This window comes from Petromyzon marinus, chromosome 80, assembly GCF_048934315.1.
Source record: "Petromyzon marinus isolate PM22_M1 ecotype Great Lakes invasive population chromosome 80, UKy_Petmar_22M1.pri1.0, whole genome shotgun sequence".
NCBI classification, from domain to species: Eukaryota; Metazoa; Chordata; class Hyperoartia; order Petromyzontiformes; family Petromyzontidae; genus Petromyzon; species Petromyzon marinus.
This window is the reverse complement of record NC_133746.1, coordinates 9,584,737-9,873,094: the sequence shown is the minus strand read 5'-3', so window position 1 is coordinate 9,873,094 and position 288,358 is coordinate 9,584,737. Positions and strand designations below refer to the sequence as shown.

Sequence of the window (288,358 nt, the reverse complement as noted above, 5' to 3'; positions counted from 1 at the left end):
ACGACCTCTCGCATTGCTTGCACTTGTAGCCTTTCTTCTTACGAAGGTGAACCCTCTGGTGGCTGCGCAGGTCCTTGGCATGTGTGAACGTCTTGTCACACACCGTGCACATGTACGGCCGCTCGTCGGCGTGCGTCATCTCGTGGCGCTCAAGGAACCCCAGGTTGGCGAACACCTTGCCACACGCATCGCACTCGAACGGCTTCTTGCCGTTGTGCACCGCCCGGTGGCTCTGAACACTCTGCAGGGTGGCGAACACCTTGGTGCACACGGGGCACTTGTAGGTCTTCTCGGAGGTGTGCGACTTCTCGTGCGTTCTGAGGGTGCCCAAGTGCGCGAAAACCTTGCCGCACGTAGCGCACTTGTAGGGCTTCTCGCCCGTGTGGATCCTCTCGTGGTTGCTGAGCGTGCGCCGGCAGTAGGTGCTGTAGGAGCACCACCCGCACTGGAAGTACTCCACCTCGGTCTGCCGCCCGTGCTGCTTCATGTGGTCCTGCAGCGCCGCGTGGCTGATGAGCACCCACTTGCACAGCGAGCACTGCAGCAGCTTCCCCTCATCCGACATCGCGCCCTGCAAGTGAGGGGGTGGGGGATGGGGGTACAAGCACACGCGTGTCGACGTGTGTACGTTGAACTTATTTATCACCGTACGTAGCGTATAGTGTATAGTTGGGCCATGTAGCCCGCATGCCCAGCCACCGCATCCTTAAACAGCTTTTGTTTGGCCGGATAGAGGCGTCTAAATGGGCGTGGCACGGGCTAGAGAAGAGATGGAGTGATGTGGTACAGGAGGATGTGGAGCTGAGTGGACTTGCCGATGACCGGTACCAGCGGTGTCAAGATCGGCCTCTGTGGAGGAGGCTCGTGAAGGACGCTGCTGGGCAGTTGGAGACAGTCGCCCTCCAACAACAACGGAGGGCAGAGTGATGCTCACAACAACGAGCGGAGCACCGGGCGGCTAAAATGGCGGTTGTTGAAAATAGTGGTATGTATAGCGTAGTATAGTGTACAGTAGTGTAGCAATGTATATTGTAAGTGCAGTATATAGTGTAGTGTATTGAATAATGTAGTGCATAGTGTAGTAGTGGTGTTACGTCTAGTAGTATAGCGTATTGTATAGTAATAGTAGTGTATGTTGTAAGTGTAGTAAATAGTGTAGTGTATAGTAGTGTAGTATGTAGCATTGTAGTATACAGTGTACCATATAGTAGTGTATAGTTGTGTAGTGTATAATAGTAGTGTGTGTGTATAGTGTAAGTCTAGAGTAGGGTAGTAGTGCATATTGTAAGTGTAGTATATAGTGTAGTGTTTTCTGAATAGTGTCTTGTGTAGTAGTATAGTGCAGTGTATAGTGTAGTAGTGGTGTGTATAGTGTAGTGTATAATGTACTGAATAGTGTAGCGTATAGTAGTGTAGTGCCATGATAATATATGCATTGCTGTATGTTTTTCATCACTTTGAAACTGGCAAAAAGGTCCCTTGGATATAACACACGAACAGGAGGTGTTCCGATTTGCAATGAAACTCAACTTTTAAAAAATGTTACCAGGTAAGGCCCCACTGAGCGATGTAGCTATTTTTCAGAAGCGACCTGGCCATCACAAATTATAGCTCAACGAAGCGGCTTATCACCACGTGGAAATGTTATAGCAGCAGCCAATTGAACCTTATGGCGGTACCCCGGGGTAGTACCATAGTTCCCCGGCTCTCGCATAATGTCCGTGATGCAGTCATTTTTAGTCTGTTGATGGCGGGCGATGCGGCAGTCGACTCATCTGGACAAGCTATGCACGATGCACCACCACCACCACCACTACGGTGCATTCGAGCGTTCAGGGTTACAGCGCAATCATCCTCGCTGCGTTTCGACATCGCGGAGTGGCACCGATCTCGGATTTATTGGTACCCCAGTCGCGGAGTGAAGTACACCCCTGGAAAAAATAGTGTCCCATAAAGAAAACATTTAATTGTCTCGGCCCATTTTGTTTTATTTGGTACCCCGGGGTACTGCCATAAGGATCAATTAAACGCGTGGTGATGCCGATTCTAAATGTGCAGGGAAAAAGCGGAGGACCCGGAGACAAATCCACGCGACCACTGAGAGACGCAGACTCCAAATAGACAGCAGCAGGCATCGTCAGGGTCGGGATAGAACCTACGACCTCCTGCGTACCAGGCGAGGTAGTTAACATTTCCTAGCCACCGTGGTGATGATGATGATGAGACGCAGACTCCAAATATACAGCAGCAGGCGTCGTCAGGGTCAGGGGTTGGGATAGACCCACGCCCCCTGCACACCAGGCGAGAGAGTTAACATCTCCTAGCCACCACGGCGCCTTCTTCTATAAAGAAAGGCCCACTGCCCAAAACGTCGGCCGTTTCCCCCCCTCGTCAAGGCTCCACACACGCGCACGCTGCTGCTGCTGCCTTTGTTGCACATCTACCCAACCCCAGCAGCATCACCCAGCTATCACCCGCTCCATGGCCATGAATCCACTGCTGGATGACAGCCTGCTGTTAGGCCGTGTCGTCGGAGGCGGTCGTCCCGGGTATACGGGCCTAGTTCAGGGCACCACAGGCACTCTTAACGATGTTGCTACATCCGTGGCCGGCTGCGTCTGCTTGTTGCAGCAACAGCAGCAGCATTATCACCCGGTCAATAGTAGCCATCAATCCACTGCTGGATGACGGCCTGCTGTTAGGCCGTGTCAATAGGTGGTGGTGGTATTTGACTAAACTTCACCCCCCACACACGCCGGTCGTAAAGCTCGGGTGATGCCAAGCCCCGAGTTTACCGCACAGCAGCCACTCGAGGCCGCTCTCCTCATCACCATCCTCACCATCATCCTCACCACCATCATCCTCATCACCATAATTATCACCATGATCATCACCCTCATCATCACCATCATCATCATCATCGTCGTTGTTGTTGTTTTCCTCGCACTTTCTGTTTATAGGTGGCGTTGTGTCGCCACTTCGGAAGGGTTTAGCCATCAATCGATTACATTTTTGGTCCAAGTTTTGGGCAACTGAGAAAATGGGAGATGTTGCTTGGCACAAAGGGCAGCAGTTTGGGGCGTTTGGATCGATTCGATTTTGGTAATCGACTAGCATGGAGCAGCAGTAACCTGAACGGAGTTGAGCCACTTTTGTGCGAGTTGCCCGGGTCAGGATTTTTCGTCGTCTGCTATGGGTGGGGGCCAACCCCCTAGCACAACATTGGGGGCTTGTGCAGGCGTTCAAGCAGTGCATGGTGGCAGCGGTGTGTTGTATATATAGGCCTTTTTCCAAAAAATAATATTAAAAATAATTCTGCCTCCCACAAGCACCAAGTATCTGGAGGTCGTAAAAGGTCATTAAATAATAAACTCCGGGGCAAAGGGAGGTTAACGACGATCTGCAAAATCTCCAGATTGCCAAAGGACCGCATGCCATGACCTGCTTGGCGCTTTGGACAGTTCACAAACAAATATCCAGAATCACAGGCATGGACACAGAGCACAGGGCAAACGGACATTATAACTGATATATTTTTTTTGTACGGAAAAAGCTTAAGCTTGGCTATAAGAATAAGTCGACATGATAGACTGCAGTCTATATTAGTGGCTTTATTATTATTTATTTTATTTCACCCTTATTCAACTCATATATTGTTTCTTATTGTACATTTCTATCTATGTAACTTCACCAAGAGAACCAAGGAATGTGAATTCTGGCAGTCAAGAAAGTGAGGGCTTGGTTATATATCCAGCCTCGGGATATCAAAATATAACTCGAGAATAAAACACCGATCCCTAGTGACACAGACTTATAACAAAGCTTGGCAAGCCCTCGGAATACCGGAGGTAACATCTAATGACATTACAAATCTTGGTTAAACATAAACCAAATAATAATCACAAGAGATTAGACATAGGGTAACTCAAAGGAGATACTAGAAAATAGGTCAAACACACAAGACCAGATAATATGTATTCCATGGAATCAGAGCCTCCCCGGCCGCCTTTGTCTTCCAACAATTGACACAAACACATGGTAGCCATAAATACTATGAAAGGTGTGTCCCCTCCCTTAGCAGACACCACGAAGAGAGGGGTTGGGAGTGCAAACAAACATCAATTTTGATTTAAAGCTTTCGTGACTGCAGTAATTCATATTCTTAGCTCTTTCGGTAAAGTCATGTTGAAGGGAAACAATAAAATAATAAAATATATAAAACAATACAAATTCTCACGACGTTTCGACCATAACACAAACGGTCGTCATTAGGTGTGAAAAACCAATGGCAAAAAACATTTGAAAGAAGTGTCGGTTTGCATTAATTAATTAATTTATAAACGGTGTATTTATTTATAAAAAACGTCAGCACCACTCGCAGCGATTTGGCAGTTTATTTAGAAGGACGAGTCCATCTGTGTTCTGAAAAGAGGAGGGGGCAGACGAAAAATGAATGTATGCTGTCTGAAAGCCATCGTAAGCGTGAACAATCAATTAAGACCTGAAATGGTTTATCAAATCCTTCCAATGATTGCTAAGCCAGAATCCATCTTCTCGGTTGAAATTGTCTCTGTGCTTGATGACGACCGTTTGTGTTATGGTCGAAACGTCGTGAGAATTTGTATTTTTTTATATATATATTTTATTGTTTCCCTTCAACGTGACTTTACCGAAAGAGCTAAGAATATAAACATCAATTTGATGTAAAGCAGCCCGTCCAGGGTCACCAAGGGAAGAGGGGGGGGGGGGCAGCCAAGCCGCTGTGGCCACGGGAGGACGGTGACAGAGGGCATCTGTTTTTTTTCTCTCTCGCAAGAGACGCGGAGAGAGGAGGGAGAATTTCACATTTAAGCTCGGCTAGGGACAGCTCTGCAAGGAGGAGTGCTGTGAACGACAGTCTTGCAAAGGGGCAGGCTGGGTCCGGGGCATGGCCTCGAGATCAACCATGGGTGTCGTGTCTCACAGAGAGAAGGGACGATGTGTTGTTAAGAGCTGAGTTCGGCATGAACCGACAGAATATCGCTGAAAGTTTTATTCTACATTCATTCTGATGTTTTAAGTCGCTTTGCGGAATCGAGGATTGCGATAAGCTGTATCGTACTAAGCTATCAGAGTTGTGTAAGAGGTGTGCAAATACAATTTTCAAGTTTTGAGAGTGAGTGATCCAGCCAGCGACGAGCAGCTCACAGCAAGAGCCCTCCTGGAAGAAGGGTGAAGAGCACGAAAGTTGAGCAACGACAAAGCGCAGCCCTGAAGGGCGGGTGTCCGTGTGAAACTGGCAGCTGCACGATCAAGGAGAGAGCAAGAGAAATGAGAGAGAAAGAGTGCCGAGCGACGACAAGCAATTAACCTGGAGAAAGGGCGGAAAGCGCCAAGCATCGACCAAGCCAGCATCACAGAGAACCAGCTCCACCGAGCAAGGGTGTCTGCCACCAGCGAACGAGCTGCACACGCAATCGAGCATCGCCAGAGAGAGAGAGGGAGCAAGAGAGAGCGCGCAGCAGCGCCACCAGCGCCACCAAGCGAAGGGTGTCAGCTGCCAGCGGACAAGCGTAGTGCCGACTCGGCTCATCCAGCAGGGGAAAGAGCCTGACCAGCCGCCCATGAGCAAGAGTGTCAGCGCCAGCGAGCGCGCCGTGGGTTCGACCCACACACACACCGACCGGCACCGGCTGGGAACCAAGACAAGAGTGAGGAACTGCAGCCAGCGGACGAGCTACGGGCGCTATCTGATGACGGATCATCGCGCACCAACGGCGAGCGTCGTGCCGACTCTTCCACCCAGCTGTGGACCGAAACTGTGGCCGCCCCCGAGCAAGAGAGAGAACGAAGCCGTTTGTATGACCCTCCCCCACACTCACACCCTCACGACGCATCGCCCGGCGTCTGCTTTACGCAAAGAATTGAACAAGTGGCAAAGAAGACACACAACACGCATATCGGGACAAATAAGATTGTTCCGAAAAGTTATCTTTGTGTTTCAAGAAGGGTTGCCATTCCAAGGTGGTGCGTTAAATATCAACTGATCGTGAAGAACATTGCTGCCCATTGAGTTACATGGATACGGTCATTTAGAAGTATTTTAGTCGTTCGTTTTTTCTTTTTAATTGCATAATCTTGCCAATGAATTAATTGAAAACTACTCTTGCCTTCGTGACATGTTTCTTTATTGCCCTTCGTATGAATATCGTTGCATGAATTTTAAGGACTTTTCCTCTCACCGTGTATGCTCGCGTACTCTGAGGAATAATCGATTGTACTGTTACTCAATTAACAAATGTGACCATTGAGGGTTAAACGTATGGATCAATGAGGGGGACATCTCCAGGAGCACTGTGTTGACAATTCCAAGCATAAGAGTTCGCATATTAGAGTGTTAAGGTTTTGTTTAGAAATTAAAATTGCTTAACACAAGAAGTGTCTGCGTGGTGCCTTCCTAAGTTCATGCATAATAATCTGAATAATAATTGTATCCTGCAGTGAGATTTGAATTTGGAGACCTGACATAAACACTAATACATAATCAGTAAATGTTAAAGCGAGAATAATTGTATTATACTGATTGATAATACAAACCTAGACAACGAAGCTGAGCTTAATCTAGCATACTTACAGGACACCTGCAAACACTTCATACAATTAATTGTACGATCCCGATTGATAATACTACCATCGTCAGCGAGGCAGGGCCTAATTATCATAATGGCTTGCATTAGCATAATCGCATGCAATTGCATAACTTAATACGATTACACCTCCCGGATTAGCAGAATTTATGCGCATAATTACACCAATTAACATAATTTCAGATAATTACGTATTTTTCCAAATTTCATTTAATTATTATTATTTTCATTACATTTTCAAGACCCGGCATATACAACAGGTGTGCAAGTAGTTCAAAATTGATTTGGTGGTGCTATTTGGTGGAAGAGTTTTTAAAGTAGATTACACGTTGGCAGAGCTGAAGGAAGGCAAGGTGGATTTCATTTTCCTAGCAGGTGCAGGGGGGCCTTTGAGTAGCTTTGTGCAAGGATGTGTTGTCGAGTGGCATGAAGCCAGATATTGATCGGTGAGAAGCTTGCAGTGTTCTTGAATCGTAAGAACTTTGATCTCTTGGTGGAGATGATCAATGGGCGCCATGAGGTGGCATCCTGTGGCTAGGCGAAGTGCTTGGTTTTGGGTGGTTTGGAACTTTTGGTAACCTGTAGAGGAGAGGTTTGGGCACCAAATGGGACTGGCGTAATTGATGATGGGACGTCCAATGGCTTTGTTGGTTAGGAGCAAAGCCTCCTTTTGTTGACCCCAGGATGTGCCGGCTAAAGCTCGTAAGATGTAATTTCGTTTGTTAACTTTTGCATGGACGTTTCTGCCATGTTGAGCCAAGCTGAACATGGTGTCAAAGGTTACACCTAGAATTTTAGGGGTTTTAGCTAGTCGGAAGCGTTGTTTGTTTATTATGACGTTGGGATGTAAGTTAGTTTGATGAGCATCAGGTGTGAAAAGAGTGATTGTTGATTTGGATGTTGAGAGTTGAAGCGATCTATTGGCTAGGAAAGTGCAGAGCCGTTTTAGATAGGAGTTGGAGTTTTCCATTTTGGGTATATTTTGATTAGAAGTGTAAACTGTGGAGGAGTTGGTAGATCGTGGAGGTAGGCGTTGAACAGCGCTGGGGATATTATGGAACCTTGTGGTACTCCTGCATGAATGTTTCGTGAGGAGGATTGAATATCACGAAAGAGAGTGCGTGATTGGCGGCCCATTAGGTAATTTGTAAGCCAGCAAACAAGGCCTGATGGTAGCGTAGAGCCCTGGATGATGTTGATGAGCGTGAGGTGGTTAACGGTGTTGAAAGCCTTTGTAAGGTCAAGGGAAGTGACGATAGTGCAGGATGGGGGATTTTTCCCATTGAAACCGTTTGCAATTTGGGTGGTTAGGTTGAGAAGAGCTGTTGTTGAGTGTGCAGGGAGAAAGCAATGTTGTTAAGATGATGGAGGTAAGTTGGTGGTGATGATTGGGAGGATGAGTACCTCTAAAATCTTGATTGATGGGCAAAGTAGGGAAATCGGCCTGTAGGACATTGCTTGATTTAGGTCTTTGCCAGGTTTTGTAAGTGGGATGATTGTCGATGATTTCCAGATGGCCGGAATGAGGTTGTACTGGAGTGAGGCATTAATGGTGGAAGCGAGAAACTTTATGCCAAGGGGGTCGAGGTGTTTGAGGTGGGGCATAGCTATGCCACCGGGGCCAATTGCGGAAATTGGCTTTTTTGATAGCTAGTTTCACCTCTTCATGGCTAAATTGGGGGGGGGGGGGGGGCGTCGTTTAGAGGAAGTTGGAGCATCTACACCAAGCCCTCAGGATGAACGGATACTCGGACCGTACAATCCGTAAAGCTGTCTCCCCAACCATGCGGAGACAACCTTCTGAGGATCCAACCAAAACCATCACTTTACCTTACATAGCAGGGGTTACCAAAAAGATTTCCAAAATCTTAAAGAAACACAAGATGCAGGTTCGTTTCAATACAGTACATAAAATCCGTGATTTAATCCCATCTGCAAAAGATGGGATTCCTGACATGCAATACCCTGCTGTCTACAAACTGAGCTGTGGTTGCGGCAGCAGTGACATTGGGGAAAACGAAACGACATGTCTCGGACCGCGTCCGTGAACACAAGGCAGGTCTGAAAAACGGTAGGACCAATACCTCTGCCTTTGCCGATCATTGTTTTAACGTTGTGGGCTCACATGAAATAGATTTTTTCAAGACGGAGGTACTCTGCAAACCTACCGGCTACCTTCAGAAATTTGTTCATGAAGCCATCCAGATATATAAACACAGACAACACAACTTCAACCGAGAGGATGGGTACAAACTGAGCAATCATTGGAAGGACGTTATTAACCAGGTAAAGTCTTCACTGACTGTGATGTGTCATTGCAACCTGCCTATGTCAGCTGTTATTTCGACTCTGTATTTCTCTCTCTATGCCTCTCTCTTAGATCTCTCATGCTCAAATGTCCGTTGCATTGCACTCTCATGCCTTTGGATTGCACTCTCATGCCCACATGTCTTTCGGATTACACTCTCATACTCACAGGCCCTTTGGATTACACCCGTTGAGTTGCACTCCCTCGTTGCGGAGGCAGCTCTCCTTATCTACAGTTACATGCTAATCTCTCACATTAACATCATGCCAATCTCTCACATTAACATGCTAATCCCTCACATTAACATAGCCACTTCCATGCCATCTAATTTCTCACATTAACATCAATAGCCCCCGGACACTTCTCTATGACACTTGAGCTGCACCCATTTCAAACCTTTTAAAACAGCCTGTCCCAGCAGCAGGCCACGCTTTCCCACCTGACGACGGACGCTTGAGTTGCGCCCGAAACGTCGTGATTTATTTTATTTTATACCTACAGTATGTGCTTTCTTGAGCAGGGGGACCTTGCGGGCGCTGCAGGATTTTAGTCTTTCACGGCAGAGTGTGTTACCAATTCTAGATTTAAAGCTTTCGTGATTGCAAGGATCCATACTCTTTGGATCTATTCGGTAAAGTCACGTAAAAAAACAACACCAAAAACATTTCACGACGTTTCGGCCACAACACAAGTGGCCTTCATCAGGTGAAGGGAGCAGACAGTCTAGAGAACAGCGCTGGAGTGAACACAGCCAAGCTCAGACCGCGACCTTTAAGCTATGTGGTAGGAAGCAGAGCGCCTTGACAAAGGAATTCGTGTAAAAATTAGCATTTAATTGGCGGACTTAGCATGATGAACGATGTACAGGGGGGGAGCAAGTGCAGACCGGCGAGGGGGGGAGGGGGGGAGTTTACATATTGATGGTGTGAAAAGGGAATTTGAGCAGCTGCGAAAGTTTGGGATACCACTACTTGAAAAAATATACTGTACCATTGAAAATTAGTTTAATGTTTGGTTTGATTCAGAACATCTTTCCAATGGTTGCTTAATTTGAAACCATCCTCTCCGTTGAAATTGTGTCTGTGTTTGTAAATCTGAATTGCCTCGTGAACAAATCTCTGATAAAAACCCGTGGGTTTGCAAAGAACCTTGGTACCAGAGAAAATTATATCGTGATCGCCCACGGTGTTGTAACAGTGACCAGCTACGGCAGAAGAATTCGTTCTGCCGTGCTTCAAATCTGATTTGTGCTCGCGAATTCGGTCAGAGACATGTCGTTTCGTCTCCCCGATATAGCAGTCACCACAGGTGCAGATCAATTTGTAAACTCCGGGGTACTGTAAGTCAGGAATGACATCCTTCACGGAAGGGATCAGGTCACGGATTTTGTGTACTGTATTGAACCGGACCAGGATCTTGTGTTTGTTTAGAATTTTCGAGATCTTTTTAGTAACGCCTGCTATATATGGTAGTGTGATGGTTTTGATCGGAGTATCAAGTGGTTGTTTCTGTATGGAGGGAGAAACAGCTTGGCGGATGGTACGGTCAGAGTATCCATTCCTTTTTAGGGCAAGATGTACATGTTATAATTCACTGGTCAGGTGGTGTTGGTCCGAAATGCAATGAGCCCTGTGGTATAACGTTTTGATGAGATAATTATTTTGCGTCGGGTGGTGGTGGGAATCAGGTTTCAAGTAGGAATCTGTGTGGGGTTTCCTGTAGACAGAATGTCCCAATGAGCCATCAGGTCTCCTCTCAAATAGAACATCCAAGAATGGCAGCTTGCCATCTTTCTCCACTTCCATGGTGAATTTGATGGCGGGGTGTCTGGAATTAATGTGGTCTAGGAAAAGGTTCAAAGCCGGGAGGCCATGTGGCCAAATGACGAAAGTGTCGTCTACATATATCTTCCACAGGGAAGGTCTGAGGGTGGAAGTCTGGATGGCGTCTGATTCAAATTTCTCCATGAAAATATTGGCTATCACTGGTGACAAGGGGGACCCCATGGGGGTACCCTCATTTTGTTTGTAGAAGGAGCCGTTCCAAGTAAAGTAGGTATTGTTGAGGCAGTGCCTAACCAGTGCAGGTGCATCGGGGTCTAGTCCATGTTGGACCAAATTTTCAATTATTTTTAATGGTATCAGGTACTGGGACCTTGGTGAACAAAGAGACCACATCGAAGCTGACAAGGATATCGTCAGGGGACAGTACAACGTTTTGACCATAGACACCAATTGGGCTGAGTTAAGTAATGCTGAGGCGGTCTTGCCAGTGAAAGGCAGCAAGGTACCTGACAGAAAACGGGCTAGTCTATAGGTAGGGGAGTTGATCGTGGATACAATGGGTCGTAGTGGGGTGCCTTCTTTATGAATCTTGGGAAGACCATAAAATTGAGGGGGTCTTGCAGCAGAAGGTTTTAGGGAGGGACGTTTAGTTGGGTCGATTAGGGAGGTCGAACTTGTGATGATCTTGTTGGTTTTCATCGCTTGGCTATTAGTAGGGTCATTTTTTATTTTTGAGTAACTTCCATCGTTGAGCAGATTCTGGATTGAACGCTCTGAACTCGCGAATTTAAAAAACAGAAGTGATATAGTCATCCGATAAAGGCAATGCTACTGTAATTATGGATAAACATTCAAACAACAACTAAATCCAGAAACTGCTCAACGATGGAAGTTACTCAAAAATTACCCTACTAATAGCCTAGCGATAAAAACCAACAAGATCATCACAAGTTCGACCTCCCTAATCGACCCAACTAAACGTCCCTCCCTAAAACCTTCTGCTGCAAGACCCCCTAGATTCTATATTTAAAGCTTTTGTGACTGCAAGGATCCATACTCTTTGGTTCTATTCGGTAAAGTCACGTAGGTAAAAAAGTAAAACAACAAAAATTCACGACGTTTCGGCCACAACACAAGCGGCCTTCATCAGGTGAAGGGATCAGGCTGTCTCGAGGACAGCGCTGGAGTGGAACACAGCCACGCTCAGACCGCGACCTTTAAGCTGTTCTCGCACACAACTTAAAGGTCGCGGTCTGAGCGTGGCTGTGTTCCACTCCAGCGCTGTCCTCGAGACAGCCTGATCCCTTCACCTGATGAAGGCTGCTTGTGTTGTGGCCAAAACGTCGTGATTTTGTGTTGTTTAATTTTTTACCTATGTGACTTTACCGAATAGAACCAAAGAGTATACCCCTTAGATTCTATGGTCTTCCCAAGATTCATAAAGAAGGCACACCACTGCGACCCATCGTATCCACGATCAACTCCCCTACCTATAGACTAGCCCGTTTTCCGTCAGATACCTTGCTGCCTTTCACTAACAAGACCGCCTCAGCAGTACTTAACTCAGCCCAATTGGTCTCTATGGTCAAAGACGTCGTACTGTCCCCTGACGATATCCATGTCAGCTTCGATGTGGTCTCTTTGTTCACAAAGGTCCCAGTACCTGATACCATTGAAATAATTGAAAATTTGGTCCAACATGGACTAGACCCCGATACACCTGCACTGGTTAGGCACTGCCTCAACAATACTTACTTTACTTGGAACGGCTCCTTCTACAAACAAAATGAGGGTACCCCCATGGGGTCCCCCTTGTCACCAGTGATAGCCAATATTTTCATGGAGAAATTTTAATCAGACGCCATCCAGACTTCCACCCTCAAACCTTCCCTGTGGAAGAGATATGTAGACGACACTTTCGTCATTTGGCCACATGGCCTCCCGGCTTTGAACCTTTTCCTAGACCACATTAATTCCAGACACCCCACCATCAAATTCACCATGGAAGTGGAGAAAGATGGCAAGCTGCCATTCTTGGATGTTCTGTTTGAGAGACTTGATGGCTCATTGGGACATTCTGTCTACAGGAAACCCACCCACACAGATTCCTACTTGAAACCTGATTCCCACCACCACCCGACGCAAAATAATTATCTCATCAAAACGTTATACCACAGGGCTCATTGCATTTCGGACCAACACCACCTGACCAGTGAATTAAAACATGTACATCTGGCCCTAAAAAGGAATGGATACGCTGACCGTACCATCCGCCAAGCTGTTTCTCCCTCCATACAGAAACAACCACTTGATTCTCCGATCAAAACCATCACACTACCATATATAGCAGGCGTTACTAAAAAGACCTCGAAAATTCTAAACAAACACAAGATCCTGGTCTGGTTCAATACAGTACACAAAATCTGTGACCTGATCCCTTCCGTGAAGGATGTCATTCCTGACTTACAGTACCCCGGAGTTTACAAATTGATCTGCACCTGTGGTGACTGTTATATCGGGGAGATGAAACGACATGTCTCTGGCCGAATTCGCGAGCACAAATCAGATTTGAAACACGGCAGAACGAATTATTCTGCTGTACCTGATCACTGTTACAACACTGTGGGTGATCACGATATAATTTTCTCCGATACCAAGGTTCTTTGCAAACCCACGGGTTTTCATCAGAGATTTGTTCATGAGGCAATTCAGATTTACAAACACAGACACAATTTCAACCGAGAGGATGGTTTCAAATTAAGCAACCATTGGAAAGATGTTCTGAATCAAACCAAACATTAAACTAATTTTCAATGGTACAGTATATTTTTTCAAGTAGTGGTAACCCAAACTTTCGCAGCTGCTCAAATTCCCTTTTCACACCATCAATATGTAAAAGCCCCCCCTCCCCCCCTGTACATCGTTCATCATGCTAAGTCCGCCAATTAAATGCTATTTTTATGCAAATTCCTTTGTCAAGGCGCTTTGCTTCCTCTCGCACAGCTTAAAGGTAGCGGTCTGAGCTTGGCTGTGTTCACTCCAGCGCTGTCCTCTAGACAGTCTGCTCCCTTCACCTGATCAAGGCCATTTGTGTTGTGGCCGAAACGTCGTGAATTTTTCTTATTTTTTGTTGTTTTTTACGTGACTTTACCGAATAGAGCCAAAGAGTATGGATCCTTGCAGTCAGGGGAGGGCTGTCACCTATCTGTTAGAGCTTTTAACAGACAACGGGACAAGAAGTCACAGCCCATCGAAACGCTGACCTTCCTCAAAAGATTCCGTGATCACAAGGTAATACCCATCGCTTTCACACTCACTTCTGCTGCTGTATCTTCTCCGAATTCTAAACAGATTCTGTTTAAGGCCAGCCTATCTTTAATCTCAGAGAGGATAAGGCTACTCCGATTTGAACTCGATACTTTAGACAGGACTCTCCTACGAGCTCATTTAATGTTAACACAAAAAATGTCACCTTCTGATTGGAATCACGTAGACAACATGACTGCTTCTTCTGCTGATTCACTGTCAGTCAAATGTAAAGCTAACCTGATTTCTAAATTCAACCACCTATCAAAGAAGAACCCAGTTCCACATATAACAAAACTAGACGTCAACAAAATCGTCATTAATCAGAGTAGCACCCCGATTTCGGACAATCTGAAAACAGTACTGGCTAGGGGGCTGAATTTTGCTGTCACCCCAAAACACATACGAGTAGATGATATCATCTCTCAGGTCGATGTAGCCCTCAAAGGCGTAGGACACATCCAAGCAGACGTTGCAAGAGCTGAAATAGCCACTATTCTTAAGAATGCTAAGAAACCCATTAGTAACATCAGCAAAAATGAACGCTCTGAACTCGCGAATTTAAAAAAACAGAAGTGATATAGTCATCCTCTCAGCCGATAAAGGCAACGCTACTGTAATTATGGATAAAGATTCATACAACAAAATCCAGAATCTGCTCAACGATGGAAGTTACTCAAAAATGACCCTACTAATAGCCTAGTGATAAAAACCAACAAGATCATCACAAGTTCGACCTCCCTAATCGACCCAACTAAACGTCCCTCATACTCTTTGGTTCTATTGGGTAAAGTCACGTAGGTGAAAATAAAATAACAAAAAATCACGACGTTTCGCCCACAACACAAGCAGCCTTCATCAGGTGAAGGGATCAGGCTGTCTCGAGGACAGCGCTGGAGTGGAACACAGCCACGCTCAGACCGCGACCTTTAAGCTGTCCTCGCACACAGCTTAAAGGTCGCGGTCTGAGCGTGGCTGTGTTCCACTCCAGCGCTGTCCTCGAGACAGCCTGATCCCTTCACCTGATGAAGGCTGCTTGTGTTGTGGCCGAAACGTCGTGATTTTTTGTTGTTTTATTTTTTACCTACGTGCCTTTAGCGAATAGAACCAAAGAGTATACCCCCTAGATTCTATGGTCTTCCCAAGATTCATAAAGAAGGCACCCCACTGCGACCCATCGAATCCACGATCAACTCCCCTACCTATAGACTAGCCCATTTTCCGTCAGATACCTTGCTGCCTTTCACTGGCAAGACCGCCTCAGCAGTACTTAACTCAGCCCAATTGGTCTCTATGGTCAAAGACGTCGTACTGTCCCCTGATGATATCCTTGTCAGCTTCGATGTGGTCTCTTTGTTCACAAAGGTCCCAGTACCTGATACCATTGAAATAATTGAAAATTTGGTCCAACATGGACTAGACCACGATACACCTGCACTGGTTAGGCACTGCCTCAACAATACCTACTTTACTTGGAACGGCTCCTTCTACAAACAAAATGAGGGTACCCCCATGGGGTCCCCCTTGTCACCAGTGATAGCCAATATTTTCATGGAGAAATTTGAATCAGACGCCATCCAGACTTCCACCCTCAGACCTTCCCTGTGGAAGATATATGTAGACGACACTTTCGTCATTTGGCCACATGGCCTCCCGGCTTTGAACCTTTTCCTAGACCACATTAATTCCAGACACCCCGCCATCAAATTCACCATGGAAGTGGAGAAAGATGGCAAGCTGCCATTCTTGGATGTTCTGTTTGAGAGGAGACTTGATGGCTCATTGGGACATTCTGTCTACAGGAAACCCACCCACACAGAGTCCTACTTGAAACCTGATTCCCACCACCACCCGACGCAAAATAATTATCTTATCAAAACGTTATACCACAGGGCTCATTGCATTTCGGACCAACACCACCTGACCAGTGAATTAAAACATGTACATCTGGCCCTAAAAAGGAATGGATACTCTGACCGTACCATCCGCCAAGCTGTTTCTCCCTCCATACAGAAACAACCACTTGATACTCCGATCAAAACCATCACACTACCATATATTGCAGGCGTTACTAAAAATATCTGCAAAATTCTAAACAAACACAAGATCCTGGTCCGGTTCAAGACAGTACACAAAATCTGTGACCTGATCCCTTCCGTGAAGGATGTCATTCCTGACTTACAGTACCCCGGAGTTTACAAATTGATCTGCACCTGTGGTGACTGCTATATCGGGGAGACGAAACGACATCTCAATGACCTAATTCGCGAGCACAAATCAGATTTGAAACACGGCAGAACGAATTCTTCTGCCGTAGCTGATCACTGTTACAACACTGTGGGTGATCACGATGTAATTTTCTCCGATACCAAGGTTCTTTGCAAACCCACGGGTTTTTATCAGAGATTTGTTCACGAGGCAAGTCAGATTTACAAACACAGACACAATTTCAACGGAGAGGATGGTTTCAAATTAAGCAACCATTGGAAAGATCTTCTGAATCAAACCAAACATTAAACTAATTTTCAATGGTACATCGTTCATCATGCTAAGTCCGCCAATTAAATGCTAATTTTTAAGCGAATTCCTTTGTCAAGGCGCTCTGCTTCCTCTCACACAGCTTAAAGTTCGCGGTCTGAGCTTGGCTGTGCTCACTCCAGCGCTGTCCTCTAGACAGTCTGCTCCCTTCAGCTGATGAAGGCGACTTGTGTTGTGGCCGAAACGTCGTGAATTTTTAAATTTTTAGTTTTTTTACGTGACTTTACCGAATAGAGCCAAAGAGTATGTTACCAATTGTTTTCTTGGTGACTATGGTCCCAGCTGCCTTGAGATCATTGACAAGATACTCCCGTGTAGTTCTGGGCTGATTCCTCACCGTTCTCATGATCACTGCAGCTCCACGAGGTGAGATCTTGCATGGAGCCCCAGGCCGAGGGAGATTGGCAGTTCTTTTGTGTTTCTTCCATTTGCGAATAATCGCACCAACTGTTGTCACCTTCTCACCAAGCTGCTTGGCAATGGTCTTGTAGCCCATGCCAGCCTTGTGCAGCTCTACAATCTTTTCCCTGACATCCTTGGAGAGCTCTTTGGTCTTGGCCATGGTGGAGAGTTTGGAATCTGATTGATTGATTGCTTGTGGACAGGTGTCTTTTATACAGGTAACAAGCTGAGATTAGGAGCACTCCCTTTAAGAGTGTGCTCCTAATCTCAGCTCGTTACCTGTATAAAAGACACCTGGGAGCCAGAAATCTTTCTGATTGAGAGGGGGTCAAATACTTATTTCCCTCATTAAAATGCAAATCAAATTATAATATTTTTGACATGCGTTTTCTGGATTTTCTTGTTATTCTCTCTCACTGTTCAAATAAACCTACCATTAAAATTATAGACTGATCGTTTCTTTGTCAGTGGGCAAACGTTCAAAATCAGCAGCGGATCAAATAAGTTTTTTCCCTCACTGTACGTGACTTCACCAAAAGAACCAAATAGTATGGATTCCTGCAGTCACGAAAGCTTCAAATCAAGATTGAAGTTCCTTGATTTGACAGATTTTTTGACGGGTGGATTTATTGGAAGAGTGTAGGATGACTGATGAGAAAAGTTTGTTGAAGTGGTTGGCGATGTTACTGTTGTTTATGATGGATTTGTTTTTGAAAGTGATTGCACAATTGGGTGGCGATTCGGAGTGTCCATCTCAGGGTTTGATGGTCTTCCAAAGTTTTGTTGAGTTTTGGCGGTGGTCAAAATATTCAACAAACTCGTGCCAGTGTTCTGTTTTGGCTCGATTGATTAGTTTTGTGATTTCAATATTGAAGGCTGGGAGTGGTGGTGATGTAGGACTTTAAGTCCTAATAGTGTTTCGTTGGTTTATTAGCGTTGAGGCTTCTTTAGCGAGGCAGGGAAGGTGTTGCTAGCAGTAACCCGCCGGGACGGTGCGCTTAGTGGGAGTTGCGATGATGTTTCTGAAAATCTTTTCGGATGTGTGGATACGGTTGATGTTGTCGGCGAATAATGCTTCTGATTCTGAATTAAAAAGTGGCCAGTTGGCTTTTTTCAAGTTGTAAAACGAGCGGTTTTTAGGAGTTTGTGAAGGCTTGGCGGCATCGTGGGTCAACACAATAGGTAGGTGGTCGGATCCAAGGGCCGTAAAGACTCGCCAGTCGATTGATGAAAGGAGGTCTCCTGACGCTATTGAGATATCTGGTGAGGATGAAGAAGGGCCAGATGACGGAACTCCGGTTTGATTCTTTTCATTGAGTACCCCATAGGGAGAGCTGTTCAAGATGTCGGCAAAGAGGCCGCCACGTGCATCTGAAAGGGAAGAATATATCATCATCAACACCATCACCATCATCATCAACATCCTCATCATCACCATCCTCACCACCACCATCATCATCAACACCATCACAATCCTCCTCACCACCATCATCATCAACACCACCATCACCATCCTCACCACCACCATCATCATCAACAACACCACCATCCTCACCAACACCACCACCACCATCCTCACTGTCACCATCATCCTCACCACCACCACCATCCTCACCACCACCATCACCATCAACACCATCACCATCCTCACCATCATCAACACCATCACCATCCTCACCATCATCAACACCATCACCATCCTCACCAACACCATCATCATCAACACCATCACCATGCTCACCACCACCACTATCCTCACCAACACCACCACCACCATCACCATCCTCACCACACCACCATCCTCACCATCCTCACCAACACCATCATCAACACCATTATCCTCCTCACCATCACCATCCTCACCACCACCATCATCATCAACACCATCGCCATCCTCCTCACCATCCTCACTATCACCATCATTCTCACCACCACCAATACCATCACCATCCTCACCATCATCCTCACCACAAATACCATCACCACCACCACCATCCTCACCATCATCACCACCATCACCATCCTCACCACCACCATCCTCACCACCATCCTCACCACCACCATCCTCACCATCACCATTCTCACCATCACCACCCTCACCATCACCACCATCCTCACCATCACCACCACCATCCTCACCATCACCACCACCATCCTCACCACCACCATCCTCACCATCACCATCCTCACCATCACCACCATCCTCACCACCACCATCCTCACCACCACCATCCTCACCACCACCATCCTCACCATCCCCACCATCACCATCCTCACCATCATCATCCTCACCATTACCATCCTCACCACCACCATCACCACCATCCTCACAACCATCCTCACCATTACCATCCTCACCACCACCATCACCACCATCCTCACAACCATCCTCACCACCACCATCCCCACCATCACCATCCTCACCATCACCACCCTCACCATCACCATCCTCACCACCACTACCCTCACCATCAGGACCATCCTCACTATCCTCACCATCACCACCCTCACCATCACCACCCTCACCATCCTCACCATCACCACCCTCACCATAATCACCACCACCATATTCACCACCATCCTCACCATCACCATCGTCACCATGACCATCCTCACCATCACCATCGTCACCATCATCACCACCACCATCCTCACCATCACCACCACCATCATCCTCACCATCACCATCCTCACCATCACCACCATCCTCACCATCACCACCATCCTCACCACCACCATCCTTACCACCACCATCCTCACCATCACCATCCTCACCATCATCATCCTCACCATTACCATCCTCACCACCACCATCCTCACAACCATCCTCACCATTACCATCCTCACCACCACCATCACCACCATCCTCACAACCATCCTCACCACCATCCTCACCATCACCATCGTCACCATGACCATCCTCACCATCACCATCGTCACCATCATCACCATCCTCACCATCATCACCATCCTCACCATCGTCACCATCACCATCCTCACCATCCTTACCATCGTCATCGTCACCACCATCACCATCATCCTCACCACCATCCTCATCACCATTACCACCATCACCATCATCATCCTCACCACCATCACCATCCTCATCACCATTACCATCATCACCATCACCATCATCCTCATCACCATTACCATCATCACCATCATCATCACCATCATCACCATCCTCATCACCATTACCATCATCACCATCACCACCATCATCACCACCACCATCACCATCCTCATCACCATTACCATCATCACCATCATCACCACCACCACCATCCTCATCACCATCACCACCATCATCACCACCATCATCGTCACCACCATCACCATCACCCTCATCACCATCATCACCATCACCACCATCCTCACCACCATCACCACCATCATCACCACCATCACCATTATCACCATCACCACCATCCTCATCACCATCATCACCATCCTCACCACCATCACCACCATCCTCATCACCATTACCATCATCACCATCACCACCATCCTCACCTCCTCACCTCCGCAGGCGACTCCAGCCCCTCGTCACCGCCCCCCCAACTCGGCTCCGACATCTCGGTGACGTGACGCCATCGCGACCCAGAACATGACGTCATTGCGACCTAGGACTGCATGCGCGACCCAGGACAACATGACGTCATTGCGACCTAGGACAACATGACGCCAAATCCGGCTTGCACCCACGATTCGCCCATTGCCGAATCGCTTGACCCCGTGACTCCTGACTGGACATCTGTGGCAACAACAACAAACAACAACAAAAAGAGCTTCATAGCTCATCGAATTCCTCTGCCCACCGCAGTCTAAAAAAATAAAGATTCCGATAAAAAAATCGCTTCCCGGATGTTCTGACGGTGACGTCACGACACAGCGCCGCGCGACATGACGTCAAAAAACCGCATTTCCAGCTTTTGAGCGAGTTTATGTTTGACGTCACCGGGACAGGCCAATCAGCAAAATGAATTTACATCACCAGCCATGTTCATACCGCTGCTGCATGAAGCCCCCCCCTCCCCCATCCAACACAGGACTGCGATTAGACCCATAACATCAGAGCACACTGAAGTACAGTCCAACAGTATCACTAGTGAGACATTGGTAGTGAGACACTGGGTACAGATGTATAGTAGTTAGTGACGTCATGTCACGCTCGCCCTCCGGTACGATGACGTCACATATGGTGACGTCATGGACACGGGGGGGGGACGGTGACATCATGTCCCCCTTGGATATTTAGGTCGGGACCCGTGACGTGTTCGAGGTCGTTGCGGGGAGCCAGGAACGGGTGAAGTTTGGAGTTGGCACCCAGGGTAGGGGGAAATTAGCACCAGGCTAGGGTAGCCTGTGGGTGTGCTAGGGACCTCCCCAGTACCCTACCCCTGGGGGAGCGATGGGACCCCGGGGTAGGGGGAAATTAGCACCAGGCTAGGGTAGCCTGTGGGTGTGCTAGGGACCTCCCCAGTACCCTACCCCTGGGGGAGCGATGGGACCCCGGGGTAGGGGGAAATTATCACCAGGCTAGGGTAGCCTGTGGGTGTGCTAGGGACCTCCCTAGTACCCTTGGCCTGGGGGAGCGATGGGACCCCGGGGTAGGGGGAAATTAGCACCAGGCTCGGGGAGCCTGGGGGTGTGTAGGGACCTCCCCAGTACCCTTCTCCTGGGGGAGCGATGGGACCCAGGTTAGGGGGAAATTAGCACCAGGCTCGGGTAGCCTGTGGGTGTGCTAGGGACCTCCCCAGTACCCTACCCCTGGGGGAGCGATGGGACCCAGGTTAGGGGGAAATTAGCACCAGGCTAGGGTAGCCTGTGGGTGTGCTAGGGACCTCCCTAGTACCCTTGGCCTGGGGGAGCGATGGGACCCCGGGGTAGGGGGAAATTAGCACCAGGCTCGGGGAGCCTGGGGGTGTGTAGGGACCTCCCCAGTACCCTTCTCCTGGGTGAGCGATGGGACCCAGGTTAGGAGGAAATTAGCACCAGGCTAGGGGAGCCTGGGGGTCTGCTAGGGAATCCCCAGTACCCTTCTCCTGGGGGAGCGATGGGACCCAGGTTAGGGGGAAATTAGCACCAGGCTTGGGGAGCCTGGGGGTGTGTAGGGACCTCCCCAGTACCCTTCCCCTGGGAGTTGGGGTGTAGGCAGTGAGGGGACAGTACACAGAGTCGTGTGCGGAGAGGTATTTAATAAAACAACTGGCGTGAGCCCCTAATAAAACATGGCGTGAGCCCCTACATGAAGATCTGCCTCCGAGTCGTAATTTATGCCTCAACACAGAGACACTGGGTGGTGAGACACGGGTACAGATACACTGGGTAGTGAGACACTGCGAGTGAGACACTGGGTAGTGAGACACTGGTAGTGAGACACTGGGTAGTGCAAACCTGTGGACCCATACAGTTTTAGTTGGTATTCTTGTACAGGGGAATTGAGTTTTCAGGTCCAGGCGGCGTACAACCGTTTCAATAGACAAACATTTTGTCTTTGTGTTTCTCCCTTGTGATGGGACTTCGTAGGATGAACATTGAGATTTATATGGGGTATCAGGTGACCAGGGGTGGAAAAAACCTTAAACCTCATGGTTTTATTTGCAATACTCCCAGGTCAGTACTAGTCCTCCGACAAGTCCATGTCGTCGCCCTCGGACATAGAACTGCATTCGGCGAACGCTCTTGTGGTAGACCAACTTCTCCACCGAACTGGATGCCAAGCTGTCCCTGAGCTCGCTGTGTATGAAGCCCAAAGTTGAGAAGTTGCGCTCCGAGGCTGCAGAGGATGTCGCCAATCGTGAATAGCTTGACGCCGATCTTCTGAAGATCGGGCCAGGCCACGCCGTCAGACTGCCAATACTGCAAAGGTCTTAAGTCCCTTGAGTAGCATAATTAATCTGAACCTGCCGGCATCCTTCTGCTGCGCCGAAATGATGTACTCGGTGAGCTGCATAAAGAGTGCCTCTCACTTCTCATTATCAACCGCCGTCTCTTTGTTGATCGGTGTCTCCAGTAAGATGTTCTCCAGCTCTTTTCGATTAGCTGGGCTCAAGCCCTCTCCAATGATCGAGGATCTAACGCAAGTCCATGGGCCTTTCCGTACATGAACTGAAAGCGACTTGCTGCCAACTTGATGAGGTAGTTGATCTCTTCAGTGCTCACATGACCGTCTTCGTGCAGCTTGGCAAAACTTCAGCAAGGTGGGCGTGAAAATCCGGCAAGACTTCAGAGACTGGTATGGATTCGGATTGAAATTTGACAATCGATGCGTCGATGGGCGTGAGAATGGCAAGGGACTTCTGCAAGAGAGACGAAGTTGTCGCTCGTAATGATGGTCTTGATTCGCATGCGCTCTGATTTCTGAGCTGCCGTCCCCTTGATGAAGTCGTGAGCTGTGACAATGGAATGCAGAACCCTCTCCGACGACAACAGCGTCTCGCAACAGCCTTTGATCGTTCCCCAACGTGTAGGAGCCGGACGGACCAACGCTCGAACGCCAGCGATCTTCTGTTCAGCCTGCAGCTGTGCCTTGAGAACGTGACTGTTGTGAAACAATTTGACCGTGTCCGTGCACCCCACGCTATACTCAAGCAGGTACACGAACGGATAGTCGATCGAGTATGTGTGTTCTGTTTGGCCGGCTTTCCTCGTCTTCATGACGGAGAATATGTCCTTGACCAGCAAATGCAGACCATGCGGCGTACAGCCTTCGAGAGCTGTTCCCACGCATTCCTGTTGGTGGATGTGTTGTCGCTGACCGCGCCAGCGAATGTAGTCTTCGGATGGGACGCCATCACACGTTCAAGATCCGAGGCGATCCAGTTAGTGTTGTGGCCCTGCTCCCCAGTGGACACCGACTCAAGAAGCAACATTGTGGGCGGCGATGTGACCATGTAGTCCACAATTGGACCATTCTTGATGTTTGACCACGCATCAGATGTCAGGCAAACGGTCCTATTGTCCAGGACGGTGTCAACCTTCTTCATGTCGATGTACGCACTGCTGAGCGATGGTCCGGCCAGCAACTTCCTGTTCGGCAGCACTGCATCTGGGCAAAGGGCCTTGACAGCCATCACCAGGTTCTCTTCCTCGACCCGCTTGACCGACGTGCCTGAGACGAAGAAATGCATTGCTATGGCCTGCTCCAACTTCCCCTTCGTTCGCTTATCGAGCTTGGGTATTAGCCGATCTTTGATCGATCCTTGCTTCATCGACGAAGCGTTCGATGTAGATGGAGTTGAGCTGTCGCTTGCCTTCGATGGCTTCGCCCGCTTCTCGTTTGACGCAGACCACTCGGGACGATAACCTATCTCGGTGCCATTCATTGCCCTCCGAAAAGCGGCGCATGCATTCAGGTGCCTCATCGCCCCGCTCACTCTTCTTGTGATGGTTGAATGTGGTGCGACAATGTTTGCAGCCGGCACTCTTCAACTTGTGCGGTTCCGGATCATCGGTGTAGTGCCAAAACTGGCCCATCGGGCGTCCTCTGGCCTTCCCTGCGTTCGCCAACGCCTCGTTGGCAACTCCATCATTCTCCGCGTCGGCCACTCCATTCTTCTCCATCACAATTACGACATCACTATCACATTCTTCGGAATCGAGTAAATCCTCATCCAGGTTCTGATCCATGATTCTGCTCGTGGTGGAAATTGGGTTCGCTTGATGACGCTGGTAACTCAGGTAATGGCGATATTTATGATTTCCGGGCTCCGGCCTTCCGCAGTCTGTTACTTCAGTCAAAATTCCTGCAAAAACCAAAATGGCGTCTTTTTATAATGAACCTCAAAACCTCACCCTAACTGGCCCTTCGTGATAGGTTTTTTTTATTTTAACCTTATCAAACTTAATTGTTTTAAACCTTATCTTGCCACCCATGGGGGTGACCAACAAGGTCTGAATTTGTAATAAGCCAGCATCAGGACTCAAGGTAGGTTAAATAAAACGGATGTTTCTATTTGCTACTTTATTTTGTTTTATTTACTATGCAGTATTTTGTTTACAGTGTTTCATGCAAATGTACAATATTTCTTCTTGTGAGTTATAACAATGCTTCCATTTTTTGTTTAACCGTAACGCATTTCGTATGGACATTTAAAAGACAGTACATAATTGTGTTGTGACCTATGAACTGTTCAACTTACGAATGGGCCTCAGGAACTACCGTAATTGTGTTCGTAAGTTGAGCACTGCTCGAATGTTGAACTTTTTTCGTGCCGTACGAAGCCAACTGTGCTTCTTGGAGATACGAGATGCAGTCAGATGCAGTCGGCCAGACCCCGACGCCTTCCTTCAGTTATCAAAAGACTGCTGTGATAACCCTGAAGTTTCCATTCCGCCACCTCCGATTAGCATGGTTGGCTTGTTCAACATCCATACCGATCTACGTGACTTTACCGAAAGACCGAAAGAGTACAAGTATTCATACCTGTTTCTAGGTAAGGCCCACTAAGAGACCTGGCCACAAATAATAGCTCAACGGAGTGGCTTATCATCACGTGGAAATTCATAGCGGCAGACAAATCCTCTAAACGCGCGGCGATGTTGATTCCACTGTGAACATTTTTTTTGTTCCTGGGTAGTGTTATTTCCTAATTACTTATGCCTCAAAAGTACAGAAAGTAGCAATTATTCCCCACAAACTTTGCTTTTGTGACCAGGACAGTGATATTTGGAAATCTACCTATTATCAATGAGAAAATGGGCGAATTTGTGTCTTTTTGTTCACAAAGTCAGAAGAAACCAACATGAATCACAATGAACATGTATTTATACTAAAGTAATACAAAAATGACTACAAAAGATTGAGACACCAATGCGGAAGAACCACAGGCGGGACTGGCCACAGCGAACCGAGTTCTCTGATAGGGAGGAACAAGGTCAAGTGGGAACCACTGGTGGACCCCCGGAAGGTTGCGATGCCACCACTGCACATCAAATTGGGCCTTATGAAACAATTTGTCAGAGCTGTAGATAAGGAGTTGGCAGCCTTCAAGTACCTTCAAGACTTTTTCCCTAAGCTGTCCGAGGCAAAGGTCAAAGCCGGTGTCTTCGTCGGACCACAGATAAAGAAGATTCTCGAGTACAATTAATTCCCCAAGAAGCTCACGAGTAAGGAGAAAGCGGCTTGGAACAGCTTTGTTGCAGTGGTTCGTGGCTTCCTGGGCAATCACAAGGTCGAAAACGACGTTGAGCTGGTTGAGATTCTGGTGAAGAACTACGGCACAATGAGCTGTAGGATGTCCCTCAAAGTCCATATCCTTGATCCTCATATTGAAAAATTCAAGAACATGGGAGTGTGCTCGGAGGAGCAAGGCGAGTGCTTCCACCAGGATATACTGGACTTTGACCGAGAACATGATGGAAAACTACATTTGGGGGCTGATTTGTGAAGGTGATTTACAGTATAATCGTAAATCTCGAAATACTACTCACTTGTAAATCATTTGTAGTCATGTTTGTATTACTTTAGTATAAACACGTTAATTAGATTCATGTTGTTCTTTTTCTGACTTTATGTGAACGAAAAGACACAAATTCACCCCTTTTCTAATTGAAAATAGGTAATTTTCAGAAGATCACTGTCCTGGTCACAAACGCAAAGTTTGTGGGGAATAACAGCCATTTTTTAAACTTTTTAGGTATAAGCAATTACGAAATAACATTTACTACCCAGGAACAAACATTGTTACATAGTTTTCTAAATGTGGAGGGAAAACCCAAAAAACCCGGAGAAAAATCCACGCAACCACGGGGAGAGGGAGGCATGCAAACTCCAAATATACAAAAGGCGTCGCGGTCGGGATCAGACCCACGATCTCCTGCATAATAGGCGAGGGAGTTAATATCTCACCAACTCTCAAAAGGCCCAGGCTTACCGCTCGACCCCCCCCCCCCCCCCCCCCCGTGAACATCTGAACATGGATTCACCGTGAAGGGCTGTCGATGACCACCGGGCATGGTTTGAAGGACACAATCTCAGGTGTAAGTCGACGGGACCGTGTGTCTCTCCCGCCCCGGGGAGCTGCCAGACGTGGTTCTTGCTGGAGTGTGGCGCTCTGGCCATGTCTTGAAGACAGAGGGTGGCTTTCCATCCGTGCAAAAAAGCTTCATAGGTTATCGGATTTCTCCAGGATAAATAAAGATTCTGATTCTGATTTCTTGCCACAGAGGATCCTCCAGTGTTTGACGAGTGGAGCGTTAAATCTTCAAAAAGTATCAAGACGGGGATTAGCGCTGCATAAAACTGCATTTGCAAATGTGATTTGTAACTTTCACCTTTAGCCGCACGTCCGATTAGCACGGTTGGCTGTGCACGGTGCGAAAGAAGTTCAACATACATACATCGATAGTTCACTTTTAATGCGCCAATTTTATTGAGGGACTGTGTGTTGTCTTGGTGTGTTCTGGGACTGTTTTCGATGTTGTTTTGCTGCCTTGCCTAAGCTTGGGAAATTGGTGCACTTATGCAATTAGAACTTATACTTTATCTATTTAATTTATTTTAGTGACTTGCTTACCTTTCCAATACATTGCACTCCTATCGTGTTGCTGTACTGTTTGCTGTTGCAACTTTATGACCTGCCCTGCCCCTATTGGACATCTGTGAAAAAGAGCGTCATAACTCATCGGATTTCTCCAGGATAAATATTCTGAATCCGAATGTGTTTTCATCTCACGCACACACACGCACACACATGCACGCACACATGCACACACGTCGCGTCTGTGAATTACGGCAGATACATGTTTGGAAATAATCTAAGAAGTTAATTTCGCCACGAGTGTCCTCATCTCACACCACGCATGAGGAACTTCTAGCAAATTTCCAGACCACGCGGGTTTGTACCCATGTCACTGTCCTCCTGCTGCTGCCTAATGTTTGATGACGTTGCATTCTGCTCCTTGTGCGACCTCTCGTGCTGACGCAGGTTGTCCAGCTCTGTGAACGCCTCACCGCACTCTGAACACAGAAGTGGCTTCTGCTCGTGAGACCTCTCGTGTCGACGCAGGCTGTCCAGCTCTGTGAACGCCTCACCGCACTCTGAACACAGCAGTGGCTTCTGCTCGTGCGACCTCTCGTGTCGACGCAGGCTGTCCAGCTCCGTGAACGCCTCGCCGCACTCTGAACACAGCAGTGGCTTCTGCTCCTCGTGAGACCTCTCGTGCTGACGCAGGCTGTCCAGCTCCGTGAACACCTCGCCGCACTCGGAGCACACGTGCGGCGCGTCGTTGGTGTGCGTCTTCTCGTGGGTATGGAGGGCGCCCAGCCTGGTGTACGACCTCTCGCATCGCTTGCACTTGTAGTCTTTCTTCTTACAAAGGTGAACCCTCTGGTGGCTGCACAGGTCCTTGGCGTGCGTGAACACCTTGTCACACACCGTGCACACGTACGGCCGCTCGTCGGCGTGCGTCATCTCGTGGCACTCAAGGAACCGCAGGTTGGCGAACACCTTGCCGCACGCGTCGCACTCGAACGGCTTCTTGCCGTTGTGCACCGCCCGGTGGCTCTGAACGCTCTGCAGGGTGGCGAACACCTTGGTGCACACGGGGCACTTGTAGGTCTTCTCGGAGGTGTGCGACTTCTCGTGCGATCTGAGGGTGCCCAAGTGCGCGAAAACCTTGCCGCACGTAGCGCACTTGTTGGGCTTCTCGGAGGTGTGCGACTTCTCGTGCCTTCTGAGCTTGCCAAAGTGCGCGAAAACATTGCCGCACGTAGAGCACTTGTAGGGCTTCTCGCCCGTGTGAATCCTCTCGTGGATGCTGAGCGTGCGCCGGCAGTAGGTGCTGTAGGAGCACCACCCGCACTGGAAGTACTCCACCCCGATCTGCCGCCCGTGTTGCTTCATGTGGTCCTGCAGCGCTGCGTGGCTGATGAGCACCCACTTGCACAGCGGGCACTGCAGCAGCTTCCCCTCGTCCGACATCGCGCCCTGCAAGTGGGGGGGTGGGGTACAAGCACGCACGTGTCGACGTGTGTACGTTGAACTTATTTATCACCGTACGTAGCGTATAGTGTATAGTTGGGTAATGTAGCCCGCATGCCCAGCCACCGCATGCCTAAACAGCTTTTGTTCGGCCGGTTAGAGGCGTCTAAATGGGTGCGGCACTGGCTAGCGAAGAGATGGAGTGATGTGGTACAGGAGGATGTGGAGCTGAGTGGACTTGCCGATGACCGGTACCAGCGGTGCCGTTGCCGATCATTGTTTTTACGCTGTGGGCTCACACGAAATTAATTTTTCCAAGACGGAGGTACTCTTTAAACCTACCGGCTACCGTCAGACATTTGTTCATGAAGCCATCCAGATATATAAACACAGACAACACAACTTCAACCGAGAGGATGGGTACAAACTGAGCAATCATTGGAAGGACGTTATTAACCAGGTAAAGTCTTCACTGACTGTGATGTGTCCATGCAACTTGCCTATGGCAGCTGTTATTTCGACTCTCTGTATCTCTATGCCTCTCTCTTAGATCTCTCATGTTCAAATGTCCGTTGCATTGCACTCTCATGCCTTTGGATTGCACTCTCATGCCCACATGTCTTTCGGATTACACTCTCATACTCACAGGCCCTTTGGATTACACCCGTTGAGTTGCACTCCCTCGTCGAGGAGGCAGCTCTCCTTTTCTACAGTTACATGCTAATCTCTCACATTAACATCATGCCAATCTCTCACATTAACATGCTAATCCCTCACATTAACATAGCCACTTCCATGCCCTCTAATTTCTCACATTAACATCATGCTAATGTCTCACATTAACATCATGCTAACATCTCACATTAACATTATGCTAATCTCTCACATTAACATAGCCACTTCCGTGCCCTCTAATTTCTCACATTAACATCAACAGCCCCCGGACACTTCTCTATGACACTTGAGCTGCACCCATTTCAAACCTTTTAAAACAGCCTGTCCCAGCAGCAGGCCACGCTTTCCCACCTGACGACGGACGCTTGTGTTGCGCCCGAAACGTCGTGATTTATTTTATTTTATACCTACAGTATGTGCTTTCTTGAGCAGGGGGACCTTGCGGGCGCTGCAGGATTTTAGTCCTTCACGGCGTAGTGTGTTACCAATTGTTTTCTTGGTGACTATGGTCCCAGCTGCCTTGAGATCATTGACAAGATACTCCCGTGTAGCTCTGGTGAGATCTTGCATGGAGCCCCAGGCCGAGGGAGATTGGCAGTTCTTTTGTGTTTTTCCCATTTGCGAATAATCGCACCAACTGTTGTCACCTTCTCACCAAGCTGCTTGGCAATGGTCTTGTAGCCCATTCCAGCCTAGTGTAGCTCTACAATCTTGTCCCTGACATTCTTGGGGAGCTCTTTGGTCTTGGCCATGGTGGAGAGTTTGGAATCTGATTGATTGATTGCTTCTGTGGACAGGTGTCTTTTATACAGGTAACAAGCTGAGATTAGGAGCACTCCCTTTAAGAGTGTGCTCCTAATCTCAGCTCGTTACCTGTATAAAAGACACCTGAGAGCCAGAAATCTTTCTGATTGAGAGGGGGTCAAATACTTATTTCCCTCATTAAAATGCAACTCAATTTATAACATTTTTGACATGCGTTTTTCTGGATTTTGTTGTTGTTATTCTGTCTCTCACTGTTCAAATAAACCTACCATTAAAATTATAGACTGATCATTTCTTTGTCAGTGGGCAAACGTACAAAATCAGCAGGGGATCAAATACTTTTTTCCCTCACTGTACGTGACTTCACCGAAAGAACCAAAGAGTATGGATTCCTGCAGTCACGAAAGCTTCAAATCAAGATTGAAGTTCCTTGGTTTGACAGATTTTATGACGGCTGGATTTATTAGAAGAGTGTGGGACGACTGATGAGAAAAGTTTGTTGAAGTGGTTGGCGATGTTATTGTTGTTTGATGGATTTGTTTTTGAAAGTGATTGCACAATTGGGTGGCGATTTGGAGTGTCCATCTCAGGGTTTGATGGTCTTCCAAAGTTTTGTTGAGTTTTTGCGGTGGTCAAAAGATTCAACAAACTCGTGCCAGCGTTCTGTTTTGGCTCGATTGATTAGCTTTGTGATTTCAATATTGAAGGCTGGGAGTGAGTGGTGGTGATGTAGGATTTTTAGTCCTAATAGTGTTTCGTTGGTTTATTAGCATCGAGGCTTCTTTAGAGAGGCACAGGTGTTGCTTGCAGCAACCCGCCGGGACGGGGCGCTTAGTGGGAGTTGCGATGATGTTTCTGAAAATCTTTTCGGATGTGTGGATATGGTTGATGTTGTCGGCGAATAATGCTTCTGATTCTGAAGTAAAAAGTGGCCAGTTAGCTTTTTGAAAGTTGTAAAACGAGCGGTTTTTAGGAGTTTGTGAAGGCTTGGTGGCATCGAGGGTCAACACGATAGGTAGGTGGTCGGATCCAAGGGCCGTAATGACTCGCCAGTCGATTGATGAAAGGAGGTTTCCTGATGCTATTGAGATCTGGTGAGGATGAAGAAGGGCCAGATGACGGAACTCCGGTTTGATTCTTTTCATTGAGTACCCCATAGGGGGAGCCGTTCAAGATGTCGGCAAAGAGGTTGCCACATGCATCTGAAAGGGAAGAGTTATCATCGGCAAAACCATTATCCTCCTCACCATCACCATCCTCACCGACACCACCACCACCATCCTCACCATCCTCACCATCATCATCATCAACACCATCATCACCATCTTAACCATCACCATCCTCACCATCACCATCTTCACCATCATCCTTACCACCACCATCCTCACCATCATCACCATCATCACCATCCTCACTATAACCATCATTCTCACTACCACCATCATCACCACCATCCTCACCATCACCATCCTCACCATCACCATCCTCACCATCAACACAATCCTCACCATCATCCTCACCATCATCATCACCATCCTCACCATCATCATCACCATCCTCACCATCATCCTCACCACCACCATCCTCATCACACTACCATCCTCACCATCATCCTCACCATCATCATCCTCACCATGATCACCAACACCACCACCACCATCCTCACCATACCACCATCCTCACCATCATCTTCACCATCATTCTCACTACCACCACCAATACCATCACCATCCTCACCATCATCCTCACCACAAATACCATCACCACCACCATCCTCACCATCATCACCACCACCATCCTAACCACCACCATCCTCACCATCATCACCATCCTCGTGTGAGACCTCTCGTGCTGACGCAGGCTGTCCAGCTCCGTGAACGCCTCACCGCACTCTGAACACAGCAGTGGCTTCTGGTCCTTGTGAGTCCTCTCGTGCTGACGCAGGCTGTCCAGTTCCGTGAACGCCTCACCGCACTCTGAACACAGCAGTGGTTTCTGCTCCTTGTGAGACCTCTCGTGCTGACGCAGGCTGTCCAGTTCCGTGAACGCCTCACCGCACTCTGAACACAGCAGTGGCTTCTGGTCCTTGTGAGTCCTCTCGTGCTGACGCAGGCTGTCCAGCTCCGTGAACGCCTCACCGCACTCTGAACACAGCAGTGGCTTCTGGTCCTTGTGAGACCTCTCGTGCTGACGCAGGCTGTCCAGCTCCGTGAACGCCTCACCGCACTCTGAACACAGCAGTGGCTTCTGGTCCTTGTGAGTCCTCTCGTGCTGACGCAGGCTGTCCAGCTCCGTGAACGCCTCGCCACACTCTGAGCACAGCAGTGGCTTCTGTTCCTCGTGAGTCCTCTCGTGCTGATGCAGGCTGTCCAGCTCAGTGAACACCTCGCCGCACTCTGAACACACGTGCGGCGCGTCGTTGGCGTGCGTCTTCTCGTGGGTACGGAGGGCGCCCAGCCTGGTGTACGACCTCTCGCATCGCTTGCACTTGTAGCCCTTCCTCTTACAAAGGTGAACCCTCTGGTGGCTGCACAGGTCCTTGGCGTGCGTGAACACCTTGTCACACACCGTGCACACGTACGGCCGCTCGTCGGCGTGCGTCATCTCGTGGCACTCAAGGAACCGCAGGTTGGCGAACACCTTGCCGCACGCGTCGCACTCGAACGGCTTCTTGCCGTTGTGCACCGCCCGGTGGCTCTGAACGTTCTGCAGGGTGGCGAACACCTTGGTGCACACGGGGCACTTGTAGGTCTTCTCGGAGGTGTGCGACTTCTCGTGCGATCTGAGGGTGCCCAAGTTCACGAAAACCTTGCCGCACGTAGCGCACTTGTTGGGCTTCTCGGAGGTGTGCGTCCGCTTGTGCTTATTGAGCGGTCCCATCTCGGTGAAGGCCTTGCCGCACGTAGCGCACTTGTAGGGCTTCTCGCCCGTGTGGATCCTCTCGTGGATGCTGAGCGTGCGCCGGCAGTAGGTGCTGTAGGAGCACCACCTGCACTGGAAGTACTCCACCCCGATCTGCCGCCCGTGCTGCTTCATGTGGTCCTGCAGCGCTGCGTGGCTGATGAGCACCCACTTGCACAGCGAGCACTGCAGCAGCTTCCCCTCATCCGACATCGCGCCCTGCAAGTGGGGGGGTGGGGGATGGGGGTACAAGCACGCGCGTGTCGACGTGTGTACGTTGAACTTATTTATCACCGTACGTAGCGTATAGTGTATAGTTGGGTCATGTAGCCCGCATGCCCAGCCACCGCATGCCTAAACGGCTTTTGTTCGGCCGGTTAGAGGCGTCTAAATGGGCGCGGCACTGGCTAGAAAAGAGATGGAGTGATGTGGTACAGGAGGATGTGGCGATGAGTGGACTTGCCGATGACCGGTACCAGCGGCTGGAGTTGCCGATCATTGTTTTAACGCTGTGGGTTCACACGAAATAGATTTTTCCAAGAAGGAGATACTCTGCAAACCTACCGGCTACCGTCAGAGATTTGTTCATGAAGCCATCCAGATATATAAACACAGACAACACAACTTCAACCGAGAGGATGGGTACAAACTGAGCAATCATTGGAAGGACGTTATTAACCAGGTAAAGTCTTCACTGACTGTGATGTGTCCATGCAACCTGCCTATGTCAGCTGTTATTTCGACTCTGTATCTCTCTCTCTCTATGCATCTCTCTTAGATCTCTCATGCTCACATGTCCGCTGCATTGCACTCTCATGCCTTTGGATTGCACTCTCATGCTCACGTCTTTTGGATTACACTCTCATACTCACAGGCCCTTTGGATTACACCCGTTGGGTTGCACTCCCTCGTCGAGGAGGCCGCTCTCCTTTTCTACAGTTACATGCTAATCTCTCACATTAACATCATGCCAATCTCTCACATTAACATAGCCACTTCCGTGTCCTCTAATTTCTCACATTAACATCACTAGCCCCGGCCACTTCTCTATGACCCTTGGGCTACACCCATTTCAAACCTTTTAAAAGTCTGCCCCAGCAGCAGGCCACGCTTTCCCACTTGACGACGGACGCTTGTGTTGCGCCTGAAACGTCGTGATTTATTTTATTTTTAAGAGTGTGCTCCTAATCTCAGCTCGTTACCTGTATAAAAAGACACCTGGGAGCCAGAAGATTTTCTGATTGAGAGGGGCTCAAATACTTATTTCCCTCATTAAAATGCAAATCAATTTATAACATTTTTTACATGCGTTTTCTGGATTTTTTTGTTGTTATTTTGACATGCGTTTTTCTGGATTTTGTTGTTATTCTGTCAACACAATAGGTAGGTGGTTGGATCCAAGGGCCGTAAAGACTTGCCAGTCGATTGATGAAAGGTCTCCTGACGCTATTGAGATATCTGGTGAGGATGAAGAAGGGCCAGATGACGGAACTCCGGTTTGATTCTTTTCACTGAGAACTCCATAGGGGGGGCCTTTCAAGATGTCGGCAAAGCGGTCGCCACGTGCATCTGAAAAGGAAGAGTTCATCATCATCAACACCATCATCACCATCATCCTCACCATCATCCTCACCATCATCCTCACCACACCACCATCCTCACTATCACCATGATTCTCACTACCACCACCACAATACCATCACCATCCTCACCACAAATACCATCACTACCACCATCCTCACCATCCTCACCATCATCACCACCATCACCACCATCACCATCATCCTCACCACCATCACCAACACCACCACCACCATCCTCACGATCACCATCATTCTCACTACCACCACCGCCAATACCATCACCATCCTCACCACAAATACCATCAACAGCATCCCACCATTCCCATCCTCACCACCATCACCATCCTCACCATCATCATCATCATCCTCACCATCATCATCAACACCATCATCATCCTCACCACCATCCTCACCATCCTCACCATCATCATGATCCTCACCACCATCCTCACCATCATCACCATCATCATCCTCACCATCATCACCATCCTCACCACACCACCATCATTCTCACTACCACCACCACTATCCTCACCATCCTATCACCATCATTCTCACTACCACCACCACTACCATCACCATCCTCACCATCATCCTCACCACAAATACCATCACTACTACCATCCTCACCATCATCACCACCACCATCACCTTCCTCACCACAAATACCATCACTACCACCATCCTCACCATCATCCTCACCATCACCATCCTCACCACCACCGCCATCCTCACCATCACCACCACCATCCTCACCATCACCACCCTCACCACCCTCACCACCATCACCACCCTCACCATCATCACCACCCTCACCATCATCACCATCATCACCATCCTCACCATCACCACCATCACCACCATCACCACCATCACCACCATCAACACCATCCTCATCATCCTCACCATCACCACCATCACCACCATCACCACCATCCTCACCATCCTCACCATCACCACCATACTCACCATCCTCACCATCACCACCATACCACCATCGTCACCATCATCACCATCACTACCATCACCACCATACTCACCATCACCATCGTCACCATCACCATCCTCACCATCATTACCATCCTCACCATCACCACCATACTCACCATCACCATCCTCACCATACTCTCCATCACCATCCTCACCATACTCACCATCACCATCCTCATGCATTCACATTGTTACATTCACATTGTTTTTCCGTTTAACACGTAGGCTTTCGCTCATTCATTGTTTTTCAGAGCCGTGTCTGAGCAGAGGGCCCGAAGTGCTCCCAAACTCCCGATCGACCAGCAAACAAACGGCATCGGAATTTTTATTTTGTGCTGGAGGGAATGCTTTGAGCTCCAAAAGCTCTTTCAGTTCCGCGCGCACACGGTCCAGTCGACAAGATCTGGCCCACGCGCGCTCTGGACACGTAACAACATCAATATTCTTGGTTCTTTCGGTAAAGTCACGTAGGAAGGGAAACAATAAAATAATACAAATATATAAAACATATTTTTATTATTTTATTGTTTCCGTTATTGGTTCTTTCGGTAAAGTCACGTAGAAAGGGAAACAATAATAAAATACAAATATATAAAACATATTTTTATTATTTTATTGTTTCCGTTATCGGTTCTTTCGGTAAAGTCACGTAGAAAGGGAAACAATAAAATATATAAAACATATATATTATTTTATTGTTTCCATTCTACGTGGTGGTGGTGGTGACTTTACCGAAAGCACCAAAGAATACGAATCCCCGCAGTCACGAAAGCTTTAAATCAAAGCAACGTCAATGCGAATCCACTTGACGATCGGGGCGTTATATTGAACATGCTTCACCACGCCGGCCGGGGGTGGGTTTGTGAAGGCGTGGGGCCATAGAAGTCCTATCGTGTGCAGTACAACAATGTGCTTTGGCCCCAACGGCCTCTGCCATCACACCACGTGGCTCCGCGGAATGTCGCCGCGAACGCCCGTCATGCACGGCGGTCGTCCATCCGAGCACGGTCACATGGTCACTTTCAGATGCTTTTCTTGTTCCTGTTTTGGTTTTAGTTTGCTTGTTTGTTTGTTGTGGTTGCACCCGATTCAAGAGACGAATGGCTCACAGGGCTATAGCAAAATAAATCAACAACGAACCACCACCGTCGCCACCATCCTCGCCACCATCATCCTCACCATCGTCACCATCCTCGCCATCACCACCATCATCCTCAGGATCGTCACCATCACCATCATCACAATCACCACCATCCTCACCATCGCCACCATCCTCACCACCACCACCATCCTCACCATCGCCGCCATCCTCACCATCACCGCCATCCTCACCGCCATCCTCACCACCACCATCATCACCACCATCGTCACCATCACCACCATCATCACCACCACCACCATCATCACCACCATCGTCACCATCACCACCATCCTCACCATCCTCATCATCCTCACCATCATCACCATCCTCACCGCCATCCTCACCATCACCACCATTCTCACCATCACCACCATCATCACCACCATTCTCACCATCACCATTACCATCATCACCATCACCACCATCCTCACCTCCTTCTCACCTCCGCAGGCGACTCCAGCCCCTCGTCACCGCCCCCCCAACTCGGCTCCGACATCCCAGTGACGTGACGCCATCGCGACCCAGAACATGACGCCAATGCTACCTAGGACAACATGACGTCATTGCGACCCAGGCCAACATGACGCCCAATCCGGCGTGCGCCCACGATCCGCCCATTGCCGAATCGCTTGACCCCGTGACCCCTGACCGGACATCTGTGGCAACAACAAAAAGAGCTTCGTAGCTCATCGAATTCCTCCGCCGACCGCAGTCTAAAAAAATAAAGATTCCGATTAAAAAATAAAGCGTTTCCCGGATGTTCTGACGGTGACGTCACGACACAGCGCGGTGACATGACGTCAAAAAGCCGCGTCTCCAGCTTTTGAGCGAGTTTATGTTTGACGTCACCGGGACAGGGCAATCAGCCAAATGCATTTACATCATCAGCCATGTTCATACCGCTGCTGCATGAAGCTCCCCCCCTCCCCCATCCAACACAGGACGGCGATTAGACCCATAACATCAGAGCACACTGAAGTACAGTCCAACATTATCACTAGTGAGACATTGGTAGTGAGACACTGGGTAGTGAGACATTGGTAGTGAGAGACTGGGTAGTGAGACACTGCTAGTGAGACACTGGGTAGTGAGACACTGGGTAGTGAGACACTGGGTAGTGAGACACTGCTAGTGAGACACTGGGTAGTGAGACACTGGGTAGTGAGACACTGCTAGTGAGACACTGGGTAGTGAGACACTGGTAGTGAAAAACTGGGTAGTGAGACACTGGAACAGAGACACTGGGTAGTGAGACTGGATAGTGAGACACTGCTAGTGAAAAACTGGGTAGTGAGACACTGGGTAGTGAGACACTGATAGCAAGACTGGCTAGTGAGACACTGGGTAGTGAGACACTGCGTAGTGAGACACTGGTACAGATACACTGGGTAATGAGACACTTGGTGGTGAGACACTGGGTAGTGAGACACTAGTACAGAGACACTGGGTAGTGAGACACTGGGTAGTGAGACACTGGGTAGTGAGACACTGGGGTGTGAGACACTGCTGGTGAGACACTGGTGGTGAGACACTGGTGGTGAGACACTGGTACAGAGACACTGGGTAGTGAGACACTGGGTAGTGAGACACTGGGTAGTGAGACACTGGGGTGTGAGACACTGCTGGTGAGACACTGGTGGTGAGACACTGGTACAGAGACACTGGGTAGTGAGACACTGGGTAGTGAGACACTGGTAGTGAGACACTGGGTAATGAGACACTGGGTAGTGAGACACTGGTACAGAGACACTGGGTAATGAGACACTGGGTAATGAGACACTGGGTAATGAGACACTGGGTAGTGAGACACTGGGTAATGAGACACTGGGTAGTGAGACACTGGTACAGAGACACTGGGTAATGAGACACTGGGTAGTGAGACACTGGGTAGTGAGACACTGGTACAGAGACACTGGTAGTGAGACACTGGGTAATGAGACACTGGGTAGTGAGACACTGGTACAGAGACACTGGGTAATGAGACACTGGGTAATGAGACACTGGGTAATGAGACACTGGTAGTGAGACACTGGTACAGAGACACAGGTAGTGAGACACTGGGTAGTGCAAACCTGTGGACCCATACAGTTTTAGTTCGTATTCTTGTACAGGGGAATTGAGTTTTCAGGTCCACGCGGCGTACAGCCGTTTCAATACAGACAAACATTGCGTCTATTTGTTTGTGTTTCTCCCTTGTGATGGGACTTCGTAGGATGAACATTGAGATTTATATCGGGCATCGGGTGACCAGGGGTGGAAAAAACCTTAATGAACCTGAATAAACCTCATGGTTTTATTCGCAATACTCCGAGATCAGTACTAGTCCTCCGACGAGTTCATGTTGTCGCCCTCGGACATAGAACTGAATTCGGCGAACGCTCTTGTGGTAGACCAACTTCTCCACCGAACTGGATGCCAAGCTGTCCCTGAGCTCGCTGTGTATGAAGCCCAAAGTTGAGAAGTTGCGCTCCGAGGCTGCGGAGGATGTCGCCAATCGTGAATAGCTTGACGCCGATCTTCTGAAGATCGGGCCAGGCCACGCCGTCAGACAGCCAATACTGCAAAGGTGTCTTACGTCCCTTGAGTAGCATAATTAATCTGAACCTGCCGGCATCCTTCTGCTGTGTCGAAATGACGTACTCGGTGAGCTGCATAAAGAGTGCCTCTCACCTCTCGTTATCAACCGCCGTCTCTTTGTTGATCGGTGTCTCCAGTAAGATGTTCTCCAGCTCTTTTCGATTAGCTGGGCTCAAGCCCTCTCCAATGAAGCGAGGATCTAACAGATACGCAAGTCCATGGGCCTTTCCATACATGAACTGAAAGCGACTTGCTGCCAACTTGATCAGGTAGTTGATCTCTTCAGTGCTCGCATGACCGTCTTCGGGCAGCTTGGCAAAACTTCAGCAGGGTGGGCATGAAAATCCGGCAAGACTTCAGAGACTGGTACGGATTCGGATTGATATTTGATAATCGATGCATCGATGGGCGTGAGAATGGCAAGGGACTTCTGCAACAGAGAGACGAAGTTGTCGCTCGTAATGATGGTCTTGATTCGCATTCTGAGCTGCCGTCCCCTTGATGAAGTTGCGAGCTGTGACAATGGAATGCAGAACCCTCTCCAACGACAACAGCATCTCGCAACAGCCTTTGATCGTTCCTCAACGTGTAGGAGCCGGACGGACCAACGCTCGAACGCCAGCGATCTTCTGTTCAGCCTGCAGCTGCCTTGAGAACGTGAGTATTGTGAAACAATTTGACCGTGTCCTTGCACCCCACGCTGAACTCAAGCAGGTAGAGGAATGGATAGTCGATCGAGTATGTGTGTTCTGATTGGCCGGCTTTCCTCGTCTTCGTGACAGAGAATATGTCCTTGACCAGCAAACGCAGACCATGTGGCGTACAGCCTTCGAGAGCTGTTCCCACGCATTCCTGTTGGTGGATGTGTTGTCGCTGACCGCGCCAGCGAATGTAGTCTTCGGATGGGACGCCATCACACGTTCAAGATCCGAGGCGATCCAGTCAGTGTTCTGGCCCTGCTCCCCAGTGGACACTGACTCAAGAAGCAACATTGTGGGCGGCGATGTGACCATGTAGTCCACAATTGGACCATTCTTGATGTTTGACCACGCATCAGATGTCAGGCAAACGGTCCTATTGTCCAGGACGGTGTCAACCTTCTTCTTCATGTCGATGTACGCCCTGCTGAGCGATGATCCGGCCAGCAACTTCCTGTTCGGCAGCACTGCATCTGGGCGAAGGGCCTTCACAGCCATCACCAGGTTCTCTTCCTCGACCCGCTTGAACGACGTGCCCGAGACAAAGTAATGCATTGCTATGGCCTGCTCCAACTTCCCCTTCGTTTGCTTATCGAGCTTGGGTATTAGCCGATCTTTGATCGATCCTCACTTCATCGACGAAGCGTTCGATGTAGATGGAGTTGAGCTGTCGCTTGCCTTCGATGGCTTCGCCCGCTTCTTGTTCGACGCAGACCACTCGGGACGATAACCTATCTCGGTGCCATTCATTGCCCTCCGAAAAGCGGCGCATGCATTCAGGTGCCTCATCGCCCCGCTAACTCTTCTTGTGATGATTGAATGTGGTGCAACAATGTTTGCAGATGGCACTCTTCAACTTGTAAGGTTCCGGATCATCGGTGTAGTGCCAAAACTGGCCCATCGGGTGTCCTCTGGCCTTCCCTGTGTTCGCCAACGCCTCGTCGGCCACTCCATCCTTCTCCGCGTCGGCCACTCCATTCTTCTCCATCACAATTACGACATCACTATCACATTCTTCGGAATCGAGTAAATCCTCATCCAGGTCCTGATCCATGATCCTGCTCGTGGTGGAATTTGGGTTCACTTGATGACGCTGGTAACTCAGGTAATGGCGAGATTTATGATTTCCGGGCTCCGGCCTTCCGCAGTCTGTTACTTCAGTCAGAATTCCTGCAAAAACCAAAATGGCGTCTTTTTAGAATGAACCTCAAAACCTCACCATAACTGGCCCTTCGTGATATTGAGGTTTTTTTAAAATTTAAACCTTATCAAACCTAATTGTTTTAAACCTCATCTTGCCACCGATGGGGGTGACCAACAAGGTCTGAATTTGTCTGTAATAAGCCAGCATCAGGACTCAAGGTAGGTGAAAATAAAACGGATGTTTCTATTTGATACTTTATTTTATGTTTTATTTACTATGCAGTATTTTGTTTACAGTGTTTCATGCAAATGTACAATATTTCTTCTTGTGAGTTATAACAATGCTTCCATTTTTTGTTTAACCATAACGCATTTCGTATGGACATTTAAAAGACAGTACATGATTGTGTTCTGACCTATGAACTGTTCCACTTATGAACGGGCCTCACGAACTACCGTAATTGTATTCGTAAGTTGAGCACTGCTCGAATGTTGAACTTCTTTCGTGCCGTAAGAAGTCAACTGTGCTTCTTGGAGATACGAGATGCAGTCAGATGCAGTCGGCCAGACCCCGACGCCTTCCTTCAGTTATCAAAAGACTGCTGTGATAACCCTGAAGTTTCCATTCTGCCACCTCTGATTAGCATGGTTGGCTTGTTCAACATTGATACCGATCTATGTGACTTTACCGAAAGACCCAAAGAGTATGAGTATTCATACCTGGTTCTAGGTAAGGCCCACTAAGAGACCTGGCCACAAATGATAGCTTAACGAAGTGGCTTATCGAATGGAAATTGATAGCGGCAGCCAAATCCTCTAAATGCGTGGCGATGTTGATTCCACTGTGTAACATTTTTTTTTGTTCCTGGGTAGTGTTATTTCCTAATTACCTGTGACTCGAAAGTACAGAAAGTGGCTATTATTGCCCACAAACTTTGCTTTTGTGACCAAGACAGTGATATTTGGAAATCTACCTAATATCAATGAGAAAACGGGCGAATTTGTGTCTTTTCGTTCACATAAAGTCAGAAAAAACCAACATGAATCAAAATGAAAATGTCTTTATACTAAAGTAATACAAAAATGACTACAAAAGATTGAGACACCAATGCGCAAGAACCACAGGCGGGACTGGCCACAGCGAACTGAGTTCTCTGATAGAGAGGAACAACGTCAAGTGGGAACCACTGGTGGACCCCCGGAAGGTTCCGATGCCACCACTGCACATCAAATTGGGCCTTATGAAACAATTTGTCAGAGCTGTAGATAAGGAGTCGGTAGCCTTCAAGTACCTTCAAGACTTTTTCCCTAAGCTGTCCGAGGCAAAGGTCAAAGCCGGTGTCTTCGTCGGACCACAGATAAAGAAGATCCTTGAGTACAAGGAATTCCCCAAGAAGCTCACTAGTAAGGAGAAAGCGGCTTGGAACAGCTTTGTCGCAGTGGTTCGTGGCTTCCTGGGCAATCACATCGTCGAAAACTACGTTGAGCTGGTTGAGATTCTGGTGAAGAACTACGGCACAATGGGCTGTAGGATGCTCATATTGAAAAATTCAAGAACATGGGCGTGTGCTCGGAGGAGCAAGGCGAGTGCTTCCACCAGGATATACTGGACTTTGAATGCCGCTACTAAGGACAGTATAACGAGAACATGATGGGAGACTACATTTGGGGGCTGATTCGTGAAAATGATTTACAGTATAATCGTAAATCTCTAAATAGTACTCACTTGTAAATCATTTGTAGTCATGTTTGTATTACTTTAGTATAAATACATGTTAATGTTGATTCATATGTTGTTGTTTTTTCTGACTTTATGTGAACGAAAAGACACAAATTCGCCCGTTTTATCATTGAAAATAAGTAATTTTCAGAAGATCACTGTCCTGGTCACAAAAGCAAAGTTTGTGGGGAAAAACAGACATTTTAAACTTTTAGGCATAAGCAATTACGAAATAACATTTACTACTCAATAACAAACATTGTGTTAAATAGTGTTCTAAATGTGGAGGGAAAACCCAGAGGACCCGGAGAAAAATCCACGCAACCATGGGGAGAGAGAGGGAGGCATGCAAACTCCAAATATACAACAGGCGTCGGGGTCGGGATCAGACCCACGATCTCCTGCATAATAGGCGAGGGAGTTAATATCTCATCAACTCTCAAGAGGCCCAGGCTTACCGCTCACCCCCCCCCCCCCCACCGGTGAACATCTGAACATGGATTCACGCCTTTTGGCGTCATCTGGTCGAGCACCATATGGGTTGAGGCTCAAAAGAAAGCCGTCCCTTGGTGTGGACCAATCAGTTTCAAGGACAATGCATATATTATCATAGTATGTTTTTTTGTTTGCATTTTGACTGCAGGTATTGTGGTTAATGCAGACATGAAGCCTCGTAAAAAAGATTTCAGTTTTGTTGCCAGAAAAAAGGGGAAAAACCCTATGATTACATTTTGGTACTGGCAAAGGAAGTCTAATGATGATGATGAGATGGATTCACCGTGAAGGGCTGTCGATGAACCACCGGGCATGGTTTCAAGAGGACACAATCTCAGGTGTAAGTCGACGGGGCCGTGTGTCTCCCCCCCCCCCCCCGGGGAGCTGCCAGACGTGGTTCTTGCTGGAGTGTGGCGCTCTGGCCATGTCTTGAAGACAGAGAGGGCGGCTTTCCATCCGTGCAAAAAAGTTTCATAGGTTATCGGATTTCTCCAGGATAAATAAAGATTCTGACTTCTTGCCACAGAGGATCCTCCAGTGTTTGACGAGTGGAGCATCAAATCTTCTTTCAAAACATATCCTCAAGACGGGGATTAGCGCTGCATAAAACTGCATTTGCAAATGTGACTTGTAACTTTCACCTTTACCCGTACGTCCGATTATCAGGGTGGGCTGTGCACGGTGCGAAAGAAGTTCAACATACATACATCAATAGTTCACTTTTAATGCGCCATTTTATTGAGGGACTGTGTGTTGTCTTGGTGTGGTCTGGGACTGTTTTTGATGCTGTTCTGCTGCCTTGCCCAAGCTTGGGAAATTGGTGTACTTATGCAATTAGAACTGATTCTGATACTTTATCTATTTAATTTATTTTAGTAACTTGCTTACCTTTCCAATACATTGCACTCCTATCGTGTTTGTTGTTGCAACTTTCTGACCTGCCCCTATTGCACATCTGTGAAAAAGAGCGTCATAACTCATCAGATTTCTCCAGGATAAATAAAGATTCTGAATCCGAATGTGTTTTCTATCTCACGCACACACACGCACACACATGCACACACATGCACACACACGCACACACGTCGCGTCTGTGAGTTACGGCAGATACATGTTTGGAAATAATCTAAGAAGTTAATTTCGCCACGAGTGTCCTCTGGTGATTCCAGAGATGTATCATTTGACCATAATCACCACTCCTCATCTCACACCACGCATGAGGAGCATCTAGCAAATTTCCAGACCACGTGGGTTTGTACCCGTGTCACTGTCCTCCTGCTGCTGCCTAATGTTTGATGACGTTGCCTTCTGCTCCTTGTGAGACCGCTCGTGCCGACGCAGGCTGTCCAGCTCCGTGAACGCCTTGCCGCACTCTGAACACAGCAGTGGCTTTTGCTCCTTGTGAGTCCTCTCGTGCTGACGCAGGCTGTCCAGCTCCGTGAACGCCTTGCCGCACTCTGAACACAGCAGTGGCTTTTGCTCCTTGTGAGTCCGCTCGTGCCGACGCAGGCTGTCCAGCTCCGTGAACGCCTCGCCACACTCTGAACACAGCAGTGGCTTCTGCTCCTTGTGAGACCTCTCGTGCTGACGCAGGCTGTCCAGCTCCGTGAACGCCTCGCCGCACTCGGAACACAGCAGTGGCTTCTGGTCCTTGTGAGTCCTCTCGTGCTGACGCAGGCTGTCCAGCTCAGTGAACACCTCGCCGCACTCTGAACACACGTGCGGCGCGTCGTTGGTGTGCGTCTTCTCGTGGGTTCGGAGGGCGCCCAGCCTGGTGTACGACCTCTCGCATCGCTTGCACTTGTAGCCTTTCTTCTTACGCAGGTGAACCCTCTGGTGGCTGCGTAGGTCCTTGGCGTGCGTGAATGACTTATCGCACACCGTGCACACGTACGGCCTCTCCTCGGCGTGCGTCATCTCGTGGCGCTCCAAGAACCCCAGGTTGGCGTACGCCTTGCCGCACGCGTCGCACTCGAACGGCTTCTTGCCGTTGTGCACCGCCCGGTGGCTCTGAACGCTCTCCGGGCTGGCGAACACCTTGGTGCACACGGGGCACTTGTAGGTCTTCTCGGAGGTGTGCGACTTTTCGTGCGTTTTGAGGGTGCCGGAGTGCGCGAAAACCTTGCCGCACGTAGCGCACTTGTAAGGCTTCTCGCCCGTGTGCGTCCGCTTGTGCTTATTGAGCGGTCCCATCTCGGTGAAGGCCTTGCCGCACGTAGCGCACTTGTAGGGCTTCTCGCCCGTGTGGATCCTCTCGTGGTTGCTGAGCGTGCGCCGGCAGTAGGTGCTGTAGGAGCACCACCCGCACTGGAAGTACTCCACCTCGGTCTGTCGACCGTGCTTCTTCATGTGGTCCTGCAGCGCCGCGTGGCTGATGAGCACCCACTTGCACAGCGGGCACTGCAGCAGCTTCCCCTCGTCCGACATCGCGCCCCTGCAAGCGGGGGCGGGGGGGGCGGTACAAGCACGCGCGTGTCCACGTGTTTACGTGAACACGCGTTGGGGGACTTCCTTGGCACCGTGCCCAGCCAACCACCGGGAAACGGGCAAATTAAACGCAAGAAAGAAAGTTGATGCGGCGTTCACGAGCACGGTCCCACGAGTGTGCGGCCGGACAATCTACGCCGAGTGCGGCAATGCAATTGCAGCAGAGGGGCCATGCGCTAAACAATCAGAATCAGAAAGACCCGTTTTGTTGCGCGCGAGTTTTCCCCATAGTCGTAAGCCGATTGGCCATGGAGAGGCTGAATAATCGATCGGCTCAGAATGGTCCTGCATGCAGAGAGCTAATAGTCTCCCCGGTTGTGGGTGATTGAACCCCCCCCCCCGTCGGTCGTCGGTGATGAGTCGAATCAACCAATGGGCTGGGAGCAGTGAATAGGCAGGGGAGCTATACGTATATATAGGAGGAAGCGCCAAAGCCAAAGGGTGGAGCAGCTTGAGTGCGGCAGTACCATAGCCCAGGAGGACATCACACGGCCTGCCAGCGACCAGCACAGAGGTGTTGGCATTATAGGAAGAAGCAGTTGGGGGGGGGGGGGCGGGGAGACTAACTTAATCCTTTTACACTCACTATAAAGTTGAGGGTGTCCTATGGGTAGCGCGAGAGCATAAAGGGGTTTTGCTTTTCAATGGTTTTATTTAACTTCACTTGTGGTTGCCATGGTCAAATCTTGTAATCAAAAGTTAGTCTACTTTCTGTTGTCCAATCAATTCCAAATTTTGCACACTTACTCAGATCCGGTGACAATGCATGCCTGTATCAAAGTCGGCATCGGATAATCAATTAATTGCCTCCTTTCAAGCAATTACAATTTTTGTATGGACGGCTTATTAATTATATATTCTTGTGTAGGTCAAAAACGCCGCGGTTCCTAAACTGTTGAATCGGCTCGCACAAAAAGCAGGCGCCACAACCCTCAGGCGCCATTGACGCACTTCTCGACCGCGAGTTAAACGAAGTTGTTAATAGAACCGTCGTTTTAAAAAACGTTTTAAAAGGAGTTTATTTCCCCGCTCTGTTTTCCAGGGAGCCTGGTGGGGGAGCCACCTGAGCAGAGGTGAGCGAGCAAGGGAGTGGTCTGGTGGCCTGCCCAGAGTCCTTCGAGTGCGCCTGCCTTCGGGTGTCGCGCTATACCCAGAGTTTCCCGGAGAGTAAAATCTGGCACCGGTTGTGGGCGACCGTAGCGTTGCGGTCGGAAATGTGAAGCTGTATTTCGGCATATTGAGAGCGCGTGTTCTGAACCGTGGGTTTTACCAAGAGAATGAACACGGGGGGGGCGGGGGACAACGGTAACTGTGGACACGTGGTGATGGTTGTACGGCACGATGTGGAACTGAACGTGCCTAATAACTAATTTAGGGTGAGGTGAGCAAGGTTTGTGTGTGTGTGCAAGTGGGACCTCTCTAGCTGTTGTGCAGAAAGTCACAGCTATTTGTCCAGGGGCTTCCCCTGGACTCAAAGAGTTCATCAGCGCTAAATGTAGGCAAAGCTAGCGCTAGGCTGCTGGTGTTTGCACCATCATTCAGGGGGGTTCTACTGGTATAGTAGTATAGTGGTTATGCGCAGATCATAGATTGTCTGGTGGCTTCGAGGTGGGGCTTCAGATTTTCAAAAATTCCGGATAATCACTTATCGTCATTTTAAAAAATGGTTTATTGTTGCACATCGTATAACCTTCTGTTTCAGGTGTTTGTTTGTTTTAAGTCCGCTTTTACTGTGCCAAATTGGCATAAATAGACCAATATATATCCTACTGTAAAAAGCAACCTGTGTTTGCCACTAACTGGAAGGCATTCCATGCCGTCTTTTCCTTGCCACGCAGTGCACTGTCAAATGCATAATTTCGAAGATGTTAACGAATCTCTGAGGACCAACAGAGACACCTTCCTTTATCTTAGCTTCACTTAACCTTGGAAATTTTCCACGGAGGTACTTGAAAGCTGCTTGCGTTTTGTCCATGGCTTTGCCAGAGTTCTTCATCGGACCCAGCTTGATGTGTAAGGGTGGTAACAAAATCCTCCTTTTTTCAACAAGTGGTGGGGATGCTGAACACTTTCCCTCCCAGGCTCCAATGACTGTTGAAGTGCTAAATCTATATTGATGTAGTGGGAATCTCTCGCACGACTATCCCATTCGCAGAGAAAACAGCAGCACTTTACATATCCAAAATCGCCACAAAGCTGCCACTGATGTTGGTCACAGTTTATGCACCTCAAAAGTTGTTTCATGTTGTCATAGGTTTCCTTCATATGGACTGCATGACCAACTGGAATTGATGGCAAAGCAATTTGTTCAGCAGAGGGATGTAAGTCTAATTATGATTGCATCATCCATGACTTCTAGGAATAACATGATGCAATTCATATCGTGCATGATACAATACCAGGTTCGGATTGCATCATTCATTGTTTTGCTGAAAAAGCAAGTACTGTCCAAACCCAGTCATAGATGTATTCATAGATCCAGTTAAAAATGTACTTTAGTCATGTCTGGTTTAAATTGAGATCCCTTCCCTTTATAACTCACTTATCCTCCGCCATTCCCAAGTCAAGGGTCGTATATACCGGCCCAGTAGCATATCTTGAAAACTAGACCCAATCAATTTTAAGCATCATTTTCATTCTCAGTGACCCAGAATTAGTAACGTTGGACTACATTTATTTCGGAAGCATTTTGGCTGTAGACCAGTGTATAATTTGCAGCCTGCAGATACCAATACGTATGGATAATGTAGTTGCAGATACTATCAGTTACACTGTGTTTGTAATGCATGCCACAAATGTTAATTCCTTTTCGAAATATATAAATTCTGAGAAGATCGTAGTGCATTATACCAGCCTCTTGTGTTTTTCAGCTCCCCATCTGTGCCACGAATTCATCAGTGCCTCTGAAAGGTGCTTGGTGATCCCCCTGATTTCACCAAGTGACGACTTCTGCCTGTGGGCTATCAATGGCAGCATTTTGCTGGAATTAAGCGGGTTTGTTTTATTCGACTCACCCCAGAAGCACTATTATGCATGCAGATATGAGGCACATATCCGTGTGAAGTGCTTTAAGTTGAAGGTCTCGTCCGTGTTTATGTACCTAATGCCGCTGTTGCGTTGCATCTGTTACAGCCCGTTATTGCAGAACGGCACGGAGGAATGCTCCTCGAGCAATATGGGGGGGGGGGGGGTGGTGCAGTAATGTTAAATAGATACGGCAGGCAGTTGGATATACAGAGATATTTCTGCCGCATCGGTTCCATGAACATGACCCTGCAAGGCCGTCCTGTCATTGCCATTCACCTTCCGGGGCTTCAGCGAAAACATTCAACATTCTGTAGAAGGTTTGAAGGTATTGCTCAAGCGTCAAGATTGCACTCGCAGCCTTCAAAGTCGTCTACAGACTCGCTCCTCCCTCATCTCGCTTTGCTCCCCTCCATGCACTATCTGCTCCAGCAACCAACGCTCCCTGCTTTCAAGCCTCCAGTCGCGGCGGCGAGATGTTAACTACCTCGCCTGGTGTACAGGAGGTCGTGGGTTCGATCCCCGACCCCTGCTGTATGTTTGTAGTTTGCGCGTCTCTCTCCCTCCATGGTGGCGTGTATTTTTTCCACAGGTCCTGCGTTTTTTTTTCCCCCTTCACATTTAGAAAGATGCATTTAGAGTATGTGGCTACCGCGAAAATTTTTCACATGATGCAAAGCCACTTCGTTGGGCTATCATTTGTGATGGCAAAGGTCGCTTCTGAAAAAGAGCTATATAGCTCAGTGGGCCATTACCTGGTAAAGTAAAAACGTGGTTTAATTTTAGTCAACACGCTTCGTCGGAGGTTACTCAATCCTCTCCAATGCCCTCATTGACGAGAATTCCCTCCTGTGCCCTCGACTCCCTGCCCACTATTCAAGTCCAGGCTCAAGACTTTCCTTTTTCCTCTGTCCATGACCGACTGTCTCTCCGTCAAAATGTTTCCATTGTTCTCTGCACCCCCGCCCTGACGTTCTTAGACAAGGCATACATTGAAATTTGTATTGCACTTTATACGTTGAAATTTGTAATGTTTTGTGTTTCATAGAGGCGGAGTTTGGTGGTCTCAAACAGAGCAAAGCACTTCACAGAGGGATCACAAATACACTTCCTTTCACTCGATTTTTCTCAACCAAATATAGACAGGGGAACTATAAATAGGAGCGGAGCCACAGGGGGGGCTGGGGGGGGGCTTAGCCCCCCCTGAAATTTTGGAAAAGTCGGTAATCGGGATAACCGGATATCCGGCTGCTACAAAATGCTGCAGGCTGCCACCTTGTGTGCTGCCCTGCAGGCTGCCACCTTGTGCTGCCCTGCAGGCTGCCACCTTGTGCTGCCACCTTGTGCTGCTACCTTGTGCTGCTACCTTGTGTGCTGCCCTGCAGGCTGCCACCTTGTGCTGCCACCTTGTGTGCTGCCCTGCAGGCTGCCGCCTCGTGTGCTGCCCAGCAGGCTGCCACCTTGTGCTGCCACCTTGTGTGCTGCCCTGCAGGCTGCCACCTCGTGTGCTGCCCAGCAGGCTGCTTGAGCGGCAGCCTTTCGAACTTATCGAACTTATTAGCCACATCGGCGGCTCCGACCTATTAATAAACTCCGCGTTCAAATCCAATAAAATGTGTTTCATACATTTGTGGCACCCATTGGAAAACATAAACACACTGAGATATCTCAGAATATTGAAGTCAGCCCCCCCAAATTCAAAATCCTGACTCCGCCCCTGACTATAATACAAAACATCTTCACTTATCTGTGATAATATGCTTGACTGGCACTCAAGTATTTCACAAATAATAGTTTTTCATTATTAACCTAAACCTAACCTAACATAACCCTAACCTAACTTAACCCATACCTATATTTAAGGAGCGCTTTCACTCAATGCGCTTGACGTAGCTTACACAACGATAACAGAATGAAATGAAGTACAGGGACTCCTCAACTTATAAACATTCGACTTTGGAACTTTCAGAGATACGGAAAAATATTTCCGTATGTCCAGAGCCCACAGAGGTTCAATATTGGTATCCTTTATTTACCCAGGTGAGAGCCCACTGAGGTTCACGATTGGTGTCCTATATTTAAGCATGTGATAGACCATACGGTTTCATTATTGGTGTCCTTCAATTAACCAGGTGATAGACCACTCAGGTTCACGATTGGTGTCCTATGTTTAAGCATGTGATAGACCATACGGTTTCATTATTGGTGTCCTTCAATTAACCAGGTGATAGACCACTCAGGTTCACGATTGGTGTCCTATATTTAAGCATGTGATAGACCATACGGTTTCATTATTGGTGTCCTTCAATTAACCAGGTGATAGACCACTGAGGTTCACGATTGGTGTCCTATATTTAAGCATGTGATAGACCATACGGTTTCATTATTGGTGTCCTTTAATTAACCAGGTGATAGACCACTGAGGTTCACGATTGGTGTCCTATATTTAAGCATGTGATAGACCATACGGTTTCATTATTGGTGTCCTTCAATTAACCAGGTGATAGACCACTCAGGTTCACGATTGGTGTCCTATATTTAAGCATGTGATAGACCATACGGTTTCATTATTGGTGTCCTTCAATTAACCAGGTGATAGACCACTGAGGTTCACGATTGGTGTCCTATATTTAAGCATGTGATAGACCATACGGTTTCATTATTGGTGTCCTTCAATTAACCAGGTGATAGACCACTCAGGTTCACGATTGGTGTCCTATATTTAAGCATGTGATAGACCATACGGTTTCATTATTGGTGTCCTTCAATTAACCAGGTGATAGACCACTCAGGTTCACGATTGGTGTCCTATATTTAAGCATGTGATAGACCATACGGTTTCATTATTGGTGTCCTTCAATTAACCAGGTGATAGACCACTCAGGTTCACGATTGGTGTCCTATATTTAAGCATGTGATAGACCATACGGTTTCATTATTGGTGTCCTTCAATTAACCAGGTGATAGACCACTCAGGTTCACGATTGGTGTCCTATATTTAAGCATGTGATAGACCATACGGTTTCATTATTGGTGTCCTTCAATTAACCAGGTGATAGACCACTCAGGTTCACTATTGGTGTCCTATATTTAAGCATGTGATAGACCATACGGTTTCATCATTGGTGTCCTTCAATTAACCAGGTGATTGACCACTCAGGTTCACGATTGGTGTCCTATATTTAAGCATGTGATAGACCATACGGTTTCATTATTGGTGTCCTTCAATTAACCAGGTGATAGACCACTCAGGTTCACGATTGGTGTCCTATATTAAAGCATGTGATAGACCATACGGTTTCATCATTGGTGTCCTTCAATTAACCAGGTGATTGACCACTCAGGTTCACGATTGGTGTCCTATATTTAAGCATGTGATAGACCATACGGTTTCATCATTGGTGTCCTTCAATTAACCAGGTGATAGACCACTCAGGTTCACGATTGGTGTCCTATATTTAAGCATGTGATAGACCATACGGTTTCATTATTGGTGTCCTTCAATTAACCAGGTGATTGACCACTCAGGTTCACGATTGGTGTCCTATATTTAAGCATGTGATAGACCATACGGTTTCATTATTGGTGTCCTTCAATTAACCAGGTGATAGACCACTCAGGTTCACGATTGGTGTCCTATATTTAAGCATGTGATAGACCATACGGTTTCATTATTGGTGTCCTTTAATTAACCAGGTGATAGACCACTGAGGTTCACGATTGGTGTCCTATATTTAAGCATGTGATAGACCATACGGTTTCATCATTGGTGTCCTTCAATTAACCAGGTGATAGACCACTCAGGTTCACGATTGGTGTCCTGTATTTAAGCATGTGATAGACCATACGGTTTCATTATTGGTGTCCTTCAATTAACCAGGTGATAGACCACTCAGGTTCACGATTGGTGTCCTATATTTAAGCATGTGATAGACCATACGGTTTCATTATTGGTGTCCTTCAATTAACCAGGTGATTGACCACTCAGGTTCACGATTGGTGTCCTATATTTAAGCATGTGATAGACCATACGGTTTCATCATTGGTGTCCTTCAATTAACCAGGTGATAGACCACTCAGGTTCACGATTGGTGTCCTGTATTTAAGCATGTGATAGACCATACGGTTTCATTATTGGTGTCCTTCAATTAACCAGGTGATAGACCACTCAGGTTCACGATTGGTGTCCTATATTTAAGCATGTGATAGACCATACGGTTTCATTATTGGTGTCCTTCAATTAACCAGGTGATTGACCACTCAGGTTCACGATTGGTGTCCTATATTTAAGCATGTGATATACCATACGGTTTCATTATTGGTGTCCTTCAATTAACCAGGTGATTGACCACTCAGGTTCACGATTGGTGTCCTATATTTAAGCATGTGATAGACCATACGGTTTCATTATTGGTGTCCATTATTTACCCAGGTGATTGACCACTCAGGTTCACGATTGGTGTCCTATATTTAAGCATGTGATGGACCATACGGTTTCATCATTGGTGTCCTTCAATTAACCAGGTGAGAGCCCACTGAGGTTCACTGTTGGTGTCATTTACTACAAACCTGTCAACCCCTTATCAGTGCCCCCCTACCTTATTGCAGACCAATTCAGACCCCCACCACGTCCACCACTGCCACCGCCACCGCCACCACCACCACCAGGTCCACCACCACCACGTCCACCACCACCGTCGTCACCTCTCACCGTGTGGCGACTCCGATTGTCCACCACCACGTCCACCACCACCGCCAGCACCACCGTCGTCACCTCTCACCGTGTAGCGACTCCGATTGTCCACCACCACCACGTCCACCACCACCGTCGTCAGCCCCCCGATCTCTCTCAACCCGGCATCGGCAACCGCTGTCCCCTCCCCCTGGGTGACACGACGTCATCGCCACACCACGAGCGGTGACGTCAAACATTCACGTCGGCGTGACGTCACGAGCCACCGGAATTTTGTCGTTCTAGGGACGTTGGTGGGGGGTGGCGTTTCAATACGGGCAATTTTTTTTTGTTTTATAATAAAAAAACATTTCTATTTGTTTGTGTTTCTCCCTCGTGATGGGACTTTGTAGGATGAACATTGAGATTTACAAGGGGCACGGGATGGCCAATAAAGTCTGACTTGGTCTGTAATAAGGCAGGGCACTAATAAGGGGTTGACATGTATGTAGTAGTGTAGTGTACAGTAGTGTATAGTGTAGTGAATAGTAGTGTATAGTGTAGTGAATAGTAGTGTATAGTGTAGTGTATAGTAGTGTATTATAGTGTAGTGTATAGTAGTGTATAGTGTAGTATATGGTAGTGTATAGTGTAGTGAATAGTAGTGTATAGTGGTGTATAGTGTAGTGAATAGTAGTGTATAGTGTCGTGTATGGTAGTGTATAGTGTAGTGTATATTGTAGTGTAGTGTATAGTGTAGTGTGTAGTAGTGTATAGTGTAGTGTATAGTAGTGTATAGTGTAGTGTGTAGTAGTGTATAGTGTAGTGTATAGTGTAGTGTATAGTAGTGTATAGTGTAGTGTATAGTAGTGTATAGTGTAGTGTATAGTGTAGTGTATTTTTTCAGTTTTTTTCAGTTTATTTATTTTGGTATAGCCCTGTGAGCCATTCGGCCCTTGAATCGGGTGCAACCACAACAAACAAAAAAACATAAACACGAACAAGAAAACATCTTAAAGTGACTATGTGTGACTGTGCAAACAGAATTCATGAAAAAAACCCAGCAAAATATTCCTGAAAAAAGCACCGTACACCAACGCTGTGTGCAAAAAATCCCAGTGGGATGCAAGTCAAATAACAACAACAACCACAAGAAAAGTTAGATTAAGGCCATCAGTCTAACTCCGTACTACAATAAAACAAACATGTCCGAACCAAAAAACTTTTCTAAATCACCAAAAAATAAAGCCATAATTGCAACGTAACAGTGATCATAGGGACTGTGACCGATTTTTTTACAATGAACTACATAAATTACATGTAACACCAAATCCTAGAGCCATAGCTGGCTGCATGAGTTTCTCCACAACAATAGAAGCATCAGTCGGAGTATCAAATTTTTCAATGCACCCTTAAGATCAGCACGCTAAATCAAAATACAGATAATACTTTGCAGCATCATCTGGAGCGAAACATTTTATTTTATTTTAAGCCAATGAATAGCAGTGGCAGCTAGGGGTGTACAACTAGAGCAGTTTTGAGAGAAGATCTCATTGGTAGCGATTTAAGTTGCAGCTTATTGGCAATAGCATTCCAGACCCTGGGGGCATCAATAGCAAAGGCCCTTCCTCCAGTTTTTGTACGGCAATAAGGAATGTGAAGCTGGTAAATGAGCGAAGACCTGAGGTAAAATTTGTTCTTTGAAACAGAGGAGATCCAGCAGGTAGTCTGCAGATTTTTTTGTAAGTACATCGTGAATAAATAAGATCTGGTGCACAGGCCGTCGAACATTAAGAGATGTTAAGTTTGACCCAGTGTAGAGATCACAGTGGTGAGTCCTATATGGGCAGTTCAATGCAAATCTTAAGGCCGAGTGATAGATGGAATCAAGCTTCTTCAGTACAGTACTTGGGGTTGATTTATACACGATGTCACAGTAGTCAAGTAGAGGCAGTATGGTAGCTTTTATCAATTCCAAACGGAACATTGGGGGGAAGCAGTGCTTGTGTCGATACAGAAAACTAATTTTATCTTTTGTCTTTTTACCAATATGATCAATGTGATCTTCAAAATTCAGTTTTGAATCTAGGATGACCCCAAGATACTTATAGATCTTGACTTGCTCTATTTGATAATTATTTAAGGAATGTAATTGGGGAAAAATAACTTCCTGCTTTTGTCCTGGTAAAAAAGCATAGCACCTTGGTTTTGTTGAAATCACCCTGTAGACCCTGTAGCTTAGCAATCACGTCATCCGGAGAGCGGCCAGCAGTAATCAGTATCGTGTCATCTGCAAAACGATTTACCCTGGAATGATCCAGGTCATTGCCCAAGCCATTGACATAAAGAGAGAACAAAAGGGGGCCGAGAATGGAACCCTCTGGAACCCCTTTTGTTACATTAACACTGTTTGACCTCCAACCATCTGTGAATACAGTTTGGGTGCGAGAAAAGAGGTAATTTTGTAACCATTTTATTGCGTTTTTGGAAAAACCGAGGCAACTTAGTTTACTAAGCAGGGTGTTGTGGTCTACTGTATCAAAAGCTTTGGACAGGTCTAGAAAAAGACAGGCACAGTACTGCTTATTATCAAGGCTACTGTAAATGTGATTCAGAGTCTAATGCAGCAAATGTGGTGCTGTATTTTTTTCGGAACCCAGATTGTTTTAGATGTAGATTGTTGGTGGACAGGAAACTGCTAATTTGGTAGGTCAATAATTTTTCTAAAATTTTCATCAACGGGGACAAAATTGAGATAGATCGGTAGTTATTTTGATCATCTTTAGGGCCCCCTTTGTGAAGTGGACGGACATAGGAATGTTTCCATTCTAGAGGAACTGATGCTTCTTTGATGGACAGGTTGAAAATATGGGCTATAGGTTTGTATATTAGGTGACCAACAGTTAGTAGAGCAAAGACGGGAATACTATCTGCTCCGATAGCGGACGACCCTTTGAGGTAGGACAGTTGTTTCAGAACATTACTTTCGTGGATTTGCTGGAAACTAGATTCGTTTAATGTTTGGACAGGGGTGTAGGAATTTGCATGATCAGGGGTGACTCCAAATACATTATCAAAAAGATTACCAGCTTCAGAAAAATGAAGGTTAAAATTGTCAACTATTTTTTTGGGATCTGAAAAATATTCCCAATTTCGGTTAAGCTCAATGGGCAGATTGTCTGTTTTGTATGCCTTGTCGATTCATTTGATTGTTTTCCAGAAAACCCTGGCATTTCCATGTGATTCCAGGAGAGTGGAGGAAAAGTAGGCATTTTTGCATGCCGTATTTTTTGACGCATCTATTCCTTAAAATCCTGTATTCTAGCCAGTCATTGACCAAATTACTTTTCTGAGCACATGCCCAAGCCTTGTCCCTAGTTTCATGAGCTTTGTAATCAAAAGGATCAAACCATGGTGGGCGGTTGCCTTCAGTTTTAAATCTAACCAACGGAGCATGTTTATTAAGAATTTGGAGAAACGTGTACCTGAAGGTCTCCCAAGCCATAGTCAGGTTGGGGATATCACAGACCTTGTCAATATCCGAGTGAAGCACATCATTAGTAAATGCCTGAGTGCTGAAGTGTCTCATTGAGTGCTTCTCAACCAATTTAGGGGGGGCTATGGGTCTGGCTGATGATCTCACCCCAATAATGAAGGAGTGATCACTAAGGTTATTACCCAGAACACCAGTCAGTGTGAAATTGTGAGGGGCATTTGTCAATAGGACGTCAAGCAGAGATGACTGTCCCGGATTTTTTAGGTTGGGTCTTGTGGGGACATTTATTAATTGGAACAGATTAAATTCATCTGCAAAATTTGTGGCCACGGCCGGCGGGTTTAGTCAATTCCAATTTAGATCACCCACTAAATCTATTTCACCTTGAGGGAGGCCCCCAAAAAGCTCTCTCAGTGCAAGATGCAGCTTCAACATCCTTCCCACTAGGCGGTCGATAGCAGCACACTACCAATATCTGTTGATTATTTGGGAGAGTTATTCTGAGAGCCAGACCTTCAAAGCAACAATTTTTCAACAAGGAGTGAGCTAGTGAACATGCAATAGTATTACGAACATAGATTGCAATTCCACCTCCTTTAGATCCTCGGTCAAGCCGAAAAAGGTTGTAGTTTAGTGTATAGTAGTGTATAGTGTAGTGTATAGTAGTGTAGTGTATAGTAGTGTATAGTAGTGTATAGTGTAGTGTATGGTGTAGTGTATAGTAGTGTAGTGTATAGTAGTGTATAGTGTAGTGTATAGTAGCGTATAGTGTAGTGTATAGTGTAGTGTATAGTGTAGTGTATAGTGTAGTATATAGTAGTGTATAGTGGAGTGTATAGTAGTGTATAGTGTAGTGTATAGTAGTGTATAGTAGTGTAGAGTAGTGGATAGTAGTGGATAGTAGCGTAGAGTGTAGTGTATAGTGTAGTTTATAGTGTAGTGTATAGTAGTGTAGTGTATAGTAGTGTATAGTGTAGTGTATAGTAGTGTATAGTGTAGTGTATAGTGTAGTGTATAGTAGTGTATAGTGTACTGTATAGTGAAGTGTATAGTGCAGTGTATAGTTTAGTGCATAGTAGGATACATGTAAACCCATACGGTTTAGCCCGTATTCTTCACAGGGGAAATTGAGTTTTCAGGTTCATACGGCATACAGCCGTTTCAATATGGGCAACAAATTGTAATCGTAATAAATTGTCTATTTGTTTGTGTTTCTCCTTTGTGATGGGACCTTGTAGGATGAACGTTGAGATTTATAAGGGGCACGGGGTGGCCAATAATGTCTGAATCGATCTGTAATAAGGCAGGGCACTGATACGGGGTTCACAGGTATGCAAAAGACGCTCATGTCTCGGTGGGCTTTACCTGCTAAGATATCAAGTTGATTCTAGATTTAAAGCTTTCGTGACTGCAAGGATCCATACTCTTCGGTTCTATTCGGTAAAGTCAACTATCTGTTAGAGCTTTTAACAGATAACGGGACAAGAAGTCGCACAGCTCATCGAGACGCTGACCTTCCTCAAAAGATGCTTCCTCTCACACAGCTTAAAGGTCGCGGTCTGAGCTTGGCTGTGTTCACTCCAGCGCTGTCCTCTAGACAGTCTGGTCCCTTGACCTGATGAAGGCCACTTGTGTTCTGGCCGAAACGTTGTGAATTTTTTTTAATTTTTTGTTGTTTTTTACGTGACTTTACCGAATAGAACCAAAGAGTATATCAATTTGAGTTTTTTGGTTTATACATTTACTTAAAGTTATCTCGACCTTTCACGTACTTCGTGCTACCAATCATGTTTTTTTGTAACGTTTTCACCCCGTGCCCGCTACTGGATACATGCAAGAGCTTTATCGCTCAACGGATTTCTCCTGCAGTCGAAATACAGATAAAAAAATTTGACATTCTGACCGCATATTCTCCGGGTATTTCGGTAAAGTCACGTAGATAGGTTTGCTTATTTTATTTTTTGAACCTATCCAAGGTCAGAGCCAGGATTTTCAGTTGGGGGGGGGGCAACCCCTCCAGCAATGAAAAATGATAGAGGAGTTGTTAATGAGTAAGGAGTTTGTCAGTAAGTAAGGAGTTGTGAGTAAGTAAGGACTTGCCCCTTGCTTTTTATTTGACGCGTGTGCGGCGATGGCGGAGCCATCGATCGAGGGGTCGAATTCGAACCGCGTTGTTAGTGATCGGCATCGCGCTCGCTGAAGGTGTCGATGCCTTCAGGGAAGTCGTGGACTCTGTATACACGCAACTGCGCACAATTCTGTGAGTCACTTATAACCGCTTCGCCGTTTACTTAATGCCAATTATGGACTCAGACTATTGTCCTATCATCTCATAGAGTTCCCTGGCACGTAATAATATGCTACGCAGTGGCAGTGGGGGGGTCGCAAAATGCCGATTTATTACTAATAAACCCCAATGATCCTATCGAAATGAGGGATTTCGATCGGATCATTTGGGGGGGTAGGGGGGTTGGGGGGGGGGGTGTGTTCATGTGGGGGGTGGTGAGGGAGTAGCAGCGTCGGCCCCGTCGCTCGGAGGTGGCGGCGTCGCAACCACAGAGTCGGCAGGACGGGCTTCGCTGCTTGCAGAATCACACCCTTCTTATGGATAAACTAAGCTAAACTTACCCATTGGTTTTTTTTCGGTAAAGCCACGTATGTAGAAATACAATAAAATTACATAAAAACAAAAAAAAAAACAATCACGACGTTTCGATCACAACGCAAGCGATCTTCATCAGGTGTCAAGAACAAATCACGGAGGTAAATACAACGAAAAAGATGAGAGACGAGAATTTAACAAACCTAAAAAAAAAACATTACGTGAAGCACAACCAGTCAGGCCGACAACACAGTTAGACACTTCCTGGCGGACCACGAATTTCAGAAGAGTGTTAAATTTCGTGTTCAACTTCTGGATTGCAAAAAAAAAACAGCATAGACAGAGTGAAAATACGAGGTGCATGGTCAGTAGGAAAGACGGACAGAGAGGCAAGGAGAGAGAGAGGGATGAACAGCAGCTTAAATCGGAAATAAGGTTTTGGGGGGGACAGAAAGAGAGTGGCAGCTCATCTTTTCATTTGTTTTCATCTCATCAGGTAAGACCCCACTGAGCCTTTCGTAAGCGACCCTGGCAATCACAAAAAGATTGTTCGACGAATTGGCAGCTCAGGGGCCGTCCATAAATGACGTCACGCGATTTTGGACGATTTTTGACTGTCCCTCAGGTATGACGTCACAAAGCTCTGCCCCGCCCCCAAATAAATAAATAAATATAACATGCTTCAAATCGCTTTAAACTATTGCCGTTGTAGTGCGTATTTAATGTGGCGCTGCACTCTGATGTTGCAGGAGAAAACATTTATTAAAGAGTCTATTTAATTAAGTTGAACGCGTTGTCTGTATTTATTTAAAGTTGCGCATTTTGATGTGACGTCACGTTTCTCAACCCCCCACCCCCCCTCAAACATATCGTCACAAATGTCTGACTACCCCTCCTAGGTGCGTGACGTCATTTATGGACGGCCCCTCATCACGTGGACATTTTTTACAGCAAATACTCGAAAAACACGATTCCAGATGGAGGGGGGGGGGGGAAACTGGAGGATCTTGAGAAAAGTCCACGCGACCACAGGGAAAAACACCGCAAACTCCAAATATACAGCAGCAGGGCTCGGGATTGAACCCACGACCTCCTGTATACCAGGCGAGGTAGTTAACATATCCTAGCCACCGTGGTGATGATGATGGGAGAGAGGCGCAAACTCCAAATATACAGCAGCAGGGGTCGGGATTGAACCCACGCCCTCCTGTACACCAGGCGAGGTAGTTAACATCTCCTAGCCACCGTGGCACCACAAATTAATTGCATCATCAGCCATGTTCAATCCACTACTGATTGAAGGCCCCATCCTAAGTCGTGGGTTATTGTTGAGAGGGTGAATTGGTGGTTGGGTGGGTGTTTGGGTGGTTGAGTGGGTGGTTGAGTGGGTTGGTGGGATAGATGGAGTGGTTGGGTGGGTGGGGTAGGTGGGGTGGTTGGGTGGGTGGTTGGTTGGGTGGGGTGGGTAGTTGGGTGGGTGAGGTTGGGTGGGTGGATGAGTGGGTGAGTGGGTGGTTGAGTGGGTGGGGTGGTTGGGTGGTTTGGTGGGGTGGGTAGTTGGGTGGGTGGGTGAGGTTGGGTGGGGTGGGTGTTTGGGTGGTTTAGTGGGTGGGGTAGGTGGGGTGGTTGGTTGGTTGGGTGGGGTGGTTGGTTGGGTGGGGTGGGTGGTTGGGTGGGGTGAGTGGTTGGGTGAGGTTGAGTGGGTGGGTGTTTGGGTGGTTTAGTGGGTGGGGTAGGTGGGGTGGTTGAATGGGTGAGGTTGGGTGGGTGGGTGAGGTTGGGTGGGTGGGTGGGTGAGGTTGGGTAGGTGGGTGGATGAGGTTGGGTGGGTGGGTGGGTGAGGTTGGGTGGGTGGGTGGGTGAGGTTGGGTGGGTGGGTGAACGCTTGAGAGTCAAAATGTTGGGACTCCCAGGTTGTTTGAGTGAATGGTCGCGTGATTTCATGGCACGCGGAACAAAACACAATACCTGCAGTTCACGTGCCGTGTCCAGCACAAAGACGCATAGCCGGGCCGGTGGGGTGGTACAGGTTCCTCCAATCACTTTGCTTTGCGCACAGCATCCTTCCTCCTCGCCACCCCGTACGACTGTGGCACTATGGCTACGTGAAGGACGTGCTCAAGTCCGACGTTCGACTTCAGCAGAGGTAAAGACAAATTCCACCCCCCCCCCCCGTTTTACGTTTGTGTCAGTGGTCAAAGTTGTTTAGCCTCGCTCGTTTCGCCAAAGTGGCCGTAAATCATCGCCGGGGGGATTTTGGCCGGCCATCCAACAAAGACGGTCACTGATCCTACATACACCACACTATACACAACACACCATTACTATACACTACACACCACTACTATACACTACACACCACTACTATACACTACACAATACACTACACACCATTACTATACACTACACACCACTACTATACACTACACACCACTGTACACTATACACTACTATACACTACACACCACTACTGTACACTACACTATACACTACACACCACTATGCGCTACACACAACTACTATACACTACACTATACACTGCACACCACTATACACTACACACCACTACTATACACTACACTACTATACACTACACACAACTACGATAGACTACACTATACACTGCACACCACTATACACTACACACAACTACTATACACTACACACCACTACTAGGCACTACACACTACTACTATACACTACACACCACTATACACAACACACCACTACTATACACTACACTATGCACTACACACAACTACTGTACACTCCACACCAATCCTATACACTACACACCACTACTATACACTACACACCACTACTATACACTACACACCACTACTATACACTACACTATACACTACTACACACTACTATACACCACACACCACTACTATACACTGCACACCACTGTACAATATACACTACTATACACTACACAACACTACTGTACACTACACTATACACTGCACACCACTATACACTACACACCACTACTATTCACTACACACCACTACTATACACTACACTATACTCTACACAACTACTATACACTACACACAACTACGATACAGTACACTATACACTTCACACCACTATACACTACACACGACTATACACTCCACACCAATACTATACACTACACACCACTACTATGCACTACACACTACTACTATACACTACACACCACTACTATACACTACACACCACTATACACAACACACCACTACTATACACTACACTATGCACTACACACAACTACTGTACACTCCACACCAATACTATACACTACACACCACTACTATACACTACACACCACTACTATACACTACACACCACTACTATACACTACACAACACTATACACAACGCACCACTACTATACACTACACTATGCACTACACACAACTACTATACACTCCACACCAGGGGTCGGGAACCTTTTTGACTAAGAGAGCCATGAAAGCAAAAAATTTGGAAATTTATTTCAGTGAGAGCCATATAATATATTTTAAAAGTGAATTCAACTCAATGTCAGTATAATAAGCCTCTGAATTTATTCTTTTAAATAATGTTGTTATAACACTCACCATTAATGCGACTTCTGGTGCTGCATGGATTTGCTGATGTCTTTGTAGTCGGGTTGGTACTTGGTGAGGTTAAGCTTCATGCAAGCGTTGAGGCTTTCATCCGTTAAACGTGATCGTAGGTTGGACTTGATGTTTTTAAGATGTGAGAATGACTGCTCACATGCATACGTAGATCCAAACATGGTCAATACAGCAATACTCACACGCTGCAGTGTGTGGTATGTGACAGGAAGCGCGTTCCAAGTTTTGAGAATCAGCTGGTCTTCGGGTTGGAGTTTTTTCATTTCTGTCCACATGTGCTTGCTCGCCAACTCCGCTTTCTGTCGTGTGATTCTTTCCAAATCTTCATTCAGTGACTTGAACTTATTCACCCACATGTCTGAGGCCTTCAGGTCAGCCACTTCTGCTTCAAAATCTCTGACGGAGACACCAGGGATGTAATTCAGGTCGGCTGTGTTCAGTGAACACTCGTTTGGATGGGTGATGAACTTAAAAAGACGAGTGTGCTCACGAAATTCTCCAAAGCGTGCTTTGAAGGACTGTAGGAGACTGGATGTGCAGCCAGCTAGCTGGTGGAGATCAAGGTTTTGAATGGGCTCACTTGCTGTGCATGCATCTTTAAATTGGCTCAGTTTTTCAAAATGTAGTAAACGACCTGTTTCAAGATCCGTGATGAAAAGCTCCAGCTTGTTTTCAAAAGCAAATACAGCTTGTTGAAGGGATAACACTGTATTTCCAATGCCTTGCATTTTCACGTTGAGCTGGTTCAGATGTTCAGTCAGATCTACGAGATAGTAAAACTTGAGGAGCCACTCGGTGTCGGCTAGCTCAGGATGCCCGACGCCTTTCATTTCAAGGAAAGTCCGGATTTCGTTCAGGCAAGCCGCAAAACGGCTAAGCACCTTCCCTCTTGACAACCAACGCACATTGCTGTGCAAAAGCAGACCAGGATAGTTATTTACAACTTCATCCAGCAGTGTTTTAAACTGGCGATCATTTAAGGCTCGGGCAACAATAAAGTTGATCACACGAATGACCAGCGACATCACTTCGCCAAACTGCCTGTCACACATCTGAGCACAAAGTGCCTCCTGGTGTATAATGCAATGGAAACTTAGGATGGGTCTATTTTCATGTTCACGGAGAAGCGCCACAAATCCTTTGTTTTTCCCCACCATACACGGAGCACCATCAGTACACACTGAGAGAAGTTTATCCATAGGTAGACTTTTTTCTTGAGCAAACTCCATGAAAGACTTGAATAAATCCTCACCTCTTGTGGACCCTTTTAATGGCAGAACAGCAAGACTTTCTTCGCGCAGTGTGTCACCAACAGCATATCTTGCAATCACGCTGAACTGCGACAAATGGCTCACGTCTGTTGACTCATCCAAAGCCAGAGAAAAGAACGGCGCTGCATTTATGTCCTTCACTTGCGTTTCCTCCACTTTGTTTGCCATCACGATGGTACGATCATGAACAGTTCTTGCCGACAGAGGCATGTCTTGTATCCGTTTGATTATCTTGTCTTTGTTCGGAAGATCATCAAAAAGTTCATTGGCTACATCCAGCATGAACGTTTTAGCATACTCGCCATCTGTAAATGGTTTTCCGTTCCTCACTATTGCTAAAGAACCAGCAAAGCTAGCCGAATTATAGTCACCTTGCCGGGTCCATACGCGGAGTTGCTGCTGGCTAGCTTGCACCCTGCTCAGAAGCTCTTGGCACGCTTTCTTTCTGCTGTCTCCCGCAGGGTATTTTGATGCAAAGGTAGCGTGGCGCGTGTCGAAGTGCCGCTTTACATTCGACCGTTTCAACGATGTAATTTTGTCATTGCAAATTAGACACACCGCAGAACCCGCTCTCTCCACAAAGGCGAATTCTTCGGTCCATTCGTCCTGAAATGTACGATACTCGTCGTCTTTTTTTCTTTTCGCCATCTTCTTCGTCGAAGGGTTAGCTTTGAGCTAATGACCGAGCAGACGCAGTCTCAGACTGATTCAAAAGGGGGCGTTTACCTGTTTTACCCAGCAACGGCAAACGTAGGCCAGTATCATCCAATTAAAATAATGGACAATTGCTCCTGCAGCCCTGAACAGGACATGCACAGTGAAAAATCGATGGATGGATTAAAACAAGTGAGAATATTTTGTTTTATCTGCGAGCCATATGCAATCATCAAAAGAGCCACATCTGGCTCGCGAGCCATAGGTTCCCGACCCCTGCTCCACACCAATACTATACACTACACACCACTACTATACACTACACACCACAACTATACACTACACTATACAATACTATACACTACACACCACAACTATATATTACACTATACATTACACATTTGGCTAGCCATCTAACAGACGGTCATCGTATCGCGCGATCCTATATACATTACAATACTAAACACGACACACCGCTATACACTGCACACCACTAATATACACTACACTATACACTACCATACTATACTCACACCACTATACACTACACACCACTAATATACACTACACTATACACTGCACACCACTAATATACACTACACTATACACTACCATACTATACTCACACCACTATACACTACACACCACTAATATACACTGCACTATACACTGCACACCACTAATATACACTGCACTATACACTACACACCACTAATATACACTACACTATACACTACCATACTACACACACCACTATGTACTGCACACCACTAATATACACTACACTATACACTACAATACTATACTCACACCACTATACACTACACACCACTAATATACACTACACTATACACCACAATACTATACACTACACTATACACTACACACCACTAATACACACTATACTATACACCACAATACTATACACTACACACCACTAATATACACTACACTATACACTACAATACTATACACTACACTACACACCACTACTATACACTACACTATAATACTATACACACCACTATACACTACACACCACTAATATACACTACACACCACTAATATACACTACACTATACACTACACACCACTACTATACACTACACTATACACCACAATACTATACACACCACTATACACTACACACCACTACTATACACTACACTATACACTACAATACTATACACACACCACTATACACTACACACCACTACTATAAACCACACTATATACTACAATACTATACACACACCACTATACACTACACACCACTACTATACACTACACAATACACTACAATACTTTACACACACACCACTATACACTAAACACCACTATACACTACACATCACTAATTTACACTACACTATACACTACACACCACTAATATACGCCCATCCAACAACGACAGTCAACCGCATCACGCGCGCTCAGAATGCGCTGCTTCTGCGGCCGTCTGGAACGCTCTTCCGATGTTGGGATGCCACTGGGAGCTTCGGTGCCACCTTCATCGTCGTCGTCATCATCATCGAGATTGACAAAACTCATTCCTTTACAACTGCTTGTCGTCGTCGTCGTCATCGTTGCGCTAAGTCCGTTGTCCTTCCCACGGGGCCTCCGATCGGCTCGGCCGAACCCACGCGCGGTGCGGAAGAAGTTGCAACGAGCGGGGGAAAGTTCTCCGGTCGGAAGCCTTTCCGCCGTGCCCTTGCGACGCACCGCGCGCACCTCGCACCAATAACGACGGAGGTTCATATTTCGATTGAAAGCTTTCGTGACTGCAAGGATTCATCTTCTTTGGTTCTTTCGGTAAAGTCACCACGTAGAATGAGAATAAAATAGAATAAATTGATAAAATAACACAATAAAATTCTCACGACGTTTCGGCCACAACACAAGCGGCCTTCATCAGGTGAAGGGACGAGACTGTCTGGAGGACAGCGCTGGAGCGAACACAGCCAAGCTCGGACCGCTCTGTTTCTTCTCACACAGCTTAAAGGTCGCGGTCTGAACTTAGCTGTGTTCGCTCCAGCGCTGTCCTCCAGACAGTCTCGTCCCTTCACCTGATGAAGGCCGCTTGTGTTGTGGCCGAAACGTCGTGAGAATTTTATTGTGTTATTTTATTTTATCAAGTTATTATTTTATTCTCATTCTACGTGGCTTTACCGAAAAAAAACAAGAAGAGGTTCATATTCTTCGCTTGTGTTAGCGATCGAAACGTCGTGAGTTTTTGGTTTTGTATTACATTTTTATTATAATTTTAATTTTTAAATTCGTGGTCTTTCATTACATTTATTTGATTGTTTTCTATCTCCGTGACTTCACCGAAAGAACCCAAACAATATGAAATCCCCCGCGGACGCGAAAGTTTGAAGGCGAAATTTAGGGAGGGAGGTTCACGTCGATTGAACATTAATAGATCACGTGACGTTTCTATCGCAACACAAGCAACCGTCATCAGGTGACACAGACACCGCAGGAGAACTGCTGACGGAGCAGTTCTCCCGACTACCGAAAGAAAGCACAGAGCGTGGATCCTTGCGGACGCGAAAGTTTGAAGGCGAAATTTAGGGAGAGGGGGGGGTCCACGTTCTTTGGTTATTTCGGTAAAGTCACGTAGAGAGAAAATAAAATAAATAATAGAATACGACGTTTCGATTGCAACACAAGCAACCGTCATTCAGGTGTGAATGACTGAGAAAACAAACCTAGTTTAACTTGGAAATGTAACGCAATGCAACGCAGAGAGTCGGCTAACACAACAGTCAATACTTTACCTGGTTGATTATGTTCATCCAAAGATTGCTAAATTTGAGAGAGAGAGAGAGACAAAACACAGACACGGAGACACACAAGCAGAGAGAGAGACCCACACAGAGACACACAGACAGACACACAAGCAGAGAGAGAGACACACAAACAGAGACGCACAGGGAAAGACACACACACAGACACACAGACAGACACACAACATAGACACACATAGAGAGACACACAACATAGACACACAGACAGACACACAAGCAGAGAGAGACTCACACAGAGACACACAGATAGACACACAAGCAGAGAGAGAGAGACACAGACACACAAGCAGAGAGAGAGACACACACAGAGACGCACAGAGAGAGACACACACACAGAGACACACAGACAGACACACAACATACACACACATAGAGAGACACACAACATAGACATACAGACAGACACACAAGCAGAGAGAGGCTCACACAGAGACACACACAGAGACGCACAGAGAGAGATACACACAGAGACACACAACATACACACACAGAGAGACACACACAACATAGACACACAGACAGACACACAAGCAGAGAGAGAGACTCACACAGAGACACACAGACAGACACACAAGCAGAGAGAGAGACACACACAGACGCACAGAGAGAGACACACACATAGACACACAGACAGACACACAACATAGACACACATAGAGAGACACACAACATAGACACACAGACACACAAGCAGAGAGAGACACACAGAGACGCACAGAGAGAGACACACAGAGACACAGACAGACACAACATAGACACACAGAGAGAGACACAACATAGACACACAGACAGACACACAAGCAGAGAGACTCACACAGAGACACACAGACACAGAAGCAGAGAGAGACACACACACAGAGACGCACAGAGAGAGAGAGACACACAGAGACACACAGAGAGAGACACACACAGAGACACACAGGCAGACACACAACATACACACACAGAGAGAGACACACAACATAGACACACAGACACACAAGCAGAGAGAGACTCACACAGAGACACACAGAGACACACACAGAGACGCACAGAGAGAGACACACAGAGACACACAGACAGACACACAACATACACACACAGAGAGAGACACACACCATAGACACACAGACAGACACGCAAGCAGAGAGAGAGACTCACACAGAGACACACAGAGAGAGACACACAGAGACACACACAGAGAGACACACACAGAGACACACAACATACACACACAGACACACAACATAGACACACAAGCAGAGAGAGAGACTCACACAGAGACACACAGAGAGAGACACACAGAGAGACACACACAGAGACACACAACATACACACACAGACACACAACATAGACACACAAGCAGAGAGAGAGACTCACACAGAGACACACAGACAGAGACACACACAGAGACGCACAGAGAGAGACACACACAGAGACACACAGAGCGAGAGACACACACAGAGACGCACAGAGAGAGACACACACAGCGACACACAGACACACAACATACACACACACACAGACACACAACATAGACACACAGACAGACACACAAGCAGAGAGAGACTCACACAGAGACACACAGACAGAGACACACACAGAGACGCACAGAGAGAGACACACACAGAGACACACAGAGAGAGAGACACACACAGAGACGCACAGAGAGAGACACACACAGAGACGCACAGAGAGAGACTCACACAGAGACACACAGACAGAGACACACACAGAGACGCACAGAGAGAGACACACACAGAGACACACAGAGAGAGACACACACAGAGACGCACAGAGAGAGACACACAGAGAAACAACGACTCTGTGTTGAGGCATTATATAGAGAGTGGGGCGGGGTGGACTCAAGAGACACAGAGTCGTTGTTACTCTGTCTCTCTCTGTGTTGCATTGCATTGCATTTCTAAGTTGACTTGGTTTATCTTCTTTGGTTCTTTCGGTAAAGTCACGTAGAATGAGAATAAAATAATAGGGGTGCCTCTGCGGACGTGTATGCTTTAACTTTTAACATAGCTATTTCTGTGACCAGTCACAAGCTAATCACTCAGCCATTTCAATGCTAAATTATATGCTAATTCCTTTGTCAAGGCGCTTTGTTTCCTCTCACACAGCTTAAAGGTCGTGATCTGAACGTGGCTCTTTCACTCCAGCGCTGTCCTACCAGACAGTCTCGTCCCTTCACCTGATGAAGGCCGCTTGTGTTGTGGCCGAAACGTCGTGAGAATATTACTGTGTTATTTTATCAATTTATTATTTTATTCTCATTCTACGTGACTTTACCGAAAGAACCAAAGAAGATGAATCATTGCAGTCACGAAAGCTTTAAATCGAAATTTGACTTGGTTTGTTTTCTCATTCATTCATTCATACCTGATGACGGTTTGCTTGTGTTTGCAATCGAAACGTCGTATTCTGTTATTTAATTTATTTTCTTTCTCCGTGACTTTACCGAAAGGAACCACGAAGTGATTCCTGCTGTCACGAAAGCTTCGAATCAAATGAATATCACGTAGATAAAAAGAAATAAAAAATACGACGTTTCGATCGCAACGCAAGAGGTCGCCATCGGGGGGATGACCGAAGAATATTAAATCCCCCGCGGGCGCGAAAGGTTGAAGGCAAAATTTAGGGAGGGAGGTTCACGTCGATTGAACATGAATAGATCACGTGACGTTTCGATCGCAACACAAGCAACCGTCATCAGGTGAGACAAAGAACAAATTTGACCTCAGGTCTTCGCTCATCTACCAGCTTCACATTCCCTATTGCCGTACAAAAACGGGAGGAAGGGCCTTTGCTATTGATGCCCCCAGGGTCTGGAATGCTATTGCCAATAGACTTCTCTCAAAACTGCTCTAGAGGAGTTGTACACCCCTAGCTGCCACTGCTATTCATTGGCGTAAAATAAAATAAAATATTTCACTCCGGATGACGCTGCAAAGTATTATCTGTATTTTGATTTTGCGTGCTGATCTTAAAGGTGCATTGAAAAATTTGATACTCCGACCGATGCTTCTGTTGTTGTGGAGTAACTCATGCAGCCAGCTATGGCTCTAGGATTTGGTGTTACATGTTATTTACGTAGTTTATTGTAAAAATTCGGTCACAGTCCTTGTGATTACTGTTACGTTGCAATTATAGCTTTATTTTTTGGTGATTTGGAAAACGTTTTTTGGTTTGGACATGTCTGTTTTGTTGTAGTACGGAGTTAGACTGATGGCCTTAATCTAAGTTTTTGTGGTTGTTGCTGTTGTTTGACTTGCATCCCACTGGGATTTTTTGCACACAGTGTTGGTGTACGGTGCTTTTTTCAGGAATATTTTTGCTGGTTTTTTTCCCATGGATTTTCTGTTTGCACAGTCACATAGCCACTTCAAGATGTTTTTATTGCTCGTGTTTTTTTGTTGTTGTAGTTGCACCCGATTCAAGAGCCGAATGCCTCACAGGGCTATACCAAAATAAACTGAAACTGAAAACTGACAAACACCGCAGGAGAACTGCTCCGTCAGCAGTTCTCAAAGAGTGTGGATTCCTGCAGTCTCGAAAGCTTCAAATCAAGATTAGGGAGAGAGGTTTGTCCTTGGCTCATGCAAAGTTGCAGCGAGGCTCCGCGAGACGCCCCCAAGAACGTTACCCACTGCTGGGCGAGTTTGCGGCACAAGGTGCACGATAATTGTACACGGTGTAACAATTATTAAATACATAAAAATTGCTCCTGGGTAGTAAGTGTTATTATATACTAATTGCTTATGCCTAAAAAGTACAGAAATCGGCTGTTATTATTGCCCCACAAACTTTGCTTTAGTGACCAGGACAGTGATATTTTGAAATGTAGCTATTTCAACAAAAAAAATAACAGTAAAATAATAATACAAATAAAGTGAATACAAAATAGTAAAAATATCACGACGTTTCGATCGCAACACCATCAATCGTCATCCTGCAGTCACGAAAGTTTAAAGTTAAAATTGAACTCTTTTCAATGGCAATACGTGGTGTGCATTTGTGTCATTCCTTCACGTAAAGTCCTGGTCACAAAAGCAAAGTTTGTGGGAGAATAATAACAATAATAGCCATTTTCTATACTTTTGAGGCATAAGCAATTAGAAAATAACACTTACTAACCAGGAACAAAAATCGCGCTACACGGTGTTATCACGTAAAGCTAAACGGCAAAAAAGAACCTCCTGTTAAACATTTTTTTTTTAATCTACATGACCACGAAGCGATCGACCCGCCACCGCACACGGCTTCCCGAACGGCCCGGCCAGTTTGGAAGAGTAGGCCAAGTGCCACTCGAGAGAGGGGGGCTCTCCAGAGCTTCTCCTTACTCGAGGAGACCCCTTCCGCAGGCAGTGGCGTCGCAAGCGATCAGTTGCAGAGCCTGCAGCCTTGACGCGTTGATCGTGGCAATGCATCCAAGGGGCCGTCCATAAATGACGTCACGCGATGTTAGACGATTTTTGACCCACCCCCCTCGTCACACGGCGTCACAAAAATTAAAACCCCTCCTGAAATATGACGTCACAAAGCTCTGCCCCCCCCCCCCTCCAAACCATATTTCCATTTTGAAGATAAAACATGCTTCAAATCGCTTTAAACTATTGTCATTGTCGTGGTGCGTATTTAATGTGGCGCTGCACTCTGATGTTGTAGGAGTGTTGTTCTAACAATTAGTGTCGTTATAACAATTCTCTATTTATTTAAAGGTGCGAATTTTTATGTGACGTCACATTTCTCAACCCCCATCCCCCCCCCCTCTCGTCACACATCGTCACAAATGTCTGACCCTCCCCCCCACCCAGGTGCGTGACGTCATTTATGGACGGCCCCTAACCTCGCTTTATGTGCGCACGTGGGGCTCTGCCAGGGATTGGAAGAGGCCTTTTTTAGGATGATGTTCCGACTTCCATGCCTCGCCGTTCTCATTGTTGTGGTAAGTGCGAGCTCGCGCGCCCACACGCAAGACAGCGCACTGAGTTCAAATCCTGGCTGGGTGAGCGTTGTGACTCAACCCACCAGCCATCTCTCGCCGTGTTCTGTAGAGTGTGAGTGAGCGGGGTTTCTATGATCCCCCCCCCCTGTTCTGTGGAGTGTGAATGAGTGGAGTTTGTATGATCTCCCCCTGTTCTATAGAGTGAGTGGAGTTTGTATGATCTCCCCTGTTCTATAGAGTGAGTGAGTGGAGTTTGTATGATCTCCCCTGTTCTATAGAGTGAGTGGAGTTTGTATGATCTCCCTTGTTCTATAGAGTGAGTGAGTGGAGTTTGTATGATCTCCCCTGTTCTATAGAGTGAGTGGAGTTTGTATGATCTCCCCTGTTCTATAGAGTGAGTGGAGTTTGTATGATCTCCCCCTGTTCTGTAGAGTGAGTGGAGTTTGTATGATCTCCCCTGTTCTATAGAGTGAGTGAGTGGAGTTTGTATGATCTCCCCTGTTCTATAGAGTGAGTGGAGTTTGTATGATCTCCCCTGTTCTATAGAGTGAGTGAGTGGAGTTTGTATGATCTCTCCTTGTTCTGTGGAGTGTGAATGAGTGGAGTTTGAATGATCTCCCTCTGTTCTGTGGAGTGCGAGTGGAGTTTGTATGATCTCCCCCTGTTCTGTAGAGTGAGTGGAGTTTGTATGATCTCCCCCTGTTCTATAGAGTGAGTGAGTGGAGTTTGTATGATCTCCCCTGTTCTATAGAGTGGAGTTTGAATGATCTCCTCCTGTTCTGTAGAGTGAGTGGAGTTTGTGTGATCTCTCCCTGTTCTGTGGAGTGCGAGTGAGTGGAGTTTGTATGATCTCCCCCTGTTCTGTAGAGTGGAGTTTGTATGATCTCCCCCTGTTCTAAAGAGTGAGTGGAGTTTGTATGATCTCCCCCTGTTCTGTAGAGTGGAGTTTGTATGATCTCCCCCTGTTCTATAGAGAGTGAGTGGAGTTTGTATAATCCCCCCTGTTCTATAGAGTGAGTGGAGTTTGTATGATCTCCCCCTGTTCTGTAGAGTGGAGTTTGTATGATCTACCCCTGTTCTATAGAGAGTGAGTGGAGTTTGTATAATCCCCCCCTGTTATGAGTGTGAGTGAGTGGAGTTTGTATGATCTCCCCCTGTTCTATAGAGTGGGAGTGAGTGGAGTTTGTATGATCTCCTCCTGTTCTGTAGAGTGAGTGAGTGGAGTTTGTATGATCTCCTCCTGTTCTGTAGAGTGTGAATAAGTGGAGTTTGTATGATCTCCCCCTGTTCTATAGAGTGGGAGTGAGTGGAGTTTGTATGATCTTCCCTGTTCTATAGAGTGAGTGAGTGGAGTTTGTCTGATCTCCCCCTGTTCTATAGAGAGTGAGTGGAGTTTGTATAATCCCCCCCTGTTATGTAGAGTGTGAGTGAGTGGAGTTTGTATGATCTCTCCCTGTTCTATAGAGTGGGGTTTGTATGATCTCCCCCTATTCTGTAGAGTGTGAATGAGTGGAGTTTGTATGATCTCCCCCTGTTATGTGGAGTGTGAATAAGTGGAGTTTGTATGATCTCTCCCTGTTCTGTGGAGTGTGAATAAGTGGAGTTTGTATGATCTCCCCCTGTTCTGTGGAGTGTGAGTGGAGTTTGTGTGATCTCCCCCTGTTCTGTAGAGTGAGTGGAGTTTGTATGATCTCCCCCTGTTCTATAGAGTGAGTGGAGTTTGTATAATCCCCCCCTGTTCTATAGAGTGAGTGGAGTTTGTATGATCTCCCCCTGTTCTATAGAGTGAGTGAGTGGAGTTTGTATGATCTCCCCTGTTCTATAGAGTGAGTGAGTGGAGTTTGTATAATCTCCCCCTGTTCTATAGAGTGGGAGTGAGTGGAGTTTGTATGATCTCCCCCTGTTCAAAAGAGTGAGTGAGTGGAGTTTGTATGATCTCCCCCTGTTCTGTAGAGTGAGTGGAGTTTGTATGATCTCCCCCTGTTCTGTGGAGTTTGTATGATCTCTCCCTGTTCTGTAGAGTGAGTGGAGTTTGTATGATCTCCCCCTGTTCTGTAGAGTGAGTGGAGTTTGTATGATCTCCCCCTGTTCTAAAGAGTGAGTGGAGTTTGTATGATCTCCCCCTGTTCTAAAGAGTGGAGTTTGTATGATCTCCTCCTGTTCTGTAGAGTGAGTGAGTGGGGTTTGTATGATCTCCTCCTGTTCTGTAGAGTGTGAATAAGTGGAGTTTGTATGATCTCCCCCTGTTCTGTAGAGTGAGTGGAGTTTGTATGATCTCCCCCTGTTCTAAAGAGTGAGTGGAGTTTGTATGATGTCCTCCTGTTCTGTAGAGTGAGTGAGTGGAGTTTGTATGATCTCCTCCTGTTCTGTAGAGTGAGTGAGTGGAGTTTGTATGATCTCCTCCTGTTCTGTAGAGTGAGTGAGTGGAGTTTGTATGATCTCCCCCTGTTATGTGGAGTGTGAATAAGTGGAGTTTGTATGATCTCTCCCTGTTCTGTGGAGTGTGAATAAGTGGAGTTTGTATGATCTCTCCCTGTTCTGTGGAGTGTGAATGAGTGGAGTTTGAATGATCTCCCCCTGTTCTGTACAGAGTGAATGAGTGGAGTTTGTATGATCTCCCCCTGTTCTATAGAGTGAGTGGAGTTTGTATGATCTCCTCCTATTCTGTAGTGAGAGTGAGTGAGTGGAGTTTGTATGATCTCCCCCTGTTCTAAAGAGTGAGTGGAGTTTGTATGATCTCCTCCTGTTCTGTAGAGTGAGTGAGTGGAGTTTGTATGATCTCCCCCTGTTCTAAAGAGTGAGTGGAGTTTGTATGATCTCCTCCTGTTCTGTAGAGTGAGTGAGTGGAGTTTGTATGATCTCCCCCTGTTCTATAGAGAGTGAGTGGAGTTTGTATAATCCCCCCCTGTTATGTAGAGTGTGAGTGAGTGGAGTTTGTATGATCTCTGCCTGTTCTATAGAGTGAGTGGGGTTTGTATGATCTCCCCCTATTCTGTAGAGTGTGAATGAGTGGAGTTTGTATGATCTCCCCCTGTTATGTGGAGTGTGAATAAGTGGAGTTTGTATGATCTCTCCCTGTTCTGTGGAGTGTGAATAAGTGGAGTTTGTATGATCTCCCCCTGTTCTGTGGAGTGTGAGTGAGTGGAGTTTGTGTGATCTCCCCCTGTTCTGTAGAGTGAGTGGAGTTTGTATGATCTCCCCCTGTTCTATAGAGTGAGTGGAGTTTGTATAATCCCCCCCTGTTCTATAGAGTGAGTGAGTGGAGTTTGTATGATCTCCCCCTGTTCTATAGAGTGAGTGAGTGGAGTTTGTATGATCTCCCCTGTTCTATAGAGTGAGTGAGTGGAGTTTGTATAATCTCCCCCTGTTCTATAGAGTGGGAGTGAGTGGAGTTTGTATGATCTCCCCCTGTTCAAAAGAGTGAGTGAGTGGAGTTTGTATGATCTCCCCCTGTTCTGTAGAGTGAGTGGAGTTTGTATGATCTCCCCCTGTTCTGTGGAGTTTGTATGATCTCTCCCTGTTCTGTAGAGTGAGTGGAGTTTGTATGATCTCCCCCTGTTCTGTAGAGTGAGTGGAGTTTGTATGATCTCCCCCTGTTCTAAAGAGTGAGTGGAGTTTGTATGATCTCCCCCTGTTCTAAAGAGTGGAGTTTGTATGATCTCCTCCTGTTCTGTAGAGTGAGTGAGTGGGGTTTGTATGATCTCCTCCTGTTCTGTAGAGTGTGAATAAGTGGAGTTTGTATGATCTCCCCCTGTTCTGTAGAGTGAGTGGAGTTTGTATGATCTCCCCCTGTTCTATAGAGAGTGAGTGGAGTTTGTATAATCCCCCCCTGTTATGTAGAGTGTGAGTGAGTGGAGTTTGTATGATCTCTCCCTGTTCTATAGAGTGAGTGGGGTTTGTATGATCTCCCCCTATTCTGTAGAGTGTGAATGAGTGGAGTTTGTATGATCTCCCCCTGTTATGTGGAGTGTGAATAAGTGGAGTTTGTATGATCTCTCCCTGTTCTGTGGAGTGTGAATAAGTGGAGTTTGTATGATCTCCCCCTGTTCTGTGGAGTGTGAGTGAGTGGAGTTTGTGTGATCTCCCCCTGTTCTGTAGAGTGAGTGGAGTTTGTATGATCTCCCCCTGTTCTATAGAGTGAGTGGAGTTTGTATAATCCCCCCCTGTTCTATAGAGTGAGTGAGTGGAGTTTGTATGATCTCCCCCTGTTCTATAGAGTGAGTGAGTGGAGTTTGTATGATCTCCCCTGTTCTATAGAGTGAGTGAGTGGAGTTTGTATAATCTCCCCCTGTTCTATAGAGTGGGAGTGAGTGGAGTTTGTATGATCTCCCCCTGTTCAAAAGAATGAGTGAGTGGAGTTTGTATGATCTCCCCCTGTTCTGTAGAGTGAGTGGAGTTTGTATGATCTCCCCCTGTTCTGTGGAGTTTGTATAATCTCTCCCTGTTCTGTAGAGTGAGTGGAGTTTGTATGATCTCCCCCTGTTCTGTAGAGTGAGTGGAGTTTGTATGATCTCCCCCTGTTCTAAAGAGTGAGTGGAGTTTGTATGATCTCCCCCTGTTCTAAAGAGTGGAGTTTGTATGATCTCCTCCTGTTCTGTAGAGTGTGAATAAGTGGAGTTTGTATGATCTCCCCCTGTTCTGTAGAGTGAGTGGAGTTTGTATGATCTCCCCCTGTTCTAAAGAGTGGAGTTTGTATGATGTCATCCTGTTCTGTAGAGTGAGTGAGTGGAGTTTGTATGATCTCCTCCTGTTCTGTAGAGTGAGTGAGTGGAGTTTGTATGATCTCCTCCTGTTCTGTAGAGTGAGTGAGTGGAGTTTGTATGATCTCCTCCTGTTCTGTAGAGTGTGAATAAGTGGGGTTTGAATGATCTCTCCCTGTTCTGTGGAGTGTGAATGAGTGGAGTTTGTATGATCTCTCCCTGTTCTGTAGAGTGTGAATAAGTGGAGTTTGTATGATCTCTCCCTGTTCTGTGGAGTGTGAATGAGTGGAGTTTGTATGATCTCCCCCTGTTCTGTACAGAGTGAATGAGTGGAGTTTGTATGATCTCCCCCTGTTCTATAGAGTGAGTGGAGTTTGTATGATCTCCTCCTATTCTGTAGTGAGAGTGAGTGAGTGGAGTTTGTATGATCTCCCCCTGTTCTAAAGAGTGAGTGGAGTTTGTATGATCTCCTCCTGTTCTGTAGAGTGAGTGAGTGGAGTTTGTATGATCTCCCCCTGTTCTAAAGAGTGAGTGGAGTTTGTATGATCTCCTCCTGTTCTGTAGAGTGAGTGAGTGGAGTTTGTATGATCTCTCCCTGTTCTGTGGAGTGTGAATGAGTGGAGTTTGTATGATCTCCCCCTGTTCTGTGGAGTGTGAATGAGTGGAGTTTGTATGATCTCCCCCTGTTCTGTGGAGTGTGAATGAGTGGAGTTTGTATGATCTCTCCCTGTTCTGTACAGTGTGAATGAGTGGAGTTTGTATGATCTCTCCCTGTTCTGTAGAGTGTGAATGAGTGGAGTTTGTATGATCTCCCCCTGTTCTATAGAGTGTGAGTGAGTGGAGTTTGTATGATCTCCCCCTGTTCTATAGAGTGAGGGTGAGTGAGTGGAGTTTGTATGATCTCCCTCTGTTCTGTAGAGTGTGAATGAGTGGAGTTTGTATGATCTCCCCCTGTTCTGTGGAGTGTGAATGAGTGGAGTTTGTATGATCTCCCCCTGTTCTATAGAGTGAGTGGAGTTTGTATGATCTCCTCCTATTCTGTAGTGAGAGTGAGTGAGTGGAGTTTGTATGATCTCCCCCTGTTCTAAAGAGTGAGTGGAGTTTGTATGATCTCCTCCTGTTCTGTAGAGTGAGTGAGTGGAGTTTGTATGATCTCCCCCTGTTCTAAAGAGTGAGTGGAGTTTGTATGATCTCCTCCTGTTCTGTAGAGTGAGTGAGTGGAGTTTGTATGATCTCCTCCTGTTCTGTGGAGTGTGAGTGAGTGGAGTTTGTATGATCTCTCCCTGTTCTGTGGAGTGTGAATGAGTGGAGTTTGTATGATCACCCCCTGTTCTGTGGAGTGTGAATGAGTGGAGTTTGTATGATCTCTCCCTGTTCTGTAGAGTGTGAATGAGTGGAGTTTGTATTATCTCCCCGTTATGTAGAGTGTGAATAAGTGGAGTTTGTATGATCTCCCCCTGTTCTGTGGAGTGTGAATGAGTGGAGTTTGTATGATCTCCCCCTGTTCTGTAGAGTGTGAATGAGTGGAGTTTGTATGATCTCCCCCTGTTCTGTAGAGTGTGAGTGAGAGGAGTTTGTATGATCTCCTCCTGTTCTATAGAGTGAGGGTGAGTGAGTGGAGTTTGTATGATCTCCCCCTGTTCTATAGAGTGAGAGTGAGTGAGTGGAGTTTGTGTGATCTCCCCCTGTTCTGTAGAGTGTGAGTGAGTGGAGTTTGTATGATCTCTCCCTGTTCTGTGGAGTGTGAATAAGTGGAGTTTGTATGATCTCCCCCTGTTCTGTGGAGTGTGAATTAGTGTAGTTTGTATGATCTCCCCCTGTTCTGTAGAGTGTGAGTGAGTGGAGTTTGTATGATCTCCCCCTGTTATGTGGAGTGTGAATAAGTGGAGTTTGTATGATCTCTCCCTGTTCTGTGGAGTGTGAATAAGTGGAGTTTGTATGATCTCCCCCTGTTCTGTGGAGTGTGAGTGAGTGGAGTTTGTGTGATCTCCCCCTGTTCTGTAGAGTGAGTGGAGTTTGTATGATCTCCCCCTGTTCTATAGAGTGAGTGGAGTTTGTATAATCCCCCCCTGTTCTATAGAGTGAGTGAGTGGAGTTTGTATGATCTCCCCCTGTTCTATAGAGTGAGTGAGTGGAGTTTGTATGATCTCCCCTGTTCTATAGAGTGAGTGAGTGGAGTTTGTATAATCTCCCCCTGTTCTATAGAGTGGGAGTGAGTGGAGTTTGTATGATCTCCCCCTGTTCAAAAGAGTGAGTGAGTGGAGTTTGTATGATCTCCCCCTGTTCTGTAGAGTGAGTGGAGTTTGTATGATCTCCCCCTGTTCTGTGGAGTTTGTATGATCTCTCCCTGTTCTGTAGAGTGAGTGGAGTTTGTATGATCTCCCCCTGTTCTGTAGAGTGAGTGGAGTTTGTATGATCTCCCCCTGTTCTAAAGAGTGAGTGGAGTTTGTATGATCTCCCCCTGTTCTAAAGAGTGGAGTTTGTATGATCTCCTCCTGTTCTGTAGAGTGAGTGAGTGGGGTTTGTATGATCTCCTCCTGTTCTGTAGAGTGTGAATAAGTGGAGTTTGTATGATCTCCCCCTGTTCTGTAGAGTGAGTGGAGTTTGTATGATCTCCCCCTGTTCTATAGAGAGTGAGTGGAGTTTGTATAATCCCCCCCTGTTATGTAGAGTGTGAGTGAGTGGAGTTTGTATGATCTCTCCCTGTTCTATAGAGTGAGTGGGGTTTGTATGATCTCCCCCTATTCTGTAGAGTGTGAATGAGTGGAGTTTGTATGATCTCCCCCTGTTATGTGGAGTGTGAATAAGTGGAGTTTGTATGATCTCTCCCTGTTCTGTGGAGTGTGAATAAGTGGAGTTTGTATGATCTCCCCCTGTTCTGTGGAGTGTGAGTGAGTGGAGTTTGTGTGATCTCCCCCTGTTCTGTAGAGTGAGTGGAGTTTGTATGATCTCCCCCTGTTCTATAGAGTGAGTGGAGTTTGTATAATCCCCCCCTGTTCTATAGAGTGAGTGAGTGGAGTTTGTATGATCTCCCCCTGTTCTATAGAGTGAGTGAGTGGAGTTTGTATGATCTCCCCTGTTCTATAGAGTGAGTGAGTGGAGTTTGTATAATCTCCCCCTGTTCTATAGAGTGGGAGTGAGTGGAGTTTGTATGATCTCCCCCTGTTCAAAAGAGTGAGTGAGTGGAGTTTGTATGATCTCCCCCTGTTCTGTAGAGTGAGTGGAGTTTGTATGATCTCCCCCTGTTCTGTGGAGTTTGTATGATCTCTCCCTGTTCTGTAGAGTGAGTGGAGTTTGTATGATCTCCCCCTGTTCTGTAGAGTGAGTGGAGTTTGTATGATCTCCCCCTGTTCTAAAGAGTGAGTGGAGTTTGTATGATCTCCCCCTGTTCTAAAGAGTGGAGTTTGTATGATCTCCTCCTGTTCTGTAGAGTGTGAATAAGTGGAGTTTGTATGATCTCCCCCTGTTCTGTAGAGTGAGTGGAGTTTGTATGATCTCCCCCTGTTCTAAAGAGTGGAGTTTGTATGATGTCATCCTGTTCTGTAGAGTGAGTGAGTGGAGTTTGTATGATCTCCTCCTGTTCTGTAGAGTGAGTGAGTGGAGTTTGTATGATCTCCTCCTGTTCTGTAGAGTGAGTGAGTGGAGTTTGTATGATCTCCTCCTGTTCTGTAGAGTGTGAATAAGTGGGGTTTGAATGATCTCTCCCTGTTCTGTGGAGTGTGAATGAGTGGAGTTTGTATGATCTCTCCCTGTTCTGTAGAGTGTGAATAAGTGGAGTTTGTATGATCTCTCCCTGTTCTGTGGAGTGTGAATGAGTGGAGTTTGTATGATCTCCCCCTGTTCTGTACAGAGTGAATGAGTGGAGTTTGTATGATCTCCCCCTGTTCTATAGAGTGAGTGGAGTTTGTATGATCTCCTCCTATTCTGTAGTGAGAGTGAGTGAGTGGAGTTTGTATGATCTCCCCCTGTTCTAAAGAGTGAGTGGAGTTTGTATGATCTCCTCCTGTTCTGTAGAGTGAGTGAGTGGAGTTTGTATGATCTCCCCCTGTTCTAAAGAGTGAGTGGAGTTTGTATGATCTCCTCCTGTTCTGTAGAGTGAGTGAGTGGAGTTTGTATGATCTCTCCCTGTTCTGTGGAGTGTGAATGAGTGGAGTTTGTATGATCTCCCCCTGTTCTGTGGAGTGTGAATGAGTGGAGTTTGTATGATCTCCCCCTGTTCTGTGGAGTGTGAATGAGTGGAGTTTGTATGATCTCTCCCTGTTCTGTACAGTGTGAATGAGTGGAGTTTGTATGATCTCTCCCTGTTCTGTAGAGTGTGAATGAGTGGAGTTTGTATGATCTCCCCCTGTTCTATAGAGTGTGAGTGAGTGGAGTTTGTATGATCTCCCCCTGTTCTATAGAGTGAGGGTGAGTGAGTGGAGTTTGTATGATCTCCCTCTGTTCTGTAGAGTGTGAATGAGTGGAGTTTGTATGATCTCCCCCTGTTCTGTGGAGTGTGAATGAGTGGAGTTTGTATGATCTCCCCCTGTTCTATAGAGTGAGTGGAGTTTGTATGATCTCCTCCTATTCTGTAGTGAGAGTGAGTGAGTGGAGTTTGTATGATCTCCCCCTGTTCTAAAGAGTGAGTGGAGTTTGTATGATCTCCTCCTGTTCTGTAGAGTGAGTGAGTGGAGTTTGTATGATCTCCCCCTGTTCTAAAGAGTGAGTGGAGTTTGTATGATCTCCTCCTGTTCTGTAGAGTGAGTGAGTGGAGTTTGTATGATCTCCTCCTGTTCTGTGGAGTGTGAGTGAGTGGAGTTTGTATGATCTCTCCCTGTTCTGTGGAGTGTGAATGAGTGGAGTTTGTATGATCACCCCCTGTTCTGTGGAGTGTGAATGAGTGGAGTTTGTATGATCTCTCCCTGTTCTGTAGAGTGTGAATGAGTGGAGTTTGTATTATCTCCCCGTTATGTAGAGTGTGAATAAGTGGAGTTTGTATGATCTCCCCCTGTTCTGTGGAGTGTGAATGAGTGGAGTTTGTATGATCTCCCCCTGTTCTGTAGAGTGTGAATGAGTGGAGTTTGTATGATCTCCCCCTGTTCTGTAGAGTGTGAGTGAGAGGAGTTTGTATGATCTCCTCCTGTTCTATAGAGTGAGGGTGAGTGAGTGGAGTTTGTATGATCTCCCCCTGTTCTATAGAGTGAGAGTGAGTGAGTGGAGTTTGTGTGATCTCCCCCTGTTCTGTAGAGTGTGAGTGAGTGGAGTTTGTATGATCTCTCCCTGTTCTGTGGAGTGTGAATAAGTGGAGTTTGTATGATCTCCCCCTGTTCTGTGGAGTGTGAATTAGTGTAGTTTGTATGATCTCCCCCTGTTCTGTAGAGTGTGAGTGAGTGGAGTTTGTATGATCTCCCCCTGTTCTAAAGAGTGAGTGGAGTTTGTATGATCTCCTCCTGTTCTGTAGAGTGAATGAGTGGAGTTTGTATGATCTCCCTCTGTTCTGTGGAGTGTGAATGAGTGGAGTTTGTATGTTCCCTCCCTGTTCTGTAGAGTGTCGAGAAATTCCGCAGTGGGACTCTGGTGCTCCTGAGTTTTAAGCAGTGGGAGATTGGGCTCGCCGCTGCCCCCACTGAGTGGGGATCCGCGTGCGAGGTGTTTATTTGTACTTTTACACGGGGAGGGGAAGGTGAGGGAGGAAGAACTGAACCCTTCTCCCGTTCCGAGACGTCTGCCAAGTTGCAGGGTGTGCGGTGTTCCCGTTTGCCGCCGAATCTCGGAACTCGCGAGCGGCTCGGCGTTCGCTTTATTGAGAGATGCGTCGTAGTAGCAGCAACGCCGTTGCTTTTGAAGCCGTTGTTACCGCAAGAAAACTGCAGCGCCACGACCGCCGCAACTCTACGATAGCCGGCGCCAAACTGTGCCGCACGCCCTCCCGCCCGTGGTTAAGCCTCGGTACCGATAAAGTTATTTTATTTCGGCTTTTTAGATGACGTACCTGCACGTCATCGGAACGGGAAAGGGTTAAGGGAGTGGAGGGGGGCGGGAAGGAGAGAAGGGGGGCAGGAGGGATGGAAAAAGGAAAACGGATCACTTAGGAAGGAATAACTGTACACGCATTTGAACTTATAATAACAGGGTTTTTTTCCCCTTTTTCTGGCAACAAAACTGAAACCGTTTTACAAGGAATCATGTCGGCATTAACCACAATACTTGTGGTCAAAATGCAAACAAAAATAGAAAGCCGTCTCTGGTGTGGACCAATCAGTTTCAAGGACAATGCATATATTATCAGAGTGTTTTTTCTTTGCATTTTGACCACAAGTATTGTGGTTAATGCAGGCATGATTCCTCGTAAAAAGGTTTCAGTTTTGTTGCCAGAAATAAGGGGGAAACACCCTATTATTATATTTTGGTACTGGCAATGGAGGTCTAATGATGCATTTGAACTCATCAACTCGGCATGGAACCCCTTGAGCGGTGATTTGACTCCCGTGGTGCATCCCCGGTGCAGGTCGCCGTCTCGTCGAGGGCGGCCCACGGCGGCGTGTGCCCTCTAGGCATGTACACAGCCAGCTCCGGATTTTGCTGTCAAATGTGCCCTCCAGGTAAACCGAACGGACCATCAGACACGTGCGTCTCTGGCCACGGGTCGTGACGGGGTACTGCAAGGTCCCAGCGTGTGCGTCCCGTGCTCGCAGAGCTGCACTGGCTTCCAAATGCATTCGTTTGCCGAACGAATGCATTGTCATAAGTTGGCACTCATGCACATCCATAGTGTATGTTGATTAACTGTGAATAAATAACCCAAGCAATAATATAGAGTAAAACCTTGGATTGCGAGTAACTTGGTCTGCGAGTGTTTTGCAAGACAAGCGACATTTTTTTAAATAAATATTAATTTGATAAACGAGCGAGGGTCTTGCAATACGAGCAGTGTACGTGTGGACGCTTTGTACTGCCGAGCGTCACGTGATCATACAACTGATTATACGAGTGCTTTGATATACGAGTGCTTTGGATTACAAACACGTTTCCGGAACGAATCATGCTCGCAATCCAAAGGTTTTACTGCATATCCATTATAATGTATAATAATACATTAACCCCCCCTCCTCACCCCTGTGGCCTTCGCACCTGATTTGGCTCACAAGTAACGACATCACATTTACATCCCAGCTATTGAAGACCGAAACCGGAGACTTTCTCCACAACTGTCTCCTGATGAGGACGATTGTAGGTACCGGCGAAACGTCATCACGGTACTCGAATTGTAAATGTTGTTGTGGGTTTACTCTCCGACACACTCCCGGGGTGCTTAACTAGTAACTAATTGCCACGTTTTGTTTACGTGACAGGCCTGACGAATTGGCTGCGTCGGGTGGTGGCGGGTTTAACGACACAACATTAATATTTACGCGATCTAACCCAAGAAAAAAAAACAACATCAGTGCAAAATATTGGCCGCGAAAGCCCCCTGCTACGTGTTGGAAGGGGAAAAAAAAAATAGCGCTCGACTTTTGACGCCGCCACTTTTTGCCTTCGATTCGCAGGCGAATTCAAGGTCGGGGACTGCCGAGCCGAGGGGCAGTTCCCGATGTGCACCCTCTGTCACGTCGGCCACTTCATGGGCGTCCCCAATCGCGCCTCGCAATGCCGCAGGTGTAGCGAGTGCGGCGTCCGTGAGTCCCAACATGCCCACCACCTCTGCCAATGCTTCTAGCCTTGCTCGAACCGAGGGGTCGTTGTCCGGGAGATGGACTTTCGCCACGTCGCGGAGCCTCCTGTCTTCTGATGTCGCAAACGATTTGTTACACGCTTTAATTTAACTCACTCTTTCTGTTGTTGTTGTTGTTGTCTGTTGTTGTTGTTGTTGTCATATTCTTGGTTCTTTCGGTAAAGTAACGTAGAAGGGAAATAATTGCAACACAAGCAATCATCATCAGGTGTGATGATGATTGCTTGAGTTGATGATTGCTTGTGTTGCAATTGAAACGTCGTGAGAATGATATTGTTTAGATTTTTATTATTTGATTATTTCCCTTCTACGTGACTTTACCAAGAGAACCAAGAATATGAAGCCCTGCAGTAACGAAAGCTTTAAATCGAAAAAAAGTTGTTGTTGTTGTTATCGTTGTTGTATCCTCAAATCTTGTAACTCAATTTTAACCCACTTGTCAATGTGGTATCGACTGCAATCTTGGTATACTTATGTCATACTGATGACAATACTATATTCTATCATAAAAAATACATATTTTTAAACACTTTTTTTTATATGTTATGTTTCGGCTTGGGTCTAATTGTCCACGGTCAACTGACGTTGGCTGTAATTGCCCACGGTCCCCTTACGTTGTGCCAAGCTTCGGGGCAACTTCCCATGGTCCCCTTACGTTGTGGCAAGCTTCGGGGCAACTTCCTGGAGTCGGGGAGTTCTTCGATCACTAGTACATTTAATAAAAACGTGTTTTTTTTTAAGTTTTAAAAAAAATATCACTTCTTTCAAAGACACTTGCTCCATCCGTTTTGGCTTGCCACCTCACCCTGGGAGATCCCACCAAACCGGAAGTCGTTACACACCACGGCGGCATCCCGAACAGGTTATGCCTGTCGAAAAAAAAACCACACACTAAAAAACCTACAAACATTCTCCGTATAGCCTCCAACAGGCTGTTGGGGCAAGCGCTGTCAGCGAGTAGCAGCAATGAAGGCCGCCATAGCACAAGAAGGGGTGGCATGGCCATGTATCCTTGTATGTTGAACTTCTATCGCTCCGCATGTAGCCAAGACCCGGCACACACACACACACAAGGCAAACACATGCACATCGCTGGCACCGCTTTGCGAACCGTCAAGTGGCTCTGTCCTTACAGACGAGGTTTCCGAGCCTTGCAATGCGACGCGGGACACTGTGTGCCATTGTAAGGAGGGCAGCCAGCGACCTGCACCTTCTCAGCACTGCGAACCTTCAGGTGAGTGCCCATAGCCACTGTGATGGTGCTGTGTGATGGTATACTTTGTGTGATGATGATGGTGATGCGGTGTGTGACGGTGCTGTTGTAGTTGGTCCGCCCTGTCTCTCTCCTACCGTAGTCGATCCTAACGAGGGGGACAGGTCGCCTAAGTAGGAAACAATAGAAAATAATACACTTCGGAGACAATGAGAAGGTACTACGCGTTGTGTTCTGTCCTCTGAGCACCAGGGGTTCGTGAAACGGCAAAACTTATCTTCGAAGGGTTCTTCCGAAAGGCATTGACGCGTCTGCAAGTGACCAGAAACACCCTCCACGTCTCTGCACGGAGTCCACCCACATTTCAATTATGATAACAGCCGCTTATATCGAATAACATTTAACATTCAAACATCTTCCCAAAACATCTGTAATACCTACTGAACGTCCTAGTTCCTCATAATACTTAAACGAAACAATACGTAATTAAATTTTGATTTAAAGCTTTCGTGACTGCAAGGATTAATCTTCTTTGGTTCTTTCGGTAAAGTCACGTAGAATGAGAATAAAATAATAAATTGATAAAATAAAATAATAATATGCTGTGTTATTTTATTTTATAAATTTATTATTTTATTCTCATTCTACGTGACTTTACCGAAAGAACCAAAGAAGATGAATACGTAATTATATAATTAATACATATTTCTTTTCACATCAAATGAAATTCACAATACGTAAATTACAGAAATCATACATTACCAACAATAAACATATAAAATAATAATTTCTTACATAATGTAACCTCCAAAAGCACCTATTCTGCTCATCCCATTCGCTCAACGTAAACATCAAGTCAGCCATTTTCTTGCCTTCTCAATGAACAGCGCAACGTGAAGCAAGAACACAAAACATTATCAACTATTACAAAAACAACGTCTATTTTCATCACCGTAACACTTTCATCATCTTCTAACTCCGTCATATCTATTGATCCGAGTTGGATTGATCAAAATCAACAAGTTATTAACGCTCGTAATTCATAATTCAATATAACTCTGCACGAGCCGGACGCCATCTTAATGCTATTAGATTTCCCGCGCAAAATTGCAAACAAGCAAAATACAAATAAAAAAAATTAAGCGAACATCTTATACTTGCAATGGCGACCAAACACCCTTCACGTCACAACACAACACCGCAGCTCAATCCCTCTGTTGACGGGATTGAGCGCCAGTGTTCATATTCTCGACCCAATTATTATCACGAGTTATTTTACGTACGGAAATCAACTTGAACGTCAAAGTCTTCATTGTGCACATCTTCATTACCACCGATCAACAGTCAGTTCACACTGCCAAGCTCTAGTCAGTCGATTTACATACAAGTGATATCAAATTCTTTGGGTCTTTCGGTAAAGTCACGTAGATAGGTTCAAACCATGAGGTGACGTCACTCCACAAAAAACCTATCTACGTGACTTTACCGAAAGACCCAAAGAATATCAATTCCCGCAGTCACGAAAGCTTCAAGTCAATATCAATTTAAAAGTTACGGAGTATTTGGAGCTAATGTAAGATGCAGCTCGCCAACACCAAGTCCGCCCAAATATAAAATGGGGGCAATTCCGGCAGTGCACGTGGGGCTCAGGATCCTATCGTTGGTCACCATTGACTTTCTGACTATACACCTACTATAATTCACTATGTAACACGATTTTTGCTCCTGGCTATTAAGTGTTATTTTCTAATTGCTTATGCCTCAAAAGCATAGAAAATGGCTATTATTATTCCCTCACAAACTTTGCTTCTGTGACCAGGACTTTACGTGAAGGAATGACACAAATGCACACCACGTTTTGCCATTGAAAATAGGTAAATTTCAAAATATCACTGTCCTGGTCACAGAAGCAAAGTTTGTAGGGAATAATAGCCACTTTCTGTACTTTTGAGGCATAAGCAATTAGGAAATAACACTTACCACCCATTAGCAAAACTAATATATTGTTTATTTGTTACACATTGGCACCCAGGAATTTCTGTCCGTCCCGTGCGTGACGTCATTCCACATGAGGCCCACCCCCCGCATGACGTCAATCCACATGAGGCTCACCTCCCCTCATTAATATTCATGAGTGGGTGGATTTTTACACTAACGCAGAGGAAGGTCGAGCTGAATTAAATAATTTATTCCACAAAGTCGCTTCAAATATAAGGGTTTCTTTTACCCAGCACAGTGCTACATCCGTGTGTAACGTCACTGCAAAAGAGCCCCCCCCCCCTTCATTAATATTCATGTCCGCGTGAAAATTTACACTAAAGCGAAGGTTGTGCACTCCACATACCGCACCCCTCCCCTCATTAATAATCATGAGCGGGTGACGTCACTCCACATGCCGCACCCCTCCACAATAACCATGAGGGGGTGACGTCACTCCACATGCCGCACCCCTCCCCAATAATCATTAGCGGGTGACGTCACTCCACATGGGGCAATCCCCTCCCCCTCATTATTAATCACGTGCTGAACAATTTTTCTATTGAAAATTTCAGATTTACTGCAATATACACCCGTCCTTGGACGGGCAAAAAAGAGGCTAGTACAATAATAACAACCGCACCTGGCTCTCCATAGCAATTAACAGAGTGCACAATTATACGTGCGATTAATCAAAGGGGAGCTCACACCGGCTCCACTGTGTTGCGATGACGCTGCGGTGATGGTGCTGCTGTGTGCGATGACGCTGTGCGTGTGTGATGATGACGCTGCTTGTGTGGTGATGACCCTGTGTGTGCGATGACGCTATGTGTGCGATGACGCTGTGCGTGTGATGATGTGTGTGTGTGATGACGCAGCGATGATGGTGCTCTGTGTGATGACGCTGCAGTGTGATAGCGGGGTGTGTGATGATGCTGTGCGTGTGATGATGATGTGTGTGTGATGACGCAGCGATGATGGTGCTGCGTGTGATGACGCTGCAGTGTGATAGCGGGGTGTGTGATGACGCTGTGCGTGTGATGATGTGGTGTGTGATGATGATGTGTGTGTGATGACGCAGCGATGATGGTGCTCTGTGTGATGACGCTGCAGTGTGATAGCGGGGTGTGTGATGACGCTGTGCGTGTGATGATGATGTGTGTGTGATGACGCAGCGATGATGGTGCTGTGTGTGATGATCCTGCAGTGTGATAGCGGGGTGTGTGATGACGCTGTGCGTGTGATGATGATGTGTGTGTGATGACGCAGCGATGATGGTGCCGTGTGTGATGACGCTGCAGTGTGATAGCGGGGTGTGTGATGACGCTGTGTGTGTGATGATGTGTGTGTATTGACGCAGCGATGATGGTGCTGTGTGATATGACGCGGCAGTGTGATAGCGGGGTGTGTGATGACGCTGTGCGTGTGATGATGATGTGTGTGTGATGACACAGCGATGATGGTGCTGCATGTGATGACGCTGCAGTGTGATAGCGGGGTGTGTGATGACGCTGTGCGTGTGATGATGTGTGTGTGTGATGACGCAACGATGATGGTGCTGTGTGTGATGACCCTGCAGTGTGATAGCGGGGTGTGTCATGTCGCTGTGCGTGTGATGATGTTGTGTGTGTGATGACTCAGCGATGATGGTGCTGCGTGTGATGACGCTGCAGTGTGATAGCGGGGTGTGTGATGACGCTGTGTGTGCGATGACGCTGTGTGTGCGATGATGTGTGTGTGATGACGCAGCGATGATGGTGCTGTGTGTGATGACCCTGCAGTGTGATAGCGGGGTGTGCGATGACGCTGCGTGTGTGATGATGTTGTGTGTGTGATGACGCAGCGTGCGATGACGCCGTGTGCATGATGGTGCAGTGCGCGGATGTATTGAGAGTCGACCGCGCGCTCACTGTTCCGCGACAGGCCTGGCAGGGGGAACGGTTGTGGCCATCGTCTTGGGGATTCTGTTCCCTCTCGTCGCCTCGGTGGGAGCCGCCGTGTATTGTCACCGGAGGAGGCCGCGTCGTGCGGTCGATCGGGACGTGGAGTTTGCTGAGCCTCTCATCGACGGTGCGTATCGTGGGGCGCCGCAGTGGCTAGGAGATGTTAACTACCTCGCCCGGTATTCAGGAGGTCGTGGGTTCGATCACGATCCTGACGATGCCTGTTGTACAATATGAACCTTGTGGCAGGGCCCCGGGGTTCCCATCAGCCCCTGGCTTTCGCATAAACTGCGTTGCGACGTCATTTTATGTCTGTTGAAGGCGAACGATACGGCAATCTATTCCTCTCGACGAGCTCTACACAATACGCTAATCAAAGTTTAATTTCTTCCGCATCATATTGTCCTCGCTGCGCTTGGACGATATGACAACAGAATGATCCACGCCAGGTGGGTCGCGGCGTTTATGTGCGCGCTGGGATGCAGTCACCAAAAATAAAGAAGTTAATTACGGTTTTGACTTCCGTTTATTCGGGACCCCGTGGTCCCGCTATGAGGTTAAGTTGGAGTCTGTGTCTCTCTCTGTTTCTCTCCCCGTGGTCATGTGGATTTTTCTCCGGGTACCCCGGATTTCCCGTCCCCTGGTTTTCCCTTCACATTTATAATCAACGTGCATTCAGAGTATTTGGCTGCCGCTGTAAATTTCGACGTGATAAGCCACTTCGTTGCGCTATCATTTGTGGCCAGTTCACTTCTGAAAACAGCTACATAGCTTAGTGGGCCTTATCTGGTAAAATAAAAAAATAGTTGATGGTTTTAATATCGAGTGTATGTGGCATGGAGGTGGGACGGTTCACGTCGAGGGGGCTAATGGACATATAACAATTAAACTTTTACCCATTTTGACGGCTGGGCAAGCGGTGGATGAGGCTTAACGGGGCTTCAAATGGTAGTGCAATTTGATCCGCTGTACATTCATACCCCCGCCCCTCCCTTTTCAGACAAGCCACTGCGGGAGTACCTCGACTACCTCCGGCACCACACCGCCAACATTTTGGACTACAACGCGCGGCCCGGCGAGGTGGTGCTGCTGAGCAACAGATTCGTGCAGCCCATCATCGTGGCCTACCACCGCGCCGACGAGAAACGCCAGCACGAGTTCATATCGCGCGGCAAGCGGCACGCGGACATCATCGCGGCCCTCAGAGAGGAGGGGTTCACCTTCGGCAAGCTCTTCCATCCCGTCGGCGAGGGGACAGAGCTGCCAAAACTCGTCGTCCTGGTCGGCGTTCCGGGCATCGGCAAGACTACCATGGCCCAGATGATTGTGAACAAACTGGCGTCTGGCGAGCGGCTCTTCCGCGCGGACTTCCGCGTCGTCGTCTACATTCAGTTCAGGGAGGTGAATGGATACCCCGACTCTCTGTCACTCCGGGACCTCTTCCGATTGCACCACAAGAGCCTGGGCAACGTTGCCGACCGGGTGTTCGCGAACCCTGAGGAGGTACTGCTGGTCCTGGACGGGCTCGACGAGTTCCAGAAGCCCCTGGACCTGGCGAATGCGTGCAGCGACCCGGACAAGACGGCGAGCAAGGAGGCCATCTTTGCCGGGCTGGTGACGAGGAAGATGCTCATGGGCGCGTCGATGCTGCTCACGACTCGGCCGATCGCTCTGGAGCGCCTGGGCGGAATCCAAGTGGACCGCTTTTCCGAAATCACTGGGTTTTCACGGCAAGAGATCAAGGACTACGTCGTCAAGTTGTCCGACAGCGAAGAGCAGGGGCAGAGACTGTACGACAACCTGGAGAGTTGTGAAAACCTTTTCCACTTTTGCTATATCCCCGCGTTTTGCCACATCGCCGGCAAGGTGGTCAAGTCGTACCTGGAACGGGAGCAGGTCGACGCCTCTGCAGGTTTTGCCGCGGCCACCACCATGACCGACCTCTTCTCCAAGTATCTGTACGTGCTCGTGGCCCATCACAGTCCCAACACCGACAACCTGGGGACGGCCGTAGGCTCGCTCGCCAACATGGCCTTCTGCGGCATAAAGGAGAACATCCAAATGTTCACGGACAAGGACCTGAAGCGTTTCGACATCGATCTCAATGCCGTGGAGATTCAGAAGGGCACGTTCCTGGGCGAAGTGTTCAAGAGCGAAGCTGTGAAGGCGGTGAAACTCTACACGTTTTTCCACCTGACGATCCAGGAGTACTTTGCGTCGCTTGCGGTCTACCTCTCGGACCGGAATACCGGACACAGCCCCACTGTCGCGGAAGTCATAGCGGCCATCGAGAACTGCGAGGACGGCCGCTACGACATCTTCCAGAGGTTCTTCGCCGGCCTGGCATCGCCGCACTCCTGGCAGATCCTCGAAGCTTGCCTGGGCTCGCCGAGGAACAGCTGCCAGCAGCAGATCATCGAGTGGCTCCGGCGCAGCGTGGCCAAACTCGCGGACCGCACGCAAGGTGCCAGCGTGCCCACGACAGTCAAGAACAGTCTCGTCAGTCTCCTGCACTGCCTCCACGAGCTGCACCACGACGACACCGTGCGCGGCATAATGGAGATGGTGGCGGAGGTGGACCTGTCTGGCGTGAGGCTGTCCCCGCCAGACTGTGCCGCTCTGTCGTACGTCCTGCAGAGTAAAGCCGGACCCCTGGAGCTCCTCAACCTGGAGGACTGCGGGATGACGGAGGAGGAGGTTAAACGACTGCAGCCCGCCCTCGCCTCCTGTAAAGTGGTCAGGTGCGTTATGGTTGTCGAGTGAGCGATGGTTATATAGTGTTGCCACCTCCAGTAGGGGCACGGGGTCAGAACGTTATAACAACAAACACAATACACACAAACACGATAGGGGTGCAAAGTATAGGAAAGGAAAACATCGCCCAAAAAAATACAAATGAAACTAAACTGTGTTTAATATTATATTCTTGGTTCTTTCGGTATAGGAGGTTAAACGACTGCAGCCCGCCCTCGCCTCCTGTAAAGTGGTCAGGTGCGTTATGGTTGTCGAGTGAGCGATGGTTATATAGTGTTGCCACCTCCAGTAGGGGCACGGGGTCAGAACGTTATAACAACAAACACAATACACACAAACACGATAGGGGTGCAAAGTATAGGAAAGGAAAACATAGCCCAAAAAAATACAAATGAAACTAAACTGTGTTTAATATTATATTCTTGGTTCTTTCGGTAAAGGAGGTTAAACGACTGCAGCCCGCCCTCGCCTCCTGTAAAGTGGTCAGGTGCGTTATGGTTGTCGAGTGAGCGATGGTTATATAGTGTTGCCACCTCCAGTAGGGGCACGGGGTCAGAACGTTATAACAACAAACACAATACACACAAACACGATAGGGGTGCAAAGTATAGGAAAGGAAAACATAGCCCAAAAAAATACAAATAAAACTAAACTGTGTTTAATATTATATTCTTGGTTCTTTCGGTAAAGGAGGTTAAACGACTGCAGCCCGCCCTCGCCTCCTGTAAAGTGGTCAGGTGCGTTATGGTTGTCGAGTGAGCGATGGTTATATAGTGTTGCCACCTCCAGTAGGGGCACGGGGTCAGAACGTTATAACAACAAACACAATACACACAAACACGATAGGGGTGCAAAGTATAGGAAAGGAAAACATAGCCCAAAAAAATACAAATAAAACTAAACTGTGTTTAATATTATATTCTTGGTTCTTTCGGTAAAGTGACGTAGAAGGGAAACAATAAAATAATAAAAATATAAAACAATAAAATTCTCACGACGTTTCGACTGCAACACAAGCAATCATCATCTGGTGTGAAAACCACAGCAAGAAAATTTGAAAAAAGTGGCGATTCTTTTTTAATGTTAGCACCACGGAGAGCGATTTGGCAGTTTGTTCAGATGGACGAGTCCATCTATGTTCGGAAAAGAGGAGGGGGGAGACGAAATTATCTTGCTGTAGTTTTCACACCTGATGATGATGATTGCTTGTGTTGCAGTCGAAACGTCGTGAGAATTTTATTGTTTTATATTTTTCTTATTTTATTGTTTCCCTGCTACGTGACTTTACCGAAAGAACCAAGAATATGAATCCCTGCGGTCACGAAAGCTTTAAATCAAAATTTATGTCTAATATTATCGGGTAAATCCCACAAAGGTATCAACTTATTTTTCGGAAGCTACTTGGCTATCACAAACGACGGTGCAACAGAGTGGTTTATGTGGAAATTTATAGCAGCAAAGTAATCTGAATAATGTAAATGCTCGTTTCTAAATGTGGAGGGAAAAACCGGAGGACTCGGAGAACAAATGCACGAACACATTCTCCTGCGGAGGGAGCTGGTAGTAACGTTGAGTTGCTCGGTCAATGGCCAGGGTCAACGGCGGCACGTGGTGCATTCCGCACAATATGCCCGACTGTGAGGGCGGGCACAAGCTGGCGTGAGTAGGTTAAACATTGAGTTTTATAAGGGCACCACGGGGTGACCAGCCACTCCCCACCCAGCCTCACCCCTCCCACCCCCCACCCCTCCCACCCTCCCCACCCAGCCCAGCCCCTCCCCACCCAGCCCCACCCCTCCCACCCCCCACCCAGCCCCACCTTCCCCACCCAGCCCCTCCCCACCCTCCTCACCCAGCCCCTCCCCACCCTCCCCACCCAGCCCCTCCCTACCCTTCCCTCTCCACCCAGCCCCACCCCTCCCATTGTATCCGGGTGTCTGGATACACGTGGACAGACATCCACAGACATACACAATTAATCCCCTGCCTCCTGTGAATTAATCCCGGTTGGGCTTCCAGTCCACTACGTTTCCTACCAGTATAAACAATTTCTATCTTACCCACTGAGCTATTAGTTTATTTTTCATAAGCGACTTTTCTATTCTTATTTATGTATTTTTTAAATTCAGGTTTCCTTATTTGCGTACCCTTTTTCTATGTTTTACTCGTATCGTGCGTTTATTGTGTTTGCTGTTGTAACTTGCTGACCCCGTGCCCCTACTGGACATCTGTGAGCAAGAACTTCATAGCTCATGCGATTCCCCTTGCAGTCTGAATAAAGATTCTGATTCTGAACGAGTCGGAAGTTTACAAGTTCGTCAGAGAATGGTGAAAAGAAGGATGTTGAACGCAGCTAGCGAGGAAGGACAGTTTAACACGTAGGCTTTCGCGGCCAATATTATTCATATAAAGGTTTTTGGGTTAGATTACATAAGTATAAATGTGTCGTAACCCTCCACCACCCGACAGAGCCATTAAGGTTTGTCGCGTAAACAACGCGCCAATTAGTCACTACTTCAGCCCACAGGTGTGTCGGACAGTGAATCCACAACATTTACAATTTGAATACGACGTTTCGCTGATAATTACATCCAGCATCATTGGGTGATTTGCCAGAATAGTGAAGCAATCCACCTGCTTTCGGTCTTAACATGGTAAATGAAGATTTGAGCATTAAAGCTAGCGGGACACTTTAATTCTAGATTTTATAGCTTTCGTGACTGCAAGGATTCATACTCTTTGATTTTTTTCGGTAAAGTCACGTAGGTCAAATAAAATAAATGAAAATAACTAAATTAAATCACGACGTTTCGGAGGCAACACAAGCTTCTGTCTTCAGGTGGAATAGTCACAGCAAAATAGCTGTATCAAGTGAAGAGCTCTGAGACACCCGAGATTATATACAGGTTAAGGGGGGGGGGGAAGCCAGGAAGGGACGTTGGTGGGGATAGGAGGGCTAAGTTAAGCCGCCTTTTGTTATGCTGCAGGGGGTTCGGGGGAAGTGATGGCGCGCTGCACAAAAGCGAGTACAACCACTGGTAGAAATGGAAATGGCTGTACAATTATAAGGCAGCTAAAGTTTGACTTGGTTGATGACATCTTTCCAATGGTTGCTCAATTTAGCAGGACACGTCATTTTCAAAGCGAAAAAGATAGACATGGAATTGGGACGGATGTCTAGCTGGACGGACGCCTAGCTGGTGGGCAGAGGGAAGGAGAGAGAGAGAGAGAGCGAGACAGAGAATGAGATAATGGGATGAGATTAGGATATTTATGGGAGTGCACTGGATGGATGTGGTAAGACATTGTGAAGTCGGGTGGAGTGCTAACAAAAGAAAGCTGTTCAATTGGCTTTGTTTTAATTTAGTTGGATGTTATTCCATCTGAGGGCAGAGTGTTTGTTTTGATTTAGGGAGCCATGGTGGCGAAATGTTAACTACCTCGCTTGGTATGCAGGATGTCGTGGGTTCGATCCCGACCCTGACACCTGCTGTATATTTGGAGTTTGCATGTGCTATCTCCCCGTGGTGGCGTGGATTTTTCTCCGGGTCCTCCGGTTTCCCCCTCCACATTTAGAATCAACATCACCACGCGTTTCAGAGTGTTTGGCTGCTGCTATAAATTTCCACACGACGACGATGATGATAATAAGCCACTTCGTTGAGCCATCATTTGCGGCAACCAGGTCGCTTCTGAAAAAGAACCGTATAAGTCAGTGGTGGGCCTTAGCTGGTAACGATGAAAAAAAAATAGTATTGCGTTTTTAGTTTACAACGTGAAATCGTAGTTGTTGCTATGCATCTACATCAGCCTACGTGACCTTACCGAAAGAACCAAAGAGTATGGATTTCTGCAGTCACGAAAGCTTCAAATCAAGATAGAAAGAAATGAGACTGACAGGTGGCGCCGTTGGGAGGCAGCTATGACGCCCCGCCGTCAGTGATTAAGATTTTGTTCCACCGCTCGTTACACCTAAACGGGTACGGCCACCTTGTTTTTGGAGCTTAATTCAACCTCGAAAAGGACAGCCTGGGACTCGCAGCCTACAGCCAGGTGACTCTTGCAATTGAGACTCCCCCTAACCTGGTCGCTCAACAGTTCCATTCTACGTGACTTTACCGAAAGAACCAAGAATATAGTTCTCACCTGGTCGCACAGAATCAACTTGAAGCTACATCACAGATGGGGAAACCGTCGTTCTTACCGAGAGCCGAACAATTGATTTACAACATTCAAATTAGCGGGCGACCACAAAATTAACACCTTCTCCCCGGCCACATCTCTTGCGGCAACAGGGCACTTGGCAGTGGCAGAAGCGACCCGAGTGCACGCAAACCGATTTAGAAGCGGAGCGTTGTTGTTGCCCGGTGGAAAACGTTCCCCCTCCAGGACCAGATGTGGTGAAGCTAAGATGGCTCGTACTGAAGGATGCAGGCCGTCTCAAAGTGGCAGGCCGTATGAAATGTATGTACTAAAGACAGGCTGTCTCAGGTGTAGGCATGGTCACCGCAAGTACCGTGTGTGGTTAATGCAGTAACTTGATTTCTTGCAAAAAGATTTCTATTGGGTGTTTGAACATCTTAACTCCTGCTGTCTTATTGCCAGAAAGGGCAAAAGCTATTCTTGTTTTTTCATACTTTTGTGCAAAAGTCCCATTTTACAATCTTGTGTTGTTGATATAAGAACCTAGTAGAAGTCCTACGGACATCACCCCATGCAGAGAGTCCTCGAGATTGGAATGGCAAGTACGGTGTCATAAAACACAGGTTACTTTTTACAGTAGGATATATATTTTTGGTCTCTTTATGTTTATTTATGCAAATTTTACACGCTGGAATTTTTACACACCGCTGTTTTATTGCCAGAAAGGGTCAACGCATATTCTCATCGTTTCATAAATGAACTTTAGGTCCTATTTCGGACCACAGATTGCAGATTCCCTTTCCCCCATGATCTACGCACTGACGCCCGCTTTGTGCATCGTTTTCAAGGTGCGGAGGCAATGACCTGAATGACGCTGGCGTCGCGCTGCTGCTGAACAAAGATGCACAGCAAAGGCATCTGGAAGAGCTGCAGTGAGAACGCTGTCCACGCCGACTCTTTACTCTACCACTGTCACTCTGTTCATCCTCATTGATAACGATGCACACACACGTGGTGTACGCCATCGGTTTCTCTTCCGATTCCGTTCCGATGACGTACGTGTACATTATTCTATTGTATTGACGTTCGCGTACATTATTCCATTGCGATGACGTACGCGTACATTATTCTATTGCGATGACGTACGTGTTTTATCTGGGGGCATCCCTCCTCCCCCCCCCCCGTGCCCCCCTTATTTATACCGAATAATCGAAAGCCGACTTTGTCTATTCTCCCGTTTCTTTTGTCACCACGCAGCCTGTGGAGGTGTTCGTTGAAGGAAAGCTCTGGCGCCATCATCCGAGACATAGTCACGCACATCCGGAGCCTGAAGACGCTGGTGTAAGTGCTGCCAGGATCAGAAGCTGTATTTTATACTGTGGGGGGAATCTGATAAGCCCTTCTTCACAGATGTCCAGTCAGGACGTTACAACAACATCAAACACAATACACAAAACACGATAGGAGTGCAAAGTATGGGAAACGTAAACAAATCGTTTACGGAAATATACAAATAAAACGAAACTATATATTTTTTTCCTACCAGGTAAAGCCCACCGGTTTATAAACTTCACTTCAGTGGGCTTTTTCAGAAGCGACCTGGCCATCGCAATTGATAGCTCAACAAAGTGGCTTACCATGTGGACATTTTATAGCAGCAAAATAATCTGAACGCATGTCGATTCTAAATGCGGAGGGAAAATCCGGAGGACCCGGAGGGAAATAATCCACATGACCGCTGGGAGAGAGACACCGCAAACGCCAAATATACAGCAGGCATCGGGGTCGGGATCGAACCTACCAGCCCCGGCGTACCAGGTGAGGTAGTTAACATCTCCTAACCATGGTGACTCAGCAGCAGAAAGGCCAGACTTACAGCCGCGGTGGCTAGGAGGTCGTTGGTTGGATTCCGACCCAGACGCTTGGTGCTGTATATATTGGAGTTTGCTGTGTCTCTCTATCCCCTTGGTCGCGTGGAATTTTTTTTCTCCCCGGGTCCTCCGGTTGATCCCTCCACATTTAGAAGCAACGTCACGCGTTTGGAGTATTTGACTGTTCTAGTTTTCGACGTGATAAGCCACTTCGTTGAGCTATCATTTGTGATGGCCAGGTCGCGTCTGAAAAATAGCTACATAGCTCAGTGGGCCTTACCTGGCAACAATAAAAAAGAAAATTGGTAAGTCGTTTACTTTCATTTCTGGAGGGAGGTCGTTTCTGCTCGAGTTAAAACCGGCCCTGGTACAGCCTGAATGCAAATGGTGCTTTGGGTGACACAAAGAACGTTGCCTGCCCTTGAAAGTGATACGGGAGCACATCAACCCAATAATCCGCAACCTCCACTCGCTTCCCCAATCCATTGCCGGGATCCGTTGCAACAATTGATCAGGTCCTCTATGGACTCAGCGCTGCCTACCTCTCCCCTCTCGTCTCCCCATCTCGGTTGCATCAATCAACGAAATCTATCGTCACAAAAACAAATCAAGAAAATTGTCATTTGTGTGGTGTCCCACACCTCCACTCTGTACTGCGTTTAATGATTAATGACACGAGCCATAAATGGACTGAACCACAAATGGACTGAACGGCAAAATGCACTGAACCACAAATGGACTGAACCACAAATGGACTGAACGACGAATCCACTGAACCACAAATGGACTAAACCACAAATGGACTGAACGACAAATCCACTGAACCACAAATGGACTGAACCACAAATGGACTGAACCACAAATGGACTGAACGACAAATCCACTGAACCACAAATGGACTGAACCACAAATGGACTGAACCACAAATGGACTGAACGACAAATCCACTGAACCACAAATGGACTGAACCACAAATGGACTGAACCACAAATGGACTGAACCACAAATGGACTGAACGACAAATCCACTGAACCACAAATGGACTGAACCACAAATGGACTGAACCACAAATGGACTGAACCACAAATGGACTGAACGACAAATCCACTGAACCACAAATGGACTGAACCACAAATGGACTGAACCACAAATGGACTGAACCACAAATGCACTGAACCACAAATGGACTGAGCCACAAATTCACTGAACCACAAATGGACTGAACCATAATTGGACTGAACCACAATTGGACTGAACCACAAATGGACTGAACCACAAATGCACTGAACCACAAATGGACTGACCCACAAATGGACTAAACCACAAATGGACTGCGCCTGCAGTTACTTGTCTGTGTTTACCCCGTCCCTGTGTGGTGCCAGCCTCAACGAGAATGAGATCGGAGATGGAGGCGCCAAGGCATTGGCCGAGGCGTTGAAGGAGAGACGCGGCGGCTGCTTGGAAGTACTGAGGTCAGTGGCGGTGTAACGAGCGGCGTGGTGACCAGAGCTACGAGTTGGGGCCCCATTTGACACCCACCATGAGATTTGTTTTCAACAGCAGCGTGTCAAAGAACACACGGATGAACACTGATTTAAAACGCGGTTACATTAGTTGTTTTTAACGAAAATGCGTTCATTTTACGCACCACGCTTTCATCTGATTGACCTAGAGTCGGTCAACGTAATGTCGCAACTGCTTAACTACCACGGACTTGTAATTGGCTGCATATTCTGCGAAGACGGAGCGCTACCTACGGCATTGGACGCTTCGCGACCGCGTGAGCGTAACGACGGCGATGCGAGTAAGCTGGCGAGAGAGGGCGGCGGCCGTGATGTAGAGGAAAATATCCTCTCCGTGCGACCATGCGAAGAGACGAATCACAACTTTTGTGGGGGGGGGGGCCACCTGACCGATTGCCGCACTGCCACCCCCCCGAGCCGATAACGTAGTTGCTGCGCCGCTGGTTCGGGTGACAGCGGCGACAACAAAAGCGCAGGAGGAGAGGTGGTCGGGGAGGACCTGGGATGAAGCAACCTAGGGATCCCACGAACAACGACAACCTAAAACTAATTGTTATTCGACCAGCTAAGGCCCCGCTGAGCTGCTGCTGCCAATGCTCTTCTTTCAGAAGCGACGCAGGCTATCACAAATGAGAGCTCAACGAAGTGGCTTATCATCGTCGTCGTCGTGTGCAAATTTACAGCAGCCAATTGCTCTGAATGCACGTTGATTCTAAATGCGAAGGGAAAAACCTGAGGGCCTGGAGAAAACTCCACGCAACCACGGGGAGAGGCAGAACATGCAAACTCCAAATACAGCAGGCGTCAGGGTCGGGATCGAACCCACGGCCTCCTGTATACCAGGCGAGGTAGTTAACATCTCCTAGCCACCGTGGCACCCCCTTATCTCTAGAGTTGCTAACCCTCCTGGATTGTCCGGGAGTCTCTTAACGCAATTTGCATCGATCTCCTCCTGTTGACTCAAAACAATCCAGGAGATTTTAGCGAAAGCATATTTACGAAAATAAAAAAGCAATAATGTCTCCCGTAATAGCTTCGGTCAGAGTTGGCAACCCTCCCTTCCACATTTAGAAACATGCTTTTAGAGTCTTTGGCTGCTACAAATTTCCACGTGATGATGATAAGCCACTTCGTTGAGCTATCATTTGTGGCCAGGTCACTTCTGAAAGAAGAGCTACACAGCAGCTCAGTCGGCTTTAGCTGGTAATTTTTTTTTATTAATAGTTTTAACATCGAGTATACGTGGTACGGATGTGGGACGGTTCACGTCGAGGGGCTATGGACCTGTAACAATTAAACTTTTACCCATTTTGGCGGTTGGATGAGCGGTGAATGAGGCTTAACGGGACGTCGAATAGTCGCGCAATTTGATCCGCTGTACATCCACACCCTCGCCCCTCCACCCCCCCCCCCCCCCCACACACATTCGATTCACGCGGTTGGCTACGAAACGGCGCGAAAAAGAAGTCACACGTAGCATACGCTCCGTACATACGTAGCAGGTTTCCATCCAATTGAATGCGAATTCAGTAATATTCTCGCCGTGTTGTGCTCCCCCCTTTTGCGTTCCAGGCTCGAATGCTGCTCCCTGACGGAGGTGTCGGGGTCGTCGCTCCGTGACATCGTACGCGTCTGCGAGCGCTTGAGAGTGCTCGGGTAAGTGCTCTGAGCTCGCCGTGAATGAATCGCGGTACCTCGAGAACCTCGTCAAGGAGCTATGAACCACTGTCACGCGAATTCCGGTCGTCAAATCGTCGCAGCGGCGGCTTCTCGTTCGGCCGTCGAACGAAGACGGTCGCCGCATTGCCGCGTGGCGCTTTTAGATGCGCTGCTTCTGCGGCCGTCTGGAACGCTCTTCCTTCCGATATTAAGAAGCCGCTGGAGTGATGTGTGCTTACAGTGAGGTAAAAAAGTATTTGATCCCTGCTGATTTTGTACGTTTGCCCACTGACAAAGAAATGATCAGTCTGTAAATTTTAATGGTAGGTTTATTTGAACAGTGAGAGACAGAATAACAACAACAAAAATCCAGAAAAACGTATGTCAAAAATGTTATAAATTGATTTGCATTTTAATGAGGGAAATAAGTATTTGACCCCCTCTCAATCATAAAGATTTCTGGCTCCCAGGTGTCTTTTATACAGGTAACGAGCTGAGATTATGAGCACACTCTTAAAGGGAGTGCTCCTAATCTCAGCTTGTTACCTGTATAAAAGACACCTGTCCACAGAAGCAATCAATCAATCAGATTCCAAACTCTGCACCATGGCCAAGGCCAAAGAGCTCTCCAAGGATGTCAGGGACAAGATTGTAGACCTACACAAGGCTGGAATGGGCTACAAGACCAATGCCAAGCAGCTTGGTGAGAAGGTGACAACAGTTGGTGCGATTATTCGCAAATGGAAGAAACACAAAAGAACTGTCAATCTCCCTCGGTCTGGGGCTCCATGCAAGATCTCACCTCGTGGAGTTGCAATGATCATGAGAACGGTGAGGAAGCAGCCCAGAACTACACGGGAGGATATTGTCATTGATCTCAAGGCAGCTGGGACCATAGTCACCAAGAAAATAATTGGTAACACACTACGCTGTGAAGGACTGAAATCCTGTAGCGCCCGCAAGGTCCCCCTGCTCAAGAAAGCACATATACATGCCCTTCTGAAGTTTGCCAATGAACATCTGAATGATTCAGAGGACAACTGGGTGAAAGTGTTGTGGTCAGATGAGACCAAAATGGAGCTCTTTGGCATCAACTCAACGTGCCGTGTTTGGAGGAGGAGGAATGCTGCCTATGACCCCAAGAACACCATCCCCACCGTCAAACATGGAAGTGGAAACATTATGCTTTGGGGGTGTTTTTCTGCTAAGGGGACAGGACAACTTCACCGCATCAATGGGACGATGGACGGGGCCATGTACCGTCAAATCTTGGGTGAGAACCTCCTTCCCTCAGCCAGGGCATTGAAAATGGGTCGTGGGTGGGTATTCAAGCATGACAATGACCCAAAACACACGGCCAAGGCAACAAAGGAGTGGCTCAAGAAGAAGCACATTGAGGTCCTGGAGTAGCCTAGCCAGTCTCCAGACCTTAATCCCATGGAAAATCTGTGGAAGGAGCTGAAGGTTCGAGTTGCCAAACGTCAGCCCTGAAACATGAATGACTTGGAGAAGATCTGCAAAGAGGAGTGGGACAAAATCCCTCCTGAGATGTGTGCAAACCTGGTGGCCGACTACAAGAAACGTCTGACCTCTGTGATTGCCAACAAGGGTTTTGCCACCAAGTACTAAGTCATGTTTTGCAGAGGGGTCAAATACACATTTCCCGCATTAAAATGCAAATCAATTTATAACATTTTTGCCATGCGTTTTTCTGCATTTTGTTGTTATTCTGTCTTTCATTGTTCAAATAAACCTACCATTAAAATTATAGACTGATCATTTCTTTGTCAGTGGGCAAACGTACAAAATCAGCAGGGGATCAAATACTTTTTTCCCTCACTTTACATCTAGACTGAAAACTCATTTCTTTAAAAACTGCTTTTTTGCATTTAATTTGTCCTTTCCCCACACCTCCAATTAGCACGGATGGCTACGTGCGGTGCGAAAGACGTTCAACGTATAGTCGCGATGCTTCTCCAATTGCCACTGCTCTCTCCATCTCTGTCACACCAATGCAGGCTGGAAGACAACGAGCTTGGAGACCACGGAGTGACGGTCTTAGCGGAGGGCATCAAACAAGGAGGAGGAGGCCAGAGCTTAGAGGAGTTGCTGTGAGTTGCTAACCCTTTATCATTCTGAGATGTCTGCAAGCTGGCAGGGTGGGTGTCCCCGTTCACCGCTGAATCTCGGAACGCGCGAGTGGCTCGGCGTTCGATTTTTTTTAGAGAGGCGTAGCGCCGCTGTTTTTCAGGGCGTCGTTACTCACCGCAAAGAAGTGTCGCAACGCGACCGCCGCCACTATACGACAGCCGGCGCCAAAACTGTGCCGCACGCCCTCTCGGCATGGCCTCGGTCGTGATAAAGTTATTTTAGTTTCGTGTTCCCTCTGATACCGTACACGTATGTCATCGGAACAAAATTGTAAGAAGTGACGTACGCGTATGTCCTCGGAACGGGAAAAGGCAAACATTCAACATGTCTCACATCACTGGGGCATAAACGTTGCTGATCCAGTGCCGTATAAGGATTGATTTCGGAATCAAGGTCACCAAAATCACGTGGCAAATTGATAAAACGTGCAAATCACGTGTTTGATTGCTGCGGTCAAAAACGAGGTTTCGTAACTTGGAAGTTCCCCGATTGTGACCCAAACGGTAATTTCAAATGGTTAAGGTTAACAAAGTGGTCAGTGGATGGTGGCATGGACGCAGAAAATTAACATGTAGCATAGTATTGACAAGGCGCGATCATTGCAAATCGCTACTCCTACGGGACGTCTGGAAAGAAACATTCGCAAGCTGTAGCGTGCACAAAACTCTCTGGCATGTGTCGTGATGGGGTTACTGCAAGATCCGACCGTGTCTGTCCAGCGCTCACCGAGCTGCATTGGCTCCCGGTTGCTGAGCAAATACAAAGTAAGGTAAGCGCTCATTACACACAAAGTGCTTGCCACAAATGAACCACAATATCTTGCTGATCTCGTCAAGGAGCATAAAGCATCGTGCGAATTCTGGTCATCCTCTCAGCATCGGCTTTTGGATGGCCATCGAACAAAGACGGTGGTCACCGCATCGCGCTGCGCTTTCAGATGCTGCTTCTGCGACCGTCTGGAACGCTTTTCCTTCTGATATTAGAAAGCCACTGGGAGCTATGCACTTTTATATTATCATCATCGACATTAATTTCTGTAGAACTGCTTTTTGTGTTTGGTTTGTTGTCCTTCACCCCCCGCGCCTCCGATTAGCACAGTTGGCTACGAACGGCGTGAAAGAAGTTCAACATACGTAGGTTTCGGACAAGCCATGAGGGACACATACTTGTAGATGACATCTGCGGTTGTCCGTCATGTAGAATATGACACAAGTGTAATGATAATAGAGCCTGCATGCGGTGTGAGGGGACTAGTGGCCACGGGAGGTAATGACAGGGGTATCAGCTGTGCGTACGAAGGGACTAGTGGCCATGGAAGGTAATGACAGGAGTATCAGCTGTGCGTACGAAGGGACTAGTGGCCACGGAAGGTAATGACAGGGGTATCAGTTGTGCGTACGAAGGGACTAGTGGCCACGGAAGGTAATGACAGGGGTATCAGTTGTGAGTACGAAGGGACTGGTGGCTACCGGAATGTTCCAGAAGGGAGTGTGGTCAGGTGACAGAAGAAGACGATAGAGTCTGCCGGTGGTGCGAGCATTCAGAGTCAGTGAGAATGATCGAGAAGGGAGGCGTGGCCTCGGTCGGTATATAAGGGGGAGATGCGCGGGAGACTCGGGGCTGTTGCGGTGGGATCTCCGTCTGATGTCAAGTGAACGTCTTCAATAAAGTGAAATCTTAAGAGACGTGTGTCAAGTCGTCATTACACAAGTTTAAAGCTTTGGCGATGAGACGTAAACCGCCTTAACTTTGCAGTCGCTTGCCGTGTCCACGTTGGAGACACGGGCAACATTGATGTGTGTATTAACACCCTATTTTGTTTTCCCTCTGCCAAGTCTGGCCCGATGTTCACTGACGGACGAGTCGGCGCCAGCGCTGCGTGACATCATAACCGCCGCCAGCGGTCTTAAAAAGCTAATGTGAGTCTTATATTACACAAAATGCACCAGATCACCGATTTTTGCAGTATATAATGTATTGTAAACGCTCTAGAAAGCCGTCATGCAGTATACTGTGTAATGCACATTAAATGGCACTCGGATACGAGTGTGTAGTATATAGTGTAAGTTACCTGCAATACTCTTTGGTTCTTTCGGTAAAGTCACGTAGAAATTAAAAATAAAATAAATAATAGCACACGACGTTTCGATTGCAACACAAGCAACCGCAATCAGGTGAGAACTGTACGTAAATGCAAGCTCGAAGAGAGACACGTATAGAGAGAAAGAGAGAGAGACAAACACAGACACGAAGAGAGACACATACAGAGAGAGAGAGACACACAGAGAGAGACAAACACAGAGAGAGACATACAGACACACAGAGAAACAACGCCTCTGTGATGAGGTATTATATAGAGAGGGCGGGGCAGAGAAATTAGCGCGTCAATGAGAGACAAAGGGGGGATGGGATCTGCAGCAGGGGGCATGTAGAGCCAGGGGGGGATGGGATATGCGGCAAGAGTAATTCCTGCAGTCACGAAAGCTTCAAATCAAGATGATCTGCAATAGAATACCACTATATAGTGTCTTATACCGCTATATAATGTTATTACACCTGAATTTCGTGATTTAGTATATCTTTCGATTTAAAGCTTTCGTGACTGCAATGATTCATCTTCTTTGGTTCTTTCGGTAAAGTCACGTAGAATGAGAATAAAATAATAAATTGATAAAATAAAATAACACAATAATATTCTCACGACGTTTCGGCCACAACACAAGCGGCCTTCATCAGGTGAAGGGACGAGACTGTCTGGTGGGACAGCGCTGTCCTACCAGACAGTCTCGTCCCTTCACCTGATGAAGGCCGCTTGTGTTGTGGCCGAAACGTCGTGAGAATATTATTGTGTTATTTTATTTGATCAATTTATTAGTATATCTTCTGCACCTTCACATGCACAGCCCGTTAATCAGTCGTATATTCATTATTGAATAAAGTCCGCCGACTCACTGATCACTTAACGAGTAACCGTGAGTGACTGTATACACTTGGGTAACTTAGATAGCTCTATTCTGAGACAACATAACTCTAGCCTTCCAAGACTACAAGGTGTTCACTCCAGGATGATGAGGACGACCCGCTCCAAGGTGACGATGGTGACTGCCGTTCCCCGACGACAGCAGCCCAGAGCCCCGGTTCACGCCGGCTTTTATCCCCCTCACGACCCGGCCACCCCCCTATTCCTGAACCCTCCCTCACCGCACCTGGCCCTGTATGTCTCTGCCCTTATTACAATTTACGACCGTTAGGTTCCCGTGCTTCCCCTCACCCGACCCATTCAACGCTTGTCGCATTAATCATTATTAGCGACCACTTAGGTCCCACATTGCCCCAACGTGACCCTGTCTGTTCCCGTTACGTGAACTAGTAACCATCGCCACGGGGAGCCGTACTGTCCCTACATCACCCCGTACTGTCCTTACACGTGTAAGGGAAAGGGTTAATAACAGACTATTATGATTACTACGCTGGTCAGTGCGGGTTGGTGAGAGTCTGGGGGAGTTAGTTGCAGCACTGTGTTATGTTAGAAATGCACGTTGATTCTAAATGTGGAGGGAAAAACCGGAGGACCCGGAGAAAAATCCGCGTGACTACGGGGAGGGAGACACGCAAACTCCAAATATACAGCAGGCGTCAGGATCAGGATCGAACCCACGACGACCTGTATACCAGGCGAGGTAGTTAACATCTCCAATCCACCGTGATGATGAGAGAGACGCGGACTCCAAGTATATAACAGCTGTCCGGGGTCGATGATCGAACCCACGACCTCCTGTATACCAGGCGAAGTAGTTAACATCTCCTAGCCACCGCGGTACCAAATTAAAATCACTCTCCAAAGCTGCCCCCCCCCGCCCACCAACACTGCCACCTGCGACGTAAGCCGCAATCCCCCGACGCTACGGGCTCGGAGGCCGCCGCAAGTGACTCCCCCGCGCACGTTCAACGGGCGCTGGCCGCTCTCTCCGCAGGCTGGGCGACAACAATTTTGGCGAGGCAGCGAAGCGGAGCCTCGCGTCGGCGCGGTCGGATATCCTCGTCGACTTCGAGGACTGACGGCGGAGCCTCAGAGCCGGGCCTCCTCGTCCCCCCCACCCCTCCAACCGCCGCCACCTGCGAGTCGCCGTCCTTTAGTTTGTTCGTTCGTACGGCCGATGTAGACGCGGAGTGGCGACTGCAATTTCACATTCTCAACTTTAAAAATAAAATACACTTTTTGGATTAGTTTAACAACGTAGTGGGCTTTTCGCGAGCGATATCATCCATAATAACAGGGTTTTTTTCTGGGTTACATCACGCGAATATGTAAATGTTGCGTTGTTAAACCCGCCACCACCCGACACAGGCAATTAGTAAGGTTTGTGTCACGTAAACAGAACCAATTCGTTACTAGTACAGCACTAGTGTATAGTGTAGTGTATAGTAGTGTATCGTGTAGTGTATAGTGTAGTATATAGTGTAGTGTATAGTGTATAGTAGTGTATCGTGTAGTGTAGTATATAGTGTAGTGTATAGTGTAGTGTATAGTAGTGTATAGTAGTGTATAGTGTAGTGTATAGTGTAGTGTATAGTAGTGTATAGTGTAGTGTATAGTGTAGTGTATAGTGTAGTGTATAGTGTAGTGTATAGTAGTGTATAGTGTAGTGTATAGTGTAGTGTATAGTGTAGTGTATAGTGTAGTGTATAGTGTAGTGTATAGTAGTGTATCGTGTAGTGTATAGTGTAGTATATAGTGTAGTGTATAGTGTAGTGTATAGTAGTGTATCGTGTAGTGTATAGTGTAGTATAGTGTAGTATAGTGTATAGCGTAGTGTATAGTAGTGTATAGTGTAGTGTATAATGTGGCGTATAGTGGAGTGTATAGTAGTGTAGTGAATTGTGTAGTGTACTAGTACAGCAACCACCGGTTGTGTGTTGGAGAGCAAAGCCACAACATTTACAATCTGAGTACGACGTTTCGCCAGCAATTACAACCAGCGTCATAAGGCGACGGCCAGATTTGTGGAGAAATCCTCCTATTACGTTCCTTAAATAGAGGGGTAGGTGCGATGACAACACTTGTGCACTCTTCTTGCGCGAAGTGGTGGTGGGAGGGGAGATTAATGAGTGCATATAAATGACCATTGATCTGGCACTAATAAGGAGTTGACAGGTGTGCGTGGCTAAACGGGACGTGGCGAATTTTAGATTTGACGCTTCGGCGGCGTGCGAGCACCCCTGTGGAGTGGTGGGGTCATGGGGTCGTGGGGTCGTGACTCACTGCGTGTTCTATCGATGCCCGGCTCAGTCCATCTGGTGGCCGTCTGGAAAATGTCTCGTTTTTTAAAAAAAATATATCGAATTACTTTCCGCGGTTCAGAGCGTAACAAGCCAACGGGTATTGATGTACGATTTTTACGTAATTCTTTTTTTTATGTTACATTAATCTGTTCATGCAGTCGATCAGACTGCTATGTTAAGTGTCTAAAATGTGTAAAGAAATATTTTCTTGAATGTGTAAACATTTTATTTGAAAAAAGACATTTTTTTGCTTTGTCAAAATTGCGTTTTTTACGTGTAAAAATGATACATTTTCACGTAAAAAATATATATATATTTAAAATGAAAATTTTAAACGTTTCAAAATGCCATTTTTTAATGTGTACAAATGTAATATGTTAAACGTGTACAAATGTAATGTTACATGTGTATAAATTTGAATTTTTTAACGTGTAAAAAATATATATGTAAATGCTTATTAAGCAATGTTATGCTCATGTCCGATTTGATCACAGCACGCGATTCGATGTATTCAGACGTCCTACTTATATCTATCTAAAAAACTTGGTCAGATCTTGGTATTCGCCTTCATTCAGTGAATGACACCGACCGCAGACACACACACACAGAGCGAGATACGAGCAGAGACCTCAGATATTTCATACTCTTTGGTTCTTTCGGTAAAGTCATGTAGGTAGGTAGAAAAATAAAATAAATCACGACGTTTCGGGCGCTAATCCATGTCCCGGGATCACCTGGTCAATTCATGTCCCAGGGCCACCTGGTTAAATCACGTGTAAGGGCCACCAGGTTAATCGAAAGTCCATTCGAACATTGAAGAAATCGATTCAGATTCCAAAACCGCCCCACTCTCCCCTCCATTAAACTTTTACTGCAATACTTGGGGGGGGGGGGGGGGGGTCTTGTTGCAGAATGTATCATGTCCGTTTGAAGACCATGGCCTGCATCAGCAGCAGGCCACGCTTTCCCACCTGATGACGGACGCTTGTGTTGCGCCCGAAACGTCGTGATTTATTTTATTATTCTTTTACCTACCTACCTACGTGACTTTACCGAAATGACCGAAGAGTATGGATTCCTGCTAGTCACGGAAGCTTCAAATCAAGATCAAATATTTTTTTTACCTACGTGACTTTACCCAATAGAACCAAAGAGTAAAGATCACGGACACCCCAGACGCAACAACAATAAACAAACCCCCGCCACAGCGCTAGAGGGACATGGCACTTGTGGCTCACGCCGATGGCTCTGTACGCAAATCCAGATTTGGGGAAAATATCAAATTGCGATTTTTCTGGCAGATATTGCGATTTGATGTGCGATTACAATTTTTTGAAAGTCAAGCTTCAGTTCGATATTCACTGCGTAATAGATTTGAAACACGTGATGGAGCGTTACCACGTGATACCATCAAAAATACGAACTGCCCTTTATATTCTAATGCAGGGATGAGAACTTAAAATATATGAATGGCTTCCAACATGTACTTATTAAAATGTTTTAATTTAACTAAGAACAATCAAACATAGAGCAATTGTTAAGTTAAGTAAATGAAGTTATAACAATAAACAAAAAAATTCCAACAAGAAAGCAATAGGACTTTTTAAATCGCAAAAAAAATTCGCAGCCTTTGCGATTTGCTAATGGGCTTTGTTTCAAATTGCGATTGCGATTTGATAATCGATTCATGTTTCGATTTAAAGCTTTCGTGACTGCAAGGATTCATCTTCTTTGGTTCTTTCGGTAAAGTCACCACGTAGAATGAGAATAAAATAACAAATTGATAAAATAAAATAACACAATAATATTCTCACGACGTTTCGGCCACAACACAAGCGGCCTTCATCAGGTGAAGGGACGAGACTGTCTGGAGGACTCCAGGACTCCAGCGCGGTCCTCCAGACAGTCTCGTCCCTTCACCTGATGAAGGCCGCTGGTGTTGTGGCCGAAACGTCGTGAGAATTTATTTGTGTTATTTCATCAATTTATTATTTTATTCTCATTCTACGTGACTTTACCGAAAGAACCAAAGAAGATGAATCGAATTTTGATTTAAAGCTTTCGTGACTGCAGTAATTCATATTCTTAGTTTTTTCGGTAAAGTCACGTTGAAGAGAAACAACAAAATAACAAGATATATATAAAACAATAAAAAAAATTCTCACGACGTTTCGACCATAACTCAAACGGTCATCATCACACCTGATGATGAAAATTCTCACGACGTTTCGACCATAACTCAAACGGTCATCATCACACCTGATCATCACACCTGATGATGACCGTTTGAGTTATGGTCGAAACGTCGTGAGAATTTTTTTTATTGTTTTATATATATTTTGTTATTTTGTTGTTTCTCTTCAACGTGACTTTACCGAAAAAACTAAGAATAAGATGAATCGATTCATGGTTCAGAACTCATCCCGCTTACGCTCCACGGAGTTGCACGCTCGCACTCAGCTCGCACGCACGCCCCCCTCCCCCCACGGTGAACTTCAGCTGGGCAAAGCTTCTCCCCAGAGCCGCGGTCTTGGCAGTGCCGGATTATATCCGAGTAGCAAAAGTAGCAATGTGCTACTTTCTGTTCTGTTACTCAGTGCCGGATGAAGCTAGTGCGGGGCCTGTAGCAATATGTTATAAAGCGGGTCCTAATTAAAAAAAAAATCAATATTAATATACACATTTTTAACTTGCACAGTAAAGAGGAGGGGGGGGGGGGGAGACGAAAAATAATGGATGTGGTCTGAAAGCCACCTTAAGCGTGATCAATCAATTAAGACCCGAAATTGATCACGCTTAAGGTGGCTTTCAGACCGCATCCATTACTTATCGTCTCCCCCTTCCTCTTTTCCGAACATAGATGGACTCGTCCATCTGAACAAACTGTCAAATCGCTCTCCGTGGTGCTAACGTAAAAAAAAAACGCCACTTTTTTCAAATTTTCTTGCTGTGGTTTTCACACCTGATGATGATTGCTTATGTTGCAGTCGAAACGTCGTGAGAATTTTATTGTTTTATATTTTTATTATTTTGTTGTTTCCATTCTACGTGGTGACTTTACCGAAAGAACCAAGAATATGAATCCCTGCAGTCACGAAAGCTTAAAATCAAAATTGCACAGTAAAATACAGTAAAACCTTGGTATTGCGAGCATAATTCGTCCCGGAAACGTGTTTGTAATCCAAAGCACTCGTATATCAAAGCACATGTCGTTTAATCAGTTGTGATCACGTGACGCTCGGCAGTACAAAGCGTCTACACGTACACTGCTCGTATTGCAAGACCCTCGCTCGTTTATCAAATTAATATTTATTTAAAATGTTTGCTCGTCTTGCAAAACACTCGCAGAACAAGTTACTCGCAATCCAAGGTTTTACTGTAATTGTATTTTTTCATTTGCTATACAGCCAGATAATATGACAAATCGCTCACCTTAAAACAACCCAGTTGTTCATAAAAGTCGAAGGCAGTGTAGTACTATAGTAATAGCGGTGCCGGATTATCCAAGCAAATGCTACGTGCCCTTCCAAGGGCCCCGCGCTAAACGCTTTCAAGCTATCAATTCCGGTCCAGTGATTCTGCATTTGCTCTATTGCTACAGTACTATACTGCCTTCAACTTTTACGAACGACTGGGGTGTTTAAGGTGAGCGATTTGTCGTATTGTCCGGCTGCATGTCAAATGAACAAATACACAATTACTTTACTGTGCAAGTTAAACATGTGTGTGTTTTAATATTTACGTGTTTTTATTTTTTTAACCATAGGGCCTCTTTATAGCATATTGCTACAGGTCCCCCCGCACAAGCTTAATCCGGCACTGGATCTTGTTGAGGATTTTGTGAGCGAGATGGAGAGAGAGAGATGGAGATGCTCGCTGGGGGCTGGATCCTCCTCGCTCCTTGCCACCCCCGCCGCGAGACGCCGTCTTCAACACGTCTTCGGTTTGGATATTTGAATCATTTGGCGGGACCCCAGGTCAATAATTATTACTTTTCAGTCCGCCCACTCGTGATCCCGACAGCAACGCGCCGCCCGCCCGCCCGCCCGCCCAGACTCGCGTCAACAAGCGCCAACAAGCGCCAGCAGGTGGCGTTCGACACGACGGGCGCCACCCCACCGGCCAAACGCGAGGCCCCGGGGGGGCGGCATCCGCCGCGGTCGCGCGCGGCGACGACGACGACGCCCTCTGGTCAGCCGTCGACCCTCGGCTTCTTTGCCAAGGCGAGACCCACCGCCCCCCTCAAGGCGGTGAATTTAACGTGTTTATGTAATTTTTCAACTTTTTACGAAACTTAAAGTGTCCTCGAGTAGCTCTCGACTAGGCCAATCGATTGACCACTAGTTTTGTTGTTGTCGGTAAGGCCTTAACAAGACTCGTGTCGCTACGCGGATTTTCCCACCCCGGGACAGTGATGGGACCCCGGGGTCCCGCCAATTGCTTCAATTAATAAACAACAAAACAGGTCCCTGCAGGGTGGGCTGGTAGGACAAGTCTCTGCGCTGTCTATTGCTGATTTTACACCCAACAGCACGAGATTTCACTTCGTTAAAGTATTGAAAGGGGACGGACGGACGGACACATTAATCTATTGCAGGCTGGTACACTCAGTTTACAACTTCGTTCATACCGGTACTAGCCACCTCCCCTCCCACCGAGCAGTTTCGTTGGATCGAGTGGCGATGGATCGACACAGCGATGAACCCGCAAATCATGACGAATCCGGTATACTTTTTTGTTTAAATAATATTTTTGATATTCTTAGTTCTTTCGGTAAAGTCACAAACCGACACACCTGAAGACGACCGTTTGTGTTATGGTCGAAACGTCGTGAGAGTTTTATTGTTTTATATATATTTTATTATTTTGTTGTTTCCCTTCAACGTGACTTTACCGAAAGAACTAAGAATATGAATTACTGCAGTCACGAAAGCTTTAAATCAAAATTTAATATTTTTGATTTAAAGCTTTCGTGACTGCAGGGATTCATATTCTTGGTTCTTTCGGTAAAGTCACCACGTAGATAGGGAAACAATTAAATACTAAAAATGTATTTTAAACGAAGAATATATACCGGGTTCGTCATAATTTGCGGGTTCATCGCTGTGTCGATCCATCGCCACTCGATCCAACGAAACTCGATCCACGCATCGAGTAATCCCATTGGTTAATATGGAGCGTCCGGGCGAGGCGCGCTCGCTTCTTCTTTTTTGAATGTCCAACGTCAGCGCGATTGGTGAAATCTCGTGGTAGTCTGCCGTTATTGTTTTACACCGGGTAGTTGTGGGGGTGGTGGTGGTAGTGGGGGTAGTGGTGGTAGTAGTGGTAGTGGTTTTAGTGGTGGTGTTGGTGGGGGTAGTGGTGGTGGTGTTGGTGGGGGTGGTGGTGGTAGTGGTGGGAGTGGTGGTGGTGGGGGTGGTGGTAGTGGTGGTGGTGGGGGTAGTGGTGGTGGCGGTGGTGGTGGTGTTGGTGGGGGTGGTGGTGGTAGTGGTGTTGGTGGGAGTGGTGGTGGTGGTGGCGGTGGTGGTGGTGGTGGTGTTGGTGGGGGTGGTGGTGGGGGTGGTGGTAGTGGTGGTGGTGTTGGTGGGGGTAGTGGTGGTGGTGTTGGTGGGGGTGGTGGTGGGGGTAGTGGTGGTGGGGGTAGTGGTGTTGGTGGGAGTGGTGGTGGTGTTGGTGGGTGGTGGTGTTGGTGGGGGTGGTGGTGGGGGTAGTGGTGGTGGGGGTAGTGGTGTTGGTGGGGGTGGTGGTGTTGGTGGGGGTGGTGGTGGTGTTGGTGGGGGTGGTGGTGGTGTTGGTGGGGGTGGTGGTGGTGTTGGTGGGGGTGGTGGTGGGGGTAGTGGTGGTGGGGGTAGTGGTGTTGTTGGGAGTGGTGGTGGTGGTGTTGGTGGGGGTGGTGGTGGTGGCGGTGGTGGTGGTGTTGGTGGGGGTGGTGGTGGTGTTGGTGGGGGTGGTGGTGGGGGTAGTGGTGGTGGGGGTAGTGGTGTTGGTGGGAGTGGTGGTGGTGTTGGTGGGTGGTGGTGTTGGTGGGGGTGGTGGTGGGGGTAGTGGTGGTGGGGGTAGTGGTGTTGGTGGGGGTGGTGGTGTTGGTGGGGGTGGTGGTGGTGTTGGTGGGGGTGGTGGTGGTGTTGGTGGGGGTGGTGGTGGTGTTGGTGGGGGTGGTGGTGGTGGTGGTGTTGGTGGGGGTGGTGGTGGGGGTAGTGGTGGTGGGGGTAGTGGTGTTGTTGGGAGTGGTGGTGGTGGTGTTGGTGGGGGTGGTGGTGGTGGCGGTGGTGGTGGTGTTGGTGGGGGTGGTGGTGGTGTTGGTGGGGGTGGTGGTGGGGGTAGTGGTGGTGGGGGTAGTGGTGTTGGTGGGAGTGGTGGTGGTGTTGGTGGGTGGTGGTGTTGGTGGGGGTGGTGGTGGGGGTAGTGGTGGTGGGGGTAGTGGTGTTGGTGGGGGTGGTGGTGTTGGTGGGGGTGGTGGTGGTGTTGGTGGGGGTGGTGGTGGTGTTGGTGGGGGTGGTGGTGGTGTTGGTGGGGGTGGTGGTGGTGGTGTTGGTGGGGGTGGTGGTGGGGGTAGTGGTGGTGGGGGTAGTGGTGTTGTTGGGAGTGGTGGTGGTGGTGTTGGTGGGGGTGGTGGTGGTGGCGGTGGTGGTGGTGTTGGTGGGGGTGGTGGTGGTGTTGGTGGGGGTGGTGGTGGGGGTAGTGGTGGTGGGGGTAGTGGTGTTGGTGGGGGTGGTGGTGTTGGTGGGGGTGGGGGTGGTGGTGTTGGTGGGGGTGGTGTTGGTGGGGGTGGTGGTGGTGGTGTTGGTGGGGGTGGTGGCGGTGGCTGTGGTGGCGGTGTTGGTGGGGGTGGTGGTGTTGGTGGGGGTGGTGGTGTTGGTGGGGGTGGTGGTGGTGTTGGTGGGGGTGGTGGTGGGGGTAGTGGTGGTGGGGGTAGTGGTGTTGGTGGGAGTGGTGGTGGGGGGGTGGTGGTGGTGTTGGTGGGGGTGTTGGTGGGGGTGGTGGTGTTGGTGGGGGTGGTGGTGTTGGTGGTGGTGGTGGTGATGGGGGTGGTGGTAGTGGCTGGACGGTGTGTTGAAGACAGCTGGTGCACATTGCCGGTCGCCATCGGGGCCCCAATCTCACTTCGGCTGTCCCGGGGACCTCCTACCTGGGGGGGGGGGGCGGGGGGCTTTTCGACAACTTCACGTGGCACTCGAAGTGCACCTAGCCTGACACTGGCGCTGTGGTGACGTCACCGGCGGCTATTTGGTAAATTCATGTTCAGGGGAGACGTGGTTAATTCATGTCCCGGGGCGACCTGGTTAATTTATGTCCCAGGGCCACCTGGTTAATTCACGTCCCAGGGCCACCTGGTCAATTCACGTCCCAGGGCCACCTGGTTAATTTACGTCCCAGGGCCACCTGGTTAATTCACGTACCAGGGCCCCATGGTTAATTCACGTACCAGGGCCACCTGGTTAATTCACGTACCAGGGCCACATGGTTAATTTACGTCCCAGGGCCACCTGGTTAATTCACGTACCAGGGCCACATGGTTAATTCACGTACCAGGGCCACCTGGTTAATTCACGTCCCAGGGCCACCTGGTTAATTCACGTCCCGAGGCCACCTGGTCAATTCATGTCCCAGTGCCACCTGGTTAATTCACATCCCGGGGTCACCTGGTCAATTCATGTCCCAGGGGCCACCTGGTTAATTCATGTGTAGGGGCCACCAGGTTAATCGAAAGTCCATTCGAACATTGAAGAAATCGATTGAGATTCCAAAACCGCCCCACTCTCCCCTCCATTAAACTTTTACTGCAACACTTGGGAGGGGGGGGGGGGGTCTTGTTGCAGAATGTATCATGTCCGTTTGAAGACAGCGCGTGAACAGCTCAAGAATTACGGCTCCGATTAGCCACGCACGGTGCGAAATAGGTTCAACATCTACACAAGCGAGAAATTCGAACTCCGGACAGAAACATGACAGCGACCTTCTGGGTTCTTTCGGTGAAGTCACGTAGAATGGAAGTAAAATAATAAAAATAAAACGTAATGGAATGTTTTATTTTCATTATTTTAAAACGTAATAAAATGTTTTATTTTTATTGTTTTAAAACGTAATAAAATGTTTTTTTTATTATTTTAAAACATAATAAAATGATTTTTTTACGATTATTTTAAAACGTAATAAATGTTTTATTTTTATTGTTTTAAAACGTAATATATATTTTTTTATTTTTTGTTTATTATTTTAAAACATAATAAAATGATTTTTTATGATTATTTTAAAACGTAATAAATGTTTTATTTTTATTTTTTGTATGATTTTAAAACGTAATAAAATTATTTTTTATTATTATTTCATCCTATTTTCAAACGTAATAAAATGTTTTATTTTTATTATTTTATTTCCCTTCTACGTGGTGACTTTTACCGAAAGAACCAAGAAGATGAATCCCTGCAGTCACGAAAGCTTTAAATCGAAATATAACAGCAATAATTTCGTGGTCCCTGAATGTTCATCGATTGCCTACTGCTTTGGGTAATCACGTACAAATATATCCATGCCTGTCAACCCTTTATCAGTGCCCTACCTTATCACGGACCATTGCAGACCTTATTCGTCACCCCGTGCCCCTTATAAATCTCAACGTTCATCCTATAAACCACTATACACGCTACACTATACACTACTATACAATACACTAACTACACTACACACCACGCTATACACTACACTATCCACTACACTATACACTGCACTACACATTACACTGTACACTATTATACACTACACTATACACTGCTATACACTACACTATACACTACACTATACATTACACTATACACTATTATACACTACACTATACACTGCTATACACTACACTATACACTACACTATACATTACACTATACACTATTATACACTACACTATACACTACGCTATAACTACCTACCTTATCACAGACCAATGCAGACCTTATTGCCAACCCCGTGCCTCTCAGCGTTCATCCTATAAAGTACCACCATCACACAAGCAAAAAAAGACCAAAAAATATTGCCCCTACTGAAACGTCTGTACCGCTATATGCACCTGAAAGACAACTTCCCTGTATGAGAATACGGGTTAAACCGTGCCGGTTGACAGGTATGTACCAGGTGTGTACCAGGTGTGTACCAGGTATGTACCAGGTGTGTACCAGTCAATCCATTCGGGTTACCCCGCATTCTTCTACAGGGGAATAGATTTTTGAGGTCCGTACGGCATTACAGCCGTTTCATTGCCGGCAAACAAAAAAATTATTAGCGTCTATTTGTGTTTCTGCCTCGTGATGGGACTTTGTAGGACGAGCTTTGAGATTTATAAGGGTCACGGGGTGATCAATGAGTCTGAATTGGTCAGTAATAAGGTAGGGCACTGATAAGGGGTTAACAGCAATGTAGCAGTGTAGTGTATAGTTTAGTACATAGTAGTGTATAGTAGTGTATAGTGTAGTGTATAGTGTAGTGTATAGTAGTGTATAGTGTAGTGTATAGTAGTGTATAGTAGTGTATAGTGTAGTGTATAGTGTAGTGTATAGTGTAGTGTATAGTAGTGTATAGTGTAGTGTATAGTAGTGTATAGTGTAGTGTATAGTAGTGTATAGTGTAGTGTATAGTAGTGTATAGTGTAGTGTATAGTAGTGTATAGTATAGTGTATAGTGTAGTGTCTAGTAGTGTATAGTATAGTGTATAGTGTAGTGTATAGTGTAGTGTATAGTGTAGTGTATAGTGTAGTGTATAGTGTAGTGTATAGTAGTGTATAGTGTAGTGTATAGTAGTATATAGTGTAGTGTATAGTAGTGTATAGTGTAGTGTATAGTAGTGTATAGTGTAGTGTATAGTAGTGTATAGTAGTGTATAGTGTAGTGTATAGTATAGTGTACAGTGTAGTGTCTAGTACTCTGTTTTTTTCGGTAAGGTCGCGTAGAAATAATAAAAAAAAATAAAAAAAGTATATAATAGCATACGACGTTTCGATCGCAACACAAGCAATCATCATCAGGTAGAGGAAACATATAACCGCAGACAGACCTTAAGTAGGGAGAATTAACACATATATACCAAGGGATACAGAGAGACGGAACATCGCACTAAATCAAACAGGGTTTAGCAAAATTTGGAAACTATATAAAGCAACACAAACGGTCGGTTAAAACACAATTAACGCATGGTTTGGTTGAATAAGCTGTTTCAAAGATTGTTAAATTGTAAGTTAAGTGTGAAGTTTAAGATAGTGATAGAATACTTACCGTAGAGAGACCTTTGGGGGGGGAGACACGCGCACAGTTAAGGGGTAAAGTAAATCTGTCCCGAGGGTTTAAGAAGGCCAGCGATGTAGGAGGGCTAAGGCTCATAGACAATGGGACACAAATTTGCATGATATAAGTTGTCAGGCACACAGGTCTGTTCTAAGGCAGGGGGCACTGACAAGGCGTTGACAGGCATGGATATATTTGTACGTGGGTACCCAAAAACCTTGAGCTAATCGATGAACAAAAAGTCAGATCCCCCCCTCAAATATGACGTCACAAAGCTTTGCCCCTCACCCACTCCCCCCCAAAAATAAAACAATGCTTCAAATCGCTTTAAACTATTGTCATTGTATTCTTAGTTTTTTCGGTAAAGTCACGTTGAAGGGAAACAACAAAATAATAAAATATATAAAACAATAAAAAAATTCTCACAAAATGTATTGTCATTGTAGTTGCGTATTTAATGTGGCGCTGCACTCTGATGTTGTAGGAGAAAACATTTTTAAAAAGTCTTTTTTTTAAATTAAGTATAACGTTGATTTAAAGCTTTCGTGACTGCAGTAATTCACATTCTTAGCTCTTTCGGTAAAGTCACGTTGAAGGGAAACAATAAAATAATAAAATACATATAAAACAATAAAAATTCTCACGACGTTTCGACCATAACACAAACGGTCGTCATCAGCGCATTTTGATGTGACGTCACATTTCTCAAACCCCGACGCCCCCTCCCCCCCCCGTCACACATCGTCACAAATATCTGACCCCACCACACCTCACCCCCCACCTCACCCCACAGGTGCGTGACGTCATTTATGGACGGCCCCTTCGCCCCCCGGCGCTCCGCTCGTTGTCGTGAGCGTCGCTCGCTCGCTCGCTCAGGAACACACGCACACACATAGGCAAATAATCGCAGAGGAGGAAGTTCGTTCGGTTTAAACAAAAAAACATCACAAGCGACAAACAATGTGGACCGGTCGGGGCTCGCGAGAGATGAAATCGGCGTCTTCTCGGCACGCTGACAATGCGAACCACGTGCCGGCATCTCGCAAGTCACGTCGGCAAACAAAAGAGCCGCGTGCGGTCGCGCGAGTACTTTCTCGCGCGCCCATTGCGATATCCGTAATTGTATTTGACAGTAAAACCTTGGGGATTTGCGAGTAGCTCGGGTCCGCGGGCGTTTTGCGAGACGAGCAAATTTTTTGTGAAAAACAAAAGAAATATTAATTTTCTTTGGTTCTTTCGGTAAAGTCACCACGTAGAATGAGAATAAAAGAATACATTGATAAAATAAAATAACGCAATAATATTCTCACGACGTTTCGGCCACAACACAAGCGGCCTTCATCAGGTGAAGGGGACGAGACTGTCTGGAGGACAGCGCTTGTGTTGTGGCCGAAACGTCGTGAGAATATTATTGTGTTATTTTATTTTATCAATTTATTATTTTATTCTCATTCTACGTGGTGACTTTACCGAAAGAACCAAAGAAGATGAATCCTTGCAGTCACGACAGCTTTAAATCGAAAAATATTAATTTGATAAACGAGCGAGGGTCTTGCAACACGAGCAGCGCACGTGTAGACGCTTTGTACTGCCGAACGTCACGTGGTCACAACTGATTACACGAGGAGTGCTTTGATATACGAGTGCTTTGATATACGAGTGTTTTGGATTACAAACACGTTTCCAGAACGAATTATGTATTGTATTCTATACCTACGTGTCTCCGCCGAAAGAACCAAAGAGTACATCCGTCATCGTGAAGGCAAAACGCGTGCCTGTTTTTTTGGTTTAGATCGCGTAAACATGTGAATTCGTGTCGTCAAACCCGCCACCACCCGACACGGCCAATTGGCGAGGTTTGACATGTTAAGCTGAACATGCAAATTTAGTTTCGACGTCGGCATCCACCGGTTGTGTTGGAGATTCAACCCGCAACATTTTACGATCTCGAGTACCGGGGACGTTTCAATTTTTTATTATTATTACACGCTTTCTATTAACTCACTCTGTCTGTCTGTTGTGTTGTAGCCTCAAATCTTGTAACTCAATGTTAACCCACTTCCCAATGGGGTATCGACTGCAAACTTGGTATACTTATGTCATTATGATGACAATACTATATTCTATCATTAAAAATAAAATTCAAATATTTAAAAGCATTATTTTTTTACATGTTATGTTTTGGCTTGGGTTTATTTGTCCACGCTCAACTGACGTTGGCTGTAAATCACCACACGGTCCCCTTACGTTATGGGAAGCTTCGGGGCCACTCCCTGGAGTCGTGGAGTTCTTCCATTACTAGTACGGTACATTTCCTTAAAGCGTGTTTAAAAAAAAAAACGTACTTTTTAAAATATTACTTCTTTATTTTCATACAGCCGCTGCGTGAACAGCGGTGCAATGTCGTTTTCGCGATTCATGTAGAGGGCGTCACGGTGGCTAGGGAGATGTTAACCACCTCGCCTGGTGTGCAGGAGGTCGTGGGTTCTATCCTGACCCCTGACGATGCCTGCTGCTGCTGTATATTTGGAGTCTGCGTCTCTCTCTCTCTCTGATCATCATCATCATCATCACGGTGGCTAGGAGATGTTGACTACCTCGCCTGGTGTGCAGGAGGTCGTGGGTTCTATCCTGACCCCTGACGGTGCCTGCTGCTGTATATTTGGAGTCTGCGTCTCTTTCTCTCATCATCATCATCACGGTGGCTAGGAGATGTTAACCACCTCGCCTGGTGTGCAAGAGGTCGTGGGTTCTATCCTGACCCCTGACGATGCCTGCTGCTGTATATTTGGAGTCTGTGTCTCTATCTCTCTCTCATCATCATCATCATCACGGTGGCTAGGAGATGTTGACTACCTCGCCTGGTGTGCAGGAGGTCGTGGGTTCTATCCTGACCCCTGACGATGCCTGCTGCTGTATATTTGGAGTCTGCGTCTCTCTCTCTCTCTCATCATCATCATCACGGTGGCTAGGAGATGTTGACTACCTCGCCTGGTGTGCAGGAGGTCGTGGGTTCTATCCTGACCCCTGACGATGCCTGCTGCTGTATATTTGGAGTCTGCGTCTCTCTCATCATCACGGTGGCTAGGAGATGTTGACTACCTCGCCTGGTGTGCAGGAGGTCGTGGGTTCGATCCTGACCCTGACAATGCCTGCTGCTGCTGCTGTATATTTGGAGTCAGCGTCTCTCTCTCTCATCATCCTCATCACGGTGGCTAGGAGATGTTGACTACCTCGCCTGGTGTGCAGGAGGTCGTGGGTTCGATCCTGACCCTGACAATGCCTGCTGCTGTATATTTGGAGTCTGGGTCTCTCTCTCTCTGCGTGGTCGCGTGGATTTTTTTTCTCCGTGTCCTCTGGTTTTCCCCTCCGCATTTGGAATCAACATCACCACGCGTTTAATGTATTTGACTGCTGCTATGAATGTCCTCACGATGATGATGATGACTGTGGTAGGCCACCTCGTTGAGCTGTCGTTTCTAGCAGCCAGATCGCTTCTGACAAAGAGCTACAGGCTCTCATCATCATAACTGGTCAAACAACAAACAAAAAAAATACGCCGGTTAATACTTTAGTTTGAACTTCTTTCGTACCGCACGTGTAGCCCAACCGTGCTGACTCATCTTGTTCACTTTGCCCGACTGGGTCGCATCGCAATTCGCCCGCCGATGAAACTTGCGATTTCCTGAGCAGTGGTTTCCAATGAAACGCGCGGAAATCGTCCGCACCGGGCCCCAAACGCACGCGCTCAGCAACGCAACTCATTCGACGGCTTTCGTGACCGCGGGGATGAATCTTTTTGCTCTTTGGGTAAAAGTCACGTGGGAAGAAAATGAATTAAGTAATGATAAAAACACGACGTTTCGATTGCAACACTAGCAACCATCATCATCAGGGAATTCTTACCTGATGATGGCTGCTTGTGTTGCAATCGAAACGTTGTATTTTATTATTATTTAATTCATTTTCTTCCCACGTGACTTTACCGAAAGAACCAAAAAAGAGTGACGCAACCGATATTCTGGACGGACAACCTCTGATGCCTTTCAAATTGTTTTCTCCGCGTTCGGAAGCGAATAACTTTCACGGCTAGTGTCAGCCTTGGCGGAAAGAAAAGGGTCAGTTGAAGGGCTTGGATATTTCTAGTTTTTGAAGCTTTCGCCACTGCAAGGATTCATAACTCTTTGTGTTTTTTTTTCGGTAAAGTTACGGAGATAAATAAATAAATAAATCGTTGCCTCCCAGCGCACCCTTTGGCTTCCCAACTTCACCTCCCAGCCCACACTCCGCCCCCACATTCACCATGCCCCCCCATGCCCCGCGACTACTCTATACTCCCTCGTCACAACCATCTCTGAGACACACTGAAGCGTTTTTGTGCTTTCGCTACGTTGTACCCCACCTGAAGAAGGACGCCTTGCGGTGCGCCCGAAACGTCGTGATTTAATTTGGTTCGCATTTATTTTATTTATTCACCCACGTGACTTTAGCGATAACAAAACAAAGAGTACTGGATTTCTTCGTTTTGTTATTTTGTGTGTGCCCTGAATGTTTTGCTCAATGCGTCACGCGCCGCTCTTGCGAGATCTTCGTGACGTCCGGCAGACGGAGTTCAGGACAACGTCGTTCTGAAATGAGTAACGTTTAAAAGTACTTAAAAAAAACCACGCTTTAATGAAATGTACCGTACTCGTAATGGGAGAACTCCAGGAAGTGGCCCTGAAGCTTGCCACAACGTAAGGGGACCGTGGGCAAATTACAGCCAACGTCAGTTGAGCGTGGACAATTAGACCCAAGATTGTATGAAAATACAAGTTTTTTTAAATTTTTTTAATGATAGAATATAGTATAGCCATCAGTATGACACAAGTATAGCAAGTTTGCGGTCGATACCACATTGGGAAGTGGGTTTAAATTGAGTTACAACAACAACAGAGAGAGTGAGTTAATAGAAAGCGTGCAATAATGACAACACATTCACAAATATGCATTTAAATTCCAGCCATTATGCAGGGTGTTATTTTTGGGGCTAAGTAAATAAATACATGAATGCGTTTTTGTGTCGTTCAACCCGCCACCACCCGACACTGCTAAAATGAGAGACAGGGTTTGTCACGTAAACAGAACGTAGCCAATTCGTTACTAGTACAGCACTAGTGTATAGTGTAGTGTATAGTGTAGTAGTGTATAGTGTAGGGTATCGTGTAGTGTGTTGTGGAGTTTATAGTAGTGTAGTGTATAGTGTAGTGTACTGTATATTAGTGTATAGTGTAGTGTACTGTATTTTAGTGTATAGTGTAGTGTATAGTAGTGTAGTGTATAGCGTAGTGTATAGTGTAGTGTATAGTAGTATAAAGTGTAGTGTATAGTGTAGTATATAGTAGTGTAGTGTAAAGTAGTGTAGTGTAAAGTAGTGTAGTGTATAGTAGCGTATAGTAAGGTGTATAGTAGTGTATAGTGTAGTGTATAGTAGTGTAGTGTATAGTGGTGTGTATAGTAGTGTAGTATATAGTGTAGTGTATAGTAGCGTATAGTAGTGTAGTGTATAGTAGTGTATAGTAGTGTAGTGTATAGTAGTGTATAGTGTAGTGTATAGTGTAGTGTATAGTAGTGTATAGTGTAGTGTATAGTGTAGTGTATAGCAGTGTATAGTGTAGTGTACAGTAGTGTAGTATATACTGTAGTGTATAGTGTAGTGTATAGTGGTGTGTAGTGTATAGTGTAGTGTATAGTAGTGTAGTGTACAGTGCAGTGTATAATGTAGTGTATAGTAGTATAGTAGTGTAGTGTATAGTGTAGTGTAGAGTAGTGTAGTGTATAGTGGTGTGTAGTGTATAGTGTAGTGTACTGTGTAGTGTAGTGTATAGTAGTGTATAGTAGTGTAGTATATAGTGTAGTGTATAGTGTAGTATATAGTAGTGTAGTGTACAGTGGTGTGTAGTGTATAGTGTAGTGTATAGTGTGGTGTATATAGCATCGGAAAGCGCCGTGCGATTATGCGGTGACCGATGTCTTTGTCCGCCGGCCATTCGAGCGTTGCTGCTCTATCAACAAAGCAACAGCGAATGTTCGGAAGGCAGCGAGTCGGAGAGAGACCGGACCTTTGCGGTCGCCGCGAGAATGTGGTAACTCAACCACAAGGTTAAGTGTCAGCAATTAAGATGGGGGCGCCGTGGTGGCGAGGAGATGTTGACTACCTCGCCCGGTGTGCAGGAGGTCGTGGGTTATATCCTGACCCCTGACGATGCCTGCTGCTGTATATTTGGAGTCTGCGTCTCTCTCATCATTACGCTGGCTAGGAGATGTTGACTATCTCGCCCGGTGTGCAGGAGGTCGTGGGTTATATCCTGACCCCTGACGATGCCTGCTGCTGCATATTTGGAGTCTGCGTCTCTCTCATCACGGTGGCTAGGAGATGTTGACTACCTCGACTGGTGTGCAGGAGGTCGTGGGTTCGATCCCGACCCCTGACGCCTGCTGATTTACATTTGGAGTCTGCGTCTCTCTCATCATCATCATCACGGTGGCTAGGAGATGTTGACTACCTCGCCTGGTGTGCAGGAGGTCGTGGGTTCGATCCTGACCCCTGACAATGCCTGCTGCTGTATATATTTTTTATAGTGTAGTATATAGTGTAGTGTATAGTGTAATGTATGGTATAGTGTATAGTGTAGTATAGTGCAGTGCGTCGTGTATAGTGCAGTGTATAGTGTAGTATAGTGCAGTATGTCGTGTATAGTGTAGTGTATAGTGTAGTGTATAGTGTAATGTATGGTGTAGTGTATAGTGTAGTATAGTGCAGTGTGTAGTAGTGTATAGTGTAGTGTATAGTAGTGTATAGTTTAGTGTATAGTGTAGTTTATAGTGTAGTGTTCAGTGTAGTGTATAGCAGTGTCTAGTGTAGTGTATAGTAGTGTATAGTGTAGTATATAGTGTAGTGTATAGTGTAATGTATGTTATAGTGTATAGTGCAGTATAGTGCAGTGTAGTGTATAGTAGTGTATAGTGTAGTGTATAGTGTAGTGTACAGTGTAGTGTATAGTAGTAGTGTATAGTGTAGTGTATAGTAGTAGTGTATAGTGTAGTGTATAGTGTAGTGTATAGTGTAGTGTATAGTAGTGTATAGTGTACTATATAGTGTAGTGTATAGTGCAGTGTATAGTAGTGTATAGTAGTGTCTAGTGTAGTGTATATTAGTGTCTAGTGTAGTAGTATAGTAGTGTATAGTATAGTGTATAGTGTAGTGTATAGTGTAGTGTATAGTGTAGTGTATAGTGTAGTGTATAGTAGTGTAGTGTATGGTGTAGTATATAGTGAATAGTAGTGTATAGTAGTGTCTAGTGTAGCGTATAGTAGTGTATAGTGGTGTAGTGTATAGTGTAGTGTATAGTGTAGTGTAGTGTATACTAATGTATAGTGTAGTGTATAGTGTAGTGTATAGTAGTGTATAGTGTAGTGTATAGTAGTGTATAGCGTAGTGTATAGTAGTGTATAGTGTAGTGTATAGTGTAGTATACTAGTACAGCACCCACAATTGTGTGTTTGAGAGCAAAGCCACAACATTTCACAATCCGAGCGCCGTGACGTTTCGCGCGAAATTGCAACCGGCATCATCAGGCGGCGACGGCCAGGTTTTCCGGACAAACACTTCCCGTCGCAGCTTTGGCTTCGCAAACACCGCCGTGCGCTTGATCGTTTCAAGGTGGCAGCGCCCGGCTTTGTCGTCGGCTCGTGGAGTTTAAAAAACAAAAAAAAAACCCCAAAAAATTAAAAACAAAAACGCACCTCTGTTCGAGTTCCTCGTGCTTTGCGCAAATAACTCCCCTGGCAAATTCGTCGCATATCTTTCGGGGTCACGCAACCGAATCGCCGGAGCGGAGGCAAAACGTGTCCGCGGCGAGGCTGTAGGGGCAAGCGCTGTTCGTGAGCAGCACCTATGAAGGTCGGACAGCGCCACGCCCGACCGCCTTTGTCTCCCCCAGGCGAGCGAGGAAGATTATGGCCGATTGCTCCCACCCTGGACACTCTCTGTTTCCGCTACTCCCCTCCGGCAGAAGGCTTCGGTCCATCAGGACCAAAACCTCACGCCATGAAAACAGTTTCTTCCCATCTGCTGCTGGCCTGTTAAACAAGGCCAAGGGCTAACACTGTTTTTAACATTTGATCTACATAACGACACACTTGCCGATATTAACTATGTTACCCTATTTGTATTTTTTTTATTTTTTTATTATATCTTAAAGCTATTTTATATTCGATATTTATTTAATTTTATATACTTCAGCCCCTTGGTGTTAGACTTTTAACCCTTATTATAGTAAGACTTGTTTAAAACTTATTTCAGATTTTAGATTCCTATATGTTGAATGTATGCACCATCCTGCCAAAGTAAATTCCGTGTCGGTGTGAACTTACATGGCGAATAAAACCCTTTCTGATTCTGATGTTTACTATACACCACACCAGGTACTCATTTGAGGCTGAATAAACCTAGGGGGAGGCACAGGACCGGTTCAGATGTAATCGTCACCGGTGGTGTTGGCCGTGAGCGGGAGTCGAACCCGGGTCGCCGGGTTCGTAGCGTAGCGCTCCACCACCGCTCCACCACCGCTCCCCACAAGTATGAGTATACATATACACACAGCTACATTTGCATGTTCTTTTCCCCCCACCTCTAATATAAACTACAAGCCCCGTCCACTTTCTTTGGAAACAGCCGCAATCGGCACATCCGCGATGCGTAAACTCTAAGGCATTAATGGGTAAAAAAAAACCCCTCGGGTTTTATTGTATGTATGTTGAACTTCTTTCGCACTGTACGTAGCCAACCGTGCTAATCGGAGGGTGGGTGAGTGACTGTGCGAGTGGGCGAGTGGCTGTGTGGGCGGATGAGTGGCTATGTGAGTGGGTGAGTGACTACGTGAGTGGGTGAGTGGCTATGTGGGTGTGTGAGAGACTACGTGAGTGGGTGAGTATCTATGTGGGTGTGTGAGAGACTATGTGAGTGGGTGAGTGACTATGTGAGTGGGTGAGTGACTACGTGAGTGGGTGAGTAGCTATGTGGGTGTGTGAGAGACTATGTGAGTGGGTAAGTGACTATGTGAGTGGGTGAGTGACTATGTGAGTGACTATGTAAGTGGGTGAGTGGCTATGTGAGTGGGTGAGTGACTATGTGAGTGGCTGAGTGACTACGTGAGTGTGTGAGTGGCTATGTGGGTGTGTGAGAGACTATGTGAGTGGGTGAGTGACTATGTGAGTGACTATGTAAGTGGGTGAGTGGCTATGTAAGTGGGTGAGTGACTATGTGAGTGGGTGAGTGACTATGTGAGTGGGTGAGTGACTACGTGAGTGGGTAAGTGGCTATGTGGGCGTGTGAGAGACTGTGAGTGGGTGAGTGACTATGTGAGTGACTATGTAAGTGGGTGAGTGGCTATGAGAGTGGGTGAGTGACTATGTGAGTGGGTGAGTGACTATGTGAGTGAGTGGCTATGTGGGCGGGTGAGTGGCTATGTGAGTGGCTGAGTGACTACGTGAGTGGGTGAGTGGATATGTGGGCGTGTGAGAGACTATGTGAGTGGGTGAGTGACTATGTGAGTGACTATGTAAGTGGGTGAGTGGCTATGTGAGTGGGTGAGTGACTATGTGAGTGGGTGAGTGACTATGTGAGTGGGTGAGTGACTACGTGAGTGGGTAAGTGGCTATGTGGGTGTGTGAGAGACTGTGAGTGGGTGAGTGACTATGTAAGTGGGTGAGTGGCTATGTGAGTGGGTGAGTGACTATGTGAGTGAGTGAGTGAGTGGCTATGTGGGCGGGTGAGTGACTATGTGAGTGAGTGAGTGACTACGTGAGTGGCTGAGTGACTACGTGAGTGGGTGAGTGGCTATGTGGGTGTGTGAGAGACTGTGAGTGGGTGAGTGACTATGTGAGTGACTATGTAAGTGGGTGAGTGGCTATGTGAGTGGGTGAGTGACTATGTGAGTGAGTGAGTGGCTATGTGGGCGGGTGAGTGACTATGTGAGTGGGTGAGTGACTACGTGAGTGGGTGAGTGGCTATGTGAGTGGGTGAGTGACTACGTGAGTGGGCAAGTGGCTATGTGGGCGGGTGAGTGACTATGTGAGTGGGTGAGTGACTATGTGAGTGGGTGAGTGGCTATGTGAGTGGCTATGTGGGCGGGTGAGTGGCTATGTGGGCGGGTGAGTGACTATGTGAGTGGCTGAGTGACTACGTGAGTGGGTGAGTGGCTATGTGGGCGTGTGAGAGACTATGTGAGTGGGTGGCAAAACAACCCCCTACCTCCTCGCGGTGCCGGACGGGCAACTCTGTCGTGGACAGCGCTGTGGGGGGAGATCCAATTTTGATTAGCTCCTCCCCTCATGGCATATGTGTCCACCACAGGGGCTAAACGGGGGCTCTGGACGGGTGCGAGGGGCTGGTAACCCCTCCACCTTCAATTAATTACCACGAAACCACGAATTAAACTGAAATATGTAACAACTAAGCTTGTGCCGGAGGCCCCGGGGGGCCAGGCGTCTATGACGTCTCCTGGCCAAACCCCAATTGGCGGAGCCAGGAGATTGAATACCTACCCTCGGGGCTACTCCAGAAACAACGAAAAGCCACTACGGGTGGCCACGTGGAATGTTCGAACGCTCACTGCAGAGGAGAGGCTGCCACTCCTCTGTCGGGAGCTGGACCGGTACCGCCTGGATCTATGCGGCATTCAGGAGGTCCGGTGGACCGGCTCTGGCTCCTGCCACCATGAGGGGTGGACAGTCCTCTACTCGGGGCAGCAGACTGCCAAACAACAGGGTGTGGGTCTTCTTTTGAACAAAAGAATGAAGGGGGCGTGGGAGCGTGGCGGTGAGGTGTGGGAAGCTGTAAGCCCCAGGCTACTTTGGGCTCGCCTTCCCATCAACCGGAGGCGAGGAATGGTGGTCGTGGTTACTTATGCCCCCACCGAAGATGAACATCCGTGGAGGGATGCAGGCAAAGCCGATGAGTCAGATGCCTTCTATGACCTCCTGTCACAGGTGCTGGCTAAAGTGGCCCCTCGGGATAGAGTCATCATGTTGGGTGACTTCAATGCCCGAGTTGGTCATGATACTGGCACCTGGTCTGGAGTGATTGGAGGGCATGGGCCAGATCAGCTCAATAACAACGGTAGGAGGCTGCTAGATTTTTGTGCAGCCCATGGGCTTGTAATTACCAACACGCTGTTCCGGCATCGGCGCATCCACACAACATCATGGATGCATGCCGGGTCCAAGCAAGAACATCTGCTGGACTACATAGTGACGGACCAGCGAATGCGAGCCCATGTCCTTGACACCAGGACCTACCGTGGAGCTGATCTGCCCTCTGACCATCGACTAGTCATCTGTAAGATGCGCCTGCCATTCTTCCACTGCGGTGGTGGGTGTACACCCAGGACCCCATTCCAACCTAAAGTGGCCTGGTCTCAGTTATCTGATGAAAGTTGCAAGCGAGAATTTCATCATCGCTTGCGGCTGGGATTGGCATCGTCCCCGACTCCTCCTGATGTCGAGGGTAAATGGGCGAGGTTTAGGACTGTGACTCATGCAGCTGCAATGGCTGCTTTGGGTACGCGGTCCAGACCTCCCCAGACACCCTGGATGACAGAGGAGTTGTTCAGGATGGTTGAGAAAAAGCGACAGGCCCACTGTCATCGGCTACAGAATCCCACGTCAGAGAATGAGGAGGCTTACCGCAGCCTTCGCTCGGAGGTTCGGAGAGCCGTGAGGCGCTGCAAGGATGGGTGGTGGTCGCGGGTTGCTGAGGAGATGGAGTCTGCCTCAGTGGCCCGTGATCACAAATCTCTATTTAACTCCATCAAAAAAGTAACCTGCAGCGCCACACCTATTACCATCATTAGGGGAAAAAACGGTGATCCAATTTCTGACCCCCAGGAACAGGTTCGCAGATTTGCTGAGCATTTCTGTGAGGTCCTGGGGGAGGGAAAATCCCTCAGCCAGGAAAACATCGTGGCACAAAGTGAGGATGACCCTGCTGAGGCTGCGGTGCCTCAAATATTGGATGAAGTCACCCCCTGTGAGTGGCTGGCTGAGGTGCCATCTGCTGAGGAAGTATTGAAGGCGATCCGGAGTCTGAGACCAGGAAAGGCAGCGGGCAGAGATGATCTCCCAAGCGAAATGCTGAGGGAGGGTGGCGTTTGTGCACAGACTGCCCTATATGACATCATAACAACAGTCTGGACCACTGGACGGGTTCCGCAGGATTGGAAGGATGCCCTGGTGGTCCCCCTTTTTAAGAAGGGGGACCGCACAGACTGTAACAACTACAGGGGCATCTCACTCCTCAGTGTGCCGGGAAAGGTCCTGGCAAGGATTATTCAGCATCGCCTTGCCAGGCACGCTGAGGAGAGACTTGCGGAGCCACAATGCGGTTTCAGGAAAGGGCGGTCCTGCACAGATGCCATATTTTCTGTCCGTCTGCTACAGCAGAGGTGTAGGGAATTCCAACAAGACCTACATCTCTGCTTTATTGACCTGGTCAAGGCCTATGATACCATCAGTAGGCCTGGGCTCTGGGTCGTTCTTCGTGCTTTTGGAGTACCTGACCCTCTGCTCACGATCATTAAGGACCTTCATGATGGTGAGCGGGCCCGGGTAAAACTACGTGGCCGGGAGTCAGAGCCATTCCCTGTACACCTTGGGGTGCGACAGGGATGTCCTCTGGCTCCCACATTATTTAACATCTATTTTGACCACGTAGTTCGTGAAGCCTTCAATAGCTGTACCGGGGGAATCTCCATATGGTACAGATATAATGGGAGGCTAATCGATGCCCGGGTGCGGTCAAGGGATGGCTCCCTATTGCTCAACCACGTTATGTATGCTGATGATTTGGTAATAGCTGCTCAGTCAGAGGAGGAGTTGGAGACGCTGCTGCTGAGACTGGAGCGTGCCACTAAGAGGTGGGGCCTTACCATCAGCCCCACCAAAACTAAGCACCTGCCTGGGTATTTTGTACCATCGGACACTCCACCCCCACAACTCCCAATCGGTGATGGGGCAGTTGTGGAGAGAGTGGAGAGTTTCCCATACCTGGGCAGTGTGCTTATGACTGGCTCCAGTTTAACAGCAGAGGTCTCACTCCGAATCAGTCGAGCGGCAATATCTTTTCATCGTCTTCTTTGGTTCTTTCGGTAAAGTCACGTAGAATGAGAATAAAATAATAAATTGATAAAATAAAATAACACAATAATATTCTCACGACGTTCCGGCCACAACACAAGCGGCCTTCATCAGGTGAAGGGGGCGAGACTGTCGTGAGAATATTATTGTGTTATTTTATTTTATCAATTTATTATTTTATTCTCATTCTACGTGACTTTACCGAAAGAACCAAAGAAGATGATTCATTGCAGTCACGAAAGCTTTAAATCGAAATCTTTTCATCGGTTGCGTAACGCTGTGTGGAAGCTACCTGGTCTGTCGCTCCGCACTAAGCTTCAGGTCTTCTCGGCCACGGTCATTCCCTCCCTTATCTATGCTTGCAAAACGTGGACCCCCCTAATGGAACATCTTCGCCGGTTAGAAACATTTAGGCTGGCCTGCCTACGATCCATCCTGGGTTTAACCAGACTGGATTGTGTGAGGAGCTCACAAATCCTTGAAAGATCTGGGCAGGGTCCCATCGGTGAGCTCCTCCGGCAGGCAAGGCTGCGATGGCTGGGTCATGTAGCCCGCATGCCCAGCCACCGCATGCCGAAACAGCTTTTGTTTGGCCGGATTTAGGGGGCTAAGCGGGCGCGGCACGGGCTAGAGAAGAGATGGAGTGATGTGGTACAGGAGGACGTGGAGCTGAGTGGACTTGCCGATGACTGGTACCAGCGGTGTCAAGATCGGCCTCTGTGGAGGAGGCTCGTGAAGGATGCTACTGGGCAGTTGGAGGCAGTCGCCCTCCAACAACAACGGAGGGCGGAGGAGCGACGCTCACAACAGCGAGCGGAGCGCCGGGTGGCTAAAGCACAGCAGGTTGGCACAGTAGGGGGCACAGGTGGTGCATCAGCCAGTCATCTCAGTCAGTCGACCCGTGGCACCTGGGTCTGCCCCGTGACCTCCTGCCAGCGGGCGTTCGACACTTCACGTGGCCTCAGGGTGCACATAGCCTGGCACAAGCGTTGTGGTGACGTCACCGCCACTTAGTGGCGAATGGCGGTTGTTGTTGTTGATGTGAGTGACTATGTAAGTGGGTGAGTGGCTATGTGAGTGGGTGAGTGGCTATGTGGGCGGGTGAGTGACTATGTGAGTGGCTGAGTGACTACGTGAGTTGGTGAGTGGCTATGTGGGCGTGTGAGTGACTATGTGAGTGGCTATGTGGGCGGGTGAGTGGCTATGTGGGCGGGTGAGTGACTATGTGAGTGGCTGAGTGACTACGTGAGTGGGTGAGTGGCTATGTGGGCGTGTGAGAGACTATGTGAGTGGGTGAGTGACTATGTGAGTGACTATGTAAGTGGGTGAGTGGCTATGTGAGTGGGTGAGTGACTATGTGAGTGGGTGAGTGACTATGTGAGTGAGTGAGTGGCTATGTGGGCGGGTGAGTGGCTATGTGGGCGGGTGAGTGACTATGTGAGTGGGTGAGTGACTTTGTGAGTGGGTGAGTGACTATGTGAGTGGATGACTGTGAGCGGACTGTGAGCGGGCGAGTGACTATGAGAGTCTATGTATATGTTTTGAACTTCTTTCACACCGTACGTAGCCAACCGCGCTAATCGGAGGTGGTTCTATTTTTATGTTACGCTACATTCAACCAAACATGAAACCGAAAGTATTTTAATGTAAAATGCGATACACATGTAGTATGATACAAGATATGATACATATTTTCTAGAGTGTTCAACATAGCGTGTCCAGTCAATCTGAAACGACACCAACGCACGTTGTATTTGGAGCCTCTTTATTTTAGACACAGCACCAACTCTCGGCCCCGCTACCTTGGTTGCCACTTGAAGCTCGCACCCTCTTCCCCAATGTCCCCTCGTGCTCTCCCCTTTTACCCCTCTCGAGCCTCGAACCTTCTGTCACTGTCTTTCTTACAGCCAATCCCCGTCATCATCCTTGTCTCTTAACGGTTCTTAAAACGTCGCCTCCAGGTTCCACTTCAGCTTTCCGCCTTCCCCCCCCACCCCGTTTGAACCTCTCTCTCGAACCTTCTGTCACTGTCTTCCTTCCAGCCAATCCCCGTCGTCGTCCTTGTCCCTTAACGGTTCTTTAAACGTCGCCTCCAGGTTCCACTTCAGCTTCCCACCTTTTTTCCCCCGTTTGAACCTCTCCTCCAATCCCTTCAAACCCTCGCCTCCCCCGACCAATCGTCCTGGAGGTCTCTTTACCCCGATAGGAGGCCTTGGCCTAACTTCATGGAAGACCGTTTGGCTGCACATTTGCTTGGGGTGAGTGCCGCCTAATTTCAGTCATTACAAATGTGTCTAATTAAAAGAAAAAAACGATGAACGTAATACCACGTGAATTATGGGCGGCTGAACTTCAATGCCTCATTGGAGGCTGGGAACGCCGCGTGACCTGGGACCCGCGATGGGCCACAAGGGAGACGAAGTGGGGACGAGACAGAGATGAGATGGAGAAGAGGTGGAGATAGAATGGAGACGAGATGGAGACGAGACAGAGATGAGGTGGAGTAGAGACGGAGACGAGGTGGAGATAAGATGGAGAAGAGGTGGAGATAGAATGGAGACGAGATGGAGATAGAATGGAGACGAGATGAAGACAAGATGGAGATGAGGTGGAGATGAGTGTGAGACGAGACGGAGACGAGACAGAGACGAGGTGGAGAAGAGACGGAGATAAGATGGAGAGGAGACGAGACGAAGACTGAGATGGAGACTAGGCGGAGAAGAGATGGAGACGAAACGGAGGCGAGACGGGAGGCGAGACGGAGATAAGATGGAGAGGAGACGAGACCAAGACTAAGATGGAGACTAGGCGGAGAAGAGATGGAGACGAAACGGAGGCGAGACGGGAGACGAGACGGAGATAAGATGGAGAGGAGATGAGACCAAGACTGAGATGGAGACTAGGCGGAGAAGAGATGGAGACGAAGCGGAGGCGAGACGGGAGACGAGACGGAGATAAGATGGAGAGGAGACGAGACGAAGACTGAGATGGAGACTAGGCGGAGAAGAGATGGAGACGAAACGGAGGCGAGACGGGAGACGAGACGGAGATAAGATGGAGAGGAGACGAGACCAAGACTGAGATGGAGACTAGGCGGAGAAGAGATGGAGACGAAATGGAGGCGAGACGGGAGACGAGACGGAGATAAGATGGAGAGGAGACGAGACGAAGACTGAGATGGAGACTAGGCGGAGAAGTGATGGAGACGAAGCGGAAGCGAGACGGGAGATGAGACGGAGATAAGATGGAGAGGAGACGAGACAGAGATAAGATGGAGAGGAGACGAGATGAAGACTGAGATGGAGACTAGGCGGAGAAGAGATGGAGACGAAGCGGAGGCGAGACGGGAGACGAGACGGAGATAAGATGGAGAGGAGACGAGACGAAGACTGAGATGGAGACTAGGCGGAGAAGGGATGGAGACGAAACGGAGGCGAGACGGGAGACGAGACGGAGATAAGATGGAGAGGAGACGAGACGAAGACTGAGATGGAGACTAGGCGGAGAAGTGATGGAGACGAAGCGGAAGCGAGACGGGAGACGAGACAGAGATAAGATGGAGAGGAGACGAGACGGAGATAAGATGGAGAGGAGACGAGACGAAGACTGAGATGGAGACTAGGCGGAGAAGGGATGGAGACGAAATGGAGGCGAGACGGGAGACGAGACGGAGATAAGATGGAGAGGAGACGAGACGAAGATAAGATGGAGAGGAGACGAGACGAAGACTGAGATGGAGACTAGGCGGAGAAGAGATGGAGGCGAAGCGGAGGCGAGACGGGAGACGAGACGGAGATAAGATGGAGAGGAGACGAGACGAAGACTGAAATGGAGACGAGACGAAGACTGAGATGGAGACGAAACGGAGGCGAGACGGGAGACGAGACGGCACCGCGTGTGGCAGCGGCGTCATCGCAAGCAGTGGAGTCACGACACCGCTCAGCAGGGATCTCGCGGGAAACCGCGATTGGTCGAGGCACCACCTCACAGGGGAACTGCGACCGGAGAACTCTACACCTTCGATACATCGTGGAGTGAACGGTCAAATCAACGATGGGAAAACCGGGGGCGATGGTGGTTCAAGTTTTCGATGTTGCATCTGTCTGGAAGGCACGTGGCCACGCCAGGGTTTCATACGAAGTACGAATACTTACAGTTTCTATTCTCTTCAGGGCGCTGAGAGAGAATACAAAAACTAATTCTCAGCAGACGAACCAGTATGGCCGTTAAAGTGAACGAGAACGAGTTAGTTGTACGACCTTTGACATTTGCGCCGTGGTGGCTAGGAGATGTTAACTCCCTCGCCTGGTACGCAGGAGGACGTGGGTTCGACCCCGACCAAGACGCCTGTTGTATTTGTAGTTTGCGTCTCTGTCTCCGCGGTTTGCGTGGATTTTTCTCCAGGTCCTCCGGTTTTCCCTCCACACACTTAGAGTGCAGCGTTTGGCTGCTGTAAATTCCCACACGTAAAGTATGTTGAACTTCAAAACTTCATTTGAAGCTTTCGTGACTGCGGTAATTACTCTGTGTTTTTTCGGTAAAGTCACGTAGAAAGAAAATACGTTACATAATAGAACACGACGTTTCGATTGGAACACAGGCAACTGTAATCAGGTGTGAATGCAAGCTCGAACAGAGACACATGCAGAGAGAGAGACAAAGACAGTCTCTGTGTTTCTCTCTCTCTCTCTGCGTGTGTGTCTCTCTATGTGTGTCTCCTCTATGTGTGTCTCTCTCTATGTGTGTCTCTCTGCGTGTGCGTCTCTCTCTCTCTGTGTGTCTCTCTCTCTGTGTATGTGCCTCTCTCTGTGTGTGTGTCTCTCTGTGTGTCTCTCTCTCTATGTGTCTCTCTCTGTGTGTGTCTCTCTCTGTGTGTCTCTCTCTGTGTATGTGTTTTTCTCTCTCTCTGCGTGTGTCTCTCTATGTGTCTCTCCTCTATGTGCCTCTCTCTGTGTATGTCTCTCTCTGTGTGTCTCTCTCTGTGTGTCTCTCTGTGTGTGTCTCTCTCTGTGTGTCTCTCTCTGTGTATGTGTTTTCTCTCTCTCTCTCTCTGCGTGTGTCTCTCTATGTGTCTCTCCTCTATGTGTGTCTCTCTATGTGTGTCTCTCTGTGTGTCTCTCTCTCTCTGTGTGTCTCTCTCTGTGTATGTGTCTTTCTCTGTGTCTGTGTTTGTCTCTCTCTGCGTGTGTGTCTCTCTATGTGTCTCTCCTCTATGTGTGTTTCTCTGTGTGTGTGTGTCTCTCTTTCTGTGTGTCTCTCTCTGTGTATGTGTCTCTCTCTCTCCTCTATGGGTGTGTCTCTCTCTCTGTGTCTCTCTCTGTGTCTGTGTTTGTCTTTCTCTCTCTCCTCTATGTGTGTGTCTCTCTCTCTCTCTCTGTCTCTGTGTGTGTGTGTCTCTCTCTCTGTCTCTCTCTGTGCACGTGTCTCTCTCTGTGTCTGTGTTTGTCTCTCTCTCTCCTCTATGTGTGTCTCTCTCTCTGTGTCTCTCTCTGTGTGTCTCTCTCTCTGTATGTCTCTCTCTCTCTGTGCACGTGTCTCTATCTGTGTCTGTGGTTGTCTCTCTCTGCATATGTGTCTCTCTCTCTCCGAGCTTGCATTCACACCTGACAACGGTTGCCTGTGTTGCAATCGAAACGTCGTATGCTATTATTTGTTTTCTTTTCTTTCCACGAAAGAAACAAATAGCATGTTGAACGTCTTTCGCACCGTCCATAGGCAACCCTGCTAATCGGAGGTGCGGACCATGCTCATCGTTGAGCTATCATTTGTGATCGACTTGTCGCTTCTGAAAAAGAAGCAATACAGCTCAGTGGGCCTTACGTGGCAAGTTATTTTTTTATTTAAAGCTTTCGTGACTGCAGGGATTCATATTCTTGGTTCTTTCGGTAAAGTCACCACCACGTAGAAGGGAAACAATAAAATAATAAAAATATAAAACAATAAAATTCGCACGACGTTTCGACTGCAACATAAGCAATCATCATCAAGTGTGAAAACCACAGCAAGAAAATTTGAAAAAATGGCGATTTTTTATTTAAAAAACCCGCCACTTTTTTCAAATGTTCTTATTAAAAAACCCGCCACTTTTTTCAAATGTTCTTGCTGTGATTTTCACACCCGATGATGCTTGCTTGTGTTGCAGTCGAAAAGTCGTGAGAATTTTATTGTTATATATATATATTTTATTGTTTCCCTTCTACGTGACTTTACCGAAAGAACCAAGAATATAAGTTCGTTTTAGTTTAGATTACTACTACTACTGCTTTAAATTCCCACGTGTGGTGGTGATGATGATGATGGCATCATCTACGATTGATGAGCTATCACCACGTGTGGGCCAGGTTCGCCTTCGAACACCGTTGAGAAAGGTTAAGGCGCGTCCGTTACACCTCGCGGAACAGACGAGAGAGCCTCTGAAACTCCCAAATCCTCTCGACTCGGTTCACCGAGGAGGCCCGCCCACCAATGTATCTTCCAATTGAGCAATCGGCATTCAAATCGTCGCAAAAAGCCTTACGCTGACCCCCCCCCCCCCCCCCGGTGATTGCGATACTCGTTGCGAGTGACCGTGCGAGACGAGGGGGCGCCGGTGGTGGGGGTGGTGTTCTGATTCACACCGAGATACGGACCTCACACGTGCGTCGGCCGTGTGTACGCAGCAGCTGCCAATCCATACGGTTTACTCGCATTCTTGTACAGGGAAGTTGAGTTTTCAGGTCCATACGGCGTACTGCCGTTTCAAAACTGGCCAAAGGAAAAATAATTGTTCATTTGCTTGTGGTTTCTCCCTTGTGATGATGGGGCTTTGTAGGATGAACGTTGAGATTTATCAGGGTATGGGAGGTTACCAATACGGTCTAAGTTGGTCTGTAATGAGGTAGGGCACTGGTAAGGGGTTGACAGGTATGTAGCAGTGTAGTGCATAGTGTAGTGTATAGTAGTGTATAGTGTAGTGTATAGTAATGTATAGTGTAGTGTATAGTATAGTGTATAGTAGTGTGTAGTCGTGTAGTGTATAGTAGTGTATAGTATAGTGCATAGTAGTGTATAGTGTAGTGTATAGTGTAGTGTATATTGTAGTGTATAGTGTAGTGTATAGTAGTGTATAGTAGTGTAGTGTATAGTGTCGTAGTGTATAGTGTAGTAGTGTATAATGTAGTGTATAGTAGTGTATATTGTAGTGTATAGGATGAACGTTGAGATTTAAAAGGGGTACGGGGTGACCAAGAAGGTCTGAATTGGTCTGTAATAAGGGCAGGGCACTGATAAGGGGTTGACAGGTTTGTGCGTTTCTGTCACGAATGACGTGCAGTGATGCCTATGAATTTAACGTTCATGTCGTGTTTGCATGCACACTCACGGCCACCAACACCGGTGACGATTATCTGAACCGGTCTCTGGGCCTCCCCTAGGTCGACTCGGCCTCAAACGAGTACCCGGGTACGGCGTGCAGTAAACATCGCCACTGGGGGGGAGACAAAGGTGGCCGGGCGTGGTGCTGGCCACCCACCCCCCTTCGCGTGCCACAGTGCCCGGGCTTTCATAGGCGCTGCTCATCCCTACTAAGAGCACTTGCCCCGACAGTCTGTTGCAGGCTACACGGTGGCGTGGGCACCTTTGTCTTTACTTCGCGTATGACGCAGAGGTGGCACTAGAATTCACTTGCGCAACCTGCAACTTGTTCTAAATATAAACAAATTAAGGCTAAATAAAGCGCTCTTCTGAACACGTGACCAGTGACGTCTGCTGCTGACGCTCCGATTTGCGGGCCGCAAGCGCGGTGGCTCTAAAGGTGAGACGCCCACTGAGCCGGGCGGGGCTGAGTTCGAGTCCAGGTGACGCAGCCACCGCCGGTCGTGAAACCGTCGTTCTCGAGCGTCGGGAGCTGATGGCAAAGCTGTCAACCCCTTACCAGTGCCCTGCCTTATTACACTACACTATACACTACACTATACACTACACTACTATACACTATACTATACACTACACTACTATACACTACACTATACACTACACTATACACTTCACATTACACTACACTATACACTACACTATACACTACTATACAATACACTATACACTACACTATACACTACACTATACACTACACTATACACTTCACATTACACTACACTATACACTACACTATACACTACTATACAATACACTATACACTACACTATACACTACACTATACACTACACTACTATACACTACACTACTATACACTACACTACAATACACTACACTTTACACTACACTAAACACTACTATACACTAAACTAAACACTACTATACACACTACACTATACACGCCACAATACACTATACACTACACTATACACTACTAGACACTACACTACTATACACTACACTATGCACTACACTATACACTACACTATACACTACTATACACTACACTATACACTACTATACACTACACTATACACTAAACTATACACTAATACACACTACTATACACTATTATACACTGTACACTACACTATACACTACTATACACGCTACACTATACACTACACTAAACACTACACTATACACGACACTATACACTACACTATAGCAGCAACCAATTGGCGTTCTGTTCACGTGACAAATCCCTCACTCGTTGGCCGTGTCGGGTGGTGGAGGGTTACGAAGCAACATTTATTACCTCACACGATGTAACCCCAAAAGAAAACTTTCATCACGAATTAATATTTGGGTCGCGAAATCCGTCTGCGTGTTGAACCAACAACGCAATGTTGTGAAACTCGATTGTCTGAGCGTGTAAAGTATTTTTATATATATGAATTTTTTTTATATTATTGGTTCTTTCGGTAAAGTCACGTAGATAGAAAATAAAAATGATGAAATAAAATTACAATTATTTTTTATTTTAAAATTTAAAGTCACGTAGATAGAAAAGAAAAATTATAAAATTAAAATTATTTTTTATTTTTGTTTATTTTTTATTTTCTATCCACGCGATGTCACCGAAAGACCCAAGAATATGAATTCCCGCAGTCGCGAAAGTTTCAATTGGAATTTTTTTTAGCTCCAAATAACTTTTTTCCGTCTCTTAAGGAGCTCCTTCTCTGGATCTTTCGGTAAAGTCACTTGCCCCGACAGTCTGTTGCAGGCTACACAGTGACGTGGACACCTTTGTCTTTACTTCGCGTATGACGCAGAGGTGGCACTAGAATTCACTTGCGCAACCTGCAACTTGTTCTAAATATAAACAAATTAAGGCTAAATAAAGCGCTCTTCTAAACACGTGACCAGTGACGTCTGCTGCCGACGCTCCGATTTGCCGGCCGCAAGCGCGGTGGCTCTAAAGGTGAGACGCTCACTGAGCCCGGCGGGGCTGAGTTCGAGTCCAGGTGACGCAGCCACCGCCGGTCGTGAAACCGTCGTTCTCGAGCGTCGGGAGCTGATGGCAAAGCTGTCAACCCCTTACCAGTGCCCTGCCTTATTACACTACACTATACACTACACTATACACTACACTACTATACACTACACTACTATACACTACACTATACACTACTATACACTACACTATACACTACTATACACTACACTATACACTACTATACACTACACTATACACTACACTATACACTACACTATACACTAATACATACCTGTCAACCCCTTATCAGTGCCCTGCCTTATTACAGACCCAATTCAGGCCTTATTGGTCACCCCGTGCCCCTATAAATCTCAACGTTCATCCTATACACTACTATACACTTTACACTACACTATACACTACAATACACTATACACGACTATACACTACACTACACTATACACTACTATACACTACACTATACACTACACTATACACTACACTATACACCACACTATACTAAACACTACTATACACTACACTATACACTACACTACACACTACACTACAAACTACACTAAACACTACATTATACACTACACTATACACAACTATATACACTACACTATACACTACACTATACACTACACTATACACTACACTATAGCAGCAACCAATTGGCGTTCTGTTCACGTGACAAATCCCTCACTCGTTGGCCGTGTCGGGTGGTGGAGGGTTACGTAGCAACATTTATTACCTCACACGATGTAACCCCCCCCCCCCAAAAAACAATTAAACTTTTATCACGAATTAATATTTGGGTCGCGAAATCCGTCTGCGTGTTGAACCAACAACGCAATGTTGTGAAACTCGATCGTCTGAGCGTGTAAAGTATTTTTGTATATATGAAAAAAAAATATATAGTATTGGTTCTTTCGGTAAAGTCACACAGATATAAAATAAAAAAATAAAATTATAATTATTTTTTATTTTAAATTTTAATTTTGAAGTCACGTAGATAGAAAAGAAAAACAAGAAAATTTAAATTATTTTTGTTTATTTTTTATTTTCTATCCACGCGACTTTACCGAAAGACCCAACAATATGAATTCTCGCAGTAGCAAAAGTTTTAATTGGAATTTTTTTTAGCTCCGAATAACTTTTTTTCCGTCTCTTAAGGAGCTCCTTCTCTGGGTCTTTCGGTAAAGTCACGTGGATGAAAAATAAAAAAATACATTACAATTAAAATAATTGTAAATTTAATTTATTATGTTTATATTATATCTACGTGACTTTACCGAAAGACCCAAGAATACGAATAGCAAATAAAAAAACTAAAATCTAAATAAAATTATTTAATAAAAATGTATAATTAAAACTAGTGAAATTTTGTATTTTTTAAAAAATTAAATAAAATTAAAACTATTTGTATTTTTATTTTCCATCTACGTGACTTTACCGAAAGACCCAGGAATATGAATAGAAAAAAATAAATTAAAATCAAATTATTTAATTAAAATTTATAATTAAAACTATTTTAATTTTATTTTAAATTTTTTTTAAACTATTTAAACATTTTTTTCTATCTACGTGACTTTACCGAAAGACCCAAGAATATGAATAGAAAAAAATAAATTAAAATAAAATGATTTAATTAAAATTCATAATTAAAACTTTTTTTTTAAACTATTAAAACATTTTTTTCTATCTACGTGACTTTACCGAATATGAATTCCTGCAGTCACGAAAGTTTGAACTCTGACGGACCATTCAGGACGGAACCTGCTATTCTTGGCCTCCACATTCAACGGAGGGGGGGAGGGGGGAAGTTGAGTTTTTCCACCCAAACCAGCTGAACCGGTTCCTGGTTCATCATTCCTGCGTCCTTTGAAGCCGAACACACAGACGCACACAAAGACCCCCCGTGTAGCCTCTAACAGACTGCAGCGGCAAGTGCCGTTAGCTAGCGCCTCACACACAGACACACACAAAGACCCCCCGTGTAGCCTCTAACAGACGGCAGGGGCAAGTGCCGTTAGCTAGCGCCTCACACACAGACACACACAAAGACCCCCCGTGTAGCCTCTAACAGACTGCAGCGGCAAGTGCTGTTAGCTAGCACCTCACACACAGACAAATATACCCCGTGTAGCCTCTAACAGACTGCAGCGGCAAGTGCTGTTAGCTAGCGCCTCACACACAGACACAGACAAAGATCCCCAGTGTAGCCTCTAACAGACTGCAGGGGCAAGTGCTGTTAGCTAGCACCTCACACACAGACAAATATACCCCGTGTAGCCTCTAACAGCCTGCAGGGGCAAGTGCTGTTAGCTAGCACCTCACACACAGACACAAAGATCCCCCGTGTAGCCTCTAACAGGCTGGAGGGGAAAGTGCTGTCAGCTAGCACCTCACACACAGACACAGACAAAGATCCCCCGTGTAGCCTCTAACAGACTGCAGGGGCAAGTGGTGTTAGCTAGCACCTCACACAGACAAAGATCCCCCGTGTAGCCTCTAACAGACTGCAGCGGCAAGTGCTGTTATCTAGCGCCTCACACACAGACACAGACAAAGATCCCCCGTGTAGCCTCTAACAGACTGTTGGGGCAAGTGCTGTTAGCGAGCACCCCACACACAGACAAAGATCCCCCGTGTAGCCTCTAACAGACTGCAGAGGCAAGTGTTGTCAGCTAGCACCTCACACACAGACACAGACAAAGATCCCCAGTGTAGCCTAACAGACTGCAGCGGCAAGTGCTGTTAGCTAGCACCTCACACACAGACACAGACAAAGATCCCCAGTGTAGCCTAGCAGACGGCAGCGGCAAGTGCTGTTAGCTAGCACCTCACACACAGACACAGACAAAGATCCCCAGTGTAGCCTCTAACAGACTGCAGGGGCAAGTGCTGTTAGCTAGCACCTCACACACAGACACAAAGATCCCCCGTGTAGCCTCTAACAGGCTGGAGGGGAAAGTGCTGTTAGCTAGCACCTCACACACAGACAAATATCCCCCGTGTAGCCTCTAACAGACTGCAGGGGCAAGTGCTGTTAGCTAGCACCTCACACACAGACACAGACAAAGATCCCCCGTGTAGCCTCTAATAGACTGCAGGGGCAAGTGCTGTTAGCGCGCACCTCACACACAGACACAGACAAAGATCCCCCGTGTAGCCTCTAATAGACTGCAGGGGCAAGTGCTGTTAGCTCGCACCTCACACACAGACACAGATCCCCCGTGTAGCCTCTAACAGACTGCAGGGGCAAGTGCTGTTAGCTAGCACCTCACACACTGAGACAGACAAAGATCCCCCGTGTAGCCTCTAACAGACTGCAGGGGCAAGTGCTGTTAGCTAGCACCTCACACACAGACACAGACAAAGATCCCCCGTGTAGCCTCTAACAGACTGTTGGGGCAAGTGCTGTTAGCGAGCACCTCACACACAGACACAGACAAAGATCCCCCGTGTAGCCTCTAACAGACTGCAGGGGCAAGTGTTGTTAGCTAGCACCTCACACACAGACAAAGATCCCCCGTGTAGCCTCTAACAGACTGCAGAGGCAAGTGCTGTTAGCTAGCACCTCACACACAGACACAAAGATCCCCCGTGTAGCCTCTAACAGGCTGCAGGGGCAAGTGCTGTTAGCTGGCACCTCACACACAGACACAGACAAAGATCCCCCGTGTAGCCTCTAACAGACTGGAGGGGAAAGTGCCGTTAGCTAGCACCTCACACACAGACACAGACAAAGATCCCCCGTGTAGCCTCTAACAGACTGTTGGGGCAAGTGCTATTAGCGAGCACCTATGAAGGCTACCGGCACTGTGGCACACGAGGGGGTGGGTGGCCAGCACCACGCCCGGCCGCCTTTGTCTCCCCAGTGGCGATGTTTACACACCGCTACACCGCACCAGGCACTCAATTTGAGGCCGAGTCGACCTAAATGAGGAGGCGTCGGGAGCGGTTCAGATAATTGCTGTTATCACTGATGGTGGTGGTAGTGGCGGTGGTGGCGGCGGTGGTGGTGGCAGTGGTTGTAGTGGTGGTAGTGGTGAGTTGTGGTGGTGAGTTGTGGTGGCGGGAATCGAAATTGCCACGATTATACACTACACTATACTTGTAAATCTTGGAGCGGGTTTTACCCTCCAACACACACAGCCGGCGTCGTGCTGAACTCGTACAACGACACTCTACACTACACACACTATAATTGTAAATCTTGGCGTCGTGCTGAACTAGTGACGACTCGACCCCCCCACGTTTTGTTGACGTGACGCAAACAAACTCCTAAACCGCGATTGGGCTGAGTCGGCTGATCGGTGGCCGGTTTAACGGCACACACACACGCACACACATTAACACGCACGCAACAACAAAGATCCCCCATATAGCCTTAACAAACTGTTGGGGCAAGTGCTGTTAGCGAGCACCTATGAAGGCCGGAACGGTACACGGGGGGGGGGGGGGGTGGGTGGCCAGCATCCACGCCCGACCGCCTTTGTCTCCCTAGTGGCAAGGGCACCAGGTACTCATTTGAGGCTGAGTCGAGCTAGGGGAGGCCCGGGACCGGTTCAGATAATCGTCACTGGTGTTGGCCGTGAGCGGGAATCGAACCCGGGTCGACAGGTTCATAGCGCAGCGTAGCGCTAACCGCTACACTACCGCTCCCCACACACACGCACATTAACACACACACACACGCGCATTAACACACACACATATGCACGCGCACGCACACATGCACACACACATTAACACACACACATATGCACGCGCACGCACACACATTAACACACACATGCACACACACACACTAGCACACGCACATTAACACACACATGCGCACACACGCGTTCATATTTATGCGCTCTATAACCCCGTGAAAGCGACTTCGTCAAGGACAACATTGGACGTGAAAGGCCCCATCCGCTCTTCATTGGCCACGCGCTAAACCGAAGCAGGTTGCGCTTGCCCCGGGGGTTTCGCATGGGGCGCGGGGCGCGCTAACCGTTGCGCCACCGCTCCTGCCACAGCCGCACAGCGAACGATGATGACAATGAACTCCTTAAAAAATAGTTTAAAATAAAAAAAAACACAACGATAGGTTTTTATTATTAACAACTTCGTTTAACCCGCGGCCTAAAAGTGCGTCAACGGTGCGTCGCCTGCTCGCACGTCAACGCTTAGCTTGAATTAATTGATTACTTCATCAATGAATCTTCAACGTGCGACTTTTGTTTGCGTGGTGGAGTTGAGGGTGCCCGTAACTCGTTCACACGTGGCGCCTGCTTCTTGGGCGTCGTTTTTTTTTGACCTACGCAAATATACAGGTAGTCCCCGACTTACGATGGAAACACGTACGTCGAAAATATCGTAAGTCGGGGACTACCTGTGTATATAAGTAATAGGGCGTCCATACAAAATGTCAATTGCTTTAAAGTAGCGAAATAATTGATTAATTGATGCCGATTTTGACGCAGGCACGCATTGTCACGGGATCTGAGTACGTGTGCGAAACTTGGCATTGATTTGACAGCGTGAAGTGGACGAAATGTAGATTACAAGATTTGACCACGACACAGGAATCAAGTTAAGTATAAAACCGTTGAATAAAATCGTTGAATATGTAAAAATATATTAAAAGAAAAACTTTTTTAAAAAACACGCTTTTTTATTTTTGTCATGATAGAATATAGCATTGTCATCAGTGTGACATAAGTATACCGAGTTTAAATTTCGATTTAAAGCTTTCGCGACTGCAGGGATTAATCTTCTTGGTTCTTTCGGTAAAGTCACGTAGAAGGGAAATAATAAAATAATAATAAAAAAACAAAACATTATATAATAAAATTATCACGACGTTTCCGCCACAACACAAGCAGCCTTCCTCAGGTGAAGGAACAGAACTGTCGGGAAGACGGCGCTCCAATGAACACCGCTAAGCTTGGCAGCGTCTTTTAAGCTGGGTGGGAGGAGCAGAGCGCCTTGACAAATGGAGTTTACATATCAACAGATGAATTTAGCATTGAAGTAGCTGTGTTGATGTGAGAGATTAGCAGGATGTTTGCAGTCGATACCACATTGGGAAGTGGGTTAAAATTGAGTCACATGATTTGAGGATACAACGACAACAATAGACAGAGTGGGTTCAATGAAAGCGTGTAATAATAATGTAATAATGTTAGAATAATAATAAAAAGGGGGGTCTCGGGCTGCCAACACGAGCACGCGCGTCACGTGGCATGTCCGTCATCCCGCCCCCCACTCCGTTCCACCCCGTGCCTTGGGTAGCCACTCACTTATCCGCACCCACCCACTCTGTCTCACCATCATCATCATCACCATCATCATCACCATCACCACCACCAACCCATCCACGTTGTCTCCACTCCTCCACCACCATCATCATCATCACCAACACATCCACCAACACATCCATCCTGTCTCCCCTCCTCCATCACCACTACCACCATCACCATCATCGTCATCACTAACACAAAGAGGGAATGGCACCTGTAAGCCGAAATCACGTGCAGGTGAAGTGCTTAGATATTACAGTTACAGGTGTGTGTGTGTAGCAGTGTGTGTCTTTGTATCAGTGTGTGTGTGTATCAGTGTGTGTATCAGTGTGTGTACACACACAGGTGTGCACACACACAAAGATAAACAAAGATCCCCCATATAGCCTTAACAGACTGTAGGGGCAAGTGCTGTTAGCGAGCACCTATGAAGGCCGGAACGGTACACGAGGGGGTGGGTGGCCAGCACCACGCCCGACCGCCTTTGTCTCCCTAGTGGCAATGTTTACACACCGCACCAGGTACTCATTTGAGGCTGAGTCGACCTAGGGGAGGCCCGGGACCAGTTCAGATAATCGTCACTGGTGTTGGCCGTGAGCGGGAATCGAACCCGGGTCGCCAGGTTCATAGCGCAGCGCAGCGCGCTAACCGCTACACTATCGCTCCCCACACACACATACAGGTGTGCACACACACACAGGTGTGCACACACACACACACACACAGGTGTGCACACACACACACAGACAGGTGTGCACACACACACACAGGTGTGCACACACACACACAGGTGTGCACGCACACACACACAGGTGTGCACACACACACACACAGGTGTGCACGCACACACACACAGGTGTGCGCACACACACACACAGGTGTGCACACACACAGGTGTGCACACACACACAGGTGTGCACACACACACACAGGTGTGCACACACACAGGTGTGCACACACACACACACAGGTGTGCACACACACACACAGGTGTGCACACACACACACAGGTGCGCACACACACACACACACAGGTGCGCACACACACACACAGGTGTGCACACACACACACACACACACAGGTGTGCACACACACACACACACACAGGTGTGCACACACACACACACAGGTGTGCACACACACACACACACCGGTGTGCACACACAGGTGTGCACACACAGGTGTGCACACACACAGGTGTGCACACACACACAGGTGTGCACACACACAGGTGTGCACACACACACAGGTGTGCACACACACACACAGGTGTGCACACACACACAGGTGTGCACACACACACACACAGGTGTGCACACACACACAGGTGTGCACACACACACACATGTGTGCACACACACACACACAGGTGTGCACACACACACACAGGTGCGCACACACACACACACAGGTGTGTGGGTGGTGTTGGTTGGGTAGGTGGTGGTACTCACGTCGGAGGAACGAGGAAGCTGAGTTGAAGACGAGGACCTCCCCCTCCCCTCCCCAACACGACGAGTCGAGGAGGCGCGACCCAACTCAGAGGCGAGAAGTCGAGGAAGACGACAGCGGCGAGCGACCTTCCATCATTTTCATTCTCCCATAGCCTTATCCACGCCGTCTCCCTCCTCCCTACCCCTTCCTCTCCCCAAGGTCCCCCTTTGATCCCCCCACAGTCTTTAGACAGACCCCCCCCCCCTCCCTACACTTCACACACACAAACACACAACCTTCAACCATGGTGGCTACCTGTGGAACCCGATCAACACCTGGGCTTTGGCTGCGCGCGGCGAAGGCGGTGGTGATGCTGACGCTGGTGACGGTGAGAGACGATGGGGCTCGTGGGTTAGGCGTTGTCGGGATCTGTGGTTCAGGCTTTGGGTTTAAGATTAAGGGTGTGTGTGTGTGTGTGCGCGTATGTTTGTTGAACTTCCTTCGCACCGTACGTAGCGGTGGTGGTAGCGGTCTAGCGGTAGCGGTCTAGCGCTGTGCTGCGCTACGAACCCGGCTGTGACCCGAGTTCGATTCCCGCTCGCGGCCAACACCGGCAGTGACGATTATCTGAACCGGTTCTGGGCCTCCCCTAGGTCGACTCGGCATCAAATGAGTACCTGGAGCGGTGTGTAGTGAACATCGCCATTGGGGGAGAGACAAAGGCGGCCGGGCGTTGTGTTGGCCACCCACCCCTTCTCTGTGTGTGCCACGGTGCCGGTAGCCTCCATTGGTGATCGCAAACAGCACTTGCCCAACAATAGTCTGTTAGAGGCTACACGGGGGATCTTTGTCTCTGTTGAACATCTTTCGCACCGGACGTGGCCAGCCGGCGCTCATCGAAGACGTGGGGATATTGGTCATGGAGGTCGGGATCTATACGGTTGTGATTTAGGATCACAGATTCGGGGATAAGGGGGTTAAATACTTCAGTTTCGGAGATGAGGGTCCAGGGATGGGGTTAGAGGTTAGACGATAGCAGTTCGGGGTTATGGGTTTAGGCATAGCGGTTCAATGTTATACGTTTAGGGATAGGAGCTCAAGGTCAGGGGTTTCAGACATATGGGCTCAGGGATGGGTGTTCAGTGGTTGGGGATAAGCGATAAGGATTCAGGGTTATGGGTTCCATATTTGGGATTTAGCGATAATGACTAAAAGGGTTATGGGTTCAGAGATAGTGGTTCAGAGTTAGGGGCTGAGTGGCGAGACGCTTGTTGTGTTGCGCCCGCAACGTCGTGATTTATTGTATTTTATAACTACTCCTTGATGACTTTACCGAAAGAGCCAAGGAGTGGTGAGAGTTTACGGATAGGGGATCACGAAAAAGTGATTCGATCATAGCGGCTCGTGTATAGGCGTTCAATGTTTTAGGCATTCAAACATAACAGGCTAAAGGGACAAATGCTATGGATTTGCGTTCTGGGCGCCACGGTGGCTAGGAGATGTTGACTAGCTCGCCTGGTGTACAGGAGGTCGTGGGTTCGATCTCGAACCCTGACGCCTGCTGCTGCTGCTGTGTATTTGGAGTCTGCGTCTCTCTACCCCCCCCCCCCCCCCCGTGGCTGCATGGATTTTTCTCAGGGTCCTCCGGTTTCCCCCTCCACATTCGGAATCAACGTCACGCGGTTTAGACGATTCGGTTGCTCTAAATGCCCACACGACGGCGATGAGCCACTTCGTTGAGCTATCATGCGCGATGGCCAATTTTGTTTTTGAATGTTTTTCATGTCGATTTTATTTTTACCTACGCGACTTCACCGAAATAACCAAAGAGTATGGCCAGGTCTGCTTCTGGGGCCTTAACCTGGCAATATACCAAAGAGCATGGGTTCACAGCCGCGGGTCAAGTCGTCGAGGCGAGGTCATGAGGTCGGGCTTACAGCGTCCGCTATTAAATCCTGGCCAGGGTTCGACAGGCAGAAATTTCCCCTCCGAGGTCTATAAACAGGGACTACTTTTGTGGGCATTCAATTTGCGGGTGCCGCGATGGCGAGGCGATGTTGCCTCCCCTCTGTGGTTCTTTCGGAAAAGTCACGTGGATAGAGAAAAACAATAATAATAATAAAAGGAAAACACGACGTTTCGGTCGCAGCACGAGCGGCCGTCTTCAAGTGAAGACGTTTCGGTCGCGTTATCTATGGTTCAAATCAAGATTGAGATGTTATCTCCCTCGCCTGTTACGCAGGAGGCCACGCAGTTCAATCCTGGTCCCTGGCGATGCCTTTTGCACGTTCGGAGTTCGCGTGATCGCGTTGCCTGCGGTGGTCGTGTGTTTTTTTTTTCTCTGGGTTCCGTCGGGGGTTTTATTCCCCCTCCCCTCCGCATTTGAAACCGAAATGATTTAGCTGTGTAGTGTATAGTGTAGTGTATAGTGGAGTGTATAGTGGAGTGTATAGTGGAGTGTATAGTGTAGTGTATAGTGTAGTGTATAGTGTAGTGCATAGTAGTGTATAGTGTAGTGTATAGTGTAGTGTATAGTGTAGTGTATAGTAGTGTATAGTGTAGTGTATAGTGTAGTGTATAGTAGTGTGTAGTGTAGTGTATAGTGTAGTGTATAGTAGTGTATAGTGTAGTGTATAGTGTAGTGTATAGTGTATAGTAGTGTATAGGATGAACGTTGAGATTTATAGGGGCACGGGGTGACCAACAAGGTCTGAATTGGGTCTGTAATAAGGTAGGGCACTGATAAGGGGTTGACAGGTATGTAGTAGTGTATAGTGTAGTGTATAATCGAGTATAGTAGTGTATAGTGTAGTGTATAGTAGTGTATAGTGTAGTGTATAGAAGTGTATAGTGTAGTGTATAGTAGTGTATAGTGTAGTGTACAGTGTAGTGTACAGTGTAGTAGTTTAGTGTATAGTGTAGTGTATACTAGTGTAGAGTGTAGTGTATAGTAGTGTATAGTGTAGTGTATAGTGTAGTGTATAGTGTGGTCTATAGTGTATAATAGTGTATAGTAGTGTGTATAGTGTAGTGTATAATAGTGTATAGTAGTGTGTATTAGTGTGTATTAGTGTATCGTGTAGTGTATAGTAGTGTATAGTGTAGTGTATAGTAGTGTATAGTATAGTGTATAGTGTAGTGTATAGTGTAGTGTATAAACCAAAATGCGTTCATATCGTCGAGATGATTTGGCTGCCACTTTAAATTCCCACGTGTGATGGTGACACCATCCACTATTGATGAGCTATCATCAGGTGGTGTGGGCAGGTCGCCTCTGAGCAAGAGCTCATAGCTCAGTGGGCTTCATCTGGTAAATAATAACAGAGTTTACATTTAGTGTTAAGTTTATGGGCAGTGTTAAGTTTACGAGGCAGTGTTATAATTTTACGTACAATGCTCCTTCTGTGGACAGCAATGCTGAGATCTCATGGCAATGTTAAGTCTATGGGCAATACTTCGATTATTTGGCTGCTCCTATGATTATTATATGAGCCACTTCGGTAAGCTGCCATCGCACGTGGCCAGGTTTGCTGGCTCTGTGTGAGCTTCGCGGGGTGAGTGATAAAGTAGTTCACTTCAATTGGCTATTGTTTTTTGCGGAGAAACGAAACGAGGGCTTGGTAATGTTGACGTCCTGTTTCTTTCCAGATCCTTCCCCAAATCTGTGTTTAGACTCGGCCTCATCTTGATTTGGGCATCATGCCCGCAAGGCTGGGCTATGGCATTGCCATCCAGTGCACAGACGATTCCACGCGTTTGATGTTTGACCTATGAGGTGGCTTAGATGTGAACTACCTCGCCTGGTATACAGGAGGTCGTGAGTTCGACCCCGACCCTGATGCCTGTTGTATAATTGGAGTTTGCGTGTCTCTCTCTCCCCGTGGTCGCGTGGATTTTTCTCCGGGTCCTCTGGTTTTTCCCCTCCACATTTAAAAATCAACGAAAAGGCGTTTCGAGCATTTGGCTGCTATACATTTCCACGTGACGACGACGACGACGCCATAAGCCACTTCGTTGAGCTATCGTTTGTGATAGCCAGCGTCGCTTCTGAAAATAAAAGAGCTACATCGCTTATTTGGAGTCTTACACCTGGTGACGTAAAATTTTATTTTTATTTAAAGCTTTCCTCACTGCAGGGATTCATGTTCTTGATTTTTTCGGTAAAGTCACCACGTGGAAGGGAAACGATAAAATGATAAAAAATATAAAACAATAAAATTCTCACGACGTTTCGACCGATGATTGCTTGCGTTGCAGTCGAAACGTCGTGAGAATTGTATTGTTTTATATTTTTTATTATTTTATTGTTTCCCTTCTAACGTGGTGGTTTTCACACCTGATGATGACTGCTTGTGTTGCAGTCGAAAAGTCGTGAGAATTTTATTGTTTTATATTTTTTATTATTTTATTGTTTCCCTTCTAACGTGGTGGTTTTCACACCTGATGATGATTGCTTGTGTTGCAGTCGAAACGTCGTGAGAATTTTATTGTTTTATATTTTTATTATTTTATTGTTTCCCTTCTAAAATTTTCTTGCTGTGGTTTTCACACACCTGATGATGATTGCTTGCGTTGCAGTCGAAACGTCGTGAGAATTTTATTGTTTTATATTTTTATTTATTTTATTGTTTCCCTTCTAACGTGGTGGTGGCTTTACCGAAAGAACCGAGAATATCAAATAAAATAGTTGAATGATAAAGGTAAGACGTGCGTAGGCCTCCGTTGGAGGGAGGCAGCCCTCTGGTCTACTCTTCCTCCACACTGCCCAGGCAGGCGTCGTGGGAGACGATCAAACAAGGTCTCACGCCGGAGGCATGGAGATGCTCAAAGACGGCAATAAAAGATGGTCAAAGGTCCATGCGGGCGTACAAACGTTCAAAATACGGGCCAAACACGTTTTGTGTCTATTTGTGTTTCTCCCTTGTGATGATGAAGACTTTGTCAGATAATCGTTGAGATTTATAAGGGGCACGGGGTGAACCAATTAGATCTGCATTGGTCTGTCAGAAGGTAGACACCGATAAGGGATTGACAGGTGTGTAGTATCTTCTTTGGTTCTTTCGGTAAAGTCACGTAGAATGAGAATAAAATAATAAATTGATAAAATAAAATAACACAATAATATTCTCACGACGTTTCGGCCACAACACAAGCGGCCTTCATCAGGTGCGATTTAAAGCTTTTGTGACTGCAAGGATTCATCTTCTTTGGTTCTTTCGGTAAAGTCACGTGTGTAGTAGTGCAGAGTATAGTGTAGTGTACAGTGCGGTTTATAGTAGTGTACAGTGTCGTGTATAGGATGAACAGTGAGATGTATTTATACCCCCCCCTCCCACCTCTGCTCTCCGCATCTGATTGGCTCACGGTGATGACGTCATCTTGCAGGTGGATCTCTTTCACAATTCTGGCACGTTCGCCCGACGAAGCTGGATGATGTAATTACCAGCGAAACGTCACAGTACTCACCGTAGGATTTCTGTTGATATGATTGTGGTTATGGGTGTACTTGATTAATCCCTAATCTCTGCCATTACATACAATGAAATAAGAAAAGGTAAAAAATAAAAAACAGAGCAATGTAATACAATACACTATTAGACATTATTGTTAAAAATAAATTAAAAGTCCAAATTATGTGTTAGTGAATTTTTAAATATTTTAGGCAAGAAATGGCAGGGAATTCGTTTTAAAATTTTGGTCCCCCCCCAATGCTGACCCCATGGCTACGGCCTTGGCGTGAGGATCAGAGTGCCAAAATCAAAACTCGGTGTCGAATCGTCGAGCTCTCGTTTGTGATGGCCAGGTCGCTTCTTATTTCATTGTTTCCCTTCTACGTGACTTTACCGAAAGAACCACTACACTATAATGTATAGAGGTGTTTTTTTGGGTTCGATTGCAGAGTTATACATTTGTCGTTAAACCTCGCAAACACCCAGACACAAAACGGGACCAATTAGTTACTGGTTCAGCACGAAGCGGCCTTGTGCTGGAGGGTGAACCCACAACTAAAGCATTTACAAGTCGAGCAACCATAGCGTTTTGTCGGTAATTACAACAATGGCGACGTCGGCGAGCCTCATCGGGCGACAACCAATGGGGTGTCGGTGGCGACAAACGTTCAGCCGGATCTCGGTACAAGTCGACTGCTGCCACCCGAACACCGACGCCAATTTTCAAGTCGGATGCCTTGCGATTGGTTGCCTGTGCAGTCCATCAGAGATACCTGTCAACTCCTTATCAGTGCCCTACCTTATTACAGACCAATTCAGACCGTATTGGCCACCCCGTGCCCCTTATAAATCTCAACGTTCATCCTATACACTACACTATACACTACACTATACACTACACTATACACTACTGTACACTACACTACTACATACATGTCAACTCCTTATCAGTGCCCTACCTTATTACAGACCAATTCAGACCGTATTGGCCACCCCGTGCCCCTTATAAATCTCAACGTTCATCCTATACACTACACTATACACTACACTATACACTACTGTACACTACACTACTACATACATGTCAACTCCTTATCAGTGCCCTACCTTATTACAGACCAATTCAGACCGTATTGGCCACCCCGTGCCCGTTATAAATCTCAACGTTCATCCTATACACTACACTATACACTACACTATACACTACACTATACACTACACTATACACTACACACGACTATATACTACACTATACACTACACCATACACTAATATACACTACACTAGACACTACTATACACTACACTATACACTATACTATACACTAATATACACTACACTATACACTACACTATACAATAATATACACTACACTATACAATAATATACACTACACTATACACTACACTATACACTACACTATACACTACTATACACTCCACTATACACTACACTATACCACTACATACCTGTCAAACCCTTATCAGTGCCCTACCTTATTACACACCAATTCAGACCTCATAGGCCAACCCGTGCCCCTTATAAATCTAAAACGTTCATTCTACAAAGTCCCATCACGAGGGAGAAACACAAAACAAATAGATACTGTAGCAGTATTAAACCTGGAGCTGTCAGAACGGTTAATGTAATTTCTACTTCTCTCAGTTTCAATAGCTTCTCGAATTAGTCTTGATGATGGCTAGTGATGATTAGTTTGACACAACACTTCAAAGTTATCAAAATCAAGATTGAATGTCCCTGTTGCAGCCATGTTCTGCAACTACCGACAGTTGTATTTTTTTATTTAAAGATTTCGTGACTGCAGGGATTCATATTCTTGGTTCTTTCGGTAAAGTCACGTAGAAGGGAAACAATAAAATAATAAAAATATAAAACAATAAAATTCTCACGACGTTTCGACTGCAACACAAGCAAATAATCATCAGGTGTGAAAACCACATAAATTTGAGCTTGCTGTGGTTTTCACACCTGATGATGATTGCTTGTGTTGCAGTCGAAACGTCGTGATAATTTTATTGTTTTATATTTTTATTATTTTATTGTTTCCCTTCTACGTGACTTTACCGAAAGAACCAAGAATACCGACAGTTGTGTTTGTTATTCAATATTTATTTGGTGTTCTTTTAGCCTCACGCCAATGTTTCGTCCCGTCTGTCCAACGTAGCATTTACCAAGAGAGCAATTCACGCCTTCACGTTGGTGACTTCGGCAGTTGATCTTTAGCACAAGATACGAGGCTTTTTTTTGTATTTTGCGTACCGTGCGAAATCTCACTCTGATTTTTTTTTCCCAAAAACTCTAGCGAGTTTGTCAGTTACTCCCGCAATGTGTGGTATTTTGTTTAACAACTTGGTTACTTTCAGCATTATTGCTGGTCGATTTGGGTTTGGCATTCAACGCCTCCCCCCCCCCCCCCCCCAGTTAATTCGAGGATTATTGTAACTATTTAATTGTAGAGCCTCTCGCCCCTTCGGACTTTCGCTATCTGACACTCTTTTTTTTAGCTCGACGCGCGAGCGTCTTGACGAGAGAGGATTTCTGTGCCGGGGTGATGTTGTGACTCGGCATTCAGATCGGCGTCGGTGTGTGTCTTCTTTCGGTAAACGCCGGGTGTGTTGTTCTGTTTTGGCCGTCTTTTGTTCGACGGCCCGAGGTGTGTCCCCGGTGCGACTTAGGAGATCCATAAAAACAATTCGTGCTTCTGTGACACCGACAGCCGGGGGCCAATTCTCTAGAGGCAACTGAATATGTTGCAACAACAACAGGACATTCAAGTACCTATTGCACACATTTAACATTCCACAAACGTTGCGCATCTGCTCTTGTGTGTGTATATATATGTGCACTTTGTGGAAGGAAATCAATTTCACATTCATATTGTGCCTACATTTATGAACGTGATTTTCTCTCCTTTAAAACAAATATACGCTTAGTAATATTAAATTTTTTATGGGATTATTATATTATTTTTTGTGTGATAGGGTCACGAAAACAGTTGTTTATCTAATTATGCTGCTGCCCTTGACCGAGCCAGGCGATGGACAGGGTGATATGTTGTCTACCTCGACTGGTATGCAGGAGGGCGTAGGTTCGATCTCGACCGTGACGCCTGCTGTCTATTTGGAGACTGCGTTTCTCTCTCTCTCCCCCTTGTGGTGGCGTGGATTTAGTCAACAGTTAGTTTAGATCCTCATGGAATTTTTGTGCATGGCATCACGGTGGCTAGGAGATGTTAGCCAGCTCGCCTGGTGTACAGCAGGTCGTGGGTTCGATCCCGACCCTGACGATGCCTGCTGCTGTATATTTGGAGTCTGCGTCTCTCTCATCATCATCACGGTGGCTAGGAGATGTTAACTACCTCGCCTGGTACACAGGAGGTCGTGGGTTCGATCCCGACTCTGACGATGCCTGCTGCTGTATATTTGAAGCCTGCGTCTTTCTCATCATCATCACGGTGGCTAGGAGATGTTAACTACCTCGCCTGGTGTGCAGGAGATCGTGGGTTCGATCCCGACTCTGACGATGCCTGCTGCTGCTGTATATTTGGAGCCTGCGTCTCTCTCATCATCATCACGGTGGCTAGGAGATGTTAACTACCTCGCCTGGTACACAGGAGGTCGTGGGTTCGATCCCGACTCTGACGATGCCTGCTGCTGTATATTTGGAGCCTGCGTCTTTCTCATCATCATCACGGTGGCTAGGAGATGTTAACTACCTCGCCTGGTGTGCAGGAGATCGTGGGTTCGATCCCGACCCTGACGATGCCTGCTGCTCTATATTTGGAGTCTGCGTCTCTCTCATCATCATCACGGTGGCTAGGAGATGTTAACTACCTCGCCTGGTACACAGGAGGTCGTGGGTTCGATCCCGACTCTGACGATGCCTGCTGCTGTATATTTGGAGCCTGCGTCTTTCTCATCATCATCACGGTGGCTAGGAGATGTTAACTACCTCGCCTGGTGTGCAGGAGATCGTGGGTTCGATCCCGACTCTGACGATGCCTGCTGCTGCTGTATATTTGGAGCCTGCGTCTTTCTCTCTCTCTCTCTCCCTGGTCGCGTGGAGTTATCTCTGGGTCCTCCGGGTTTTCCCCTCCACATTTAGAATCGACGTCACCACGCGTTCAGTGCAGGGGTGACCAACGTGTAACAGACCAAGAGCCACAAAAGGTAGCCATGAGGTCTTCAACGTGTCAAAGTGGACATGTATAAAAGTGTGTTTGTGTAATATGTATTAGCAGTTTCTGGCGCAGCACGGGAGACATTCGTTATTCTTCGCCACTGTGGTAGCGCTTCCTACGTAATGCCCCTTCCATAGAGCCGCATGTGGTGGATTAAAGAGCCGCGTGCTGCTTTCGGAAGACATCAGTTGGCCACGCCGCCGGTTTAGAGCAGTTTGGCCGCTGCTACCAATTTCCACACAGTGATCACAAGCCACGTCGTCGAGCTATCGTTTGCGATGGCCAGGTGACATTTAATCACAAAAAATAAGTTTGGTCAACTACCCTGATTAAACTACCCCTAAACCCCGTGCCCTTATAAATCTCAACGTTCATCCTACAGTCCCATCACAAGGGAGACACACAAATAGAGAATTTTTTATAAACAAAGTTTATCCGTATTGAAACGGCTTTACACCATATAGACCTGTACAAGAATGTGGTAAACCATATGGGTTGACACGGTATGGATTAGCATGGTTAGCTAAATATGGTGCGAGAGAAGTCCAACATGCATACATTGATACACAAATGCCCCTCACAACAACAGAAAAAAAATAAACAACCCTATAGCTGCGTTTAAAAAAGTAATATTTTCATGTTGCGGTAATACAAAATCATTTTGTTTTACTGGTTATTCGGAATGCGTTTTCACGCCAGCGTTGGTGGGGCCGGGTGTTGCACGGAAATGTTTCAATCGGCTTGAGTGGTCGACAAGCCAACAAAGCATGAGATGTTAACCGTCTCCCCCGGTGTTAACTACCTCGCCCGGCGTTAACCACCTCTTCAGGCGTTAACCACCTAGCACGGCGTTAACCACCTCGCCCGGCGTTAACCACCTCGCCCGGCGTTAACCATCTCGCCCGGCGTTAACCACCTCGCCCGGCGTTAACTACCTCGCCCAGAGTTAACTACCTCCCCCGACGTTAACCGCCTCGCCGGCGTTAACCACCTCACCCGGCGTTAACCACCTCGCCCGGTGTTAACTACCTCGCCCGGCGTTAACCACCTCGCCCAGAGTTAACCACCTCGCCCAGAGTTAACTACCTCGCCCGGTGTTAACCACCTCGCCCAGAGTTAACCACCTCCCCCGGCGTTAACCACCTCGCACGGCGTTAACTACCTCGCCCGGCGTTAACCACCTCGCCCAGAGTTAACTACCTCGCCCGGCGTTAACCACCTCGCCCAGAGTTAACCACCTCCCCCGGCGTTAACTACCTCGCCCGGCGTTAACCACCTCGCCCGCTGTTAACCACCTCCCCCGACGTTAACCACCTCGCCCAGAGTTAACTACCTCGCCCGGCGTTAACCACCTCGCACGGCGTTAACTACCTCGCCCGGCGTTAACCACCTCGCCCAGAGTTAACTACCTCCCCCGACGTTAACCGCCTCGCCGGCGTTAACCACCTCGCCCAGAGTTAACTACCTCGCCCGGCGTTAACCACCTCGCCCAGAGTTAACCACCTCGCCCGGCGTTAACCACCTCCCCCGACGTTAACCGCCTCGCCCGGCGTTAACCACCTCGCCCGACGTTAACCACCTCGCCCGGTGTTAACTACCTCGCCCAGAGTTAACCACCGTGCAACCACGGGAAGAACATTCCGACTCCAAATACGCAGCAGACGTCAGGTTCAGGATCTATCCCATGACGCCCTGTATACCAGGCAGGGTAGTTAACATCTCGCCACCGCGATGCCATGCACACAGTTCTATGAGGATCTAAAGCAACTACGAACTAACACTTTTGTTGTTGTTGTTTAATCGCCGGAGCCCCGATTACAGCGTGAATGAGGGTGCGGAGATGTTGCCCCTTTCTTGGGAAGTCACCCAGGACAGACGGTTGTTTTGTGCAGGGCAATACGCTGTCCGTGGCGGGCGGTCGACACGGTGCTGAGTAAACGTTCGGTCGCCGACGACGACTTCGTGGAAAAAAACAACGTACATTCGATCGGTGCGATTGCCGCGCGACGAACATTACTCGCGACAATGGCTCTCAACGTTACGCCCGCACCTCGATCTTAGACAGTGGCCCAAGGAAGCGGATACTACTGAGGTACCCTCTGAGGTCCATTCAAGTAAAGGCCGTAAGGTCACACTGCCGAGGTCCATTTGAAAACTTAATTTTTTTTGAACGGCTTTTTTGCGAACATTACTCGCGACAATGGCTCTCAACGTTACTCCCGCACCTCGATCTTAGACAGTGGCCCAAGGAAGCGGATACTACTGAGGTACCCTCTGAGGTCCATTCAAGTAAAGGCCGTAAGGTCACCCTGCCGAGGTCCATTTGAAAACTTAATTTTTTTTGAACGGCTTTTTTGCGAACATTACTCGCGACAATGGCTCTCAACGTTACTCCCGCACCTCGATCTTAGACAGTGGCCCAAGGAAGCGGACACTACTGAGGTACCCTCTGAGGTCCATTCAAGTAAAGGCCGTAAGGTCACACTGCCGAGGTCCATTTGAAAACTTAATTTTTTTTGAACGGCTTTTTTGCGAACATTACTCGCGACAATGGCTCTCAACGTTACTCCCGCACCTCGATCTTAGACAGTGGCCCAAGGAAGCGGATACTACTGAGGTACCCTCTGAGGTCCATTCAAGTAAAGGCCGTAAGGTCACCCTGCCGAGGTCCATTTGAAAACTTATTTTTTTTTTAACGGCTTTTTTGCGAACATTACTCGCGACAATGGCTCTCAACGTTACTCCCACACCTCGATCTTAGACAGTGGCCCAAGGAAGCGGATACTACTGAGGTACCCTCTGAGGTCCATTCAAGTAAAGGCCGTAAGGTCACACTGCCGAGGTCCATTTGAAAACTTAATTTTTTTTGAACGGCTTTTTTGCGAACATTACTCGCGACAATGGCTCTCAACGTTACTCCCGCACCTCGATCTTAGACAGTGGCCCAAGGAAGCGGTTACTACTGAGGTACCCTCTGAGGTCCATTCAAGTAAAGGCCGCAAGGTCACCCTGCCGAGGTCCATTTGAAAACTTATTTTTTTTTGAACGGCTTTTTTGCGAACATTACTCGCGACAATGGCTCTCAACGTTACTCCCGCACCTCGATCTTAGACAGTGGCCCAAGGAAGCGGATACTACTGAGGTACCCTCTGAGGTCCATTCAAGTAAAGGCCGTAAGGTCACACTGCCGAGGTCCATTTGAAAACTTAATTTTTTTTGAACGGCTTTTTTGCGAACATTACTCGCGACAATGGCTCTCAACGTTACTCCCGCACCTCGATCTTAGACAGTGGCCCAAGGAAGCGGACACTACTGAGGTACCCTCTGAGGTCCATTCAAGTAAAGGCCGTAAGGTCACACTGCCGAGGTCCATTTGAAAACTTAATTTTTTTTGAACGGCTTTTTTGCGAACATTACTCGCGACAATGGCTCTCAACGTTACTCCCGCACCTCGATCTTAGACAGTGGCCCAAGGAAGCGGATACTACTGAGGTACCCTCTGAGGTCCATTCAAGTAAAGGCCGTAAGGTCACACTGCCGAGGTCCATTTGAAAACTTAATTTTTTTTGAACGGCTTTTTTGCGAACATTACTCGCGACAATGGCTCTCAACGTTACTCCCGCACCTCGATCTTAGACAGTGGCCCAAGGAAGCGGACACTACTGAGGTACCCTCTGAGGTCCATTCAAGTAAAGGCCGTAAGGTCACACTGCCGAGGTCCATTTGAAAACTAAACTTTTTTTGAACGGCTTTTTTGCGTATTGGTTTGTTGTCCTTCGTGCACATCTCAGATTAGCACGGTTGGCTACGTACGGTGTGAAAGAAGTTCAACATACATACATACCACTTATCCTTTTTTTGTGTACCCCTAGCCTAGCAATGAAGTTATCTTTACCAAGTGGGGAAAGTTCAGCCACCCTTACTGCGTGAAGCAGAGTTCACTTGAATTGGTCTCAAGAGACAGCCCCCTGATGTTCACTTAAATGGAGATGGGCTGCCCTTGGAACACAAAGGGCTGCACAGCGTGTGCGTGAGAGAGACCCCCGTTGATTGGATGCTTTGTCCTTTGACGCGAGACGAAGGCGTGAGGGAGCACAATGGGGATTAAACGATATAACACCGAATGTAACATGCTGAGCAACCGAAAGGAAATGGCGCGCTCTCAAAGCGCAATCCGATTTGCGGTGCAGTGTGGCGAGTGTTGTAGCAGCAGAGAAAGTGGGCCATGGTGTAAACTATGAACTATTTTTTTTGTATTCTACCACTGAGCAATGTGGTTCTTGTTCAGGCGAGCAACCTAGCTCTCGCAAATGATAGCCCAAGCAAAGCGGGTGATCACGTGGGTTGAGTGTAGGGCACGTGACAGAGTCAGTATTAAATAAAACCCCCCGACAAACGTCACGAGGAGCCACACATGACGTCGTCACATCTAACCCCCCCCCCCCTCTCTATTTAAGGAACGAGAGAGGAGGGTTTCTCCACAAATGTTGCTGTCCGCCTGATGAAGCTGGTTGTAATTACTGGCGAAACGTCACGGTGCTTAGAATACTCTGAACACGTGGTGATGTTGATTCTAAATGTGGAGGGGAAAAATCCACGCCACCACGGGGAGAAAGATGCAAACTCTAAATAAACAGCAGGCATCATGGTCAGGATCAAACCTGCGACCTCCGGTATACCTGGCGAGGTAGTTAACATCTCATGACGAGGCGAGAGAGAGAGACACGCAGACTCAAAATATACAGCAGCAGGCGTCGTCAGGGTCGGGATCTAACCCACGACCTCCTGCACACCAGGCGAGGTAGTTAACATCTCCTAGCCACTGTGCTGATGAGAGAGACACGCAGACTCCAAATATACAGCAGCAGCAGGCGTAGTCAGGGTCAGGATTGACCCTGCGACCTCCTGCACACCAGGCGAGGTAGTGAACATCTCCTAGCCACCGCGGCTACTTGTAAGCACTTTACTAACAATGTCCCTGTACTTGACACCGGTAGAAGGGGTTTATTTTCGGCACGTGCCAGTGCCTTGTTCGCAGTGGTCAGAGAGGGCTTGTCCAATGCAAAACTTGTTAGACGGCTTTTTTTTGACATACATATTTTAAATACATTTTGTCATACATTTTCTATTGCAATTTCACTGCAGATATGGTTTCATAATTTGCATGTATATTATGCAAATAAAATTACGTATGTATGTTGAACTTTCGCACCATATGTAGCCAACCGTGCTAATCGGAGGTGCGGGGGAAGGACAAGAAACTAAAAGCACACGCTATTTATATATGCGGGGTGCTTCAGAAAAAATGTTTTAACACTTCTGAGAATTTGCAACAACACCACCACGAGAAATGTGCGTCCGGGCTCTGGAGGTGGCGAACAAGTGGGAGACTCTTTGACTTTTTGAAGCTATTAACATTACGTTTGTGATCGTGTTATAGTGTATTATCATCCGTTCTTTTTTCAAGAAAAACGATAGTCCCAAAGAAGTGCAAACATGTTTTAAGCACCCTGTATATGAATTGATATATCAATGACATGTATATACCAATGACATGCATTTCATTGTTGATAGGTTTGATACTATTTATCATGCAAATATGGCCCTGCCAACGCCAAATATTTGTGTAGGGCGAGCCTTGACGTCACGGAATTTTTGGTAAAAGTGGGGATTTCCGTGCTTCAAGCAAGTCTGCTTTATTTAGTCAAGGGGCCGTCCATAAATAACGTCACGCACCTAGGGGGCAGGGGGGGGCAGACATTTGTGACGATGTGTGACGAGGGTGGGGGGGGGTTTGAGAAATGTGACATCACATACAAATGTGCAACTTTAAATAAACATAGACAACACGTTCTACTGAATGAAATAGACTTTTTAATAAATGTTTGCTCCTACAACATCAGAGTGCAGCGCCACATTAAATTCGCACTACAATGACAATAGTTGAAAGCGATTTGAAGCGTGTTTTATATTTTTTTTTGGGGGGGGCAGAGCTTTGTGACGTCCTATTTGAGGGGGGGGTCTGACTTTTTGTGACGCCGTGTGGCGATAGGGGGGGAGGGGGGGGTCAAAAATCGTTCAAAATCGCGTGACGTCATTTATGGACGGCACCCAAATCAAATATCTACTCCGGTCTGGTGTTGACTTCTTTTGTTTTTTAATCCAAGCAGCTGACCGCGATTCCACCGCAACTCTCAGCCTTGTCGTCAAAATCAGAAGGTGTAATTTATACTGCAAGGAGGAATCCGATGAGCTACAAAGCTCTTTTGTTATCACGGTACAAAAAAATCACCACAAGTACCGGGTGTGTGTTTGATGTAGAAGCTTGATTCCTTCGAAAAGTCTTATTTGGTTCTTTCGGTAAAGTCACGTAGAATGAGAAAAAAATAATAAATTGATAAAATAACACAATAAAATTCTCACGACGTTTCGGCCACAACACAAGCGGCCTTCATCAGGTGAAGGGGACGAGACTGTCTGGAGGACAGCGCTGGAGTGAGAATATTATTGTGTTATTTTATTTGATCAATTTATTATTTTATTCTCATTCTACGTGGTGACTTTACCGAAAGAACCATAGAAGATGAATCCTTGCAGTCACGAAAGCTTTAAATCCTTAGAAAAGGTTTCTATTTGGTGTTTGCACATCTTAACACAACTGCTGTTTTATTGGCAGAAAGGGTAAAACCTATTCCTATATTTTGATTTAAAGCTTTCGTGACTGCAGGTATTCATATTCTTGGTTCTTTCGGTAAAGTCACCACGTAGAAGGGAAACAATAAAATACTAAAAATATAAAACAAAATTCTCACGACGTTTCGACCGCAACACAAGCAATCATCATCAGGTGTGAAAACCACAACAAGAAAATTTGAAAAAAGTGGCGGTTATTTTTCTTGTTGTGGTTTTCACACCTGATGATGATTGCTTGTGTTGCGGTCGAAACGTCGTGATAATTTTATTGTTTTATATTTTTATTATTTTATTGTTTCCCTTCTACGTGACTTTACCGAAAGAACCAATAATACTATTTCTATATGTTAATACTTTTGTAGTGATATAGAATGGATCACTACGGCGCGTAGCGCTAAGTACAGTGGAATGAGGAAATATGGGTGTAGAGGGCTAGCACGCCATGCAGTACCACACAGTGGGTCGCTAGGGTGCGTGGTACTGGGTGCTCGCAGAGATAGTCTGATGAGTCCTACCGGCAGAGTAGGGGATAGCAGCCACTTCGCCAGCACAGCGAGTGAATGCCACGTGATTGGTCACGAGGGAGCATGGTGCGGGTTGCTGGCGGAAGGGAGCCTCGGGTGAAGCACGTGAAGGGCCGGGGTGAGGAATGTGGGGCAAAGGTGACTGAGGGGAGAGTTCCTGTAGGGGGCGTGGTTAAGGGCGGAGCCGGAAGTGGGCGCAGCCGAGGGTGGAGCTCGGCCACGCCGAGAGAGGTAAAAGGGAAGCCCCGATTGAAGATCGGGGCTGTCTGCAGGTGAAGTGAACCAAGGTGCTACGTCTCCGACGTCGTGGGCTAGACAGCACGTTGACTGCTCTGACCCGTTTATAGTTATCCCGTGTGTAATGGTGTGTAAGAGATAGGCATATCGTAGTCCCGTGTGTAACGGTGTTATATAGCGTAGAATAAACGTTGTTGCCTCCTAACTAGTGGCTCCGAAGTGACTCACTACACTTTGATACTGGCAAAAAGGTCCCAGTTTGTAGCTGCTCACCCCGGGCTACAAATGCTCCGATGGTGCATTGTCCTTGTACTGTTTGCCTTTTGGCATCGTTCTCTGGTCTGACACTGCTGGTGAGACTAGGCCCTAAATAAAGCTGCTGTCTCTGGTGTAGGCCAATCATTTTCAAAGACAATGCATGTATTATCAGAGCGTGTGTGTTTGCATGTTCACCACAAGTACATGTGGTTAATGCAGACGTGATTCCTTGCAAAAATATTTTTTTGGCATTTGAACATCTTAACACTTCCTGCTTTATTGCCAGGAAGGGTAAAAACTATCATTATTATTATTGCCCAAACACATGCAAATACAACACTCAATCATCCCCATCCTACCAGGCAAAGCCCCACTGAGGTATTAACTTGTTGTTCAGAAGCGACCTGGCCATTACAAATGATAGCTCAACAAATTGGCCCCATTATTTTGACATTTATAGCACCAAAATAATCACGGTAATCTCAACACGCAATGAGAGAAAGATGCCGACTCCAAATACAGTAAAACCTTGGATTGCGAGCATAATTCGTTCCGGAAACGTGTTTGTAATCCAAAGCATTTGTATATCAAAGCACTCGTATATCAGTTGTGATCACGTGATGCTCAGCAGACAAAGGGTATACGTACTGGTCGTATTGCAAGACCTGGCTCGTTTACCAAATTAATATTTATTTAAAATGTTTGCTCGTCTTGCAAAACACTCGCAGACCAAGTTACTCGCAATCCAAGGTTTTACTGTATACAGCAGCAGGCATCATCAGGGTCGGGATCGAACCCACGACCTCCTGCATATCAGGCGAGGTAGTTAACATCTAGCCACCTTGGTGCCCTTTGAATAAATAAATAAAGTTTCTGAGCTCAAATTAAATCATCAATGTCCAAGCTTTGGAAAGGGGCAGTAGAACAACAGAAAACACAGTCCCAGAACCATACCAAGACAACACCGCACAATCCCTCAATAAAATAAAAAAATTGTACATTAAAATTGACTGGACAAAACAAATCGCATGAAATTTAATCATGAACTCGTAACTAATTGGCACGTTTTGTTTCCGTGACAAATCTTACTAGTTGGCTGTGTCGGGTGGTGGCGGATTTAACGACACATTTATATATTTACGCGATTTAACCCCAAAAAAAACACTTATGGTTAGTTCTCTACCTAAATTGGCAAAATTCCAGTTCTGTTTAAAAAAAAATATGAGGAAAGTGTTTCCACCTATGTATGTTGAACTTCTTTCGCATCATATGTAGCCAAGCGTGCCGGGGGTAGGACAACAAACGAAACACAAAAAGCATTTGCGTGACGGTCGAACGGCATGAATGATGGGATGTTGTTGATGCTCTATGCCAGGGGTCGGGAACCTTTTTGGCTGAGAGAGCCATGAAAATAAACTTCCGTGAGAGCCATATAATATTTTTAACACTGAATACAACTAAATGCGTGTATTTTTAACTAAGACCACCAAATTTAGAATATAATAAGTCTCTGTATCTTTTTTTTTAATAACGTTATACCAACAACCAATAATAAATAAAATACTTCTTTCCATTAATGCGACTTCTGGTGCTGCATGGTTTTGCTGATGGCTTTGTAGTCTGGTTGATACGTGGTGAGGTTAAGCTTCATGCAGGCATTGAGGCTTTCATCCGTTAAACGGGATCGTAGGTTGGTCTTGATGTTTTTTAGATGTGAGAACGACTGCTCACGTGAATACGTAGAACCAAACATGGTCAATACAGCAATACTCACACGCTGCAGTGTGTGGTATGTGACAGGAAGCGCGTTCCATGTTTTGACAATCAGCTGGTCTGCGGGTTGAAGTTTTTTCATTTCTGTCCACTCGTGTTTGCTCGCCAGCTCTGTTTGCTGTCGTTCAAGTCTTTCCAAATCTTCATTCAGTGACTTGAACTTATTCACCTACATGTCTGAGGCCTTCAGGTCAGCAACTTCCAGCTCATAATCTCTGATGGAGACACTAGGGATGTAACTCAGGTCGGCTTTGTCCACTTTACACTCGTGTGGATGAGTGATGAACTTGAAAAGACGAGTGTGCTCACGAAATTCTCCAAAGCGTGCTTTGAATGACTGCTGGAGATCAGATGTGAAGCCAGCTAGCTGCTGGAGATCAAAATGTTGAACGGGGTCACTTGCTGTGCACGCATCTTTAAATTCTCTCAGTTTTTCAAAGTGCAGTAAACGACCTGTTTCAATATCCACGATGAAGAGTTCCAGCTTGTTTTCAAATGCAAACACTGCTTGTTGAAGGGATAAGACTATTTCCAATGCCTTGTATTTTCACATTGAGCTGGTTCAGATGTCCAGTCATGTCCACAAGATAGTAAAACTTCAGGAGCCACTCAGTGTTAGCTAGCTCAGGATGCTCGACATCTTTCATTTCAAGTAAAGTTCGGATTTCGCTCAGGCAAGCCGCAAAACGGCTGAGCAAATTCCCTCTTGACAACCAACGCACTTTGCTGTGCAAAAGCAGACCGGGATAATGATTCCCAAATTCAGCCAGCAGTGTTTTAAACTGGCGATCATTTAAAGCTCGGGCAACAATAAAGTTGACCACCCGAATGACCAGTGACATCACCTCACCAAGCTGCTCGCCACACATTTGAGCACAAAGCGCCTCCTAATGTAGAATGCAGTGAAGACTTAGGATTGGTCTTTTTTCATGTTGACGAAGAAGCACTACAAATCCTCTGTTTTTCCCCACCATACACAGAGCACCATCAGCACACACCGAAATAAGCTTATCCATCGGTAGATTTTTTTCTTTAGCGAACTCAATGAAAGACTTGAATAAATCCTCCCCTCTTGTTGACCCTTTCATTGGCAAAACAGCAAGACTTTCCTCACGCAGTGTGTCACCGGCAGCATACCTTGCAATCACACTGAACTGGGATAAATGACTTACGTCTGTTGACTCATCCAAAGCATGGGAAAAGTATGGCGCTGCATTTATGTCCTTTACTTGTGTTTCCTCCACTTGATTTGCCATCATTATGGTACGATTGTGAACAGTTTTTGCTGACAGAGGCATGTCTTTTATTCGTTTGATTATCTTGTCTTTATCCGAAAAGTCGTCAAAAAGTTCGTTGGCCACATCAAGCATGAATGTTTTGGCATACTCGCCATCTGTGAATGGCTTTCCGTTCCTCACAATTGCTAAAGAACCAGCAAAGCTAGCCGAATTCCCTTCACCTTGTCTGGTCCATACACGGAGTTGCTGCTGACTAGCTTGCACTCTGGACAGTAGCTCTTGGTATGCCTTCTTCCTATTGCCCCCCGCTTGATATTTCAATGCAAATGTAGCATGGCGTGTGTCGAAGTGCCGCTTTATATTTGACCGTTTCATCGATGTAATTTTATCATTGCATATTAGACACACCGCAGAACCTGGTCTCTCCACAAAGGCGAATTCTTCTGTCCATTCGTGCTGAAATGTGCGGTACTCCTCATCTTTTTTTCTTTTCGCAATCTTCTTCATCAAAAGGGTTTGCTCTGCACAAATTAGCTAGCTGACTATTTGATTAAAAGGACAGAAGTTTACTTCTTGACCTCACAACGACCCGTAGGCTACCGCATTATCCAATAGAAATAGAGTTTTGGTGTCGGACAGCTGGGATTGGCTCCAGCCACCTGCAACCCTGAGCAGGAGCGGTAGAAAATGGATGGATGGATTAAAATGAATGAGAATGTTTTATATTTTAAACGTTATTTTTAACACTGTGATTTCTGTAATGTTTACTTTAATGTCAGCGGAATTATTCATTACTTATCATGTTAAGAAATGTTAGCTAAGATTTATTTGCGAGCCAGATGCAGTCATCAAAAGAGCCACATCTGGCTCACGAGCCATAGGTTGCCGACCCCTGCTCTATGCGTTGGACTGTCTTATGTCATACTTGTGGTAAAGTATTGGTTCTAATCAACCCGTGTATTCCCTGCAGGTCCCAAGAGTTGCAGATTGCTGCACAGAAATAAGTGAGTCGTACATTATTTTAACGAACGCTTTAAGCAAGCCTCTCTCTGTAGCCCAGTGACTGCGTTGCAATGCCAGCAAACTCGCCATTGCAAGGATTAAATAGTCAAACTTTTAATCAGGCAATCCCTTGATCGGGGATTGAATCATCTCGCCTGGTGAGTCATTATGTTATACCTGGTGCTGGTAAACCTCGATTCATAAAAATGAATACGGTTCTTCAAGAAGACACGCGAAAAACGACATTTCGTAGAGCAGAAAACGCCCTTTTCCTCGTTCTGGAAAAACAACAGAAGTTGTTCAAACACCAAATAGAAACATTTTCAAGGAATCAAGTCTCTGCATTAACCACACACAGTACCTGTGGTGAACATGCAAGCAAATATTTTTTTCATACTTTTTCATACTTTGATACCATCAAAAGAGGTCCCGTTTTGGCTTCTTCCCCCATTAACTTTTGAAAAGAAACCGAGGGATGCATCTCAGAGAGTCATTCCAACTCGACTGCGAGCCCAGAAATAACAGACACCACACCCATATCGCTTTTGACAAATACACAAATAACAATGAAGGACATGAACGGTTGTTAACCCTTTAGGGGAACTGGCATAAAAATAAGTAACATTGAAAAAAACTTTTTTTTAAACACGCTTTTATGAAATGTACTAGTAATGGGAGAACTCCACGACTCCGGGAAGTGGCCCCGAAGCTTGCCACAACGTAAGGGGACCGTGGCCAATTGCAGCCAACGTCAGTTGACCGTGGACAATTAGACCCAAGCCGAAACATTACATATAAAACAATAATTTTTAAAAATATATATCTTTTTTATGATAGAATATAGTATTGTCATCATTATAACATAAGTATACCAAGTTTGCAGTCAATACCACATTGGGAAATGGGTTAAAATTGAGTTAGAATATTGGCGGTTACAACAACAACAACAATAGACAGAGTGAGTTAAATAAAAGCGTTGTAAAAAGATCCGCCGCATGTTGGAATGCCATGGAAAGGCGATGTCCTGGGGGCGGGGGGCGTCACCGTTGCACCGTGAGAACACCGTGACAAGGCCACGGATCACAATCGGAATCTTTATTTAGATTCGAGAGGAGGAGGAATCTGATGAGCTTTGAGGCTCTTTTTCACAGATGCCCAGGGCGCGCTTCCGCTCACTCGAAAAATGGGCGATTTTAAATGGCAATTGTGGCCTCACTGGCGGAAGCATAATTACCCATGGTGGGGGGGGGGGGGGGGGTGGAAGTCACCAGGACAATGCAATCGGTCGATTTGACATTGAAACAAATGCTCGTCAGAAAAAAAGAGAGGGTGTATATATGTGTGTGTATATACATATTTATTTATGTACCTTTTGTGCACGTTGTTATTTTAGCATCGTTCGAAAATGTGAATGTCACGAGGAATGACACGGCGATCACCATCGCGTGGGCGAAGCCTGCCACCATCATCGACCAAACCGTCATGCTGAACGACACCAAGGACGCTGCAAACAGCTGGATCGCCTCAAAATTGGTGGCTGAATCGACGTTCACGTTCGCGGGGCTGATTCCTGGCAGGAACTATTTACTTGCCCTGTTTGTCGACTGCAATTCTACCAACAGCTCCATCAGCGGAACGTACCGAACGCGTAAGTGACGCCACCTCGTGTGCTGTTTTTATGAGAATATTGATGCCTGGCAATAGGTGTTTCCATATGGTGTTTTAACATGTTAACATGTTAACATCTGTCTGCTCTAATACCGGAAAGGGTAAAGGCTACAGGTAGTCCTCTACTTGCGATGGAGATGCGTTACGACGACCCTCATCGTAAGTCAAAAATATCGTAAGTCGAAGATGGCCTAGCCTATCCAGGAGTTTTAAAGAATGGTGATAATTTAGCAAAACAGAGCAATTTACCAGTACCGTACTGTATAAACAATATACTGTACTGTATGTATTTATTAATTACAATACTGTATTGCACAGTAAAATGTAAAGTAAAAAAAACAAGGTAAATTCTTTGCATACCTATATGAACTGCAATTTAATATAAAGTTTTGGCAGGAAACAATCCTAACTGCTCTAGATTTGAAGCTTTCGTGACTGCAAGGATCCATACTCTTTGGTTCTATTCGGTAAAGTCACGTAGGTAAAAAATAAAACATCAAAAATCACGACGTTTCGGCCACAACACAAGCGGCCTTCATCAGGTGAAGGGGACCGTACTGTCACGAGGACAGCGTTGGAGTGAAGACAGTCCAGCCCAGGTCGCGTCCTTTTAAGCTGTGTGGGAGGAAACAAAACGCTTTGACAAAGCAATTATCATAAAATTACCGTAAAGCACAAGAGGACCGGCACGGAGGGGGGGAGGGGGTGTGAAGTGGAACGTAGAGGACCGGCACGGGGGGGGGGGTGGGAGTTTACAAATGTAGGTGTGAAGTGAAATAAGCTTCTATGAAAGTTTGGTATATCACTACTTGGATAAATAGCATTGAAAATTAGTTTAATGTTTGGTATGATTTAGAACATCTTTCCAATGGTTGCTTAATTTGAAACCATCTTCTCGGTTGAAATTGTGTCTGTGTTTGGAAATCTGAATTTATCCACGAGGCAATTAATTTTCAATGGTATTTATCCAAGTAGTGATATACCAAACCTTCATAGAAGTGTATTTCACACCTACATTTGTAAACTCCACCCCCCCCCCCCCCCCCCCCCGTGCTGGTCCTCTACATTCAACTTCACACCCCTCCCCCCCTCCGTGCCGGTCCTCTTGTGCTTTACGGTTATTTTATGCTAATTGCTTTGTCAAAGCGTTTTGTTTCCTCCCACACAGCTTAAAAGGACGCGACTTGGGCTGGACTGTATTCACTCCAACGCTGTCCTCGTGAGAGCACGGTCCCCTTCATCTGACGAAGGCCGCTTGTGTTGTGGCCGAAACGTCGTGATTTTTGTTGTTTTATTTTTTACCTACGTGACTTTACCGAATAGAACCAAAGAGTATGAATCCTATCTGCTATGAAAAAAAAACTTTTAACATGCATTGAATGTATGTATCGTATCGTGGTAACCCTAAAATGAAATCGCTAACGCTACGCATCATACGTGCATTGAACTTATTGTAACGTGTCATATTGTACTGTACTCACCAAGATTCTGTCGTGCGTCTGCATACTTGAACGATGTTAAGTTGTTGATGGCTACATTAACTTAGTTGTCGGAAGAGGAGGATGGCGATGATAAAGTTACAGTATCGTACCTCGTACGCTGCTGCGTTTGCCTGCCGCACGAAAAAATATTTAACAATTTTGTCGTATCGCTATCGCCATCGTAAGATCGAAATATCGTAAGTCGGACCATCGTAACTCGGTGACTCCCTGTATTCTTATTTTTTTTTATTTTAACATTGGCAGAAAGGGCCCATAGACTTATGCTATCATCCCAATGTAAACAAATGAAGGTATCAGAGATCCGACGGATTGGCATCAAGTTAGCACGGGTTGGCTTAGGTACGGTGCGAACAGAAGGTCAACACACATACGAGGACATTTGTCAAGAGATGCAATTCCAGGTGTTCGGTTTGGTGACATTGACAGAATCAGAATCTTAATCCAATGAACTATGAAGTGCTGGTTCACGGATGTACAATAATGGAGAATGGGCGAGTACAGGGTGGTCCTGCGGTGTACAATGCCATCGATGTAACGATATTTCAATTGAGGATCCGCCTCCCATAGGGTCCGCCCCATTTGTTTCTGTTTGCGAGAGATTTTAGATTAACAATGTGTTCACGATATGATGCGGAACCCGCCAATGTCAGCCAATCGGAATGCTCCTAAGTGGACTCGGCAGCAGACCTCGGCCAATCAGCGACGTTCCTTTCAGGAGCTTTTTGACAGCAAGTGGCTGCTAGGTTTTCAAAGTTAGAATGCGTGTTGTTTTTGTTACTTGAACGTTAAATAAGATCAATAACAATGGCCACTAAAATTAATTTGAAGGGAGACAAGAAAGTGACAAGAACAATGATATGCAAGCACCAAATATTGAAAAACACTACAGAGGTGTAAAAACAAGGGTTCTTAACATATTATTAGAACGTTCATTTATTAAAATTGCCTGTTTAAATATCATCAACTATGTTTGAAGGTTGAAAAGGGTCTACTTCCGATCGTATTGGAAAAAAACTCAGGGGCCGTCCATAAATGACGTCACGCACCTGGGAGGGGGGGGGGTCAGACAGTTGTGACGATGTGTGACGAGGGGGGGGGGGGGTTGAGAAATGTGACGTCACGTAAAAATGTGCAACTTAAAAAATACAGAATTGTTATAACAACACTAATTGTTATAACAACACTCCTACAACATCAGAGTGCAGTGCCACATTAAATACGCACTACAATGACTTTAGTTTAAAGCGATTTGAAGCATGTTTTATTTTCAAAATGGAAATATGGTTTGGGGGGGGGGGGCAGAAATTTGTGACGTCATATTTGAGGAGGGTTCTGACTTTTTGTGACGCCGTGTGACGAGGGGGGGGGGGTCAAAAATCGTGTGACGTCATTTATGGACGGGCCCTAAGCCATTAACATGAATTTATCTCAAATTTAGCAATCTTTGGAAGAATGTGATCAACCAGGTAGGGTGTTGACTGTTGTGTTAGCCGACTCTCTATGCTTTATTTGCATTATATTTCTAAGTTTACTACGTTTGTTTTCTCTTTCATTCGACCCTGATGATGATTGTTTGTGTTGCAATCGAAACGTCGTATGTTATTATTGAATTGATTTTTCTTTCTCCGAAAGAACCAAAGAGTAAATTAACAATGCTTTCAAATTTACGATCGATTTTTTCGTTGAAGGCTGAAGAGATTTTCTGACGTAATTGAAGGATTTAGTTTGTTTGTAAAATAAATATTCATGAAAACAGGAGAGCACAGGAATACCGCGAGGATGTCCGAGTCCAATAGATGTCCATATCACAGTAACCGTTGTATCTGACATGGTGTTACTTGAATCACTTTAGTTTACGGCAAATACAGCCCTTGAAATGTGTACGTGTTTAAATATTGCATTTGCTGTTGCAGTGCCTCCTACAGTCATTGTCACCATCAGCTCTAGAAACTCTACAGCCATGAATGTCGCATGGGCACCTAATATTCCTGCTGTAGACGTTGACTACTACACAGTCTACTTGTATGACACTAAGAACGCAGCATCAGTGAAGAACAACGATTTATCCTCCACCAATACAACACAAGTGTTTACAGATCTGATTCCTGGTAGACTTTACCAGGCATCTGTAACAGCGCACAGTGGCAATGACTTCCAAACATCAACCAACGTCACTGCCAGGACATGTACGTATATAAGCAGCGTTCATCTTTGGGTAATCACATTGATGTTGGATATTTGTTCAAAACATGCTCAAAAATCGACAACATTTAAAACATCTTCTTTGGTTCTTTCGGTAAAGTCACGTAGAATGATAATAAAATAATAAATTGATAAAATAAAATAACGCAATAATATTCTCACGACGTGAGAATACGTGGCTCTTTCACTCCAGCGCTGTCCTACCAGACAGTCTCGCCCCCCTTCACCTGATGAAGGCCGCTTGTGTTGTGGCCGAAACGTCGTGAGAATATTATTGTGTTATTTTATTTTATCAATTTATTATTTTATTATCATTCTACGTGACTTTACCGAAAGAACCAAAGAAGATGAATCATTGCAGTCACGAAAGCTTTAAATCGAAACATTTAAAACACTTATTAAATGTGTTCCCAATTATTGACAGCATTAAATCACGGAATTAATACGTCTTTAATGATGGCCATCATATCAAGTAATTTCCAAAAATTAAAAATATTACGTTTGTTGCGTACTTTTAATTGTAAATTTGATAATCAGTGCACATTCAATCAACAGGTGTTGTATATGTTAAATTATCAAAGATGTTCCGTCATAAAACATCTACAAGCTTAGAAAAAGAGAAAGCCCAACCCTGTGCTCATGGATTACATGAATCTGTACCTAATATCGGTTGATTTTATGCATATTCTAGGTATGTGTTGAACTCTTACCACCGTATATAGCCAACCGTGTTAATCAGAGGTACTGGGAAAGACAACAAACTAAACTAAATACAAAAATAATTCCAATCTACAGTATATTGATTAATGGTGACTAACCCAACCAATTATAGGTACAGTACTGCATATTCTCAGATTTAAAATAATTCATTGTTATTTATACGACCACAATAACCCCACTCTGGTCTTCGCACCTGATAGGCTCACAGTGATGACATCACCTTTACTCTATTTAAGACCGAACCAGGAAGACTTCTTCACAATTCTGGCAAATCGCCCGATGAAGCTGGTTGTAATTACCAGCAAAACGCCAAATTGTAAATGTTGTGGGTTTAATCTCCAACACACCGTTGTGTTGCAGAAATAACTGGCACGTTTTGTTCATATGACAAACCTTACTCAGTGGCTTTGTCTGGTGGTGGTGGGTTTACGGCACATTCATATTTACGCGTTTTAACCCAAAAATAACCTTTATTATGCATACTATTGGTGGTGAAAGCATGCTTTTAGACTGCTTATGCAATGCGGCTTGACACAATTCTGCATGAAAGGTAATGATTTGAACAAGTTTGTATTATATTTACACATCACAGGCGCGTGTTTGATTGATTATTTAATAGTAATTAATGTTTAGAATTCAATACAAATATCTACATTAATCACCCAGGAATGTCTGTTGTTAACGTGCCGAACCCCTAATTAATAATCATGAGCTGATGACGTCACTCACGTGGAACCCGCACCCACCCCCTTATTAGTAATCATGAGCGGTCTTGATTTGAAGCTTTCGTGATGGCAGGAATCCATCCTCTTTGGATCTTTCGGTAAAGTCACGTAGTTAGAAATGAAATGAAACAAATCACGACGTTTCTAACGCAACACAAGCGGTCGTCATCAGGCAAAAGGGGTCAGCCTCTATATTATATTTACGCATCATAAAGAGGCTGACTCCTTGGCCTGATGACGACCGCTTGTGTTGCGATCGAAACGTCGTGATTTGTTTTATATCATTTCTAACTACGTGACTTTACCGAAAGACCCAAAGAATAATCATGAGCGGGTCATTAGTTTCGATTAAATATTTCAGATTAACTGCAATTTCCACCCGTCCTTGGACGGGCTATAAGCTAGTTCATAAATAACCACAGTGTAACATGAGTCACCATTATTGTGAAGCAGAGGTGGAAAGCTGAAGTTTACTGGATTTGGAAGGCTGAAGAGATTTTCTGACGTAGTTGAAGGATTTAGTTTGTTTGGAAAATAAAGTCATGAAAACAGGAGAGCACAGGAATACCGCGAGGATGTCCGAGTCCAATGGAAGTCCATATCACAGTAACCGTTGTATCTGACGTGCTGTTACTTTAATGACTTTAGTTTGCGGCAAATACAGCCCTTGAAATGTGTTCGTGTCTAAATATTGATTTTGCCGTTGCAGTGCCTCCAACAGTCAATGTCACCATCAGAATCAACAGCTCTACAGCCATGACGGTCTCATGGGCACCAAATATTATTGTAGACGTTGACTACTACATGGTCTACTTGGATGAAATCAATAACTCAACAGCAGTGAGGATCCACAATTTGACCTCCACCAATACAGCACAAGAGTTTACAGATCTGGTTCCTGGTAGAAGTTACCAGGCATCTGTAACAGCGCACAGTGGCAATGGCTCCCAACCATCATCCAACGTCACTGCCAGGACATGTACGTATATATGCAGCGTTCATCATCGTGTAATCAGTTTGATATTTGTTTAAAACATGCTCAAAAATCGACAACATTTAAAACTACTTATTAAATGTGTCCCCAATTATTGACAACATTAAATAATGTAATTAAGACGTCTTTAAGGAACGACAGCATATGAAGTAAATTTCACGAGTTAAAAGTGTTATGTTTGTTGTGTACTTTAAAAAGTATCGAATTGATTGTACATTTGATAATCAGTGCACATTCAATCAACAGGTGTTGAATATGTTAAATTATCAAACATGTTCTGTCATAAAACATCTACAAGCTTAGAAAAAGAGAAAGCCCAACTCTGTGCTCATGGATTACATGAATCTGTACCTAATATCGGTTGATTTTATGCATATTCTAGGTATGTGTTGAACTCTTACCGCCGTATATAGCCAACCGTGTTAATCAGAGGTACTGGGAAAGACAACAAACTAAACTAAATACAAAAATAATTCCAATCTACAGTATATTGATTAATGGTGACTAACCCAACCAATTATAGGTACAGTACTGCATATTCTCAGATTTAAAATAATTCATTGTTATTTATACGACCACAATAACCCCACTCTGGTCTTCGCACCTGATAGGCTCACAGTGATGACATCACCTTTACTCTATTTAAGACCGAACCAGGAAGACTTCTTCACAATTCTGGCAAATCGCCCGATGAAGCTGGTTGTAATTACCAGCAAAACGCCAAATTGTAAATGTTGTGGGTTTAATCTCCAACACACCGTTGTGTTGCAGAAATAACTGGCACGTTTTGTTCATATGACAAACCTTACTCAGTGGCTTTGTCTGGTGGTGGTGGGTTTACGGCACATTCATATTTACGCGTTTTAACCCCAAAATAACCTTTATTATGCATACTATTGGTGGTGAAAGCATGCTTTTAGACTGCTTATGCAATGCGGCTTGACACAATTCTGCATGAAAGGTAATGATTTGAACAAGTTTGTATTATATTTACACATCACAGGCGCGTGTTTGATTGATTATTTAATAGTAATTAATGTTTAGAATTCAATACAAATATCTACATTAATCACCCAGGAATGTCTGTTGTTAACGTGCCGAACCCCTAATTAATAATCATGAGCTGATGACGTCACTCACGTGGAACCCGCACCCACCCCCTTATTAGTAATCATGAGCGGTCTTGATTTGAAGCTTTCGTGATGGCAGGAATCCATCCTCTTTGGATCTTTCGGTAAAGTCACGTAGTTAGAAATGAAATGAAACAAATCACGACGTTTCTAACGCAACACAAGCGGTCGTCATCAGGCAAAAGGGGTCAGCCTCTATATTATATTTACGCATCATAAAGAGGCTGACTCCTTGGCCTGATGACGACCGCTTGTGTTGCGATCGAAACGTCGTGATTTGTTTTATATCATTTCTAACTACGTGACTTTACCGAAAGACCCAAAGAATAATCATGAGCGGGTCATTAGTTTCGATTAAATATTTCAGATTAACTGCAATTTCCACCCGTCCTTGGACGGGCTATAAGCTAGTTCATAAATAACCACAGTGTAACATGAGTCACCATTATTGTGAAGCAGAGGTGGAAAGCTGAAGTTTACTGGATTTGGAAGGCTGAAGAGATTTTCTGACGTAGTTGAAGGATTTAGTTTGTTTGGAAAATAAAGTCATGAAAACAGGAGAGCACAGGAATACCGCGAGGATGTCCGAGTCCAATGGAAGTCCATATCACAGTAACCGTTGTATCTGACGTGCTGTTACTTTAATGACTTTAGTTTGCGGCAAATACAGCCCTTGAAATGTGTTCGTGTCTAAATATTGATTTTGCCGTTGCAGTGCCTCCAACAGTCAATGTCACCATCAGAATCAACAGCTCTACAGCCATGACGGTCTCATGGGCACCAAATATTATTGTAGACGTTGACTACTACATGGTCTACTTGGATGAAATCAATAACTCAACAGCAGTGAGGATCCACAATTTGACCTCCACCAATACAGCACAAGAGTTTACAGATCTGGTTCCTGGTAGAAGTTACCAGGCATCTGTAACAGCGCACAGTGGCAATGGCTCCCAACCATCATCCAACGTCACTGCCAGGACATGTACGTATATATGCAGCGTTCATCATCGTGTAATCAGTTTGATATTTGTTTAAAACATGCTCAAAAATCGACAACATTTAAAACTACTTATTAAATGTGTCCCCAATTATTGACAACATTAAATAATGTAATTAAGACGTCTTTAAGGAACGACAGCATATGAAGTAAATTTCACGAGTTAAAAGTGTTATGTTTGTTGTGTACTTTAAAAAGTATCGAATTGATTGTACATTTGATAATCAGTGCACATTCAATCAACAGGTGTTGAATATGTTAAATTATCAAACATGTTCTGTCATAAAACATCTACAAGCTTAGAAAAAGAGAAAGCCCAACTCTGTGCTCATGGATTACATGAATCTGTACCTAATATCGGTTGATTTTATGCATATTCTAGGTATGTGTTGAACTCTTACCGCCGTATATAGCCAACCGTGTTAATCAGAGGTACTGGGAAAGACAACAAACTAAACTAAATACAAAAATAATTCCAATCTACAGTATATTGATTAATGGTGACTAACCCAACCAATTATAGGTACAGTACTGCATATTCTCAGATTTAAAATAATTCATTGTTATTTATACGACCACAATAACCCCACTCTGGTCTTCGCACCTGATAGGCTCACAGTGATGACATCACCTTTACTCTATTTAAGACCGAACCAGGAAGACTTCTTCACAATTCTGGCAAATCGCCCGATGAAGCTGGTTGTAATTACCAGCAAAACGCCAAATTGTAAATGTTGTGGGTTTAATCTCCAACACACCGTTGTGTTGCAGAAATAACTGGCACGTTTTGTTCATATGACAAACCTTACTCAGTGGCTTTGTCTGGTGGTGGTGGGTTTACGGCACATTCATATTTACGCGTTTTAACCCCAAAATAACCTTTATTATGCATACTATTGGTGGTGAAAGCATGCTTTTAGACTGCTTATGCAATGCGGCTTGACACAATTCTGCATGAAAGGTAATGATTTGAACAAGTTTGTATTATATTTACACATCACAGGCGCGTGTTTGATTGATTATTTAATAGTAATTAATGTTTAGAATTCAATACAAATATCTACATTAATCACCCAGGAATGTCTGTTGTTAACGTGCCGAACCCCTAATTAATAATCATGAGCTGATGACGTCACTCACTTGGAACCCGCAACCAACCCCTTATTAGTAATCATGAGCGGTCTTGATTTGAAGCTTTCGTGATGGCAGGAATCCATCCTCTTTGGATCTTTCGGTAAAGTCACGTAGTTAGAAATGAAATGAAACAAATCACGACGTTTCTAACGCAACACAAGCGGTCGTCATCAGGCAAAAGGGGTCAGCCTCTATATTATATTTACGCATCATAAAGAGGCTGACTCCTTGGCCTGATGACGACCGCTTGTGTTGCGATCGAAACGTCGTGATTTGTTTTATATCATTTCTAACTACGTGACTTTACCGAAAGACCCAAAGAATAATCATGAGCGGGTCATTAGTTTCGATTAAATATTTCAGATTAACTGCAATTTCCACCCGTCCTTGGACGGGCTATAAGCTAGTTCATAAATAACCACAGTGTAACATGAGTCACCATTATTGTGAAGCAGAGGTGGAAAGCTGAAGTTTACTGGATTTGGAAGGCTGAAGAGATTTTCTGACGTAGTTGAAGGATTTAGTTTGTTTGGAAAATAAATAGTCATGAAAACAGGAGAGCACAGGAATACCGCGAGGATGTCCGAGTCCAATGGAAGTCCATATCACAGTAACCGTTGTATCTGACGTGCTGTTACTTTAATGTCTTTAGTTTGCGGCAAATACAGCCCTTGAAATGTGTTCGTGTCTAAATATTGATTTTGCCGTTGCAGTGCCTCCAACAGTCAATGTCACCATCAGCATCAACAGCTCTACAGCCATGACGGTCTCATGGGCACCAAATATTATTGTAGACGTTGACTACTACATGGTCTACTTGGATGAAATCAATAACTCAACAGCAGTGAGGATCCACAATTTGACCTCCACCAATACAGCACAAGAGTTTACAGATCTGGTTCCTGGTAGAAGTTACCAGGCATCTGTAACAGCGCACAGTGGCAATGGCTCCCAACCATCATCCAACGTCACTGCCAGGACATGTACGTATATATGCAGCGTTCATCATCGTGTAATCAGTTTGATATTTGTTTAAAACATGCTCAAAAATCGACAACATTTAAAACTACTTATTAAATGTGTCCCCAATTATTGACAACATTAAATAATGTAATTAAGACGTCTTTAAGGAACGACAGCATATGAAGTAAATTTCACGAGTTAAAAGTGTTATGTTTGTTGTGTACTTTAAAAAGTATCGAATTGATTGTACATTTGATAATCAGTGCACATTCAATCAACAGGTGTTGAATATGTTAAATTATCAAACATGTTCTGTCATAAAACATCTACAAGCTTAGAAAAAGAGAAAGCCCAACCCTGTGCTCATAGATTACATGAATCTGTACCTAATATCGGTTGATTTTATGCATATTCTAGGTATGTGTTGAACTCTTACCGCCGTATATAGCCAACCGTGTTAATCAGAGGTACTGGGAAAGACAATAAACTAAACTAAATACAAAAATAATTCCAATCTACAGTATATTGATTAATGGTGACTAACCCAACCAATTATAGGTACAGTACTGCATATTCTCAGATTTAAAATAATTCATTGTTATTTATACGACCACAATAACCCCACTCTGGTCTTCGCACCTGATAGGCTCACAGTGATGACATTACCTTTACTCTATTTAAGACCGAACCAGGAAGACTTCTTCACAATTCTGGCAAATCGCCCGATGAAGCTGGTTGTAATTACCAGCAAAACGCCAAAATGTAAATGTTGTGGGTTTAATCTCCAACACACCGTTGTGTTGCAGAAATAACTGGCATGTTTTGTTCATATGACAAACCTTACTCAGTGGCTTTGTCTGGTGGTGGTGGGTTTACGGCACATTCATATTTACGCGTTTTAACCCCAAAATAACCTTTATTATGCATACTATTGGTGGTGAAAGCATGCTTTTAGACTGCTTATGCAATGCGGCTTGACACAATTCTGCATGAAAGGTAATGATTTGAACAAGTTTGTATTATATTTACACATCACAGGCGCGTGTTTGATTGATTATTTAATAGTAATTAATGTTTAGAATTCAATACAAATATCTACATTAATCACCCAGGAATGTCTGTTGTTAACGTGCCGAACCCCTAATTAATAATCATGAGCTGATGACGTCACTCACGTGGAACCCGCACCCACCCCCTTATTAGTAATCATGAGCGGTCTTGATTTGAAGCTTTCGTGATGGCAGGAATCCATCCTCTTTGGATCTTTCGGTAAAGTCACGTAGTTAGAAATGAAATGAAACAAATCACGACGTTTCTAACGCAACACAAGCGGTCGTCATCAGGCAAAAGGGGTCAGCCTCTATATTATATTTACGCATCATAAAGAGGCTGACTCCTTGGCCTGATGACGACCGCTTGTGTTGCGATCGAAACGTCGTGATTTGTTTTATATCATTTCTAACTACGTGACTTTACCGAAAGACCCAAAGAATAATCATGAGCGGGTCATTAGTTTCGATTAAATATTTCAGATTAACTGCAATTTCCACCCGTCCTTGGACGGGCTATAAGCTAGTTCATAAATAACCACAGTGTAACATGAGTCACCATTATTGTGAAGCAGAGGTGGAAAGCTGAAGTTTACTGGATTTGGAAGGCTGAAGAGATTTTCTGACGTAGTTGAAGGATTTAGTTTGTTTGGAAAATAAATAGTCATGAAAACAGGAGAGCACAGGAATACCGCGAGGATGTCCGAGTCCAATGGAAGTCCATATCACAGTAACCGTTGTATCTGACGTGCTGTTACTTTAATGTCTTTAGTTTGCGGCAAATACAGCCCTTGAAATGTGTTCGTGTCTAAATATTGATTTTGCCGTTGCAGTGCCTCCAACAGTCAATGTCACCATCAGCATCAACAGCTCTACAGCCATGACGGTCTCATGGGCACCAAATATTATTGTAGACGTTGACTACTACATGGTCTACTTGGATGAAATCAATAACTCAACAGCAGTGAGGATCCACAATTTGACCTCCACCAATACAGCACAAGAGTTTACAGATCTGGTTCCTGGTAGAAGTTACCAGGCATCTGTAACAGCGCACAGTGGCAATGGCTCCCAACCATCATCCAACGTCACTGCCAGGACATGTACGTATATATGCAGCGTTCATCATCGTGTAATCAGTTTGATATTTGTTTAAAACATGCTCAAAAATCGACAACATTTAAAACTACTTATTAAATGTGTCCCCAATTATTGACAACATTAAATAATGTAATTAAGACGTCTTTAAGGAACGACAGCATATGAAGTAAATTTCACGAGTTAAAAGTGTTATGTTTGTTGTGTACTTTAAAAAGTATCGAATTGATTGTACATTTGATAATCAGTGCACATTCAATCAACAGGTGTTGAATATGTTAAATTATCAAACATGTTCTGTCATAAAACATCTACAAGCTTAGAAAAAGAGAAAGCCCAACCCTGTGCTCATAGATTACATGAATCTGTACCTAATATCGGTTGATTTTATGCATATTCTAGGTATGTGTTGAACTCTTACCGCCGTATATAGCCAACCGTGTTAATCAGAGGTACTGGGAAAGACAATAAACTAAACTAAATACAAAAATAATTCCAATCTACAGTATATTGATTAATGGTGACTAACCCAACCAATTATAGGTACAGTACTGCATATTCTCAGATTTAAAATAATTCATTGTTATTTATACGACCACAATAACCCCACTCTGGTCTTCGCACCTGATAGGCTCACAGTGATGACATTACCTTTACTCTATTTAAGACCGAACCAGGAAGACTTCTTCACAATTCTGGCAAATCGCCCGATGAAGCTGGTTGTAATTACCAGCAAAACGCCAAAATGTAAATGTTGTGGGTTTAATCTCCAACACACCGTTGTGTTGCAGAAATAACTGGCATGTTTTGTTCATATGACAAACCTTACTCAGTGGCTTTGTCTGGTGGTGGTGGGTTTACGGCACATTCATATTTACGCGTTTTAACCCCAAAATAACCTTTATTATGCATACTATTGGTGGTGAAAGCATGCTTTTAGACTGCTTATGCAATGCGGCTTGACACAATTCTGCATGAAAGGTAATGATTTGAACAAGTTTGTATTATATTTACACATCACAGGCGCGTGTTTGATTGATTATTTAATAGTAATTAATGTTTAGAATTCAATACAAATATCTACATTAATCACCCAGGAATGTCTGTTGTTAACGTGCCGAACCCCTAATTAATAATCATGAGCTGATGACGTCACTCACGTGGAACCCGCACCCACCCCCTTATTAGTAATCATGAGCGGTCTTGATTTGAAGCTTTCGTGATGGCAGGAATCCATCCTCTTTGGATCTTTCGGTAAAGTCACGTAGTTAGAAATGAAATGAAACAAATCACGACGTTTCTAACGCAACACAAGCGGTCGTCATCAGGCAAAAGGGGTCAGCCTCTATATTATATTTACGCATCATAAAGAGGCTGACTCCTTGGCCTGATGACGACCGCTTGTGTTGCGATCGAAACGTCGTGATTTGTTTTATATCATTTCTAACTACGTGACTTTACCGAAAGACCCAAAGAATAATCATGAGCGGGTCATTAGTTTCGATTAAATATTTCAGATTAACTGCAATTTCCACCCGTCCTTGGACGGGCTATAAGCTAGTTCATAAATAACCACAGTGTAACATGAGTCACCATTATTGTGAAGCAGAGGTGGAAAGCTGAAGTTTACTGGATTTGGAAGGCTGAAGAGATTTTCTGACGTAGTTGAAGGATTTAGTTTGTTTGGAAAATAAAGTCATGAAAACAGGAGAGCACAGGAATACCGCGAGGATGTCCGAGTCCAATGGAAGTCCATATCACAGTAACCGTTGTATCTGACGTGCTGTTACTTTAATGACTTTAGTTTGCGGCAAATACAGCCCTTGAAATGTGTTCGTGTCTAAATATTGATTTTGCCGTTGCAGTGCCTCCAACAGTCAATGTCACCATCAGAATCAACAGCTCTACAGCCATGACGGTCTCATGGGCACCAAATATTATTGTAGACGTTGACTACTACATGGTCTACTTGGATGAAATCAATAACTCAACAGCAGTGAGGATCCACAATTTGACCTCCACCAATACAGCACAAGAGTTTACAGATCTGGTTCCTGGTAGAAGTTACCAGGCATCTGTAACAGCGCACAGTGGCAATGGCTCCCAACCATCATCCAACGTCACTGCCAGGACATGTACGTATATATGCAGCGTTCATCATCGTGTAATCAGTTTGATATTTGTTTAAAACATGCTCAAAAATCGACAACATTTAAAACTACTTATTAAATGTGTCCCCAATTATTGACAACATTAAATAATGTAATTAAGACGTCTTTAAGGAACGACAGCATATGAAGTAAATTTCACGAGTTAAAAGTGTTATGTTTGTTGTGTACTTTAAAAAGTATCGAATTGATTGTACATTTGATAATCAGTGCACATTCAATCAACAGGTGTTGAATATGTTAAATTATCAAACATGTTCTGTCATAAAACATCTACAAGCTTAGAAAAAGAGAAAGCCCAACTCTGTGCTCATGGATTACATGAATCTGTACCTAATATCGGTTGATTTTATGCATATTCTAGGTATGTGTTGAACTCTTACCGCCGTATATAGCCAACCGTGTTAATCAGAGGTACTGGGAAAGACAACAAACTAAACTAAATACAAAAATAATTCCAATCTACAGTATATTGATTAATGGTGACTAACCCAACCAATTATAGGTACAGTACTGCATATTCTCAGATTTAAAATAATTCATTGTTATTTATACGACCACAATAACCCCACTCTGGTCTTCGCACCTGATAGGCTCACAGTGATGACATCACCTTTACTCTATTTAAGACCGAACCAGGAAGACTTCTTCACAATTCTGGCAAATCGCCCGATGAAGCTGGTTGTAATTACCAGCAAAACGCCAAATTGTAAATGTTGTGGGTTTAATCTCCAACACACCGTTGTGTTGCAGAAATAACTGGCACGTTTTGTTCATATGACAAACCTTACTCAGTGGCTTTGTCTGGTGGTGGTGGGTTTACGGCACATTCATATTTACGCGTTTTAACCCCAAAATAACCTTTATTATGCATACTATTGGTGGTGAAAGCATGCTTTTAGACTGCTTATGCAATGCGGCTTGACACAATTCTGCATGAAAGGTAATGATTTGAACAAGTTTGTATTATATTTACACATCACAGGCGCGTGTTTGATTGATTATTTAATAGTAATTAATGTTTAGAATTCAATACAAATATCTACATTAATCACCCAGGAATGTCTGTTGTTAACGTGCCGAACCCCTAATTAATAATCATGAGCTGATGACGTCACTCACGTGGAACCCGCACCCACCCCCTTATTAGTAATCATGAGCGGTCTTGATTTGAAGCTTTCGTGATGGCAGGAATCCATCCTCTTTGGATCTTTCGGTAAAGTCACGTAGTTAGAAATGAAATGAAACAAATCACGACGTTTCTAACGCAACACAAGCGGTCGTCATCAGGCAAAAGGGGTCAGCCTCTATATTATATTTACGCATCATAAAGAGGCTGACTCCTTGGCCTGATGACGACCGCTTGTGTTGCGATCGAAACGTCGTGATTTGTTTTATATCATTTCTAACTACGTGACTTTACCGAAAGACCCAAAGAATAATCATGAGCGGGTCATTAGTTTCGATTAAATATTTCAGATTAACTGCAATTTCCACCCGTCCTTGGACGGGCTATAAGCTAGTTCATAAATAACCACAGTGTAACATGAGTCACCATTATTGTGAAGCAGAGGTGGAAAGCTGAAGTTTACTGGATTTGGAAGGCTGAAGAGATTTTCTGACGTAGTTGAAGGATTTAGTTTGTTTGGAAAATAAAGTCATGAAAACAGGAGAGCACAGGAATACCGCGAGGATGTCCGAGTCCAATGGAAGTCCATATCACAGTAACCGTTGTATCTGACGTGCTGTTACTTTAATGATTTTAGTTTGCGGCAAATACAGCCCTTGAAATGTGTTCGTGTCTAAATATTGATTTTGCCGTTGCAGTGCCTCCAACAGTCAATGTCACCATCAGCATCAACAGCTCTACAGCCATGACGGTCTCATGGGCACCAAATATTATTGTAGACGTTGACTACTACATGGTCTACTTGGATGAAACCAATAACTCAACAGCAGTGAGGATCCACAATTTGACCTCCACCAATACAGCACAAGAGTTTACAGATCTGGTTCCTGGTAGAAGTTACCAGGCATCTGTAACAGCGCACAGTGGCAATGGCTCCCAACCATCATCCAACGTCACTGCCAGGACATGTACGTATATATGCAGCGTTCATCATCGTGTAATCAGTTTGATATTTGTTTAAAACATGCTCAAAAATCGACAACATTTAAAACTACTTATTAAATGTGTCCCCAATTATTGACAACATTAAATAATGTAATTAAGACGTCTTTAAGGAACGACAGCATATGAAGTAAATTTCACGAGTTAAAAGTGTTATGTTTGTTGTGTACTTTAAAAAGTATCGAATTGATTGTACATTTGATAATAGGGACACGTTAAATCAACAGGTGTTGTATATGTTAAATGATCAAACATGTTCTGTCATAAAACATCTACAAGCTTAGAAAAAGAGAAAGCCCAACCCTGTGCTCATGGATTACATGAATCTGTACCTAATATCGGTTGATTTTATGCATATTCTAGGTATGTGTTGAACTCTTACCACCGTATATAGCCAACCGTGTTAATCAGAGGTACTGGGGAAGACAACAAACTAAACTAAATACAAAAATAATTCCAATCTACAGTATATTGATTAATGGTGACTAACCCAACCAATTATAGGTACAGTACTGCATATTCTCAGATTTAAAATAATTCATTGTTATTTATACGACCACATTAACCCCACTCTGGTCTTCGCACCTGATAGGCTCACAGTGATGACATCACCTTTACTCCTCTACTTATAACCGAACCGGGAAGACGTCTTCACAATACTGGCAAATTGCTACATAACGCTGCTTGTAATCACCAGCAAAATGCCAAATTGTAAATGTTGTGGGTTTAATCTCCACACCGTTGTGCTGAAGTAACTGGCATGTTTTTTTACATTATGAGACCTCGTTTGCCAGTAACAAGATATAGTGATAGGTTTTTACCCTTTTATCTTGCACAAAAACTGACACCTTGAAACAAGGGATCATGTTTGCAATAACCACAACACAAGCAGTCAAAATGCAACACCAGTGGAGACTAGGCTCTAAGAAAAGCCGTCTCGGATGTGGACCAATCAAATTCAAGGACAGTACATATCATTATCAGAGTTGTCTCTTTTTTGTTTGCATTTTGACTACTTGTGTTGTGGTTATTGCAAACATGATCCCCTTGTATAAAGGTGTCAGTTTTTGTGCCAGAGTAAAGGGTAAAAATGCATAATATTGGTGGTGAAAGGTTACTTTTAGACTGCTTATTTAAGTAATCACACCTGATGATGATGATTGCTTGTGTTGCAGTCGAAACGTCGTGATAATTTTATTGTTTTATATTTGTATTATTTTATTGTTTCCCTTCTACGTGACTTTACCGAAAGAACCAATAATATAATTAATAGTAATAAACATGTTTAGAATGCAATACAAATTAATTAATGATTACAGTATTCCATGAGTCACCATTATTGTAAAGCAGAAGTGGAAAGCTGAAGTTTACTGGATTTGGAAGGCTGAAGAGATTTTCTGATGTAATTGAAGGATTTATTTTATTTGTAAAATAAATGTTCATGAAAACAGGAAAGCACACGAATACCGTGCGGATGTCCGAGTCCAATAGAAGTCCATGTCATAGTAAGTAACCGTTGTGTCTGACGTGGTGTTACTTTAAAGACTTTAGTTTATGGCAAATACAACCCTTGAAATGTGTGCGTTTCTAAATATTGATTTTTGCCGTTGCAGTGCCTCCAACAGTCAATGTCACCATCAGCATCAACAGCACTACAGTCATGACGGTCTCATGGGCACCTATTATTACTGTAGACGTTGACTACTACATGGTCTACTTTAGTGGACGTACCAACGAAAAATTGAAGAGCGACAGTTTGACCACCAATACAACACAAGAGTTTACTGATCTGGTTCCTGGTAGAAGTTACCAGGCATCTGTAACAGCGCACAGTGGCAGTGGCTCCCAACCATCATCCAACGTCACTGCCAGGACATGTGCGTATATATGCAGCGTTCATCATTGTGTAATCAGTTTGATATTTGTTAAAAACATGCAAAAAAATGGACAACATTTAAAACACTCATTAAATTTGTCCCCAATTAATGACATTAAATAACCGAATTAATACGTCTTTAATGATCGACAGCATATTTAGTAATTTCAAACAATGAATTTTTTTACGTTGTTGCGTACTTTTAAAAGTAACGAATTAATTGTACATTTGATAATCGATACACATTAAATCAACAGGTGTCTCCAATTATTGACAACATTAAATAATGTAATTAATACGTCTTTAAGGAACGACAGCATATGAAGTAATTTTCACGAGTTAAAAATGTTATGTTTGTTGCGTACTTTTAAAAGTATCGAATTGATTTTACATTTGATAATAGGGACACGTTGAATCAACAGGTGTTGTAAATGATCTAACATGTTCTGTCATAAAACATCTACAAGCTTAAAAAAAAGAGAATTCCCAAACTGTGCTTATGGATTACATGAATTTGTTCCTAATGTCGATATATTTTATGCATATTGTAGGTATGTGTTGAACTTCTTAGCACTGTATATAGCCAACTGCGTTAATCAGAGGTATGAGGAAGGACAACACACTAAACTAAATACAAAAATCATTCCACCTTACAGTATATTGATTAACGGTGACTAACCCAACCGATAATAGGTACAGCACTGCAAGTTCTCAGATTTACATAATTCATTGTAATTTATGCAACCACATTAACCCAACTGTGGTATACACACCTGATAGGCTCACAGTGATGACATCACTTTTACTCTATTTAAGACCGAACCAGGAAGACTACTTCACAATTCTGGAAAATCGCCTGATGAGCCTGGTTGTAATTACCAAGGAAACGTCAGATAGTAAATGTTGTGGGTTTAATCTCCAACACACCGTTGTGCTGAAGAAGTAACTGGCACGTTTTGTTTACGTGAAAAGCCTTACTAAGTGGCTGTGTCCGTGGTGGTGGGTTTACGACACATTTATATTTACGCGATCTAACCCAAAAATGACCTTTATTATGCATATTGGTGGTGAAAGCGTACTTTTAGGCTGCTTATGCAATGCGGCTCGACACAATTCTGATATGAACATTGAGTGCCCTATTTTGGAGGAATGCTGAGCTTCGTTATAATCTCTCGAAGCGAGACTCTTTGAGGCTCTGGCCTTTTCTGGTTATTGGGAATATCCAGCATTAAGTAAAATAATGACTTGAACAAGTTTATATTATATTTACACATCATAGGAGAGTGTTTTATGTATTACTTAATAGCAATTAACATGTTTAGAATTATTTACAAATTGATAAATGATTACAGTATACCATGAGTTTAACACGTAGGCTTTCGCGACCAATATTATTCATAATAAAGGTTTTTGGGTTAGATCGCGTTATTTATAAATGTGTCGTAACCCTCCACCACCCATCAGCAAAAAAGTGTCACGTTGACAAAAGACAAATAATTCACTACTTTAGCCCACCGGTGTGTTGAAGAGTGAATCCACATTTACAGTTTGAGTACGACGTTTCGCTGGTAAATACATCCAGCATCATCGGGCAATTCGCCAGAATGGTAAAGCCCTCGCTTGCTCCCGGTTTTAAATAGAGCAGCAGGGTGACGTCATCATTTAACTCATATCAGGTGCAGTGATTAGAGGCGGAGGGGGGGTATTGTAATTATATAATCGATTAGTAATCAGTCAATGGTTATGATTAGTAATGAGTTGTAGATTAGTAATTATTTGTAATGTGTGTTAGTGATTATATGCTATGTTAGTAATCTGTTAATTAGTATGTGTTTCCCCTATAAGGAATTGTAATGTGCATTCATATTCTTAGCTTCCTCGGCAAAGTCACTCGTTGGGGGGAAGCAATAAAATAATAAAGTATATATATTTTTGGTTTTGTTGTTTCCCTTCAGCGTGACATTGCCGAGGGAGCTAAGAATATGAATGCACATTACAATTCCTTATAGGGGAAACACATACTAATTAATGGATTACTACCATAGCATATAATCACTAACACACATTACAGCTATTAACTAATCTACAACTCATTAATCATAACCATTGACTGATTACTAATCGATTATATAATTACAATACCCCCCCTACGCCTCTAATCACTGCACCTGATATGAGTTAAATGATGACATCACCCTGCTGCTCTATTTAAAACCGGGAGCAAGCGAGGGCTTTACCATTCTGGCGAATTGCCCGATGATGCTGGATGTATTTACCAGCGAAACGGCATACTCAAACTGTAAATGTTGTAGATTCACTCTTCAACACACTGGTGGGCTAAGGTAGTGAATTATATGTCTTTTGTCAACGTGACACTTTTTTTGCTGATTGGCCGTGTCGGGTGGTGGAGGGTTACGACACATTTATAAATAACGCGATCTAACCCAAAAACCTTTTATTATGAAGTATACCATGAGTCACCATTATTGTAAAGCAGAGGTGGAAAGCCGAAGTTTACTAGATTTGGAAGGCTGAAGAGATTTTTTATACGTATTTGAAGGATTTAGTTCGTAATATAAATGTTCATGAAAACAGGAGATCACACGAATACCGCGAGGATGTCCGAGTCCAATGGAAGTCCACATCACAGTAACCGTTGTATCTGACGTGCTGTTACCTTAATCACTTTAGTTTACGGCAAATACAGCCCTTGAAATGTTTTCGTGTCTAAATATTGTTTTTGCCGTTGCAGTACCTCCAACAGTCAATGTCACCATCAGCATCAACAGCTCTACAGCCATGACGGTCTCATGGGCACCAAATATTATTGTAGACGTTGACTACTACATTGTCTACTTGAATGAAACCAGTAACTCAACAGCAGTGAGGATCCACAATTTGACCTCCGCCACTACACCACAAGTGTTTACAGATCTGGTTCCTGGTAGAAGTTACCAGGCATCTGTAACAGCGCACAGTGGCAATGGCTCCCAACCATCAGCCAACGTCATTGCCAGGACATGTACGTATATGCAACGTTCATCTTTGTGAAATCGCTTTGTTTTTCGTAAACACGTGCTCAAAAATCGACATGTTTAATAACTTGTTGAATACATCCTCAATTATTGACATGAAATAACTTAATGCATCCTTAATTATCAAAATTCAGTAACTTTCAAGAATTGAAAATTACATGTTGCACATACTTATAAAAACACATACACTATAAGTTTAATAATGAGGACAGATTCAATCAACAGGTAACTATTTTTTATTATAAAAAAGTATGCTGCATTTTAATGTCGATTAATTATCAAATATCGACATGTATACAATCCGACCCATTGTTCGATAATTGAATAATCTAATTCCAAAATAAATTCCTCTAAATAATTTTAACCGCATTCCATCTGGCACGTTCCACCAGGCTGGCTGATGCTCTCTTTCTCGCCCAGCCTTTGCTATGGATGCCGTTACTAGGGACGCCGTTACTAGGGACGCCGTTACTAGGGACGCCATTACTAGGGACGCCGTTACTAGGGACGCCGTTACCAGGGACGCCGTTACCAGGGACGCCGTTACTAGGGACGCCGTAACTAGGGACGCCGATCGCAAGCCTGGTGGTCCTCACGGCCAGCAGAGAAACGGTTTTAATTCCCAGTACACATCAGCTCGTTAGTGTAGCAGGATTTAGAATTCTGTAGTCCACATAAGGTCGTAGAATCATTTTTATTTTTGCTTGCACACCGTCTGATGGCGTGCTTTGAAACAATGATTAATTCTTACCCTCATCTATGGAAACATGGATTTGCATAGAAGTTTATCAAGTTCGTACAGTGGGACTTGATACGGATATATGTATATTTACACTGAATACGGAGCGTGTATGATTGATTGCTTATTAATAAATAGGTACACATTTACAATTTAAAACACTTTGACGAAAGATTACAGTTCAATACGAGTCCTCATCATTGCAAAGCAGAGGTGGAAAGCTGAAGTTTACTGGATTTGGAAGGTTGAAAAGTCTTTCTGACGTAATTTAAGGATGTATTTAATTTGTAAAATGTTAATTAAGAATAACCCATTAATTCCACGTGGATGGCCTAGTACATATCACAGAAATTGTAACTGTTGTATCTAATGCGTTGCATGTTACTTTATTAACTTTAGCTTATGGCAAATGCAGCCCTTCAAATGTGTACTTATCTAAATATTGTATTTGGCGTTGCAGTACCTCCAAGAGTCAATGTCACCATCATCATCAAAAACTCTACAGCCATGACGGTCTCATGGATACCTACAATTCCTGTCGACGTTGACAACTACACCTTCTACTTGAATGAAACCAAAAACTCAACAGCAGTGAGGAGCTATGATTTATCCTCCACCAATACAATACAAGTGTTTACAGATCTAATTCCTGGTAGACTTTACCAGGCATCTGTAACAGCGCACAGTGACAATAACTCCCAACCATCAGCCATCGTCACTGAAAGAACCTGTACGTATATATGCAGTATTCATCATCGTGTAATCACTTTGATGTTGACATTTAAAATACTTATTAAATTTGTCCCCAAATATTGACATTACATAACGGAATTAATACGTCTTTAAGGATCGACAGCATATGAAGTAATTTCCAAGAATTAAAATTATCAAGTTTGTTGCATACTTTTAAAAGTAACGATTGGTCTCAGCAAGGTAAAGTAATTTACCCTGTTTACCGGGTAAAAGGTTAAAGGGTAAAGGTGTCGGCCATGCCAAGGGGTAAGGTAAAGGGTAGGGTAAAGGTAGCGTGGAAGAATTACCCAGTAGGGTATAGGTAGCACGAAGTATATTACCTGGCAAATACCCTGTTTACTGCTCGCTGAAAGCTCCGTGGCATAGTTCGTGGCCTCCATTTTAAATCGAGAGTATTCGATATGAATGAAGTGCTGTACCTAGAATTTACCTGTTATAAACCTTTTACGTGTGTAGTACCGCAGTAATTATCCTGTATTTGGGTAATTTGTATGGGGTAGGGTTAAAGGTAGGGTTAAGGTAGGCTCGTTGCTTTTGAACTTTTACCTTACCTTGCTAAAGGGTAAACGGTAAGGGTAGAGTGATTGTATTGTGGTAAGGTAAAAGATAGGGTAAAGGTAGGCTCGTTGTTTTTACCTTTTACCTTACCTTGCCGAGGCCTAAGTAACGAATTAATTGTACATTTGATAATCGGTACCCATTAAATCAACAGGTGTTGTATATGTTAAATTATTAAACATGTTCTGTCATTAAACATCTATAAGCTTAGAAAAATAGAATGCCCAACCCTGTGCTTATGGATTACGTGAATCTGTTTGAAATATTGGTATATTTTATGCATATTCTAGGTATGTGTTGAACTTCTTTAGCACCGTATATAGCCAACCATGTTAATCAGAGGTGCGGAGGAGGACAACAAACTAAACTAAATACAAAAATCATTCCACCTTACAGTATATTGATTAACGGTGACTAACCCAACCGATAATAGGTACAGTACTGCGTATTCTCAGATTAACATAATTATAATACCTTTTACACCCATAATACTGAGATTCCATTATATTTCTGTAATGCTGCACTCGTTAGTGATGCCGTTAATCGTTCAGCTCAGCTTTCCAAGTGTTTTCTTGTTGTGAGCCTTTCCATATCTTGTCAAGGCCTCCCCCATTCACGTCTATTCCCGTGTTAGTCATTGTTCTTCTCTAGTGAAGTAGAACCCATCTTAATGATGGTAATTGGTTCCACGAAACCGGTCGTAAAGTGATTTGATCATTAAGTGAGTAGATGTTTCGACTTTAAAGCACAGCAGACACCGAACGTAAACAATGCCCCAATGCTTACGAATGAATGTCACCAATTGGCCGAGGCCTGGCCAGACTTCTTTGGAGCTTGTCGATTGGCCGAAAATGGTGGTCTCGTCTCTAAGCCGGTCGTTAACCGGGTGAATGGTCGATAAGCGAACACATTGGGTTCTATGGAGGTCCGTCGTTAAATGATTAGTTGATAACAGGGGTTATGATAGGGGTTATTGACAGATAACAAGAGGGGTACTACTGTACAGCAATAGTCATCATGGATAAAATAGAATATAACAACAAAATTCAAGAATTACTCAACGATGGCAGCTATACAAAAATAAAGAGATCCCACCAACAGCCTCGTCATACAAACCAACAAAATCATTTCTGATTCAACCGCATTAATTGATCAAACCAAATAGTTTTCATTGAAACCTTCTGCTGCCAGGCCACCAAGATTATACGGCTTACCAAAAATACATAAAGTAGATAAACCCCTTCGTCCCATTGTCTCTACTATCAACTCCCCCACGGCCTTTCACTGGAAAAACCACCTCTGCGGTACAAAATTCTACTCACTTGGTATCGACAATCAAGGGTATTTCCCTGTCCCCAGATGACCTGCTTGTCAGTTTTGATGTAGTTTCCTTATTCACCAAATTCCTGTACCTGACACCATCACAATCATTGAAGACTTGGTTCATCAAGGACTAAACACTGAGATACCCCCCCTGGTGAGACACTGCTTAACCAATACATACTTCACTTGGAATGGAACTTTCTACAAACAAACTGAGGGCACCCCAATGGGCTCCCCCCTATCTCCGGTTGTAGCCAACATTTTCATGGAGAAATTTGAGACTGACGCCATCCAGACTGCCACTCTGTGCCCAACCTTATGGAAGAGGTACGTGGATGACACTTTTGTCATCTGGCCACATGGCCGGCATGCTCTAGACCAATTCTTTGATCACATCAATTCCATACACCCAGCCATCAGATTTACCATGGAAGTCGAAAAAGATGGCAAGCTACCTTTTTTTGGATGTCCAAATTAAAAAGAGACCTGATGGTTCAATGAGCCACTCTGTATACAGGAAAGCTACCCATACGGATGCTTACCTGAAACCGGATTCCCACCACCATCCATCCCAGAAGAATTCCCTCATCAAGTCTCTGCACCATAGAGCCCAATGCATATCCGACCAGAAACACATAGCCAGTGAACTCAAGCATGTACACCAAGCTCTTAAGGCTAATGGTTACTCCGACAACACAATCCGCAAAGCTATCACTCCAACCATAAAGAAGGACCCTCTTGAGGAGCCTTTCAAAACCATTACTTTACCCTACATTGCGGGCATCACAAAGAATATCTCCAAAATCTTGAATAAACACAAGATCCAGGTCCGATTTAACACATTACATAAAATCCGTGATCTGGTTCTGTCTGTAAAATATGTGATTCCGGACATACAGTACCCTGGCGTCTACAAACTAAGTTGCCTCTGTGGTAGTAGTTACATTGGAGAAACCAAACGACATGGCTCGTACCGCATTCGTGAACACAAAGCAGACCTAAAACACGGTAGGACCAACACCTTGGCCGTGGCAGATCACTGTTATAATTCAGTAGGCTCACATGACATTGACTTCTCCAAGACAGAGGTTCTTTGCAAGCGATCTGGCTACCATGAGAGATTCGTTTATGAGGCTATCCACATATACAAACACAGAGACAATTTCAACCGAGAAGATGGATTCTGGCTTAGCAATCATTGGAAGGATTTGATAAACCATTTCGGGTCTTAAATGATTGTTCACGCTTACGGTGGCTTTCAGACCGCATCCATTATTTTTCGTCTCCCCCCTCCTCTTTTCCGAACATAGATGGACTCGTCCGTCTGAACAAACTGTCAAATCGCTCTCCGTGGTGCTAACGTTAAAAATAACCGCCACTTTTTTCAAATTTTCTTGCTGTGGTTTTCACACCTGATGATTATTGCTTGTGTTGCAGTCGAAACGTCGTGAGAATTTTATTGTTTTATATTTTTTATTATTTTATTGTTTCCATTCTACGTGACTTTACCGAAAGAACCAAGAATATAGCAAAAGTTATGTTATCCAGCATACACGGGGAATGGAGGGTGCTGGGGAAATCAAATATGCTGGTTATCTGAGAGTTATACTTACAGTTCACCAAATTTACCAAGTGCATAACGCTTTCAAGAAATAAAGTGCGCCTCCATTTTAACGATGAGATGAGAAATAACAGTCTCTTTTAACAAAGGGAGTCACCAGTCAGTTGTGGAGCATTTTAAGTTGATTGGAGAGAGGCATTGACGGCCGTTAAGAGTACAGTATACAAATTAGATTAGAAGATTTCGTGACTGCAGGAATTACTCTTTGGTTATTTCGGTAAAGTAACGTAGAAAGAAAATAAATTAAATAATAGAATACGACGTTTCGATTGCAATACAAGCAACCATCATCAGCTGTGAATGAATGAGAAAACAGACCTAGTAAACGTAGAAATGTAATGCAAGACAACACAGAGAGTCGGCTAACACAACAGTCAATACCCTACCTGGTTGATTACGTTCTTCCAAAGATTGCTACATTTCAGAGACAAAACACAGACACGGAGACGCATAGACATACACACAAGCAGATAGAGACACACACAGAGACGCACAGAGAGATAGAGACACATGTATACAGTAGTATACTGTAGTATGTATACTACTGTATACATACTACAGTATACAGTAGTACAGTACTGTATGTACAGGCTGCCCCAAGCGCCAACACTCGGTAGCATTCTGAAGCTCCCGTAAACAACAGCTCTGCGATAATCGCATGGCAAGATGCCGGATGGCTGTCGGAATGTTTCCAGATGCGTGGTGGAAGATTTGCATCGTCGTCTATATGACGGACGCCGGTTAATAGAGCATTCCGCATTCTCCGTTCTAAATCTCTCCTACCCCTCACCGTTCCCCCCTTTCTCCTTGTGGACAATCACCGTACTCTTTGGGTATTTCGGTAAAGTCACGTAGGTCTAAAACAAAAATAAAACACCGTTTCCGCTCCTTCTCCTTGCTTGTCCCCTTGCACCGGAACACACTTCCCCTCCACATGAAGCGAGAAGCAAGCTCCCTATCTAGTTTCAGCTCCTAACTCAAGACCCCCACCTCCTCTGCCTGGCCCTTCCTTTCCACTCCATCCCTAGGTACCCCCGTAATTCCCGTACCCACTAATCTCCCTTTGCCATGTAGGTAGCGCCCATACTGTACACAATGTAAAAAGTATAAACATTTATTTTGTATTTTGTTTGGGGGGGGGGAAATTACCATGAAGTGTGTGGCGTCAATCTTTCAGCAAAAACTCTCCAACGCTGAACTCTGACGTCGTGACATTTGCACAGCTTATGCTCTGCAATTTCTAAGTGAACGCGACTATATCGTCTATATTCGTTCATTGAATACACTTAAAACTAGGACTTAACGGGTACAACTGCTAGTATAAGATAAGGTAAAGTGCCGGTTAAGAGAGTTTTTGCTGTAGTTGTGGTTTCTGAATTGATTTTATTTCACCTCGCCATGTCACCAGCTGTAGTCATCCGACTCTTTTGCCTTCTTTCGTTCCACTTACTCCGCACACATTGCGAATGTGTTCAGGGAACAAGATCAACACCAGATTGCAGCGAATGAAAATGAAACACCCCCAACGTCCACAGCATAAGACAAGTGCCTGACTAGCAGTGTGTTCGCTAGAGATGTGGAGATACAATCTGTCTTCGTTGTGGCCTTCTTGGTCTGTGGTCTTGATTGGAGACTAGTGTACCAAAAAAGCTTTAGAACCACTGGTCTAGAGGTTTGGTATTTCAGGAAATTTAGCATCAAGCCAAATTCGTGTTTCCTTCACAAAACCAGTGCGATCCCTGTCTTCCTCAAAACAGATTACCAAGAGATTTTTACTTGGAGTGTCCTTTTTTCCTTCTTTACACAATCGGAGTTTTGTGACAGTCAAACCAATATTTTTAATTCCCATTCGGTAGACTGCAACTTTGGTGGGAGGCCATCAGCTTGGCATCTTTAACCCGTTTCCCGTTCCGAGACATCTGCCAAGTTGCAGGTTGTGGGGTGTCCCGTTCACCATCGCATCTCGGAACGCGCGAGTGGCTGGGCGTTAATTTCATTGAGAGAGGCGTAGTAGCAGCGCCGTTGTTTTGAAAGGTATTGTTACTTACTGCAGAGAACCTCAGCGACACGACGTTCCCCTTCCAATGACGTAAAAGCTGATGACGTACACACCTACATGTGTACAGACGTACGTCATCAGTTTTTACATCACTGATGACGTACACACGTACGTACCCTTTCCGCTTCCGATGACGTAAAAACTGATGACGTAGTGCGTACGTCATCAGTTTTGATGACGTACATGTGTACTGATGTAAGTGTGTACGTCATCAATTTTTACGTCATTGGAAGGGGAAAGGGTTAAGAATCCGGTTTAATCACATGTGGCTGAAACGCTGGATTAGATCCCAAGATCTTGGCGATGCCAGCTCCGTGTCTGACCCCCGAACGAATTGGTCACTTCTCCATCAGTGTTCTCCAAGGGGGAGTCATAGTCTTAGGACATGTTTTCATGACTTATTTTATTTTGGTGGCTGGATGGCTCAAAATAAATGACTTCATAAATGACTTGTTGATGTAATAAGATGTTAAAAATCCTACGTGTTAAAATGTGCGTATAATATTGTTGCTTATCTTTACGTATTAATATCAAGTGTTTAAACTTTTCCTATAGTCGCTTAATGACAAAATCACTTAATGACCGGGTTTTGTGGAAACCAATTGGCGTCATTAAGAGGGGATTCTACTGTAATGTCATAGCATGTTCGTTTGCATGTTTCACTAACAGCATGATGCGTGGCGACTGCAGTCTTGATGATGTCTCTGCAATAGGTGTGTGTGTGGGGGTCTATTTGGGCGTTCAAACATCTTAACACCTTTTTCTTGGTTCTTTCGGTAAAGTCACGTAGAAGGGAAATAATAAAATAAAATAAACGTAATAAAATAAAATTATCACGACGTTTCGGCCACAACACAAGCAGCCGTCCTCAGGTGAAGAAACAGAACTGTCGGAAAGACAGCGCTCTAATGAGCGCTGTTTTATTTTTATTATTTTATTATTTCCCTTCTACGTGACTTTACCGAAAGAACCAAGAAGATGAATCCCTGCAGTCACGAAAGCTTTAAATCGAAATCTTAACACCTTTTATCACCAGGAAAGGGGTTGAAGCCCATACTTGTCAACTCCTCATCAGTACCCTACCATATTACAGACAAATTCAGACCTTATTGCTCACCCCGTACCCCTTATAAATCTCAACGTTCATCCGATACACTACACTATACACTGTTATACACGACACTATACACTGTTATACACGACACTATACACTACTACACTACACTATACACTACACTACTATACACCTGTCAACCCCTTATCAGTACCCTACTTTATCACAGACCAATTAAGACCTCATTGGTCACCCCGTGCCCCTTATAAATCGCAACGTTCATCCTACACAGCCCCATCACAAGGGAGAAACGCAAACAAATAGACATTAAAAAAAAAGTGTTTGCTCGTATTGAAACGGATCTACGCCGTATAGATCTGAAAACTCAATTTTCCTTGTACAAGAATACGGGGTGAACCGTGTGGGTTTGACATGGTGTGTTGAAGCCCCTTCTTATATTTTTTAATTCACTGTAACGCAATCAGAATATGAACGCGACAGCGCAGCGGCGTGGGCCAATCAGACGCCCTGACGTGCGGTGTGAATTTCTCAATCGAAACCCTCCGTGGCGCCGTGCTGTCCTGCTTTTCCGTGCGACCTCCCCCTCCCGAACCCCTCCATCCTTTCGGGTGGCACAGGGTCAGTTTCCGTGCATACACGTACATCCCGGGCGCACGCTCCGTCCGCGCTGGGAGCAAAGCCCTCTGGTGGCTGAATGGCTCAAAATAAATGACTTGTTGATGTAATAAGATGTTAAATATCTAATTTATATCTCATTTAACATCATGCAAGAACCTGAAGCAACTATCCCGAAGATATCAAAGACATGGGCCCAGGGTTACATCCTGGAGTTAATATAATAAAGTACAAGATTCTGCAAGTATAATATTCACTGAACTTCAGAGCAGTTAATATTTTTGGGAATATATCTGATGACGACTGTGAGCATAGCAGTGCCATTTTAGTTTATTGTACAATGTTGATCATCATGGTTACATATCTCTTTCCTTTTACAGATCCAGCACCTGTCGATGCATTTCAATGCTTCCAGAATACCTCGACGAATATTTACTGCAATTGGTCTGGCCCCATTGGTGAATTCACAAATCTTTTATTGCGGGTGTTTGAGGGCTCTAATCACTTGCAAAACATCACTATTTCAAATGAGAACCTCCACTATGTAATCGCATATGCATCGGGCAGTGCAGATACATTCTTACAGTCCAACACAACAACCAATAAAACGTTCACCACAATTGAACAGCTGAAGCCGAGCACTCTTTACACAGTCAAAATCGTGGTCATTGCCGAATCTCTGGAAAGTCAAAGCAATGAAGTCAACGCAACGACCGACGTGGCCGGTGAGCGAACGCGTCCGTCCGTCGCAAATGCATATGTGGCAATCTGTGCGAGTCTAGGAATGTAGCGCGGAGAGATCTCTTTGTAACGTCCGTCAGAAAAGTTAACTTTTTGTAACAAATGGATATGGCAAAAAAAATTACGTACAGTCATGTTGTCCTATAACGTGATAGAAGTTGCGTTCTTGAAGAACAACCGCATTATGGAAAAATAGCGTTGTCTATATGAATAAAGACCTTAATCTATATGTGTGTATGTATGTTTACAACACCTCTAGGGTACTTCCCGACAAGGTAGAAAGCTGAAATTCAGTTCACAGGTAGTTTTTGGGACACAAACAACAGGGAGAGATCTGAAAATACGATATTTGTAAAGTTAAGGCCCCCAAAAATCTCGATTTTAAGCGCTCCAGAAGCAAGTCTGTGCACGTGGTGTCATTCAGAAACCGTTCAAAATATAAGATTCCGGATTGTTTCGTTTTTATAGAGCATTAGACAGCAAATACATTAAATTGACAACCATTGGGGTTGTAACTTTTATTGTTTTTAAATATTTCAGATCCAAGCGGTTTTAATGAAAAAAAAAATGCAATTTATGAAGTTCACATCAGAATAATTCGAAAACGATAAAAGATAGGAGAGCTTCCCCTCGTAGACTAATAAGTTAATTGCTTTTAGTTCCTTTTAATAGAAAAATAATGGAATCTTTAAATTGAGTCGTTTCCAATGGGTACGTCTTCAAATGTAAGAAGTTGAATCAATCGGCAATACTTTTGGTTTTCTTTTGTTGTTGAAAAATACCACATTTTTGGAGTACTTAAGTGGCCTGATGGTAGAAAAATGTACAATTAATATTTCTAAAAAAATATGTTTATAAAAAATCATATCAGGTCCACTGCTCTATTTATTGAAAGACTTTTGCCTGGCAAAGACAGCCCCCTTCATTAACTACAGTGAGGGAAAAACATATTTGATCCCCTGCTGATTTTGTACGTTTGCCCACTGACAAAGAAATGATCAGTCTATAATTTTAATGGTAGGTTTATTTGAACAGTGAGACACAGAATAACAACAACAAAAATCCAGAAAAACGCATGTCAAAAATGTTATAAATTGATTTGCATTTTAATGAGGGAAATAAGTATTTAACCCCCTCTCAATCAGAAAGATTTCTGGCTCCCAGATGTCTTTTATACAGGTAATGAGCTGAGATTAGGAGCACATTCTTAAAGGGAGTGCTCCTAATCTCAGCTTGTTACCTATATAAAAGACACCTGTCCACAGAAGCAATCAATCAATCAGATTCCAAACTGTCCACCATGGCCAAGACCAAAGAGCTCTCCAAGGATGTCAGGGACAAGATTGTAGACCTACACAAGGCTGGAATGGGCTACAAGACCATTGCTAAGCAGCTTGGTGAGAAGGTGACAACAGTTGGTGCGATTATTCGCAAATGGAAGAAACACAAAAGAACTGTCAATCTCCCTCGGCCTGGGGCTCCATGCAAGATCTCACCTTGTGACCATGAGAACGGTGGGGAATCAGACCAGAACTACACGGGAGGATCTTGTCAATGATCTCAAGGCAGCTGGGACCATAGTCACCAAGAAAACAATTGGTAACACACTACGCCATGAAGGACAGAAATCCTGCAGCGCCCGCAAGGTCCCCCTGCTCAAGAAAGCACATATACATGCCCGTCTGAAGTTTGCCAATGAACATTTGAATGATTCAGAGGACAACTGGGTGAAAGTGTTGCGGTCAGATGAGACCAAAATGGAGCTCTTTGGCATCAACTCAACTCGCCGTGTTTGGAGGAGGAGGAATGCTGCCTATGACCCCAAGAACACCATCCCCACCGTCGAACATGGAGATGGAAACATTATGCTTTGGGGGTGTTTTTCTGCTAAGGGGACAGGACAACTTCACCGCATCAAAGGGACGATGGACGGGGCCATGCACTGTCAAATATTGGGTGAGAACCTCCTTCCCCCAGCCAGGGCATTGAAAATGGGTCGTGGATGGGTATTCCAGCATGACAATGACCCAAAACACACGGCCAAGGCAACAAAGGAGTGGCTCAAGAAGAAGCACATTAAGGTTCTGCAGTGGCCTAGCCAGTCTCCAGACCTTAATCCCATAGAAAATCTGTGGAGGGAGCTGAAGGTTCGAGTTGGCAAACGTCAGCCTCGAAACCTTAATGACTTGGAGAAGATCTGCAAAGAGGAGTGGGACAAAATCCCTCCTGAGATGTGTGCAAACCTGGTGGCCAACTACAAGAAACATCTGACCTCTGTGATTGCCAACAAGGATTTTGCCACCAAGTACTAAGTCATGTTTTGCAGAGGGGTCAAATACTTATTTCCCTCATTAAAATGCAAATCAATTTATAACATTTTTGACATGCATTTTTCTGGATTTTGTTGTTGTTATTCTGTCTCTCACTGTTCAAAAAAACCTACCATTAAAATTATAGACTGATAATTTCTTTGTCAGTGGGCAAACGTACAAAATCAGCAGGGGATCAAATACTTTTTTCCCTCACTGTAGTAATGTACAATTGATAATATAGGGGGCAAAGGACAACACGTGACCGGGACGTGTGGGTAGTGTCTAGAAGCCTCCAGCAGCATCTCGACGCCTTTCGGAATGATGATGACGACGACGACGATGACGCTATGTCAGGGCAGCCGTTACGACCGCTTGTTCCTACTCGCGCGCGCGCAACGTGGTTCCGTTTGCTCGATCGCATTGCATCTAATTCGCATCCGCGTTATAGACAAATTTACTCTCTCCCCCCACCCCCCAACACGCTCATCGCGTTGTAGCTGCTACATCGGAGAGTCAACCAAAGCGCCCTCGTAGAGGGGGCTTTCCAAAGCTACGTCGAGTCTGCGACGTTCCCGCAAAGCGATGAGCACGGGCAAAGTGCTCACGGGGCCGTGCCACGACCCTTTGACCTTACCGGCTGATCCGGTGGGCGTGTGTGTGCGGGGAGCGGTAGCGGTCAGCGCGCCGCGCTGCGAACTCGGTGACCCGAGCTTCGATTCCCCGCTCACGACCACCAGCAACCGAGTGATGATTACCTGAATCGCTTCTGGGCCTCCCCTAGGTCGACTCAGCCTCAAACGAGTACCTGGGGTGGTGTGTAGTAAACATCGCCACACAAGGGAGACAAAGGCGGCCGGGCGTGGTGCTGGCCACCCACCCCCTCGTGTGCCAAAGTGCCGGTCTTCATAGGTGCTGCTACTCGATAACGTCACTTGCTCCAACAGTCTGTTAAGGCTACGCGGGTTGATCTTTGTCTTTGTGCATGTGTCCGACCGCTGTGGCCGAGTGCAGCTCCGCCACTCGTTTCGGAGTCGGTGACGATAAACTCGATGCCGAACACGGCGACCTCGAGCAGCCTGACCTTGTTCTTCGACTGCAGCTGGTTCGCCACCACCAACGGCGACCTCAAGTACTACACGGTCATCATCAAGGAGTCCGTGGGTACGTGGGCAGGAAAGATGATAACTAATGAAGCTATGTTCTATTTTAGCAGGTAACGCCCACCGAGCTTTGTACCTCTTTTCCAGAAGCGGCCTGGCCACAAATGATAGCTCAACGACGTGGCCGATGTCGTCGTCATCACGTGGAAATGTATAGTGGCCAAATTACTCAAAACGCGTCACGTTGATTCTAAATTTGGAGGGAAAAACCCGAGGATCTGGAGACAAATCCGCTCATCTTTGAATCTTGGAACGTGCAAGCGACTTGTGGTTCATCTCACTTAGAGAGGCCTAGTAGCAAGCACCGTTGTTTTTCAAGGCGTCGTTACTCACCGCAGAGAAGCGTAGCCACACGACCGCCGCCACTGTATGGTAGCCGGTGCCAAAACTGTGCCACGTGCCCTGCCCTGGGGGGAGCCTCGGTACCGGTAAAGTTATCGTTATTTCTTTTTTCTTCCTGTTTAGTTTTGATGATGTATGTGTACATGTGTCGTCGGAACGGAATTGGAAGAATGGGAAACGTTTAATATTGATAGGAGCGATGTAAATGGAGGACGTTCTGTATTGCTGCTTGTATATTTTATGGGGCAACCACGGGAAATTTGACAAATCTCAGACCTGCAGGTGTTAAGGTGTTCAAACACCAAACAGATACCTTTTGCATGGCATCACGTCTGCATTAACCACACGCAGTACTTGTGGCAAAACGTGCAACAAGCATGGCTCTGGTAATGTTTGATGCATTGCCTTGGAAACTGATCGGCCTACACCAAAGATAGCAGCAGCCTTCTTCCCCGCCTTGTCTCTGCACCAGCGTTCGACCAGAGAACATCGCCAAAAGGCAAACAGTAATAACAAACGCAATGCAAGCGTCAGAGCACTCATAGCTCGGGTTGAGCCGGTTACTTTATTGCCAGAAAAGGACTAAAAACTTATTATTTATTTCGGATGCTGGTAAGCAACAAAAAAGAACGGTCCCCTAAGATAAATCTCCACCTCGCCACACCGGATGGCCGACGCGTCCCTTCGCTTGCAGAGATGACCGTCGACAAACCCGAAAATAAATGGCCGCTGGACAAGTACTCAGACTACACGAGCGGCAAAACGATGGTGTACCAGGTGGACGACCGCGTCTACCCCACCGAGTGCAAAAGCCAGAGCGCCATCGTGCCGGTCACAGTCGGCACCGGCGCCTCCAACGGCGGCTTCGTCGACGGTGCCCTGAAGCCGAACACGAAGTACAGGTGCGTTGTCAGAGAAAGTTCACCTTGTCGTTATCACAAATACACATCCCTTTGTCGTTGGTGCTCCTTGAGGCCACGCGTGGTGACGGGGCTACTGCGCCATCCGACACTGTTGGTGTCCGTCCGGTTGCTCACCGAGCTGCATTGGCTTCCGGTTGCCGAGCGAAAATATACGGCGGCGTTGTTGTAAGGCTGCCCCGCTCATTGCACTAGGCCATGAAGAAGGCTGTCTCTGGTGTAGGCCAATCGCTTTCAATGCGAAAACAGCAGAACCCCTGTTAACGAGCACCCCCTGTTAACAACTGATCGCTTAACAACGTGCCTCCATAGAGCCCTATGTGTAGTGTATAGTAGTGTAGTGTATAGTAGTTTATAGTAGTGTAGTGTATAGCAGTGTATAGTAGTGTAGAGTATAGTAGTATAGTGTATAGCTGTGTTTTGTATAGTGTAGTTTAGTGCCTTTATACAGTAGAGCCCAATGTGTTCTCTTACCGGCCATTTCCCTGCTAACGATGGGCTGTTGTAATGCATTGATGGAGCTGGTTGTAATTAGTGGCGAAACGTCGTACTCAGATTGTAAATGTTGTGGCTTGGCTCTCCAACACACCGGTGTGACTACCCTTACTAGTTGGCTGTGTCGGGTGGTGGCAGGTTTTAATGACACATTTATATATTTACGTGATCTAACCCCAAAAAAAACCTCTTATGAATTATATTGGTCGCGAAATCTTACATGTTAAAATGTGCGTATAATATTGTTGCTTATCTTTACGTATTAATATCAAGTGTTTAAACTTTTCCTATAGTCGCTTAATGACAAAATCACTTCATGACCGGGTTTTGTGGAAACCAATTGGCGTCATTAAGAGGGGATTCTACTGTAATGTCATAGCATGTTCATTTGCATGTTTCACTAACAGCATATTGCGTGGCGACTGCAGTCTTGATGATGTCTCTGCAATAGGTGTGTGTGTAGGGGTCTATTTGGGCGTTCAAACATCTTAACACCTTTTTCTTGGTTCTTTCGGTAAAGTCACGTAGAAGGGAAATAATAAAATAAAAAACGTAATAAAATAAAATTATCACGACGTTTCGGCCACAACACAAGCAGCCGTCCTCAGGTGAAGAAACAGAACTGTCGGAAAGACAGCGCTCTAATGAGCGCTGTTTTATTTTTATTATTTTATTATTTCCCTTCTACGTGACTTTACCGAAAGAACCAAGAAGATGAATCCCTGCAGTCACGAAAGCTTTAAATCGAAATCTTAACACCTTTTATCACCAGGAAAGGGGTTGAAGCCCATACTTGTCAACTCCTCATCAGTACCCTACCATATTACAGACAAATTCAGACCTTATTGCTCACCCCGTACCCCTTATAAATCTCAACGTTCATCCGATACACTACACTATACACTATTATACACGACACTATACACTGTTATACACGACACTGTACACTACTACACTACACTATACACTACACTACTACACACCTGTCAACCCCTTATCAGTACCCTACCTTATTACAGACCAATTAAGACCTCATTGGTCACCCCGTGCCCCTTATAAATCGCAACGTTCATCCTACACAGCCCCATCACAAGGGAGAAACGCAAACAAATAGACATTAAAAAAAAGTGTTTGCTTGTATTGAAACGGCTCTACGCCATATAGATCTGAAAACTCAATTTTCCTTGTACAAGAATACGGGGTGAACCGTGTGGGTTTGACATGGTGTGTTGAAGCCCCTTCTTATATTTTTTTATTCACTGTAACGCAATCAGAATATGAACGCGACAGCGCAGCAGCGTGGGCCAATCAGACGCCCTGACGTGCGGTGTGAATTTCTCAATTGAAACCCTCCGTGGCGCCGTGCTGTCCTGCTTTTCCGTGCGACCTCCCCCTCCCGAACCCCTCCATCCTTTCTGGTGGCACAGGGTCAGTTTCCGTGCATACACGTACATCCCGGGCGCACGCTCCGTCCGCGCTGGGAGCAAAGCCCTCTTCAGGGACACTTTATTCTCTCTGCCATTCTTCACCTTGGTCGGTGAGTACTATATATATATTTTTTTTAACCAGGTAAGGCTCACTGAGAGCTATGTAACCCTTTTTCAGAAGCGACCTGGCTATCGTCAACGTGGCTTATAGTCATCGATATCATCGTGTGGACATTTGTAGCAGCAGCCAAACACTTGGAATGCGTGACGTCGATTCTAAATGTGGGGGGCAGAAACCGGAGGACTCGGAGGAGAATCCACGCGACCACAGTGAGAACACACAACCTCTGAAGTTATGTACGTTGAACTTCTTTCTCACCGTACGTAGCCAACCGTGCTAATCGGAGGTGTGGGAGAAGGACAACAAACTAAACACTAAAAAACAGTTCAAATAAAGTGAGTTCGTCAATCTAGATGATGATTTAAAAGTCCGCGGCTTCAGTGGTTTCCTAATATTGGAAGAAAGAGCGTTCCAGATGGCCCCAGGCGTCAGGGTCCGGATCAAACCCACGACCTCCTGCATACCAGGCGAGGTAGTTAACATGTCGGGAGATGTTACGCTGCGACCCACCCCATGGAGCATTGCCTCTGGCCAGCTTCCGATTGCTGAACGAATACATGATAAGGTCGCACTCATTACACACACAGAGTGCTCGCCAAAAATGAACGGCAATCACTCGCTGATCTCGTTGAGGAGCGGATGTCATCCTCGCAGCAGCAGCAGCTTCTGGCTCAGCCGCCGAACAAAGACGGTGGTCACTGCATCGCGCAGCGCTGTCAGATTCGCTTCTGTGGCCGTCTGGAATGCTTTTTCCTTCCGATATTAGGAAGCCACCGGAGCTGTGCGCTTTTAAATCATCATCTAGATTGACGAACTCATTTATTTTGAACTGCTTGTTGTTGTTCTTGTTGTCCTTTAGTTTGTTGTCCTTCCCCCCGCATCTCCGATTCACGCGGTTGGCCTGGTCGGGTGTAAAAGAACTTCAACATACAAACGTAGACACGGCGCAGCGCATACGGACCCCAGCGACCCGAGTTCGAGTCCCACTCGCGACCAGCAACAGTGGCGAACATTCGAATCGGCCCTGGGCCCTCCCCTAGGACGACTCGGCTATAAATGAGTGCCCTGGTGCGGTGCGCAGTAAACATCGCCACTGTCCGCGGTTGATAACGCTGCGTGGGTGACGATGACGAAGATCATGACACACGTGGTATTAACCAGGGCAGCCGCGGTGCTCGAACCGCGAATTTCTGCAAGAGAGAGCGGAAGAATGCTACCGCTCAGCTGTTGTCCCCCCGCTCTGGGCAATCCCTTTTGTCCCCCCCCTGCCCCCCAATTCCATAGTCTTCCAAGGCACCGGCGCGGTGGCAGGCGGAGTGATTGGAGGGTTGCTGGCCGGAGCGGCGTTAGCCGCTGGGGGCTTCTTCCTCTACAAGAAGCGGAACCAGCTGTACGTGTGGGTGGTGGGGGGGGGGGGGGACGCAACACACACGCACACACACGCACACACAAAGACACGGATCTCTCCCCCGTGGCCTTAGCGGGCTGCGGGGACAAGTGCCGTTCGTGGTAGTGAGTAACAGCGGCACCCAAGAAGGCCGGCAAAGACGCACGGGGCGGGTGGGTGGCCAGCACCACGTCCCCGGTCGCCTTTGTCTCCCCGGTGGCGATGTTCACTACACACTGCACCGGGTTCTCATTTGAGGTTGAGTCGGCCTAGGGGAGGGAGGCCCAGAACCGGTTCAGGTAATCGGCGCCCGCGTTAGCCGTGAGCGGGATTCGAACTCTGGTCGACTGATACACAGCGCAGTGCACTAACCGATACACTATCAGGGAATGCACACAAAGACATACGCACACATTTTACACTTGCATGCACAGACACGCACGCACAACACCAACAACAACAACGTAAGTGGCGGTAACATCACCACAGCGCTTGTGCCAGGCTAGGTGCTCTTTGAGGTCGTCACGTGAAGTGTGAAAGGCTCACCGCTGGCAGGAGGAAAGTTCAGGTATTATGGGCTGACTGCTGTGCCAGGCTGGGTGCAGAAGAGTCACGGGACAGACCCAGCAGGTGCCATGGGTTGACTGTTGTGCCAGGCTAGGTGCAGGAGGTCACGGGACAGATCCATTAGGTGCCATGGGTTGACTGCTGTGCCAGGCTGAGTGCAGGAGGTCACGGGACCTATCCAGGTGTCATGGGTTGACTGCTGTATCAGGCTAGGTGCAGGAGGTCACAGGACAGACCCAGCAGGTGCCATGGGTTGACTGACGGAGATGGCTGGCAGACGCACCACCACCTGTGCCCCGCCCCCACCCCCGCCCACGACTGCTAAGTCGCTGGACTCCCATCGTCGATTTTGAAGGAGACGCTAACGCTGTCGCGGGGTCTTCGTCTCTCTCTCTCTTTGCAGGCCGTTCGGCAAGCAGACAGGATCAAACAGGTAAATGATGTCCCCCGCCACCCACCCACCCGCCACTGCAACACCCAGCCAATCCCCGTGCTCTTCGATTAGCACAGTTGGCTGCGTACGGCGCGGAAAGAAGGTCAACGTGGGCGCCGACGCTTTGGAAGCGACCGCGTTTCCCTCCCCTGACATTGTGAATCTGCTGTCCGAAAAAAAAAGTATTCCGAAGCAGAGGGATTCGCGCTGGATTGCAACCACACTGGCGAATGTGATTGGCAACTTTTGATCCTCACCCGCGTCATGTGGATCGTTCAATATTCATGTGCAACTTGTCGTGTTTGTCTTATTGGGCGTCTGTGAGAAAAAAGAGAGCTTTACAGCTCATCGGATTCCTCAAGTCTAGATTCAGCATTACGCTTTTTTAATTTGTATTCTTTAAAAAAAAATATGTTGGCGTATTTTTTTTATTTTTCTAATATTTTTATATCTTTCCCCATGATAGTCATCACGATTGGCGCGAGTGGCGTCAAATCACGGCGCAAATCCATTGGAATATTTCAGTGAGCGTTCCGCATTGTAACGACGGTGAAGTATTCCACGTTGTAACAACGGTGAAGCATTCCGCATTGTAACAACGGTGAAGCATTCCACATTGTGACGATGGTGAAGTGTTCTGCATCGTAATGACGGTAAAGCATTCCGCGTTGTGACGATGGTGAAGCATTCCACGTTGTAACAATGGTGAAGCGTTCCGCGTTGTAACAACGGTGAAGCATTCCGCGTTGTAACGTCGGTGAAGCGTTCCGCGTTGTAATGACGTTGAAGCATTCCACGTTGTAACAACGTTGAAGCATTCCGCGTTGTAACAACGTTGAAGCATTCCGCGTTGTAACAACGGTGAAGCATTCCGCGTTGTAACAACGGTGAAGCATTCCGCGTTGTAACGATGGTGAAGCGTTCTGCATTGTAACAACGGTGAAGCATTCTGCATTGTAACAACGTTGAAGCATTCCGCGTTGTAACAATGGTGAATTGTTCTGCGTTGTAACGACGGTGAAGCGTTCCGCGTTGTAACGATGGTGAAGCGTTCTGCATTGTAACAACGGTGAAGCATTCCACGTTGTAACAACGGTGAAGCGTTCTGCATTGTAACAACGTTGAAGCATTCCACGTTGTTACAATGGTGACGCATTCTGCATTGTAAAAATGGTGAAGTGTTCCGCGTTGTAACAACGGTGAAGCATTCTGGATTGTAACAATGGTGAAGTGTTCCGCGTTGTAACAACGGTGAAGCATTCTGCACTCTAACAACATTGAAGCATTCTGCGTTGTAGCGATGGTGAAGCATTCTGCATTGTAACAATGGTGAAATGTTCCGCGTTGTAACAATGCTGAAGCGTTCCGCATTGTAACGATGGTGAAGTGTTCTGCATTGTAACAACAGTGAAGTGTTCCACATTGTAACAACGCTGAAGCGTTCCGTGTTGTAACAACGCTGAAGCGTTCCACGTTGTAACAATGGTGAATTGTTCTGCGTTGTAACGACAGTGAAGCATTCTGCGTTGTAACAATGCTGAAGCGTTCCGCGTTGTAACATTGGTGAAATGTTCTGCGTTGCAACAATGTTGAAGCGCTACGTGTTGTAACAATGGTGAAGCGTTCTGCGTTGTAACAATGGTGAAGCGTTCCACGTTGTAACGACGGTGAAGCATTCCGCGTTGTAACAATGGTGAAATGTTCCGCGTATTAACAATGGTGAAGCGTTCCACGTTGTAACAACGGTGAAGCATTCCGCGTTGTAACAATGCTGAAGCATTCCGCGTTGTAACAATGGTGAAATGTTCCGCGTTGTAACAATGGTGAAGTGTTCCGCGTTGTAACAATGGTGAAGCGTTCCGCGTTGTAACGACGGTGAAGCGTTCTGCGTTGTAACTACGGTGAAGCATTCTGCGTTGCAACTACGGTGAAGCGTCATTACAAGGGAGAAACACAAACAAGTAGACACAAATTATTTTGCCCGTATTGAAACGACTTTAATACGGGGTAAGACCGTATGGGTTTAGACGGATATATTGCGATGCCACCGTTAGCCGGGGGACCGCTCTCTTTTGCTTATGCACGTACATATATTGATACTTTCCAAATGCGCTCTGCGGCTGTGCCTATCCCACCACCCGTTCCCAACCGTTGCATTGAATTTCGCCGCGCGCGCGCGCAAGCTTGCAAAACGTGGCCTCTTTGTTTCACTCGTGCTTGTCTTAATCCTACCCCGCATTTGCCGCGGCCACCACCGAACTTCCTTCTGTCCGAGTGTAACGCCGCCACCACCGCCACTGCCTCCGCTGCCTCCCCCTCTGCCTCCCTCTCTGCCTCCCCCTCTGCCTTGTATCGTCGCAGGAGTGGAAGGTCGTCATTGCGGACCAGCAGGTACCAACCGGCGCCCTATAATCCCAGGTGAGACCTCCACAGCCTTGTCACGAGGCACAAAGACAAAGAATACCCCCCCGCTTCCCCCCGGAGTAGCCTTCACGGGACCGTTGGGGCAAGCGCGTGGCAGCACCTACGAAGGCCGGCGCTGTGGCACGCGAGGGGGTTGGTGGGTGGCTGGCAACGCGCCCGCCCGGCCTCCTTTGTCTCCGCCAGCGGCGATATTTACTACACATCACACTGGGTACTCACTTGAGGCTGAGTCGACCTAGAGGGGAGGCCCAGGACCGGTTCCGATGATCGTCGCCGGTGTTGGGCCGCGAGCGGGAAATAGGGCTCGGGTCGCCGGGGTCGTAGCGCAGCGTAGCGCTAACCGCGACGCAGCCTGCCAAACACGTGCGCACGCACGCACAACAGACGGTGCACGAATGTAAGCAGGCAAAATGAATGAAAGGCGAAAGGAAGGGGGAAAAGATAACGGCAATTCTCGAGCGCGCCGCACAATCCGCTGCAAGAGCGGTGGCTGCTGTACGGGGCAGAGATCGTCTTGTGACAGCGCTGGCAGCTTGGAGACGCAGCGATCGGCCATGGCCTTCCATCTGTTTTGCCCGACGGATTCTGCCTCCTTCGAACTTTTTGGCATTGCGACTCTCGATTGCGTTCCAAGAATAAAACAAGTAATATTTAAAGATACTCTTTTTAACAAAAAACACGCTTTAATGAAATGTCCCGTACTCGTAATGGCAAAACTCCACGACTCCAGGAAGTGGCCCCCGAAGCTTGCCACAACTTAAGGGGACCGTGGTGATTTACAGGCAACGTCAGTTGACCATGGACAATTAGGCCCCAGCCGAAACATAACATGCAAAAAAGAATGTTTAAAAATGTTATATTTTTTTTATTTTTAATGATAGAATATAGTATTGCCATCAGTATGACACAAGTATACCAAGTTTGCAGTCGATACCACCTTGGGAAGTGGGTTAACATTGAGTTACAAGATTTGAGGATACGACAACGACGACAACAACAGACAGTGAGTTAAATAAAAGCGTGCAACAAGTAACGCAACAAGCTAAGAAGTCGCCAAAGTGCGAGCCCTCCCCTAGGTTCAACGCGGAGCGCGGATTTCGTCTCGGCGTCCTCCTCCGGTTTTTCCCCTCCGCGTTTAGAATCGACTTCTCTGCGCATATTAGAGCATTTGGCTGCTGCTGCTGCAAATGTCCACGTGACGATGGTGATGATGATATTGGCCATTTTGTTAAAGCTGTCATGACGTGTGGCCAGGTCGCTTCTGAATAGGAGCTATGAAGCTCAGTGGGTCTTACCTGGTAAAAAAAAAAGGATAGAGTATATTAGTCTGGGTGGGTGGGTGAGAGACTGTGTGAGTGAGTGATTTGGTGTTGTGAGTGAGTGGATGGGTGATTGGGTGTTCATATTCTTGGTTCTTTCGGTAAAGTCACGTAGAAGGGAAACAAGAAAATAATAAAAAATATGTGTGAACACCTGATGATGATTGCTTGTGTTGTAGTCGAACGTCGTGATAATTTTATTGTTTTATAAATCTATATTTTTATTTTATTGTTTCCCTTCTACGAGACTTTACCGAAAGAACGAAGAATATGAATCCCTGCAGTCACGAAAGCTTTAAATCAAAATTTGATTGGGTGTGTGAGTGACTGGATGAGTGAGTGGATGGGTGATTGGGTGAGTGAGTGCATGGGTGAGTGAGTGTGTGAGAGAATGTGTTAGTTGATGGGTGAGTAAGAGAGTGTGTGAGTGCGAGTGAGTGGGTGAGAGTGAGTGAGTGGTTGGGTGATTGGCTGAGTGAGTGAGTTGATGGGTGTGCGGTTGAGAGAATGGGTGAGTGAATGACTGAGTGGATGACTGAGTGAGTGAGGTGCTCACGAACGGCACTTGCTCCTCCGATGGTGTATTAAGTGTTCCACAAGAGAGTGTGGAGTAGTGATATTTATCTTTTGTCACAGCCCTGTGTTCGCCACTCAGTTCGAGCCTCACGTGATGAAGCTGAGCCAAGATACCAACTACTTATACTCCTTGGAATTCGAGGTGGGTAGTTCGTTACGCGCGCGGAGGAACCGCAGACACGGCCGTCCACACTGTGTTCAGCCGCCACACTGCAGGTCGCAACAACACACACACTCACCCGCCAGCCACTCACCACACTGCAGGTTACAACAACACACTCACCCGCTCAGCCACTCACCACACTGCAGGTCACAACAACACACACACTCATCCGCTCAGCCACTCACCACACTGCAGGTCACAACAACACACACACTCACCCGCTCAGCCACTCACCACACTGCAGGTCACAACAACACACACACTCACCCGCTCAGCCACTCACCACACTGCAGGTCACAACAACACACACACTCACCCGCTCAGCCACTCACCACACTGCAGGTGACAACAGCACACACAGTCACCTGTTCAGCCACTCACCACACTGCAGGTCACAACAACACACACACACTCACCCGCTCAGCCACTCACCACACTGCAGGTCACAGCAATACACACACTCACCCGCTCAGCCACTCACCACACTGCAGGTCACAGCAACACACACACTCACCCGCTCAGCCACTCACCACACTGCAGGTGACAACAGCACACACAGTCACCTGCTCAGCCACTCACCACACTGCAGGTCACAACAACACACACACACTCACCTGCTCAGCCACTCACCCCACTGCAGGTCAGAACAACACACTCACTCACCCACTCACCACACTGCAGGTCACAACAACACACACACTCATCCGCTCAGCCACTCGCCACGCTGCAGGTCACAACAACACACACACTCACCCGCTCAGCCAGTAACCCCACTGGAGGTCACAACAACACACACACTCACCCGCACAGCCACTCACCACACTGCAGTTCACAACGCACTCACTCACTCAGCCACTCACCACACTGCAGGTCACAACAACACACACACTCACCTGCTCGGCCACTCACCACACTGCAGGTCAAAACAACACACACCCCCGCTCAGCCACTCACCACACTTCAGGTCACAACAGCACACACACTCAGCCACTCACCCCACTGCAGGTCGCAACAACACACACACTCACCCGCTCAGCCACTCACCACACTGCAGGTCATAACAACACACACACTCAGCCACTCACCCCACTGCAGGTCGCAACAACACATATGTAGTGCCGTGAATTTACTCGGACGACAACCGCCTTTCTTCCACCGTCACTTTTATTTCCATCGTTCCGCACACACACACACACTTTATAATTTCACACACACACACTTTATAATTTCACACACACACTATATAATTTCTCCTCTTCGCGCTACGCCAACTCGGACACTCCGATTCACCTCAGCACCGTCCGCTCATACTCCTTCCACACACAGTGGTTCTCTCTCTATCTCCTCACACACAGTGCCTCCTCTATCTCCGCACACACAGTGACTTGTCTATTCACACACAGTGACTCTAGCTATCTCCGCACACACAGTGACTTGTCTATTCACACACAGTGACTCTAGCTATCTCAGCACACACAGTGACTCTATCTGTAACTCTCCCTGCACCTATCTCCCCTCGTAACTACCTCTCTGCTAACGCTAACTCTCCCTATCGCTATTTACTGTCCTTTGGGTTCGGCTCTCAATCTATTCTTCCCTAACATTTGCCGGCTCTCCTCTTCGCATCTCTCCACCTCTCGCCAACAACTGCCCAACAACAACTCAACTCCCCGTTCAAATCACCTAGCGTTTTATCCCCTTTCCAATCAGCCTTAATTAATTGCCACGTGGCTCGCTGGCATTTTCCCGCCAGCTCGCACCTGTCCAACGGTCCAGACTTCGCGACGCCGCCATTTAACGCTAACAGCCTCTCGACCAATCACAGGCCTCGTGCCATGACTCCTTTAATTACGTTGGTTTGTTTACGCCACCCGTGACTCCAGCACCTGCTCGACCTTATGTGACCCACTCTGCTTGTATGTCTGTATGTACTGTATGTGGCCAATTTACCCATGCGTATCTTTTACTCCACTACACATACACTCACCCGCTCAGCCACTCACCACACTGCAGGTCACAACGCACTCAGCCACTCAGCCACACTGCAGGTCACAACAACACACTCACTCACTCAGCCACTCAGCCACACTGCAGGTCACAACAACACACTCACTCACTCAGCCACTCACCACACTGCAGGTCACAACAACACACACACTCACCCTCTCAGCCACTCACCCCACTGCAGGTCACAACAACACACTCACTCACCCACTCACCACACTGCAGGTCACAACAACTCACTCAGCCACTCACCACACTGCAGGTCACAACAACACACACACTCACCCGCTCAGCCACTCACCACACTGCAGGTCACAACAACACACACACTCACTCACTCACCCACTCACCACACTGCAGGTCACAACAACACACACACTCACCCGCGCAGCCACTTACCACACTGCAGGTCACAACACACACACTCACCTGCTCAGCCACTCACCACACTGCAGGTCACAACAACACACACACTCACCTGCTCAGCCACTCACCACACTGCAGGTCACAACAACACACACACTCACCCGCCAGCCACTCACCACACTGCAGGTCACAGCAACTCACTCACTCAGCCACTCACCACACCGCAGGTCACAACAACATACACACTCACCTACTCAGCCATTCGCCACACTGCAGGTCACAGCAACTCACTCACTCACCCACTCACCACACTGCAGGTCACAACAACTCACTCACTAACTCAGCCACTCACCACACTGCAGGCCACGACAACACTCATCCGCTCATCCACTTACTAACCCGCTCAGCCACCCACCACACCGCAGGGCACGACATTTGCATCTCTCCGCTTCTTAGCTCCCGTCGCTCCGCTTTGGAATACCCTCCCCTCGTCGCCACTCTTCCCAAATCCTTTTGCTCACCCTTGCCCAAATGAAGAAACACATTTAAAGTTGTTAATCGATCACGACTTGGCGCATCGGTAGAGCGCGCAGCAGCAGCAGCAGCGGCATCGCCCCCTGCGACTGCAAACGCTTGGCAGGGGCCTCCTAAAAAAGAGTCTCGAGACTCCGGCGAGGCTCTCCTGGCTTCATGAAAAAGCAGAATAAGGGGCGCTGCGGTGGCTAGGAGATGTTATCTGCCTCGCCTTGTATGCGGGAGGTTGGGGGTTCGATCCCGACCCTGACGATACCTGCTGTATATTTGGAATTTGCGTCTCTCTTTCTCTCTCATCATCACCACGGTGGCTAAGAGATGTTAACTACGTCGCCTGGTATGCGGGAGGTCGTGAGTTTGATCCTGACCCTGACGCCTGCTGTATATGCGAAGTTTGCGTCTCTCTCCCTGTGGGTCGCGTGGATTTTTCTCCCTGGCCCCTCTTGTTTTCCCCTCCACATTTAGAATCGACATCACGCGTATGAGAGTGTATTTGGCTGCCGCTATACAGTCACGTAGGTGAAAATAGAACCAAAGAGTATGGATCCTAGCAGTCACGAAAGCTTTAAATCTAGAATTGCCGCTATACACTTGCACGTATTGATGAGCCACTATCATCGAGCTATCATTTGTCATAGCCAGGTCGCTTCTGAAAAAGCACTACTAATTAGCCACAGTGAGGCCTTACCTGGTAACGATGAACAACAACGATCATTCGGTTTTAAATAGTCTTAGTTGAACGGTAATAATAATGACAGCCGGTTGACGTGGTTCGGGCATCTGGTAAGGATGCCCCCCGGTAGACTCCGCCTGGAACTCTAGCGGGCAGCAGCAGCAGCGTCCCACTGGGCGACGATCCCCGGGCCGGCCCAGAACATGCTGGCGGGGGACTGTGTCACTCGGCTAGCCTGGGAACGCCTGGGAATTCCCCAGGTAGAGCTGGAGTCTGTGTATAGTAGCGCACTGTAGAGTGTATAGCAGTGTAGTGTATATTATAGTGTATAGTAGCGTATAGTAGTGTAGTGTATAGTAGTGTATCGTAATGTAGAGCTGGCGTCTGTCGCCAGGGAAAGGGAGGTGTGGAGCACCACTACTCAACACGCTGCTGTAGTGGAGCATAGTGTATAGTGTAGTGTAGTGGTGCTGTAGTATATAGTGTAGTGTATAGTGTAGTAGTGTATAGTAGTGTATAGTGTCGTAGTGTATAGTGTAGCGTATAGTAGTTTATAGTAGTCTACAGTAGTGTAGTGTATAGTAATGTAGAGCTGGATTCTGTTGCCAGGGAAAGGGAGGTGTGGAGCGCCACTACTCAACACGCTTCCGGCGTGACCCTAGCGGGACAAGCGGACTGAGAAACAAATGAACGAATGGACGATAACAAAAGCACAATGCACGTCTCCCACAGTACCTGAAGGAGAAAGGAAAAAATCAGTCGAAGGACATGGCCCAATTGCCGCAGAACGCTCGCAAGAACCGCTACTCCAACATCTTGCCATGTGAGTCTTCCTTGCGCACTCCCCGTCCGCTTACCGCATCGTCATCGCGCGGCTCTCGAACACTCCTCGCGTCCGATGATGGGAAGCCACTGGTGAGATTTTTTTACAGTGCACTTTGGAATCATCGTCTATGGTTGACAAACTCATTCTCGTTGCGGCTGCTTCTTGTGTGTGTTAGTTTGGTTGGCTACGTACAGCGCGAAAGAACAGTTTTAAATTGAGATGATTTAAAAGGTGCATAGCTCCCAGAGGCTTCTTGATATCGGAAGGACGAGGCCCGCAGAGTTCCAGAGACTCATACTGAACCATAGAGACCCACGTAAACCCACAGAGACTAATATAGACACCTTAGTCATTTGTATCTATGTATGTTAAACCTCCCTCCCCTCCCTCCCTCCCTCCCCTCCCTCCCCCAGACGATCACAACCTCGTTCCACTCAACAAGAGTGGGGGATCCAACTACATCAACGCAAGTTTCATCTCCGTGAGTCAGCAGTCCGATCGGTGTCCACTCGACCCCTACCGGGTTGAGGAGGTTACAAACTTCACTGGAATGCGATGGAAATGGATGAATCATCATCATCAGCGGCAGTGCTCTATTATAAGTGTAGGGCGCCATAGACTCATACAAAGACCCAACAGACCTACACGGAGACCTGCTGATACTGGTAATGGTGGTTATGAGGTTATGGCGCTGTAATGATGCTGCTTCAGTACTTCCTGAAGTGACACTGATGGTTTGATGATGATGATGATGGTGACGATGATGATGACGTCGATGGTGATGAGGATGATAGGATGTTGATCATAATTTTTTTCTGACTCTTAAAGACATTTGTCATTGATGATGATGATGATGACGTTGATGGTCAATCACAATAGTGATATAGCAATAGTGATGGCAACAATACTCGTGACAATGATGATGATGACGATGACAATGACCTCGGCTATGACCACGATGATAATCATGATGGCAATGAAAGTACTGATGATGATGACGATGGCCATGATGACGATGGCAGTGACAGTACTGATGATGACTATGACCGTGATGACGATGACAATAGCGACAATGATCACCATGACGACGATGACAACGACAGCACCGACGATGACGACCACCACGATGATCGCAGTGACGACGCCGACGATGGCGCACCTTGACCCCACGTCCGATTCTCCACGCAGGGCTGCAGCCGCACGCGTGAGTACATCAACATACAGTGCTCCAAGGAGGACACGGTGGCTGACCTCTGGCAAATGATGATGACCATGATGATGATGACCATGATGATGATGATGACCATGATCATGATGATGATCATGATGATGATCATGATCATGATCATCATGACTATGACCATAACCATGATGGCAGTGATAATGATGACCATGATGACGATGACTATGACCATGATGATGATGACCATGATGATGATGAGCATGATGATGATCATGAAGATGACAGAACTGATGATGACGATGACCATGGTGACGATGATCATCTTCTGCTCAGGGCTACAGCCGCACGCGCGAGTACATCGCCACGCAGGGCCCCAAGGAGGAAACGGTGGCCGACTTCTGGCAAATGGTGTGGGAGCAGAACGTGTACACCATCGTCATGCTCACCGGCGTCATTGAAGGAGGACGGGTGAGAGAGCGAGAGAGAGAGAGCGAGAGAGCGTGCAAGAGAGAAAGAGCGTGAGAGAGATCTCGAGAGAGAGAGAGAGTGAGCAAGAGAGAGAGAGCGTGAGAGAGATCTCGAGAGAGAGAGAGCGTGAGAGAGAGTGAGAGAGAGCAAGAGAGAGACTGTGCGAGAGAGAGTGAGAGAGAGATAGGGCGAGCAAGAGAGAGAGAGTGAACAAGAGAGAGAGAGAGTGAGCAAGAGAGAGAGAGTGTGAGAGAGCGAGAGAGACCTTTTGACTTTCTAAATCACTTTGATTGCCAAAGCACTGGAGCCATTTGCGAGTCAAAGTCACATCGACCACACGGTCACGTCGCAAAACCACGACCCGCGCGGAACACAATCTACGCGTCGCCGCCGCCACGCTCGTTAGAACGCGAAATGCAAAACGCCGTTCACATGGGTGTAGAGGGCTTGACCGGCCCCCCCCTCACCCACCCCCCGCACTGCCGCCATTTGAAGAACCACGGGCGCGCGTCGCCCGCAATCGGAGTTGCGCGCTTTGAGCACGTTGCCCGAACATTGTCGCCGCACAGCAGCCGTCGGTGTCGCCCTGCAGCTGAGAAGAGTGCGAGCACGACGCTTGATGCTGCTGGGGGGGGGAGGGGGGGCGGCTGCTACTATTTGCGAGCGCCTGTTTAGGCTCACCTTGTCGGCGTCAGAGGTTACAGGCGAATGGACCGCCAACAGCCGAGAATCTCAGGGTTTCAGGGAGCTCGTGATCAATAAATGGTTTCTCTCGTGTGGTGAGCCAGAGTCTCAGCCGGGTCACCAGTGACTTGCGCGGAAAGCTGTAGGTTCACAGACCTGCACAGAGACCCATAGACATGCGTAGTGACCCACGGACTTGGATAGGGCCCTATAGACATACGGAGAGACCGATAGACATACATAGTGACCCACAGACTTCGATAGGGCCCCATAGACATACAGAAAGACCCATAGACTTACATAGACTGATTGGTGATTAAATTGGTTTCTCATGCGTAGTGAGTTGAGGGTCTCAGCATGGTGACCAGTGACTCACATGGAGACCCATAGACTCACATGGAGATCAATAGACTCACACGGAGATCCGTAAACTCACACGGAGACCTGTAACACTCACACAGAGACCCATAGAATCATACAGAGACCTATAGACTCACATGGAAACCTACAGCCTCACGCTGAGACCCACAGACTCACACGAAGACCCATAGACTCACACGGAGACCCGTAGACTCACACGGAGACCCGAAAGACTAACACAGAGACCCGTAGACTCACAGGGAAACCTGTAGACTCACACGGAGACCCGTTAACTCACAGGGAGACCCTCAAACTCACGCGGAGACCCATAGAATCATACAGAGACCTATAGACTCACATGGAAACCCACAGCCTCACGCTGAGACTCACAGACTCACACGAAGACCCATAGACTCACACGGAGACCCGTAGACTCACACGGAGACGCGTAGACTCACACGGGGACCCGTAGACTCACGCGGTGATGCACAGACTCACATGAAGACCCGTAGACTAACACGGAGACCCGTAAACTCACAAGGAGACCCTCAAACTCACACGGAGACCCACAGACTCACAAAGTCACCATTGACGGCAAAGTACAACGGTCACATCAAATTTTCTTTGCTCCGCGCGCCTCTCTACACCCCCCGCCTACCCCCCAACCCCCACATTCCACACGGCAGGAGAAATGCGCCAAGTACTGGGAGGACGACATGGAGCCCCATTTCCAGGGTGACCTAGTGCTGCGGAAGGTGTCCGAGACCGTTCTGGACGACTGGACAATACGCAACCTCCAGATCTACACGGTGCGCAGTGCAATCGCACACGCACTCGGCAACACGCGCACACACACACACCGGAGTACACAAGCAACTGTGGTACACACGTACACAAAGACAAAGATCCCCAATGTAGCCTTAACAGACTGTTGGGGTAAGTGCTGTTAGCGAGCACCTATGGAGGCCAGCATGGCACACGAGGGGGTGGGTGGCCAGCACCACGCCCGGCCGCCTTTGTCTCCCTAGTAGCGGCTTTTTTACGCACTGCACCAGGTATTGATTTGAGGCTCAGTCGACCTCAGGGGGAAGCCCCAGGAACGGTTCAGATAATCGTCACTGATGTTGGCCGTGAGTGGGAATCGAACTCGGGTCGCCAGGTTAGTAGCGCAGGGTAGCGCTGACTGCTGCACCACCGCTCCCCACATGCATGCACTGGGGTACACACACCCATAATTAATACGTATGCACGCTGAACTTCGTTTGCATCGCACGTAACCACCCGCGTTAATCGGAGGCGGTGGTCACTGTCGCATCGCACGCAAGAGACCTAACGCCCTGGCCATGACCGGTCGCGCGACTGCGCGACCGCTCCGTTTCCCCGCCGCGCAGAAAGACGCAGAGACGATGGAGGAGGTGCGCGACATCCGGCAGTTCCACTTCACGGCGTGGCGCGACCACGGCGTGCCTCGCGATCCGCACATCGTGCTCAAGTTCCTGGAGGTTGTGCGCTCGCACGCCAACCAGTCGCCCCAGAACAGCCTCACGCTCGTGCACTGCAGGTAACGTCGCGCGCAGTCACGGCTGTGGTGGTGGTGGTGGCACGGTGACGGTAGTGGCACGGTGGCGGTAGTGGCACGGTAGCAGGGTGCCGGTGGTGGAGGGGGTGGCAGCGGTGTCAACGTTGGCACGGTCGCAGGGTGGCGGCGGTGGCACGGTTGCATGGTGGCTCTAAAGAAACTGAGACTAGTCTCTCAAGAAACTGAGACTAAGCTCTAAAGAAACAGACTTTGTTCTAAAGAAGCTGAGACTAGGCTCTATGGAAAATGAGACTAGGCACTAAAGACACTGAGACTAGGCTCTAAAGACACTGTGACTAGGCTCTAAAGACACTGAGAATAGTCTCTAAAGAAACTGAGACTACGCTCTAAAGAAACTGAGACTAGGGTCTATAGACACTGAGACTAGGCTCTAAAGACACTGAGACTAGGCTCTAAAGAAACTGAGACTAGGGTCTAAAGAAACTGAGAAGAGGCTCTAAAGACACTGGGATGAGGCTGTAAAGAAACTGAGACGAGGCTCTAAAGAAACTGAGACTAGTCTCTAAAGACACTGAGACTAGGCTCTAAAGACACTGAGACAGGGCTCTAAAGAAACTGAGACTGGGCTCTAAAGACACTGAGACTAGGGTTTTAAGACACAGAGACTAGGCTCTAAAGAAACTGAGACTAGGCTCTAGGGAAACTGAGACTAGGCTCTAAAGAAACTGAGACTAGTCTCTAAAGAAACTGAGACTAGGGTCTAAAGAAACTGAGACAGGGCTCTAAAGAAACTGAGACTGGGCTCTAAAGACACTGAGACTAGGCTTTTAAGACACAGAGACTAGGCTCTAAAGAAACTGAGACTAGGCTCTAAAGCAACTGAGACTAGGCTCTAAAGACACTGAGACTAGGCTCTAAAGAAACTGAGACTAGGGTCTAAAGAAACTGAGACAGGGCTCTAAAGAAACTGAGACTAGGCTCTAAAGACACTGAGACAGGGCTCTTAAGACACTGAGACAGGGCTCTAAAGAAACTGAGACTAGTCTCTAAAGAAACTGAGACTAGGCTCTAAAGACACTGAGACCAGGCTCTAAAGAAACTGAGACTAGGGTCTAAAGAAACTGAGACTAGGATCTAAAGAAACTGAGACTAGGCTCTAAAGACACTGAGATAGGGCTCTAAAGACACTGAGACTAGGCTCTAGGGAAACTGAGACTAGGCTCTAGGGAAACTGAGACTAGGCTCTAAAGAAACTGAGACTAGTCTCTAAAGAAACTGAGACTAGGGTCTAAAGAAACTGAGACTGGGCTCTAAAGAAACTGAGACTGGGCTCTAAAGACACTGAGACTAGGCTCTAAAGAAACTGAGACTAGGCTCTAAAGCAACTGAGACTAGGCTCTAAAGAAACTGAGACTAGGCTCTAAAGAAACTGAGACTAGGCTCTAAAGAAACTGAGACTAGTCTCTAAAGAAACTGAGACTAGGCTCTAAAGACACTGAGACTAGGCTCTAAAGAAACTGAGACTAGGGTCTAAAGAAACTGAGACAGGGCTCTAAAGAAACTGAGACTAGGCTCTAAAGACACTGAGACAGGGCTCTAAAGAAACTGAGACAGGGCTCTAAAGAAACTGAGACTAGGGTCTAAAGAAACTGAGACTAGGATCTAAAGAAACTGAGACTAGGCTCTAAAGAAACTGAGATAGGGCTCTAAAGACACTGAGACTAGGCTCTAGGGAAACTGAGACTAGGCTCTAGGGAAACTGAGACTAGGCTCTAAAGAAACTGAGACTAGTCTCTAAAGAAACTGAGACTAGGGTCTAAAGAAACTGAGACTGGGCTCTAAAGAAACTGAGACTGGGCTCTAAAGACACTGAGACTAGGCTCTAAAGAAACTGAGACTAGGCTCTAAAGCAACTGAGACTAGGCTCTAAAGAAACTGAGACTAGGCTCTAAAGAAACTGAGACTAGGCTCTAAAGAAACTGAGACTAGTCTCTAAAGAAACTGAGACTAGGCTCTAAAGACACTGAGACTAGGCTCTAAAGAAACTGAGACTAGGGTCTAAAGAAACTGAGACAGGGCTCTAAAGAAACTGAGACTAGGCTCTAAAGACACTGAGACAGGGCTCTAAAGAAACTGAGACAGGGCTCTAAAGAAACTGAGACTAGGCTCTAAAGACACTGAGATAGGGCTCTAAAGACACTGAGACTAGGCTCTAGGGAAACTGAGACTAGGCTCTAGGGAAACTGAGACTAGGCTCTAAAGAAACTGAGACTAGTCTCTAAAGAAACTGAGACTAGGGTCTAAAGAAACTGAGACTGTGCTCTAAAGAAACTGAGACTGGGCTCTAAAGACACTGAGACTAGGCTTTTAAGACACAGAGACTAGGCTCTAAAGAAACTGAGACTAGGCTCTAAAGCAACTGAGACTAGGCTCTAAAGAAACTGAGACTAGGCTCTAAAGAAACTGAGACTAGGCTCTAAAGAAACTGAGACTAGTCTCTAAAGAAACTGAGACTAGGCTCTAAAGACACTGAGACTAGGCTCTAAAGAAACTGAGACTAGTCTCTAAAGAAACTGAGACTAGGCTCTAAAGACACTGAGACTAGGCTCTAAAGAAACTGAGACTAGGGTATAAAGAAACTGAGACAGGGCTCTAAAGAAACTGAGACTAGGCTCTAAAGACACTGAGACAGGGCTCTAAAGAAACTGAGACAGGGCTCTAAAGAAACTGAGACTAGGCTCTAAAGACACTGAGATAGGGCTCTAAAGACACTGAGACTAGGCTCTAGGGAAACTGAGACTAGGCTCTAGGGAAACTGAGACTAGGCTCTAAAGAAACTGAGACTAGTCTCTAAAGAAACTGAGACTAGGGTCTAAAGAAACTGAGACTGGGCTCTAAAGAAACTGAGACTGGGCTCTAAAGACACTGAGACTAGGCTTTTAAGACACAGAGACTAGGCTCTAAAGAAACTGAGACTAGGCTCTAAAGCAACTGAGACTAGGCTCTAAAGAAACTGAGACTAGGCTCTAAAGAAACTGAGACTAGGCTCTAAAGAAACTGAGACTAGTCTCTAAAGAAACTGAGACTAGGCTCTAAAGACACTGAGACTAGGCTCTAAAGAAACTGAGACTAGGGTCTAAAGAAACTGAGACAGGGCTCTAAAGAAACTGAGACTAGGCTCTAAAGACACTGAGACAGGGCTCTAAAGACACTGAGACAGGGCTCTAAAGAAACTGAGACTAGTCTCTAAAGCAACTGAGACTAGGCTCTAAAGACACTGAGACTAGGCTCTAAAGAAACTGAGACTAGGCTCTAAAGAAACTGAGACTAGTCTCTAAAGAAACTGAGACTAGGCTCTAAAGACACTGAGACTAGGCTCTAAAGAAACTGAGACTAGGGTCTAAAGAAACTGAGACTAGGATCTAAAGAAACTGAGACTAGGCTCTAAAGACACTGAGACTAGGCTCTAAAGAAACTGAGACTAGTCTCTAAAGAAACTGAGACTAGGCTCTAAAGAAACTGAGACTAGGCTCTAAAGACACTGAGACTAGGCTCTAAAAAACTGAGACCAGGCTCTAAAGAAACTGAGACTAGGGTCTTAAGAAACTGAGACTAGGATCTAAAGAAACTGAGACTAGGCTCTAAAGAAACTGAGACTAGGGTCTAAAGAAACTGAGACTAGGATCTAAAGAAACTGAGACTAGGCTCTAAAGAAACTGAGACTAGTCTCTAAAGACACTGAGACTAGGCTCTAAAGACACTGAGACTAGTCTCTAAAGAAACTGAGACTAGGCTCTAAAGAAACTGAGACTAGGCTCTAAAGACACTGAGATTAGGCTCTAAAGAAACTGAGACTAGGCTCTAAAGAAACTGAGACTAGTCTCTAAAGACACTGAGACTAGGCTCTAAAGACACTGAGACTAGTCTCTAAAGAAACTGAGACTAGGCTCTAAAGAAACTGAGACTAGGCTCTAAAGACACTGAGACTAGGCTCTAAAGAACCTGAGACGAGGCTCTAAAAACACTGAGATTAGGCTCTAAAGAAACTGAGACTAGGCTTTAAAGACACTGAGACTAGTCTCTAAAGAAACTGAGACTAGGCTCTAAAGAAACTGAGACTAGGCTCTAAAGAAACTGAGACTAGGCTTTTAAGACACTGAGACTTGGCTCTAAAGAAACTGAGACTAGGCTTTTAAGACACCTAGACTAGGCTCTAAAGACACTGAGACTAGGCTCTAGGGAAACTGAGACTAGGCTCTAACGAAACTGAGACTAGTCTCTAAAGAAACTGAGACGAGGCTCTACAGACACTGAGACTAGGCTCTAAAGAAACTGAGACTTGGCTCTAAAGACACTGAGACTAGGCTCTAAAGAAACTGAGACTAGGGTCTAATGTAACTGAGACTGGGCTCTAAAGAAACTGAGACTGGGCTCTAAAGACACTGAGACTAGGCTTTTCAGACACAGAGACTAAGCTCTAATGAAACTGAGACTATGCTCTAAAGCAACTGAGACTTGTCTCTAAAGAAACTGATACCAGGCTCTAAAGAAACTGAGACTAGGCTCTAAAGACACTGAGACTAGGCTCTAAAGAAACTGAGACTAGGCTCTAAAGAAACTGAGACTAGGCTTTTAAGACACTGAGACTAGGCTCTAAAGAAACTGAGACTAGGCTCTAAAGACACTGAGACTAGTCTCTAAAGACACTGAGACTAGGCTCTAAAGAAACTGAGACTAGGCTCTAAAGAAACTGAGACTGCGCTCTAAAGACACTGAGACTAGGCTCTAAAGACACTGAGACAGAGCTCTAAAGACACTGAGACAGGGCTCTAAAGAAACTGAGACTAGTCTCTAAAGAAACTGAGACTAGGCTCTAAAGACACTGAGACCAGGCTCTAAAGAAACTGAGACTAGGGTCTAAAGAAACTGAGACTAGGATCTAAAGAAACTGAGACTAGGCTCTAAAGAAACTGAGACTAGGCTTTAAAGACACTGAGACTAGTCTCTAAAGAAACTGAGACTAGGCTCTAAAGAAACTGAGACTAGGCTCTAAAGAAACTGAGACTAGGCTTTTAAGACACTGAGACTAGGCTCTAAAGAAACTGAGACTAGGCTCTAAAGAAACTGAGACTAGGCTCTAAAGAAACTGAGACTAGGCTTTTAAGACACTGAGACGGCTCTAAAGAAACTGAGACTTGTCTCTAAAGAAACTGAGACTAGGCTCTAAAGACACTGAGACTAGGCTCTAAAGACACTGAGACTAGTCTCTAAAGAAACTGAGACTAGGCTTTTAAGACACTGAGACTAGGCTTTAAAGACACTGAGACTAGGCTCTAAAGACACTGAGACTAGTCTCTAAAGAAACTGAGACTAGGCTCTAAAGAAACTGAGACTAGGCTCTAAAGATAGCTGTCTCTGGAGTGGACTGATAAGTTTCAATGACAATGCATCGTCATATACGACCAGAGCCATGTGTTTGCGTGCATGTTCACCGCAAGTACCACGTGTGGTTAATGTAGACATGATTCCTTGCAAAAGATTTCTGTTTGGTGTTTAAACATCTTAACACAACTGCATACTAGCAAGAAAGGTACCATATTATAACAGCACTTGCGCCAACATTCCTGCGAAGCCTATACGGGGAATCTTCGTCTGTGTGCGCGTGTCCGCGCGCAGTGCCGGCGTGGGTCGCACGGGGACGCTGATTGGGCTGGACGTGGCGCTGCAGCAGCTGCAGAAGGAGGACAAGGTGGACGTGTTCCACATCACGGCGCGCATGCGCGAGCAGCGCATGCTGATGGTGCAAACGGAGGTGGGAGCCAATGCACACGCGTGCACGAACGCACGCGCACGCACAAACGCACATGGCGACGACGACGACGATGACAACAAGTGCTGTTTCGCCACGAAGTGGCGGTGACATTACCGCAGCGCTTGTGCCAGGCGAGGTGCACTTTTTGAGGCCGTCACATTTACAATCTGAGTACAAACATTTTGCAGTCCGTGGCTTTACTCTCCCAACACACCGGTGGGTGCTGTACTCGTGTAATGGCCTCTGTACTACACTATACACTACACTACTATACACTACACTATACACTACACTATACACTACACTATACACTACACTACTATACACTACACTATACACTACACTCCTATACACTACACTACTATACACTACACTCCTATACACTACACTATACACTACACTATACACCACTACTATACACTACACTATACACTACACTATACACTACACTACTATACACTACACTATACACTACACTCCTATACACTACACTACTATACACTACACTCCTATACACTACACTATACACTACACTATACACCACTACTATACACTACACTATACACTACACTATACACTACACTATACACTACACTATACTATACACTATACACCACTACTATACACTACACTATACTCCTATACACTACACTATACACTACACTCCTATACACTACACTATACACTACACTATACACTACACTATACACCACTACTATACACTACACTGTACACTACACTATACACCGCTACTATACACTACACTATACACTACACTGTACACCACTACTATACACTACACTATACACTACACTCCTATACACTACACTCCTATACACTACACTATACACCACTACTATACACTACACTATACACTACACTCCTATACACTACACTCCTATACACTACACTATACACTACACTATACACCACTACTATACACTACACTATACACTACACTCCTATACACTACACTCCTATACACTACACTATACACCACTACTATACACTACACTATACACTACACTATACACCGCTACTATACACTAGACTATACACTACACTCCTATACACTACACTCCTATACACTACACTATACATCACTACTATACACTACACTCCTATACACTACACTCCTATACACTACACTATACACCGCTACTATACACTACACTATACACTACACTATACACCACTACTATACACTACACTATACACTACACTCCTATACACTACACTATACACTACACTATACACCACTACTATACACTACACTATACACTATACTCCTATACACTACACACCTATACACTACACTCCTATACACTACACTATACACTACACTATACACCACTACTATACACTACACTATACACTACACTATACACCGCTACTATACACTGGACTATACACTACACTCCTATACACTACACTCCTATACACTACACTATACACCACTACTATACACTACACTATACACTACACTCCTATACACTACACTCCTATACACTACACTGAAAAACCTCTACCTGGAAATGCAGAGAAGATCTGCATCATGCCCAGGTCTTTGGGACCTTCAGGGGACATATGGGTGCAGCATGCAAAGAGCGTAGGCTGGGGCAAGATGATTCACTGCTTCGTAAGTTAACAAGAGGATTTGAAACTGTATTCTGCACTAAACCGGAAGCCAGTGCAGGGAGGACCAAAAAGGGGCAGAAGGCGTTCCGGTGAAACACCGTAGCAGCTACATTGTGAACACGCTGGCAAATTGATAAGCACCTTCTTAGCCGCGCCAGGGAGTAAAGACGTTGCAATAGCTCCGTGCAAGAGGAGATGATGGAATCTGCTCGCGTGCGCGGGAGCGGAGAGGCGGTGGTGGCCGCGAAGGGGGGGAAGGACGGCTTCACCCGGCAAGCGGAATAACAGCGGCTGACGACAGCTGACTTAATTTTATTTCGCGAATAGATTTTTTTTTTTTACATGCGACTGTCATGCGGTCAAGAGCGCCGGATGTACGCAAAGGCAAATGAAAATTTAAAAAAATATTCTTTGGGTTTTTCGGTAAAAGTCACGTAGATAGAAAAAATTAATAATCATGAGCGGAACATTATTTTCCATTGAATATTTCAGATTTGCTGTAATACACCCGTCCTTGAACGGGTTACATAGGCTAGTATATATAATTTGTAATATATCCAGGGTGTCTCATAAGTCTGGAACCATAGGGAAAGTAATAAAAAAAGGCAATAACGCTTTTATTCACAGATCGTGCTCAACGTGTCCACCATTAGTCCTGAATTATATTATCTGGACTCGTTCTTCCTTACTCGGAGACATCTTGGGCCTGCAGAGACCAAACAAATATGAATGAGTTATTTTCCCCTACGATTTCAGGCTCATGGGACAACCCTGCAAAATGTGTGAACGGATGCCAGCCCACATATCCACAGAGCCTCGTGACATCCTCCTCCAGCACGTGCAGCAGTCCCTCGGCCAACGTTTGTTTTCTATCCGGAAAGCGCCGTTAACTGAAATGACTGTTCGATCGAATATAAGAATGACGCTTTTAAAGTGACCAAGTCTTGGGGCGAGAGAGAGAGAGCTGTTTCTTACTGCCAAAACGTAATAATGTCAACGAAGCCGGTCGAGGTTTAAAAGGCTTACGGAATGGGCGTCGCTGATTGGCTGAGGGCATGGCTCGGCCCTGACTTACGAGTGCTCCGATTGGCCCGAAATTGGCACCACCGCGTACCTAACCAAAAACGCGTGACCATCGGTCAACGTTTGTGACGTGCGTCGAGACACCATGGGGAGGGGGGGGGGGGCGGTCCCCTATGGGCCAAACGTTAACATGAAAAACCGTTGACCCGAAGTCACCGTTAACCGAGGCACAAATGTTGCATGCAACGAAAACAACGGCCGCGCAGCTGACCGGAGCCTCTCTCTCCGTGTGCGTGTGCACGATCCCCACAGGAGCAGTACATCTTCCTCCACCAGTGCATCAAAGAGAAGTTGAAGTCCAAGGATCTGGGAGGCTACACCAACAACATCTACCAAAACCTATAGGCGGGCATATGGGCGTCGGCGGAGCCGTCGATCGATCTCCCGATCGCTTAGCTTCGTTTTTGCCGTGTGTGTGTGTGTTGACGTGGCAGTGTGAGTGTGTTTCGAGCGAGCGAGCGGAATTAGTTAGGGCGGAGCGGTAGTGTAGCGGTTAGCGCGCGGCACTACGAACCTGAGTTCGATTCCCGCTCACGGCCAACACCAGTGACGATTACTTTGAAGCGGTCCTGGGCCTTCCCTAGGCCGCCTCAGCCTCAAATGAGTACCTGGTGCGGTGTGTAAAAACATCGCCACTGGGGAGACAAAGGCGGACGGGCGTGGTGCTGGCCACCCACCCCCTCGTGTGCCATGCCGGCCTTCATAGGTGCTCGCTAACAGCACTTGCCCCAACATTCTGTTAATGTTATACGGGGGATCTTTGTTTTTATCTGTGCATAGAGTGGCGGTTGGTCGATAGGGAATTATTGTGTGTGTGTGTATATATATTTTACTAAGTGTACAGATGGAGGAGTATCCTGCTGTCTTAATTACACACGTTTAACAGGCTGGCAAAGTATTTTATTGGGCGGCTAGCCTGTCGTTACGGGGTCCCAGCGGTCGCGATGTCGAGAAAGTAACAAAAATGCGACCATGCCAACAAAACTACACCTCCGCGTTCCGTAGTTTGTAAACTGTGGGTTTTGTTTTAACGTTTTTACGCCCGGTGCGGAAGGGCACTTATTCCGCTCACTGGTGGAGCCAGTGCGGGTGGGGGGTGGGGGGGTGGGGGGGGGGTGGCACGTGCCCCCCCCCAATGATCCGATCAAAATTAGGGATTTCGATCATTGGGGTTTATTAGTAATAAATCGGCATTTTGCGACCCCCACTGCCACTGTGTAGCATATTATTACGTGCCGGGAACTCTATGAGATGATAGGATAATAGCCTTGAGTCCATAATTGGCAATAAGTAACGGCAAAGCGGTTATAAGTAACTCAGAGAATTGTGCGCGGTTGCGTATACACAGTCCACGACAACCCTGAAGGCATTCACCTTCAGCGAGCGCGATGCCGATCACACAGCGCGGTTCAAATTCTCGACCCTCGATCGATGGCTGCGCCATCGCCGCACACGCGTCGAATAAAAAGCAAGGGAAAGCTTTCCCACCTGATGACGGACGCTTGTGTTGCGCCCGAAACGTCGTGATTTATCTGATTATTTTCTACCCAAGTGACTTTACCGAAAGAACCAAAGAGTATGGATTCCTGCAGTCACGAAAGCTTCAAAATCAAGATTGAACTTTTAAAGTCGTCTAGCTTAACGAACAAATTTATTTGGGGCTGCTTGTTGTTCTCCGAATAGCGCGGTTGGCTGCGTACGGTGCGAAAGAAGTCCACCGTGCATGCATACACAATATGTACGATGGTGACTGCTCGTGAACTGGAAGTGGACACGCGCGCGAGCGGTGGTGCTGCGACGGCACCAGGATGTGAAAAGCAGGCGTGCCTTATAAGCGCAAACTTTTACTAAGATTTAGATTTTTATTTTATTTAGCCAACAGCCGCCACTGCACCCCGCGCGTGTATTTGTGCAATAGAGGACGCCCACGAGTGCCAATTGACGCATTCCATAACTGTGTTTATCCGTGCAAGTCGGCGTATATGTGAATGTAGATGTACACACGCGAGTGCTTGCATGTGTATGTGTGTGTGTGTGCATCTGTGTGCGTGGGGGAGCGGTCGTGTAGCGGTGAGCGCTTCGCTGTGCTACGGACTCAGCGACCCGAGTTCGATTCCCACTCACGGCCACCAACACCACCCAGTGACGATTTTCTGAACCGGCCTTGGGACCTCCCCTAGGTCGACTCGGCCTCAAATGAGTACCTGGTGTAGCGGTGTGTAGTGACCATCGCCACTGGGAGAGACAAAGGCGGTCGGGCATGGTGCTGGCCACCCACCCTTTCGTGTTCCGTGCTGGCCTTCGTAGGTGGTCGCTAACAGCACTTGCCCCTACGGTCTGTTACAGGCTGTACCGGGGATCTGTGTGTGTGTGTGTGCACACGTGCCTACATGAATACGCGGATGTTAGAATGGATATAATTTATGAATGCGTTATTCTTATTCCTATTCCTCTTCTTCATCATTGGTTTGCTTCTTTGCACAAGGCTGGTTGGGTGGGTCACTTGAGTGCTCAGAAATAAGGAGCAGCTGGCCATGCTCCGCTTTCTCCAAACACTGAGCCGAATGGGAAGGTGATTCACTCAGGAATATTGCTATTCTTGATTCTTTCGATAAAGTCGTGTAAATAGAAAAAAAAAGAATAACAGCAAATTGTTTGAAATGTATTGTTTTAATTTTATTATTTGAAATTTTTAAAAATGTTACCTCGATTTTTTGTTTTTTTATCTACGTGACTTTACCAAAAGAACCAAGAATATCAATATTCCTGCGGTCACAAAAGTTTTAAGCCAAAATTTTTTTCTCAGGAATAACTATATCCAGAATTTTTATTTAAAGCTTTTGTGACTGCAGGGATTCATATTCTTGGTTCTGTCGGTAAAGTCACGTAGAAGGGAAACAATAAAATAATAAAGATATAAAACAATAAAATTCTCACGACGTTTCCACTGCAACACAAGCAATCATCATCAGGTGTGAAAACCACAGCAAGAAAAACAATTCCACAGCAAGAACATTTTTTTCTTGCTGTGGTTTTCACACACCTGATGATGATTGCTCGTGTTGCAGTCGAAACGTCGTGAGAATTTTATTGTTTTATGTTTATTATTTTATTGTTTCCCTTCTACATGGTGACTTTACCGAAAGAACCAAGAATATGAGTCACGTAATCTATTCATATCTCCAGAATGTTTATTTATACTGGAGGAGGAATGCCATGAGCTACGCACCTTTTTCTTGTCTCACAAGATGCCCAGTATGGACTCAAGAACGAACAAAAAAATGCGAAAACACGATAGGAATGAAAAGTATGGGCAAGCAGTGCGAACAAAAGAGCTTTCCTGGCTCAACGGATTCCTGCAGGACTAAATAAAAGACGTCCCGAGTCTGCGAAGGGGGAAAAACATCTTGCCTGGATGGACGCTTTCCCCCACCGCGGCCGTTTAATCCCCGGAAAGTTTTTTTTCGCAAGACGACACCGGAGACCCTTAATTCCCTGCCAGTCCAGATACCGTCCAATTCCGAACTGCGGTTGATGTTTTCATGTCCCCTTTAAGTTTCTGGATACTCGGGAAGCGCATGTTCAGGCCCTGGTGGGATCATACCTCTTATCTCTTACGTCAGCAGGTTTATAGGTTGAGTCAGCATACCGAGGAGATACATCAGGCTCAGGATATTCACCAGGTCGCCACGGTGGCTAGGAGATGTTAACTACCTCGCATGGTATGTAGGAGGTCGTGGGTTCGATCCAGACCCTGACGCCTGCTGCTGCTGCTCTATATTTGGAGTCTGCATCTCTCTCTCTCTCATCATCATCATCATCACTGTGGTCTAGGAGATGTTAACTACCTCGCCTGGTGTGCAGGAGGTCGTGAGTTCGATCCAGATCCTGACGCCTGCTGCTGCTGTATATTTGGAGTTTGCGTGTCTCTCTCACCGTGGTCGTGTGGATTTTTTTCCCAGGTCCTCTCGGGGTTTCCCCTCCACATTTAGAAGCAACATAACGCATTTAGAGTATTTGCCTGCAATCAATTTCCACGTGATAAGCTACTAAGTTGAGCTATCATTTGTGACTAGGTCGCTTCTAAAAAAAGAGCTATATAGCTCAGTGGGCCTTATCCCGTAAATAAAAATCGTTTAGTTTATTAGTTTAGATTATTCGGCTGCTACTATAAATTGCCACGTGTGATGATGATGATGATATCCAATATTGATGAACTATCATAACATGTGGCCAGGTCGCTACTGACAAAGAGCAATGTAGCTCAGATGTGGGTATTACCTGGTCAAAGAAAAATAGCTAATCGTAATAGTCATGTCCTGGAGGGCTAGAGATTCAGGGTTTCCGACTCTCGGAGGTCTAGATGCCCATTACTATCCCATCTCTAGGAGGCCTAGAGACATAAGGCTATATGATGCATGGCCTGCATAATGGTGTAGGTAATGACCATTGTAGCAATTGAGTGGAGTGTTTTTAGTTTAAGCAGAGATCACAGTGGGCCTGCTCGTGTCACCTGATGGAATGCATTTTACTGCAATGGTGCATGTATGTATATGTATGTATGTCTACGTATATAGGCGGTCCCCGCTTGTACGACGTTACAACGCTGTTCCTGGAAACCCTGTCGTAATTTCATCCCATAAGTGGAAGAGTTCCCCCGCCCCCCCAAACCCCCCCCTACGCCCCCGCCCACCCCTCATAATGAGTCGGGTTTCCAGAATGCGTCGTTGTAAATTGTGAACAAGCACAAGATGCAAAGCACCTCCTCTGAGCGCGGTTTAGGCTACGTACGGTGCAAAAGAAGTTCCAACATACAGGGACTCCTCTACTTACGAGCATTCGACTCACGAACTTTCAGAGCTACTAACCTTTCCCTATGTCCGGTTGCCCGTTCGGACCAAGAGTTGTAAGTTCAACTGCCTCGCAATGGATGGCGGTGGTGGCATCTACATCGGCAGACCGTGAAGAACCAGCGGCATCTACGTCTACAGGAGACTATACAACTTTTAAAGCCATTCCCCGTGTTTAGTGCACGTGTCGTACACGTTCAGAATCGACGGGAGCACAGTTGGACTCACGAACAAATCGACTTACGAGCAGACCCCTAGAACCTAGCTCGTAAGTAAAGGAGTCTCCGTACATACAGCCCACACGGCGTCACCAACGCAAGGCAAACACACAGCCACCATGCAGCACAGCGATCTTTTCAGGAAAATATTGAATCGTGTATCTTTTTTTTGTGGTTGACAACGAGATGGGTTTCAATGGTGAATACCGGCGGGTTCCCTCCCCCCCCACCCCCCCGCTCTTTACGGCGTTACGACGCGCTCCTTGGAAGCTCCGTCAGTTAATCGGGACCCAATTTTCCCGTCGACTGTGGAAACGTAATTCACCGAAGGTCTTGTTTTCTCTCCCCCCCCCCCCTTCCTTTGATCGGGGTGTATTCAACGGCGTATTATCGGTGCAGACATCGTCCACACACGCAAACATGCTCGAGGATAACAAGCGCTTCATGCCAGGTCACATCCGCCCCCCCACCCCAACTCCAACTCCGATTAGCGACGGTTTTCGTATGCGCGACGCGAAATAAATTCAACGTACACTGTGTGAAAACAGACGGGGACCCCCTCCTCCCCTCCGGTCAAATGCGTTCGGAGTCGTGTCGGAAGGCGCGTCGTAAACAAAAAAAAAAATCGATCCACGGTGGCCTCGCGAGAACGTCGCGAATACCGGGGGCTCGTTGTAAATCGTTCCTGCATTATTGCTGGCCTGTGGGACGCCTTGTTGACGGTGGCTCGAGTGAAACGTCATCAAGTCCGTGGACAGACGTCGAATCAATCGATGTTCTGGGCCCCCCCCCCCCCTGTCCGTCCGTCGACTCAGGCCCACCAACCAAGACAATTTTATTTTATATCTAAAGCAAGTGTGCTTTGTAAAGCGGTTATGGTATATGGCATACTACAGGATTTGTATTACCTGCATATTTAAAAGAAAGAAATATACTTCGCATACGTTATCTATAATTGTACCAAAGCTGATTGACTCACCGGTGTATATTATCTGGTGAGGCTTGCAATTATGAATGGTTCATGATTCTCGTTTGCGTCATTGTGTTTTTTTTATCCTTTCCAACACCTGAGATTGAAAATGTTGATACGTCAGCATCCATCTTTCAGTCTCATCCGCCTGTAGTGGAGGGTGAGGCGGGGGGGTGCCGTCCGTCCGTTCGTTTCTCAATCCACTTGTTCTGGTGAGGGTCGCGACGGCAGCGTGTTCAGTGGTAGCAGTCCAGACCTCCCTTTCCCTGGCGACAGACTCCAGCACTACATTTACTGTACGCTACTACACCATACACTACTATACACTGCTGTACACATAATCTAGCTCTTCCTGGGGAATTCCCAGGGGTTCCTAGGCCAGCAGAGCAACATAGTCCCACCAGCGTGTCCTGGACTATCCCTGGGGTGTTTGCCCAGTTGGACTTGCCCGGTAGAGCTCCAGGGGGAGTCTATCGGGGGGCATCCTTACCAGGTGCCCAACCCACCTCAACTGGCTCCTCCCAATCCGGAGGAGCAGCGGCTCAACTTTGAGGCCCTTCCAGATTACTGAGCTCCTCACACGATCATGGAGAGTGAGGCCGGCAACCCTGCGGAGAAACTTTAATTTTGGCCCCTTGTACCCGCGATCTCATCCTTTCGGTCATTACCCAAAGCTCATGACCATAGAGCTTTGTTCTAGAACTCGCCACACCGATCCAACGCCCCCACTTACCATCACTCGCGAAAGAGACCCCGAAGCACTTAAACACCTCCATTAGGGGCAGCTGTTCCCCCATCACCTGAAGATCACAATCTTCCGGGAGTGAACCATTACCTCAGATTTGGAGGTGCTGATACTCATCCCAGCCGCTTCATGTTCGGCATGAAACCGTTCAAGTGCACACTGGAAATCACGGACTGACGAGGCAAAAAAGGACCACTTCATACTCTTTGGTTCTATTCGGTAAAGTCACGTAGGTAAAAAATAAAACAACAAAAATCACGACGTTTCGGCCACAACACAAGCGGCCTTCATCAGGTGAAGGGATCAGGCTGTCTCGTGGACAGCGCTGGAGTGAAACACAGCCACGCTCAGACCGCGACCTTTAAGCTGTGTGCGAGGAAACAAGGTGCCTTGACAAAGGAATTAGCATAAAAATTAGCATTTGATTGGCCGACTTAGCATAGAGGTGGTGTACGGGTGCACATGCCGGTTGGCGTGGGGGGGGGGGAGTTTACCTATTGATGGTGTGAAAGGGGAATTTAAGATCTGCGAAAGTTTGGGGTACCACTACTTGAAAAATATACTGTACCATTGAAAATTAGTTTATTGTTTGGTTCGATTTAGAACATCTTTCCAATGGTTGCTTAATTTGAAACCATCTTCTCGGTTGAAATTGTGTCTGTGCTTGTAGATCTTAATTGCCTCATGGACAAATCTCTGATAAAAACCCGTGGGTTTGCAAAGAACCTTGGTATCGGAGAAAATTATATCGTGATCACCCACAGCGTTGTAACAATGATCAGCTACGGCAGAAGAATTCGTTTTGCCGTTTTTCAAATCTGATTTGTGCTCGCGAATTCGGTCAGAGACATGTCGCTTTATCTCCCCGATATGGCAATCACCGCAGGTACAACTCAATTTGTAAACCCCGGGGTACTGTAAGTCAGGAATGACATCCTTCACAGATGGGATCAGATCACGAATTTTGTGTACTGTATTGAACCGGACCTGGATCTTGTGTTTGTTTAGAATTTTGGAAATCCTTTTAGTAACGCCTGCTATATATGGTAGTGTGATGGTTTTGACTGGAGTATCAAGTGGTTGTTTCTGTATGGAGGGAGAAACAGCTTGGCGGATGGTACGGTCAGAGTAGCCATTCCTTTTGAGGGCCAGGTGTCCATGTTTTAATTCACTGGTCAGGTGGTGTTGGTCCTAAATGCAATGAGCCCTATGGTATAAAGTTTTGATGAGAGAATTCTTCTGGGCTGGGTGGTGGTGGGAATCAGGCTTCAAGTAGGAATCCGTGTGGGTGGGTTTCCTGTAGACAGAATGCCCCAATGAGCCATCAGGTCTCCTCTCAAACAGAACATCCAAGAATGGTAGCTTGCCATCTTTCTCCACCTCCATGGTGAATTTGATGGCGGGATGTCTGGAATTGATGTGGTGTAGGAAAAGGTTCAGAGCTGGGAGGCCATGTGGCCAAATGGCGAAAGTGTCATCCACATATCTCTTCCACAGGGAAGGTCTGAGGGCGGAAGTCTGGATGGCGTCTGATTCAAATTTCTCCATGAAAATATTGGCTATCACTGGTGACAAAGGGGATCCCATGGGGGTACCCTCATTTTGATTGTAGAAGGAGCCATTCCAAGTAAAGTAGGTATTGTTGAGGCAGTGCCTAACCAGTGCAGGTGTATCGGGGTCTAGTCCATGTTGGACCACTCCAGCGCTGTCCTCGAGACAGCCTGATCCCTTCACCTGATGAAGGCCGCTAGTGTTGTGGCCGAAACGTCGTGATTTTTGTTGTTTTATTTTTTACCTACGTGACTTTACCTAATAGAACCAAAGAGTATGGATCCTTGCAGTCACGAATGCTTTAAATCTAGAATTGATAACCTCTACGGGGAGGGCTTTCACCTATCTGTTAGAGCTTTTAACAGACAACGGGATAAGAAGTAACAGCTCATCGAGACGCTGACCTTCCTCAAAAGATGCCGCGATCACAAGGTAATACCCATCGCTTTCACACTCACTTCTGCTGCTGTATCTTCTCCGAATTCTAAACAGATTCTGTTTAAGGCCAGCCTATCTTTAATCTCAGAGAGGATAAGGCTACTCTGATTTGAACTCGATACTTTAGACAGGACTCTCCTACAATCTCATTTAATGTTAACACAAAAAATGTCACCTTCTGATTGGAATCACGTAGACAACATGACTGCTTCTGCTGATTCACTGTCAGTCAAATGTAAAGCTAACCTGATTTCTAAATTCAACCACCTATCAAAGAAGAACCCAGTTCCACATATACCAAAACTTGACGTCAACCAAATCGTCATTAATCAGAGTAGCATCCCGATTTCGGACAATCTGAAAACAGTACTGGCTAGGGGACTGAATTTTGCTGTCACCCCAAAACACATACCAGTAGATGATATCATCTCTCAGGTCGATGTAGCCCTCAAAGGCGTGGGACACATCCAAGCAGACGTTGCGAGAGCTGAAATAGCCACTATTCTTAAGAATGCTAAGAAACCCATTAGTAACATCAGCAAAAATGAACGCTCTGAACTCGCGAATTAAAAAAAAAACAAGTGATATAGTCATCCTCTCAGCCGATAAAGGCAACGCTACTGTAATTATGGATAAAGATTCATACAACTACAAAATCCAGAATCTGCTCAACGATGGAAGTTACTCAAAAAATAAAAATGACCCGACCAATAGCCTAGCGATAAAAACCAACAAGATCATCACAAGTTCGACCTCCCTAATCGACCCAACTAAACGTGCCTCCCTAAAACCTTCTGCTGCAAGACCCCCTAGATTCTATGGTCTTCCCAAGATTCATCAAAGAAGGCACCCCACTACGACCCATCGTATCCACGATCAACTCCCCTACCTATAGACTGGCCCGTTTTCTGTCAGATACCTTGCTGCCTTTCACTGGCAAGACCGCCTTAGCAGTACTTAACTCAGCCCAATTGGTCTCTATGGTCAAAGACGTTGTACTGTCCCCTGACGATATCCTTGTCAGCTTCGATGTGGTCTCTTTGTTCACCAAGGTCCCAGTACCTGATACCATTGAAATAATTGAAAATTTGGTCCAACATGGACTAGACCCCGATACACCTGCACTGGTTAGGCACTGCCTCAACAATACCTACTTTACTTGGAATGGCTCCTTCTACAAACAAAATTAGGGTACCCCCATGGGATCCCCCTTGTCACCAGTGATAGCCAATATTTTCATGGAGAAATTTGAATCAGACGCCATCCAGACTTCCACCCTCAGACCTTCCCTGTGGAAGAGATATGTGGATGGCACTTTCGTCATTTGGCCACATGGCCTCCCAGCTCTGAACCTTTTCCTACACCACATCAATTCCAGACATCCCGCCATCAAATTCACCATGGAGGTGGAGAAAGATGGCAAGCTACCATTCTTGGATGTTCTGTTTGAGAGGAGACCTGATGGCTCATTGGGGAATTCTGTCTACAGGAAACCCACCCACACGGATTCCTACTTGAAGCCTGATTCCCACCACCACCCAGCCCAGAAGAATTCTCTCATCAAAACTTTATACCATAGGACTCATTGCATTTCGGACCAACACCACCTGACCAGTGAATTAAAACATGTACACCTGGCCCTCAAAAGGAATGGCTACTCTGACCGTACCATCCGCCAAGCTGTTCCTCCCTCCATACAGAAACAACCACTTGATACTCCGGTCAAAACCATCACACTACCATATATAGTAGGCGTTACTAAAAGTATTTCCAAAATTCTAAATAAACACAAGATCCAGGTCCGGTTCAATACAGTAAACAAAATTCGTGATCTGATCCCATCCGTGAAGGATGTCATTCCTGACTTACAGTACCCCAGGGTTTACAAATTGAGTTGTACCTGTGGTGATTGCTATATCGGGGAGACAAAGCGACATGTCTCTGACCGAATTCGCGAGCACAAATCAGATTTGAAACACGGAAAAACGAATTCTTCTGCCGTAGCTGATCATTGTTACAACGCTGTGGGTGATCACTATATAATTTTCTCCGATACCAAGGTTCTTTGCAAACCCACGGGTTTTTATCAGAGATTTGTTCACGAGGCAATTCAGATCTACAAGCACAGACACAATTTCAACCGAGAAGATGGTTTCAAATTAAGCAACCATTGGAAAGATGTTCTAAATCGAACCAAACATTAAACTAATTTTCAATGGTACAGTATATTTTTCAAGTAGTGGTACCCCAAACTTTCGCAGCTCTTAAATTCCCCTTTCACACCATCAATATGTAAACTCCCCCCCCCCCCCGCGCCAACCGGCATGTGCACCCGTACACCACCTCTATGCTAAGTCGGCCAATCAAATGCTATTTTTATGCTAATTCCTTTGTCAAGGCACCTTGTTTCCTCGCACACAGCTTAAAGGTCGCGGTCTGAGCGTGGCTGTGTTTCACTCCAGCGCTGTCCTCGAGACAGCCTGATCCCTTCACCTGATGAAGGCCGCTTGTGTTGTGGCCGAAACGTCGTGATTTTTGTTGTTTTATTTTTTACCTACGTGACTTTACCGAATAGAACCAAAGAGTATGGATCCTTGCAGTCACGAAAGCTTTAAATATAGAATAGGACCACTTCATCTGAAAAAAGCAGCGACGCCGCCTGCATGCCCCCATACTGGATAATCTCCATACCTCGGCTGCGCCTTGATATCCTGTCCATGAAAATCACAAATAGGAGTGGAGACAAGACGTACCCTTGGCAGAGTCCAACACCCACAGTGAACGACTTTGATTTAACACCAAGAATACGAACGCAGCTCTCACTCCGGGAATAGAGGGACAGGATAGCGCACAAAAGCGGCACCGGTACATCATACTCTCGCAGCACCTCCCAACGCATTGCGGGGAACACGGTGGTGATATGCTTTCTCCACGTCTACAAAACAGAGGGAGACTGGAGAAGCGTACTCCCATGACCCCTCAAATATCTGTGAGAGGGAAAAGAGCTGGTCCATTGTTCCAAGACCATGACGGAATCTGCATTGTTCCTTTTGAATCTGAGGCTCCACCACCGGGCGGAGGCTCCTTTCCTGCACTCTGGCACAGGTTTTACCTGGGACGCTGAGGAATGTGATCACTCTGTAGTTGGAGCACACCCTCTGGTTCCTCTTTTTAAAAATGGGAAACACGACCCCAGTGTGTCAATCTAGAGGTACTGTACCCACCTTCCATGCAACATTGAAAAGTAGTGTTAACCACGAGACCCCTACACTGTCCCGCGCTTTCAACAACTCTGGGCAAATCTCGACCACCCCAGCAGCTTTGCATCTACGAAGGCCCTCGACCGCTGCAGTGACTTCAGCAACCGTGATTCATCCGACCCCCCAGCTGTTTCCAAGGGTTAAGGAGCTCCTCAAACTTCCACAAAAACACTGAAAATATATGCATTATATTCTTGGTTCTTTCGGTAAAGTCACGTTAAAGGGAAAACAATAAAATAATGAAATATATAAAACAATAAAATTCTCACGACGTTTCAACTGCAACACAAGTAGTCATCATCAGGTGACTTTACCAAAAGAACCAAGAATATGAATCACTGCAGTCACGAAAGCTTTAAATCAAAATTTAATATATGCATTGTCCTTGAAACTGATTGGTCCACACCAGTGACAGCTTTATTTTGAGCCTCGTCTCAGCTGTCTCTGGTGTGGACCAAGCAGTTTCAAGGACAATGCATATATTATCAGAGTATGTTTTGTTTGCATTCTGACCACAAGCATTGTGATTCCTTGTAAAAGGTTTCAGTTTGGTGTTTTAACATCTTAACACCTTTGATTTAAAGCATTCGTGACTGCAGGGATTCATATTCTTGGTTCTTTCGGTGACTTTACCGAAAGAACCAAGAATATCTTAACACCTATTCTTAGTTTTTTCGGTAAAGTCACGTTGAAGGGAAACAACAAAATAATAAATAAAAATTTAATATATATTTAATATATAAACGGTCGTTTGAGTTATATATATAAATGGTCGTTTGAGTTATGGTCGAAACGTCGTGAGAATTTTTTTATTGTTTTATATATATTTTATTATTTTGTTGTTTCCCTTCAACGTGACTTTACCGAAAAAACTAAGAATATGAATTACTGCTGTCACGAAAGCTTTAAATCAAAATCTTAACACCTGTTATGTTGTCAGATTAAAGGGAAAAAAAAAACCTATTATCAATAAAAAAAACATCACGATGTTTCGATCGTTTCGATCGCAACACAAGCAATCGTCTTCAGGTGAGAAGACGATTGCTTGCGTTGCGATCGAAATCTCGCGATATTTTTTGTTAAATTATATTTCTAACTATGGAGTCGGTAGGCGGCACTCTCGAGCACTGCACCCGCCGTCCCCAAGAGGGCTGAATATTCTTAGCTGCTGTTTGGTGCATAAGCACAAACAACGGTCAGTGTTCCTCTCTGAGACGGAAGTCTCATTGAAGCGACCCTCTCCTCTACTCGGACAAATTCCAACTGAACAGCACCCAGCCGGGGGCTTTTGGGTATCACCACACCTGCCCGGGGCCTCCCACCAGGGGTTACTCCAGAACAGGAGAGAGACCGCCTCTGATCGAGAAGATTGGTTCCAGTGCCAATGCTGCGTGTGGAAGTGAGACCGACAATATCGGGTCGATACCTTTCCACCTCCTCCACCAGCTCTAGCTCCTTCCCCCCCAGTGAGGTGACATTCCGCGTCACAATAGCCAGTGTCCATCGACAAGGTTCAGTCCATCCGAAAACATCCTCTCTCCCTGCCATACTGGCATCGCACTCGCCCCTTACCCTTCGTCCTGCGGATGGTGGGCCCACAGAACGGCGCCACGTAACTATTTCTGGCTGGGCCCGACCGGGTTACGTGGGTCACCCGGCCACCAGGCGCTTGCCGGCGAACACCATCCCTAAGTGTGATCCGATACGGAGGGAACTGTGGCTTATCCGGCTGCTGTTGCTGTTCGGGACTGAGAAAAAGAAACTGGCAAAATTTGTATCAAATATTACGACTATATTTGCTTTATTTTATCAAGTAAGGCCGACTGAGCTATGAAGCTCTTTTTCACAGATGTCCAGTAGGGGCACGGGGTCAGAAAGTTACAACAAATAATAAAAAGTATAGGAAAGGCGAGCAAAGCACTAAAAGAATTAACTAAAAAAGTAAAATATATTTGACCTTTTTATTTTACGAGGTAAGGCCCACTGAGCTATTAGTTATATTTAGAAAATCGACCTGGCCACAAATGATAGCTCAACGAAGTGGCTTATCGTCATCGTGTGGAAATTTATAGCACAGCCAAATACTTTAAATACGTAGTGATACTGATTGTAAATGTGAAGAGATTAACCGGAGAACCCAGAGAAAAATCCCAGCGACCACGGAGAGCACAAGCAAACTCGAAATATACAACAGGCATAGTCAGGGTCGGGATCAAACCCACGAACTCCTGCATAAAAGGCGAGGTAGTTAACATCTCCTAGCCACCGTGGTGCCCACTGAGCTATATAGCTCTTTTTCAGAAGCAAAGTGGCCACATGATAGTTCAACGAAGTGGTTCATCATCATCGTGTGGATATGTATAGCAGCCATACACTCTAAACGTGTGATGTCGATTCTAAATATAGAGGGAAACATCGGAACACTCGGAGAAAAAGTTCACACGACCACGGACAGAACATGCAAAATCAAAATATACAGGTTTTGTCAGGGTCGGGATTGAAGGGATCAGGCTGTCTCGAGGACAGCGTTGGAGTGAAACACAGCCACGCTCAGACCGCGACCTTTAAGCTGTGTGCGAGGAAACAAGGTGCCTTGACAAAGGAATTAGCATAAAAATTAGCATTTGATTGGCCGACTTAGCATAGAGGTGGTGTACGGGTGCACATGCCGGTTGGCGTGGGGGGGGGGGAGTTTACATATTGATGGTGTGAAAGGGGAATTTAAGACCTTTAAGCTGTGTGCGAGGAAACAAGGTGCCTTGACAAAGGAATTAGCATACAAATTAGGTCTGAGCGTGGCTGTGTTTCACTCCAGCGCTGTCCTCGAGACAGCCTGATCCCTTCACCTGATGAAGGCCGCTTGTGTTGTGGCCGAAACGTCGTGATTTTTGTTTTATTTTTTACCTACGTGACTTTACCGAATAGAACCAAAGAGTATGGATCCTTGCAGTCACGAAAGCTTTAAATCTAGAATTGATAACCTCTACGGGGAGGGCTTTCACCTATCTGTTAGAGCTTTTAACAGACAACGGGATAAGAAGTCGCAGCTCATCGAGACGCTGACCTTCCTCAAAAGATGCCGCGATCACAAGGTAATACCCATTGCTTTCACACTCACTTCTGCTGCTGTATCTTCTCCGAATTCTAAACAGATTCTGTTTAAGGCCAGCCTATCTTTAATCTCAGAGAGGATAAGGCTACTCCGATTTGAACTCGATACTTTAGACAGGACTCTCCTACAATCGAATTTAATGTTAACACAAAATGTCACCTTTGATTGGAATCACGTAGACAACATGACTGCTTCTTCTGCTGATTCACTGTCAGTCAAATGTAAAGCTAACCTGATTTCTAAATTCAACCACCTATCAAAGAAGAACCCAGTTCCACATATACCAAAACTTGACGTTAACAAAATCGTCATTAATCAGAGTAGCACCCCGATTTCGGACAATCTGAAAACAGTACTGGCTAGGGGACTGAATTTTGCTGTCACCCCAAAACACATACCAGTAGATGATATCATCTCTCAGGTCGATGTAGCCCTCAAAGGCGTGGGACACATCCAAGCAGACGTTGCGAGAGCTGAAATAGCCACTATTTTTAAGAATGCTAAGAAACCCATTAGTAACAGCAAAAATGAACGCTCTGAACTCGCGAATTAAAAAAAACAATTGATATAGTCATCCTCTCAGTTGATATAGGCAACGCTACCATAATTATGGATAGAGATTCATACAACAACAAAATCCAGAATCTGCTCAACGATGGAAGTTACTCAAAAATAAAAAAATGACCCGACCAATAGCCTAGCGATAAAAACCAACAAGATCATCACAAGTTCGACCTCCCTAATCGACCCAACTAAACGTCCCTCCCTAAAACCTTCTGCTGCAAGACCCCCTAGATTCTATGGTCTTCCCAAGATTCATAAATAAGGCACCCCACTACGACCCATCGTATCCACGATCAACTCCCCTACCTATAGACTAGCCCGTTTTCTGTCAGGTACCTTGCTGCCTTTCACTGGCAAGACCGCCTCAGCAGTACTTAACTCAGCCCAATTGGTCTCTATGGTCAAAGATGTTGTACTGTCCCCTGACGATATCCTTGTCAGCTTCGATGTGGTCTCTTTGTTCACCAAGGTCCCAGTACCTGATACCATTGAAATAATTGAAAATTTGGTCCAACATGGACTAGACCCCGATACACCTGCACTGGTTAGGCACTGCCTCAACAATACCTACTTTAATTCTAGATTTAAAGCTACTTTACTTGGAATGGCTCCTTCTACAAACAAAATGAGGGTACCCCCATGGGATCCCCTCTTCAGGTGAGAAGACGATTGCTTGCGTTGCGATCGAAATCTCGCGATATTTTTGTTCAATTATATTTCTAATTATGGAGTCGGTAGGTGGCACTCTCGAGCACTGCACCCGCCGTCCCCAAGAGGGCTGAATATTCTTAGCTGCTGTTTGGTGCATAAGCACAAACAACGGTCAGTGTTCCTCTCTGAGACGGAAGTCTCATTGAAGCGACCCTCTCCTCTACTCGGACAAATTCCAACCTAACAGCACCCAGCCGGGGGCTTTTGGGTATCACCACACCTGCCCGGGGCCTCCCACCAGGGGTTACTCCAGAATAGGAGAGAGACCGCCTCTGATCGAGAAGATTGGTTCCAGTGCCAATGCTGCGTGTGGAAGTGAGACCGACAATATCGGGTCGATACCTTTCCACCTCCTCCACCAGCTCTAGCTCCTTCCCCCCCAGTGAGGTGACATTCCGCGTCACAATAGCCAGTGTCCATCGACAAGGTCCAGTCCATCCGAAAACATCCTCTCTCCCTGCCATACTGGCATCGCACCCGCCCCTCACCCTTCGTCCTGCGGATGGGTGGGCCCACAGAACGGCGCCACGTAGCCATTTCTGGCTGGGCCTGACCGGGTTACGTGGGTCACCCGGCCACCAGGCGCTTGCCGGCGAACACCATCCCTAGGTGTGATCCGATACGGACGGAACTGTGGCTTATCCGGTTGCTGTTGCTGTTCGGGACTGAGAAAAAGAAACTGGCAAAATTTGTATCAAATATTACGACTATATTTGCTTTATTTTACCAAGTAAGGCCGACTGAGCTGTGAAGCTCTTTTTCACAGATGTCCAGTAGGGGCACGGGGTCAGAAAGTTACAACAAATAATCAAAAGTATAGGAAAGGCGAGCAAAGCACTAAAAGAATTAACTAAAAAAGTAAAATATATTTAACCTTTTTATTTTACGAGGTAAGGCCCACTGAGCTATTAGTTATATTTAGAAAATCGACCTGGCCACAAATGATAGCTCAACGAAGTGGCTTATCGTCATCGTGTGGAAATTTATAGCACAGCCAAATACTTTAAATACGTAGTGATACTGATTGTAAATGTGAAGAGATTAACCAGAGAACCCAGAGAAAAATCCCAGCGACCACGGAGAGCACAAGCAAACTCGAAATATACAACAGGCATAGTCAGGGTCGGGATCAAACCCACGAACTCCTGCATAAAAGGCGAGGTAGTTAACATCTCCTAGCCAATTTTGATTTAAAGCTTTCGTGACTGCAGTAATTCATATTCTTAGTTTTTTCGGTAAAGTCACGTTGAAGAGAAACAACAAAATAACAAAATATATATAAAACAATAAAAAATTCTCACGACGTTTCGACCATAACTCAAACGGTCATCATCAGGTGTGTCGGTTTGAGTTATGGTCGAAACGTCGTGAGAATTTTTTTTATTGTTTTATATATATTTTGTTATTTTGTTGTTTCTCTTCAACGTGACTTTACCGAAAAAACTAAGAATATCTCCTAGCCACCGTGGTGCCCACTGAGCTATATAGCTCTTTTTCAGAAGCAAAGTGGCCACATGATAGTTCAATGAAGTGGTTCATCATCATCGTGTGGATATGTATAGCAGCCATACACTCTAAACGCGTGATGTCGATTCTAAATATAGAGGGAAAAACCGGAACACTCGGAGAAAAAGTTAACACGACCACGGACAGAACATGCAAAATCAAAATATACAGGTTTTGTCAGGGTCGGGATCGAACCCATGACGTTCTGCATACCAGGCGAGGTAGTTAACATCTCCTAGCCACTGTGGAGCTATGTGGCTCTTTTTCAGAAGCGACCTGGCCACAAATTATAGCCCAACAAAGTGGCTTATCATCACGTGGTCATTTATAGCAGCCAAATACTTTAAACGCGCGATGTCGATTGTAAATGTGGAGACAAGACCCGGACAGAATTCCACGCGACCACAGGGAGAGAGACACGCAAACTCCCAAGTATACAACAGACGTCGTCAGGGTCGGGATGGAACCCACGACCTCCTGCATACCAGGTGAGGTAGTCAACATCTCATCGCCACCGTGGGGCGTCCGCCTGGTTTGACCGCCACAACGCGAGACGTAACCCAGCGGCTTCAGGGTCCCACCCTGCCCGGCAGAGCCGACACCGCCATCATCTGACGCGGGCGCGAGCAGTTCTTTGTCGCGATGATGATGTAACATCCGGGGACGACCACGTGTCGGGAAGTGTCGTAGAGTCCCGCGTGCATCAGGAGGACGGCCGCTTGCGTTGCGATCGAAACGTCGTAGTTTTTAGTTATTTTTTGTTATTTTCTTTGAACCTATCTACGTGACTTTACCGAAAGACCCAAAGAATATAAAGTAATACATCTTACGACTGTGTTCCTTACAGAAGAAACACATGGTAATTAGCTGATTTAATAATAATCTGTTATATAATTACAACGCCCCGCTCCTCCGTCTCTGATCTCAGCACCTGATGGAGTTCAGCGATGGCGTCGTCCTGCTGCTCTATCTAAGACCGGAATCAGTGTGGAAATGCTTCACTATTCTGGCAAATCGCCCGATGAAGCTGGTTGATGTCATTACCGGCGACACATCACGGTGCTACTCACATTGTGAATGTTGTGTATTTACTCTCCAGCACACCGGTGGGCTGAAGTAGTTAAGTAATTGGCGCGTTTTGTTAACGTGACAACCCTTACTGGCTGTGTCAGGTGGCGGAGGGTTACGACACAACATTTAAACTTTACGTGATCTAACCCCCCCAAAAAAACCCTTTAGTATGAATCGTTCTGTCAGTTTAACACGTGGGCTTTCAGTTTAAAACGTAGGTTTTTTTGGGGGTTATTTCGTGTAAATATATAAATGTGTCATTAAAACCCACCACCACCCGTCGCAGCCAACTAGTAAGGGTTGTCACGTAAACAGAACGTGACAATTCATCACTAGTACAGCACTAGTGCATCGTGTAGTTGTATAGTAGTGTATAGTGTAGCGTATAGTGTAGTGTATAGTAGTGTATAGTGTATGGTAGTGTAGTATATAGTGTAGTGTAGTATACTAGTACAGCACACCGGTTGTGTGTTGGAGAGCGAAGCCACAGCATTTACAATCCGAGTACGACGTTTCGCCAGTAATTACAAACAGCTTCATCAGGTGACAGCCAGATTTGTGGAGGAGTCCACCTGTCTGTTCTTTCCGGTTCAAACATCGACGACGTCGTGAGAGAAGGCAGGGTCGTCCGTCCGATGCGTACGCATTTTACCGTCTGCGCAATTTACAGAATCGGACGGTTGGGCGGTTTTGTTGTCGTTGTTTTTGTTGCGTTACGATTTCGTGTTAATTGAAATTAATGTTTACGTTAAACATTGACACGGGATTTACACGGGAAACAGTTTGGTTCGATCTTTTGTTTTGTCGACAATGTTTCATTGAACTCCCCACCCTCCCTCCCTCCCTCCCTCACCTCCCTCACCTCCCTTATTCACCTTCCTCACCTTCCTCCCTCGCTCCCACTCTCACCTACCTCCCTCACCTCTCTCCCTCCGCCACTCCCTCTTTCACCTCCCTCCCACTCTCACCCCCCTTCCTCGCCTCCCTCACCGCCCTCCCCCAATCCTCGTTGGCACAGCTTAGCGCCAATTAACGTCGACCAGGCGGAGGACGAGGAGTAGAAGCGGCGGCATCAGGACGAGGTGGAGCGAGGCGTGACGACGCATCCGCTCCGCGCGGCCAGGAGAGTCGACGGACTCGGAGGGCAGTGGCTCCGAGATCTCCTCCGTGCGGTTCAGCATGGAGGCCAGGCACTCGTTGTAGCTCCCTGCGTGGAAGAAGCAGCAGCGGCAGCCACAACTCGATGACAAACTGAACGCCACTACTGCCGCCCACCCATTCACTCGCTCGAACATTCACTCACCCACCCACCATCCCGTTCATTCTCTCGACCATTCACTCACTGACCCACCCACCCATTCACTCGCTCGACCATTCACTCACCTGCTCACCAACCCGTCCATTCACTCGACCATTCACTCACTCACACACCCACCCATTCACTCGCTTGAACATTGACTCACCTACCCACCCACCCGTTCACTCGCTCGACAATTCACTCATCCACCCACCAACCCGTTCACTCGCTCAAACCTTCACTCACCCACCCATCCATTCATTCACTCATCCATTCACTCGACCATTCACTCACTCACACACCCACCCGTTCACTCACTCACACACCCACCCGTTCACTCACTTGTCCATTGACTCGACCAATCACTCACTCACTCACACACATCAATCCATTCGCTCGCTCGACCATTCACTCATCCACCAACCCACCCATTAATTGACTCGACTATTCACTCACCCACCCACCCATTCATTCATTCGAACATTCACTCACCCACCCTTTCACACACTCATCCATTCACTTGACCAATCACTAACCCACCAACCCATTCACTTACCCACCCACCCATTCATTCACGCAACTAATAATTCAATTACACATCCATCCCGTTCATTCACTCGACCATTCACTTACTCACTCGCCCATCTGTAGAGGTTACCTGTTTGGGTGTCGAGGTTACCTGTGCGGGCGTCAAAGTTACCTGTGCGGATGTCGAGGTTACCTGTGTGGTTGTCGAGATTACCTGTGTGGGTGTCGAGGACTCTGTTCATGGTGCTCAGGAGAGGGTGTCTCCCCTGCTGGCACGCGGTCCCGGTGAAGTCGTCGAAATCCAGGGACCAGAGAACGGCGCCAGCGAGACCCTTGCTCTTTAGCCAACACAGCTGCAACGCCACAACGGAAGGCCGATGACAGAGTCGGACGGTCTGTCTCTGTCTGTCAGTGTCTAGACACCGCCATCAGAGACCGGTCTGTCTCTGTATGTCAGTGTCTAGACACCGCCATCAGAGACCGGTCTGTCTCTGTATGTCAGTGTCTAGACACCGCTATCAGAGAGCGGTCTGTCTCTGTCTGTCATTGTCTAGACACCGCCATCAGAGACTGGTCTGTCTCTGTCTGTCAGTGTCTAGACACCGCCATCAGAGACCGGTCTGTCTCTGTCTGTCAGTGTCTAGACACCGCCATCAGAGACCGGTCTGTCTCTGTCTGTCAGTGTCTAGACACCGCCATCAGAGACCGGTCTGTCTCTGTCTGTCAGTGTCTAGACACCGCCATCAGAGACCAGTCTGTCTCTGTCTGTCAGTGTCTAGACACCGCCATCAGAGACCGGTCTGTCTCTGTCTGTCAGTGTCTAGACACCGCCATCAGAGACCAGTCTGTCTCTGTGTGTCATTGTCTAGACACCGCCATCAGAGACCGGTCTGTCTCTGTCTGTCAGTGTCTAGACACCGCCATCAGAGACCGGTCTGTCTCTGTCTGTCAGTGTCTAGACACCGCCATCAGAGACCGGTCTGTCTCGGTCTGTCAGTGTCTAGACACCGCCATCAGAGAGCGGTCTGTCTCTGTCTGCCATTGTCTAGACACTGCCATCAGAGACCGGTCTGTCTCTGTCATTGTCTAGACACCGCCATCAGAGACCGGTCTGTCTCTGTCTGTCAGTGTCTAGACACCGCCATCAGAGAGCGGTCTGTCTCTGTCTGCCATTGTCTAGACACTGCCATCAGAGACCGGTCTGTCTCTGTCATTGTCTAGACACCGCCATCAGAGACCGGTCTGTCTCGGTCTTCCATTGTCTAGACACCGCCATCAGAGACCGGTCTGTCTCTGTCATTGTCTAGACACCGCCATCAGAGACCGGTCTGTCTCTGTCTGTCATTGTCTAGACACCGCCATCAGAGACTGGTCTGTCTCGGTCTTCCATTGTCTAGACACCGCCATCAGAGACCGGTCTGTCTCTGTCATTGTCTAGACACCGCCATCAGAGACCGGTCTGTCTCTGTGTGTCAGTGTCTAGACACTGCCATCAGAGACCGGTCTGTCTCTGTCTGTCAGTGTCTAGACACCGCCATCAGAGACCAGTCTGTCTCTGTCTGTCAGTGTCTAGACACCGCCATCAGAGACCGGTCTGTCTCTGTCTGTCAGTGTCTAGACACCGCCATCAGAGACCGGTCTGTCTCTGTCTGTCAGTGTCTAGACACCGCCATCAGAGACCGGTCTGTCTCGGTCTTCCATTGTCTAGACACCGCCATCAGAGACCGGTCTGTCTCGGTCTGCCATTGTCTAGACACCGCCATCAGAGACCGGTCTGTCTCTGTCTGTCAGTGTCTAGACACCGCCATCAGAGACCGGTCTGTCTCTGTCTGTCAGTGTCTAGACACCGCCATCAGAGACCGGTCTGTCTCTGTCTGTCAGTGTCTAGACACCGCCATCAGAGACCGGTCTGTCTCTGTCTGTCATTGTCTAGACACCGCCATCAGAGACTGGTCTGTCTCGGTCTTCCATTGTCTAGACACCGCCATCAGAGACCGGTCTGTCTCTGTCTGCCATTGTCTAGACACCGCCATCAGAGACCGGTCTGTCACTGTCTCTGTCCACTACTGAGTTGCTCTTTTTCAGAAGCGACCTGGCCACAATCGATAGCGCAACGAAGTGGCTTATCACGTGGAAATTTAAAGCAGCAGTCAAATACTCTCAATGCGGACGTTGATTCTAAATGTGGACGGAAAAACCCGACGACTAAGAGAAGGCGCGAGGTTTGGGATCGAATCTATGACCTCCTGCATACCGGGCGAGGCAGTTAATATCTCCTAGCCACCGCAGCATCAGGGTCAGGATCGAACGCCATGAAGTCCTGTATACCAGGTGAAGTAGTTAACATCTCATATGCACCTTGGTGTCAGGGTTGGTTGGGATCGAACCCATGAACTCCTGTATACCAAGCGAAGTAGGTAACATCTCCTATCCACTGTGGGCGTCAGGGTCCGGATCGAACCTCCACGACCTCCTGCACACCTGGCGAGTTAGTTAACATCTCCAAACCACCGCAACGTTAGGGTTGGGATCAAATCCACGACCTCCTGCACCCCGGAGCAAGGCAGTTAACGTCCAGCTCTCTGGCTCGGCGCCCTCGCGAGGTGGCATGGGCGGTGGGGCAAACACGCGAGGCAAGGCGACGGCACCATCACCTTGTAGGTGAAGCTGCGCGTGTCGTCGTAACCCAGCCACTGGTCATCCAGGTGGGCGTAGGGCACCGCCTGCTCCTCCAGCCACTCCGCGTTGTACTGGTCCTGACGCAGCCGCTGGCACACCTTGGGGGGCGGTGCGCGAGAGCCGGGGAGGGGACGGGGTCACGGCGCCCTTAACTCTTCGTGATCGGCATCTTTAATCGTTGTCGTCGTCGTCATCCACGCGGGAACTATCCGCTGCTGGATGTAGGTCCCCCCCCCCCCACCCCCAACCCACGTGCGAGGCGCCAGATCTGTGTAGCTCTTTGCATACGAGCCGATTCGTATCGCGTCTCTCGTCTCCTTCCTTGTTGCCCTACACTCCTCCTCTTTTCGATTTAAAGCTTTCGTGACTGCAATGATTCGTCTTCTTTGGTTCTTTCGGTAAAGTCACGTAGAATGAGAATAAAATAATAAATTGATAAAATAAAATAACACAATAATATTCTCACGACGTTTCGGCCACAACACAAGCGGCCTTCATCAGGTGAAGGGACGAGACCATTCACAAGCTAATCACTCAGCCATTTCAATGCTAAATTATATGCTAATTCCTTTGTCAAGGCGCTTTGTTTCCTCTCACACAGCTTAAAGGTCGTGATCTGAACGTGGCTCTTTCACTCCAGCGCTGTCCTACCAGACAGTCTCGTCCCTTCACCTGATGAAGGCCGCTTGTGTTGTGGCCGAAACGTCGTGAGAATATTATTGTGTTATTTTATTTTATCAATGTATTATTTTATTCTCATTCTACGTGACTTTACCGAAAGAACCAAAGAAGACTCCTCCTCTTCCTTCCTGATCTTCTCCCTTGTCTCTCCATCTCTTCTCCCTGTGGACCAATCCCATTGCTGGTCTTTCTCCTTTCTCCCTCCTTGCAGCCTTTCACGGGAATAAACTTCCTCTGGATATTGAGCAGTACCGCCGATAGGCTTAACCACTGCCCCATAGACTCAACACTGCCCATAGACTCAACACTGCCCATAGACTCAACACTGCACCGTAGACTCAACACTGCACCATAGACTCAACACTGCACCATAGACTCAACACTGCCCCACAGACACAACACTGCATCATAGACTCAACACTGCCCCACAGACTCAACACTGCCCATAGACTCAACATTGCACTATAGACTCAACACTGCACCATAGACTCAACACTGCCCCACAGACTCAACACTGTCCATAGACTCAACACTGCACTATAGACTCAACACTGTACCACAGACTCAACCCTGCAGCACAGACTCAACACTGCACCATAAACTCAACACTGCCCCTTAGACTAAACACTGCCCCATAGACTCAACACTGCACCATTAACTCAACGCTCCACCACAGACTCAACACTGCCCCTGCACACGATGCAGCCCCCCTCCTTAACATCCTGCCATTCCTCTCTCTCTTCAAGCCTCCTCGCCTCTTCCCCATTTCCCGTTGCCATCCCCTCGCCCCTCCACTCCTTCCCGTCCCTCCCCTATTAACCCCTTGTGTGACACTCCCCCCGCCCACCCAACTCCAAGTACCCCCCCCCCCCCCCACTTCTATCGCCCGCACTCATTCCTCAATCCAGCAGCGGAATAATCACGGCCCCGATTGGGCGAATGATCTTGAGTTTTGATGATAGTGTGCTGATCTTTAAAGGTGTATTTTTTTTTTATACTGCTACTGATACTCCTGCTGTTATGGAGTGACTCATGCAGCTAGCTATGGCTGCATAGTCTGGTCGTACATGTTATGTGTATATCGTTTATTGTTATATTTGAATCACAGTTCCTATGATCACCATTACATTGTTTTTATAGCTTTATTTTGGTAATTATGAAAAGTTTTTGTGTTTGTTTTTTGTAGTACAGAGTTAGCCTCTTAACTTTAATCTAAATTGTCTTATGGTTGTTATTGTTTGACTTGCACCCCACTGGGATTTTTGCACACAGCGTTGATATGCGGTGTTTTTTTCTGGAAGACTTTGCTGTTTTTTCCCGGATTTTTCTGTTGCACGTAGTCACCTTAAGATGTTTCTTATTCATGTTTTTGTTTGTTGCGGTTGCACCCGAGTCAAGAGCCGCATGGTTCACAGGGTTATCTATACATATAAAAGGGACATTTGTGAATGTGTGTCTGGTCGAAATGTTTAGCATACTTCCCAACATGCAACAAACTTGAAATTTGACATGTGGGTAGATTCCAGACTCTACACAATGCAAAAAAAGTATAAAAATATACTTTTCTATTTGGGGGGGGCGCAATAATGGAAATATATTGCATGGCAAGTGAGCGGTGACGTCACATCTGTGATGTCACCCGCACGCGGCAGCGTCACGCAGTGTGCCTGCTGACGTCACGCAGTGTGCCTGTCGACGTCACGCAGTGTGTCTGCCGACGTCACGCACCCCCCCCCCCCCCCCCCCCCCAACAAACCCCTCCGCGTAGGCCGTGTATTAATCCAAGACAAGAATGCAAGTCCCGGGCGAAGCCGGGTGGTGAAGCTGGTACCTAATAAATGAAACTGAAATTGACGGCGTGAGAGCGCGGGGCCACCTCGTAGTAGGCGAGGGTCCCCGCCGTGCCCGTGAACGCGCCGGCCTCGCCTGGTCCGGAGGACGGCGCCCCGAGCGCCGTTCCGGCTCCGCTCAGCGTGAACGTCGTGGCGTAGGCGGGCACCCCCACCACGAGCTTGGAGGGGGGCACCCCCCTGTCCAGCCACAGCTTCACGGCTGACTCCTGTGGGGGGGGGTGGGGTGACAAGTGTGCCGAAGGATGACACGAGTTATTGAAATTAAATCGTCCCAATCGAAATGTTGTATTCATGGTGGAGGAGGAAGCTAAAGAGCTACAAAGCTATTCTTGAAAATCACAGATGTCAAGTAGGGGGGAACCCCCCAGGACGTTACAACAACAAACACAGCACACACGCAAACACGACAGGTAAATAAGTCACTGAGCAAAACTTAAACACAAATAAAACTATGAACTTATTATTTGGGTCTTTCGGTAAAGTCACTTAGGTTCAAATAAAATAACAAAACATATATTTACCGAAAGGCCACAAAGAATATGAATTCCTGCATTCACCAAAGCAGGCGGTGTCTAGAAGTCAAAACTATGTACTTTTTTTCTTACCAGGTAAAGCCCACTGAGCTATTAGCTTATTTTTTTTCAAAAGCGACTTGGCCATCACAAATGATAGCGCAACAAAAGTTTGCTTATCATGTGGAAATTTATACGAGTAAAAAAAATCGAAATTATCTAAGCGCGTGTTCCAAAATCAACCCCGATCCCTGAAGGCGGGAGGAATTTGACAATTGGATAAGGGGGGGCACCCACCGCATCCCCACCTCCCCCACCCCCAAATTAATAAATTTCCACCAGGGCCGACGCTAACCACGCTACACCACTACCACCAACGCAACCATTCTGTCATCCACCCACTCGCTCACCCACCGAGTCACCCACCCACTGTTTCGCTTACCCAACCACCCACTCACCCACCAGCCCACTGACTTGCTCACATGACCACCTGTTCACCCACCCACCCACTACCTCTCTCACCTGAGCACTAACTCACCGACTCACTCACTTATCCACCCACCAACCCACCCACTCACTCGACCACTAACCCACCCACCCATTCACCCATCCACCTACTCACCCCGCCACCTGCTAACCCACCAACCCACTGACTCGCTCACCCACTCAGCCACCCACCCACTCACTCAACCACTCACTCACCACCCATCCACCCATTCACCAACCCATCTACTCGCCCACCCGGCTCTCTCACAGGACGGCAGCCCCCCGTTTAACTCGGAGCTCCCAGGGCCCACTCGATCTCACCGTCGTGGTCTGCTCCGGGTACAGGGAGGAGGAGAAGAGGGGGCTGTGGTGACTGGTTTTTCCGTTCCAGTTCTGCATGTCGTAGCACATGACGTTGATGAAATCCAGGTACCTACGGGGAATGACAACGGCGCTCAAGGACCCAGTTTTACTTACGATCATCGCCGTCGTCAGCATCATCGTTCCCTCACCAACCACGTGTTTCGCATCCGCGGTATTCGCATACCCTTTGGCATACCAATTTACTCACCGCGGTATGGGATTTTGTGTATCCGTGGTTTATCGTGGTGAGCGGCACTTGCGATTTCAAATCAGAATATTTATTTAGACTGGAGGAATCCAATGGGCCATGAAGCTCTTGTTCACAGATGGCCAGTAGTCTTCACAGATGTCCTGTAATCTTCACAGATGTCCAGTAGTCTTCACAGACGTCCACTAGTTTTAACAGATGGTAAGTAGTTTTCAGAGATGTCCATTAGTTTTCATAGATGTCAAGTAGTTTTCACAGATGTCCATTAGTTTTCATAGATGTCCAGTAGTTTTTACAGATGTCCAGTAGTCTTCACAGACGTCCACTAGTTTTCACAGAGGGCCAGTAGGTTTCACAGATGATGTCCAGTCGTTTTCACAGATGATGTCCAGTAGTTTTCACAGATGTCCAGTAGTTTCCACAGATGTCCAGTCGTTTCAACATATGTCCAGTAGTTTCACAGATGACAGCCAGTAGTTACCACAGATAACCAGTAGTTTTCACAGATGGCGGCCAGTAGTTTTCACAGATGGCCAGTAGTTTTCACAAATGGTTAGTAGTTTTCACAGATGTCCAGTAGTCTTCACAGACGTCCACTAGTTTTAACAGATGGTAAGTAGTTTTCAGAGATGTCAATTAGTTTTCATAGATGTCAAGTAGTTTTTACAGATGTCCATTAGTTTTCATAGATGTCCAGTAGTTTTTACAGATGTCCAGTAGTCTTCACAGACGTCCACTAGTTTTCACAGAGGGCCAGTAGGTTTCACAGATGATGTCCAGTCGTTTTCACAGATGATGTCCAGTAGTTTTCACAGATGTCCAGTAGTTTCCACAGATGTCCAGTCGTTTCAACATATGTCCAGTAGTTTCACAGATGACAGCCAGTAGTTACCACAGATAACCAGTAGTTTTCACAGATGGCCAGTAGTTTTCACAGATGCCCAGTAGTTTTCACAAATGGTTAGTAGTTTTTACAGATGTCCAGTAGTTTTCACAGATGACGGCCAGTAGTTTTTACAGATGATGCCCAGCAGTTTCACAGATGTCCAGTAGTCTTCACAGATGGCCAGTAGTGTTCACAGATGGCCAGTAGTCTTCACAGATGCCCAGTAGTTTACACAGATCACCCGCAATCTGCGGTGTCTCTGTGCATCGTCTCATCTCCCCCAGCTTCGCCACCGCCGTCTTCCCACCACTAGGTGGAGGTAGTGGATAGGCAAAGCCCTCTGAACAACCACCCTTTCACCGTCATCACCATGGACTTCAACCCTCGGTATTAATGATAATAACATATTTTTAGCGTGCTTTATTAAGTGATTTGAACATTTATTGCTTTTGAATGCTTATTGCATTTGTGTTTGGTGAAGCATACATGTCAACCCCTTATCAGTGCCTGTCTTATTACAGACCAATTCCGGCCTCATTGGTCACCCCGTGCCCCGTATAAATGTCAACGTTCGTCCTACAAAGTCCCATCACAAGGGAGAAACACAAACAAATAGACAATCATTTTTTTGTTGCCCATAGTGAAACGGCTGTAACGCCGTATGGACCTGAAAACTCAATTTCCCCTTTACAAGAATATGGGTAAAGACCGTATTGGGGTTGACACGGTATGGTGAAAGAACGGGCAACCGAATTCGGCTTTGACGAGTGTGACCACGGTTGCATTATGCCCTAACCACCCAATTTCCCGTAAGGCCTTGGCATTGGCAACCGCGGCCGTTTTCAGGAAGGCAAGTGGGGTCGTGGTATCCACTGCTCGACGAACACCCAATGTGGTCACAAACGAGATAGACTGGAGGGATCCGATGAGCTATGACGCTCTTTATTCACAGATGTCCCCGAGTGAGAACGGGGGTCGGAACCGAACAACAACAAACACAATACTCACACACACGGTAGGAGTGCTAAGTATACGAAAGGTAAATACATCACTAAAACAATATATACACAAGTAAAACTAAATAATGTATTTATCTTGCAAGGTAAAGCCCACTGAGTTCTGTAGCTTATTTTTCAGAAGCGACCTCGGCCATCACAAGTGATAGCTCAACTAAGTGGCTTATCTCGTGGAAATTGATAGCAGCATTTTAATCTAAATGATCTAGAGGGCATGGTGATTCTAAAAGTGGAGGGGAAAATAGGAGAACCTGGATAAACAAATTCACACGACACACGGGGAGAGAGAGCAAGATACATGCAAACTCCATATATATAGACATTATGGTCGGGATCGAACCCACGGCCTCCTGTATTACAGGCGAGAGAGTTAACATCTTGCTACTGTGGCACCCTTATGGGTCTCTATGTGAGTCTATGGGTCTCTGTGTGAGTCTATGGTCTCTGAGTCTGTGTGAGTCTATGGGTCTCTGTGTGAGTCTATGGTCTCTGAGTCTGTGGGTGTCTGTGTGTGTCTATGGGTCTCTGTGTGAGGCTATGGGTCTCTATGTGAGTCAATGGGTCTCTGTGTGAGTCTATGGTCTCTGAGTCTGTGGGTGTCTGTGTGAGTCTATGGGTCTCTTTGTGTGTGGGTCTCATCTAAATGATATAGACACATGTTGATTATAAATGTAGAGGGAAAAACCAGAAGACCTCGAGACAGAAATACACGTGACCACGGGGAGAGAGAGACACACAAACTCCAAATATACAGCAGACGTTAGGGTCGCGATCGAACCCACGGCCACTGCTGCACCCCTTCGTATCATAACCTTGGTCGGCCAAAAGAGGCTAATCTATTTAATTAATTCATGAAATAATTTTTTGTTAAAAACAATTCGCCCCAACTAATGAGGGCATCGCATTACCTTACAGTACATAGATTCAACGAAGGTAGACCTAAATTTTGATTTAAAGCTTTCGTGACTGCAGGAATTCATATTCTTGGTTCTTCTACGTGACTTTACCGAAAGAACCAAGAATATGAAGGTAGACCTGCCTATATAATCGAGACACTTGTATCGTAAAATGTATCAAAACGGGAGGACATACTCAAGGAAAAAGCTAAAAGGGCAAAACAATGAGTGACGAAAGAGTTTCCTGCCATCGCCACACTTGGCGTTGGACCCCTCTCCCCGCCTGCTCCCCACCCCCCCCGCCACCCTCCGATGGAGGCGCCTTACTGGTGAATCTTCTCCACCTCGTAGCTGCCGTCGACTATGCTCGCGATGGGCGACACAGCCACGGCGAGGAGCAGCCGCGGCCTACCCTGGGCCAGCACCTCCTCCTCGTCGAAGGCGGACCGCAGCTCCTGCGGCGGGGATGGATAAACGGCCTTCGGGGTGAGCCTCGTATGCAAGGAGAGTGAAAACCGTCGTCGCCACAGCACGAACGACCGACGCCGCGCGAACGACCGTCATCATCCTCGCAGCAGCAGCAGCAGCAGCGTTGAGTTTGCCGTCCTTCCTCCAGCCCCTCCGATTATCACGGTTTGCTACATATGGTGCCAAAGAAATTCAACATACATACATACATGGGCGGGGTGAGTGGTCGAGTAGGCGGGTGGCTGGCCATCATCGCGTGCACTTTCGGACGGGCGCTTCTGCGGCCGTCTGGAACGCTCGTCCTTCCGATATTGGGAGGCCACTGAGAGCTTCTATGCACTTTTAAATCATCGTCGTCCAGATTGACAAACTCATTCGCACCGTACGTAGCCAACTGTGCTCATTGTAGCTGCGTGGGAAGACAATAAATCTAAACACAAGAAGCAGTTCTGAAGAAATGAGGATGAGCCTATCATTGGACATTTCTTGCCAGTATCAACATATATTTTCTACCATTTCTGGTAAAGATGTTCAAACGCCAAACAGAAACCTTTCGTAAGGACTCAAGTTACTGCATTAACCACACACAGGTGTTGTGGTGAACATGCAAACAAACACGGCTCCGATAATAATGTTACAAGCATTGTCTCTGAAACTGATTGGCCTACACCAGAGGCAGCAGCCTTGCTTTAGGACCTCTTGTCACCAGCAGTGTCAGACCAGAGAACGACGTCAAAAGTTGAACAGCACAAGGGCAATGCACCATCGGAGCATTGAGAGCTCGGGGTGAGCAGCTACTAAATGGGACACATTTTGCCAGTATTAAAATATGAAAAAAATAAGAATAGGCGTTTACCCTTTCTGACAATAAAACAACAGTTGCGTTGAGATGTTCAAACACCAAATGGAATAATTTTGCAATGAATCATGTTACTGCATTAGCCACACACACTACCTGCGGTGAACATGCAAACAAAGAGCATGCTCTGGTCATATATGATGCATTGTCTGTTGTTTGCATGTTCATCACAAGTACGTGTGGTTATTGGAGACGTGATTCCTTGCAAAGGTTTCAGTTTGGTGTTTTAACACCTTAACACCTGTTCTTGGTTCTTTCGGTAAAGTCACGTAAATAGAGTTTTTTTAAAATAATAAATTCGATGTATTAAGTTTTATTTTGACTTTTTATTTTATATGTACACTGCTATACACTACTATACACTACTATACACTACACTATCCACTACTATACACTACACTATACACTACACTATCCACTACTATACACTACACTATACACTACACTATACACTACTATACACTACACTATCCACTATAATACACTACTATACACTACACTACACACTACACTATACACTACTATACACTACTATACACTACACTATACACTACACCATATACTACTATACACTACACTATACACTACACTACTATACACTACACTATACACTACTATACACTACTGTATTGCCAGAAAGGGTAAAACCTACTCTTGGAAGGATGACCCGAGTTCGGGTGACGATGGTTTATGCTCCTTGACGATGTCAGCGAGGTATCTCGGCTCATTCGTGGCGAGCGCTTTGCGTGTTCGTAATGAGCGCGACCTCGCAATGACGCACCCGTTCAGACCACCAAGCCATCGCCACTTTCACGAGTTCGGTTGCGTCGAGCGTAAACGCGCGCACTCGAACGAACTGGCCACAAGACAGACGTTCAGATATTCAAACCGCTCATAGTGCAAGTTACTCTGTGTGTGTGTGTGGTTCATGCGGACTGTGATAGGCCCGACGGTTTTTCCCGTGACGACGGTCATTCCCCGGTTGTTCACACGACCATGGTCGTTCCACGGCCGATCTACAAAAGAACACGCACTCGGCCACAGCGCCTCGGAAGCCCAACGAGCGGAGAGCCGAGTGAACGCCGTGCGGATCGTCCCTGGCTGGAACGCAGCAGAGGGCGGGGCGGGGCTGGGGGGGGGAGGGCACACCTTGAGCAGGGACGTGAAGCGCTGCTTGTCCACGGCGGGGCTGCCCCTTTGCGCCGGGTACTCCCAGTCCAGGTCGAGTCCGTCGAAGCCGTACGTGCGCAGGAAGCCGACGGTGGATGCGATGAACACTTCCCTGTGGTCCCTCCTCGATGCCATCGCCGAGAACCTTGGGCGGGGATCGACGGCGCGGGCGAGACGCAGAGATGCATGGATGCAGAAGTTTAAGACACGTGCGTACACGAAGACGTTCAAGACACGTGCGTACATGAAGAAGTTTAAGACACGTGCGTACATTAAGATGTTCAAGACACGTGCGTACATTAAGATGTTCAAGACACGTGCGTACATGAAGACGTTCAAGACACGTACATACATGAAGACGTTCAAGACACGTGCAACACGAAGAGTTCAAGACACGTGCGTACACGAAGAAGTTCAAGACACGTGCGTACATGAAGAAGTTCAAGACACGTGCGTACACGAAGACGTTCAAGACACGTGCATACATGAAGAAGTTCAAGACACGTGCGTACATGAAGAAGTTCAAGACACGTGCGTACACGAAGAAGTTCAAGACACGTGCGTGCACGAAGAAGTTCAAGACACGTACATACACGAAGAAGTTCAAGACACGTGCGTACACGAAGAAGTTCAAGACACGTGCATACACGAAGAAGTTCAAGACACGTGCGTACATGAAGAAGTTCAAGACACGTGCGTACACGAAGACGTTCAAGACACGTGCGTACATGAAGAAGTTCAAGACACGTGCGTACACGAAGAAGTTCAAGACACGTGCATACACGAAGAAGTTCAAGACACGTGCGTACATGAAGAAGTTCAAGACACGTGCGTACATGAAGAAGTTTAAGACACGTGCGTACATTAAGATGTTCAAGACACGTGCGTACATTAAGATGTTCAAGACACGTGCGTACATGAAGACGTTCAAGACACGTACATACATAAAGACGTTCAAGACACGTGCAACACGAAGAGTTCAAGACACGTGCGTACACGAAGAAGTTCAAGACACGTGCGTACATGAAGAAGTTCAAGACACGTGCGTACACGAAGACGTTCAAGACACGTGCGTACATGAAGAAGTTCAAGACACGTGCGTACACGAAGAAGTTCAAGACACGCACATACACGAAGAAGTTCAAGACACGTGCGTACACGAAGAAGTTCAAGACACGTGCATACACGAAGAAGTTCAAGACACGTGCGTACATGAAGAAGTTCAAGACACGTGCGTACACGAAGACGTTCAAGACACGTGCGTACATGAAGAAGTTCAAGACACGTGCGTACACGAAGAAGTTCAAGACACGTGCATACACGAAGAAGTTCAAGACACGTGCGTACATGAAGAAGTTCAAGACACGTGCATACATGAAGAAGTTCAAGACACGTGCATACACGAAGAAGTTCAAGACACGTGCATACATGAAGAAGTTCAAGACACGTGCGTACAGAAGAAGTTCAAGACACGTGCGCACACGAAGAGTTCAAGACACGTGCGTACACGAAGACGTTCAAGACACGTGCGTACACGAAGAAGTTCAAGACACGTGCGTACATTAAGATGTTCAAGACACGTGCGTACATGAAGACGTTCAAGACACGTGCGTACACGAAGAAGTTCAAGACACGTGCCTACATGAAGAAGTTCAAGACACGTGCGTACATGAAGAAGTTCAAGACACGTGCGTACATTAAGATGTTCAAGACACGTGCGTACATGAAGACGTTCAAGACACGTGCGTACGTGAAGATGTTCAAGACACGTGCGTACACAAGAAGTTCAAGACACGTGCGTACATGAAGAAGTTCAAGACACGTGCGTACAGAAGAAGTTCAAGACACGTGCATACATAAAGACGTTCAAGACACGTGCGTACACGAAGACGTTCAAGACACGTGCCGCCCAGGTTGTGTTTTTCGACTGCGAAAGCTGAGCCATGCTCATGAGGTGTAGTGAGATAGAGACGTAGTGAGATAGAGCGGTGTAGTGAGATAGAGCGGTGTAGTGAGATAGAGCGGTGTACTGGTGGCCTCCTTGGACTCACTTCTCCACGCCGAACACGTAGCCGCCAATCGACAGCAGCACCTGAAGCTCCGGGTTCCTGCGAAGCGCGAGACAGCGGCCGGTCCCGGGTCGCTGTCAATTGCGTCGCTCGTGAACCGCACGCGCTGTAACGTGCGGCACGAGCGGTTCCAACGTCGCGCATTCCCGGCGACGCAACCGGTCGGCCCCGCACGTTGACGCGCGGCGCAACCCGAGCTCGCGGGAGTGGCCACGGGCCCGGGGTGGGGGTGGCCATCGCGAGGTCGCGGTCGTTACGAACACGCAAAGGGGCGCTCGCCGTGCGAATGAATCGCGGATGCCTCGATGATCTCGTCGATGAGCTGCAGGCACACCGCCATCGTCGCCATCGTCGTCATCGCGGAGGCTTTTCGGCTGACCGTCGAACAACGACGGCGGTCACTGCATCGTCGTCGCGCGGCGCTTTCGGACGCGCTTCTGCGGCCGTCTGGAACGTTCTTCCCGTCCGATATTATGAAACGTCCGTGAGCCACGTACTCTGTAAATCATCATCTACATTGACGAACTCGTTTCTGCCAAATTGCTTTTTTTTTGTGCTTAGGTCAATGCCTTTCCCCCGCACCTCCGATGAGCACGGTCGGCTACGTACGGCGCCAAAGGAGTTCAACGTTCGGCGCGATGACGTCAGCCGCACCCAACGGTTTTTGTGCGTCGCGCCGACGTCACCGCGCGCTCCGGCGCCAGCCGTGGCAATTCGCACGAACGCGCGGTGGGGGGGGGGGGTGGGCGGGGCGTCACGTCGTGCCGCCGTGTGACGTTGGGAAAAAGTTTTGCCGGCTGGCCGATCTGGGGGACAGTAAGTAAGGGCGGATGGGGACATCTGAATGGAGGGTCGGTCGACTCCGTTCGGAAATGGGTTTGGCTGGCTCGACGGAGGGATGGACGCATGTGCGTATGTGCGCATGGATGCTGAACTTCTTCCGCGCCGTGCGTGGCCCACCGTGCCAATCGGAGGCGCGAATCCTGCACCTCCCAGAATGTCGTGGCGGCTGATGGACGGTCACCTCTAAAGGACCACGTGACCTGCTACGTTCGGCGGGGGGAGGGGGGAGGGGGGAAGTTTTGCTGGCTGGACAGATGATCAGACGTTCACGTCTAAAGGACCAGGTGACCTGCTACGTTATGCAAAATGTTTTGCCGGCTGAACGGACGATCAGACGGTCACGTCTAAAGGACCACGTGACCTGCTACGTTCGGCGGGGGGAGGGGGGGGGGAGTTTTGCTGGCTGGACAGATGATCAGACGTTCACGTCTAAAGGACCACGTGACCTGCTACGTTATGCAAAATGTTTTGCCGGCTGAACGGAAGATCAGACGGTCACGTCTAAAGGACCACGTGACCTGCTAAGTTGGGGGGGGGGGGGGGGGGAGTTTTGCTGGCTGGACAGATGATCAGACGGTCACGTCTAAAGGACCACGTGACCTGCTACGTTATGCAAAATGTTTTGCCGGCTGAACGGAAGATCAGACGGTCACGTCTAAAGGACCACGTGACTGCTGCATTATGAAAAGAGTTTTTGCCAGCTGGACGGACGGACGCAAGTGGACGCGGGCGCAGGCCCGCCAGCATAAATCGGCAAAACAACAACAACAACAACAAAAACTCGGCATTGGCGGTCGGCTCACCTCGCCTTGAGTCCCGTGAGCAGCCGGTATACGGTGGGGTCTCTGTCCCGTGCCGGCTGGATGGAGAACGCGTCGTCCATCACGCCGAACGCGAACAGGACGTGGGAGCACGCGAACGGGTCCACGTTGCCCGCGCCGAAGCTGCCCATGCCGAGGCGTCCCTCCGCCCAGCTGGCGAAGTAGCAGATCTTTTTGAACTCTGCGTGCGATGGGGGGGGGGGTGGGGGGGGTGGGGTGTGGGGGGTCGATTTGCGTCAACAGAATCGGCCGGCGAGCGTAGGAAACGCACGTTAAAAGGCATCAAAAGTTAGCGCCTTTTACCGTACTTTGTAATATTTTAAACGATGGATATTACTGCGTAAAGATACTGACAACGTTATGAATGCGTACTATTAAAAGAAACACAGCTCATCCATGCATTAACTGTTTATTGTAACTATAACAGCCCGTCGTTAACAGGGAAATGGTCGGTAAGTGAACATATTGGGCTCTGTGGAGGCACTACACTGCACTATACACTACTTTACACTACACTACTACACTGCACTATACACTACACTATACACTGCACTATACACTACACTACACTATACACTACACTATACACTACTACACTACTATACACTACATTATACACTACACTATACACTACACTATACACTCCACTACTATACACTACACTATACACTACACTGCACTATACACTACTTTACACTACACTACTACACTGCACTATACACTACACTATACACTGCACAATACACTACACTATACACTACACTATACACTACTATACACTACACTACTATACACTACACTATACACTACCCTACTATACACTACACTATACACTACACTATACACTACTATAGCCCACACAAATATACACTACTACACACTAATATACACTACACTAATATACACTATACTACTATACACTACACTAATATGCACTAAACTGTACACTACACTAATATACACTACACTGCTATACAATACACTACTATACACTACACTCCTATACACTACTACATACTAATATACACTACACTACTATACACTACACATTGGCTATCACAAATGATGGCTCAATTTGGTGGTTTATCACGTGGAAATGGAAAGCAGCCAAATACTCTCAACGAATGATTCTAAATGTGGAGGGGAAAAAACTTGGTCGAGGACCCAGAGACAAAAATTTACGCGACCACGGTGGGAGAGAGACGCAGACTCCAAATCTACAGCAGCAGCAGGCGTCAGGGTCGGGATCGTACCCACGACCTCCTGCACACCAGTCGAGGTAGTTAACATCTCCTAGCCACCGTGATGGTGAGAGAGAGAGAGAGACGCAGACTCCAAATATACAGCAGCAGCAGGCGTCAGGGTCGGGATCGCACCCACGACCTCCTGCACACCTTTCGAGGTAGTTAACATCTCCTAGCCACCGTGATGATGATGATGAGAGAGAGAAACGCAGACTCCAAATATACAGAACGCCGTTATGACAATGGGATGATTAGGTAACTGGGTCGTTGAATGTCTTGGGCGGAGCTGTATTGACCGAGATCACAATGGCCCTGTGGGAGAGATCCTGGGTCTGAGCCCTAGAACTGTGTCTCTGTATCTCTCAGGGGTTATAATGGCTATATTGGGTCCATAATGGCCATGCAATAGACAATGTATTGCATGCAGGTTAAACTTCATTCGGAACGTACGTAGCCAACCGCGCTAATCGGAGGTGCGGGGGGAGGAGGGAAGAACAACAAACGAACACACAACAGGAAGCAGTGCTAAAGAAACGAGTTCTCAATGAAGTATAGTGATGTAGTGTAGTGTAACAATAGTATAGTATATAGTGTAGTGTATAGTAGTGCAGTTTATACTCGTGTGGTGTATAGTGTAGTGTATAGTAGTGTAGTGTATAGTAGTATAGTGTATAGTGTAGTGTATAGTGTAGCGTATAGTAGTGTAGTTTATACTCGTGTGGTGTATAGTGTAGTGTATAGTAGTGTAGTGTATAGTGCAGCGTATAGTAGTGTATAGTAGTGTGGTGTATGGTGTAGTGTATAGTAGTGTAGTGTATAGTAGTGTAGTGTATAGTAGTGTATAGTAGTGTATAGTGTAGTGTATACTCATTTAGTGTATAGTAGTGTAGTGTATAGTGTAGTGTATAGTAGTGTAGTGTATAGTAGTGAAGTGTATAGTAGTGTAGTGTATAGTGTAGTGTAGAGTAGTGTAGTGTATAGTAGTGTAGTGTATAGTAGTGTAGTGTATAGTAGTGTAGCGTATAGTAGTGTAGTGTATAGTGTAGTGTATAGCAGTGTAGTGTATAGTAGTGTCGTGTATAGTGTAGTGTATAGTAGTGTAGTGTATAATATAGTGCATAATAGTGTAGTGTATACTCGTGTTGTGTATAGTGTAGTGTATAGTAGGATAGTGTCTGCTAGTGTAGTGTATAATGTAGTGTATAGTAGTATAGTGTATTCTCGTGTAGTATATATAATGTATATATAGTGTAGTGTATAGTGTAGTGTATAGTGTAGTGTAGAGTAGTGTATAGTGTAGTGTATAGTCTACTGTATAGTAGTGTAGTGTATAGTAGTGTAGTATAGTGAAGTGTATAGTAGTGTCGTGTATAGTATAGTGTATAGTAGTGTTTTGTAATGTAGTATAGTGTATAGTAATGTAATGTAGTGTATGGTAGTTTGCATGCACGTTGAACTTCGTTCGCAACCCACAGAGCCAACCGCGCTAATCGGATAATCGGAGGTGCCGGCGGGTAGGGAAGGACAACAAACTGGCACACACAAAAGCAATTAAAAGGAAATGAGTTTTCAATCTCGATTTAAAAGTGCATCGCAGCTCCCAGCGGCTTCCAAACAGCGGAATCGAAGAGCGTTCCAGACGGCCAGCAGGTAGCGGCTCGACGCGGCGACCACCGTCTTTGTTCGACGTCCAGCTGCCGCGACGAACGACGATGATGGTTTAGCCGCTCCTCGACGGGATCAGCAGCGGGCTGTCCCGCAGAGTTCACTCGCGGCGAGCACTTTGTGACCTCACAGCAAACCGCGTTGACGCTCGGCCAATCAGCGGGCGCCCCTGAGGCGGAGGCCGCGTTCAAACTACGCGCGGGTGCCGGGGTCTCTCCGCCGCGAGGCGTTTCACGTTCCGAGTGAATGGCAGCAACGGTTGGCTGCGTTGCGGCGCGAAAGGAGTTCAACGCCCCCCGCGCGCATCTTAACCGTCTTCTTCTTCTTCTTCTTCGCTCGGAGGAAAAGCCGGATCCGTCCAAGCCTCCACCGAGAGTCGCGAACACTAGGTGGGGGGGGTGTGGGGTGGGGATTGAAGGCTCATGCGGGACGGGGCGGCGGATACTCGCGTTTGGTTCGGTGGGCAAACGCGGCGGGGCACGTGCGCGCACAATACCTGAGGCTTGTGCTGGCGGAAGGGCGCAGATCGCCAGAAGCACGGCCAAATCTGAAAGGCGAAGCCGTGAAGTGAGCGGAGTGCCACGGACGCGCGCGCTAACTCAGACCGCCGCTGGCACGGCGCCCGGGTAAGTATGTCTCACGAACGCGCAAACTCTTAAAAAGCCGTGTCATCGGGAACCTTTTTTCTCTGCGGTATCAATGATTAACAGTTGCCTTTGACCAATCTTGATTTGAAGCTTTCGTGACTGCAGGAATCCAATGAAATAGATCGCAACGTTTCGATCGCAGCACTAGCGGCCGCGTGATTGTCGCACCCAATGGCGGTCACTTGTTTTGCGATCGAAACGTCGTGATTAATTACTTTCTACCTACGTGATGACTTTACCGAGAGAACCAAAGAGTAATTGGCTTTAACCATTTCCGGCAAAACAGCAGGAGCTGCATATTCTTGGTTCTTTCGGTAAAGTCACCACGTGGAAGGGAAACAATAAAATAATAAAAATATAAAACAATACAATTCTCACGACGTTTCGACTGCAACACAACTAATCATCAGCTGTGTTTAGATGTTCAACCGCCAAACAGAAACCTTTCGCAAGGAATAACCAAGTTACTGCATTAGCCACACACACACACACGCGCGGTACTTGCGGCAAACATTCAAGCACACGTGGCTCTGATGGCAATGTTACCCTGGCGTTGTCTATGAAACTGATTGGCCTACACCAGAGACAGAAGCCTTGCTTAGGGCCTCGTCTCACCAGCAGCGTCAGACCAGAGAACGACGCCAAAAGGCGAACAGCACAAGGGCAATGCACCGTCACGCCATTTATAGTTCGGGGTGAGCAGCTACTAAATGGGACACATTTTTTGCCAGCATCAAAGAACGTGTTAAGATGCTCAACCATCAAACAGAATACGCACATTTTTACTTAAAGCTTTCGTGACTGCAGGAATTCACATCCGTTGGTTCTTTCGGTAAAGTCACGTAGAGAGAAAAATAAAAGTAAATAAAATGAAAACTACGACGTTTCGATCACAACACAAGCGATCGTCATCAGGAGAAGATGTAAACTTGCGCACACAAAGACAAAGGACCCCTGGATAGCCTTAACAGACTGTAGGGGCAAGTGCTGTTAGCGAGCACCTATGAAGGCCGGAACGGTACACGAGGGGGTGGGTGGCCAGCACCACGCCCGACCGCCTTTGTCTCCCTAGTGGCAATGTTTACACACCGCACCAGGTACTCATTTGAGGCTGAGTCGACCTAGGGGAGGACCGGGACCGGTTCAGATAATCGTCACTGGTGTTGGCCGTGAGCGAGAATCGAACCCGGGTCGCCAGGTTCATAGCGCAGCGCGCTAACCGCTACACTATCGCTTCCCACAGACACACACACACAGACTTACACACACAGACATACAGACACACACACACTCAGACACACACACAGACTTACACACACAGACATACAGACACACACACTCAGACACACACACAGACTTACACACACAGACACACAGACATACAGACACACACAGACATACACAGACACACACACAGACACACACACACTCAGACACACACACAGACACACACACTCAGACACAGACATACACACACACAGACATACACACACAGACACACACACACAGACACACACACACAGACTTACACACACAGACATACAGACACACACACACTCAGACACAGACACACACAGACACACACACAGACACGACCACAACGACTCACAGGAGGTCAGAGGCGCCTGCCGCACGGGTGACGTCATGGTCCACTCGGTACCCTGGGGGTGCCGAGGTGCAGTCGGTGGGCCCGCAGGGACTGCCCGGGTGCCTCCCTCTACGCACGGTGGCCCTGCACGTGACACGGAGCGCGAAGCGTTGTTCGAAAAGGGCGTTTAGCGGGGGGTTAAGGGGCAGGCGAACAACAGCCATGGCCACGTGGATCTTTCTCGGCGTCTTCCTCTACACCGCCCCACCAATCGCCTGGACATGCGGTCAGGGTAGGCAGGTGAGGCTAGAGGCTAGAGCCTCACCTGTCATACTCCAATGAAAATAGCTGTTACTAAAAAAAAATAATAATCAAATAAAATAAATAACAAGATTTTTTTTTCCCACTGGTCTCTGTTAGAAATGTCATTCCTGTACGATTCCAGTCAATTTTTTTAAGTCAAAATCGCCAAATTTTCGGAGCTCCGCTGCAAATACTGCAGGAAGAGACGAGAGGTGAGGCAGCGACGTGCTCAGCCTCCCCTGTGATTGCGCAACCCAGCAGTAGCAGTAATAGGTTTTTACCTTTTTATCTGGCACAAAAAAACTGACACCTTCATGCAAGGGATCATGTTTGCAATAACCACAACACATGTAGTCAAAATTTCCAGCAAAAAAAGACAACTCTGATAATAATATGCACAGTCCTTGAATTTGATTGGTCCACACCCGAGACGGCTTTTCTTTGAGCCCAGTCTCCACTGGTGTTGGACCAGAAGACGCCAAAAGGCGCGGTTTTTGACGATTTTTGACCCCCCTCCCCCCACCTCGTCACACGGCGTCACAAAAAGTCAGACCCCCCCCTCCCTCTAATATGACGTCATAAAGCTTTGCCCCCCCCCCCCAAAAAAAAACATTTCCATTTTGAAAATACAACATGCTTCAAATCGTTTCAAAGTATTGTCATTGTCGTGCGTATTTAATGTGGCGCTGCACTCTGATGTTGCAGGTAGAAAACATTTATAAAAAAAGTCTATTAAATTAAGTAGAACGTCAATTTAAAGCTTTCGTGACAGCAATGATTCATCTTCTTTGGTTCTTTCGGTAAAGTCACGTAGAATGAGAATAAAATAATAAATTGATAAAATAAAATAACACAATAAAATAAAATAACACATAATATTCATATTATTGTGTTATTTTATTTTATCAATTTATTATTTTATTCTCATTCTACGTGACTTTACCGAAAGAACGAAAGAAGATAAGTAGAACGTGTTGTCTGTATTTAAAGTTGCGCATTTTGAAGTGACGTCACATTTCTGAAACCCCCCTCCCTCCTCGTCACACATCGTCACAAATGTCTGACCCCACCACCCCCCCCCCCCCAGGTGCGTGACGTCATTTATAGACGGACCGTTATGGATGACATTGGCAGTGCAGGCTTGCTATGCTGTTTCAACTTGCCGCTATTCATTCCCACGCGACGGGGATGATGAGGATGAGGATTCAGCCACGCTTCGTTGAGGCGTCATTTGTGGCCGGGTGGCTTCTGGAGAATAATAGCTACGCAGCTCAGCGGGATCACAGTCTGGTACAACATTTTTTCAAATCGTATGGTCTGCCTAAATTTTGGCTCCGCCTGATGACGACCTGCTTGTCGTGAATGTTTTAAAATTATTATTTTTATTATTTTTATTTGTATTATTTTTATTTGCATTATTTTTATTTTATTATTTTCTATCTACGTGACCTTACCGAAAGAATCAAAGAAGACCGCATAGTAGTCTGTTAAAGAGTATCTAGGGGATTTTAAATTTTGAGGCTATCCACATATACAAACACAGAGACAATTTCAACCGAGAAGACGGATTCTGGCTTAGCAATCATTGGAAGGATTTGATAAACCATTTCGGGTCTTAAATGATTTTTCACGCTTACGGTGGCTTTCAGACAGCATACATTAATTTGTCGTCTCCCTCCTCCTCTTTTCCGAAAATAGGTGGACTCGTCCATCTAAACAAACTGTCAAATCGCTCTCCGTGGTGCTAACGTTTAAAAATGAATAAATAAATACAAACCGCCACTTCTTTCAAATGTTCTTGCCGTTGGTTTTCACACCTGATGATGACTGCTTGTGTTGCAGTCGAAACGTCGTGAGAATTTTATTGTTTTATATATATTTTATTATATTATTGTTTCTCTTCAACGTGACTTTACCGAAAGAACCAAGAATATGAATATCTGGGGGATCTTTGTGCGAGCGAGTGAATAAGAGAACAGGTGAGTGGGTGAGAGAGTGGGTGAGTGTGAGTGACTGGGTGAGTGTGTGCGTGAGTGGGATGCATGACTGAGATGGGTGAGTGAGAGAGTAGGTGAGTGTGTGAGTGAGGGTGTGAGTGAGCGAGAGAATGGCCGAGTGGATGGGCGAGTATGTGAGCGATTGGATGGGTGAGTGAGAGAGTGGATGAGTGGATGGGTGATTGGGTGAGTGGATGGGTGAGTGAGTGAATCGGTGAGTAAGTGGGTGAGTGTGCGAGTGAGAGGGTGAGCGAGAGAATGGCTGAGTGGATAGGCGAGTGGGTGAGCGATTGGGTGAGTGAGTGAGTAGATGGGTAAGTGAGAGAATGACTGAATGGATGGGCGAGTGCGTGAGTGGATGGGTGTTTTTGTAAGTGGATGTCTGAGTGAGTGAATGGGTGAGCGAGATAATGGTTGAGTGGATGGGCGAGTATGTGAGTGATTGGATGGGTGAGTGGGTGAGTAAATGGGTGAGTGGATGGGTGAGTGAGTGGGTGAGCGTGCGAGTGAGCAAGATAATGGCTCAGTGGATGCGCGAGTGGGTGAGTAATTAGATGGGTGAGTGGGTGAGTAGATGATTGAGTGAGAGAATGGGTGAGTGGATGGTCAAGTGGGTGAGTGATTGGATCGGTGAGTGAGTAGATGGTTGAGTGAGTGAGATAATGTATGAGTGAGTGTAGTGTAGAGTGTAGAGTATAGTGTATAGTGCAGTGTATAGTGCAGTGTATAGTGTGTGTATAGTGTAGTGTAGAGTGTAGTGTAGAGTGTAGTGTAGTGTCGTGTGTAGTGTATTGTGTAGTGTATAGTGTAGTGTATTGTGTAGTGTAGAGTGTAGTGTATAGTGTAGTGTACAGAGTAGTGTAGTGTATAGTGTAGTGTACGGTGTAGTGTGCAGTGTAGTGTATAGTAGTGTATAGTGTAGTGTATAGTGTAGTGTATAGTAGTGTATAGTGTAGTGTTTAGTGTAGTGTATAGTGTAGTGTATAGTAGTGTATAGTGTAGTGTACAGTGTAGTGTATAGTAGTGTATAGTAGTGTATAGTGTAGTGTATAGTGTAGTGTATAGTAGTGTATAGTGTAGTGTATAGTGCAGTATACAGTGTAGTGTATAGTAGTGTATAGTAGTGTATACTGTAGTATATAGTGTAGTGTACAGTGTAGTGTATAGTAGTGTAGAGTAGAGTAGTGTATAGTGTAGTGTATAGTGAAGTGCACAGTGTAGTGTATAGTAGTGTATAGTAGTGTAGTGTATAGTATTGTAGTGTATAGTGTAGTGCACAGTGTAGTGTATACGCACGTACGTTGAACTTCTCTCGCACCGTGCGTGTCCAACCGTGCTCATCGGCGGTGCAGGCTCGACGAGGACGCTGGGATTGCTCGGACGTGGCAGAGATCGAACGCGCTCAGAGTGAGCGTCGATCCTCAAGCCGGTGCCATTTACCGACAGGCACTTACGTCACAGGGGGCGTGGGGATCAAACACTTGCTAAGTACGGCCAGCCTCGCAAAAGCGCTCCGTTTGGGGCAAACGAAAGGTCACCTGGATCGTGCCTTGGGGCTAGCGGGTCGCTCAATTGTAAGGTCTTCAAATGAAATGGGCATTTTCGCTCGCCGTTTTGAAGGTCGTGGTGTGATGGGATGGGAAATACTATCTGGTCACCACCTGGGAGAGAGAGAGAGAGAGATAACTCTGTTGTATTTCTAAAGTTCACAACAAGCCTGCACAGTCTTCAATCTTGATTTGAAGCTTTCGTGACTGCAGGAATCCATGCCCTTTAGTTATTTCGCTAAAGTCACGTAGGTCGTATTTCGTGGAGCCGATGTACAGCTACCAAGCAAAAAAAGCGGGGTCATTGGCCCCAGGCACCTTCCTACCACGATGTGCACACGTTGGGGAGACACGTGCGGCTCGAAAGACGTTCATCATACGCGCACTACACAGGGTACAGCATGCAACCCAGGTTAAGAACCATTGGTGTATTGTATAACGTAGTGTGAAGTGTATAGTAGTGTCGTGTATAGTGTAGTATATAGTAGTTTATTCTATAGTAGTATATTTTATTGAGTAGTGTATGGTAGTGTATAATAGTGTAGTGTATAGTAGTGTATAGTAGTGTAGTGTATAGTAGTGTAGTGTATAGTGCATAGTATTGTAGTGTATAGTAGTGTAGGGTATCGTAGTGTAGTGTAGAGTAGTGTATAGTAGTGGACTGTATAGTAGTGTATAATGTATAGTAGGGTATAGTAGTGTATAGTGTAGTGTATAGTGTAGTGTATAGTAGTGTATAGTGTAGTGTATAGTAGTGTATAGTGTAGTGTATAGTGTAGTGTATAGTGTAGTGTATAGTAGTGTATAGTGTAGTGTATAGTAGTGTATAGTAGTGTATAGTGTAGTGTATAGTAGTGTATAGTAGTGTAGTGTATAGTGTATAGTAGTGTATAGTGTAGTGTATAGTGTATAGTAGAGTGTAGTGTATAGTAGTGTAGTGTATAGCAGTGTATAGTAGTGTAGTGTACAGTGGTGTAGTGCATAGTGGTGTAGTGTAGTGTATAATGTATAGTAGTGTACTGTATAGTAGTGTATAATGTATAGTAGTGTATAATAGTGTATAGTGTAGTGTATAGTAGTGTATAGTGTAGTGTATAGTGTAGTGTATAGTGTAGTGTATAGTAGTGTATAGTGTAGTGTATAGTGTAGTCTATAGTAGTGTATAGTGCAGTGTATAGTAGTGTATAGTGTAGTGTATAGTAGTGTATAGTGTAGTGTATAGTAGTGTATAGAGTAGTGTATAGTGTAGTGTATAGTGTAGTGTATAGTAGTGTATAGTGTAGTGTATAGTGTAGTATATAGTAGTGTATAGCAGTATAGATATAAAATAAAAAAGTAAAAATACAAATTAATACGTTAAGTATTATTTTAAAAGTTTTTTTCTACCTACGTGACTTTACCGAAAGAACCAAGAACAGTTGTTAAGGTTCATAATAAAGGTTTTTGGGTTAGATCGCGTTTATTTATAAATGTGTCGTAACCCTCCACCACCCGACACGGCCAATCAGCAAAAAAAAGTGTCACGTTGACAAAAGACAAATAGTTCACTACTTTAGCCCACCGGTGTATTGAAGAGTAAATCCACAACATTTACAGTTTGAGTACGACGTTTCGCTGGTAAATACATCCAGCATCATATTCTTAGTTCTTTCGGTAAAGTCACGTTGAAGGGAAACAACAAATAATAAAATATATATTATTATTTTGTTGTTTCCCTTCAACGTGACTTTACCGAAAGAACTAAGAATATGAATTACTGCAGTCACGAAAGCGTTAAATCAAAATTCTACATCCAGCATCATCGGGCAATTGGCCGTGTCGGGTGGTGGAGGGTTACGACACATTTATAAATAACGCGATCTAACCCAAAAACCTTTATTATGAATAATATTGGTCGCGAAAGCCTACGTGTTAAGTTGTTAAGGTGTTAAAACACCAAACTGAAACCGTTGCACGGAACCATGTCTGCATTAACCACGTGTACCTGTGGTGAACATGCAAACAGAAAAAAAGAAACACCACAGGTATGTGTGGTTAACGCAGACATGGTGTTTTAACATCTAAACACGCCTCCTATTTTACTGCCAGAATAGGGTGAAACCCCCTATTATCACTCTGGAGGCGTGTTGTTGGCGTTGTTGTCGTTGTTGTTGTCGTTGTTTCTAAACGTAGAGGGACAACACGGACGACCATTAGGAAAAAATAAATCCGGGTATTCACGGGGAAAGAGAAACTGAGAGAGATGCAAACTCCAAATATAGAGCAGGCATCGGGGTCGGGGGTCGAAACCACGACCTCCTGCACACCAGGCGAGGTAGTCAACATCTCCTAGCCACCGTGATGATGATGATGAGAGAGAGACGCAGACTCCAAACAAACAGCAGGCGTCAGGGTCGGGATCGAACCCACGACCTCCTGTACACCAGGCGAGGTAGTCAACATTTCCTAGCCACAGTGATGATGATGAGAGAGACGCAGACTCCAAATGTAAATCAGCAGGCGTCAGGGGTCGGGATTGATCCCACGACCTCCTGCACACCAGGCGAGGTAGTCAACATCTCCTCGCCACCACGGCGCCCCATCTTAATTGCTGACACTTAACCTTGTGGTTGAGTTACCACATTCTCGCGGCGACCGCAAAGGTCCGGTCTCTCTCCGACTCGCTGCCTTCCGAACATTCGCTGTTGCTTTGTTGATAGAGCAGCAACGCTCGAATGGCCGGCAGACAAAGAGAGCGGTCACCGCATAATCGCACGGCGCTTTCCGATGCTATATACACCACACTATACACTACACTATACACTACACACCACTGTACACTACACTACAATACACTACACTATACACTACACTACTATACACTACTATACACTACACTACACAGTACACTACACTATACACTACACACCACTATACACCACACTATACACTACACACCACAGTACACTATACTACTATACACTACACTATATACTACACTACTATACACTACACTATACACTACACTATACACTACACACCACTGTACACTACACTACACTACTATACACTACACTATACACTACACTATATACTACACTACTATACACTACTATACACTACACAGTACACTACACTATACACTACACACCACTATACACCACACTATACACTACACTATACACTACACACCAGTGTACACTACACTACACAGTACACTACACTATACACTACACACCACACTATATACTACACTACTATACACTACACTATACACTACACTATACACTACAAACCACTATACACTACAGTACTATACACTACACACCACTAACATCTCTTAGCCACCGTCATGATGATTAGAGAGAGAGACGCAGACTCCAAATCTACAGCAGCAGCAGCAGGCATCGTCAGGGTCGGGATTGAACCCACGACCTCCTGCACACCAGGCGAGGAAGTCAACATCTCTTAGCCACCGTGATGATGATTAGAGACAGAGACGCAGACTCCAAATATACAGCAGCAGCAGGGATCGCCAGGGTCAGGATTGAACCCACGACCTCCTGTATGCCAGGCGAGGTAGTTAACATCTCCAAGCCACCGTGATGATATTAGAGAGAAAGACGCAAACTCCAAATATACAGCAGCAGCAGGCATCGTCAGGGTCGGGATTGAACCCACGACCTCCTGTATGCCAGGAGAGGTAGTTAACATCTCCTAGGCACCGTGATGATGATTAGAGAGAGAGAGAGACACAGACTCCAAATATACAGCAGCAGCAGGCATCGTCAGGGTCGGGATTGACCCCACGACCTCCTGCACACCAGGCGAGGTAGTCAACATCTCCTAGCCACCGTGATGATGATTAGAGAGAGAGACGCTCCTGCACACCAGGCGAGGTAGTCCACATCTCCGAGACACCTTGACATGATGTTTGTGTGAAGGATTATTTGCACCACTGCCTTGCCCCTGCTCCGTCTGTGTGTGTGTGTATCCTCTCTCTCTCAATATAGACCAGCTTTACTTCCCGGCTTCGCCCGCGACTTGGATTCTTGTCTTGGATTAATACACGGCCGACGCGGAGGGTTTGTGGGGGAGGGGGGGGGATTCGTGACGTCAGCAGGCACAGTGCGTGACGTCACAGGCACACTGCGTGACGCTGCCGCACGCGGGTGACATCACAGATGTGACGTCACCGCTCACTTGCCGTGCAAAATATATGCATTATTGCCCGCCCTCTGCGCCCCCCCCCCCCCCCCCCCCCCAAAATAGAAAAGTTATATTTTTATAGTTTTTGCATTGTGTACAGTCTGGAAGCTACCCACATGCCAAATTTCAAGTTTGTTGCATGACGGGAAGTATGCTAAACATTTCGACCAGACACACATTTACAAATTTCCCTTTTACATATATGTAGTGGAGTACGAAGGTGCGTGGTACAAACAGCGTGATTACATGATCACACAGACAGTACGGGTTATCTTGGGTCAGTCTGTAGTGAAGGCGAATACAGTGCAGGTTATGTTAGGGCAATTAAGCTGGGGTAGCCGTGGACGGCTGTGATTGGTTGGTGCTGTTGCCGGGGATGGAGAGGCGTCTGGAAGTCTGAGGAGAAACAGGTGCGCCGGTCACGTGGAGCGCCGTTGGGACGCGGGTTAATTAATTGGGGGTGTAATGAGAGCGGGTATAAGAGCGGGAGTTGGAGTCAACAGCGGGAGTTGAGCTGAAGGGAGTTGAGCTTGGAGTGGGGTTGAATGGTGAAGAGCTTGGAGAGAGGTTGAAGAGCGGAGAGCTTGGAGATGAGTTGAAGTGTGGAGAGTATGGAAGACAGAGTTTGAGAGACAGAGTTTGAGAGACGGAGTTGGAGTTGGGAGCTGGACGAGGCGAGACGTGGAGTTTGGAGTAGAGTTTGGAGACAGAGTGGGGGGACAGAGTTTGGAGACAGAATTGGAAACAGAGTTTGGAGACAGAATTGGAAACAGTTTTTTGGAGACAGAGTTGGAGATGGACTTTGGAAACAGAGTGTAGAGCAAAGCTGAAGAAGAGAAGCAGCTAGCAGTAGCGAGTGCATAACGATTTTGGAGCTAAAAAAGAGAGCAGCTAGCAGTAGAAAGAGCGTAACGATAGCGGAGCTGAAGAAGAGAGCAGCTAGCAGTAGGGAAAGCGTAACGATAGCGGAGCTGAGGAAGAGAAGTAGTTAGCAGTGGAGAGAGCGTAGCGATAGCGGAGCTGGAGACGAGAATAGCCAGTAGCGGAGAGAGCATAGCGATAGCGGAGCTGAACACGCTGTGTGCGAAGAAGCTGAGTGCGGAGTCGCTGAGTGCGGAGTCGCTGAGTGCGGAGCAAGCGAAGTAATCGTGGGGAGTGGAAAGACAAACGTGGCGAGCGAGTCGAGTGAAGCACGGCGAGCGAGCCGTGGCGACCTGGATATTGTGGAATGTGGAGGAGATGCTGAGAGTTGTAAATAAAGCGGTGTTCGAAGAAAGACAGAAGTTGTCCGAGTGAAATCGAACACTACATATATAGAGAGATTTTCAGGGTGCTTCAAACACAAATGTCCACACTTCTGAGAATTTGCAAACGATGCCGCAAGAAGTGTCCCTCCGGGCTCTGCAGACCACCTGGAGAAGATTCCAGGCACGCGTTCACAATGATGGTGAACAAGTGGGAGACTCTTTGGCTTTTTGAAGCTATCAACATTACATTTGTGATCATGTTACTGTATAGTATTATTCGTTCTTTTTCCATTAAAAATGATAGTACCATGTACTCTATGCGGAGGAGGCTCGTGAAGGACGCTGCTGCTGGGCAGTTGGAGGCAGTCACCCTCCAGCAACAATGAGGGCAGAGGAGCGGCGCTCACAACAACGAGCGGAGCGCCGGGCTGCTAAAGCACAGCAGGTTGGCACAGAAGGGGGCACAGGTGGTGCATCGGCCAGTAGTCATCTCAGTCAGTCGACCCACGGCACCTGCTGGGTCTGCCCCGTGACCTCCTCCTGCACCTAGCCTGGCACAGTGGAGGTGCACAGGTGGTGCATCGGCCAGTAGTCATCTCAGTCAGTCGACCCGTGGCACCTGCTGGGTCTGCCCCGTGGCCTCCTGCCGGCGGGCATTCGACGCTTCACGTGGCCTCAACGTACACCTAGCCTGGCACAAACGCCGTTCGTGACGTCGCCGACACTTAGTGTCAAATGGCGGTTGTTGTTGGTAGGTAGTGGTAGGGGTAGGTGGTGGTGGTATTAGTGGTGGGGAGCGGTGGGTGTAGTGGTTAGCGCTACGCTGTGCTACAAAACCCGGCGACCCGAGTTCAATTTTCCGCTCACGTCCAACACCGGTGACGATCATCTGCACCGGTCCTGGGCCTCCCCCTAGGTCGACTCGGCCTCAAATGAGTACCTGGTGCGGTGTGCAGTAAACATCGCCACTGGGGAGACAAAGGCGGCGGGGCGTGGTGCTGGCCACCCAACCCCTCGTGTGCCGTGCCGGCCTTCATAGGTGCTCGTTAAGAGCACTTGTCCCAACAGTCTGTTAAAGGCTACACGGGGGATCTTTGTCTTTGTTGATCTCAGTCAGTCAACCCGTGGCACCTGCTGGGTCTGTTCCGTGACCTCGTGCTAGCAGCGAGCCTTCGACACTTCACGTGGCACTCGAAGTACACCTGGCCTGGCACAGGCGAGGTGGTGACGTCACCGTCAGTTCGTGGCGAATGGCGGTTGTTGTTGTTGCATGTTGAACTTCTTTCACACCGTACGTAGCCAACCGTCCTAATAGGAGGTGCGGGTTGAGTTTTCAACGTGATTTAGCGGTGTAGAATATAGTGTAATGTATAATAGTGTACTGTGTCGTAGTTTAGTGTATTATAGTATCGTGTAGTGTATAGTGTAGTGTATAGTGTCGTGTATGGTAGTGTAATAGTGTAGTGTATGGTAGTGTATAGTCGTGTAGTGTATAGTGTTGTGTGTAGTAATTTATAGTGTAGTAGTGCACAGTATGGTTTACTGTGCAGTAGTGCGGTGAATGGTAGTGCAGTCTGTAATCTCTAGTAGTGCGTATGATTGTTTGACTTCTTTTGCACCGT

The 288,358-nt window shown here is 46.4% G+C and overlaps 6 protein-coding genes and 1 long non-coding RNA gene across 15 annotated transcripts in view; 2 read left to right on the top strand and 5 right to left on the bottom strand.

The window, feature by feature from the left end:
• LOC116957653 (uncharacterized) overlaps positions 1-20,613 on the bottom strand; it is a 31,036-nt gene extending 10,423 nt beyond the window's left edge. Inside the window, exons 1-3 of one of the 2 annotated variants that reach the window (XM_032979958.2) lie at positions 20,489-20,613; positions 16,900-18,335; positions 1-571 (exon numbers count right to left, since the gene is read on the bottom strand). The exon at positions 1-571 is cut by the window's left edge and continues 5,374 nt beyond it. In XM_032979958.2, coding sequence (XP_032835849.2) covers positions 1-571; positions 16,900-17,124 — 796 coding nt within the window. In that variant the 5' untranslated portion in view covers positions 17,125-18,335; positions 20,489-20,613. Of the gene's footprint in view, positions 572-16,899; positions 18,336-20,480 lie in introns of both variants that reach the window. The other variant, XM_076057253.1, reaches the window with a different exon arrangement.
• A 6,706-nt stretch (positions 20,614-27,319) lies between these two features.
• LOC116957651 (uncharacterized) lies at positions 27,320-38,039 on the bottom strand. Of its 4 annotated transcripts, none has more exons than XM_076057251.1 (4): positions 37,381-38,035; positions 34,654-34,804; positions 32,153-33,460; positions 27,320-28,900 (listed from the first exon to the last, which is right to left on the bottom strand). In XM_076057251.1, exons 3-4 carry the CDS (start codon positions 33,446-33,448, stop codon positions 27,785-27,787), a joined length of 2,412 nt encoding a protein of 803 aa, XP_075913366.1. In that variant the 5' UTR covers positions 33,449-33,460; positions 34,654-34,804; positions 37,381-38,035; the 3' UTR covers positions 27,320-27,784. The 4 variants fall into 4 exon arrangements, with proteins under 4 accessions (XP_075913366.1, XP_075913365.1, XP_075913367.1 ...); XM_076057250.1 differs by having other exon boundaries at positions 32,153-33,454; XM_076057252.1 differs by having other exon boundaries at positions 32,153-33,454; positions 37,392-38,035.
• Positions 38,040-44,297: 6,258 nt separating this feature from the next.
• LOC142905326 (uncharacterized) lies at positions 44,298-50,390 on the bottom strand. The gene is made up of 2 exons (XM_076057255.1): positions 50,369-50,390; positions 44,298-46,016 (listed from the first exon to the last, which is right to left on the bottom strand). The coding sequence occupies exon 2, from the start codon at positions 46,007-46,009 to the stop codon at positions 44,810-44,812; it is 1,200 nt and encodes a 399-aa protein (XP_075913370.1). The 5' UTR covers positions 46,010-46,016; positions 50,369-50,390; the 3' UTR covers positions 44,298-44,809.
• An 11,461-nt stretch (positions 50,391-61,851) lies between these two features.
• LOC116957672 (NACHT, LRR and PYD domains-containing protein 3-like) lies at positions 61,852-110,677 on the top strand. Its single transcript, XM_076057248.1, has 14 exons — positions 61,852-62,009; positions 73,015-73,145; positions 84,333-84,426; positions 85,372-85,500; positions 86,692-86,790; positions 90,670-90,816; positions 91,690-93,430; positions 98,435-98,518; positions 98,844-98,927; positions 100,840-100,929; positions 102,553-102,636; positions 104,658-104,750; positions 106,626-106,709; positions 108,765-110,677. Exons 2-14 carry the CDS (start codon positions 73,104-73,106, stop codon positions 108,847-108,849), a joined length of 2,856 nt encoding a protein of 951 aa, XP_075913363.1. The 5' UTR covers positions 61,852-62,009; positions 73,015-73,103; the 3' UTR covers positions 108,850-110,677.
• Positions 110,678-150,614: 39,937 nt separating this feature from the next.
• Positions 150,615-241,777, top strand: LOC116957659 (receptor-type tyrosine-protein phosphatase beta-like). 5 transcript variants are annotated; one of them, XM_076057243.1, is made up of 28 exons: positions 150,617-150,995; positions 171,952-171,985; positions 173,377-173,631; positions 177,067-177,339; positions 179,510-179,779; positions 181,640-181,909; positions 183,772-184,041; positions 185,904-186,173; positions 188,034-188,303; positions 190,164-190,433; positions 192,081-192,266; positions 195,096-195,365; positions 196,578-196,847; positions 204,502-204,846; positions 208,186-208,335; positions 209,371-209,578; positions 211,519-211,628; positions 212,924-213,029; positions 213,997-214,026; positions 216,388-216,444; positions 218,406-218,487; positions 222,818-222,908; positions 223,325-223,392; positions 224,428-224,562; positions 226,293-226,415; positions 226,998-227,167; positions 232,823-232,958; positions 235,932-241,777. In XM_076057243.1, exons 1-28 carry the CDS (start codon positions 150,912-150,914, stop codon positions 236,022-236,024), a joined length of 4,896 nt encoding a protein of 1,631 aa, XP_075913358.1. In that variant the 5' UTR covers positions 150,617-150,911; the 3' UTR covers positions 236,025-241,777. The 5 variants fall into 5 exon arrangements, with proteins under 5 accessions (XP_075913359.1, XP_075913358.1, XP_075913362.1 ...); XM_076057242.1 differs by having other exon boundaries at positions 150,618-150,995; positions 192,081-192,344; XM_076057244.1 differs by lacking the exon at positions 192,081-192,266 and having other exon boundaries at positions 150,615-150,995.
• Positions 241,778-255,664: 13,887 nt separating this feature from the next.
• On the bottom strand, positions 255,665-259,684 carry LOC142907655 (uncharacterized). The gene is made up of 3 exons (XR_012931178.1): positions 259,155-259,684; positions 256,715-256,853; positions 255,665-255,882 (listed from the first exon to the last, which is right to left on the bottom strand). It is a non-coding gene; the product is annotated as an uncharacterized LOC142907655 (long non-coding RNA).
• Positions 259,685-261,691: 2,007 nt separating this feature from the next.
• On the bottom strand, positions 261,692-277,849 carry LOC116957673 (chitotriosidase-1-like). Its single transcript, XM_032979983.2, has 8 exons — positions 277,476-277,849; positions 275,716-275,766; positions 272,293-272,491; positions 270,629-270,685; positions 268,557-268,722; positions 266,408-266,535; positions 263,033-263,144; positions 261,692-261,919 (listed from the first exon to the last, which is right to left on the bottom strand). Exons 1-8 carry the CDS (start codon positions 277,510-277,512, stop codon positions 261,692-261,694), a joined length of 978 nt encoding a protein of 325 aa, XP_032835874.2. The 5' UTR covers positions 277,513-277,849.
• Positions 277,850-288,358: the final 10,509 nt, after the last annotated feature.

Coding starts and splice junctions, on each gene's coding strand:
- LOC116957651 (XM_076057249.1), bottom strand. CDS start 37,445: ATGTCGGAGCCGAGTTGGGGGGGCGGTGACGAGGGGCTGGAGTCGCCT. Junction 33,455..37,391: donor GGCTGGAGTCGCCTGCGGAG/GTGAGAAGGAGG, acceptor CCCCACTTGCAG/GGCGCGATGTCGGATGAGGG. Junction 28,901..32,152: donor ACACGAGGATGGTGATGATG/GTGAGGATGGTG, acceptor CCCCACTTGCAG/GGCGCGATGTCGGACGAGGG.
- LOC142905326 (XM_076057255.1), bottom strand. CDS start 46,009: ATGTCGGACGAGGGGAAGCTGCTGCAGTGCCCGCTGTGCAAGTGGGTG.
- LOC116957672 (XM_076057248.1), top strand. CDS start 73,104: ATGATGTTCCGACTTCCATGCCTCGCCGTTCTCATTGTTGTG. Junction 104,751..106,625: donor CAGAGCTTAGAGGAGTTGCT/GTGAGTTGCTAA, acceptor CCCTCTGCCAAG/TCTGGCCCGATGTTCACTGA. Junction 106,710..108,764: donor AGCGGTCTTAAAAAGCTAAT/GTGAGTCTTATA, acceptor CTCTCTCCGCAG/GCTGGGCGACAACAATTTTG.
- LOC116957659 (XM_076057242.1), top strand. CDS start 150,912: ATGGTGGCTACCTGTGGAACCCGATCAACACCTGGGCTTTGGCTGCGC. Junction 211,629..212,923: donor GCCATTCTTCACCTTGGTCG/GTGAGTACTATA, acceptor CCAATTCCATAG/TCTTCCAAGGCACCGGCGCG. Junction 222,909..223,324: donor CTACTCCAACATCTTGCCAT/GTGAGTCTTCCT, acceptor TCCCTCCCCCAG/ACGATCACAACCTCGTTCCA.
- LOC116957673 (XM_032979983.2), bottom strand. CDS start 277,512: ATGACGTCACCCGTGCGGCAGGCGCCTCTGACCTCCT. Junction 272,492..275,715: donor TCCGCCAGCACAAGCCTCAG/GTATTGTGCGCG, acceptor CATCGCACGCAG/AGTTCAAAAAGATCTGCTAC. Junction 268,723..270,628: donor TACGTGTTCGGCGTGGAGAA/GTGAGTCCAAGG, acceptor TCCCCGCCCAAG/GTTCTCGGCGATGGCATCGA.